At 34.3% G+C, this 282,546-nt stretch overlaps 61 protein-coding genes across 61 annotated transcripts in view; 30 read left to right on the top strand and 31 right to left on the bottom strand.

The window, feature by feature from the left end:
* Window positions 1-844: 844 nt before the first annotated feature.
* MONOS_16236 (cofilin/ADF) lies at window positions 845-1,656 on the top strand. The gene is made up of 2 exons (XM_067869148.1): window positions 845-1,025; window positions 1,092-1,656. The coding sequence occupies exons 1-2, from the start codon at window positions 876-878 to the stop codon at window positions 1,344-1,346; spliced, it is 405 nt and encodes a 134-aa protein (XP_067723421.1). The 5' UTR covers window positions 845-875; the 3' UTR covers window positions 1,347-1,656.
* Window positions 1,657-2,328: 672 nt separating this feature from the next.
* MONOS_16235 (uncharacterized protein) lies at window positions 2,329-4,044 on the bottom strand. The gene has a single exon (XM_067869147.1). It carries the CDS (start codon window positions 3,952-3,954, stop codon window positions 2,365-2,367), a length of 1,590 nt encoding a protein of 529 aa, XP_067723422.1. The 5' UTR covers window positions 3,955-4,044; the 3' UTR covers window positions 2,329-2,364.
* Window positions 4,045-4,237: 193 nt separating this feature from the next.
* MONOS_16475 (uncharacterized protein) lies at window positions 4,238-4,549 on the bottom strand (the record flags this gene model as incomplete). The annotated part of the gene is made up of 1 exon (XM_067869383.1): window positions 4,238-4,549. One exon carries the CDS (start codon window positions 4,547-4,549, stop codon window positions 4,238-4,240), a length of 312 nt encoding a protein of 103 aa, XP_067723423.1.
* A 1,027-nt stretch (window positions 4,550-5,576) lies between these two features.
* Window positions 5,577-8,091, bottom strand: MONOS_16474 (uncharacterized protein; the record flags this gene model as incomplete). The annotated part of the gene is made up of 3 exons (XM_067869382.1): window positions 5,577-7,837; window positions 7,918-7,996; window positions 8,089-8,091. 3 exons carry the CDS (start codon window positions 8,089-8,091, stop codon window positions 5,577-5,579), a joined length of 2,343 nt encoding a protein of 780 aa, XP_067723424.1.
* A 6,842-nt stretch (window positions 8,092-14,933) lies between these two features.
* On the bottom strand, window positions 14,934-20,203 carry MONOS_7027 (uncharacterized protein; the record flags this gene model as incomplete). Its single annotated transcript, XM_067877319.1, has 4 exons — window positions 14,934-14,961; window positions 15,027-17,120; window positions 17,241-20,091; window positions 20,170-20,203. 4 exons carry the CDS (start codon window positions 20,201-20,203, stop codon window positions 14,934-14,936), a joined length of 5,007 nt encoding a protein of 1,668 aa, XP_067723425.1.
* Window positions 20,204-23,121: 2,918 nt separating this feature from the next.
* MONOS_7028 (putative DDE superfamily endonuclease) lies at window positions 23,122-24,714 on the top strand (the record flags this gene model as incomplete). The annotated part of the gene is made up of 2 exons (XM_067877320.1): window positions 23,122-23,457; window positions 23,503-24,714. The coding sequence occupies 2 exons, from the start codon at window positions 23,122-23,124 to the stop codon at window positions 24,712-24,714; spliced, it is 1,548 nt and encodes a 515-aa protein (XP_067723426.1).
* Window positions 24,715-24,774: 60 nt separating this feature from the next.
* On the bottom strand, window positions 24,775-25,342 carry MONOS_7029 (uncharacterized protein; the record flags this gene model as incomplete). Its single annotated transcript, XM_067877321.1, has 2 exons — window positions 24,775-25,203; window positions 25,265-25,342. 2 exons carry the CDS (start codon window positions 25,340-25,342, stop codon window positions 24,775-24,777), a joined length of 507 nt encoding a protein of 168 aa, XP_067723427.1.
* Window positions 25,343-28,867: 3,525 nt separating this feature from the next.
* On the top strand, window positions 28,868-29,326 carry MONOS_14088 (uncharacterized protein; the record flags this gene model as incomplete). The annotated part of the gene is made up of 1 exon (XM_067866859.1): window positions 28,868-29,326. One exon carries the CDS (start codon window positions 28,868-28,870, stop codon window positions 29,324-29,326), a length of 459 nt encoding a protein of 152 aa, XP_067723428.1.
* Window positions 29,327-30,114: 788 nt separating this feature from the next.
* MONOS_14087 (uncharacterized protein) lies at window positions 30,115-35,550 on the top strand (the record flags this gene model as incomplete). The annotated part of the gene is made up of 1 exon (XM_067866858.1): window positions 30,115-35,550. The coding sequence occupies one exon, from the start codon at window positions 30,115-30,117 to the stop codon at window positions 35,548-35,550; it is 5,436 nt and encodes a 1,811-aa protein (XP_067723429.1).
* A 5,203-nt stretch (window positions 35,551-40,753) lies between these two features.
* Window positions 40,754-45,806, bottom strand: MONOS_14086 (uncharacterized protein; the record flags this gene model as incomplete). Its single annotated transcript, XM_067866857.1, has 2 exons — window positions 40,754-45,453; window positions 45,623-45,806. The coding sequence occupies 2 exons, from the start codon at window positions 45,804-45,806 to the stop codon at window positions 40,754-40,756; spliced, it is 4,884 nt and encodes a 1,627-aa protein (XP_067723430.1).
* Window positions 45,807-45,830: 24 nt separating this feature from the next.
* Window positions 45,831-46,982, bottom strand: MONOS_14085 (putative Evolutionarily-conserved 5'-3' exonuclease component of cytoplasmic processing; the record flags this gene model as incomplete). Its single annotated transcript, XM_067866856.1, has 1 exon — window positions 45,831-46,982. One exon carries the CDS (start codon window positions 46,980-46,982, stop codon window positions 45,831-45,833), a length of 1,152 nt encoding a protein of 383 aa, XP_067723431.1.
* Window positions 46,983-47,655: 673 nt separating this feature from the next.
* Window positions 47,656-49,575, top strand: MONOS_14084 (putative protein of unknown function (DUF383)). Its single transcript, XM_067866855.1, has one exon. It carries the CDS (start codon window positions 47,662-47,664, stop codon window positions 49,450-49,452), a length of 1,791 nt encoding a protein of 596 aa, XP_067723432.1. The 5' UTR covers window positions 47,656-47,661; the 3' UTR covers window positions 49,453-49,575.
* Window positions 49,576-56,094: 6,519 nt separating this feature from the next.
* MONOS_13610 (uncharacterized protein) lies at window positions 56,095-56,941 on the top strand (the record flags this gene model as incomplete). Its single annotated transcript, XM_067866327.1, has 2 exons — window positions 56,095-56,739; window positions 56,822-56,941. 2 exons carry the CDS (start codon window positions 56,095-56,097, stop codon window positions 56,939-56,941), a joined length of 765 nt encoding a protein of 254 aa, XP_067723433.1.
* A 397-nt stretch (window positions 56,942-57,338) lies between these two features.
* MONOS_13609 (uncharacterized protein) lies at window positions 57,339-59,828 on the top strand (the record flags this gene model as incomplete). The annotated part of the gene is made up of 1 exon (XM_067866325.1): window positions 57,339-59,828. One exon carries the CDS (start codon window positions 57,339-57,341, stop codon window positions 59,826-59,828), a length of 2,490 nt encoding a protein of 829 aa, XP_067723434.1.
* Window positions 59,829-62,780: 2,952 nt separating this feature from the next.
* MONOS_13608 (uncharacterized protein) lies at window positions 62,781-63,115 on the bottom strand (the record flags this gene model as incomplete). Its single annotated transcript, XM_067866324.1, has 2 exons — window positions 62,781-62,900; window positions 62,969-63,115. 2 exons carry the CDS (start codon window positions 63,113-63,115, stop codon window positions 62,781-62,783), a joined length of 267 nt encoding a protein of 88 aa, XP_067723435.1.
* Window positions 63,116-64,766: 1,651 nt separating this feature from the next.
* On the top strand, window positions 64,767-66,002 carry MONOS_13607 (putative Reverse transcriptase (RNA-dependent DNA polymerase); the record flags this gene model as incomplete). The annotated part of the gene is made up of 2 exons (XM_067866323.1): window positions 64,767-64,907; window positions 64,989-66,002. 2 exons carry the CDS (start codon window positions 64,767-64,769, stop codon window positions 66,000-66,002), a joined length of 1,155 nt encoding a protein of 384 aa, XP_067723436.1.
* An 89-nt stretch (window positions 66,003-66,091) lies between these two features.
* On the top strand, window positions 66,092-66,358 carry MONOS_13606 (uncharacterized protein; the record flags this gene model as incomplete). The annotated part of the gene is made up of 1 exon (XM_067866322.1): window positions 66,092-66,358. One exon carries the CDS (start codon window positions 66,092-66,094, stop codon window positions 66,356-66,358), a length of 267 nt encoding a protein of 88 aa, XP_067723437.1.
* A 588-nt stretch (window positions 66,359-66,946) lies between these two features.
* Window positions 66,947-68,368, top strand: MONOS_13605 (uncharacterized protein; the record flags this gene model as incomplete). Its single annotated transcript, XM_067866321.1, has 3 exons — window positions 66,947-67,317; window positions 67,408-67,688; window positions 67,803-68,368. 3 exons carry the CDS (start codon window positions 66,947-66,949, stop codon window positions 68,366-68,368), a joined length of 1,218 nt encoding a protein of 405 aa, XP_067723438.1.
* Window positions 68,369-96,897: 28,529 nt separating this feature from the next.
* Window positions 96,898-97,149, bottom strand: MONOS_6625 (uncharacterized protein; the record flags this gene model as incomplete). The annotated part of the gene is made up of 1 exon (XM_067876869.1): window positions 96,898-97,149. One exon carries the CDS (start codon window positions 97,147-97,149, stop codon window positions 96,898-96,900), a length of 252 nt encoding a protein of 83 aa, XP_067723439.1.
* Window positions 97,150-100,695: 3,546 nt separating this feature from the next.
* MONOS_6626 (uncharacterized protein) lies at window positions 100,696-101,120 on the bottom strand (the record flags this gene model as incomplete). The annotated part of the gene is made up of 2 exons (XM_067876870.1): window positions 100,696-100,943; window positions 100,997-101,120. The coding sequence occupies 2 exons, from the start codon at window positions 101,118-101,120 to the stop codon at window positions 100,696-100,698; spliced, it is 372 nt and encodes a 123-aa protein (XP_067723440.1).
* A 1,053-nt stretch (window positions 101,121-102,173) lies between these two features.
* On the top strand, window positions 102,174-103,244 carry MONOS_6627 (uncharacterized protein; the record flags this gene model as incomplete). The annotated part of the gene is made up of 1 exon (XM_067876871.1): window positions 102,174-103,244. The coding sequence occupies one exon, from the start codon at window positions 102,174-102,176 to the stop codon at window positions 103,242-103,244; it is 1,071 nt and encodes a 356-aa protein (XP_067723441.1).
* A 2,658-nt stretch (window positions 103,245-105,902) lies between these two features.
* MONOS_6628 (uncharacterized protein) lies at window positions 105,903-106,184 on the bottom strand (the record flags this gene model as incomplete). Its single annotated transcript, XM_067876872.1, has 1 exon — window positions 105,903-106,184. One exon carries the CDS (start codon window positions 106,182-106,184, stop codon window positions 105,903-105,905), a length of 282 nt encoding a protein of 93 aa, XP_067723442.1.
* A 1,357-nt stretch (window positions 106,185-107,541) lies between these two features.
* Window positions 107,542-109,574, top strand: MONOS_6629 (uncharacterized protein; the record flags this gene model as incomplete). Its single annotated transcript, XM_067876873.1, has 2 exons — window positions 107,542-107,790; window positions 107,922-109,574. The coding sequence occupies 2 exons, from the start codon at window positions 107,542-107,544 to the stop codon at window positions 109,572-109,574; spliced, it is 1,902 nt and encodes a 633-aa protein (XP_067723443.1).
* A 522-nt stretch (window positions 109,575-110,096) lies between these two features.
* MONOS_6630 (uncharacterized protein) lies at window positions 110,097-111,608 on the top strand (the record flags this gene model as incomplete). Its single annotated transcript, XM_067876875.1, has 5 exons — window positions 110,097-110,204; window positions 110,301-110,457; window positions 110,578-110,639; window positions 110,829-111,262; window positions 111,512-111,608. 5 exons carry the CDS (start codon window positions 110,097-110,099, stop codon window positions 111,606-111,608), a joined length of 858 nt encoding a protein of 285 aa, XP_067723444.1.
* Window positions 111,609-112,701: 1,093 nt separating this feature from the next.
* Window positions 112,702-112,911, top strand: MONOS_6631 (uncharacterized protein; the record flags this gene model as incomplete). The annotated part of the gene is made up of 1 exon (XM_067876876.1): window positions 112,702-112,911. The coding sequence occupies one exon, from the start codon at window positions 112,702-112,704 to the stop codon at window positions 112,909-112,911; it is 210 nt and encodes a 69-aa protein (XP_067723445.1).
* A 2,840-nt stretch (window positions 112,912-115,751) lies between these two features.
* On the bottom strand, window positions 115,752-116,171 carry MONOS_6632 (uncharacterized protein; the record flags this gene model as incomplete). The annotated part of the gene is made up of 1 exon (XM_067876877.1): window positions 115,752-116,171. The coding sequence occupies one exon, from the start codon at window positions 116,169-116,171 to the stop codon at window positions 115,752-115,754; it is 420 nt and encodes a 139-aa protein (XP_067723446.1).
* A 4,074-nt stretch (window positions 116,172-120,245) lies between these two features.
* Window positions 120,246-120,613, bottom strand: MONOS_6633 (uncharacterized protein; the record flags this gene model as incomplete). The annotated part of the gene is made up of 2 exons (XM_067876878.1): window positions 120,246-120,467; window positions 120,536-120,613. 2 exons carry the CDS (start codon window positions 120,611-120,613, stop codon window positions 120,246-120,248), a joined length of 300 nt encoding a protein of 99 aa, XP_067723447.1.
* Window positions 120,614-122,083: 1,470 nt separating this feature from the next.
* On the top strand, window positions 122,084-126,119 carry MONOS_6634 (putative Ubiquitin carboxyl-terminal hydrolase; the record flags this gene model as incomplete). Its single annotated transcript, XM_067876879.1, has 4 exons — window positions 122,084-122,249; window positions 122,351-122,581; window positions 122,635-125,273; window positions 125,523-126,119. The coding sequence occupies 4 exons, from the start codon at window positions 122,084-122,086 to the stop codon at window positions 126,117-126,119; spliced, it is 3,633 nt and encodes a 1,210-aa protein (XP_067723448.1).
* A 9,532-nt stretch (window positions 126,120-135,651) lies between these two features.
* MONOS_6635 (uncharacterized protein) lies at window positions 135,652-136,583 on the bottom strand (the record flags this gene model as incomplete). Its single annotated transcript, XM_067876880.1, has 2 exons — window positions 135,652-136,491; window positions 136,563-136,583. 2 exons carry the CDS (start codon window positions 136,581-136,583, stop codon window positions 135,652-135,654), a joined length of 861 nt encoding a protein of 286 aa, XP_067723449.1.
* A 7,229-nt stretch (window positions 136,584-143,812) lies between these two features.
* Window positions 143,813-144,088, top strand: MONOS_6636 (uncharacterized protein; the record flags this gene model as incomplete). The annotated part of the gene is made up of 1 exon (XM_067876881.1): window positions 143,813-144,088. One exon carries the CDS (start codon window positions 143,813-143,815, stop codon window positions 144,086-144,088), a length of 276 nt encoding a protein of 91 aa, XP_067723450.1.
* A 674-nt stretch (window positions 144,089-144,762) lies between these two features.
* MONOS_6637 (uncharacterized protein) lies at window positions 144,763-144,993 on the top strand (the record flags this gene model as incomplete). The annotated part of the gene is made up of 1 exon (XM_067876882.1): window positions 144,763-144,993. The coding sequence occupies one exon, from the start codon at window positions 144,763-144,765 to the stop codon at window positions 144,991-144,993; it is 231 nt and encodes a 76-aa protein (XP_067723451.1).
* Window positions 144,994-145,796: 803 nt separating this feature from the next.
* MONOS_6638 (uncharacterized protein) lies at window positions 145,797-146,158 on the top strand (the record flags this gene model as incomplete). Its single annotated transcript, XM_067876883.1, has 2 exons — window positions 145,797-145,909; window positions 145,969-146,158. 2 exons carry the CDS (start codon window positions 145,797-145,799, stop codon window positions 146,156-146,158), a joined length of 303 nt encoding a protein of 100 aa, XP_067723452.1.
* Window positions 146,159-162,194: 16,036 nt separating this feature from the next.
* MONOS_6639 (uncharacterized protein) lies at window positions 162,195-162,644 on the bottom strand (the record flags this gene model as incomplete). The annotated part of the gene is made up of 1 exon (XM_067876884.1): window positions 162,195-162,644. The coding sequence occupies one exon, from the start codon at window positions 162,642-162,644 to the stop codon at window positions 162,195-162,197; it is 450 nt and encodes a 149-aa protein (XP_067723453.1).
* A 9,541-nt stretch (window positions 162,645-172,185) lies between these two features.
* On the top strand, window positions 172,186-172,479 carry MONOS_6640 (uncharacterized protein; the record flags this gene model as incomplete). The annotated part of the gene is made up of 1 exon (XM_067876886.1): window positions 172,186-172,479. One exon carries the CDS (start codon window positions 172,186-172,188, stop codon window positions 172,477-172,479), a length of 294 nt encoding a protein of 97 aa, XP_067723454.1.
* Window positions 172,480-172,571: 92 nt separating this feature from the next.
* MONOS_6641 (uncharacterized protein) lies at window positions 172,572-173,424 on the top strand (the record flags this gene model as incomplete). The annotated part of the gene is made up of 2 exons (XM_067876887.1): window positions 172,572-172,730; window positions 173,251-173,424. The coding sequence occupies 2 exons, from the start codon at window positions 172,572-172,574 to the stop codon at window positions 173,422-173,424; spliced, it is 333 nt and encodes a 110-aa protein (XP_067723455.1).
* A 9,078-nt stretch (window positions 173,425-182,502) lies between these two features.
* MONOS_15974 (uncharacterized protein) lies at window positions 182,503-183,316 on the bottom strand (the record flags this gene model as incomplete). Its single annotated transcript, XM_067868878.1, has 3 exons — window positions 182,503-183,004; window positions 183,062-183,205; window positions 183,279-183,316. 3 exons carry the CDS (start codon window positions 183,314-183,316, stop codon window positions 182,503-182,505), a joined length of 684 nt encoding a protein of 227 aa, XP_067723456.1.
* Window positions 183,317-189,603: 6,287 nt separating this feature from the next.
* MONOS_14431 (uncharacterized protein) lies at window positions 189,604-190,218 on the bottom strand (the record flags this gene model as incomplete). The annotated part of the gene is made up of 2 exons (XM_067867232.1): window positions 189,604-189,754; window positions 190,112-190,218. 2 exons carry the CDS (start codon window positions 190,216-190,218, stop codon window positions 189,604-189,606), a joined length of 258 nt encoding a protein of 85 aa, XP_067723457.1.
* Window positions 190,219-190,876: 658 nt separating this feature from the next.
* On the bottom strand, window positions 190,877-191,338 carry MONOS_14430 (uncharacterized protein; the record flags this gene model as incomplete). Its single annotated transcript, XM_067867231.1, has 1 exon — window positions 190,877-191,338. The coding sequence occupies one exon, from the start codon at window positions 191,336-191,338 to the stop codon at window positions 190,877-190,879; it is 462 nt and encodes a 153-aa protein (XP_067723458.1).
* A 2,472-nt stretch (window positions 191,339-193,810) lies between these two features.
* Window positions 193,811-194,317, top strand: MONOS_14429 (uncharacterized protein; the record flags this gene model as incomplete). The annotated part of the gene is made up of 1 exon (XM_067867229.1): window positions 193,811-194,317. The coding sequence occupies one exon, from the start codon at window positions 193,811-193,813 to the stop codon at window positions 194,315-194,317; it is 507 nt and encodes a 168-aa protein (XP_067723459.1).
* A 914-nt stretch (window positions 194,318-195,231) lies between these two features.
* Window positions 195,232-195,621, bottom strand: MONOS_14428 (uncharacterized protein; the record flags this gene model as incomplete). Its single annotated transcript, XM_067867228.1, has 1 exon — window positions 195,232-195,621. One exon carries the CDS (start codon window positions 195,619-195,621, stop codon window positions 195,232-195,234), a length of 390 nt encoding a protein of 129 aa, XP_067723460.1.
* Window positions 195,622-197,646: 2,025 nt separating this feature from the next.
* Window positions 197,647-199,006, bottom strand: MONOS_17921 (uncharacterized protein; the record flags this gene model as incomplete). Its single annotated transcript, XM_067870890.1, has 3 exons — window positions 198,234-199,006; window positions 197,893-197,987; window positions 197,647-197,739 (listed from the first exon to the last, which is right to left on the bottom strand). The coding sequence occupies exons 1-3, from the start codon at window positions 198,349-198,351 to the stop codon at window positions 197,647-197,649; spliced, it is 306 nt and encodes a 101-aa protein (XP_067723461.1). The 5' UTR covers window positions 198,352-199,006.
* A 94-nt stretch (window positions 199,007-199,100) lies between these two features.
* Window positions 199,101-199,524, bottom strand: MONOS_14427 (uncharacterized protein; the record flags this gene model as incomplete). Its single annotated transcript, XM_067867227.1, has 2 exons — window positions 199,101-199,313; window positions 199,381-199,524. The coding sequence occupies 2 exons, from the start codon at window positions 199,522-199,524 to the stop codon at window positions 199,101-199,103; spliced, it is 357 nt and encodes a 118-aa protein (XP_067723462.1).
* Window positions 199,525-199,564: 40 nt separating this feature from the next.
* Window positions 199,565-200,080, bottom strand: MONOS_14426 (uncharacterized protein; the record flags this gene model as incomplete). Its single annotated transcript, XM_067867226.1, has 1 exon — window positions 199,565-200,080. The coding sequence occupies one exon, from the start codon at window positions 200,078-200,080 to the stop codon at window positions 199,565-199,567; it is 516 nt and encodes a 171-aa protein (XP_067723463.1).
* A 2,387-nt stretch (window positions 200,081-202,467) lies between these two features.
* On the top strand, window positions 202,468-205,129 carry MONOS_14425 (uncharacterized protein; the record flags this gene model as incomplete). Its single annotated transcript, XM_067867225.1, has 4 exons — window positions 202,468-202,549; window positions 202,652-202,882; window positions 202,932-203,228; window positions 203,853-205,129. The coding sequence occupies 4 exons, from the start codon at window positions 202,468-202,470 to the stop codon at window positions 205,127-205,129; spliced, it is 1,887 nt and encodes a 628-aa protein (XP_067723464.1).
* Window positions 205,130-208,504: 3,375 nt separating this feature from the next.
* MONOS_17922 (uncharacterized protein) lies at window positions 208,505-208,915 on the top strand (the record flags this gene model as incomplete). The annotated part of the gene is made up of 1 exon (XM_067870891.1): window positions 208,505-208,915. One exon carries the CDS (start codon window positions 208,505-208,507, stop codon window positions 208,913-208,915), a length of 411 nt encoding a protein of 136 aa, XP_067723465.1.
* A 5,307-nt stretch (window positions 208,916-214,222) lies between these two features.
* MONOS_17923 (uncharacterized protein) lies at window positions 214,223-214,760 on the top strand (the record flags this gene model as incomplete). Its single annotated transcript, XM_067870892.1, has 2 exons — window positions 214,223-214,294; window positions 214,362-214,760. 2 exons carry the CDS (start codon window positions 214,223-214,225, stop codon window positions 214,758-214,760), a joined length of 471 nt encoding a protein of 156 aa, XP_067723466.1.
* Window positions 214,761-215,216: 456 nt separating this feature from the next.
* Window positions 215,217-216,014, top strand: MONOS_16031 (uncharacterized protein; the record flags this gene model as incomplete). The annotated part of the gene is made up of 1 exon (XM_067868938.1): window positions 215,217-216,014. The coding sequence occupies one exon, from the start codon at window positions 215,217-215,219 to the stop codon at window positions 216,012-216,014; it is 798 nt and encodes a 265-aa protein (XP_067723467.1).
* Window positions 216,015-216,324: 310 nt separating this feature from the next.
* On the top strand, window positions 216,325-217,390 carry MONOS_16032 (uncharacterized protein; the record flags this gene model as incomplete). The annotated part of the gene is made up of 2 exons (XM_067868939.1): window positions 216,325-216,830; window positions 216,994-217,390. The coding sequence occupies 2 exons, from the start codon at window positions 216,325-216,327 to the stop codon at window positions 217,388-217,390; spliced, it is 903 nt and encodes a 300-aa protein (XP_067723468.1).
* A 1,087-nt stretch (window positions 217,391-218,477) lies between these two features.
* On the top strand, window positions 218,478-218,747 carry MONOS_16033 (uncharacterized protein; the record flags this gene model as incomplete). Its single annotated transcript, XM_067868940.1, has 1 exon — window positions 218,478-218,747. One exon carries the CDS (start codon window positions 218,478-218,480, stop codon window positions 218,745-218,747), a length of 270 nt encoding a protein of 89 aa, XP_067723469.1.
* Window positions 218,748-221,782: 3,035 nt separating this feature from the next.
* Window positions 221,783-224,425, bottom strand: MONOS_17924 (uncharacterized protein). The gene is made up of 4 exons (XM_067870893.1): window positions 224,359-224,425; window positions 224,195-224,228; window positions 223,631-224,127; window positions 221,783-223,570 (listed from the first exon to the last, which is right to left on the bottom strand). Exons 1-4 carry the CDS (start codon window positions 224,359-224,361, stop codon window positions 222,812-222,814), a joined length of 1,293 nt encoding a protein of 430 aa, XP_067723470.1. The 5' UTR covers window positions 224,362-224,425; the 3' UTR covers window positions 221,783-222,811.
* Window positions 224,426-231,377: 6,952 nt separating this feature from the next.
* Window positions 231,378-231,953, bottom strand: MONOS_11801 (uncharacterized protein; the record flags this gene model as incomplete). The annotated part of the gene is made up of 1 exon (XM_067864368.1): window positions 231,378-231,953. One exon carries the CDS (start codon window positions 231,951-231,953, stop codon window positions 231,378-231,380), a length of 576 nt encoding a protein of 191 aa, XP_067723471.1.
* A 66-nt stretch (window positions 231,954-232,019) lies between these two features.
* Window positions 232,020-232,556, bottom strand: MONOS_11802 (uncharacterized protein; the record flags this gene model as incomplete). Its single annotated transcript, XM_067864369.1, has 1 exon — window positions 232,020-232,556. The coding sequence occupies one exon, from the start codon at window positions 232,554-232,556 to the stop codon at window positions 232,020-232,022; it is 537 nt and encodes a 178-aa protein (XP_067723472.1).
* A 1,323-nt stretch (window positions 232,557-233,879) lies between these two features.
* On the bottom strand, window positions 233,880-234,661 carry MONOS_11803 (uncharacterized protein; the record flags this gene model as incomplete). The annotated part of the gene is made up of 2 exons (XM_067864370.1): window positions 233,880-234,353; window positions 234,443-234,661. 2 exons carry the CDS (start codon window positions 234,659-234,661, stop codon window positions 233,880-233,882), a joined length of 693 nt encoding a protein of 230 aa, XP_067723473.1.
* A 3,317-nt stretch (window positions 234,662-237,978) lies between these two features.
* MONOS_17925 (uncharacterized protein) lies at window positions 237,979-238,951 on the bottom strand (the record flags this gene model as incomplete). The annotated part of the gene is made up of 6 exons (XM_067870894.1): window positions 237,979-238,065; window positions 238,125-238,192; window positions 238,377-238,426; window positions 238,502-238,513; window positions 238,674-238,721; window positions 238,914-238,951. The coding sequence occupies 6 exons, from the start codon at window positions 238,949-238,951 to the stop codon at window positions 237,979-237,981; spliced, it is 303 nt and encodes a 100-aa protein (XP_067723474.1).
* Window positions 238,952-242,695: 3,744 nt separating this feature from the next.
* Window positions 242,696-243,709, top strand: MONOS_11804 (uncharacterized protein; the record flags this gene model as incomplete). The annotated part of the gene is made up of 3 exons (XM_067864371.1): window positions 242,696-242,989; window positions 243,035-243,302; window positions 243,426-243,709. The coding sequence occupies 3 exons, from the start codon at window positions 242,696-242,698 to the stop codon at window positions 243,707-243,709; spliced, it is 846 nt and encodes a 281-aa protein (XP_067723475.1).
* Window positions 243,710-251,756: 8,047 nt separating this feature from the next.
* Window positions 251,757-253,415, top strand: MONOS_11805 (uncharacterized protein; the record flags this gene model as incomplete). Its single annotated transcript, XM_067864372.1, has 3 exons — window positions 251,757-251,846; window positions 252,201-252,669; window positions 252,754-253,415. 3 exons carry the CDS (start codon window positions 251,757-251,759, stop codon window positions 253,413-253,415), a joined length of 1,221 nt encoding a protein of 406 aa, XP_067723476.1.
* Window positions 253,416-255,877: 2,462 nt separating this feature from the next.
* On the bottom strand, window positions 255,878-257,613 carry MONOS_11806 (uncharacterized protein; the record flags this gene model as incomplete). The annotated part of the gene is made up of 4 exons (XM_067864373.1): window positions 255,878-256,691; window positions 256,739-257,009; window positions 257,065-257,139; window positions 257,395-257,613. 4 exons carry the CDS (start codon window positions 257,611-257,613, stop codon window positions 256,207-256,209), a joined length of 1,050 nt encoding a protein of 349 aa, XP_067723477.1. The 3' UTR covers window positions 255,878-256,206.
* A 34-nt stretch (window positions 257,614-257,647) lies between these two features.
* On the bottom strand, window positions 257,648-260,909 carry MONOS_11807 (putative flagellar associated protein). Its single transcript, XM_067864374.1, has 5 exons — window positions 260,804-260,909; window positions 260,459-260,740; window positions 258,945-260,387; window positions 258,131-258,772; window positions 257,648-257,952 (listed from the first exon to the last, which is right to left on the bottom strand). The coding sequence occupies exons 1-5, from the start codon at window positions 260,861-260,863 to the stop codon at window positions 257,710-257,712; spliced, it is 2,670 nt and encodes an 889-aa protein (XP_067723478.1). The 5' UTR covers window positions 260,864-260,909; the 3' UTR covers window positions 257,648-257,709.
* Window positions 260,910-264,375: 3,466 nt separating this feature from the next.
* On the bottom strand, window positions 264,376-277,338 carry MONOS_7049 (uncharacterized protein; the record flags this gene model as incomplete). Its single annotated transcript, XM_067877343.1, has 3 exons — window positions 264,376-274,172; window positions 274,439-277,216; window positions 277,332-277,338. 3 exons carry the CDS (start codon window positions 277,336-277,338, stop codon window positions 264,376-264,378), a joined length of 12,582 nt encoding a protein of 4,193 aa, XP_067723479.1.
* A 1,043-nt stretch (window positions 277,339-278,381) lies between these two features.
* MONOS_18659 (uncharacterized protein) lies at window positions 278,382-280,346 on the top strand. Its single transcript, XM_067871698.1, has one exon. The coding sequence runs from the start codon at window positions 278,391-278,393 to the stop codon at window positions 279,666-279,668; it is 1,278 nt and encodes a 425-aa protein (XP_067723480.1). The 5' UTR covers window positions 278,382-278,390; the 3' UTR covers window positions 279,669-280,346.
* Window positions 280,347-282,271: 1,925 nt separating this feature from the next.
* MONOS_7048 (uncharacterized protein) overlaps window positions 282,272-282,546 on the bottom strand; it is a gene marked incomplete at both ends in the record, with an annotated part of 1,639 nt that continues 1,364 nt past the window's right edge. The window contains one exon of the mRNA XM_067877342.1: window positions 282,272-282,546. This exon is cut by the window's right edge and continues 496 nt beyond it. Coding sequence (XP_067723481.1) covers window positions 282,272-282,546 — 275 coding nt within the window.

Raw genomic sequence — 282,546 nt, forward strand, 5'->3', positions numbered from 1 at the left:
TGCCCATACCACATCCAACAGCACTTCCTCCTCACAAATTTCCATTAGTTTTTTTCTTATTGAAATAAACGTCTCAATGCCATCCATCACCAAATTCTGAATGGACTGAGGATTCGTGGAGCAGAAACGTAGTACAAAATCTTCAATGGCTCCAGTTCTTTCCCACGTTATGTTCTCCGCAGAATCAATCATGCACAGTTGTTTCACAGCAAGAGAAACATGTCCTCCCGCAAACAAAAGCTCCACATCTTTCAATGTTCCATATGAAAAGAGCAAGCGCTGAATGTTAGCGATGCGAAATAGTGACGGGATTGTTTCATTCCGTATTTCGAGAGTGACCTTATCAATTTGCATGAGGAGGAAACGATCTTGGCAAACTCGACTGATAAATATTTCCTTTTCATTCATCAATAAAATCGCTTAAAAGAAAAATAAATTGTTTTCAGTCCAATTTATTCAGTCTCCAGTTGCACTCAACACTTTCTGTGCCTTTTTCATTTTCCCTTTTCTTTTGGAAGCATTCATCTCCTTTCTTCGAATTTTTTAACAAGTACTTATCAACATTTGGTTAGCTGCCCAAAGAGCCTTCAACAAGAAGATAAATCATTTCTTTTTACACTTTTTTAACTGAAGTGCATATTATTTTTTTAAATATCAGAGAAAATAATTTAATCCGATTTTTATTTAACAGTGCAATAAAAATATCAAATATTATGATGCGAGGGAAAAATCAATTATAATAATCTGATATTAAGTATTTGGATATTTTTGATGAACCATCATTTTTGAATGAAGAAAAAACTCAATTCTGAAAATTGAATAAAATATAGGGAAAAGATCAATTATCATTTTTTAAATTGAAGTGAGTCATTAACATGCCAATCGGAGTCGTAATTCCATCTGAGACAGTTGCTAAATTTCAACATTTTCAATTTGGAAGAACACTTATTTACCTTGTACTGAAAATAGAAGATGAGAAAAATGTGGTTGAAGATTTTGAAGGAGAAAAAGGAAAATCAATTTCAGTGTGACATATTTTATAAGAAGAAAATATTCCTTTAAACGATCATTTTTTTATTTCTTTAAATTAGGATTTAAAATCGCAATTACCGGACAGTGAGCCGAGGTACATTCTGATTCATCATGGATTTATTGTTGATGGTACTCCAAGAGGAAAAACCTTTCTATTATTATATACACCAACAGGAACAAGCATTAGAAAAAAGATGATATATGCTTCTGCAAAAGGCGAAGTTAAATCTGCACTTAATGGAATACAAATTGAGATGGATGTTGATGAATCATTTTCTTCTGATGATCTCACTGAAAAGGCAACAAGAATTTAATTTATTTTTGTTGAATGTTTATGTTTTATAATCTTGAGGATTTTCAAGCTTTTTAAGTGTTTTAGTCGAATTTTCTGTTGTATTCTAAGTTTTTAAAAATGGTGATAGTTGATTTAGGCTATCAAAGTTTGTTTTATTTTCAACTGAAATGTGAATGTGTGTTTATGTTTTTTTGTTCATTAGTTTGTAAACTGAAATTTTTGTTGAAAGTATTTTTCGATTTTGCGTTTTTATTTTTTCGTTGTTTCTTGATAAGGTAGATCTGAATTCTCAGAGCTGAACAGGAAATTTAAATAGATTTTATGCATCAAAATGTCTTCTTTTCTTTCTTTTTATTTAGGATACATGCATATAAAATTTTAATAATTCAAAAAAAAAAATATTGTAAAGACTTTGAAATGAAGTGAATTGTAATAGGCTAAGGTTCACAGCCAAATCTTAGTGCTGATAGAAATGGATCTTGTAATACACACACACACACACACACACACACACTCTCTCTCTCTCTCTCTCTCTCTCTCTCTCTCTCTCTCTCTCTCTCTCTCTCTCTCTCTCTCTCTCTCTCTCTCTCTCTCTCTCTCTCTCTAACTCACTCACTCACTCACTCACTCACTCACTCACTCACTCACTCACTCACTCACTCACTCACTCACTCACTCACTCACTCACTCACTCACTCACTCACTCACTCTCACACACACACTCTCTCTCTTCTCAATTAATTAAGACGATAGCTAATTTTTTATTTAATATCCTGTTCACTTCCTCTTTTTGTTGAGTGCAATTCTTTCTTTGAAAATCTGCTCTTTGAAGGAAGGTTTCAGATATTCGAATTTTCTAACACTCAAAAAAAACTTAAGTTTTTTGTTAAATAGGGAAAAATGCTCCAACTTTATAAAATATCCTTTATCTTCATTATATTTAAAATCTTCATTATAATCATCATCATTATTTTCTTTTTTTCTTTTTCTTTTTTCTTTTCTTTTCTTTCATTTTCTTTCTTTATTGTCAAATTCAGCTAACTGTGCTGCTTTCCTGCTCCATTTTCGCTTTTCTCTCCATCTCTCTTTTTTGCTTCAAAAGAGCAATCTTTTTTCTCAAAATTTCTTCCTTTTCTGCATTTTTTTCTCCTCTTCTCCTCCTCTTCTGCATCATCTTTCTTCATTTTCGTTCCAATTTCGTTTTTTTCTCTGTTATTTCCTTGTTCATTTTCTTTATTTTTTTCATTTCTCTCATTTTTCGCATCTTTTTCTTTTTCTTCTTCTTCTTCTTGATATGATGGAATATCCAACTTATTCTCTTTCTCTCTCTGTTCTTTTGCAATTCTTTCCGCATTCTCCCTCTTTTTCTGCTCCAACATCGCCATTATCTTCCTTCTCTTCTCTTCCTTCTCCAATTTCTTCTGTTTAGACTCATTTGCATCGCTTTTGTCTTCTTTCACATCTTTTTGATGGTTTTCTTTCTCTTTCTCTTTTTCTTCTTTCTCTTCTTTCTTTTTCTCTTCTTTCTCTTTCCCCTCTTTTTTATCTTCTTTCTTCTCTTCTTTCTCTTTCTCCTTTTCCTTCTCTCTTTCTTTCTCTTTTTCTTTCTCTCTTTCTCTTCTCTTTTTCTCCAACAATTCCAAAAGTTGCTTCTTCTTCTCAATTTTTTCTGCTTCAATTTTTTTCTTTTCTGCTTCTTTTTCTGCTTCTTGTTTTACTCTTTCTCTTTCTCTTTCTCTTTCTCTTTCTCTTTCTCTTTCTCGTTCCTTTTCTTTTTCTTCCTCCTTTCTAATTCGTTCTTCTTCTTCTTCTTCTTTCTTCTTCTTTTCTTCCTTTTCTTTTCTTAATCTCTCTTCCTCTTCCTTGCGTTTTCTTTCTTTTTCTTCTTCTTCTTCTTTCTTCTTTCTCTCTTCTTCTTCCTTTCTCTTCTTTTCCTCCTCTTCCTCTTTTCTTTTTCGCTTTTCTTCTTCTTCTTCTTTTTTTAACCTTTCCTTCTCTTTTTCTTTTTCTTTTTTCTTTCTTTCTTCTTCCTCTTTTCTTTTCTTTTCTTCCTCTTCTCCCTTCTTCTTCTCTTCTTCTTCTCTTTTTATTCTTTCTTCTTCTTCTTTCTCTTTTCTCTTTCTCTCCTCTTCTTCCTTCCTCTTTCTTTCTTCCTCTTCTTTCTTAGCTTTCTCTTCTTCTTTTTGTTGCTCTTCTTTATCTTCTTTATCTTCCTTCTCTTTCTCCTCCTCTTTTTCCTCCTCTTTCTCTTCCATTTTCTCTTCTTCTTTTTTCTCCTCCTCCTCTCCTTCTCCTTCTTCTCTCTTCCCTTTGGAATAATCAACATCTTCTTCTTCTTCTTCTTCCTCTTCTTCTTTGTTTGCTTCATCGTTTCCATATTTGAATTCTCTTTCTTCAATTTTTTCTTTTCTCTCTTCTTCTTCGACTTCTTTCTCTTTCTCTTTCTCTTTTTCCACCTCTTCTTTCTTTTCTTTTCTTTCTTCTCTTTTATCTTTCTTTCTTTCTTCTTCTTCCTCTTCTTTTTCTCTTTCATTAGCTTCTTCTTTTTCTCTAAAATCAGTTATCCATTTTCCAACTTCTTCTTCTTCTTCCTCTTTTCCTTTTCCTTCCATTTTCTTTTCCTTCATTTGCTTCTTCTTCTTCTTCTTCTTTCCTCTTCTTGTTTGCTTCAATGTTCTTGTTTTTTCATTTAAATCACTTTGATTCAATTCTTCTCCCTCTTCTCCCTCTCCCTCTTCTCCCTCATCTTCTTCTTCTTCCCTTTTCCTAAACTTCTCTTCCTTCTTCTTCCTCTCTTCTTCTTCTTCTTCTCTTCTTCTTTTTTTGTATTTTTCTAATTCTTTTCTTTCTTTTTCTCTTCTTCTTTCCATTTCTTCTCTTTCTTTCTCCTCTTTCTTTCTCATTCTTTCTTCATATGCCTTTCTTTCTCTCTCTTCTTTCTCTTCTTTCTCTTTCCTTTCCTTTTCTAATTGTTGTTTTTGCTTCATCATCTTCTCCTTCTCCTTCATCGCCTTCCTCTTCGCTTCTTCTTCTTCTCTCTTTTTTTCCTCTTCTTTCCTTCTTTCTCTTTCTCTTTGCTTCTCCTCCACTTCTTCCTTCCTCTTCTTCATTTCCGCTTTCCTCTTCTTCTCTTCTTTCTCCTCTTTCTCCTTCTCCTTCCTCCTCTTCTCTTCCTTCTCCTTCTCCCATTGCATCAACTTTTCTCTCTCTTTCTCTCTCCATTCTCTTTCTGCTTTCTCCGCTTTCTCTCTCTTCTTCCTTTCCATCTCAATTTTCTTCTTCCTCTCTTCTTTTCTCCTCTCTTCTTCTTTCTCTTTCTCTTCTTCTTCCCTTTTCTTCTCCTCTTCTTCTTTCATTTGCCTCTCCCTCACACACAAAACTCGATTTCTGCTAGCTTCTCTTCTTATTTCTGTTGCTGTTTTTCTTCTTTCCTTCTTTTTTTGTTCTTCTTCTTCTGATAATTTTGCATCCAAAATCAATTTTTTCTCAATTTTTTCCCTTTTTGCTTCTTCAATTCCTTTCTTTTTCCTCTCTTCCATCGCAACAGTTTCCTTCTCTTCTCTTTCTAGACGAGTCAAAATGCGTTCGAGGGCTCTGCTCCACACATCCACACGCACAGCATCACGCCAGGCTGAGAGAAAGAAAGAAAGAAAGAAAGAAAGAAAGAAAGAAAGAGAGAGAGAGAGAGAGAGAGAGAGAGAAAGAGAAAGAGAAAGAGAAAGAGAAAGAGAAAGAAAAAGAAAAAGAAAAAGAGAAAAAGAGAATGAGAAAGAGAAAGAGTAGAAAGGAAGTGGAAAATGAGAAAATAAATTTATAAAAAAAATTGATTCAATATTGAAAAAGAAAAGAAAAGAAAATATTTATTTCTAACAAAAAAAAAAAAAAAATCGATAAATAAAGAAAATTTTCTTTCTTTTCTTATTTTCCATATTTAATATCACACATCTATCTTCTTCTTCCTCTTCTTCTTTCCTTCGACTCCTCATTGTGGCATTTGATCTCATGCTTCTTGCTGAATAACTCATCGCCGACTGCGATCTTCTCGAACTAGATGCCAATTCTGGCCTTGTAAAGCACGAAACTTCATGTTTATTTTCTTTCTCTTTTCTTTCTCCTTTTTCTTTTTCTTCTCTTCTTTTCGAATCATTTAAATAATAATTGTAACCATCATCATCATTTTTATTATTTCTATTGCTATTATCATTTTTACCATAATTAAAATAATAACTCCTTTCAGTTTGATTGCGATTTACTCCATTTTTCTGTTTAATTCTTCCTTTTCTCTCATTTGCTTGCCTTTGGAACGCGAAATTGCTGTTAATATGAGAATAAGGGGAAGAAAGAGCAAGAGAAGTTGATGGGCGAGAAGAAGAAGAAGAAGAATAACGAGAAGAAGAAGAGGAGGAGGAAGAGGAAGAAGAAGAAGAAGGGGAATAACGAGAAGAAGAGGAGGAAGAAGAAGAACGAGAAGAAAAAGGATGAGAAGAAGAAGAGGAAGAAGAGAAGAAGAAGAAGAAGAAGAAGAAGAAGAAGAAGAAGAAGAAGAAGAAGAAGAAGAAGAAGAAGCACGTGATGTTTTTGGGGTTTGCAGTGAAGAAGAAGCAGAAGAGGCAGAAAAAGGAGGATGACGATTGGTGGGGAGATATGAACGAGAAGTGAAAGAAGAAGAAGAAGATGGTGATGATGAAATAGAAGAAGAAGGATAACTAGAAGAAGAAGGATGAGAAGAAGAAGAAGCACAATTCGAATAATTCCCTTCTCTCTGATATCTTCCTGTTCTGCCAGCAGCAACAGTAGCAGGACGAGAAGATGTCGAAATTAATTCTTTTTTCGGAGAAAATTTTGAAGAAGAAGAAGATTTCGGAGAAATTCGCAAAAACGGAGAAAAAAGTGCGGGAACGATGGATTTTGGAGGGACGATGGATTTATGTGGAGAAGATTGTGAAAGAAATGGTTTGTGAGAAGAGGAAGAAGAGGAAAAGGAAGAAGAAGAAGAGGAAGAAGAAGAAGAAGAGGAAGAGGAAGAAGAAGAATGATTGGAAGATTTTATTGGGCTGTTACGAATGTGGGTTGAAGAAGAAGAAGAAGAAGAGAAAGAAGAAGAAGAGTTTAATGTTGATTTTTTGTGTCCATTTTCTGAAGAAGAAGAATTTGATGCATTTTCTTTCTCTTTATCTCTCTTTTTCACTACAAGCTTTTTATTTTGTATTCTTTTAGTTTCTATATCATAATCGTAATCTTCTCCTTCACCTTTTCTTTGTTCTTTCTCTTCTTCTCCTTCTCCTTCTCCTTCTCCTTCTTCTTTTTCTTCTCCTTCTCCTTCTTTTTCTTTTTCTTTTTCTTTTTCTTTTTCTTTTTCTTTTTCTTTTTCTTTTTCTTTTTCTTTTTCTTTTTCTTTTTCTTTTTCTTTTTCTTTTTCTTTTTCTTTTTCTTTTTCTTTTTCTTTTTCTTTTTCTTTTTCTTTTTCTTTTTCTTTTTCTTTTTCTTTTTCTTTTTCTTTTTCTTTTTCTTTTTCTTCCTCTTCTTCTTCCCAAGCGCATTTTTCAGAATGTTTCATTTTTTCCTCAGATTTTATTGACTTATCATTTTCATCGCTTCTTTCTGAACTTCCTTTCATTCTTTCTTTTTCCTGTCGATTTGCATCTTCTATTTCTTCATTGCTTTCTGAAATTTCTTCTCTTTGTTCTTCTTTTTTATTTTCTCCTTTATCTTCTTCGAATCCTTCTTCTCCTTCTTCTTTTTCTTCTTTTTTTTCCTTTTCTTTTTCTTGCCTCTTCATTTCTCTTTCTTTCTCTTTTTCTTTCTCTTTTTCTTTCTCTTTTTCTTTCTCTTTTTCTTTCTCTTTTTCTTTCTCTTCTTTCTCTCCCTTCACTCCCTTCTCTCTTCTCTCTTTTTTCTTCTCCTTTTTTTCTCTCACTGAAGTTTCCAATGAATACGGCGAAAGTGCAAGTGCCGGGTCGATGGAGGCAATAACTGCCATCACTCCGTCTGCGTCCTCCGGAAGCGGCGCCGTGTGCGACGTCCTCATGTCCTTCCTCTCGTCTCGCGGTGTTTTGCTGTTTTCCCTCTCTTTTGCTCCTTTATCCCTCTTCTTGCTGAATGATTCATTTGGAGAATGAGATTGCATTGAACGGCTTGTTTGCGAACGTGTGCGGACTTTTGACGATGAAGAACAAGAAGAGCCTTCTGCTCGCGCATAATAGACAGGCTCACGAGGAGTTGACAAATCATCAACATCTGGTGGAAATGCTCTTTCCCTTTTTTCAAAACAACGCTTTTTGGACATCTTTAATGTGCCACCATTCGATTTTGGCGAGTCAAAAAAAACAGTACCCCTCTTTTCCTGCAATTTTTGCGGAAGAAAACTCGGATCTGTAACTTTTTGTTGATGGAGCACAGCTTCATGCACAATTGAAGAATCACAATCATCTCCCATTATTTGCATGTTTTTGATATGTGCGTATGTTGAAAGCAACTGAAATGCATCAAGTGGTGGTGGTTGTATTTCTCCTACATGAAAATATAAATACAAAAATTTAACGTTCAAATAATATCAACTGAAGATTGAATTTTTAATAATAAATGTAAACTCTCTGGTTCTAATATAGGAACAGCGTATGCGGATTCCAAAGACTTTTCATTAACATAACTTTTTTTTGGCAAAAAAGACTATATCGCACAAAGAAAATTTCAACAAAAAAAAATCGCATTTTTTATGAAAACGCTTTAATATTGCTAAATTTTGAAAAGAAGAATTATACCATCAATTGGCTTATCAAAAAAATGTTGTGTGAAGAAAATCTTCTCGAATCTTTTTAAATAACTTCAATTTTTTAAAGTTTTCACACTTTTTTTGAATCATACGCCCATAATTAAATTTTGATATTAAAGAAAGAACAATATCGAAAATGAAATATTTATTTATGCGTTCATATTTTAACAAACATGTGAGTGAAAATATTGTTTCAAGTTCTATCTATTTAGAATATATGAAAATTGTATGTTTCTTTCATTTATCCTTCAAATATCTTGTCCAAAATCTTATTCAATAGCAATCAGTGGTGCATTATTATTTTTGAAAATTTCACCGTTTGCCTTAACAGTTTGGAGTATGTTTTTTTCATTTCGATTGATTTTATTATTATATCGATTAAAAATATTTTTGAAGTTTTTGTATATTTTTTTAACAAAGGATTTATTGATACTAGTATTAATTATTCGGTTGACTAATCGAATACGCAATCAACAATAAATTATCATGAATCCAAAACAATTTATCATAAAAAATTGTATCAATGTTGGTGGTCATTTTTGAAATTACGAAATTTCTGTCACAATTATCTTCAAAAAAAAAAAACTATAAATCTTTTCTTTTTAACAATGAAAAGTTCCAACAAAAATTACCAATTGTTTTGTTTTGAGTTCATCTCATTCATTGTATTTAGAAAAATATTTTGATGCATTTAACAAGCTATTGTTAAATAACTATTTTAAGACAAATAATCTTCAAAACAATCAACACCACGAAAAAAGTTATGATATCATTAATAATCACCCACATCATGTGAAAAACTTGTTTTGATTAAAAGTGAATAACATTTGTTTTGTTTTTTTTTCCCCAAAAAAATTAAACATCTTTTTTATTGATCAAGTTTCTGTTTTCAGTCACAAAATTTCACAACAAAAAAAACAACTCAATCACATTGCTCTAATTATCATTCCAGTGAATTTTTATGTGTGGGAACTGAAACATGATCAAAAAGAAAAATTCTAAAATAAGATATTTTTCGGAAAGAAGCACACTTTTTGAGAAGCCAATGAAATTTAGTGAGTGAATTATTCTTTATTCGCATTATTTTTAGCACGTCAAAAAAAAAAAAAAAAAAAAAAAAAAAAAAACAACCTTTCTCGGTATAAAACTGTATTTTCGTAATAACTGAGTTTTTACAAAAAATTCAAATATTATATCGTAACAAAATTTTTCATTCACGAAAGAAAATGCTTTCTCACTGAATGGAACAAAAAATAAAACGATGGGATCAATTTATTAATTTGTATAAAAGATAATTTATGAATTGTTGTATCATTTGTTGTTGAAATCAGAAAGAAGTTAAAAAAATTATTATAATTCTTTATTGATATTAAAAAATTCTCACTTCTGTGGAAATAAACCAGGAAAGCATCAATTATTATGATTAACTGATAAAACAAAAAAGAAAAAAAAATTGTGCTTTTCATTTCCGATGTCATCAGAAGTGATTGTATTTGAATATAATTTTTGATGTTTTGAATGATCGCCTAAACATCTGTAATACGAATAGTGTGGATTTCATTCGTTCTTCACACGTCAACATTTTCAGAATAATAACAATAACAATTAATTAATTAAACAATTTAAGAAATAAAAATAAAAGTTGAAAAAAAATTTATTTTCCAACATTGTTTTTTAATAAGAAAACAAACTAATTATAAGATGAAACACATATATTGGTAAATACATGAAAACAAACTCAAACCTTATTTCTTTATTCCACATATAAATAAACTAACAATAGAAAGGCACTTTCAGATTAAGTTAATGCCTTCCATTGACATATAAGGCTTTGCACAAAAGAATTTGTCTTTTTCGAAAATCGTTAGACTTATTGGTTACAATTCGAACTTTTTAAAAAAAAACTTTTGTTATACTTAAAGGGTGAGACTTTCTGTAAAATATCTATTGTTAAAAATACTCCAAATGTTTATTTTTTCAAAAATGTTCCTTATTTGATTTCTCTTTTTGGACATGATCTCATATATAATATTCAATATTCAAGAAAATCAGACAATTATAATCATGGACAAAACCCGGAAGCATCCCCCGTAGTTTTCGATTTCTTCAGATTTGATATATTTCTAAGTTAAATTGAATTAGTAGTTCACGTACATCTGGAAAAAACAAAAAATAAAAAAACAATGTCTATTTAAGTTGTATTTTGATTGAATTCTTTTCTATTTTGATAACTTTGGTGTGAAAAAAAACATTAACCGAAGCACTTGGCTTTAGTTATTTATGGAACAAAAACGAAAATTTATAAATCGGGCATTCAAAGTTTTTGTTCCTCGAAAATAGTTATGTTATTAAGTTAAAGTCAAACTGTCTTCCCCAAGCTGTTTCTGAAACCTTCTTTCTTTTTCGTTTTTCAGCCGCAAACAACACATTCTCCTCCATTTCTTCTTCTAAGTTTTGCCCAGAATTTGTTTTATCACAACTTTTGTTCTGTTGCTCATCATGTTGACTCACTGATTCCGGCTTGGATAGGACGACGCTGCATTTGTTCAGTTCACATTTTCCTGTGAAAAAAAAACAATTTTCTAATAAACAAACCCAAAAATATGATTAAAATTATATAGACCTTCCTCATGTGGGGAGTTCTCCTCAACAAATTCATCACTTGTGATAACCTTTTTGTTCATGATTCCGGAAAAAGTGCATGAAGAAGTTAGCGAAGAAATTTTTGCGATTGACAACAGATTGGGAAATCGATCCAAAACAACAGAAGGATCGAAGGGCTCAATTCCGCATGCGTAGAATGATTTTCTAATAGTTCTGGGATCCATTGCAGCACTCACTGCATCTTCCAAAGCTGGAATAAGAGCTTTTCTGTAGGCAGATACTCCACTTTCGGTCAGAGGTTCGAAAGAAGAATGCAACCTTTTTTTTGAACCTGGCAAACACGTATCTATCAAGGGGTTGTGTTAGATGAGTGGTATGAGATGGAAGAACTGCAGTTTCAATTGAATGTGTACGACACAAGGATATTTCTGGCCAACAAAGCCTTGACGAATGTCCATCCATGATAATAAGCGCTGTTGCTTCTTTTCCATGAAGTTCTATTCTTTTCTTGTCTGTTGCAGGGAATATGTGTTGCATCTAATTTCTTCGAAGTCGCTTTTTGTTATCCACACACTTCCATTGGCAATAATTTCAACATTTCAAAACTTCAAAAGAAGAAAATCTTTCGGAACTGTTCTCGAAGGCCACAACATCAATGGATTCAAAGGAGATCCATCGGAGAAAACTGCGAAATTTAATGTCGCGTTGGGCTGATGCTGTTGCAAATGTGATACTGGCTGTTTTTGATCTGAATCTGTGAAGATGTAGTTATTATCTGATTTGCATTAACTAATTCCAATTTCATCAATATTTAAAATCAGATCCTGACTGATTTTATTTGTTTTTAATGTTTCCTCCAATAATGAAAACCATGAAGAAATGTTAGCAGGAGAGGATGCTAGAAGCCGTTTTTCATCCATATATTTTGGCTTTTCCATATTCAAAGCGTTGCTTTTTCTTATTAATCTTCGAGCCCATTTTTCATTAATATCTTTCATTTCACATTCGTTATCTTCATTTCGTTTTCTTCTCTTCAAAACATTCTCGGCCCCAAAATTTCAATTGAAAAGAGTCAAAAAACATATCCTAAAATAAACCATACAATTCTGATGACATCTTTTATTGTAGTTTTGTTCGTCGAAATTAATAGTGTTTTCGCACAATCTTCAATTTGTTCTTGTTCTTCTTTGTTGAACATGTTCGGTCTACCATTGTGTTGAGGATCTCTTCCATGCTTTAAAGAAGAGATATGTCGATATAGAGCCGAAGAAGAAATTAACCCTGAAGAAACAATGCTTTTGTGTGATATTTCTTTTTTTGATAGAAGAAAGTTAATTTTTTCTACTTTTGAATCCAGTCTTCGATACTCAGCTGTTGCAAAAATATTGGAAAGAGCTGTTGAAGAATGAAAAGAAGACGTATTGAAGGAAAATGGATACGTTATGGTTTATCGATCCATACATAAAAGAGAAATTTTTAATTCAAGTTCAGTTTTTTATTCATATTATTATAGTATTATTGCCAAATAATTGAAATATGCATGTGATTGCTTTTATCAAATTTTATAATTTGCTTTTTCTTTTTTTCGTTTTTTGTTAGAAATTTCTGGGTTTTGTCCCTTTCCCGGGTTTTGTCCATGATTATAATTTGCAAATAAGTGTGATAATGTAAAAATTGATAAAAATTAAAACATTTGTTTTTCATGTGAAAAAATGGATTTTATTTTTTGTTCTTGTTTGAAAAATCAAACAAATTTGTGTCAAACTTTTTCAGCCATAACAATATTGGTAGTCCTGCTTCACATCTGTTTCATGACAAGTTGAAAATCATTTGTCTGTTAGGAAATTAAAAAAAAAGGATACTGAAAAATAATTGAATTGAGAAAAAGGTTATTTTTATATTAGAGTCAAAAAATATTCTTATTGCAATATTATTTCTTCCCAAGGAACAACTTGCTGATAATCAAATCAAAATATATTTTTAAAAGCTCTTTCAAAGAAATTCAATCGACAAAATCAATAATTGTAATTACTGTTTTAACAATTCATCAATACTCAAATAATGAATATTTTGAAAGCGAATATCGTAAAATAAGCACAAAAAATAACCTCTTTTCTTTTCTTGTGCAATCGATAAGTTGGAAATTTATTAAATTTTTTTTTTCAGTTGCTTCTTTGAATTTCTACTAATCTAATTGTTATTTTGTTGCATACCAAAAGTTTTCAGAAATGATTCGTAATCCTCATTTCCAAAATACATCTCCATCTGTCTCAAAACATCAAACAACACAGTAAATTATTCACCTTTAAAATCCAAAACTATTTAAAACTCAGAAACTTGCATTCACTAATAACAAGAAATCGTTTTGAGATGTTTTTTGAAATGGCAAAATAATTATTAATTTTGAAAATAGACTCAAAAATCAATATGAAACAATACATACAAAAAATAAATACTGATTTGTTCAAAAACAAAAAAAAGAAGCAAATTAAAATTCAGAAATTTCCTGAAGGAAAGTTTGCACAATAAATATTTTTAATACATCGCAAACATATAAAGCAAGTAATTGTAATTCAAAAAATAATGAAAGAAACTTGTAATTTTGTAAGCGACTCAAACATATCCTCAAACAAAACATTGTAATTGTAAATTTTTTTCATCATTTAATAATTAGATACATAGACATATTGAAAACGAAAACTTTTCAACTTAAAAGAATAAACTCAATGAATAGATCACAAATTAAATATTGTTGAAAGAATAACAATTGCAATAAATACAAATCTGCAAACTCATCCCAAATTTCAGATTTGTTTATGATTTCAATTTTCATCAGACAAGTGGTAATGTTCAACTTTGATTTAATAATTATTCTGATATAAAAATTTTTACAAAGTTAAAAATCAATTCTTCCAACAACTTTATTGAAATTTATTTCTCAATAAAAATCACTCGGTTCGATGTTGAGTCATTGAATAAATCTCTTTTTGCTTGTGTTGCTTTCCAATACAGGCATTCAAATCCACATCATCATCACCATCATCTTCTTCATCATCTTCTTCATCTTCTTCATCTTCCATATCAATTGCATCAGATATGGTCAAAACACTTGCTCCAAATGGAAAACGCTGAACAAACTCACGTTTAAGCAGTGATAACTTTGGACGAGCAGACGGATCTTGCGATAAACATAAATAAATAACATCAAATAACTGCGAATTTCTCACTCTTTCTATGTCTGGCCTTTCTTTGCATTTGATTTTCTGTCGAGCCACCTCTGCCTCATACTCTCCAAACGGGATCTGAAGAGTCAGGCACTCCCACAGCATCATCCCAATCGAAAACACAACTGATTCCTTCGTTGCTCCCATCTTCTTGTTGATCAGCAGCTCTGGTGCCTTCCACCTCAGGCACTCTTTTTTGAAGCAGTCCTCATCCTCAAAGGCAGATGAAGGAAGGGAGTCACTTTCATCATCACCACTGGCAGATGTGACAACAGTTGATGAAGAGATGGAGGATGAATCTGAATCATCTGATGAAAGCAAATCTGAATGCATCACAATGCAAATGACCATGTGCTCAGAAAACAGCACAATGTGAGGACTCAAATTTGAAAGCGATTGAAGTGGAATTTCCATTTCATCAAATGAGTGGAGAGCAAGGTTGGCCACCCAGAATAGAACCTGAGCAGCTGTCTGCTCCCTCTCATTCAATGAACCAATTGGCATTTCCTTTGTCTTATTCCTCCCATGCAATAACATAAACAGCGAATCCCTCAAATCAACAATCAGCTTCTCATGAGGGGATGAGCAGGCCATTGCATCCACCAGATTCGACATCGATGAAGTGGTTGGACACAGATCCTCACCTCGAACAAATGTTGAATCTGAGTCTGTGGTTGAAGTGGATGAAACGGATGGTGATGGTGTTCTCTTTCTTGTCTCTTCCTCATCATCAACCTTCTCCAATGCCCATTCAGGGATCTTGTCTGAATCCCTCCCCAGAATATATTCAGTTGAACCACTCTCAGAAAGAAGATGCTCCGATGACTCTGAATGTTCCATATTCGTCTCATATATTCTCTTCTTCATCCTCTTATCGTTCTTCTTCTCTGCCTCTCTCTCAGCTCTCCTCCATTGCTCCTCTGGTGACATCTCCATTGTCACCATCTCAAATGCTTTTGGATCTTTTCTGATGTTGTCATTCACAATCTCTTCTAATTCCTCTGTTCTACTCTTTTGCTTCCTCCATCTGACTGCTAATATTATTGATACGACAAGAACAATCACAAGAATAACTGCCATGATAATCACAATCAACAACCAATAGGATTTTCCTTCTTTTCCTTCTTTTCCTCCTTCAACAATCTTTTCATCATCTTTTTGTTTTGTTTCACTGGCATTCTTTAGAATAAATGACTGAGTTGATGATGGAGATTCTGCATTCCCAAATTGAATGCACACGCTCACCTCAACATCATTTCCACAACCGCTGATAAGATCTTTTGCCACGCTTCCTTCAACTTCCCTTTCTGACAAGAATCCATTTGAATCAAAATCATGCTTTTCAATTTCTTTCTCCTCTCCTTTCCTTTTCACAACTGAGAATGACAGATTGCATGGAACAAGAAGCATTCCTTTGAATATCAACTTCATTCTGTCTGCCTCTTCTTTTGCTTCCGCACTCTCCAGCACAGGAATGAAGAATGATGAATCCCTTTCTGAAGTAATCCCTTCAAAACTGCACCCTTCATTCAACATCCAAAGTGAAGTATTTCTTTCCCATCCATCTCCTCCTTTCAAACTCATCACATTCAATGTTCCTGAATCAGAACAGATGATGTTTCTTCTCATTGATGGATATCCTTCAATTGATAGATTGTTATCAATGAACTCTCCTTTCTCAATTGTCACATTTCCTTCACTCATTGTAATTCCACCTTCTGGTGAATTCAATAATGTTGTATCTTTCATCAAAACAGAACTGTTTGAGATATCCACAAGAGATCCATCCCATCTGCACATCTCCTCTTCGTCATTCAAATATTGCTCATTTCTTTCCTTTTTTCCTCCATCAAACAAGCATGATCCAATCAGCACATCCACACACTCACAAATCTCCACCATTCTCCCTCTCTCATTCGTGCCCTGACATTGAGCAAAAGAGCAGTTCAGCACACTCATTCTCTTTTCGGCTCCTTCCATTTTCATCACACTCTCATTCCCCAAAACCGAAATATTCACTCCCTCAACCATCGTCATCTCAACTTGCACACTCCCTCCGACACAAATCAAACCACATTCACTCGTCACATCCCAAATGCTGATCTCACTCATCGAAACCTTTCCCTCTTTGGTGAACGAGAGAAGTGGTGCTGTGGTGTGGATCCCATCAAATGTTGTTTCTGTCATCTTCAGCTCTCCACTCTCCGCACACACAATCCTGCTCTTCATCACCAGATCCATCGTTGCTGAGCTGAACAAACACTCCGAAATCTCCAATCTCCCATCCTTCTCTTTCACAATGCTTTCCCCATCCCACCCAAACATCTCCCCAAACACAAATCCACATCTCTCCACAACACACTCATCAACAAACACAATCACACTTCCTCCATTCATTTCATCTTCTTCAATCCTTGTGTTCAAATGAATGGCTGCCTGCGCTCTCTTCAATGATTTCACATTCAAATCTCTAATCTCACACACTCCCCCAATCAGACATTCTCCATCAATCAGAATCATATTCGCAACACTTCTCTCAATATGTCGAGCTCCACAGCAAATGCTTTGGCATGGCTTCTCCTGTGCTCCACACTGCCTGCTCTCACTCCCATTCACGCTCAAAAACACCTGTTCCGAATAATAGAATGTGATCAGTGGAATCAGATCAACATCAACCTTGTCAACATCATCCCTCCCACAAATCGAGTTGTTCGACTTCAAAGCATCCTGGCTGAAGTCCAGAACAAACAGCGTCTCATTCACCTGCCCTGCAATCGAATAGCACTTGATGAACACATCCTTCCCCACAAACGCTTCATTCATCACAAATCGAATGTTCTCCAGTCTCACCCCAAGAGCTGGCATTTCCTTTTCAACCGATTCAGCTTTCGGATCAACTGCATCAATCATCATCCCTCCTCCTCTCCCATCTGCTGTCGAGCACATGCACATCACAAGCGAGCATCCTCTCACTTTCAATTCTGATTCCCCACTCTTCAGACACATCTTCACCCCTCCACCTTCCTCGCTCCTCTCGCTCACACACTTCGTCAGCACACACCCTTCCACCACACACTCCACACCGACCCCAAACGAATCCACACTCACAACACATGCTCCATTCTCTCCACATGAAATGTTTGTGAATGTCGACTCATTCACTCTCACAACTGTGTTCGCGTTTCTTTCTTCTCTTTTCGTGAATTGGAAATTGTGTGATCCCTCAGTCAGCGAGATCAGACTTCCCCCTGATATTGTTGTGTTTTATATCGACACATTCACCACTGAAATCACTTCCACTTCTGCTCCAAACTCCACAAACCCTTTCGCTACACTCAACTCAGAAAGCGTGAAATCCTCAATTGCAAGACTTCCTCCATCCACTTTCACAACACAATACTTCATCTCTCTCATTTCCTCAGAACAATCAATCGAACAACTCACAACCGAAAGAATTGCAGAGGAAGACGATGATTGAATGAATGACGAATGCCTCCCCAATTCGTTCGGCATTGTGAATGATATGTTCTTGAATGAAAGATGAACATTCGAAACAACCATCGATTCACTTTCTTCATTTCCATCCATTTCTCTCACTTTCAAAACTGTCCCTTTCTTTTCTCCTTCAATTGTCACAATGGGAGTTTCTGTCAATGAAGGAGGTGATGGAAATGATATTCCTCTGTTGAGTGCTCCTGTTCCAACAATGTTGATGTGTGATTCCCCTTCTCCAAGTGGTTCATATCTCAGTGATATCAAGTGCTCAATCGATGAACATGGCACTTCTGAAAATCCACACCCACTGAAGTCTCTTCCTCTCTCCTTCGAAACAAACCCATTCCCACTCCAGTTTGACCACAAATACACAACCAATGGAATCACATATCCTTCCTCTCCTGTTGTCTTCCTCTCCCATCCACACAACTCATCCAATGATTCCAACTCCTCTGAACTCATCTCCCATTTGAAGTTCTCTTTGTTCACAACCTCACTCAGATTCCATCCTGAAACAAACGCATTCTTCCCTTTCCAGGCATTGCATCCCTCAAATGTCATTCCTTCCAAAACAAATGTTCCCATTTGATTGGGAAGTTCAACAAACATCCCTCCTCCCATTCCTCTTCCTCCCTCTTCGCTATCCTCTGATGGCACTTCACATTCAGATAAATTCACCTTTTTCATTTCCAAGCTCCCTCCATTCCCCACCGATATCATCATTCCTCCTCCTTTCATCCCACTTCCACCTGAACATCTCGAGGATATATTGCTTTCTTCAATACAAACACTTCCCCCTTCTTCCTTCATCACAAAATTCAAACATCCTCCTCCAATTCCACCTTCCACTTCCACTTCCACTCCACTCACTCTGCTGTTCAAAATCTCCAATCTCATTCCCTCACTCATTGATATTGGTGATTTCCCATTCATTGTCACTGACCCTTCCATCACAAATCCATTCATAATAAATCCTCCTCCCTCAATGTTTATCACATTATATCCTATTTTTCCATCAGTCAATGCCCCACTTTCAAATGAAACAGAACAGTTCGTCACACTGAGTGTTGAATTTGAGAGAATGAATGCTTTTCTCCTTGAATTCAACTGACCTTTCACAACAAATGAAAGTCTGCTCATTGTCAGTGAACTCGAACATCCAACAAGCCAGTCTTGTGTGGCTGACCCTCCATCACTCACATTCACCTGCATCCTCTCCTCCTCCAATGATTCTATTCTGCCTGTAATTATAACATCAAATGATGGTCCTGTTATTTCCTTCGTTATTGACGAAGATGAAACAACCTCAATTTCTTTTGAACTTTCACTCAATCTTGAGTTTGCACAATAATCAACTGTCAAACACCTGAATTCATCAAATCCGCAATGGTTGTGATCCTTCCCATTTCCTCCACTCCCATCAACAATCACCTTCGTTCCCATTGTGCACAAATACACAAACAGTGGGATAACTGGAAATGATGCTCCATCCTCACATCCACACAACTTCTCTTCATTATTCATGTAGTTTCCATCTTTGAAGAATCCAAAGGATGTTTGATTAATTATCTCTTCCAATAAAAGCCCGCTTTCACATTGAACAAACACATCACTTCCATGAAAAGCTCTGTTTTTGTTTTCTTCAGAAAATATCACATTTTCACAAACGGTGAATTCTGAATCAGTCGAATCAACACTTATGAATAACCCTCCTCCTCTCCCTTTTTCCTCAAGAGTTCCTGCACAACAACCCTCAAACATCGATGTTCCATTCACAATCAACTCTCCTTTCCATTCTCCTCTCATTGCCAGTCCACCTCCATCTTTTTCTGCTGGCACATTCTCAAAATGGCAGTTTTCAACAATAACAATTCCTGTGGATGTATCACATCTCTCAATAATTCCACCACTTCCTGACAGCCTTTGAATCAATGTGAAATTTGTGTTCACCACATGCAAAACTGATCCAGACTGATTCACATTGAATGAAATCAAACTGTCAGACAAGAAATTCTTGCCAGTAATTCCAACTCCCGACAATTCCACATTTCCTCCAAATATGCACATGAAAGACACTTCAAGCTGTAATTTACTTTCAACTGATGATATTTCGCATTCCTCCATTGTCAACGATCCATCACCGTCCATCACCACAAATGGCTTGCTTTCCCCGCTCTCTGCATTCCCTTGGAGCGTTGTCACTTTCTTTACACAAAAGGCTCCAGATGAAATATCAAAGACTGGCTGTAATGATGATGCCGATTGCACAACACATTCATTCTTTGACAATCCACAAACGCTGAATTCACTGGAAGAAATAGATATTTGTTCTTCTTTGAACACACTTGGTCTCAGGATCAGTGTTTTGTTCGAATTGCTTGTTGTTCTCTTAAGCGAATATTTGATTGATCGACAGAAAGGTGCAAAACCACATTGCTCATGATCAATGCCAACTGAATAGTCAACTGTAACTTGGTGATTGTTTTCATTATCTTTCAGCCAAGAACTCATATCAGATATATCAGAACATGCATAGAATCCATCATTGCATTTTGTGATTCTCGGTGAAGCGCTCGAAGAGTAACATTCAGAAATGTTGTTTTCACCAATTGTCATCCACTGTTGAAAATGCCCAATGTGAATATCATGTCCGTATTTATCAATTTTAGCTGTATTGTTATGGAAAAGACACCATTTTATATTTAGCGAAGGTTGGTTAAATTCTTCTTCTTCAGCAAAAAATATACAAGGAGCATAGTCTTCGCTTTTGCAATTCTGCATAAGGCAATTTGATATCAATATTGATGTGCTGACATGCCAGATATGAGTTACAGATGAGTAAAGAACACAGCTTGCATTGTCGAAAATACATGAAACAACTGAGCAAGGATTCTTTTTGCATGAATGCCAATAAAAACATGTTTTGCTATTTGAAGAGCAATTAATCATTGAAGTCGAATTAATCACGCCAGAACCAATATTTAATAATCTGAATCCTCCTGTTTCTTTTGAAGACGAACATTTATAAGCATGACAATCTTCTGAAAAAAACATTCCATCTGAATCAAACATTGCAACAGCACCACCGTCTCCTTTTGAAACGCATTCTAAGAATGTGCATCGATGTAAAATTATTGAAGCATTACCATTACCATACAATGCCCCGCCATTTTTTTCGCTCTGAAAATTAAATGTGTCATCATCAAACACATTTTCTCCTTCTGTGAAATTTTGTCTTTCATGATAAGTTGTGTAACACTTCAAAAATGATGAATTTCCGCAGCGAAAAGAGATTATTGCAGGCGAAAGAATGCCTCCAGAATATGGACTTTCGCAACCAATCATCACTGTTCTTTCCACCAGGACTCTCTCAGAGCATCCATTTTCATTGTCGCACTTTTTCATTGATTTTGGTAAAGTGATGTTTTCGAACAAACAATCAGTCACAGATATTGATGAAAGACAACTCGAAGAAAGAAATGGTTCATTTCCAAGAACTTCAAATGATGAAATCCTTGAAGAAGACAAGAACAATTCACCACAATGAGGAAGAACTTCTTTTGAATGATGCGCAATCAAAGACGATAATTGACGATCATGAACCACAAAATTAAATGAAATATTGCTGAGACGTATTCGGCCTCCTGAACAGTCAAGCAGATTTTTTGATTGTGGAAGAATTGAAAACGAACAACTGCAAATACTCAATTGTGAATGATAATCAAAAGATGCAAAATGTTTCTCCGTGTTCATGTTGCAGAAAATTGCAGACAAGTTAATTGTTGAGTTCTGGACAACAACAAATGATTGTCGTTCAACCAATTCATCTTGTTCACTCTTTTCATTATTTGTGTCCTCATTGAATAAGCCTGGCTTTTCTGAAATACAAATTGTTGCGAAAGGCTTGTACAAATAATTGTTATTGCAACAATTCCCCTTGGATAACAAAAATATTTCTATAAACCACAGGATTAACATTATAAACTGTTTTGATCAAAAATATTTTATAATATATATGATCATGAATTTGTAAAAAAATATTTCAAAAATTTTTGTTAAATGTTGGAATGAATAAGCATTTTCAAAATGAAAACTCAAAACAACTAATAATTTCTTAACTGAGTTTAAATTGAGAATGATCTTTATGAAAAAACTGTTGTGAAAATAGTATTATGAATCGAAAGAAAAAAAGTTAGGTATTTTCGTAAAGACTGCATTTTTTGAAAAAAAATATAAAGAAAAATAAGATGACAATCAATCAAAAATTAACCAAAAAATTTCCTTTCAGTTCTAAAATTCATTCATCAAATGATGTTCAATTTTATTTTCAATGCAAAATATGATTCAGCTGTCAAGGATCCCGGTTTTTATGTAAAAAAGAAAACACATTTATTCAGAAATGTACAAATCGCAAATTGCTTGATAAAAAATTTCCTCATTACACTTCTTCCTTCTTCATTTGAAAAGTTCTTCATTCAATTCTCTCAACATTTTCATTGGATAAATCTTCTCAAAACAATTGCAGCAGAGTTTTCTTTTTTTTCTTTTTTCTTTTTTCTCTTTTGTTCAAAAATCTTTTTGTGAATCTCCACTAATTTTAGTTTCATTGCTCTTCATTTCATTTTCATTCATTGTTGGAAAGTGGCTGAATACAAATTTGATTGAGTTGAATGTTTTTCATTTTCGAAATTGAATGAAAAAGAAGAAAAAGAATAAGAAGAAGAAGAAGAAGAAGAAGATGAGGAGGAGGAGAAGAAGAATGAGAAGAATAGGAAAATCACAATTTTTGTTGAATGTTCTTCAGATTCAACTGAAAATGTTGATTCTATGCAAATTTTTTTTCTCTCTTCTCTTCTCTTCTTATCTTTTCTTATTTGTTTTTTCGCATGCTCATTTTCTTTCTTCTTTCTTCTTCATCTCATTTTCTTCTTCTTCTTCTTCTTTTCTTTTCTGAGATGAGATGAGATGAGATGAATGGAAATGCGTTGAACATTCGCTTCACAGACTCCAAAAATAATCTAGTGAGCATTTTGGCACATTCAGATATCTTATCTTGTCTGCCAAATCAGGCAGTATTTCATGAAAGCTCGTCATGATATCTTCATATCCCTCTTCTTCTTTCCATTCAAGCACTTTTCTTTTCATCTCTTTTCGTTTTGCTTCATCTTCCTCATTTTCCATCTTTCCCTTCAATCTTTCACAAAGCTCTATGAATGGAAGTTTCCAATAAAAAATCCGAGGAATTCTCAGATTTGATTCAACTGCTTCCCCAAGCATAGCATCAATAGCTCCTTCTTTCAGCAAGTCATCAATTTCAATAGCGCTGTTTCCCGTAGCACTTCTTTAACATTCAACAATTTCATTAGGGTTATAATTTTATCTCGACCTTTTTTTTTTATCTTGACCTTTTTTTTTAATTAATCATTAACTTTTCCCACAATTTCATATTTTTAAAGATTTTTAAGTATATATATGAATTCAACAGATAAAAATAAATACATTTTGAAACAAACCCAATTTCGCATGGGGGGGAGATGGGGGGGTTTAGCCCCTTCATTGAACTTCTGTGTGGAATTGGAGGGTTTCATGGGGCATAAAACCTTAAGTTTGTTTAAAATGTTATTTTTCGTTTTTTTTTTCATTTCATTTCAATTAAAAAAATAAAAAATTATTATGATCTTAAAAATATTATTAAAAAAATGAAAATATCAACAGAAATAAAATTAAAAGAAGGAAAGAAAAAACTGCAGCGCGCAATGTCTTCGCGTAAGTACAGGAAGTATCACAGTCGGCTGGAGCGAATGGCTCACAACGTTGTTGATGGAGTTGTTCGTATAACTGATGCTATCAATTCTAAGGAATTCAGTCGCACTGGAATAAAAAATGCAGTTAGAGCGCTGAGAAAAGGAAGGCTGGTTGGAAAAATTGGCAGACCTGCAGCAGTTGTTGGCGAAAAGGAACAAAGAGTTTTGGATATTATTCACATTGAAGCAAAGTCTGGAACATGTTTAACTTTGAAAAAAACAAGAGAATTGGTTTGTTTAATTTTTATTTATATGTTTTAATCATTTGTTTTTCAGATAGAAAATGTTATAAACGACAACGATGATGAAGACGCACCATTTACTGAAGTTTCAATGTCTGCAACTTACGGCTTTGTCAAGCGTCATCCGGAGCTGAAGACTGGAACGCCGAAGAATCTGGACATCAACAGACTGGCTGTTTCGTGCAGAAGTGTTTTAAAACCCTGGTATAAAACACTCGACGAGCTGCATGAAAAGTTCCATTACTATCCAGCTTTGATTGTAAATGTCGATGAATCTTCAACGCGCGTTCCTACAGATTCTAAACAGCTTGTAGTGCATACAGCAGATACAAAAGCAGGTTTTACGAAAGAACCACCGAGGATGATCAATTCTTCATTCGTAGCAGCTGTTGCAGCTGACGGATATGCCTTTCCTTCAGTCATTTTGTGGCCAAGTGCAAAGCTGCCAGAAGAGCTGAAATGCCTATTATCTCCAACGCTTGAGATATGGGCAAATGGAAGCGGCTGGATGGACAACGAGTGCTTCAAAAGGTATACTCTCATCGTTCTTCTGCCTTCAATCATCGAAAGAAGAAAGCGCATGTCACTTGAAAACAAACACATTCTTCTCCTTCTTGATTCGCATGCATCTTGCGCAGATCCTTCGATCTGGCAAGAATTCCAAAAACAACAAGTCGACGTTTTAACCTTCGTGCCACACAGCACACACCTCTGTCAACCACTGAACAGAGGGGTGTTTGCTGTATTCAAATCTGAACTGACAAACAGATTTGAGGTTCCCTCTTCTTCTTCATCTTCTTCAAAACGAGCAGCAATTTCCGACGTTCTGCCTCAAGCCATCCACACTGCATTATCACCTTCTGTAATTCAGAAAGCTTTCGTCTACAGTGGTGTTCTGTACAATTCTTCTGGGCCAGTTCTTTTGAAACTGCCCGAATCTTCGATTTTCACTCTTCCATCCCGAAGAAATAGATTCAACTTTTATGGAAAAGTGATAACCGAAGAAAATCTTTTAGAGAAATGGGAAAATAATTTGAAAATGAATATTGAAAGGAAAAATGAAATGGATGAAAAGGAGAAAGATGAAGTGAAGACTGTTGTGGATGAAAAGAAAAAAATAAAAAGAAGATTTCTTCATGTGAAAAACGATGATTCTGATGAAGAAAAGAAAGATAATGCATTAAATCGAGCTGAAGGAAAAAGGAAGATTATCAGAAGAATTAATTCTGATTTTGTTTTCTTTTAATCATTTTGTTTTTTGAATTTTTTTCACTTCATTTTTTTGGGTCAGAATAAAGAAAAAGGGTCAAGATAAAATAATAACCCTAATCATATCTTCAGAAAAAAATTTTGCTGCTCGAAATAACTGAACAATAATTCCAATAATCACAGCAAGTTCTTCGTTTCTCAATTTGCATAAACGCGAGAAAGTTTCCAATGTTCGGACCCATCTCACCAAAACAATCTCTTCTTTCGTTTTTTTTTCTTTTTTTTCTTCTCCTTCTTTTCTCTTCTTCCAATCCACACATTTGGACAACTCTTCAATCTCTCTTGCTGCCTCTCTCACAAAATGCAGATCATTCACAATAGTATCTTCCAAAAATATATTGGTGTGAAATCTGTTTATCAAAAAGTCCCATGCAGACTGATAGGAAAGATGAGTGAGGTTGTGCCGCTTTTGATGATGTTGAATTATCTCTTTGATTTCATCCAGGTAAAGTTCTTCTGGCACTTTCTAATAAAAATTAGAAAAAGGAAATATAATAACTTCAAAAATAAAATAGATATGTTCACACATATTTATTTCTAATGCAATTCAAAGCCAGCAAAGCCATTTCCGCTTCTTTCTTTGCGTCCTCATTTTCCTCTTTCATTTATGCAGCTTTCAAAAGACAAGGCACGCAAATTGATAATGATTCTGATGAAAGCCACTCCTTAAGCAAAAGATAGCATACGCAAAGATCGGTCAATAACTTTTCATTCATTTCTTCTTTCTTTTTTTCTTCATCGATAATCATCTTTTGAAATCTTCCGCTCAGCGAATAACTATCAAAGAATAGGTTCCTGACATTTTTCAGCGCTTTGCAATATCCCACGGACTTCAACAACAAAATTGCGCTTTCCAATGACAATGTCTTTTCCTCAATCATTTTGCCTAATTTATAAAACATTCCAGTTGTGAAAACAGACCCAAATTCTTTTTTTTTCATTTCATTAACTATTTCATTCATTTCCTCAATTTTCTGCATTTGTACATCTTCTGTGCAACGTTCAAGCTCATCGAACAATTCTGCAAAAGGTATTCAAAAAAACAAAACTTTTGTTCAGAATGGTTCAATCCAAATAAAATGGCAAACTTGAAAACTTCTTGGTTTTGATCGTTGCCTGAATTTCACCTTCAGATATATTACCAAAAGGAATCCTCATTCCGCTTGTTGCAAAATGTTTTCAAAACAAACGTAAATCTTAACAAGCAACAAAATAAAAAATAAAAACAAACAACATTGATTATCAAGCAAAGTTTAAATAATCTCAATATATTCTGTTTTGTTTTTGCTTTATACAAATATGTGCAATAGAAAATGTTTGGAGGTCAATTGGATTGGCTGTATGAAGACAAAAATTGGAAATATTTTGTCACTTTTTGATCATAACCAACAGTTTATTAGAAAATAAATGTATTTGCATAATAAAAAAAAAGAATTCTTTTTTGTCATGAATAGCATATTTCTGATTTTGGAATGGAATCAATTGCAAATACTTTGGCAAAGAGAAAAGGGATAACAGAAAAACAAAAAGTGAATGTAGAATATTAATTGATTTTTTGTGATGAAGAATGAGTCAAAAACCAAAAACTGATGAAACTTAAAGGTTTTGCATGTTTTGTGAATTGTTGCATTTTTGAGCTCATTTATCAAAGGATCATTGGGTCGTGAAAGAAGAAAAGAAATAAAATTTTGAAAAACAACATGGATCGACAAAAGAACATGAAAATGAACATGATTTTGAACATTGAGAACATGCATCCTGAGTGGCAGAATATCAAGTTTCAATACTTCAATTGCTAAGCAATCACGTATCATGAAGAAAAGCAATGAAATCCAGCACCAACAGAAAAGATGGAGATTCCCAAGCTTTGTGAGAGTGAAACATCAATTGGATGATATTGAAAGATTTGAACATTCAAGCCCATTTTCATTTCAGCCGAAATGAGATATGGAGAAGGAGGAGGAGAAGAAAAAGAAAAAGAAAAAGGAGAAGAAGAAGAAGAAGAAGAAGAAGAAGAAGAAGAAGAAGAAGAAGAAGAAGAAGAAGAAGAAGAAGAAGAAGAAGAAGAAGAAGAAGAAGAAGAAGAAGAAGAAGAAGAAGAAGAAGAAGAAGAAGTTGCAGTAGGAGAAGAAGAAAAGGAAAAAGAGGAGAATCGCCAGCCTTGAACGAAGATGAATCGCTCACGATGTTGTTGTCTGCTGTGAACTTTCAATAAATAGATAGTAACATTACTCGGAGCTGGAAATATTGTCTGCTTTGGAAGATAATGAAAAATGAATTGTTGTAATTTTGAGGGTTTGAGGGGAACAACTGGTGTAATCAAAAAATGCAACGATATTTTTAAAAATAGTTTGGTCTTCGCTTTTCTTATTTGTTGAGGAGCAGAAAACAATTCAGATGTGAGGAGTGAATTTTTTATGTGGCTATGATGGAAGCATCTTCGCTAATAAGTTGAAACAGTATCTTCCGCGGCATTGCATCGATTTTGCCTCAGAAAACTGCTTCCTTCGATGCAACAACAACACTCTCGTTTTGTATGTGTACATTTTCTGTCTTTTGATTCTGAGAATTCGATTTCTGTACAGCTTCTGGCTTCTCCAAGAAATTAATTCTTCAAATGCATTCATAGATAAATAATAAAAACATTTTTCCTTTGCGTAAAAGTGGTGTAAATGCTCCGCGTGAAAGAGTGGTTCTTCCAATATTTCACTGATATCAAATTGAATAACCTTTCTATTTTGAAGCATCCAGATATAAAAACATTTGTTTCCCTCAAGAAAAACGTAATATCAAGGAAAACAATATCCCTTCGCTTTGCGCATGAAAAATTATCGGTGAAAATATGATGCCTCCAAGGTTTGAGGATGATACTGGAATAAAACTCAATTTGCGAAGCAGATTGATTCACTTGGAAAACGAATTCGAGACGCTGAAATTTGTTTTGAAACTTAGAACATATGCTCAAAACAAAGTCTTTATTATGAGTGTTAGCATCAAAGTTGAATGTTCAACTGCCAAATATACAAGGGCAACTGAAAAATAGAATTATCCAAGGATAAATAACCTTAATAGAGGTGTCTGTCTGCTTTTCTACGAATCAAAAAATAGTGTTGAACATATTAGACGATTATTCCCTGCATTTGAATTTTGTTGCTCAAATAGTGGTCTGCCTCTATTTAAACAAAACAGAAAATAGAATAAACATTGTAACAGTGCTTGAATCTCCATTTGTTGAAAAAGAGCCCCAAAAGATAAATTTCACCTCAAATATCAAGAAATAGATTCATTATCAAAAAGAGAAATCAACACGAATCAGTTTTCAAAACGAATTTTTCCTTTGATCAAAAATCATTTTCTTCAAAACTGAAACATTTGAAACACGAAATATAGACATTCATTAAATCAATAAGATGAAAATGAATTTTCTTTGAAGTAATTTTTTTTGATAAAAAAAAAAGAAATATATTCATTTCAATAAAATAATTGAGAAATATTCAAAATCAAACAGTTATTTTTTTTTGAAAATGAATGTTGAAATAATTGCGATTTCAATAGAAAAATAATTATTAATTTTTTGATTTCTGAAAAAAAAATGAGAGATATGAAAAGAGTATAGTTGAAAAAATTAAAAAAAAAATATTCATTTTTTCCACAATTGTCAACTTAATTGTAAAAACAAGTTGAGACTTTTTTTTGTAAAAGAAAGGATTTGTTAAATTTTTATAAAATTAAATTAACATCTATTTTTGTGCTTTTTTGAAGTGAGAAATGGAAATATAATATTGGGCGCTGGAATTCTTATTTTGAAATTTCCTCCGCATCCACATCCATGGCGAGGTGTTGTACCAGGGCAAAAGCTGCATTAAATATTGTAGTTATCTTGTTGCTTGCTGTTAACTGCAGAGATGGAGGACGTTTTGTTTTTCAACAAAACCAACAAGAAAGGATTGTGGAGAACCAAAAAGGACAGATCAACTATTCAAACGAAAATGGAAAGTGTAACAATCAATTACGTATCTCTCCAGCAAAAAATGAAAATGCAGCTGGCAATTGCGTTTGCTATCTCGAAACAAGTCTCAATATCATCAACAGCTCGTTGTGTGTGAATCATCTCACCATGACACCTCTTAATGGAAGTTCACTCGTCACTGCCCAACACCACTCCGCTGCCTCCATCCGCTCCTCCACTTGCCAAGTTCAACCAGCCACCAAATCTCCACTTTTCCTCTCTGCCCATGCATCCCTCGCCCTCACAAACTTCTCCCTCACCACCCACCAACCAGCCATCCTCTCCTTCCCCCTCTTCTCCACCCCAAACAATCTCCTCTCAGATGCCTACTCCCCAATTCCTGCCTCCTTCTCCATCTCCCGCTCCTCTTTCTCCTCGTTCGTCTCCCTCGTCCAGCCCTTCCTTTTTTCCCCTTCCTCATCCTCTTCTTCTTCCTTTCTTCATCGCCAAGTATCCCTCAGTCTCCAACTCTCTAGTACCATCTTTACAAACATCACCACTGCACCACAACATAACGTCATTCCTGCCAATCACGCACTCCCGCACAACTTATTCACAACCACCTCCACCACAAGCATAAACACCTCCTTCTCTCCTCACTCATCTCTCTCCATCCACTCATCCCTCTTCCTCCACACTCACAACCCCATCGATGGTGCCATCCTCCCAAACCTCAACAGCCCATTCACTTCTCTCTCTGCCTTCAATGCTTCTTTTCTTCGCCAAACTCGATCTTCTCCAAATGCTGCAAAGGAATATATCGGAAATGAAACAGAAAAAAAGAAACCAGGAAGATTGGATTCATTCGATGTGAACAGTCATCGCTTCGAATGGTGTGAATGGAATGATTCTAATGGTGGAAATAATTATGGAGGTGCGATTTATATTTTTTGCTTTAATGCAAATCTTTCAATCGTTTCTTGCTTGTTCAACAGATGTTCAACTAATGGTGCTGGTGGGGCGTTATACTGTTACGGTTTGTTAAAAATAAAAGTCACAAAATCCAATTTCATAAACTGTTCTGCGGCTAATGGAGGAGCAGTTGAAGCATATGGAATACAACCGTCATCTGATTGGACATTTTCAGAAAACAGAGTGGAAAGTTGTAAAATAACAAGCACTTATGGAACTGGTTGGTATTTTGCTTTAGGAAATAATCCTTCAGATTTTCAATTCCTTCTTTCCAAATGCGAGTGCATTGCAAATTCTGGTGGAAGCACGAGTGGTTCTTTGACATTTAATACTCCTCCAAGCAACAAACCAATTAAATTTTTGGTAAATGATTGTCAATTTTTGAATAACAAATTGACCTCTTCTTCAACTTCTTGGGGAGGTGCAGCTCTTAGTTGCACCAGTACTTATTCTTGGATGAGCGGAACAAAATTCATCACTTTTTGTTTTTTCGATAACAATACAGCAAATAGTGGCAGGGGAAACGATGTTTTCTTCTATGGAAGCAGCATCACTCAATCCCCATTTGAGCAATGCGGATCAACAACAAAAGCAAAAAGGGTCTGGAACTGCGAAACAGCAACAAATAACGAGTACAACAAATGGCTCCCTCACATTACAACATACAAAATTGTTGCAAATAATGGAACGAATACTGATCTCTGCGGAATAACACAACTTAAACCATGCGCAACAATAGAATTTGCTCTTTTATACATGACAGATACCCAAGACGCCTCCCTCACCCTCCTCAGCTCCACCTTCGCACCAACAGAAACTCTCACATTCTGCGCAGTTGAATCGAAAATCACAGGAAATGGAACAGATGCCACAACCATCGCCTCCAGTGGCATTCCCCAACTAACTTCTTCTTTTTCTCCATCTTCATCAACGTCTTCACCAGATCCATCTGCCTCGTCTGCCCTCTTTGCACAAACTCAGGGTTCCCTCACAGTCTCTGCCCTCGCCATCTCCCACAACTCCACAAACCCCATCACCCCCATCCTATTCCACCTCTCCCAAAACTCCCCTTCCCTCAACCTCAACACAACCACCATCACCGGAACAACCTCCATAACAATAAAAACCCCCCTCTTCTTCCTCACTGCTGGCTCCCTCTCCCTCAACCACACAGCAATCACCCATCTCGCCCTCAACAGCCAAAGCATCTTCCACCTCACCTCCCTCACAAATCCACTCACCCTCAACTCCTCCAACATCACCCACATCACCTCCACAGCTTCCCCCGCCAGCTGTGTCCTCTCCTCTGCCACCTCCCCTGCCCTCTCCCTCTCCCTCGCCAACTGCACCATGATCAACATCAACTCAGCTCCACAACACCAACATACTGCCACCTATGGCGGATGCATCTCATTCGCCTCTTCTGCACCTGCCAACGCATTTTCTGTGAGGAACTCCACCTTCTCCAGCTGCTCTGTGAGTGAGGATACAAGTTCTGGAGGAAAAGGCGGTGCTCTCATGATCGAGTTCAACCAAGGCTCATTGGTGTCAGCCACCTCATTTGTTATGGCTGATGTTATGTTTTCGGAGAATAAGGCCTCTGTTGGAAGAGATATGTATTTTGTGTGTGAGTCCCTTGTCGCTTCTGTGAAAGAGCCCTTGTTCGCCTTCATGAGAAGCATCACTCGGAAAGACAACTCAGTTGCTGGACATGATAGAACAGATTTGTTTAATGATTGGAATGTGAACTTGTTTGTGTTTCTCGATGGATACTTTGCTGACAAGGTGTTTATCGATGGAATATCTGGGATGGAGGTATTGTATTGTGGGATTGAAAAGGTGCCATGCAAGAGTGTGGACTTCGGGGCAGGGCATCTGAAGAGAACACAGAACGCAAAAGAGGAAATTATTTTGTGCTCAAAATCAACTGTAACTGGATGTGTTGATGTGGGGGGAATGAGTGTGAAGGCCAAAGCTGAGACAGTTGTGGAGATGGAATGCGAAAGAGAAGTGAGTGGCTCTGAAGAAGAAAGTATTCTGAAATCAGCATCGCAGACAGAAATGATATTCATTGGGATTGTTGTTCCATCGAGCTTTAACAGAGCAATCACATCAGTGATTGAATCGAGCACTCAAAATGGCGAATTGCATATGAAGAACTGCGAGATGAGCGTGATTGGAGGGATGCAAAACACGATTGGATTTTCCTTGATCAAATCAACAGGGAAGATGGTTGAGCTGGACTCCGTCACGCTTTCAGATGTGAAATCATCAGTCGCGCTGTTTTCACTTTCACCTTCATCCGGAACTTTGGAAGTGAATGATTTGTCAATGGAATCATGCAATGTTGGAAACAGTATTTTTGCAATAAATGATGTTGGAATAACTTGCCATTTTGTGAATGTTCAAGTGGAATCGTTGAATGAAAGTGGAGGATGTCTTCTTCTGATCAAAGGAACTGAATCAACAACAAAGATAAATGAAGTGGGTGAGGAAATAAATCTCAAAATTGAGAAATCATCATTTTCAGGAGTGAAGAGAAGTGACAATGGAGCAAGCATTTTGGAATCAAAGAGTGAGAAAAAGATTTATTTGGTTGTGAATGAGAGCAACATCACAGGAGATAAAGCAGAAACAAGTGGAAAAGGAGGAGCAATATTCTTCACGTTGGGTGCATCTGGTTCAATGAAGATGATTGACTCAACAATCAGCCATTGCGGCTGCAGCATTAGTGCAGGAAAAGGAGGAGGAGTGTATTTGGCGACAAAGGAAAGAGGGGATTTGAATTTCACATTTATGGGGATGAAGTTCAGTGCAAACACAGCAAGAGTGGGTAATGATATTTTCATTGAATGCTTCAACATCACATCGCAGATCAATGAAAGCCAGTTTCGGTTTGATCTTCGAGAGAATCATTATTCGCGAATTAATGCAATCTATGGAAGAGATGAGTGTGACTATCCAAATGATACAGATCTGATGGCATTTATTACGATTCATCAGAGTGACACAATTATTGTGAGCAGTGTGAATGGATCGAATGAGAGGCAATGTGGGACAAACACACTTCCATGTGCTTCAATTGATTATGGACTGATGCATTTGACTTCAGATTTCATAAGTCTGATGTTCATTGTTGAAGAGAGTGTGATTGGTGGAGAATTAGATCTGGAGGAAATGAGTCTGAGTTCGAAGAACAGAGACTTGTGTGAAGTTGAAGTGAAATCAGAGATTGAAAAAAGAAAGGATGCATTGGTTACAACAGCTGGAACAGTCTCGTTGATGAGAGTGAACTTTGTGTTTGATTCAGATTTCATTTCTCAACATGAATCATTGATATCACCAGATGGAGGAATGCTTGAAATTATGAATTGTTCATTCAGTTCAAAACAATCTGATGAAGAAGGAAATTCTGCATTTGCAAACATCCCATTTCGCATAATAAACATGGAAAAAGGAGAATTGCAACTTGATGGATGTGCAATATCAAATCTCATTCTTCAAAAATATGCATTACATCTTTCATCTTCTCTTCCATCGGTTATTGATTTATTAACGTTTTGCAATACCACAGCTTCAAAATCTCTGACAGATGTTTATGAATGCGCGCAATTGACAATTAAGAACTTCAAAACAGAAAATATCACAGTTGAAGAAAATAAAGAATCATTGATATCTTGCTTGTCAATGAAAAAGGCGATACAATTGACAAATTGCACAATGGGTGGAGTCAGTTCAAAGACAACAAAAGGAAAATTGATGAAATTGGAGAATTGTTTAGATGCAAAAATGGATAGTTGCATTTTTGATGGGAGTTCAAAGGGAAGGAATGAACAGAATTTGAATGTGGATGAAGATATTTGCAGATGGGATGGATCTGTTGTGGATGTTGTGAAGAGTTCTGTGATGATGAAAGACACAATTATTTTGTATTCACCAGAAGGTGGAATTGCAATGAGCGGAGGGGAGTTGACTGTTTATGATGGAAGATTTGAGAACAATAATCCATCGATTGAAGGATATCCATCATTGAGAAGAAATATTATTTGCTCTGATTCAGGAACATTGAATGTGGTGAGTTTGAAAGGAGGAGATGGAGTTTTGCCAAATACATCACTTTGGATGTTGAATGAAGGGTGCAATTTTGAAGGGATTGTTTCAGAAAGACTATCATCATTCTTCATTCCTGTATTGGAGAGTGTAGAAGCAAAAGAAGAGGCTAATCGAATGAAGCTGACCTTCAAAGGGATGCTTCTTGTTCCATGCAATATGTCATTCTCAGTTGTGAAGAGAAAGGGAGATGAGAAGGAGATTGAAAAACACGATTTTGATTCAAATGGATTCTTGTCAGAGAGAGAAGTTGAAGGGAGTGTGACAAAGGATCTTATCAGAAGTTGTGAAGATGAAATCGAGGTGAGCGTGCATATTTTGTTTGGGAATTCGGAATCATCTTCAGCAACAAATTCATTCATTCTAAAAAATGCAAGTGAAACAAATACAAAAGGAGATGAAAAGATTGTTGAAGGAGGAAAAGAAGAAAAATCATCATGGGCGTTGATTGTGATTGTGATATTTGCTGTATTGTTTTTGATTGTTCTTGTTGTATCTATTATTGTTACAGTTCGATGGAGAAAGGCAAAGAATGAAGCGAAAGATCTGAGAGAGATTGTGAATGACAACATCAGAAAAGATCCAAAGCTGATTGAGATGGTGACAATGGAGATGTCGCCTGAGGAGCAGTGGAGGAGAGCTGAGAGGGAGGCAGAGAAGAAGAATGAAGAAAGGATCAAAAAGAGGGTGTATGAGAAAAGCTTGGTACATTCGGAGTCATCGGAGCATCTTCTTTCTGAGAGTGGTTCAACTGAATATATTCTGGGGAGGGATTCAGACAAGATCCCTGAATGGGCATTGGAGAAGGTTGATGATGAGGAAGAGACAAGAAAGAGAACACCATCACCATCCGTTTCATCCACTTCAACCACAGACTCAGATTCAACATTTGTTCGAGGTGAGGATCTGTGTCCAACCACTTCATCGATGTCGAATCTGGTGGATGCAATGGCCTGCTCATCCCCTCATGAGAAGCTGATTGTTGATTTGAGGGATTCGCTGTTTATGTTATTGCATGGGAGGAATAAGACAAAGGAAATGCCAATTGGTTCATTGAATGAGAGGGAGCAGACAGCTGCTCAGGTTCTATTCTGGGTGGCCAACCTTGCTCTCCACTCATTTGATGAAATGGAAATTCCACTTCAATCGCTTTCAAATTTGAGTCCTCACATTGTGCTGTTTTCTGAGCACATGGTCATTTGCATTGTGATGCATTCAGATTTGCTTTCATCAGATGATTCAGATTCATCCTCCATCTCTTCATCAACTGTTGTCACATCTGCCAGTGGTGATGATGAAAGTGACTCCCTTCCTTCATCTGCCTTTGAGGATGAGGACTGCTTCAAAAAAGAGTGCCTGAGGTGGAAGGCACCAGAGCTGCTGATCAACAAGAAGATGGGAGCAACAAAGGAATCAGTTGTGTTTTCGATTGGGATGATGCTGTGGGAGTGCCTGACTCTTCAGATCCCGTTTGGAGAGTATGATGGAGAGGGAGCAGGGCAGAAGATTGAGAATGGAGAAAGACCTGCATTGGAGGAGTTTCAAGCAAACTCGTATTTTGAAACCATCAAGAATTGCATTTCTTCATCAACAGAAGACCGTCCGTCGCTCACGCAGCTGAAGCGGGAGTTCATAAAGCGCTTTCCAGCGGAGATGGTGATTGTGACGATGTCAGATGCGATTGAATTGGAAGAGTCCTCTGAAGAAAAGGAAATGAAAAAAAGTGGATGTGAGAAAAGTGATGAAAGTGAGACAAATACGAATGAGAATGCTGCACAATGAAAAAGTTAATTCCAAACAAAGGGAAACATTCTGATGAGTGAATGAAGAATATAAAAAGCTTTAATGTGTTTTTTCCAATCTTTTTTGTTTTTTTGAAAGCAACTTCAATTTTTTGTTCTCTTTTTTGTTATTAATGTTGAATCTTTTTGAAATTTCACTTAAAATTCAATTTTTGTTGAATGAGATTTTGTTTTAAAATTGTTTGGGTTTTGTGATTATATCATGTGAATATTAGCTGTATTATATATTCTTGATTTCATCTTTTGCAATCTGTTTCGTTTCACATCTTTTGAAAGTGACACTCATAAAAGAGATGTCTTTTTGTTTTTGTTGATATTGTTACTCCAACACCATTTATCTTGAACAACATGTATATATGTAATTCCACACCCTTGCATTCACAATTTATAATTATTCCTTTTTTTTTCATTTCATCTGAAGGATATTTATTGATGAGTTTGTTTTCATTTGGATTCGAGGATTATCGTGTTGAATTGATTTTTATTTCTTCTCAATATTCATTCATTTTCAAATTCTTTCAGTGAAAACTTTTTGTTTATTTGATTCACAATTTCGAATTTTATTTGAAATTTATCGCAAACTTGTTTTCACATATCTCTTATTTTAATAAGCATTTTAAATCTTTCCGAAATTAGTATGGTTTGTTAACAAATCAAAATAATTCAATAGAGGAACTGTTTTTGAAAGCTGTTAAACGGCAAATGGGGTTCGTTTTTGAAACAATAAAATTTGGATATCATTGTTTTGATGTTCATGAACAGAAAAACAAATGATGATCTTTCTTTTTGCAATAAAAAAAAAAAAACCATGACTGCACGAATAAATTGATATTGAAAGCAAGGAAAATCTGCTTTTTTATAAAACAAATGATAGCTTTCACTAAACTTTAAAAAAAGGCTTTTCAGACTTTTCCTTTTAATTCATATCTACTTGAAAATCTGTTCAAGTATTAAAATTGCATATCCTAAACATGAATTGGATTGTATGATATTATTTGGCATTACGGTTCGTTACAAAACCCGGGCAATTGGAATTGGTTATTTGCAAAAAGATATCAACAAGATTAAATATGATAACTTCTTTGTTCTTTTTGTTGTGAATGAATTATCCAAAAATTCGAAATAATATCAAACGGAGAAACTCAAAAATCCGAAACGATGCGATTGCATTATTGATAGATTATAAAAAGAATTGCGAATGGAATAAGAAGAAGTTTTAATGAGAAGTGACAAGTTTGCTTCATTGCAAGCAAATGCATTGTTCTCCTTTTAAATGTTGTAAACCGAAATAAAATATTGATCCCCAAGTGCTTTCGCAAGTGTATTTTCTTTTCCTTTTTTCACAGGTGAACAGAACATTTTCAATAGAATTTTCTGATTGTTCTTCACGTTCTTCTTTTGTTTCCGATAATTTTCATATTGCTTCTTCACATGTAATTGTATTTTTTTCATGTTTATGAGCTTCAACTCTTTCTGTATTCTCAGAAATGCAAAAGCTTTTGTCCGCTTCATTTGATGATTCGTTTTCACAACATTTCGAAGTGTTGTGTTTTAATGGAAATTTGTTGAAAGACTTTTTTTCTAATTGAATGGTAAAGTTTTCGAAGAAATCATCCCCTGCTATTAATTTCATGCTGATGCTGTTAGCATGTGAAAAATCGTTTGAAGATTTTTCAACCATCGAAGAGGCTTCTGTGTTCTGCGGAAGATACTGATTAACGGTAGAAGGGTCAAATGAATGAATTTTTCATGCTGCAAATGATTTTCAAACAATTTTCGGGCAAAGAGAATAGATGACTACATCAGAAACAGCTGGAATTTATGCTTTTCGGTGGGAAGATATAGAGGAATCTGAAGTGACTTGAAATGCGCAAATACATATCTGTCCAAGGGCTGAGTCAGGTGCGTAGTATGTGAAGGAAGAATTAGAAGATGTATCAAATGTTTTCTGCACCAAGACATTACCGGAAAACAAAGGCGAGAAGTGTGGTCATCGAGAATAAATAAAGCATGAGCTGATGATACATGCATCTCGATTCTTTTCTCACAAATTTTGTGTTGTAATATTTCTATCATTATCTTTTCAAAATCGGTGTCACTCATCTACCCTTGGTGGAAAATCCGGGAGGTCGTGGAAAACCCGGTAGTTAAAAACATTCTGAAACGTCAATTTCTTTCTTCATTCTGGAACAATAATCTTTTATAATTCCATTTGGATTACGTTCTTCAAGTTTTTGAGTCTATAAAAAGAGAAAACGAATAGATATTGAATATTAATTATTGCAAGCTATTGATAGAAAATGCTTGAAATGTTTTGATTGATTAAAGAACAAATGTTCGAAAAAACGAAACCTTATAGTCGGATTTTTTTAAATGAAAAAAAAGTTTTTATTTATCAGTTTTTTTCATGTCCTCTGAATTTGAATCATCGTCTATAATTCTCCTTTTGAGCGAACTCCGCTTGGCTCTGGAATCTTTGGTTTCAGTTTCTTCGCTATTGAACACAGAACTTATTTCATTTCCGTACATAAAATCATCATCTATCTTTTTTCTTCTTTGCCTTTTTATCTTTTTCTTCACACAAAGTGGTTCATTAATCGCTTTCTGTTCTTCATTTTCATCTTCTTTGAAAACAGAACAGTTTTCTTTAATTCCTTCTTTTATCCTCGTTTCAGTCTCATGCTTTTCATTGAATTTCTCCTTCATTTGGCGATTTTCTTTTGGAGAAAAATCTCTGAATAAGCTTTTCTTCATGTTTTGAGAGGAAAAATTTGATGACGTCGATTTTTCTGAAGATAATGGAGCACCGCGCACTCGATGCAACACAGGTACAGCAGCCACAAGATACACACCTGTATTTAGGAAGGCTGTTTTCACAACGGAAGGAGATGTAGCTGCTGACAAAGCTTCCGGCAAAACGTCTGCCAAGGCTTTTCTGAACGAAGAAGTTGAGAAATTGACTGGTCTCACGAAAGAGTTTTGCAGCACTTGTTTAAATCTAGCAAAAACACAATTGTCACAGGGCTGGAGGAGGTGTGTCTTATTTGGGGGAAAATATTCGATGATCACGTTGTTCTGTTCTGCAAACTTTTTGACTTTTGAATTATTGTGCGTTCGATGGTTGTCCATAACAATGAGTGCTTTCTTTGATGTTGATGATTTTCGTTTTTCTGCTATCATAGGAATCCACTCCTTTATCATTATTTGTAAAAATATTTCCGTTGAAATCCATCCGGATGTGGATCCTAAATAATTCACGTTGAACGAAGAAAGAAATGAAAATTCAGAAGGTTTCTTTTTTCGTGGATATATTAAAAAGAATCATCGATGTGACCCATCTGCACAAATGCAAACACAAATTGTTGCATTTTCAGTTTTCGGTAAAGATGATGGAGCAGGAGGTGATTGATTCTTTAAACAAATGACAAGTTTTGTTGTTCCATCACCGACTCGGATGGAAGATTCGTCGAAATTGCAGATATCTGTTGAATGAATTTCATTTGCTGTGATTATGGCAGACAACTTTTCGAACCACATACGTATTGTTTCTGGGGATTGTGCACAAATCTTTGCTATTTCCATTGGCCTAGATATTGAAGCTTTCAAAATGGAGCTTCTTTTAATAAGATCATATGAATATTTTGAATTGACTTTCTTTTTTTCTTCTTCGTTCTCTGCTTCAGAATCGATTACTTCTTGAATCTTAATAATCAAAATAATTAAAAAAAAAATAAAAAAGCCTGTAAACCATCGATTGAATATCCTTGAGTCGAATAATTTTTTGTTCAGACAATAAAGCGATCGTTTGATTCTCCACCTTTTCAAGTTGATTTTTGGTTATTTTCGTTGGCCGTCCAGCTTTTCCGACTTGACGCTATGCTTTGATAGCAGCTATCCCTCTTGCCCATGCTCCGTTGGATATTGCATGCTACCCCACGGCAACCTTCCACGATAAAGGATATTTCTTCTTTATTTCGAAAACTTTAAGCGAAGGTGATGAAAACTGACGATATTCGGAAGTTGCTAATAGTCGATGAAGAGAATTTGAAGACAATTTTTTCTGATGATTCCATCATTATGTTTTTGATCAAAAATTGAATTGATCTAATTGCAAAGTCTGAAAAAAATAGATAGCTAAAAATTTTACTATTTTTTTGAATAAATCCATCTTTCAAATTAATATCAGGTTTTTTTTTAAATATTATTGTTATTCTTTTTCATGGTTTTTGATTTTTCTTCAGACGAACTCTCAACTCAAAGCTGACAACTGTGACATATAATATTGAAACAGAATCTCAAATAATCCAGGAACAATGTATGAACGAATATAAAATTCCATTTTTAAGTCGAACAAACAGGTATTTTCTTTTTTGAAACAGTTTTGAAAAACACAAACTCCCGCTTTTTCCACCAAGGGTATATTTTGGTTTTATCAATTTCAATAAATTGGATTTCTCTAAAATTTGCGAGTCCATTTTGTTCTAATTTTATTACACTCCAAATAAGGTGTGCGGTCCTTGTTTTTTTAATCATAACATTTTCTTCCTGTCAAAAATAAAATCGATTGATTTATCATAATAAAGAACGACACACAAATCTGATGATATCTGAAACAGTTATTTTATTTGAAGAAGATATTTGAGCGATTGCACAATCCTCAATCTCTTCTTCTTCCTCTTTGTTGAACAATCGTGGATGTTTTATATGATGCGGATCTCTTCATGCTTTTATTGAAGCAATGTGTCGGTAAACTGATGAATGTGAAATGATTTAGTCTTTTACTAGATCAGAAGGTTTAACTCCATCTTGTTTTAATAGATAATCAACTTTTTTAGCCTTTGTTGATAATCTGCAGAATTCTGCTGATGCCTTTATTGGTGACAACTTTTTTGATTGAAGAGTGGATGAAAATTGTGCTTTTTTCATACGATTAATAAAAATATGATCAATAAAATTAATAATGTCTATCAACATGAAATAAGCAAGATTTTAAAAACCTTGCAAATCTTATAACCTGCATTTGTTTGATTATAAGTTTTCCCATTAGTTTAAAAATTGAATTCACATTTATAACGTTTATTTGTCACAGAAATGTCCCGGGTTTTGTCACGGACTGTAAAATGAAATGAAAAAAATTGAAAAATGATACAAAATACAATTTTTTGATCTCTTAAGCAATCACTTCACATAAACGCAACATTTTTCATAATAAGAAGAATTTCAGCCATTGAATCTATCAAAATATCTTTTTCTTCATTTTTTGATGGTATCAAAGAGCTGAATTGAGAGGATTTGCATCCTCTTTCTTCGATATTATTAACAGCTCTCAATGCTTTTTCCACAAAACTTTTAACTTCTCTTTCAATTGACGAAGCGCAAAGCTTTTCATTGGCGAAGAGAATATCTTGAATTTTGTGCATTGGATGAGTAAATGAAGCATATCTGTACACATCATCTGTCGCAATGCCGCAAACACAAAACAAATTTTCCTTCTTTTCCTGTTCAACGCTTTCTTTTTCTTTTATCGAAGTTTCTTCATCAAATACACTTTCTTCCACAATATCTTCTTTTTTTTCAAAATGACAAGATAAAATCGGCCGCTCCCAACACACTTTCACGGATCGCTCATTATTCGACAGGCGATCCACAAGTGTCTCAGTTGTTCGATCTGAAACACCCCAAGAGACACATGAATTCTTCAAATATAGCTCAATCAGGAATGTGTGGTCGCACGGAATCGAAGAGCGTTTATAACCAATTGTTGAATGCCTGGAAGAATAAACTACTTCGCTTCCAACAGAAGATGATTGGAGTACCTTTGCATGCATAGGGCATATGTCGCAGTGTGACGGAGTGGGGTATGTTGAGGCAACAACTCGACCTAACGTGCCAAAAGGAACAAGGCCAGTTGCAGCAACTAACACGACACGATCACCGATGCGCAGCTGCCCTCCGGTGATGTCACTACCATCAACAGTTATGCTGAAAACTGAAGAAACAAGGCATTCTGGATGAATTGAGCATGTCACTTGAATGTGAGTTGTTTTTTGTTCTTTGACTTTTGAGTGAACATTAGTTGAGGAAGATGCTGAGCTTTCCCTGTCTTCATTTAAAGTGAATGCATCCTTTGACCATCCACTTTCCCTCTCGTATCTTTCCATCAAAGTCATACCCATTTTCTCAAGTCTCATTGTGGTGCATTTCCCGACTTCTGCTTCCGGTTGTTTGCTCATCAACTTCTTCCTCTCATCCATCCAATCAGTGAACCTTTGAACTTCCTCTTCAGCATTACCATGACCAAACACAGAGAATACGTCAAACCTCTTCAGTCGAAGCGGAATCGAAATCAATGACTCACAGAAATCAAACACAGCAGGAAAGTCTTTTCTGTATTCCAACAACATCTGCAGAGCATAAAACGAGTATTCTGTGCAGTCTTTCATCGGATTGAAGCGAGCGTATAGAGGAGAATGGCTGTTATTGACTGGATCGATGAATGGGAATGATAAGGTCACATTCACAGGAAAGTGAACTTTTGAAACATTTGCTTCTTTTGCTTCTGATAGATCTTTTTGCTTCAGTTCATTCAAATTCTTTCGAATATCTTGTGATTCATCATCTGATCCAAATACAGATCCTGAATCAAGTTTATAGCCTCCAAGGTCGTTATTTTTCCTTTTAATATCTTCTTGATTCACCCAGTCTCCATCAAGAGATCCTTTGTAAACCCGAGAATCAACAGCAGAAAACTGAGAACTCTGCTCGTGCGAGCTACGATTTCTGTTGCTGTAATAATTGTTCATTGTGAGCGTTAACGTGAAGTTTGGCATTGTTAGCATTTGAAGAGTTAAATGAGATACTTGCAATATCTGTAAAACATCACTCATATCAATCCACTTCTGTGAAGTTATTAAACAACAAGAAAGAAGATCTGGATAAAGTGAGTATTTTGGAGGAAGCAACGACATTTTTGTGCAATCTTCTACTGACATTTGGCTCAGTATTTCTGAACGCAAAAGATCAAATGGAATGTTGCTGAACAAACTTGTTTCTTTCCCTGGAATTTGTTCCTCAAACGCATCAAACTCAACTTTTATTAGCACATCTTTAATTTTTTCATCTTCACTGACTTTCAAATAATCTCTGCTTTCAATCATTAATTCTTTATCTTTTGTATTGCAAACACTCAAAACAGATCCAGACGTAGCTACCAGAGCGAGTGGATGAGGAATAGAAGAGATAGAAATAGGCACCATCTCTCCTGATTCATCTCGTCTTGACACAGAAAGAACATTCAGATTGCTTCCGCAAACACATATTGTATCGCTTTGAGACAAAGTTGGGATTTCATTAGGAACTGTTTGAATGGCTGCAAGTCGTTGTTCCAATTCTGTAAACAGCTCTGGTGTCGTATTAACTGTTTCTGTGAATGAAGGGATTGCTGATATCAACTGTATTGGTACACACATTGCGCCGCCCACATTATATTCAGCAGAAATCACTTCTTCATCAAAATCATTAGTGCCATTGAACATGTTTTCATTCTCGAATTTTTCCTTTCCATTTCCCTTTTGTGGATTCCAAACATCGCAAATCCCAACCTTTCCATCTGTTGCAGATCTTGTAGAGTTAAACCCAAATAATCCCTTTTCCAGTCTTCTTTGAGCTCTCTCGAAATCTGCGTCGCTCACCTCTTCTCCATCAGCTCGACTTCTCTGCACTAATTTTTCAGCTTCTGCGTAATTCACCATAAATTTCTCTCTTTCATATTTCAAACTTTCATCATTATCATCATCATCAAAGTTTTCATCTTCTTCATCGGTATCTTTTGGATTTGCATATTTTCCCCTTCTTTGGTATTTATTTTGTTTCTGTAGCTCAGCGTTCATTTCTTTTTCTTCCTCTTCCACTCTCTTCATCTCCTCCTTTTTCATTGCACTTCTTCTCTTTCTCCATCCTTTTTTCATTGAGCACAAAGGATGCACATAGCACAATAAACTGGAAGTCTTTCCCACGTCAATACCTCGCCTTGAAATCAGCTGGTTTCGAATGAATGAAAAACGGCTGTTGAAACAGTCATCCGAAAGTGGCTGAAGAGGTATAGAACGAGCAATAAAGCGAGCAAAAAGAGTAGGGCAGTTCAAAGTTAGAACGTGACGAATTTGCAGAAGAGATTTTATGAATGAAGCAGACAAGCAAGCACTTTTTGATCGGTTGAAACGAGGAGCCCTTTGATTGAAGCTATTGACATCATTTCTTTGGGAATCGAAATGCGCTTGTGATTGCGAAGTGAATGAAGAAGCAGAATGTGGAAAAGAAGATGACGACGACGAAGAAGAAGGAGAAACAGAAAAATGAGAATAAGGTGAAGAAGATTCCTGATGAGCAGAAAAGCGATTTGAATATTGCGAGTAGCTCGACGGAGAATGAGAGAATGAATTTTGATTTCTCATTCCAGAAAAATCATCAAATCCCTGAGAGCCTTGACGAAACGAAGGAGATCCGTACAGATGCTGTTGTCTTTCTTCGAAGGCTCCATTTCTCTGCCCTTCATCCATCATCCCATAGTTATCGGCGCTGTCTTTCGGATCTTCATACAACTTCACTTCATTTTCGTTAATCTCTTCTTCTTCTTCTTCTTCTTCTTTATCTTCTTGACTTTTGTTGTGCTTATTTTTGAGCGTTTCATTCATCCACATTGCTTTCATTATCTCGCAAAATAGAGTTTCTTCCTCCCTCGCTTTTTTCCACTGTTTGTATTCTTCCATTGTTTGTTCATCAATGTCTTCACAAGAACCAAGGCCAGATAGCTCTAAAAGTCTTTCTTCTTCCATTTTACTCTTTAATTCATCCATCTTTCTCTCTAATCTCCTCATTTTCAGTTCTTCTTCTTCTTCCCTCTCGCTCGCCATCGGGTCCAGAACAAAACTAATTCCCGGTGCATCAATTCTGTACACTCTCGCTGGGATTAAATGGGGATAGGAAACATAGCACGCACACCCAACAAGCAACCGAAGCACATCACTGACCATTTGAAGTCGTGTGGAGCAGGTAAGAGAAGCAAAAGAAGGAGGAAGAAAAGTTGTTGGATCAATTTTTGTTAACGAAGAAGAGTAAGATAACATCTTTGTCATTTCTTCTTTCAGCTTTTCCTTCTCCTCTTTTTCATCTTCTTCATCATTTTTCTCTGAGGAATCTGTATCCATGTCTTTATTTCCCTCAACATTGCTTGACGTTTTAAACATTTCTTCATACATCTTCATTGCGCTGTCGTAATCATCCTTCACCTCTCTTTCTGCTCCCTCCTCTTTCTCCTCTTGTCGTTGTTGCTGATGCAGCTGTTGCTGTTCTCCATGGCTATAAAGACGGTATTCTTTTAGTCTTTCTCTTCTTTCAATACTTTCATATTTCCTCCGCATCCTCTCTTTGTTCTCCCTCAGCATCTTTTCATTGTCCTTCTTTGTGAAAAGCGGATTTCCAACATAAATTATTTGAGAAGGGTTGTTCGAACTGTATGAAAACATCTTCATCTTCACAGGGCGAACAAAGCTCGTCAGATTCAGAGCAGATTTGCTTAAGCAGTCAATATCTCTCAATATTTCCTCTTTTTCCTTTTCTCCACTCCCATTTGTTTCACCTTTCTTTAAATTTCCTTCTTTTTGCCCTGTCAAACAATGTGAACCAGCAAAGCAGTTCACACTTGGAACAGTCATTGGCATCTGATTGACTGCTGAAGAAGGCAAAGGAAGCGAATGCGACAGGAAGAACGAAATGGAAGGCTTGCGCAGAACATAAAGTGATGAAAAGCCAGCACGCAGATAAGAACCAGGAAGGAGCTTTGGCTCAAAGGGAATGAAGCTTTCTCTCCAATACTCGATTGAACCTGAGAATGAGAAGAAACACAGAAAGAGAAGAATTATTAAATAGTTTTTTTTAAAATATATATGAATAAATATTAATATCAGAAAAATTTCAATGTGCAAATCAAAAAAAACAAAATAATAAAATAATTCAAAAAATAAAAAATAAAAAATAAAAAATAAAAACCAAACTCGAATTTGAATAAATCTTCAATTCATTTTCATCTGCCTCCTCAAGCAGTCTATCTGAATGAGGAGCTGCTTTGAGCACAGCAACACGACACTGCTCGAGCGAAGGGAAAGGCAGAGCGAGAGAGAGAGGCAAGTCAGAACGCAAAGGCGGTTCCAACACGTGTGAGGGATAAACTGACTCCATTTTGGCCTCTTCTTCATTCTCAATCTACACAAGCAATTCATTCAATTTGTTTCGGTTGGCTAATTTCCTTTCTTCATCATCATTTTCTTTTTCATCTTCCTTTCCCACTTTCTCTTTCTTTCTTTCATCTTCCTCCTTTTTCCACTTCTCAATCGCCTCTTTCCTCTTCTCCATTGCTTCTCCTCTAATCCTCTCCATCTCCTTTTTCCTTTCCAAGTGCTCAGGAGACAACAAAACCAGGTTCCATCCCATTTCATTGCGCTCTTTCTCTTCTCTGCTCAGCTTCGGATACAACTCTTCTGCTGCTCTGATGACCGTGTCTGAGTCAACAAAAGGCAGAAGGATGACTGACTCGTGGTGAGGAAACTCAGAAAGCGTGTGGCTGTGGATGATCTCGTCGGTCGGGAGCGGCTGGAAGAGATCGAAAGAGGAAGAAGAGAAAGAAGAGGAGGAAGAGGAGGAAGAGGAAGAAGATGTTGATGAAGACGATTCAGATGAATGTGTTGCTTCTTTCTGAGAAGATGGAATATTTTGAATTGCTTCTAATGATTTGCCATTCTCATTTCTGTCTTTATCTGTACTTCCACTTTCTATGCTTTTTCTCTTATCCTCTTTGGAATTGCTATTTCTATTGCTATTACTATTACTGCCAGCTTTGCCATCTCCCATGAACTCCATAAACTCCAACGCCAAGTATTCTCTCAGCATATTCACATGCAGAAACTGCAGCTTCATGCGGTGGTTCTTGTCGACAGGTGAATCGTCATACATCGACTCCTCCAGCTCTTCCCGCATAATCACAATGTTCCGCTCGTGCGTCAGCAGCGTCAACATAATCAGATCCGCATCGCGCCCGTAGATGCAGTGCGATGTGGACGGGTCGTAGCCCTTCTCCCTCCTCTTGTTGCGGATGAACGACAGGATTTTGTGCTCTCCTTCACCTGGAACATCACTCCCAGAGATGATCACCTTCAGCCTTTCCCATGCTTTGTCTGTGCTCATTTTCATTTGCGCATAGTACTTCACCCACTCGTTCAATCTGCTCATAAATTCTGTTCCGGATGTTATGCAGGTTCCCTCAAAGACATGTTTTCCATTAACGCATTGACCGTGTCCTTTTCCAGATATTTCTGCTTCAAATGCAGATCTATATCTTCTTTGCCTCTGCTGATGCATTTTCGCCCTTGGAGCAACTCCCAAATAACAATTTATAAAAGAAAATTTCAAAAAATACAGTTCAGCCAAATAATTTGTATTCAAGCCATCCATTGCGAAATATACAAGCTTCTTCGGCTTAACAGCTTGGAAAAATTTGTCGAACGTTCGAAAAACTTCGGACATAACTCCTTCTTCTGACAGTCTTTTCCAAATAATGATTCATAACGAGATGCATTATGAACAATTCCATTTGCATCCAAGTATAAATTATCTAAAAAAATTATTGTGAAAATGTTAAAAATTGAAAATATAAAAATCAAAAATCCAAATTGAATATTAATTTGAATGAAACCGATGTCAGGAGAAGAGAAAGGATAATTGGAGAAAGAATCATTGGATAACGCTCGCTCATGCATCTATCATGTTAAAAGATTTTCTTCAACAAAACTTAACGAATATTCACGCCTAAAAAGCTTTGGTATCCCCATTTTTGATTCACGGCTATCCAAACGAAATTCGAATTTTTATTATAATTTAGCAAACGATCAAAAAATCAGTAATGTTTTTCTGAGAAACTCAACGAAAATTTTTTAAAAATCCTTTATCATTTGTATATTTCAAAAAATTTGCAAAATTGAATTTTTTAATGAAATAGATCGAACTGTGCATATCAAAAGTTTTATTGAAAAAGAACTCCATGTCTTCACTGAAGAAGGAAGATACCGAGCAATTAAAAGAACTTATTGAATTTTTGTCATCTGATAGATCTGATGTCCGTAAAATAGCCATGAATCATTTGGCAGGATTTTCTACAAATCCAAAAACAAGACAAATACTTGCATCGTTGGGCCTAAATGAGATATGGAAGCTTCGAAATGATGCCCAAGAAACTGCGCATGCAGCTTTAATATCTATTGTTAACATAACTTCTGATCGTCCCTCTTGTCTAAAATTTACTCGACTTTACCAAAAAGATCCAGTCGAAGCGGAATTGAAAGCGAGCGATCAGTCAAATGATGAGCGTCAAAGGGGAAGTTCTAAAGAATTGTTTACTTTGCTTGTGGATAGAATAAGTGACGATGATAATCCTTTTCGCTCGATGTATGCCGCGATATTGTCGAATATCACAAGATATCCCGAGGTATTGAACTTGTTGTTTCACACAATAGGTGTTAGAAATGTCCCTACTAAAATGGAAGAGCATGACCCACGTTTTGATGCAGATATATCAATTTTGAGACTTGTAAACTGTTTTTTGAAATCATCTCAATATGCCAAAGAGGTGAAAAACTCTAAAGAAAAAGGACAGTTGGGTGATCCATTGCGCTGGGTTGCATCGGTACTGATGAACATATCTCAGCTTCCAGAATGCAGAGCGGTTCTCCTCCAAAGGCAAAAACAACCGAGCATTTCATCATCCGCTTCTTCAACAGCTTCTGCATGCCTTCCTCGTCCGATACTTATTGGAAATTTGATTCCTTTTATAAGGCATATTGATTTAATGCGTCGCGGAGGAATTATGGGCACCATACGCAACTGTCTGGTGGAAGGAAGCGAACTGTTAAGATTACTTGGCCCCTCAACAAATTCATCGGCAAGTTCATCAACTTCTCCAACAGAAACATCGACAGAAAAAGTCGAGCACCCTGGTTTTGATCTGATAGCTTCACTTCTCCAGACGATAGCTGATGACGATGGAGAATATCGGCCAGGTGAGCTTGCTGGATTACCTGACATTTTGTCTCAGAGACTGCCTCGCAACGCCGCTAAAGAGAAGATGAGAAAAATGACACAACAGCTTACTTCCTCGTCAGATGGCACTGAAGATAAAGGAAGTGCAGAATACAAAGAGCATGAGTGGGAGGTGGTCAGCGATGGAACAGGGTCGATTGGGACAGCAGGAAAAATGGTTATTATGGACAGAATAACAAAGGAGAAGCTGATAATCTCATCCACTCCGCATGGGCTGCACACAAGCAGTGTGGATGAGATCAAGACGAAGGAGACGGACCCGTTCATCAGGAAAATGTGTGGGCAGGCTCTGCTGCTGGTTGTGTCATCGAAGGTGGGAAGAGAGCGTGTGAAAGGATGTGGGTATGCGTATCCGATTATTCGCGAGTATCACAAAAACGAGACAAATGACGAAGCTTTCGAGGTATTTGCTCAGGTTGTTGATATGATCATAAGAGAAGATGTGAAAGAAGAGAAGGAGGATGAGGCAAAAGGAGAAAGCAGTGGAGATGGAAAAGAATCAAAAGCAATCGAGTCTGATTCAAGCAGACTCGAAAGCAATTCTGAAAAATCGAATGAAGCTGGAGATGCGAAAAGTTCTTCTTCTTCATCATCATCATCTTCTTCTTCTTCTTCTTCGAGTGGAGAAGTGGTTACTCATGTTGAAGAAGGAGGAGTTGTGCACAATTATGCAGTAGTTGCATCGAAAGAAAAAGAGGCTATTCCTTCACTGTTTATCCCTCCACCAAAAAAGTGAGATTCCTGCGATTTGTTTTGTAATCAATAAATGAATTTCAGTTTTTAATTCTCGTAAATAATTTTTAGCATTTCAAAGTTTCTGTTTATATTCAATCAAAAATTTTCGACTTTTGATATAAAATGACCAAAGTTTTTCGCAAATATTTTGCTCAAATGAAATAAGTTTTTGTAAATTTTTCGCTTATAGAGATCAAAGAATAATAACTAAAATTTTGAATTATTAGTAACATTTTTCTAAAGTTCGTGTGAAGGAAAATAAAATGCGTTCAATTATTCAAATTGGAAAAAAATAAATGTTAGTTAATGAATAAAATTGGTTCTTTGGATAAAATGAAATAGTGTTTATTTCAATATTTTGTAATTTTGATAAGTTTGTTTTTCTTTCAAGACATATTGGTAAGAGTGGACTCAACCGACACCCTAAAATTAACATACATAATCATTTTCCCAACATATTAAATGATAACTATTTAATATATTCTAATTTTATTTAGAAAAAAAACAATATTCAAATATTTAAAATCATCTTCTTTCTTATCATTAATTATCAAAAATAATTGGATTTTCTCGGAAAACCCAACTTTTTTACCTTTTCTTAACCCCAACATATAAAATGCGAAAACAATTACTCGTATAACACTTAAAAATCTTCAATTCAGAGCTTGTTAAAGAAGAGAAATAACAGAAATATAAATACAATGGGTGCGATCAAAATTGGTGTCGATTGATTCCACTTTTACCTACATATTTTTTCAATGTGCTTATCTCATTAAGTGAAAACCAAAAATAGATAAATCATTCAGCGAAGATCGGTGTAATCACAATCCATTGTTAGCCATTTTTAATGATTATAATCGAACATGATAATAACCGGAACTGCTTTTTCATTGAATAATTTTTTCATAATATATTTTTGAAAGTCATTATATAAAGTTTTTTTCAAATACAGATATCGCATAAAATACCGGACATCGCACAAAATACCTGAAAAGATCGGTTTCACAATAACTGCCAGATGAATAATTCAGATAATTTTCCTTTGAATACATCTCATCAAAACAAACTCATTTGATATGCAAAACTAGACCTGTGCGACACGACATGCAATTTTTTTGCTCTGTCGGTCACAAAAAAAAAAAAAAAAAAAGAAAGAAAGAAAGAAAGAAAAGAAAAAAAGAAAAAGAAAAAAAAAAGAAAAAGAAAAAGAAAAAAGAAAAGAAAAGAAAAGAAAAGAAAAAATAAAAAAGAAAAAATATTAAAATTTATATAAAAATTTAAAATAGTTATAAGTTAAAAATCAATATATTGCACACATATTATAATTTCTATTATATTTTCTTATAATTATATTCACAATCATTTGAAGATCATATGTCCCATTATAACATAATGAATTGATGAAATTCGTTTTTGAATAATTTCTTGTTGATTGAAGCATGTGCAGAGAAGAGTTTTATGAGCAAAGATTTTGTTATTGAGGATTTAGACATTAAGTTTCTTTAATTTCTTTTGTTTCTTTTTTCCATTCATTTGTTTATTTGATACGAAAGAAATATTTTTGTTTGAACTCAGAAGTTGAAAACAATCGATTTATTTTAAAAGGTGTGAACTTACTGTTGCATTTGCATTCACATTGATCATTTTAATTAATTGATTCCAATTATTTTGTTCAGAATTGTTTTCCCAGTAAAGCTGTGGATTTTCTGATAAGCGAAAACAGAAATTCGAAGAAATGAAAAAAATGATAAATGAAATGGATGAAAGAGAATTCATATCTGTTTTTTTAAAACGAATTGTTCAACAAAATTCAAAAAATGATTGAAGAAAAGAAAACACAATATGAAATAGCGATTTTGCTGCTGAAGCATGCTTGATACTGCAATGTGATGAAAATTTTGTGGAATCCATTCTTTGAAGAATCTCAGTTCAACAGAATATTTGAGAAGATGATTATTGAAGAGGAAAAAGAAAAAAGAAGGAATGAATAAAAAACTTCTGATTGATCTTTGCAATTGTTTTCTTTTATTGAACAAGTGGGTTTCTCAGGAATTGCTTTCAATTTGTTTGCGACATATTTTGAAAATCGCGTTGAAGAAAAAGGAAAGCAAAGGAACACGAAAAGAAGTAAAAATGGCATTATTTTCTTTGAGCAAATGTTGTTTTTGGGTTTGAATTCTTCTTTTTCAATTCAAACAAAATTTATTTTTTCCACTTATTTTTTTATAGGGAAAAAATGAAGAGATGTTATCTAATGAAATGACTGAGGTTGTCAAATATCATCAGGAACATCATAATTTGACATGACTTGCATATCAATCGGCTTGGCAGTTTTTGATAGACAGATTTCACAATGAGAAAGGCTTAGAAGGAGTAATTACAAATATTGTTCATTTTGGAAGAGAGGCAAAAAGAGAATTGGAAGAACTGATGAAATGTGTGGATTGGAAGAGAGAGAAAGAAGAGGAAAGAGAAAAAGAAACGAAAGAAGAACTTATTTTGATCAGATGGCTTCGAGTGTTGGAGCTTTATTTTAACCATTGTTGATTGAGGATTGAAGAAATTAATGAGGTTATTGAAAGTATCATTCAGATATATCGAGCATCAAGGGATAATCACAAAGAAATAAATGAGTTGTGCATTTTCATATTTATTCAAATGTCAGGAAACGGATTCATGGGAATTGATGAGTTGTTGAATTGCGGTGTTGTTTATATTGTTCTGGATGCGATTCATCAACAAACATTGAACGATCTTACGGTAAATGAATGCGTGGCTTTTTTTCGTTTGATTTCAAGGCGACTGAAGAAAAATGAGGATGAAGGCGAAATGATAGAAGAGAAAAGAAAGATAATGAAAAGGAAAGTATTTGAAAAAATGGAAGAAGAAGGTTACGAAGATTAAATCTCATGTACTCATGAAAATTTTCTATTTTATCACATCAATTGTTTCAATATTCATAAATTATTGAAGTATATCTCTTGATATTTTATGAATATTGATGGTTAATAAAACACTCTAATTTTGTTGCTCAAACATTTTATCATTCTATTTTTTTTTTCAATTTCACAGAAATAATAACCATTGAAGGTCTTCATGAAATTAATTTTTTTATTATATCGAAAAAAGAAACGAAATTTGAACACACATTCAAAGTGAATCAAATGTTAGTCTTATATGACTGCTCTGTTTAGTCTTATAGCCTTTGGAAAGCTTCTTCTGAGGATTATATACTTCTTTCTTCATCAAAAATATCCATCACGAATGCTTCGTTTTTTTTTCATTTTTTCCAGCTGTTCTTCCTCCTCTCAATTAATAATTTCATTGTGTCATGTTGAATCTCTTTGGTTTTATTCACTTGTATTGTTTTTTTCTGTGTTTTTCTTGAAATACATATTATCAATATGTTTTCAAAAATGATCAGGCTGGAGTGAAAGCGAGATCAAAGATTTGCTTTTATGATGACTGGAAAAAAGTGAAAAAGTAAAGGCGATAGCGTTTCAAACTTAAGGAGTTGAGAAATCAGAACGGTTAAACGATGATTTCGAAAAATTCTCAATATTCCTTTAATTGTGACTATTAACATAATATATCATGGTTGACGTAAAAAAAAGAAATATTCCAGAGATATCATGGAGTCATTAAGCATTCAAACATAAATAATCATATCAACCATTGAGGATCGTTTTATATCAAAATTATGAATTTATTCATTCGTGAGAATAATTTAAATCACTTCTTGAAGAATATACACCTGATTTGTTCACAATAAAATATTCATGTAACTCTCTATTTTGGTAAAGGAGATTCTTGTGGTTTTTCTTCATAATAATCCATTTTTCATCTGCAATTGTATTGCTATTCATGACAAAACCTCGAAACTTAAAAGGATAGGAATCAAAATATTTTTAATTAGTTCTTTCTCTATTAAAATATTTTCAATTTATGAAACAAAAGACATAACAAGAAAATCAAATTGTGAATAATCAAATAGTGAAAAAGGAAACATGACTTTAACCAACTTCTTTTCAGAAACAAAAAATACACTGCTATTTATGTTCAACGTCACCTTTTTAAAAGCTTGCATTTGCTTCTTTTAATGAAAAAGAAGGGTTCAATAAATATAATTGAAAAATTATGGCAATAACTGACAAGAAAGCAAAATCAAATACTTTTCCAAAGCAAAATAGGCTAATATGCTTTTGTGTTCCTTTTTCAAACCCATTTATTTAACTGACGGGAGGTGACGTCAGTGACAGAAGTGACTTCCAGTGGCTTTCAAAAATCCAAGTTTCACTGATCTTGTCACTAAACCATTAATAACTTAAAAAAGGAGACAAAAATTCAGTTTATGATTTTTTTCTCTTTTTCATTCCTAAATTCTTTCTCTTTTTTTTGAAAGTTATTATTTGCTTTTAAATGAGTATTTATTATCAACTATTTGAAAATTTTTTTTCTGAAACATGAAATTTTAAAATATTTATGGTTGTGATCGGAAAAAATGAACATGTCGGTCACATATGTCAGTTGGTGACAAAAATTGCCACTTGTCGCACAGGTCTATGCAAAACTTTCAAAATAGCTTCATTTGTGCTCAGAGAATATTATTATTTTATTCTCGGAGAAACTCAAAATCCTATTTCTCCGAAATTTTCAAAATTATTTTTTCTGAGCACTAAAAAGCTATTTTGAAAGTTTTGTATCTCAAATGAGTTTGTATTGATGAAATATATTTAGAGGAAATTTAACAGAATTATTCCTATTGCGGTTATTGAGAAATCGATCTTGTCCAGTATTTTTTGCTCAAACTGAACAAATAAAAATTGGAAAGTGAATCAAATGATGCAAAATAATCTCACAGCTCATCAAATTTTTTTATCTTTTCGAAATAAAAAGGCAAATGGGTATGATACGACCAGTGAAAAATTCATATCATAACGATTTCTTTTTCATATTCCTACCAGATGAATCATAGTTCAATGAAGGTATAGTCAATTTTTATCATCAATTCCTACAAAGAAAGAAATTTATTATTTTTTCAATTTATGAATTGTGATAAAAAATTATTTTCGTATTGAAGCCCTAATATCTTTATAAATGATGTTGAAATGAAATTTCTTTTAGGGTTAACCCTAATTCATAAAGTTCTCTTGTTAAAATTAGTTAATAGGTACAAAAAACCTAAAAGAAAACATGATAAAATTAAATGATGGGCTTGATCAAATTATTTAAAACTCTAAAAGATTAATTCTGTTGGAAGATAATTTAATTTAAAAAAAGATTTTAATGACTGACCTTAATAAATGAGTACGTTAAGCTGGGTTTCAGTACAGTTTTAGGTGTTTTCAAGTAAAAAACCATTACTGGCCGTATAATCCCCTTTTGCCAATAAAAATATTCTTTTTTGAAGTCTGATCATTCTTTTTCGAATTTGAATCATTTTCATGTGTGAGAATGGAAAAAAACAAAAAAAGAAAAGCTATTATGGTATTGATCATGTTCATTTGAATAAAAGCACATTATGAGTGCTTTAGGATTGTCTGGAAGTTTCAAATTGTCTAGGGAGGAAACTTTGAGCGAATTGGGCCTGGAAATTTCTGATTCAAGCGAGGAGAAGAAAGAAGGATTTTTTGCATTGATGAAAGAAACAGCTTTGCTTCTTCGAGGGATTGTACGTGGGGAAGTGGAAGAAGACATAAGGAACATTCTCAAGGAAGAATATGGAATGAGTGGGAGTGATGCGTGTAGGATTGCTGAGGAAGTTGTTGCTGAGAACTGTTTGTTTTCAAAATTTTGTTTTCAATTTTCAAATTGAAATACCAAAACATTTTTTTGTATAGCTTCGAGCACTTCGTCAAAGAATGCAGACGGAGAATTTTTTGGTTTTGGAGAAAAAACTATGCAAAGTTTGACGAATGAGGAATTGTCTTTTCAATCTCATTTATCTTCGAAAACAGCAAGAGTATCAGAAATAGGCAAGATTAATTCTTTTCTCGCTCGCCAAGTCATTCCTTCAAAAAGCAGTTTGCATTCATTTCCTCCAATGTGCAGTTCAGAGATTTCTGTTGGGTTGCCAAATTGTGTGCCGTGCTTTGAAAGTTCAGCAGCAGAGCCATAGCCAATTTTTACTTCCGGGCTTAAAGCAGCTGAGCATTTGCCGGTTGATATTTCATCAGCTGAACCATTTTCTGCCTCATCTTCTTCATTCGGTGGGCCTCCATCATCAAATATTTGGTGCAGTTTTGATGAAAAAGATGGCTTCACTGAATTTCCAAAAAATGCTTTTGGTGAAGAAGATCAAGCGCTGAAAGGCAGAATTCAAAAGCAGGGAAAGAAGAGCAAGGGAGAGTGCGAATCTGAAAAAGGAGACGAATCAGAAGACTCAAAAGATGAGAGCATCTCCTATGAGAGTTGCTCTGATGAAAGCGACTCTGATTCCTCTTGCTCTTCTTCCGCATCTTCTTCATCATCTGAAGGAGGGAAAGGAAAAGAAGGATATAAGGAAAACAAAAAGCCTGTGAAAGGAAGTTTGCATTCTTTGTTTTTGTTTTGATTTTTTGTTATTATTGCATCCAATATATATTGCAAATATTATTATCAAATTTTGAAACATTTCATTTTCCGTAGTTTATTTTTTTCAGAAATGAGAGGACCTCTTCATTTTCTTTCTGAAGAGACATCTGGGTATGATCCGACTCTTGACGAAAGGGCACAACTGTTGCAGAAGGAGCGGCTTATTCGAGTGGATGGAGCGTTTGCCAATCTCATTTGTTTGGGAAATCCGTTCAACAAGGGCATCTGGCGGGTGGATCTGCTTTTGAAAGAGACGTTCGAGTTGAGAGGATTTGGCCTTCTGAGAATATACAAAAGCGACATGAAGAACGCAATCAAGAAGCGCAATTCGTCACTGAAGCCGAAGAAGATGAAGGGGCATTCTTCTGTTCATGCAACATCGAACCCATTTGCTTCAACAAATCCATTTGCTCCCTCTAATCCATTTGGATTCGCTTCGAGTGCGAATCCGTTTGCCTCGACAAATCCATTTGCAGCCCCAGTGGGAAGTGAGAGTCATTCCCCAATTCAATATGTTGCATTTGATTCAGATGGAATTATCTCGAATCTAAATGGAGACATGAAAGATGGACAGAAGTTGACCAGTGAATGGAAGTCAAAGGGATCACAAGTTGCATGCGAGGTTAACACAAAGAAAAAAACAGCATCATTCTTAATAAATCGAAAAAAGCAACCCGTTCTTATTTCAAAGGTTCCGAAATGCGTTCAATTTCAGGTTTCTCTTTTTTTTTACTATAAATTCGAAAAAGGCTGAAGTTATTTTTTGTATATATACATGTGTTCGGTTTAAAACCTAGATTATGATACATGCTAATGGAGCATCCGTAAAGGTGCTTCGGTTGGACAAGATAAAGAAGCCAACAGGTCCCAAAAAAATTTCAGGAGTAGAATATATTGAGTTTAATGAGCGTAGATAAAAATCAATTGGATCGAGAAAAAAGTTACTTGTTAAGGAGTTTGTCAATATAGAAATAGCAAACGAGAAACTCTCTTCTTTCAGGAGACAATATGTTAATATTTATTTATTTATTTATTTTGTTTCATTTTTTCTGTTCAGCAATTACAAATAATATTTCTTTTTTCTTGATTGTTATTATCAGTATTTTGTATTTGCTAATACATTTTTAATTCTTTGAGAAAAGTGAATTAAATTTCCTGCTTTCATATTATTACATGTCCAACATTATTATGCAATAAAAATTTTGAATAAAAAATAAAAAGATTAAAACATTTTTTCGATTTTTATTATGATCTTTCTCAACAAATATAATACATAGTTTGATCATTTTCTTTGATTGAGGAGTAACTTTGAGCATGATTTTGGTATTAATTCTTTTCCAAATTTTGGTGTCGACTTACGCACAAGAAGAGTCATCTGAATCAATAACAACAGTTTATGTGAAGCAAAGTGGGAAAGATGAAAACAGCGGCTTGGAGATCGAACAGGAAAAGCCGTCATTGAACGATGCATATAATCTGCTGAGAAATGACAGCCCATGCAACATGAAAATAGTCTACGATACAAAACCATTAATTGCAGAAGCCGTTGAATTTAGCAAAGAACATGGAATTACGATTGAAGGAGTAAATAACGAAGGAAATGGGAACACAGAAGTAGCAATAGACTGTGACGTACATCCAGGAAATCACCTTTTCATATGCGTGGGAATTGTGGAGTTTAAATATTTTTCTTTCCATTTCGCAACAACATTAGATTCTGAAATACCAACAGGAGAAGAATTTGATTTGATATATGCTCGATATGCAAGCTCGAAAATAATCCACTGCACATTTATTCGACCAGTTGCAGGGGGTAACGAAATTAAATATTTTCTTTTGAAAGCATTAGGGGGATCATTGACAATGGACTCAGTCAAATGCGTAGACGAAGAAAATACATTAATATCGAGGTCTGAACTGTTTATGACAAGAGAATGTGAAACAGTGATATTGTCAAATTTGACTTTGAAGAAAATAGCCTCAGATGAAAGTCAGGTTATCAGTGTTAGAAGTAGCAAAAATATAAAAAGTGATGTTATGTTGAATGGGAGCACATTTTCGGAGTTAAGAAGCCCTGATTCAGTTTTGTATATCGTGGCTGCAAATGGCGAAAGCTCGTTTACTGTTGGAGATGGAGGTGTCACAACTTTTTCATCATGTCATAGTGATTTAAGTTATGGAACTGGAGGAATAATGCTTGAAATGTTAGCAATCGAATCAGCAAGTCAGATTAAATGGCCCAAAAATGGAAGGAATCTGATATTTGACAAATGCACAGTCGGAGAAGTCGAATTGAAAAGAAGCACTGGACTATTACTGTTAATGGCAAATAACTCGTTATTCGAAGACCTGGCAGCAGAAATGAAGAAGAGTTTTGCATCAAATTATACTCGGAATGACAACTTGTGGAATATTATGGGATTAGGCATGGACGATGATAGAAAATTTTACGATTTTGTGCTGCTTTATTTGGATCAAACCGGAAAGATATATTTGAAGGACAAAGGAACAGGAGATGGATTGACAAGTTCTTCACCATTGAGTTCATTGAAAGGAGCATATGATAAACTTGATGAAATTCCTTGTTCTGACGGTTACTTCATAGAGATTGTGAAAGACGAAAGCCCATTTACAGCAGAAGAAATTCTATTTAGCAGTGATAAGGGAATATCCATTGAAGGAGTGAACAGAGATGGAAATGGAAATGCAGAAGTGTCTATTGATTGTGCTGTCGGTGCATCATCTGCTTTATTTACATGCGAACAAAAGGTGGAATTCAAGTATTTGGCATTTAACTTTCCCACTTCTGAAAAAAAATGGAATTCTTTGATTTATGGAAATGAAAAGTCAGCATCACTCACGATCAGCAATTGCAAATTTGTCAGAATTGGAGCCCAATCGCCAGAGAAAATGACGATAAATGCAGATGGGGATGAATCCATGGAAGGTTGTCTTGTGAGTGTTGTTGGAGGGAAAGCTGAAATGCACACAGTTTCATGCACAGATGAAAGAAATACAGTTTCGTTTTCTTCATCGCTATTTTCTTTCAGCAGTGTAAGTTCAGCTTCGTTGAATGGAGTGGAGATCAGCAACGTGAATGTACAAAATGGAGCAGCGATTTCGATTAAAAATGAAGGCAGCGCGCCTTCAGAAGTTAGCATTGAAGGGCTGAGCATGAATGGAGTGAATTCGGAGAATGGAAAAGTGGCTGGGTTGGAGATTTCTTTGAGTTCGGAAGAGTCGAAAGTGGAAATTGGAAGTACAAGCAAATGCACATTCAAGTCATGCACAGCACCAAAAGGGAAAGCAGGGGCAATGACCATTGGCATGCCAAAGGCAACATCGAATCTTCAGCTTCCTTCTGCCAACAATCTTGAGATTGATAGCTCAAACACTGCTGGCTCAAAACCTTCTTCTCTGTTCATCGTTGCCCTAGATTTTGATGAGTTCTGCAAACTGGAAGGTTCATTTGAGTTTGCGAAAGATTTTGATGAATCAGCAGCTGGCTGGATTATGGGAGCAAAAGATGAAAAATCTGAGCCAGAGGATGTATATGAAAAGTATTTGAAGGAGAAGGAAGATCCAACTCCAGGCCCAACTCCAGAAGATCCTGCTCCAGAAGATAAGAAGAAATCAAATACAGGAACTGTAGTTGCAATTGTCGTTCCGATAGTTGTGGTTGTTGTTGTTGCAGTTGTTGTGGTTGTGGTTGTCATTGTGGTTGTCAAGAAAAGGAAGGCCAAAAGCAACAAAGAAGAAGACAAAGATGAAGGCAAAGAGCAAGAAATGAGCACCCAGGAGTAGGATTGAGATTTACAATTCTATTAGAAATTATTCATTTGATTTTGATTTTCTTCTTTCTTTCTTTCTTTCTTTTCAATTTTATAGAAGGTGTATTTGTGTAAATCATAGTAATTTTTTCAATCTTTCCTTTCCCATTTATCACTTACATAATGTATTTTTTTTTTTCCAATTGAAATGTAACTCCATTCTTGATTTTATTTCATACACCAATTGTTGTTCATCATCTACAATTTTTTGTGCAATTCAGTTGTTTGTTTTAGAATAAACAAATTATTTTTTTGAATTTTCATTTTTTCTCAACAAATATTTTTTATACAACGAAAATATATATTTACATTGGAAATATGGGACAAAATTCTTTTTTTAATGAAAAATACACGATTTGTTCCAAACTTTTTCTGCAATCATTTCATTATAAGTCTTCAATTTTTCTGAAAAAAATACAGAAACATTTTCAAATTGAGAAAAATATTCGTCAATATTGAATAAAAAAATTTTTTTAAATGCAATTATTTTTTCCCGTATGTAATGGACGTGATCAAACAATGTCAAATTCTCAGAAATTTTCTACGGAGTGAGATTCAGAAGTGAAAACAAAGATAGATTGATTAAGTGAATTAATTGCAATGAAAAGGTTAAGTATTACAAAAGAATATCTGTTTGATGAAAGAAGAAATTGTTCATTTTGATTGATGGATGGCTGTGAAGCAACAATATTTTCAATGGAAATGCGAAATTTTCAATGCAAGCAATTTTTGTTGTTCTATTTGTTGTGAAGATATTTCCGTCTTTATCCTTTCTAAAGCTGTGATTCAGACAAATTATATAAAATGGACAATTTATTCTTTGCAGAACAGAACAGCAATGAAGCGAGTCAAATGTTATCTTACAAATATATTATTAGAGCCTGAATGTATTTTGTTACAAATATTTATGTGACTTATTTTGGACTTAACATGTGCAATGGATAGAAATACGATGAAAAATGAATTTTGATGGAGCAGAAATCAACGGGGTTGGAAGATGCCAAAGCTAAAAAGGAAGAATGTTCAATCTCTATGAAAAGGGAGCACCTTTTGAGATGAAGAGGAAATTTTCAAAAAATCTTGTTGGAAAGATTGAGGCAGATGACTGAAACAGGACATTGGAGGCAGTTGGAGCAGAACAAGGCACATTTCTTGGGATGAGAAGGGCAAGACATTGATTTTATGGATTGAGGGGAGCGATGGAACTGGAATTCATTGCTTGGCTTAAGAACCAAAAATACGAGAAAAAAGGACAGTTTGGCGTAATACAGGCAGCTGGAGGCAAATGATAGGCAAAATGCATTTGAGTCACTTTTCCTTATCTTCAGCCTTATATCATCGAGATTGCTATGCTGTGGACATCTTTTTACATATAATATCCGTTCGTATAGATCTCCATAACATTTTTGTCTTGTTTTTCATCATCTTCTTCTTCGCCGTCATTGTTTTCATATGCACCTCCTCGACAAATGAAATTAAATACCCCCCTCCCCCGCACACTTCTCTGTCATTATCATTTTCCTCTTTATCTTCTGCGCCTTCTTAGACTTCTTCGTTTTCCCCTTCCTCCAAATCAAATGAAATGGTTTTTTGAAATTGAAGTTACTGGAATGGAAGCAGAACGAAAAAGATTATATAAGCTATAAGATAGACAGCTGAGACAGGGCAGACGGGCTTGCCGAAGGGAAATGTCGATACTTGAAGAGGCCCAAGAGAAAGAAATTGAAGAAAGTTTGTGAGGAGAAGAAATAATAAGAGGCTTGAATTTATTATTATCATTTTTATTATAATTATATTAGAAAAATACATTGCAAACACACGAATGAATTTCAAACATAATTAAAGATCAGAAGTCGATATTCCTAGTTGATAATGCGGAAGGTCAAAATGTATTATTCTTCAAAGAAGTTTTGGCGAATTACAACACTAATGCTATTTACAAATCTTTTTGTTGTATTTGTGATCTGAAGAGTTTTCAACAAAAAATGTTTAAAAAATGAAAAGAACGAGAAAGAAAGTTTTCACAACAACTTCAATTTTGCACAACTCAAAAGCCTGAAAAATCTGATTGAAATAGTCTGCTGATAATTTTTTGATCCGAAAATGATTATCTCTTTTAATGTGATTTTGTTATTATTCTTCTTTTTTATCTTTTTTATTGCTTTGTTTCATTTCAATGTTGTGAAAAAAAGTCTTTTTCACAAAATAACTCAATTGTTTGTTGAACTGTGAAATGATGGGAAAAGAAAAAGAAAAATTCAAAAAACAAAATTATCTCTGAATTTCATTTTCTCAAATATTCATAAAATAATCAGAAATATTCAATGACAATCCGAAATGATATTTATCGTTTAGAAAGTCAAATATTTCTTGAAAGGTTGTGATGGCATCTTCGTATCCTTCTTCTTCCAACTTTTCAAGCACTTTTCTTTTCAACTCTTTTCTTTTCTCTTCATCATTTTCACTTTTCTCCTTTCCTTTTAATTGATATGAAAAATTCATAAGGAATTGAAAGCATTCATACGCCATGTTGTCATTCAATGTTTGTCTCTGAATCTCCTCCAAAACAGCTTCCACAGCTCCTCCTTTCAATAAACCTTCAACTTCAACTTTTCTTTCTGCTGCATATCAAAATGAACCGAGGCATCCATTGCGAATATCTTTGTGATTGTCCCTTCATGTTCCATATATCTGAACAATGCTGCTGAAAAGCTTAACATATTCTTCATTCCACAAATGACAATCGAGAAAATAAATCTCTAGCGTTTCAATCCATCTCCTGATTACAAGCTCTTCATTCGCTTTTTCCTTGCTCGTTTCCTCTTTTTTCTTCTTCCAATCAACGCATTTTATAAGATCTTCCAATTCTCTTGCTGCCTCTCTTCCGAAATGCAGCTCATTCACAATAACATCTTCTAAGCTTCTGTCATTTCTCAATCTGAACATCAAAAATAGCCAAGCAGACTGATAAGCAAGTCGTGACAGATTGCGATGCTCCTGGTGATATTCGATGATTTCTTTCATCCTTTCCAAGAAAGGTTCTTGTCTTATTTCCAATAAAAAAGGAAGAGAAATTAAAAAAAACTTCAAAAAATGAAAAATAAATGTTCATACACTAATTCCAATGTTATTCAAAGCCAACAAAGCCATTTCCACCTCTTTTTGAGCTTCCTGGTTTCCATCTTTCTTCAATGCAAATTTCAGAAGGCAAGGCATACACACAGAAACAGTTTTTTGCGAAAATGGCTTTTCATGAAGCATGCAATAACATTCGCAAAGATCAACAAGAAGCTTTTCGTTTTTTAATTCATTTTTCTCATTTTCATCAATTATCATCTTTTCAAATCTTCCGCCCAGCGGAGATCTATCAAAGGAAATGTTCCACACGTTTTTCAGCACATTCCAAAACCCAACATGCTTTAGTAATAGAATTGCATTTTCCATTGATATTATCTTTTTTTCAATCATTTGATCAACTTCATTGAACAGTTTTTCTGAAAATACGTATGTTAATTCTTTTCCGTTCGTTTTATCAATGATCTCATTCATCTCTTCGATTTTCTGTTTCTGTTCGTTTTCATTGCAATGTTCAAGCTCTGAAAATAATTCTTCAATAAAAAAGGAAAAAATCGCAATAAACATGAATTTAAATGCAACAATAACGACAAGCCATTAAATTTACTGATCGGGCTTATCTCCTGCATTTATGAAAATGCATTGCAGACAGAAAACAACGAAAATTCGTCATTCATATTGAATTCGCAAATGTTTGATAAAATGAAATTTGCGAAATTTTCTAATTCAAAACCATTTTAAAAAAATGTTCGTTCATGCCATCTCGATAAACATTTGTACTTTTTTTAAGTTGTTTCAAAAAAGAAACAATGATTTATCCTTTAAAGTTTATTGATATGGATGCAATGATCCAGTAGTTTTCTTTGAACTAAATAAACCATTGACAAGATGAGAGATCAGCGAACGAATATTTTCTACAATATAGGCGATATTATTTTGCTTGGAAGAACGAGACAGCAAAGGAGGTCCATTTTTGAAATTCTGTCTGATGATTTTTGGAAAAAGGAAAGCCAGTGAAATTCAACAAATTTGTTTATAATACAAAAAGACATAATGTTTGTAATTTTTATAGTTCTATATGTTGTGAAAATATTTCCATCCATATTCTCCCCAAAATGGTGATTTAGGCAATTTTTATTAAAAGTCAATTTATTTTTTTTATTAATAAAAGTGCATAAGCACCTTTGTTGTCAAGAAAATCTTCTATCAATTCCTTCTCTTAAAATTGAGAACCACGATCTATTGGTAGTAACCACGATCGGATCAATGATGCCATAACCATTTTTTCCGCAAACCACTGGACTTACACCGGCAACAGAAGCAGCCTGACAGCCAGGTGGGGTGCAAAGCCAGTCTGGAGTCCTAACGCTGCTTACGCTAATTTCCGCTTCTGCGTCCGTAATTTCTGAATCAAGTCTTCCAGAAACAGAAGGAAAAGCAACACAAGAAAAAAGAACAGAAGAAGAAACAGACTCAGACCTTCATGAAAGGGCTGCTGAAGTTTTTCATTGCATTTTCGGTCAAGAACAAAATAAATCCATATTTTTTCTGCAGCTTCCTTCTATTTCTGTGGAAAATTTCGAACAAGAATATGCGCTTCAGGATCTGAGCCCAGCATAGCCGCCAGCACCTCACCTTTTCCAAAAATCTGCTTATTGGTTTAATGATGCGTTGGATTCTGCGGGATATAAAATTGAGCTGTGTTGGTGTCAGGCTTTCAAGGCTCAGCTTTTGAACTTTGTGGGCTCAGACGCTCATCAGGAAAGAGCACGATGGGGAGCTGATGCGTTTCTGCTTATTGCAAAAGCTTAACAGTAGGTGAGAACAACCAGTCTACATGGAAGATTTGGTTTCGGATGGAAGAGCAGATGAAATCACAGAACGTAACGGGATAATTAACCGAACTGCAGGAACAGAATACAAAGGAGATACGATTAACTACAACCTCATCAACCTCTGGAAAAGTGACGAGGAGAATGTCAACAATTTCCATATAATCAAAAGGAGAAAGGAGCACAACAACATAGGTTTTCCCAAACAGATATAACACTGGTCCAAGAAAGATCTGGTGCTCACAGTTTTTTCGGAGAGGACCCCGCTCACAGGCAACACGAGGAGGAAAGCGGCAAAGAAATGGATGGACCACAACGAACTGGAGATACTACAGCCGAAGTCGGGGTCAACAATAGAGAGGGAAGATGGAGCGAGGAAAGGAACCATGGGTAGGACAAGGATTGGAGGAAGAATGGAGTTTTTCATAGAAGCTTGGGAAAAAATTGGTGGTGCCAAGTTGATCAAACAGGGCGTACATGCGATGTGGAAAAGCAAACACATGAGAAAAAAACTAAGGGATATGCCATTCAGAGATGGAGCCGTTCACTCAAACGAAGAACAAAGAAAGGCGTTCGCAGATCTTCTAAAGGAACAGATAGAGACAGGAATTGTGGAGGAGATAAGGCCAGAAGAGGTAAGGCACAGAAACAACGTGTTCTTGATCAAAAAGAAATCGGGAGCATGGAGGCAGATACTGGACTGCAGGAGATTGAACGCAGCCTTGATAAAGACACACTTCAAGTGCGACAACGAAAAGACAGTGGAGCGTGTTCTGAGAGGACAAGATTACGCAGTTACAGTGTATTTACAACAGGCCTACTATCTGCTTCCGGTTTCCAAAGACCTAAGACCATTTTTTGCTTTCAGATTTTCCGGAAAAGACCACACATTAAAAGGAATGCTGTTTGGTTTTGTGGATGCTCCGAGTATTTTCACTCACGCGATGAGGAAGGTGACTTCAGAAATCAGGAAACGATGGGACGTTCGTGTAATCGCATATATAGACGATTTCCTTATGTTTCACGAGAACAAGGAACACTTTGCACAAGTCTCGAAGGAGATCATCGAACTTCTGAAGGAGCTCGGTCAGCTGGAAAACCAGGAGAAAAGCCAGTTGATACCAAGTAGAAGGTTTTCTTTCCTTGGCTTCGAGTGTGACTCGTCGAAGATGAAGGTTCGGCTTGCAAGAGACAGAAGAGAAGCACTGATTCGCTTGAGTTGCTTAAAGGAAAATGATTGAGTGAAAGCAAGAATCGTGAAAGTGAAAAATCTTGCTCTTTTTGTTGGAAAATTCAACGCTGTTCGGTTTGTTCAGCTAAACGCTTCTCTATGGCTTCACTCCATGCATCGTTTGCTCCAGAAAGGAATAAAGTGAAGAGGATGGAAATGCAAATTAAAGTTGAATGCTTCAATCCTGCAGCAGATTCTGCAATGGATATCGAAGTTGAGAGCACACCCAAGACGCAGGCTTATCCCAGTATTTTCCCCGGGTGCAACGCTTTCAACGGATGCATCGGGGACGGCTTGGGGAGCATCTCTTCACTTGAACAACCAGCTCCTCGATGCACACAATCCGTTCCCCCACCGAGTGAGTAAGCAATCGTCCAATTTCAGAGAACTAATGGCAGTATTTCTTGCTCTGGTCCACTTCTCACCAACTCTTTGGAAACATCATGTGTATTTGATTCACCTTCGATCGGACAACACATCCGTGGTGTTCAACATAAACAGATGGAATGCAAGGAAGAGGCTTCAACTAGTGCTGAGGAAATTATGGAGACTCAAACAAGATCTAGGCATAGAGTTGAGAGCGTCACATGTTCCAGGTGTGCTGAACACAAGAGCAAATGCGTAATCACGACTGGAGAGAGCAGGAGACTACGAGGTGCAGGACGAAGAATGGGAAAAGATAATGACGAAACTCAACATTGTTCCAACGCTTGATGCGTTTGCAGCGCAACACAACCGCAAAGTGGGAAGATGGTGCGGAGTTTGAAGTTAACTTGTTGAAGACGGACTGATGTTTCCCTGGAAGAACGAAGTCGTGTTAGCTCATCCATCGATCCCTCTTGTGATTCCAACGATCCAGCAAGTACGTCAGGAGAAAACACAAGTGATATTACTCCTGCCGAATTGGAAGGGACAGAATTGGGAGAGCTTGTTAAGGTCCATTCCCCGTTTTGAATGGACTTGGAAGAATCAAAAGGAGGTTCTGTGGAAGTGTCCATCGATGCAATGGAAAGGTGCGAGTCTTCCACCAGGTCGATTGAGTATAATCTGGCTGAATGCACCTTTCGCGATGGAGAACAATGGCGGAAGAATGCATTGGAACAAAAATCAGTCCCTTTCTCGTTAGCAGAAGAGTGCAGAGCAAGCATTTCGAGGAGCACATGGAGAGGATATCTGTATGGATTTGCTCATTTTGGAAAACAATGGAAAGAGTGTGGACATGGAAGAATTCCAGATTCTATTCAGGAGTGGGCCGCATGTTGTGCAAATGTGTTTCCATCGCTTAGGAACGGTGGCACGAAGTTAACTTGCCTTCAGTTGACAAGGTCAGCATTATCGCTTTAATCCAACAATGTATTCTTTTCCTTCCTTTAAGATATCCCTATCATTCGTACCCTTTTCAGATCATTCTGAAGGACAGACGAGTCAAGGAAAAAGAAGACAGGAGACATTTGGAATCCTCGAATAGTGCTTGAGTATTTTTCTGGACTGGGACCAAATGAAGGACTAAGTTTCAAACAGCTCACGATGAAAGTTATTGTCCCAACGATGTTGTTTTCCGCTTGTAGATTCATGGAGCTTGAGAGGATCAATATGTTGGAAAGCAGGCTCGAGGAGGAAGGTGTGTATCTGCACACAAAGTTGAAGACCTCAAACACACGCACAGAGATTGCTGTTCCATTCTTGACAGAACTGAGTTTGATTTGTCTTGCATCAGCTATCCAGGAATTGTGGAAGAGAGTGCAGGAGAAAAACAGACACACAGACAAGTGACTTTTGAACACAGAGAACTTCCACTCGCTATCTGTAGAAGAAATTCGGAAGATTGCCAAAGAAGCAGTATATGCTGCAGGAGTGCCCAAGAGATTCACACCGCACTCGATCAAAGCAGCAAGCCTTTCAGCACTGACGATGGCAGGAATTCCCCCAGAACAAGTGGCAAGGTTTGCACGATTGTCCCCACGAACAAACACTTTGGTCAAAAATTATTTTCGATCAAACCTAGCAATAACAATGGCACGCGTCATTGCCTCTGCAACAAACGATCAAGAAGAAAGAGCGGATGAAGAGGACGCAAATAGCACAGACATATGCAGAAGATCCGAAGCAAAGAAGAGAAACGGAAAGGAGAAAACTCCAAAGCCAAAAGTTAATTACTCCATTCGTCAACAAGAAAGTTCAGAACAAAGAAGAAAAGAAAAGCAGCCAATGAAGCCCACAAGAGTTGATGAGCCCACTGAAGGGAAAGGAGATACGCCAACACACGGAGAAGAGTTCATAATCAGAACAAGGGCCCAAATAAGGAAGGAAACAGAGGAAAAGCAAAGGACGATCGCAAAAGCTGTGCTGATGATGGTCTTATCATCTCCCAATTAACTTAGGTTCTCAATAATAAGGGAAGGAATTGATAGAAGCTTTTCTTGACAATAAAGGTGCTTATGCACTTTTATTAGGAAAGAAAATCAATTATCAATTCCTTATCTTTGGCCCACAACCGTTTCACTCCCACCCCTGAAAATAAGTGTCTCGAGCAATGTTGTTATTGTTTATTCCTTTTCTTAGCGTAAACAAAATATGTGATAACGCTTGTGTTGTCGGTTAACTCGTTTTTACCGATTGTTGGAAAAGAGGAAAGTTGTTGTGAATGTGTAGATTGCATTTCAAATTTTCCCCCATTTCACAACCTTGATCCTCACGGAAGACAACCCATAGATCGTGGTTCTCAATTATTAGATAAGGAATTGATATTCGATTTTCTTTCCTAAAAAAACTTAGAATTTGACGAATGCAAATGACAACATCATGGAATCATTTTTCTCATCTTTTCATGCTTTTTCATTTTCAATGCTTGTCGAATCTTTTTTTCCATTTCATCATCATCTTCTTCTTTGAATTACTCAAGAATACAAGAAAAAAATCCAAGCTATTCAATTCCACCATTGAATCCTATATTTGTCTCTTCATCATCTCCAGAACAACAAAAAAAGGACATCTGTTCAACAAAGCATCAATTATCACAGCTCTGTCAAATGCTGTTTCTGATCAAAAGATTTATACATCATTTGTATATTTCTCCGTTATTTTCCTTTGATGATTGCAATAACTTTACATCGACTCCAATAAGCTCAGCAGATTCTTCAATCCAAGATTAGCAATTGTGAAAATAAATTTCCAACATTAAGAGCCGTCTATTAAAAATTAAATTATCTTCAAATTTTTTTTCTTCTTTTTCTTCTTTCATCTTCCACTCCGCTCAATTTTGCAGCTTTTCCAGTTCTTATATTGCTTCTCTCACAAAAGGCAGCTAATTCATGATCAAATCTTCTCAGTTTCTATCATCGTGTAGTCAAATTATCAGAAACTCCTTAGCAAACTGATAAGCAAGCTTTGTTGGGTTCCGTTGCTTTTGATGATATTCAATGATCTCCTTGATTTTGTTGAAGTTAAGCTTTTAATTAATTTTTTTTTTTTTCGAAAAAAGAGTGCGAATAATTTCAATAACATTAAAAAAGAAATAACAAAGTTCATACGCAAAGACTCCATGTTGCTCAAAGGCAAGAAATCAATTACCTCTTCTATTTGAAATTGATATCTTTCCTTCTTGTTCTAAGTGAATTTTGAAAGATGAAAAAGACAAACATGATGTTGATCCTCCTCCTTTTCATCATATAACTGAATATGCATTAAAAAGACATGATATAAGCATTTTTTTTGTCTTTTCGTCGTTTTCAAAAATGCAGCTGATATTCATTCACAAATGAAACTCTTCTTTTTTTGGAGAATTACAAATAAATCTGTAAAGATTGGATTCATTGAAACAAATTTGAGTATTTATCTTAATATTTTGTATTTTTCACAATAGAATGAATAATAAAAGAGTTAATAATTTGATATTGATAGCGAATAAATAAACCTTCAAGAAAAAATCAAAGTTTACAGAAGCAACAAAGAGTTTAACGTTTCAATCGAAAGAGAATGCCTTCGGTCTCCGACTATTCGTTTCAAACGAGAAAAAAGTCTTTCGCACGACACCTCACTGCAAGATGCTGTTACAAGGCAATAACAAATGTTATCGTAGATTGCGTGAATTTTTCCCAAGGCTGCAATATGGCTGTGAAAACATCTGTTCCTTCAGCTATGGAGAAATCTGAAAGGGCTGCGTTATATTGTTTGAATAACGAAAGACATCCAATTTTTATATCCTTATTGCATATTGTTAATGCTTTCTCAACGAAATAAGAGAATGATCCAAAAATTCTTCCATACCAATTTGAAGAAATTCTTTCTTCAATTTTGGTCATAATATTGCAAATCTCTTCTTTGGTATTATCCATTGAATAATTCAATTTATCATTTCCACCCAAAAGAATATCCGCATCCAATTCATCGTCTTGTTAATGATAGGATTGTTCCTCTTGTTCGAAAGAAGCTTCTTTTGAAGAAGTTCCTTCTGTATTTTTGAAAGTAATTGAACAATTTGTGGATCTTGTTTGATAATGAAAAAATTCAATGCTTTCGTCATTTCCACAAAAATCTTCCTCCAAAAATAAATCATCCTGTTCATCGAAGTTATAAAAGTTAGAACAATCTTCTTCGTTCTCTTCGCTTTCTTCATCGTTTTCTTCATCTCTGTATCTATAACTTCGATCGCTGAATAATGTTTCTTCTAAGTCTTAAAGAATTTGTTGTCATTCATTTATCTGTGAATCAAATGAATCGGATGAGATGCATTCTGATCTCATAGAATTAATTTTAGAAGGCGAAGAAGAAGAAGAAGAAGAGGGGGAGGAGAAGGAAAAGGAGGAGGAGGAGGAGGAGGAAGAGGATGAAGAAGAATCTTCACTCGTTAATGATTGAAGTTGATTATCTTTCGATGAATTAACTTCAGAGAATGCGTGACTAAAATAGATCAAAGAAAGCTGAGATGATACCGAATGAAATTCTTTGGAATTTTCATTGTCTTGTTGATGATCGATAGAAGATAAACACAAGCCAGTTGATGAAGCTGAAAGATTAAGAAATATGATTATATAATAATTGTTAAGTGTGATAAGAAGATTTTTGATATATATGAAAATTGACAGACAATTTTTTGATTGACACAGTTTTTCAAAATGTGCATCACCAAATTTGCCTAATCTGAGCTTTGTTCCTCCTTCTTGCGTAAGAGCATAAGATAAGGCAATCAAATCTCCTTTTTCTCCAACCAATAAATTATTAAATAAAGTTATCCAAATATGAATTATTGCTCCAACCCATTCACTCGTTTGAAAGTGTTTATTTTTTAATAATAACTGAAAATAGGACATAGCATCCAATAGTTTAGGAAAAACTGAACAAAGTTTGAAATTGTTGCTTTCAAAAGCTAAATGAAGCTTTTGAAGAGGATAAAGCAAAATTTCAGTTTTATTGTATTTAAAACCGAAATATTATCCAAGAAATCGTTTTTGACAACTACGTAACGTCTTTTCCTAATGAAAGTGCAAATATCACTTATGCAAAACCATCTTGTGTAAGTAAATGCAGGACAATTCGATTTAAGTAGTTTTTTCATAGCTATCGAATGTGAATTCATTGGAAACTCTGTTAAACTTCTTTTTCCATTTTAAGAAATGAATTTTCTTTAAAAGAATGGGAAATAGCCAAATTAATGAGATGATTGCGGCAATAAACGTGGAAAGGCCAAATCGAAATTGATGATAACGAACATTCGTCTTCCTTTTAATTTGATAATTGTTGCGACTCCATTTTTTGTTGTAGAAATCCATCACTGCACAATGATCAAACTTCAGCTCCGTAACTCATCACTTCCTTGATGCATGTTTTCGTTAAATTTTCGTAATCTTCACAACTGAGGCAGGGATTTGTTAATTTCCAAAACAATGGGATAGAATTTTCAGAGTGAATCTCCAATGTGACAGCTGTGCATTTTTTACCCGCTATTAATCCTTCATCTATCATTAGACCTACGCATTAATCTTCAATTGCATTTCCTCTCTCCTGAATTGTTTTCGATTTTCTTTCTTCAATCAAATTAGTAATTTTCGTGGGCATCAGATGAGGAAATATTGAAGAACTTGGAGTGTCTGTCTGATGTTGTGAGTATTGTATTAGAGTTTTCACAAAAGAATTAAATTCCTTTGATCCTGCAGAAAGAAAAGACAGGTTGCATCGAGAAATAAGATTTTAAAACAGATCACATAAAATGTTTGGTTTTTGATTATATTTGTTCTCCGAAGGAAGCACTTCCTTTGCAGTTTTATCTTTTGTTGTTTTTTTTGTCCAAAACCATTTGTCCAGCATTGTATTTAGTGACGGGAACTTGTGTGATTTGATTGATATCGAATATTCCCTTCCTGAGCAGCCACAAGCCACTTCGTTCTTTTCACACATACACATAAACATTCGATGACCATCTATTTTTGTTATTCCATCAGGTTTCGCACGATAGAAACAAATCCAAATGTCATTGCACAAAATCAGAAAATGCAACTTGTTTTTGAATTCATTTTTCTTTGTTGGATGTTTATAACCTTGAAAAGAAACAATAAACATAAATTATGAATCTTTCGATGAATAAGAAAAAAAAAATTCTATTCATAGCAAACAAACATATAACTTTTTCATTGATAATGATCGATTCAACGTGAACAATCCTGCAATTTGCGTTTTCCAGTTCTTTCAATTTTCTGTCAATCGAAACACGCTGAACGAAAAGCGGTAAATTTGTATTAATAGATCAAACAAAAACCGAAATATTTCAAGCAAACAATTACGAAATCTTCCAAAGACTTGATGAGGTAAATTGGAAGAGATTTGACGATTGCATCAAAATTTTCAGCCATTTGAACTTTTGTCAGTGACGGTCAATGACTGTCAATGACAAATTTGGACTTTGTAATTCCTCAACTGACTTTTTTTGTCATTCAACAATTTGAATATTGGGAGATTGATCTTCAAAAACGTCAAAAAAAATTTCCAAAAATTCAAAAATTGTTAATTTCTAATTTATTTTTGTTGATTGTGTTATGAAAAATAGAAATATGTAGAAATAATTTTTTTTGACAAATCGATAAAGTCCTGTCAGTCATTTTGTCATTATTTCAAAATTCTCTTGTCACGTCACAGAGGTGTAATTATAATTTTTTGATTCTTTAAAAATAAAGTGTTAAAAACACAGATCGCGAAAGGAGCGCTTTTGAACCTATGCCAGATTGCCCTAAATGAAAAAGCAAAAAGAAAATCAGGGAGGAAATAGAAGGATACATTTATCTTTTGTGTCAAACTTGCAGGAAAAAAAACCTCAATATTTATGAATTCCATTTTATCCAAAATGAAACTTCCGATAAATATAGTTTTGTAGATTTTTTTGTTCTTTTGGATTGGAATTGGACTGAAATAAACTCATTTGCTGAATGGTTTTTCATATCCAACAAATGGAAATTAGACAAGTGTTGTTCGAGTTGTGTGTACACAAATTTGGAACGAAACGATGCCGAAATTAGGAGGACCGGGAAAATACGTCGAAATAGATGAGGCTGTTTGGAGGAGAAGGAAATATGGAAGAGGAAGAAAGAAGGATTTGCTGTGGATTTTCGGAGGAGTTGAGAGGAAGGAAGGAGGAGGAGCTGGAACAAATATTGTTATCATCGTGCCAGACAGGAAAAAAGAAACATTGATCCCTATTATTCAAGAAAGGATATTAGCAGGGACAACAATTATTAGTGATGAATGGAAAAACTAAAATTGTCTTAAAGATATTGGTGATGAACATATCAAAGTCTGTCATATAACGAACTTCAAAAATCCAGAAACAGGTGCATGTATTAATACCTTTGAAGAATTAAGGAGATATTTAATAGGGGTTTTTCTAAATCACGAAATTTAATAAAACATTCATTGCAGATTTCTTATCCATGTGGCTTGTTCAATGGAATCTAAAACCAAGTTTTGAAGATATTTAGCAAAAAATGATACATTTTATTTTCGAAGAAAAAACAATTATTGCTGATGAAGAAATTGATTTATCTGAAAATGAAGAAATTTCTAATTCTGATGACATTCTGTTTGAGTTGCACAATACAGAAATTAAAGAAAATACAAATGGCTTTGACGATGTGGAGAATGCTTCAAAAAATTCTGATGAATATTCAGTAATCTTCAGTTGAATAGTCAAAAAAAATAACTTTTATTAGTTTTTATTGTACGTTTTCCAACAACTTTTTTTTTAACATTTCAACACTTTATTGATATTTATGAAATCAATTGAAAAAAAAAATAATCTCAATTTGAAAGTTCCGAAATTATTTTTGTTTGTTAACAATGTTTTCACTAAATTTTCAGACGAGACAGCGTTCATAATATTGCTTTTCGTTCCCGTTAGAAATAAGGAAAGTCAATTATGGTGTGTTAGCGACGATAAAAAGACTTGCACTGCTTACAAGGATAACTGGGACACATCATGGAGAGTAATTTTTGGAAAAAGTTATTATGCTGCATTTTCATTTTTCTCAAAGTCAGAAAGATATGGCAAAGATTCAAATAAGTGAAAAGGTGGAGGATTGACACATTCACAAAAGTGTTCGAATAATTGCTCAATCAATTTTCAACAAATGGGAAATTCTTTTTGAAAAGTCACAAATGTTTAATTTTCAAATAAATCAAAAATTTAATATTTTGCACAAATTTATGTTTCAGCTCACAAATCTCCTCAAGAATGTCTGAAATAGCATTATCCAGAAATTTATACCATATTAGAGAAGTTTGGTGTATGCAAACAAAAATTTGAGCAAAAAAGGAAATATTCAGTAAATTTTAAAAATAAACATTTGCGACTTTTCAAAAAGAATTTCCCAAATACAGGGCGATACTTCAAGAGCTGTTTCAAAGCCTATATCATCACATATTGATTAAGATTATTGATGTGACAATCCGGAATGAGACAACAATTCGACTATTTCTGAAACATGTAATGGCAGTGGCAATCAACAAGCTATTACAAGTAATGTGTTTGGATTGCCCTTTCATATTAACAAGAGAGAGTCAACAAGATTCAAAACTTCCATGAAGCCATTCACATCATCAATAGATAGGCTGAAACATTAAATTGAAGGGATGCTAATCATAAGCAATTGGAGGTAAAACAATCACAGAAATTTATTTTTTATAAATCATATTTCACAAAAAAATCAGGAACACATCATGAATATTCATCTTCTTCAAACTCATTATCACACACATTTTCAACATTTGCATTTCCTAATTTTTCAAATAGCTTTATTTCGAATTAATCAACAAATAACAGACATTTGAATGTTGATTTTTAAATTGAAAAAACACTTTTGTTCCTGACAATCGTATTCGAACGAACATTTTGAAACAACAAAAAATACAAAACTTTCATTTTCCAATCAAAATTTCACAAAAGCAGCTTCAAAGAATAATTATTAAATTACAAGTTTTAAAGACTTTCACTACTGCATTCCAAAAAACAGTTTTTCTTCTCCATCTTTTGCCCACTGCAACAAATCCCACTCATATTCCATTTCACAATCATCAATAACATTTTCCAGAAAACAAAACGATTCAGCACAAAAACTTTTCACGTTCAATTCAACAAAAGCCAATGATCCGAAAATGAATTGCAACAATAACAAAATGATTTATGAGAAGATTATGAGGAATTCAATTTTCGGAAAAGAAGGATCTTTGGAAGAGAATCAAAAAAATTTCAACGATTATCTCAATGATCAACCTTCAAATGACAATCGATACAAACTGAGAATCTTTTCACCAAATGAAAAGAGAATAATTTCTAAACCAAAAGTCCAACTCTGGAAAGAGTTTACAAGTGAAACTAACATTCACATTTCCCTTTCACACTTTTACAAGTTAACTGTTCATTTCATTAAAGCCAAAAAAAGAAAATTCATGGGTGGACTTTGCAATCAATTTAATTCCTTGAAAAAGAAGTGTCAATCATCACAACATTCACTTAAACACACAGAAAATGAAATAAGCACGTTTCGCTTCTTGCAACAACACAGAATAATTGCTGCACTGCAGAGGAAGAATTTCAATGAATCAATAAATCTCATTAAAGAGGGAGAAGTTGTTGTTTTTGAATATTTAGAAAAATTGAAACTTCCTCTTCGTAGTATGCAACTCCATCAAGAATTATTCTCATGCAATCAAATTTTATAATTTACAGTGATAACGTACCAACTTTTGAACAACCAACTCTTTAAAAAAACCTTCAACATCTTTTCTCATTCGCTGAACAACAATCACCAATTTGAAACAGACTGTTTAGAATCAGTCCTCAATCGTCCTTTTTACACAAGTTCTCGAATAATAAAATATTTTTGTGATTCTGGCCCGCACAATCACAATAAATACGTTTTGAATTTTATTCTCTTTCCTCAAACAAAAGTATTCAGAAACAAAACATGTGAACTTAATTATTTTGCATATCACCACGGAAAAAGTGTTGTCGACGGTGAATTTGGAACAATGACAAATGCAGTGAACAGTTATCAATGGAATAACGAAATTGAAACACTCGAGGATTTGATTATGTTTTTTTTTTTTTGAACATGCAATTTTAGATATTTTGGGGATAAAAAGAAATTTCAAGCTTTTTAATTGAAAAACGATTTCCTTTTTATAAACTTTTTTAAAATCTTAAAAACTCAATAAAAATGAGTCCATTTTTTGACAATGATGTAATGTCAAAATGCTTTATGTATAAATTTGAATGATGTCTGTAACACCAAAAATAATTCGATTTCGGAATTAATAATTCAAAATCGAAAATTTATAATTCAATTTCGTAATTTATTAATTCGATTTCGAAAAAGAAAAATTCAATTTCGAAAATGAATATTTTTTTGATTTGTGGAATGAATAACTTGTGATTTGGGTTCGAAATTCTCTTTATTTTTATTTCATCAGCAAATTTTGATTATCAATATTTGAAAAATGATGCATTTTCATTTCAAAAAAATTCATTCATTTTGAATTCATATTTCTATTATAGATGTTTTTCAAAAAAAAAAAAAAATAAAAGAAAAGGAATTCATTTTTGTATTAAAAAATTGATGTTTTTCTATTTTAAACTCCAAAGAAACAAAAAAAAAAATATAATTGAGAAAAAATTCTAGTTTATTGTTATTCAATAAATGGTGACTGATTATTTGCAATTTTTAATTGGGTATTATATAGAATGAATTTTTTTATAATTTTTATTCTTTGAGTGATGATTTTTGAAAATGGATAAAAAATTTTTAAAAATCGATTAATTGATTGTTTCATTTTGAAAAAACTGTTTTCTCTGAGTTTTAATATTTGATTGGTGAAAAAATAACTTGAACTTTTCTGAAATCCATTCTCGAGAAGAATTAAAAATTTCAGTTTTTAATGAATTTCGAAATTGAAACATTCATTTTCGATATCGAATTATTCTTTTACGAAAATGAATTATTTTTTTCTAATTTGAATTATTTTTGGTGTAACAAATATGAAAATAAAATTTATTTTGAAAACTGAAAAAGCATTATAAAGTTATGAGAGAAGCAATTTTTTCATTCTTTGTGCATTAAAAGCTTGAAAGTCCGTATTTTCCCCCATATGATAAATATCTTCAAGTTGATATTTTCTTCTCTTTTTCAATGAGTTGAAATCAGGGAATTTATTTCTTTAAGAACCAACCTTTCATTTTTTTATTCTTTGGTTATGTTTCATTGTAAGATGCATCCAACTTATCAGACTTGCTCATATTTTCAAAATTTGTTATCTTTGACAATTGCATGATCGAATTTACTGTATTGGATAAAGAAAAAATAAGATCTCTTTTTTCTGATTCATTTCAGTTAATTGAACGGTACTGATTTTCAGTTGTGTTGAAGAAAAGTTGGACCATCAGTTTTAATCTCATCACCTTTGATTTCTTGTTAAGTTTTGAAAGACTAAAACTTGTGTGTTCCAGATGAAAAGAATTCTCGAAATCAGATTGTTGTGCATTTGTCAATTGTTTAAATACAAATAGAATCAATTTATTTACCCATGAATGGACTGGAAACAAACCTGTTATTTCTCGTTCTTCAACTTTGTTCAAACAACCAAAAATATTATGTTCCAAATTATAATGATGGAAATGTTAACATGCCTATTTAATCAGAAAAAAATTGTAATCATAGAATTGCATTTTTATTCTTTTTTTCCATCCATGATATTCTGAAACAAACCTCTGTGGCATAACAAAAGAAAATTGATACAATGACAAAATAACTGATAAGATTAATACTATTTGCCTAAAATGGTTTTTTTTTAACGATTTCACAATTTATAATTGCTATAATAATGAATTTAAAAATGGATTAATTACAATTCTTATTGTTTTGAAAAAATCGAATTTTAAATAAATATGATCAAGCTCCCAACATGTATTCTTTTTGACGGGAAATGCCAGTTGAGGAATATTTTTATCACAATTTGTCATTGACCGTCACTGACTGTCACTGACATAAAAAAAAATGGTTGATATTTCTGATGACATTCACAAATCATTTCCAAAGTGCATATTGAAGTATTTTGACGTTTATATTTTCACTTGTTTTTCTTTATTTTTATTTCATTTATTGATTTTCAATATATTATTTTTTGTTTTTTTTTAATATTTTATTTTATTTCTATTTATTGATTTATTAATTCTTCAGATGAAATTCAAGAAATTTAACAATTTGTTATGTGAAGGTGTACTTCTGACACATAAGGTTGCTGATAATAAATGTTTTTCAATGTCTATTTCTTTTATATTCTCTTCATCTGTGTGCTAGCATTCATTTATTTCCATTTCTGACTCATTATTATGTATCTATTCTTCTTCATCTATTATTCTTCTTCAAGAATTTTCTGTTTCATTTGTTTCCATCAATTTTTTTGATAATCTTTTTTTCAATTCTTCATTTTTTTAATAAACAAGACAATATAAATTTCCTCTTTTTCAAATAAATGTTTTTTTACCTTGCAAAGCTATTACCGTAAGCTCTCAAGCAAAAGTCCAAATTATTCTTTCTGATTTTTGAAAGTTCCTTAATATATGATATCGGTGTGAGCTTGTTATTGAATCGATATTGAAACTCATACACATATTCATTCGTCTTGATGAATGTTCTTCCTCTTTTATGGACGTTGTTTTCCAGGTGGAACCACACACTTTCTATTGTCTGAGTGTAAACTATAGGATTTTCAGGCTTGAAAAAATTGAGAGAATAATTGACACTGTCAATTGAAAATCCATTTTCACTGATGAAGTTGTACGCTGACCATTTGTCAGACATAATTGTTGATGATCTCTTTGTGTTCTTTTTCACAAAATACAATACAGAATCAGCTTTTTGATCAGGAAGAAATTCGTCAATCAATTTTTGTGAATTTTGAATTTCTTTTCTTTCGATAACACACCATAACCATTTCTATTCTCTGCATCTCCCAACACCATTTTTTCTTTTGTGAATTAAAGTTTCATCAATTGATACAATTCCATCTTCACAAATATACTCCATTTCATATGTCTCAAAGCAACAATTAATTCTTTTCAACTTTTCAAATAATTTCACAACTGTTTTGTTTGAAATTTTTGTTTCGAATGAGACTTCCTTTATTGTGTGTTTGTACAAAATATGAAACAACAGGGATTCAATTTTTGAGAGGTGATAAGAACAATTTCATGAATATAAAATCATAACTCCAACTGAAGAAATTTTCCAATTTTGAGCATTTATAAATATAGCAATCACAATCTTTTATAATGTGTTCTTTATTCCATCAGTTTTTCGCACTTCCAGCATGTTCGATATTTTTATATTATCCCAAATTTGGACAGCAGTCCAATAGCAAAGTGACATTTGATGTTCAATCGAATCAAAAACTCACGAAAGTGAATTCTTTAACAAATAATTCGTTCTCAACCATGTGTCTTGTGTAATTATGAATATGAAAAAAAATTTTGAAAAAGTGTATATTCATTATAACTTATTTGAGGATCTGAATCAATTGTTTATTTGTTAATTTCGAATTTGGAATAATTAGAAAAAAAATAAATTGTGAAGTGAAATAAAATAACTTTTTTCTCCATTTCAATGCAAAATCAAAATAAAAAAAAAAAAAAAAAAAAAAAAAAAAAAAAAAAAAAAAAAAAAAAAAAAAAAAAAAAGAAAGAAGAAAAAAGAAAAAGAAAAAAGAAAAAAGCAAAAAAACACTCAATCACAACATTGTTTCAACTCAATTCAAAATTTTTTGTTTTATAAAAAAAATATTTTGAATGGTAATTTTTTGAATTCTCTAAAAAGAATAGTTATTTTCTTTTTTTGGATGATACCAATCGTTCATTCAAACACACGAAGAGACACATTTCCACATTTAATTATATTGATATATTTATGTGAACATGCAAACATAGATCCATCTATTCATTCATTTTTAGTGAAATTCATTGTTTTTTTTTCCTTCATATGAAATGGAAATTTTTTTCGAAAACAACAAATTGTTTGATTATCAAATGGAATAAAAATATCATATTTTCATCAATTTTCTGTTCCCACCAATAAAACTTCGCTTTAATGTATTCAAAACCTAAAGAATGTTATTATTTCCATTTAAGTGAAGTTTTATTTTAGGGAACAGAAAATTGATGAAAATATGAAATTTTTATTTCGTTTGAATAATAACCATTTTGGTGTATTTGAACGAATAAAATGAAAGTTGAAAAGAAAAATTTTATCAGATTCATTGAGCAAAAATGTGATTTCTTCTTTCTTTGATCAAAAGGAGAATTATTGTGAGTACATACTTCCTAAACGTTGAAGATTCCATCCATCCGCATTTGTTCGGTCAAATCTCAAGATTTGAAGACTGAAGAGGCTTCAAGTCATCAGGAAGTTTGAGGCTCTGTAACAGAATCACTGAAGGAAGTGATTGTCCATTAGCTGCGACAGCTGCAATCAGTGTGGAATTCGCCATTCGCACCGGAGAGTTTGTGACAACTGGTTTTGCATTTGCCAAATAAACAATATTCGAATTGTAGCAGTGTGGGACCCTGATTGATGACTCGTTCATGTAAAATATCAGTGTTTTGTTGCAACTATTGTTCTGATGAAGTCCGTTGAGCATATCATACCAGGACTTCAGAACTTGTTGGCATGTATTGCAAGCCTGTTTGCATCAACAATTTTCGGCTTTGAAGTCTTCAGCTCCGGATGTAGTTTGATGAAATCGGAGGCAACTGACTCAGAAACTTTAACATCTGGCGTGTTTTCTGGTTTCAAATCATTAACAACGTTTTCAATCACATTAATATTTATTAATTCATTTCAAAGAATATTTATTCAAACCAGTTCACTCATTTTCTTTGTGGTTAAGCTTGCTCCAGACGGAGATTCTATTTTTATTTCATTCAGCACTGTTTGTTCTTTTTCGCCAATAACCACAGCTGTTCTTCCAAATTTTGAAACTAGTCTGCCTTTCCGAACAGCCTTCATATCACGCTTGATTCGAATTTTGTTATAATTTTTGATGTTGTTTTCATCCGCCAAACGCACAGCTCCATCATTAACAATATGCTCCATTCGCTCCAGCGGATTCCGAAATTGCAGATATTTGAATGATAGCTACGCTTCAAGCAGCTTCAGCTGACACGCAGTAGATTACCTTGCAACTTCCTTTTTCATTTCATTTCATTTTAATTTTTATTTATTTTTTTTTTAATTATCACAAATACAATTTTATATATAAATTAAATAAATTCATAAATTATTCAAAAATAATGTTAATTTGAAGATAATAAAATACAAATTTTAGATATTTAATGATATTAATAATTCTTCTCAATCACAAATAAAAAATAAAAAAATATTTAAAATCAATAAAACATAACAATAAAATATCGTAATTATTCAATCAAATTTTACAATGAAAACTAATAAAATATAAATTAACGATTCAACATTTAATGTTAATGTGATTTAAATAAAACAACTCATTTATGTCTAGACTTTTGACTATCAGAATTATTTTCAAACGATTTACTGAAAATTATGCAATATATTAATTACTAATTATAAATTATTTTGTTTGTTTCGAAAATAATTAGTGTTTTTTCATTTTCTTGAAACAATATAATTGAAATGATAATTTTTATTAATAATTATTTAAAATCATTAATAAATGATTGTTATTCATGATATTGTGTATATTATTTTTCTTTTAATCATTTTATAAATTCATTTGTTACATTTTAGTATTATCATATGGGAAGGAATTCTTTCATTTATAAAAAAACTGAGATTTGTTCCTAACATTTTCGAAAGTTATTTCATAATTAATTAATTATGTAAATACAAATAATAATAGAAACATATTTTAATTGAGAAAAATATTTTTTTGAACATACAAAAATAAAATTCATAAAGCAATATGTATTATCCCACATTCATTAAAAATTTCATTGTTCTTATTTTTTTTATAATATGGTTGTTTTAATTTTTTGAAAAATGCATTATTTTTTAATTATTTAAAGAAGTTTGTTAAATAATGTGATAAGATAATAGGGGAATACAGTTGAAATTTATCGTTAAAGTTTTAAATATTGGTTTTTTGAATTTAAAAATTTATATATTTATTTTCTTTTATTATTTTCGTTAATTGTTTTTAAAATAAAGAGTTTTTGAAATTTTGATATTAATTTTGATAATTATGAAAAGGTATTAATTATTTTTATAAGATAAATATGTATTTAAAAACTGAGTATTTCTTTTGAAAACTGTTCAAGTTGTGAATTGGTATTGTTTCAAAAAATTATAAACATAAAGATATTGGTATTTATCTCAATATTTTTTTTTTAATGAGGTTTGAATTAACTGAATCAAAAGATATGATTATAACAATTATTGTAGTTTAATTATTTGAGAGATTATTTGGAAAATAATTTTTATGAACAGCGAAGATAACATTTGTTTGAAGTGTTTTGCAAAGATTATTAATGATATGATAATTTAACATTTTTTGAACATTTGAAAAATAATTTCAGAAAAGAAAAAAATGATAAATTAAAAAGAATTTGACCCCTGAGGGAATTGAACCCCCAACCTTGAGATCTGGAGTCTCACGCGCTACCAATTGCGCCAAGGAGTCTTGATTAGAAGTAGAACTCGGACGAATTTTCATTGTCGCATCGAACTGACAGAGTAGAATCAATTTTTGTTCATCTTATTTGGAGTGACTCAATCACATCGAATGTTTCTCAATCTCAGTTTGGTCGAAATTGTTATTTTCATGATCAAAGTTTTTGATCAAACATTTTATTGTTTTGTTCGTTATTAACCTTTAAATAGTTAATACTTGATGATTTTTTGATATGTTGTTGTCCGTTAGACAGTTTTTTCATTAACAGTTGAATTATTTCTTCCACCTTTGTTAGGTTCGGATTTTTATTAACCTTGTATTTTTTGCAGTTGTGATGTGGTTTTCAACTTACTATTTTCAAATCGTTCGATATTAGATTTCATTTTGTGTGAATAACGTTTTTATATTCGATTTATTTATCATTTTTTTATTTAATTGAGAATTTTAAACTTTTTTGGTTTTCTTATGTGTTGTATTTTCTTAACCTGATCATTTTTTGATATTTTGAATGTTTTGGTAATAAATAGCAAACAAAAGGCTTTATGTGATATTGTTTTTTGTTATTTTGTTATTTTCAGAAAAATCGAAAAATGTGTTAAAAAACAAATAATTCTAGTTTGTATTGTTTAATTATTAAGTGAAAATAGGAAAAGGAGTTCAAATATGATTTATAAATTAACCAATTTCAATTTCAAACTAAGAAATTTTCATTAAACTTGAAAATTTTATAATTTTTTTTTATTCTGAAAAAAAAGTCTTTGAAATGTCAAATAAACGATATTTTTTTTATAATAATTGATATTGACAAAAAGAAAATAAAAGAATTTGTTTAAAAAAATTATTGTTAATATCTGATCATGGGAACCAGAATTGGTGGGATCGGATGTGACTCAGTCACATTGAATTTGATAAATCAAAATTGTTTTATATCTATCTTTATAAGCCTTGACACATCTTATTCTATATGAGTGAATAAATTCGTACAAGTTCTAGTAGACCTTAAACGAATTGAGCGGGTCAATTCGAATTGATTAAGTTAAAACGTTTTTTGTTTGTTTTATTGGTTTTGACTCAATCAATTCGGTTTTCCCTCAATCTTATTTGTGATCAAAAATACAAAAATTATATATCAATTTTGATCATTATTCTTTGAAGTTTTTTGTGTTTTCTGTTACAGAGCAGTTTGCTTTTATTAATTTTTTTATATGTGTATCTTTAGTATGTTATTAATATATTTGCGTTAAGTATTTTTATGATCATGATAAATTCATCGAAATTTTTGACACAAGTATTTTAAGTTATTTTTGATTTAATAATAAGTTTTTAATGTTCAAACTGTTATTAATTGTTTTGATTATAAAGTTAGTATTCATTATTTCGTTGGTTTTGTTTCAGTTTTATTTTGAAAAGATGTTATTTATTGAACTATTGTTTTTTCATAAAACTTTGTCTGAATTATGAACTTTATATTCTATCTTTTTTATTTTTTATAAAGAAAAGAATTGGTTAAATGATAAGTGGTTGAAAAATTTTTCAATTCGAATTTCTATCATTGTTTTTTCTGTTTTTTTAAATTTCGTTATATGTTTCCAATTCTTTTTTGATCATTGAATTTTTTTCTTCAAATCAATCAAATTTTAACAAAATATAAAAAACAAAATGTTTTTAATGAAAAATTTGTTAAAATAAAAAATTTATATTGAATAAAGAATTTTGAAAAAATCAAAACTTAGAATCTTTCGTTTTTTTAATAAAAATCATTTGCATTATAATTTTTATGAAATATAATTCATTTATTCTTTAAATATTGAAAGATATAAACAACTTAATTTTTGAAATTTTCTATTGATCATGCACCCAGAATTGAATCAATTGGTCTTGAATCAATCAAAACGGTTTTGAGTCTAACTTTTTGGTTTTTAATGTCACTTATTGGTATTAGACTGAGCTAACGGGTATTGATTAGATAATTTCGTTTAAGGTTTAGTGGAACTTGATTGATTTGACTGAGTCGCGAAAATGTGACTCAGTCAAATCGATTTTAATCTGGTTTATCGAATTTATCTATTTTTAATCGAATTTCCCTCAATTTCACAAACAGCGAAATTGTGATTTTTATAATCACAAGTTGTGATCGAACATTTTTTTTTTTGTTCGTATTTGTCCTTATTATTGTTATTATTGTGTGAATTTTTGATATGTTTTTATTTTTTATTTGTATATTTTGTAATAAACTATGTTTTTGTTGTTTTCTTATTTTGATTCTGGTTTTTTGAAACTTTAAAATTTCGCAATTGTGACTCAGTTGTTAATTTTTCCTGTTGAAATCGAGCCAACTTTGTTTATGTTTTGATCAATTAACTATTTCATATACATTTTTTTTGTTAATTTTCAATATTTATAAACAATTAAACTTTTTTGTGTTTTCTTAACTGTTATGTGTTTATTAATCAATCATTATTTGATATTTTTTCATTTCGAATAAAAAATAAAAAGAAAATATGATTCTAAAGCTTCTTTTTTTGTATTTTTTTCTTTTTTCTGAAAATATTAATGAAATGGAAAAAACAAATGAAACTTGTTCTTAATAATGAAAAATGAAATGAAAATAACTTTATCTCAATTGAAAATAAATAAAAATCATTTCAAAACAATGACAATTGAAAAAACCAGGAAAAACAGAAAAATATCTGTAAATTTCAAAAACTGACAAATTAGAAAACTATTTAAAATGAAAAATCATTATATTCAATTAAAATGATATAAAATGAGATGTTAATTATTAATTTTTATTACAAAATTTTTCATAAATATTTTGATCATGACACCCAGAATGGAAATGATCGGATGTGACTGAGTCACATCCAATTTGACTGCATCTTAATGGCATTAGATCGATCTTATTGGATGTTGACCGATCTAATGCCACTTGACGCAGTCAAATCAATCAAGTTCTAGTAGACGTTTTTCGAATCTTGAGCAAATAATAAATTTGATTTTGTAACATAGATGTCAACCTCTTTTTTTGGAATTGATTCAATCAAATTGGAACTTTCTCAATCTCAATTGGTCCAAAATAGGAATTACGAAATGTTTGAAAAACTGATCTTATTATTATTTTGTTTCTTCTTTTATTTGATTCCTTCGTTTCGATTATTCACAAAACTTTGATATTTTATGCATCTTTATAAAATACATGGTGTTTTGATCTGTTTTCAGCAAATTTTGAGTTTCTTTTTAGTTCAAAATGTTTGCATTTGTTTTTAATTCTTTCACATGATATCCTTGCGATTGAGCATTTATATTAATTCTTATGATTATTTTCATATGTTTCAAGCTATTAACAGCTGTGACGTTTTATTTTAAATCAGGATCATTATTAATTCTATTTCAACGTTAATGTCAAATAAAACTCAAGTGAAAACAACTGTTTTTGTTTCATTTCATAATTTTTCATAAATATTATATGACATACAGAAAATAAGTTATATTTTTTATTCTCTTTTATTTTTTTTTTTTTAAAAAAAGGTGAATGATTGAAAAATAGAAATAATAAAAGAAAAAACTAATTTCTTTGTTCCAAAAGAAGCCTTAAAGGACTTGGCGTAATTCTTTTCGCCTTTTCTGCTTCTGATGAACGTGGAGTTGTAGGGAAAAGGAGATGAAGAAGATGCAGAAGAATGTTGGATTGATTTCCACTGACCTGGTAAACACCAGGCCATAGAATTATCATCTTCGTCACAATCATTTTCTTCCAAATCAATCCTTTTCGTTTCATTTCTATCTTTTTCTTCTTTTTCTTCGATTTTTCGCTTTTCTTTCTTTTCTTCTTCACATTTCTTTTTCAGTGCGCCTTCCTTTTCATTCTGTGAAATATCTGAATAAAAAAAAGAGAAAATATAATGGTTGAAAGAGTTATCAAAAAAAATCAAATAAAAGATAATGAATATAAATATGGGTAAAGTAATGAATAATAAACTGTCTATTTGTGCGTGTAAAGTAGTTATTGTGGGTGTTATTGACAAGCTCGGATTCAATCTATTTTTCAATTTTATTCGATATCTCTCATTCGCTATTTGTCTTGCTTTTTGTTTTTGGAAATGCTCCGTCCACAAGTTGTCCAAAATACGCTGATTTGCTTCCCCATCTGCTCTTGTCAATGGATTTCGTAATATATGAAAATTGGTCAAACAACAAGCCACACAGAAATAATCAGCAACCCTTTCAACTTCAAATGGGCACTGTCTTCTAAAAACTGAAAAGAGGGTCTTCAGACGACCGAAAAACCGTTCCACGATGACTCGATGAGTTGCTAGCTCTGGTGTTCCCACTGGTTTGGTGATAATTGCAGCCAAATCAGGTCTCGCTCCTATGTAAGCCGAATCAGCCAATATTTTTACCCCTCCCAAACGATCCAAAAATTGAGGATAATGATCTTTAAAGACTGTAAAGTCATGAGTAGAGCCAGAATAAATTGCACTGATAGTACTTACTGTCCCAACTTTGGGATTGACTCCAACCTCAGCTTTCACACAATATGTGTGATGTTTCCCGCTAAAAAAACTTTTTCCCAAAGTCTAATCGACCTCCAGGTCTGTTGATGGGAATGATTGTGCAGTCCAAAACAATTCCAACCTCCTTCATCACTTCAATCCTGTCAGGGCGAAATGTCAAAAACAAATCTGCTAATGGAGCTCTGATATGAGTTACAATACTGTGAAGAAGTCTGACAAGAGCGTTTTGAGTTTCATAGAAACGTGTGGATAATAAAAGTGTGAGTGTTGTTGAACCGTGATGAAGAAAAGTGAGTAACAAGAATAACTGTTCATCAAAATCGTTGATTGCTTTCAGTTTCCCTCGACGATGAGGAACTTCCATTTGAAGAATGTGAATGAGAAAATCAAATTCTTCTTTTGTGAATCCAGTGAGTCGAAGAAAAGAAGAAACAGGATCATCAAAAAAGTCACAAGCTTTTTTGATGATGGAAATTTTTTCTTCCTTTTGTAGTGATTCATTCCGTTGTGGAATAATATTTCTCCTCTCCACACTCTTCAAAACTTCCAAAAAATTTGAATGTGACATCAGAAAAAAATAAGAACAACTTTCGTTTGATCAAAACCAAATATTGAAATTTTGTTATTAATGATCACGAAACCAACATTTGTGAATATGAATGTTATTGAATCAAATCAAATAAGTTTGATTCTATTCGGTTTTCAATCGATATTATTAAGTGTTAATATATCTTTTGCGGATGCATCAAATAAAATACAAAAGGTTCTAGTTTTTGTTTGAATTTTCCCTGCCGCACCAAAGTGATAGAGTCACAACGTATTATATATTTCAAAATGAATGTTATTCAATCAAAACGGAACTTTTTCGCTCTCAAAGTGGTCAACTCGAGGAATTTCAATTTTTTTTGTTTTGTAAGTTATGATCTTAACTATTTTTGTTTCTTTAATAACTTAGTCAATATTATGAGTTTGGTTTTAACATTTTGTTTGTATGTTAGTTATATATTATTAAAACTTTTTATGATCCGTTTTTTGAGTTTTGTTTATTTTTTGGACAGTGCATTTATATCATGTTTTCATGCAATTTTAACGAGTATAAATAACTTTTAACCATTTTTAACTATATATTTTATATATTTAGTATAAATATGAAAGTTCTAAAGGTTTTAATAATATTTTTTTAATAAATTCAGACATTTCTTATATATATATATTTTTTTGTTTTGAGTATTTACATGCCAACAATGATAATTAATGAAAATTTCTTGTATTTTTATTTATGTTTTATATTAATTTATATAAAAAAACAAGTCATTAGGAGAATCATATTATTAATGGAAAAAAATGTTAGTGAAGTGAATAAAAAAATAAAAAACAATAGAAAAACTCACTGTCTTTGGTTTAACAAGCTCTGCAATGGGGTTTCACTTGCTCTTTTTTCTTTTATTGAAGCACTAGAGGAAGAAGCAGAAGGAAAGGAAGACGATGTTGAGGGTTGCTGAAGGTGAAGAGACCTCCACTGATTAGGTAAAAACCAACTTGATAATTCGTCACTGTTTCTTTCTCTTTTTACATCTTCATCTCTTTCGTTGATTATTATTTCATCTCTCCTTTTCTTTTCTTCGACAGTTTTCTTTTCTTTCTTCTCCTTTTCATCATTTCTTTCTTTTTCTCTTCGATCTTCCCCAGTTCGCTGCTCTTGGGCTTCAGAATTGCCTGAAAAACACAGTTATGGTAATGAAAATATAAAAACAAGTAAAATAAACATTATAAACATTAATATGGGCAAAAAAATAAAATCATACTAATATCTTTTGCAAGCAAAGATGAAACACTGGGAGTTAGTGGCAAGTCAGGGTTCAGTCTATTTTTCAGTTTTGCTCGATATTTATTGTTGGTCACCTTTCTTGCTCTCATTCGATTTAAATAGTTAATATGCAAGTCATTGACAAACCTTCGATTTGCTTCAGAATCCTTATCAGTCAGCGGATTGTGCAGAATGTGAAAGTTTGCCAAGCAGCACGCAACAGAAAAGTAACTTCCAACTCTGAAGACTTCAAAAGGCCAAGGATGGCGAAAGACCGCGAAAAGAGTCTTCAATCTTCCAAAGAAGCGCTCAACGATTACGCAGCGAGAAGCAAGGTGTGGAGTTCCGACTGGTTTGGATATTATGGCATCAATTTCTGCTCTTGCACCAATGAAAGCGGAGTCTGCGAGCACTTTTGATCCTCCTGGAAGAGCCTGAAATTGAGGGTAATGATCCTTAAAAATGTTAAAATCGTGTGTGCTGCCTGTATTCACCGAACTGAGCGTGCATGCTGTGCCAATGCGAGGGTTGACTCCAACTTCTATTGTTACTCAGTATATGTGGTGCTTCCCACTTTAATACTTCTCTCCAAATTCCAAACATCCAGCAGGCCGGTTGATAGGTATGACTGTACAATCCACAACCACTCCAACATCTTTCATGTCATCTAACCTATCTGGCCGAAATGTTAACAACAAATCAGCCAAAGGTATTTTTAAATCATTCACAACACTATGAAGAAGTCGAATTAATATATTTTGTGTTTTGAAAAATGAAGAATAAATAATATTTGTAATTTTTTTAACACATTGAAAAAAACCGAAAGATGTTAAACAGTCCAGACACTCAAAATTTTTCAACGCTCTTTCTTTTCCTCTGTGATATGGAATTTCCTTTTGAAGAAGTTTCATCAGAAGATCAAATTCACAACAAGAAAAACCTGTAAGTCTGAAAAATGCCTTTGATTTATCTCCTTCAAATTTTTGACACGCATTTTTGATCAAAGACTCTTTCTCTTCAGATTCCTCGAGATGCGTTGGCTCAGAAATGCGATTTCTTTTCTCGACTTGAGTCAAAAGACTTATAAATGTTGATTGAGACATTTTAAAAAAACTATTTAGAAAAATGATAATAACAGATCGTTCCAAAATAATTATAATTTCTGTGTGATCACAATACCCAGTAACAAAATCATCGGATGGTACTCTGTCACACTGCATTTGTTAATTAGAAATTGTTTGATATTGATCTTAAAAACCTTTTCACATCTATTTCTATATGAGTAAATAAATCCGTTCAAGTTCAAGTCGTGGAGTTAACCCGCTCAGATGAAGTGGAAAAAATGGGAATGAGATAACGAACCTGCAGTTGATGAAAAGAACTCAAGTTGCAAGATTGGCAGCATCCAGCGAAGCCAGGCTGTTGCAAGATCCACACGAAAAGGGATTGCACCTTCACCTGGTTTGCGGTCTTTCAAAATCTGGCATTGAAGAAGGGGGAGTAATTTCTCTAATTCGTTAAAAAGGGCTGAAAAAGCACAAACCTGTGGAAGACAAATAGGAAAACCTGGAAAGCCGTTTATTTTTTCGAAATCATATGAACTGCGAATTGTTACAAAGATAGAGGTGGATGCAGAAAAGGGGATTTATCATTCTATGAAGCAAATTGCAGAAATTGTGTGTTTGGAAAAGCGTTATTTATGATCTTTAATTTTTTTAACTCCCAGGCAAATGAAATAAGAATGGAAAAGAGAAGCGATGGAGATGATGTGAAATGTGTTGATAAACACTGGCCAAAAAGATTTTTATCGAGATATCCTGATCTTAAGCTGAAGCGTTTAACACCTCTTCCAATTCATTGAGCTCTTCAAACTTCAAAAGAAACAATTGCTTTATTCTTTGACATGGTCTCAAAATTTTTTGAAACGACAGAGGTCATTCCTCAGTTGTTTTTCAACTTGGATGAAACTTCCATGATTTTTTATGAAAATCATTCATCAATAATTATCCCATCGTTGTACACAACTCCATCAATAATTCCTGAGCCATCTCTCCCTATGTCAACAAGAATAGTGTTTCAAACTAGCGCTGACAGTGTCAGATATTTAGCGCCCTTAATTATTCCATATTCAAATCTTCCTGAAGAATACAAAGAAGCGACAACTGAAACCGAGGTTTTTTCCCCAGCTCCAATGGTCATCGATCAGTGAGCGGCTTTGCAGAAGTTTTCCAAAAAGCAATTTTGCCAAGCATGTTAAAAAAACGAGCAGCGATCGGAAAAGAAGAGAAACAATTTATTTCTCATCATTGGCCAATTCATCACAGGCATTATTAAACAGATTTGATAATTTGTTACCACCATTGTTTCGAATAGCAATAGTCTTTTGTTGCATTTACACATACGTCCAACATTGAAAGATTGAGGACAAATAGCACGTGTTTCCCAAGTTCTGCCAACCATTCTTTGTGAATTGCATCAATTGAATATTATTGCTTGTGAGATCGTGAACCTTGGATGGTCCTTCAATTTGTTCAGAAATGTTAGCAGAAATCTGAGGAATCAAAGAAGGAGATGGAAAATCACAAATAATATTATGATCGTATTTCTTTAATGAGTTGTTATTATTGTTCTCTTTTTTGTTTGTTTGATTTCTGTGATCCTTCGTTTCCTTATTGAAAATTTGATTCTTGTTTAAAATTCTGTTCACCTCATCATAGGCAGCATTTGGGAACATATGAAATTTTGTAGTGAGATTACTTTGAAGATGAGGATTGTTATTTTGCGATTCCTTTGTTTTATTTCTCTAAACAGAAATGATATCGTTCCAAGGAGATTCATCAACAAACTTTTCATAATCTTTAGGGTCTTTTTTGATTCACTTTGTCCTTGAAGAAGTTAAAATTTCTGTAGAGTGATTTATCATCAAGCTATTTCCTTTATTCCACTCTTCTTCATTTTGACCTTTTGAACCAATAAAAAAATAAATAAATAAATAAAAAATAAAAATAATATAAAAACAGGAGATGTTAATACAATTAATTTTAACATTAATATATTGAATAGTTAAAAAACCTGATTTGCATTTTGGTTCGACGTGTTGCTTGGGTGGAACTATTTTGAAACTGTTTCGTTCAAAGATTTGTTTGCATGATTGACTTTACCCTGAGTTTCGTTATTTCCTCAAAAAATTATTTGGCTGATGGACATCACTTGGATAAAGCTCGAAGCATTGTGGTTTGCGAATGAGTCGGAGGAATGTTATATGCAATTGACAGATTCATTGGCAAAAAATAATAATCAGCTACAAAATAGAAATAAAAAAAAATTGTTTCAAGAACAATTTGAATCAACAAGAAGTATTTGAGCAAAACACACATTTCAATTTCCTTTAAAGTTGTTTCATTGTTGAAGAAGCTTTTTCATATGGGGGAAAATATGAGACTTCAAGCTTTTTCATTGAAAAATTATGCACTTTTGATTAACTTTTTGAGAACAAAAAACATAATGAAAATGAACCCATTTTCTGACATTCGTGAAATGTTGAAAAACCTTATATTTTTAATTCAATGATCTCTGTTTACGGATATGAAAATCAAATTTATTTAAAAATCTGAGAATGCGATATAAAGTTATGAGTGAAACAATTATTTTGTGCTTTGTGCATAAAAAGCTTGAAATTCGGTATTTTCCCCCATTTCGACAGAACAAATAATAAAACAAGTCTAACTTTTAATCTCTTCCAATTCTCAAAACTTCATTCCCCTTCGTCTCAGCTCTGGAATGAAAAGTCGATGTTGGAAGTTTTGAAAATCTAGATTTCGAAGATTCATTTTACATTAACGACGATAACAGCTCGGTTGTCAATTAAAAGATATGATCCAAACAACCTTAAAACCGAAAATATTGCAAACAGATTTATAAAAGTAATTTATCATATTCTTTTAATGAGGAGAGATTGCTTGTTTTTGAATGAACAAAAATGGTAAAGAATCATTATTATTGCGAGAGTGAAGGTCTTTCTTTTTTGAACAATTATCGTCGGAAAATCTTGTCGAAAAAATTCAAGAAAGAAAAATGTTTGTTTTTTTATTTTTTTATTTTTTCAATAGACTAAAACAGTTCTAATAACATATATATTCAACGACTTTTTATAAGAGACATATTTGACCTCATTCTACAGCAACTTTGAGTTTCCGCACAATAAAACATGAACATTGCTGTTTTCCTTATCAGAAAATTCTCTTCTTTGGCTGTTGCGTTTTATTCACATGAAAAAAATGTTGATTTCATTTGACAAATCCAGAATCAGATTTTCATTATCTGATTTTCATTTCGTTATGTATTCATGTCATTGTTGAGGATTTTCTTTTTTTGCTATCATTCCGTGTCACTCACTCACATCAATGTGATTTTTATAATGAATGTTAAAAACAATATTTGTTTCTTATATATTAAAGATATTTATTAAATATTTTCGTAATCTGAAATAGCTTTTTTTCAATATTTCTGATATGCTGTTAAAATAACAATTTATGTTTGCAACTTGAAAAACGTGAGGACAAAAAGAATCTTCATAATTTGAATTATAATGTTATTCATTCAAAAAACCAAAAAGAAATGAAATTGAAGCTTCAACAAAAAATTATTTTAACTCATTCAGTTCATGTATCTTTCTTTTTTGTCAAATCATCAGTTGAAAATTATCAATTCGAGATATTTCTTCTCCATATTAAAAAAGGAAATTTGACATCATTCCCAATGTTGTCTGCAACATGTTTGTTGTAAAAATGGAGCAAAATATTACCCTTCAGGCATTTTCATTGAAAAATTATGCATTTTCGATGAACTTTTTGAAACCAAAAAATTTGAAAAAAATAGGTTTATATTATGACATTCATGGAATGTCACAAAACTTAATGTTTTATATCAATGATGTTTGTTAACAGATATGAAAATCAAATTGTTTTTGAAATCTGCGTAAGTTTTAAAATGTTATAAGTGAAACAGTTTTTTCATGCATTGTGCATAAAATGCTTGAAAGTCCGTATTTTCCCCTAAATATAAATGTTTTGTGTTTTATCGATTTTTTTTATCTTAATGAAAAAGCAGTTAATGTTCTGGTGATGAATCTTTAATAGAATATGATTTCCCTCAGAAAAATAATTTTTATCTCTAGAAACAACTATGCTTTCTTCTGTTTGTTGTAAATTTTATTTTGTGCATTCAAATAACAACTTATTGACAACCTCCTTTTCATTCTTTCTCATTCAAAACAAGGCTAAAAAACGCAGTATTAATCAGAATATGATGGAAATGCAAGATTATATGCTTTTTGAGATTGGAACTTTTGATGTTAATCAGTGGCTGCATCTTGAATTTAAATATATCCTATTGAAAACAAAATATTAGATCTTCGGAGAGTTCTGTGAAAAACAGCTTGGATGGATAAACATCTTACAATGCAACTTCTGCAGTTTCTTCTCTCACATTGGGAACAACAATCGCTGGTGTGAAAAGTTGAGCATAGAGCAGCTGAACTGAACGGAATTGAAACTTCGTGGAACTTTTAATCACTTTGGTGAGCATCTTGTTCAGATAAAACATTTGGAGCTGAAGAAGAGGTACTCAGATGTGTGAGCGGATCAATAAGTGATAAGGCGAATGGTTGCTGCAAGTATTGCAATGCCAATAGTGGAAAAAGGACTGGAGGCAGCTGAGCATTGAATAGAAGATGTGGCTCTGTCGCCCGCAGTGACAGCGCTGTTTGTGCTTGAGGAGGAAGAAAAAAGAGAAGAATTCAAAGAGGAGTCAATGAGGAAATATGCAAACAAGAAGGAATTGGAAGACCATGTTCTGTTTAAATGAGATCGCTTTACTCAGTTGTTGATGAAGAGTGTACTGCAATTTCTTCTTCGCCTTCTTCTTATTCTTTAAAAAAATAAATTTGAATCAAGTGCAGGAAAGAATAACGGAAATCCTCTCTCTTTTGCTTATCCATATATTGTGCACACTCTGTTTAAAATATGATAAGTTGAATTTGAGAGAAGTCCTTTTCCTTTTTTTGTGATTGGCAACATTCAGTGTTTCATCTTAACTGTATGAAATGTTTCTTCTGTTTAAAAAAAACTCCTCGATCTGCTTACTGTTGCTTGCATGTTCTCATTTCACGATTGCTATGTTTCATCATTTAATCTTCATCTCTCTTCTCGATTCATTTGAAACAGTTGTGAATTTTTTTTTGCACTATTGTGTTGATAAAATCAAGAGCAGAGCCTATCCGTTAGCATATTTCTTTGTATTTCGCATTTGTTGGATCCAATTCACAGTCAGCTATAAAACGTTCTAGAACTCACGATTCCATGCAGCAATCTTTCCTTATTAATTTTCAAACAATGCTGCCTGCAAATTTCAACAAAGTTAAGTTCGAATAATTGACATTCTTCAAAAATGCACAATTGATTTTTGACTTCTATAATCTACAGATGATTGTTATTAATGTTTGTGAAAACTTCAAGAAAATGATTTTGAATAAGAATGTTTTCGGTAATTCAATTTCTATCGACATTATCATCAGCGATCTTTAAACAAAAGAATAGTTTCCACACATTAATGCTGGAATTTATGCTCCAAATTTTACGCAATTCAAAGATAATCATCTTCAAAATTGGTTTAATGGTATTGGTTATCGCCTGTTATTCATTGATTGATCCTAAGTCATTCTTTATTCCAAAAAAAAATTGATTCAACAAATGAAATGTTTTTTTTTTTAAATAAAAAAGAAATGAAATCAGAAATTTCAATCAAATTCTTTTATTATTTTTTCAAAGTAAGTCCAATAAAGTAAACAAAGCTATTTTATGAACTGTCTGAGTTTTAAATTTGTTTTAAATATAGTGTTTACAAACCTTTTCAAGGAATTGATAAAAACATATATTTTATTTTTTAATTGACACATTTTCTTTAACAAGAACTCACACATATTAAAGCTCCAACTCACTTCCTATCTCCCCAGTTCCATCCACACAGATGCGCAGATAAACGCTGACTGCAAGATACGTCACACCATATTAGATGGAATAGCACAGATCTTTTGCTGTCCCGCATTTCTTGATATCCTTCACTCATTTCCCTTCAATCGATGAAACAACAATCGTCTCAGATAGGGAAGTCATTATTTAAACATTCAGATCCACTGCTTCTGCGCTTTCCTCATAAATCCCAAATATCGCGTTGTATCGCACAAATTCACTCTCCCTCAAGTCAAGCTTGTGCAGTATCTCATTGATCTGTGTCGAGATGTTCTGGCACTCAATGAAAATGTCTCTCCATTTATTTCCGCTGTTCAAGTCAAACTTTTTCTTCTCAAACAGCATTCACAGCTCACCTGAACACTTCAGCGCCAGTTATAATCCCCCTCCTTGATTCATCGTCACAGAGCATACACACTGAATAACATTCGAATTCACCGCCCGGATCATGCTTTCCTTGCTCAGGTCAGCAAACACTGCTCCCCCTTTCGCTGAAGCACCTGCTGCACACGCTTCAAGCATGCTGTTGCTAATCTCCACATCAGTCGTCAGCGTTGTCGGTTCAGTCAGCACTCTCGCTCCACCAGCCAGTCGTATCACTCGTTGGATTGATGAATCTCTCAACATCAGATAACTCTCTCAATTTCCTTCGCTATGCAGGGGTTCTTCCATCGCAATCACTGACCCATTTCCCACCACGCTGCTGAACACGCTCACATAAGTCATTTTGCACTGGTAGCTTCTCGCCACATCCGTTTCATTGCTTTTCATCTTGTTTTCCTCAATGAAAAGCCCTTTCAAATTCAAACTTCCAGATATCATGAAATAATAAAGAAATCATTGAACAATGAGATGGCGAAGCTTTTATCGAAAGAAAAAAACAAAGTGCAATTAAAATTGATCTCTTGCCACTTTCAAAAAGCAAAACTCCTTGATTCATTTGAAAGACTAATAAATTAAAATGAATAAAAAAACGGAAATAATTGTTGAAAACTTATTATTTTTACCATTTTTTGCTTTCTCGAATCAAATTTCAATTGATGTTGTTCTGAGTTCAGAGTCATTTGTTTGCATAAATACAACCCAATAAGAATAAGGATGCAAATGATATTAATTTGAGAATCAATAACTTCAAATTTTTGTGACTCAAAGCAGAAACAAAAAATGCTCACATTCGACAGAAAATTGAAAGTCGACATCAAAAATTTTCAATGAAACATTATATTGAGAAATTTCAGAACGAAAAAAATTCATACAAACTTTGGAATTGTTTCAAATAATATTATTCTTTGCTTTCTGAACAGATTTTCTTTGTTAAACCAACTTTGAACAATTTTTTTGTGAAGTCAATTTCTTCTCCTTTCTGTTTTAAGAAGATTGACTAAAAAACTTTTTTGTCAAGCAATTTCGCTTCCAAACCCTTCTGAAAAAGCAATTAATCATCTTCAAAAAAAAGTTTTCATGAAAAATGGTTTTTCTCCAAAATTGATTGTGTTGTATCTGATCTGAATGTGACATATTCAAGATGTACATAATATACAGATAAAATACATTGATTAGAGCAACATCGAAAAGAATGATAGAAAATATTATTATCAAGGCTCATGCGGATTTATGATCCCAAAAAGAATCACCCATATTTTTTTTTTAGTTAATTTTGTTTTAAATTCATGTTTATGAAAAATTTGAATATTATAAATCAGATTTTTATTCCAATACACCAAAAGTTTCGAAAATTGAAATAATAACTTCATTAAATATTTTTTTCCATTTTGGAAACTTTTTGTGTATTGGAATGAAAATCTGATTTATGATATTCAAATATTTTATAAACATGAATATCAAACAAAAATAACTTCAAAATACAGGTCTAAATTTTTTTTTGTAAAGTTCCTTTTGTTTTATTTTCAGGTGAAAATGAAAATTTAATATTTTCATTAAAATTTTATTCCAACTCATCAACTTTCACCAGTATGTAATTTATCACATTGTCAAGATTTTGTTTTCATGACAGCGAAATTTGGTGAGTGGGAACAGAAATTTGATCGAAATATGAATCTTTTATTTTATTTGAAAATAAAACAAAAGGAACTTTTCCAAAAAATTAAGACGAATTTATATATTCTCACTTTTTGCAATTATTTTTTATTCTCCTTCACTTTCTCCTTCACCGTCACTTTCTTCTTTTCTTCAACTTCTTCAACTTCTTCGTTTCTCAATTTTTTTGTGTGTTTTTTGAGAAAAAAAAACACATTTATAAGATTGATTAAATATTTGTTTTTTTCTTAATACTCTCAGAAAAATAATTAATATGATATGGCTGAATTTTTTTGAAAAGTGACATCAGATCAATAATCTGACCCAGGGAAGTTATAATTTTATCATTCCGTTTCCATAATTCAAATGAAAAAATCAAACCTTTTCAACAATGTTTGTTGGTTCATTGCAAACTTCTTTGTGAGAAAAAACAATTTGAAACAAAAAATAATATATCCAATTTTATAATCAAAATGAAAATTTCAGTTTTTGAATATGAAAAGGTTTTATTAGCTTGGACTATTTTGCAACTGCTGATTCGCGAAGTGCACAACGTATTCCTTTATAATTTTTGAACGAAAAATTTTTTTCTCATGTAATTAAGTTGTTTGTTATAACAGAAGTTTTTTTATGTACAATTCGTTCCTGAACTTTTCTATAAAACAAAATTTACCTCCACATGTTTGATGCATATGAAAATTGTTTAATTTTAGTGGTTTGCATTTTGTTTCGACACATAAAATATATAACAATATTTTTCATTTGAACATATTTTTGAATTGAAAAGTTTGTTGATGAAAGCCAACTTTTGTTTCATCTATGACGTAACAGACTAAGATATTAATTCGTGCGAATTTTCAGGATGTGGAAGCACAATGAATGCAAATTGTGGATCGATGATGTTTCGTGCAGGGAATGAAAGCGAAGTGAAAGTGCATGGAGGATCTTTTGATAGCTTCTTTTGTTTGTAATCCAACGGATTTGGGGAATGAATCCTTCTTCGATAATTGAATAATAATCTGCTAACTTGATAACTTCTTCCTTTGGCACAAACACAAAAGTCTGCCCATTGATCAGCTGGAGATACTCTTGCACACACACCTTTTCCTTCATTGCGGGCATCTTCACACGCTGGAAACATCACACGATCACTCTCTCAAACACATTCTTCACCTCCATCCGTTACAATTTCATTGAAAATTCCACATCTGCTCGGCATAGATTCTCCTTCTCCAGAATCTTCAAAAATACTTCCTTTTCTTTCTTCTGTGACAAATATGAGCTACCTCTCCGCACTTCTTCATCCATTGTCCCTTCTGTTACTGCTTCACTCGGTTGCCTCCCTCTCGTCTGCAACACACGTCATGCTCCCGCATTGCCGCCCGCACAGGATAGCACCAAATACTTGTCTCATTGGAAAAAAGAACGTATGCAACGACATCTGTGTACCATATACCTTTTGAACAATGCTATGTGTTCTTGTAGCGTTGAACATTTGTTGCGGGATCAACTCTCCATGAGCTTGCACATTCACCTTCACCGAACTCTTTACTCTCATCGTGTTATTCAGTACCACATCACACACACATACTAACCCGGCTCGCATCTTTTCCCACTCTTCATCCTTCCTCGCCTTTTGCCCTCCTCATTCACCTCCCACTCTTCGCTCGCATCATTCACAAACTCCTTCACAACTACCGACTTCATCTGCAAGCATTTGCCTGGCCCATTCAACCGCAATTTGCGTTTCCTTGTTTGCATTTATCCTTCTCTCTCTCCTTCATTTTTTTCTTCTTCTTTCTTTTCATCAAACGAAGTCATCTCCTTCACAAACAGCACAGCTGCTGTTTTCATTCTCCAAATAGAAGAACTTCCCCTTCCTCAACTCTTCTCTTATGCCTTCTCCACACAAACCTGCCGCGCACAAGCATCTGTCAGTGCGGATGCAGACGCTGCTGACGTAAACGTATCGGTGCCTTCAATCATATTCGCAGACGCAAAAGGAAAAGCCATCGCCCACTCACACGTATCGCTTCCCACACCTTGCCCCTCACATCCAAGTAGATTCCACAAATAGCCCAGATAGAAATGGCTCCACTCGATTAGAGCATTTCGAAAAGAAGCTACGTGATGATATTATATTTTCCTCTCCTCCTTCGAATGTTCATCCTTCTGAAACTTTGCAATTGGCGCTATCTCTTCTTCTTCCTCAACACCACCTCCACCACCATCTTCAAAAGAGCCAAAAGAAACAGAACCAAAGTCAAAATGCTTATTCTCTGTTTCCATATTCAACAGCTTCTTAGTACTTAACTGAACATCCACAGAAAAAGAGTGGATCATCTGAAATGCTCTTCGAGGCATCGCTCCTGCTTGCTCATCCTCTGTATTGCATTCGATTGCATCAACGTTATCAGCATCAGCACTGCCAATACACCTGCTCCTGCCGTGTGAACCATCGACATTGCCATTCTTCCACTCAACCTCTCATCTCTTTCCATCTGCTTCGTCTGCCTCAGCTGCCCTTTCGCTTCAGTTGCAACTCCAAGCAGACACAGCATCAGCTTCAGCTCGTCGTTATTCCGGATGAAGCACGCACTTATTGTGCGAATATCACTAAGCTGCACGTAGTTGAAGACAATCTTCTATATGTCAGATGGAATCCCTTCGAACTTATGAATAAATTCCCTTATTTCCGCAACATTCGTGTCCTTCATCATGCAGATTCGAATAATCTTCTCTTTCATCTTCTTCACCGTCACTTCCATCTTCGACAAATCCCCTCTTTCGTTCAATGCTCGAACTAATATTTTTCTAATGCTGCTCTTCCTTCTCATTTTTCTGCTTCTTCAATCAACTCACCAACATTTAATTCCGATTAATGCGTGATCTCAAACAGCTTCTCCTCTTCTTTCTCGTCTCTTTCTTGCGACTTCAGCTGCCCTTCCGCTTTCTCCACCAGAGCCACACGCCTCCTCACACTCTTCTCCAGCTATTCTTCGCCTTCTGCCCCAGTTTCATAAGCCTCGCCAGAACAAATACTTGCTCCGCTGCATTTAGCCAAGCAGACAAAGCCGGCTCTGAATAATTCCTCGTTCAGCCCCACATCATATGTGCCCAGAAAATAGTGGTTAATCATCCACTTCTTTTTGCTTGCCAAACTCAGCTGAATGGCTTTCACAGAGAATTTCTTATCCTTTTTGTATTGCTAAACAGTCTTCTCCTCACACGCAAATTCATTGTATCGATAGCAAAGCTCTCAGAATTTATTCTTCTTTTCTTACCAACTTGCTCAACTCCTCAAACACATTGCAACACTCTTAAAAAGCTCTCACTTTAGCAGCACGCTTCTTCTTTTCCTTCTCCTTCTCCTTTTCCTTCCTCCTCATACTCCTTCTTTCTCCTTTTCTAACCTGTGTTTTCCTTCTCCTTCTGCACAGACTCAGATCCACGCCCACTACCTTCGCAACTGCGTGCTCATCGTCTATCACCACTAAAGGCTGAGTGCTCTGCACCTTCGCTGCAATCACATCAGTCGGGATAACCACAACATCCTCTTCCCTTCCATTGTCGCTTTATTCAACTCAACCGTCGTTGTCTCCCCCAAAAATCAAATGTTCTTCCAGTTCAACGACGCTCCCATTCATTCTCCAATCACTCTGTTCATCATCATCTTCATTTTTTTCCTTCCCATCGAGACTGCCATCATCTCTATGCTTGCTGCAACTTCGCAGATCGTATCCCCTGCAACTGTGCTCGCCTCCTTCCTCCAAATCTTCTGCATCACAATCCTATGCATCAGTGCAGACTGCGAATCCTTAGTATTCCTTCGCCGCGCTGCTGACGTCTGGCTTCGCTGGATGTATTCTTGCTATATGTCCAGCCTCTTTTTTGATGTATTGTACGAAAACTACCCTCTCGCCTTCTGCAACTATGCCTCCATTCCCTCACCTTGTAATATCTGCTGCGTCTCCGGATCTGGTTCCCCGTCTAACACACTCCCAAACGCATGTTCTCACTTCATCTCTGCACAATTGGTCAGAATCATCTTCACATCACATACTTCTGCTCCTTCTCTGCTCTGCCGTGAAGCTTCAATTCCCTTCTCCGTTGTGAACTTCACCTTCACTGAATCATCCATGCGCAATGTCTTACGACGCTTACACTCCACAGCACAGCAGCCGAAGCTTCATCTCAATGTGCACATTCGCAAGGCGGATCAGCTCATCTTGGCTAGCAAAGATACCACAAGCAGGCTCGCACTCCTCTGCTTTGTACCTGAAACGTTCGACACTAACACAAAACTGGTCTTCCTAGTCTTCTTCAATAGTCTTCTTCATCCATGCCACCCCCCTGTTGCATATGGAACCAAAATCTCGCAAGGCTCCAGAAACGACTACTTCTTCGGTGTTGTGCTTATGCTGCATTTCCGTTCGTTGATTCACGACGCTGCACGACTTCTTGGAAGCAGCATGTTCAGTTCGTCCGGTACAGTCACAGGCCTCTTATCCGCTAAACACACGTCTCATTCGCTGACTTCCTTGTTGGATCAGAACACTTCTCTTCGGCTTACCACCAGATTAAACAACAACGAGTATTCTGCTCTTCCGCTTGAATTCTTCTTCCACTCCAACTTCCTCCGCCTTTTCTCGCTCTTCCAGTTATGCAAATACAATTGTCACTGACGATAATGATATATCCTTTTTCCTTATCTCAACTCTCACCAGGGCCTTCTTCGGCATCTCTTTTTCTCTTTCTCTCTCTCCCACTTTGCATTCTGCAGCATCCAGCCCTATCACTTAGTTGTCCAGCTTCTCCACCACACGCCTCGACTGCCGCGATCGCGAAACCAACAGCTCTTTCGCCTTCGGCAGCTGCGACGTGTCAAATAGATCGTAGATCAACTGGATCACAATCGCATCCACCGCAAAGATCCGCTTGCTCCCCGACTTAATGCACTCCAATTCTCAAGATACAGAAGCGGCTCCACTTGCTGAACTGAAAGCACCATCAGTCGCGCTACAACATTCCCGCAAAGAGTCTACAGCGCTTATTAACAATAACATTTGCTGTGCATGCGCACAAGCAACATCAGGCATCTCAATCTTTAAGCACCTCTCAATATCATTGTTAGTCTCTGATTCCGATAAATTTGACTCAGATGCAGCAGAAGCATCTGAAAGATCAATCAGTTATTTAATAAACCAATGAAATAATAACAGCGAAAATAAATGTGAGTCAAGAATTGAATCTTAAAAACAAAAAACGAGAACCTTTTTTTCCCTTCATTATAAATATGCTGCTTTTGTTAAATTAAAAATTCTGTCTAAAATTTTTGTTATTGAGTTTGTAATAGTTTTTTTGAACACAACCGTTGAAATCTGGTGCAATTATTTCTTTTGTGTATTGATGAATTTTTTTGTTGAAAAATACAAGAAAAAAAGACAAAACAAGCAACTTTTCATCTATTCTTATTCCAACAAGTAATAATGACAAAATTTTCGTTTCTATTCAGAATATCAAACGAATATTCAAACGAATGTAATGAAAAAGATGAAAACAAATGCAAATAATAAATAAAAAACAAATAAACAGAAAAATGATATTTCCCAACGCTAATTCGAAAAAAATAAAAAAGTTAATATAATATTTGCGTATTTGGAACTCAATTATTGTTGATAAGAGCGAAAAAAGTTAACACAATAACAAATATTATTTTTTATGGGAATGGAATGATCAAAATTTTGTGATCTTTTTTGATCTTTTGTGGGACAAAATTAAAGTCATGGAACTTTTCAAAAAAATTTAGACATATATAACAGGAGAATTTACAGAAATGGAGCTATTTGATGGATCAATAATTTTTTGAAAGAAAATGGACGATGCTAATGCAGATGAAACAGAATGAAAATTATTTCATCATTATACATTTCTTTTTTTCATCACTGCCTTATGAAATATAATCTCTAACAGTCTCTCCCTCAGCGATTGCCCAAAACGGATCACAACTTCCACCTCGTTCCCTCTTCAGCTGCAGCACCACCAGCTCCACCAGCATCATTGTCATCAGGTGCGACATTCACCTCCCTTCTTTCTTTATCACAACTGATTGCATTGACTCCGCCTGTTCACTCATCACCACTTCCACCCTTCCTTTTAACAGACACAACATGAAGCATGCTCAATCTTTTTTTTCTTTCCTGATTGCACTCTTCGCTATCATTTTGTTTTCTTACAACGATAGAGGAACATTCATATAAGCTGCAGAACACATATCCGGCAGCTGGAATTTCAGCAAAAAGAAATTGTTGAACAGGAAGGTCTGTATCTCAGAAGCCAACCACAGAATATAGCATATAGAAGATCCACAGGTTCCACGCCTTCATTGCTCTCTAATGCTTCTCCTCTTTTTTTCCAAAGAAATCCAGCAGAAGCCCAAAAAACAAAGTGTGTTAACTTTCTCTTTCTCCGGATTCAGCACTTTAAAATTCAAAAAATGCAATCACATCCCATTGTCTGATGTGTCTTCAAGCACCGTGCTGATTCACTTTCTGCACATCTGGAACGAAACAATCAGGAAGTTCTCTCTCTTTTCTATCAGCTGCTTCGGCAGCACCTTTTCAAACAACACAGTGAATCAGAGCAGGAACAATGACTTTTCATCTTCCATGAAAAACTCTCGCACAAACTTCCCAAACAGCAGCACACATGCAACGTTTAACCGGAAAAGCTTTTCTCAGCGGATCATCACCTTCCAAACCACCTAGCTTCTCTTCTGCTGCAGAAACTTATGTGCAAGGACCAATTGCTGTTTTTCAATCACCTCCATTAACAGAGCCATCTGCTCGTTTGTCTTATGCACATGCAAGCCCAACAGCTTCATCAGCATCTTCATTTTCCTTCTTCATCTAGTTCATCTTCTGATGCACAGTTGCATCCTCTCCTCCTTCACCACTACCACCTCCACCACCATTGGCCCCAGCGCCGTTCTTCTCTGATCTCTTGCTTGTCTCTGACTTTGTTCCTTCGAATCAGTCTTCTCCTCCACCATTGCTGTTTTCTTCTCCATTAACACTCGCTCCGCTCGTCACTTTCTCAGCAACAACCTTCCAAGTGGAATCCGACTCGATCATCGCAGTGCTGCAATCCCCGATGCTCTCTGCAAACTTCTCATGTAAATTTTTTCGCAGCCCCTATGGCAGGATCCACTTCGTTGAAGACGAAACCACCTCAACTCCCGCAGACGACAACGAAGAAAGCGTGCCAAACGGTTCACGTGCACCAACTCCTGCCCCTGACCCTGCTCCCTCACTGTCCTCACTCTCCAATCCGCCCTGCTTCGTCTAGCGCTCCTTCTCCATCTCAATCCCCATATCGATCAGCTTTTCCTTCCACTTCATCTCCACCAGCTGCTCCTGCAGCTCCTTCATCTTTACGTTGAGCTTCTCGCTCAGCTCCAGGATCTTCCTCTCCCGCATCTGGATGATCTTGTCCTTCTCCTGCAGCTGCTCCGCCAGCTCGCTCGTCCGTTTAGCCTCCTTTTCCTTTCCAACTTCTTCTTCTTCTTTTTCTTCTTGCAAATTCAGTACAATCGCTGCAGGCGACAGAACCACATCTTCCTTCATCAGCCACTCTGCCCCACCGCCTCCAGCGCCTTCTCCGCAATCTCTCCAACTTCATTCACTGCAACCATTCGCTAACTCATTTTGTTGACCAGCTTCATCACTCCGCACGCCTCGACTGCTTCTATCGGTTCTCCAGCCGTTCAGTGGCCAATGAAGCAAGTGATAGATCAAGCGGATTGCAGATTGGCAGGATCGCATTACATCAACCGCTGTTTATATCTGCTTCTTTAACGATTTCTTTCTCTGCAAGTCCTCAAGAAACGGGAGCAGAGCCAGAAATGGAACGGAAAGCATCATTCATTGAGCGGACACAGCACGTTCTGTTCAGCTTGGCGCAGAAAGCCAACATTGATACCTCGGAGTGCTTTCAGTAGTGATTGAAGTGAATAAAGTGAATGAAGTGATTGCAGCTATGGAAGTGACAACAACACAGCTGCATTAGGCACGTCAATCCTCTGCCACCTAACGTTGTAGTACAGTATTTTGTCTCAGGTGTGAGATGAAACCACAGCAGATTCATTCGAAGATTCAACAGTAGGTGCCAATTATGATATGATGATCTTATCCCTTGGTGTATTGTTCTCTTCGCTTCAAAGCCTCCGAAATAGCAAAGGAAAATTGTATGCAACTCCAGTTGAAGATGACGAAAATGAAAAAAATTCAAAGAGAAAAGATAACTGCTGAACTGCGCTGGCCAGAACAGACATCACAACAAAGGGGAAAAGAGACTCATTAGAAGCGAGCAGAGTGATTTAACGCCTCCAGCCTGCCCTCGAATCGGGCTTTGAAGCAGCGAAAGCGATCGCAGCCCTTACAGCAAAGGAGCTGAAGAGAACTCACCAGTTTGAGGAGGATAAAGAGCGGCTTAGAGGACTGTTTTGCGCTTATGCGCTTATTACAGACTGTATTAGCAGAATTAACCTACAAAAGGTTATACCCCAATCAGGTTGGGAAAGCGCGAAAGGCTTTTTTGAAGGAGGAATGTCAAAAGATGTTCCGGAGAACCTGAGGAAGTTGGTAAATAGCACCAGCTTTTTTCAAGCAGAGGGGGATGTTTCAGGATTCGAAGTATCACCAGTTTCCCCAACAGCCTTCGGCCTTGTCGCAGCCAGGAGCTGACGCTCAAGGAGGTACATCACAGGCAGGAACGCTCAGGGCTTCGCTTACAGACAGTTCCAAAAGCAGGGCTTCGATGGGAGTTTCACGATTTTCAAGATAAGAAGGTGATCAACACAGGCCCTTCCACAGCATACCCCAGCATCACCTGGGAGAGTTGCTTCGATCACAGTTCCCCTCCCCCAGCTCCCCAGAGGATTCGGGGGGGACCAGCTACAGGTACAGCTTCTGGATCGAGCCAATGGGACTGGAAGAGGCGAGGGGGAAGGAGTCCGCGCTTTGCCGCGAGATCGAGAGAGGAGAGAGAGAAGCAAATTACAGCGATATGAATACACAACGAGCAACCGTAGCTCCGGGCGAGAAGCGATCGGAGACAGAAATGCAGAAACAACAGGTGAACGTCAAAGAGACTCTGAGCTCGTTAGACCAAAGGAAGGAGAGAGAACGAGAAATCACAGGAGAATCGGAGAGACAGATATCGATTGAAGATGTGCAACAAAAGGCAACGAGAACAGAAGAAGACTCCACATATCCCCGAGTGACGAGACAGATGAGCGAGAGGAGGAACGAGAATTGAGTCTTGAGAGCTTCTGGGACTGTTATCGGGTCCCCAATTGGGAGCACACTGGAGGTGAGCTCGAAGACAGCAATCGCAGAAACTCTCGAAGGGGAAGAGGATACACAGATTCAGCATGGCCACAAGACGCCAGAAGTGAATGGGAGTACAGTGATTGGACCACCGTAAGAGCAACTTCCTGGGAGACTGGTGAACAGGCTAAGCGAGTGGAAGAAGATTGGGGGAGACAAACTAGTGAGCCGTGGAATAAAAGCTCGATGGAAAAGTTCCCAATCCCCAACCTTACTCGAGGAGAGAAAATACAAACAAGAATTTCGGGGAACAACGGAAATGACGAACAATTACTTATCCCTCTTGGAGGAGGAATTGAAGGACGGAGTGGTGAAGCCCATTCAGGAGTCGGAGGTGAAGTGGTTCAATCCGACATTCATGGTGATAAAGAAGAATGGAAAGTGGAGAAAGATACTAGATTGCAGGGCGCTAAACGAGGAAGTGCAGGGAAAGCATTTCAAGATGGATGCCCAGGAGACAATAGTGGAACTCCTGAAGGAGAACGATTAGATGACCACTCTCGACATATCGAGTGCATACCAGCATGTCAAAGTGAACAAACAACTCATTCCATTCCTGTGCTTCAGCTTTCAAAAGCAATGCTACACTTACGTGGGGATGCCATTTGGAGCAAAGGACGCTCCCAGAGTTTTCACGAAGATAATGAGACGGGTAGCGTCATATATCAGAGAACATTGGAAGGTAAAGCTGGTGATATTTCTGGACGACATTCTCCTCATGCACCCAGACAGGGATGCATTGAGATCGATCTCACAGGAGATAGCCCAGTTCCTGAGAAATCTGGGCTGGATTCTGTCGGAGGAAAAACTGAAGTTGGAACACACAAGGAGTGTGGAGTTTCTGGGATTGCTCTGGAACTCGGAAAGGATGGAAGTGACGCTCCAAGAAAGGAAGAGAGTGCTGCTCCTGGAGGATGTGCGAAATTGGATGGCACATGCAAAGAAAAGGAGGAGACAAAGGACGAGGGATTTAGCAGCACTCCTCGGGAGGCTGAATTTTGTGAGACTGAAACACACGCCAGCGAGTTTGTGGTTGACGAGTGTGCAATATGTGCTGAGGCAGGCGATAACCCGCGGGGGCTGGAAGGGAACGGTAATAGCCAACCCAATGATGTTAGGAGAATTAACACATTGGAGGAAAACTCTGCGAGAGAACAGACCAAGGAGTCTGAGGAGAAGGAACAGACCAGCAGAACTAACAACGGATGCATCAGAGCTGGGTTGGGGTGCAGTATTAACAATACCGAGGGAGAACAAAGAGGAGAAGATATATGTCCACGGAAGATGGATCCTCCAGGAAAGCATGCTTGCAATCAACGAGAAGGAGTCCAGAGCAGTGTTGAGGACTTTAGAAAGGAAAGGAGCATGGCTGAAAGAACAGAGGAGAGACCATATTTGTCTGAAGACAGACAACGTGTCCACGAGATGGACGATTCAGAAAAAGAGGGGAGCGCCATCGCTCATCCCAACACTGAGAGCGTTGGAGAAAAAACTGCACAGCCTGGATATTACAATACAAACGGAACATCTCCCGGGGGAACAGAATACAGAAGCAGATGTACTCAGCCGGATGACGAAAAAGCCGGACTATGCACTGAGTTGGGAGAAAGTTGCAGAGATATTTAAAGAAATTGCACCGAGAATACAAGAGACAATTTTAGAACAGATTGCTCTGGTGCCTTGCGGAAGTACTTGGAAACTATCCTCTCTGAAAAAAAAGAGAAAGAAAGAATTGTGAGAAAACAAGATAGCACTAGTCCACCCGTTCCTGAGAAACATTGGACGGACCCTGAAAGAGAAGATGAAGGAAGCCCAGAGGGAACAAACGATTCTGATTCTGCCAGCCTGGCGGGGGCAGACCTGGACCCCGCTACTGCAGCTTGGGAATTAGAATAAGACCCTGGGGACATTTCAGGAGTGCATGATACCGGGAGCGAAGATGAGAAGGGAAGGCTGGAAACTACCCCCAGGAGAAATAATAAGTGTTATACTGGAGAGGAAAATATCCAAGGAAGGGACCTCTTTTTGACATAAGGAGAATACGTTGGAGCAAAAGACATAGCAGCAGCAATACTTTGAAATCAGAAGAGTGAGAGAGATACGTGGAGAGCCCTGCGAAAATTCAAGCAATTTCTAGATAGAGAGAGCATGGATGACACTGACCCCCTCACAACCAGAGATGCCAAATGGATTATGGTAGAGTTCACCGAAACACTCTCGAATACGAACCTCTCAAGCGGAGTGATTCATCAGACAGTACGGAAAGTTCTGGATTCTATTAACCTTTTTTGAGAGACCAAGATTGATGTGAAGGATATTGAAATATTACCAAAAATTTATGTGTGTGAGAAGCCGAGAAAGGGCATGCGACACAAATCAATGTGGGACTTGACAATCATTACGAAATGGGCTGAAATCACCCAGGAGAGGAAGTACCCACAAATCCTCCAGAGGAGAGCTCTCATCCATTATATAATTTTCGGTGCTTTTAGACCAGCAGAGCTGGAAAGTATGAGAAGTGAGACAATGATATTTAAAGATAATTTTGTCCAGACTCAAGGACAAACGAAAACATCAGGGGGAGAGAATGTGAAGGTTAAAAAAAATTAACATCCAAACCCACGAATAGATGCTGTTGCAGCGCTCCAACGTTGGATGGGTTATACAAAGACAACCTTTAGAGAGGAACATGTGTGGTTCGATATCAAGGAGAGGCAACCTGCAAACTTGCAGAGGATTAAAGAAGAATTAATGGCTGTCTTGAGAGAGAACGGAATACACGACACATTTACCGCGTACTCGATAAGACACGCTGTGATAACACATTTGGCAAGACAACAAGATGCAGATTGGAAAGCAATAAATGCGTACGTGAGATAGGCGCCAGGTTCTAGAGGAGCCCAGGAGAATTACACCGTGCTACCAGTTCAAGACACGAGATGGATCCTGGAGACAATCTGCGGCCCAGTATCCCTTGCTGAAAAGGGAGACAAGTCGGAAAAAAATAGCGAAAGAAAGGATATTATCAACAAGAATACAGAAGCTGAAACAAAGGAGTATCCGGGAGAGACAACACAAGTTGAGGGAGAAGGGGACATGAGCAAGAGAAAGAAGTCGAAGAGTCGAGGGCCAATTCGAGAGAGGAGCTCGCATCACGAGAGCGATTTTATAGAACCCCCCAGAGGTGATGAGACATCCCCCATAATTCCCCGCAGCATCATGGAGCTGACGGAGGGCAGACTAACTGCCTCACAGAAAAAGTTTGAAACTTATCGGAGGAAACGCGGAGAGAGAAGCATTGGACAAATTGTCAGGTCCTCTCAAGCGCAGAATACCCGATCAAGGATACCCTGAAAACACACCAAGAAAGGGAGATAGAAGAGACAAAAGCCGCACCTACATCTTCCGTCCCTCTATTCATCCGCTGCATGATATTGTGCAAGGCAGGAGGGTTTAAGATCAGGAGAGAAAAGAGAGCGAGGGGTTTCAGGACTCATTATTGAGGAGTAAACCTGCTCCTTGCGTTTGTTGATTCGCTCCATTGCGAATTCATAAAAACGCAGTGAGACAGGTTTGCTCCGAGATAATAGGAATACGGATGGAAAGACGATAGGCGGAGTGGTGCGAGGGGGAGCCAGAAGGGTGTGGGGAGATGACTAGAAAAAAGGGCGAGACATAGAAAGAGAGAAAGAAAGAATAAACGCCCGAAGTGATTAGTGTACGCCGTGAGTCCGGAAAGATACAAATAGAACGAACATACAAGTTTAATCAAAAGCTCTCTATCCAACACGAGAACGATTGTTTTCACAAAGAAGAATTTCATTCCAAATATATTGTGTGTGATTATTGAAATTGCTCTGCTGGATCAGCAGAAGAGCGGGAAGCAGAGCACATCTCACGCAGTTTTCTTTTCCACGCCTCGTGAAAGCGAGAGTGGTTTTTCTTTCTGCTCCGTTTTGAGCTTTCGCCTCACCGAATCCCTGCACAGCCTGCAGGTGAGAGCTCCGAGGGGCTATGTCCCCTGCCCTCTGGTATTCGTGACCAAGGCGAAAAGGAGAAGAAGGTGGTGAAGTGAAGCGGACAATTCATAACACACTTTTTTATAGTTTTTATGTTTTTGTCTATATTTTCATCTCACCCTTTTATCCACGTCATATTTGGGAGGGCGAAGTTCTCACTTAAACCACCAACAAATCGTAATCAATACTCATTTTCTTAAAGCAAGCCTGAATCTCAGCGTATTATTAAAAAATTCAAATGAAAGGAAGGAGAGGAAGACAATGAAAGAAATATCACAAAGATGGATGAAAAAGTGTTTGCTTTAGAAGATGACTTAGAGGAAGGTGAAGATAAAGAACTGTTTGAAACGTTCAGATAAGAGAAGGAAGAAAGATGAAGATGAAGATTTCGGAGAAACAGAACCCATCGGAGATATACATTCACCTTTTCCGTTTTTGATTTTCTTTTTCCTTTTTCACAGTCCAATCATCAATCATTAATACAATTTACTCCTTTTCCCTCCTTCTCTTTAAATCTACTTCTTCTTCTTCTTTTCCTTCTTCATATACATATTGTTCATCTGCTATTTTTTTGCTCCTTTTTCTTTCTCATCTCCATTTGATCCATTTTCTTTTTCATTTCTCAACTCTCCCAAAAAATCAACACTGCTCATCAAACCGCAAGCATTTGCGTGTGGCTGAGTCAAACGAAGATAATCATCCGAATGGAGACATGAAACAGACTGTGATTGAAGATGACGATGCAAAAGGAAGATGATGTTGATGGAGGAGAAAATGATGATATCCATGATGGTGATGAAAATGCTGAGAAAAATAAAAGCGAAGAAAATGAAGAGGAGGAAGAGGCAGTACATCTGAAGAGTGCAAAGGCGGAGAAGGCATCTGAACACAAGAGCAAGCAAAACCTTCACAAGTGCTCCAAAAGTGGATCTTCGACTGCATAGGCGTGTGGCAAACACTCTAAAACTGAGTGTGTAATCAGATAGAAACATTTGCGATGCAGATGGCTGGCTGGCCGATGGATAATTGCAATCACAGACACAACAATTCGAATTCGAGATCATATATGAAGAGGAATATGAAGAAGAAGAAGAAGAAGATGATGATGATGATGATGATGATGACGACGATAGAGGAATTTGTTTGCATTCTTCTTGTCGCATCGTGACAGAAGCATTGCTGCTTGGAAGCTCAAAATGAGGCCGACCCCCAACATTCAATGCATTTGAAGTAGATGAAGGTGAAGATGGAGAAGAAGGAGAAGATGGTGAGGAATGAGGAGGAGAAGTGGATGAATGGAGGGAATCTGAAGGAAAATGAGATTATGGTTGTGATGAGCGAGCATCATCCTTCTTCTCCTTCTCATTCCCTTTCACAAAATTTCGAATGCCATTATGCCGACCAAGAAGACGATGTTTTGTCGCTCCTCTCTTCCCTTCCCCGCCTTCTTCCCTCTGTTCTCCCAAATGAAGCAAAAGTGACTGAGTTTCTTCATAAAATGATCATGGAAACTTTTCAGGCTCGCAAAATTTGTCACATAATTCATCCCAAGTCATCTTCTTTTGCTTTTGATGAATACGCACCTTTGGCTTTTGAGGATATGGGAATACTTTGTTGCGAGTGTCTTTTTTAAAGCCCTAATTATTTGTTTCTTCTTTTGTTTCCTCTTCCTCTTTCTCTTCTTCTTCTTCTTCCTCGTTATCATCATCATCGTCTTCGCCTTCGTCATCGTCAACTTTCATCTCATCTGACATTTCCTCCAAATTTTGGTTGATGTGCGAGAATTGAATGAGAACGCACTGAATAATTGGAATGTGAAGAGGCTACTCGCTCTTGCACTTCTGTGATTGTGAAGATGTCTCCTGTTGCTCTTCTTTGCTGCGCATCCTGAAGCATTCAAAGAAGTCCATCATGGATATCACATTGAAGGAGTGATCAGCTAAAAGCAGAAGAAGTTGCAGAAGCAGATACAGAAGCAGAAAATGTAGATAAACAAGAGAGAGAGTTCACTCGGTCGGAGACATTCACAAGAAAATCAATGACATGGAAGGAGAATACACATGGTGATGGAGAAATCTCTCTGAGGTTATCTCTGTTGCAATTCACCCCCCAAACAAGAATTGCTTCGATGCAATTGTCTTTTCATATTTGTCTCCTTCATTCTCTGAAAATAAAGAAAAAGGCATTTTCCTTTTCTTGTTGCATGCCTTTTTATCTTCTTTTCTTTATTCATCACAACGTTTCTTCCATTTTTATTTGTTTCAGATGATACTCCATCAAGAATGAATATTTCGTTTTTCTGAATAGCAATTAAAGACAAAGTTTGAAGGCGATTTCGTTGAGAATTAAAAAAAACATTGTTTTTATCGATCACAGAAGATGTTGGAGTGCAAAAAAGACGATTAGAATATAAAGATAGACTTTGTTCAGATGGCATTTCATCATCAAAATCGTGAATGGTAATTGGAACGAAAGATAATTCAATGATTGATTTGCTGTATTGAAGGGAAGGAAACGAAACAATTTTCGATTACATTTAACATCTCTGCAGAATTGAAATAGATAAATGTATCCGAATGATGAAAGTCTTTTCCAAATGCCAAGCAGGAGGAAGCAGCAAAAAAGTCAAAGATAACGAATAAAACGAAGGAGACGAAGAAGGAAAATAAAAATGGAAGCAGAGAAATCCAAAAAGAATTTGATGATTTTTCCGATGAAGAATATGAAAAGGTTTCACATTGCGTTGTTGATTGAATATAATATCTCATTTAACAAGTTGATTTCGCAAGGAGATAATAATTCAAATCACAATTTTTAATGACGATATTTTCAAGCCTATCAATAGAATTACAGGCATAGGTGAATTTAAGGTCCTTTATCAATTCTTGATTATTCTATAAAATAATATGATAAATAAAAAGCATATTTAATAGTAAAACATTTGTATGGACAGGAATTTTGAAATTCTTTACGATCCTTGAGAAAAAACTATTTTGAATAATCACCCATAAATTTGAGTATTATTTCAAATTATTGATAAAAATTGATAATTTTAAAATAATAAGCTGCTGGAAGGTCATTTATTATTATACACTCTTATTATATTTATTAAAATTTGAGAAATGGGTGATTTTTTTTGATATCATAAAAAAAGATCAAAAATTGAAAAAACGAAATCTATTGTGGTATTTTCTGATCATATAACAAGAATTGATTTTTCATGAGTATTGAGCATGTCTTGACAAAACATTTATTTGTTTTATTTATTTAAACAAAAATTCATTCCTTTTTTATATTTTTGGTGAAAATGTATTTTTTGATCAAGTTTTAAAAAATTGAACCAAATACAAATAAATAAAACTTCAGAAAGATATAGAAGTTTCAAGATTTACTGAACAATTCCGATAATTGGAAAATAAAGACAAAAAACATTGGAAAAGTTTGGAATTTTATTAAAATTATTATTTTTTTGATTTTCAAAAAAAGACAATAGTTTGATATCTTTTATTTCTTTGGATTTAACATCTCAAAATCATCATTCCAGCTTTGTAGCTCAGCTTCAACAGCAAAACAAAAGATAGAACTGTGGAAAAGAATATATTTCCAACAATAACAACTGATTCAAATTCGTTATCTCTCTCTATTCTCCTGATTATTTGGCGTTCAAACTTTCTTCTCCATCCCCTTTGTTCTTCATCCAAAATTTTCCATTATTGTTTCTTTCACATTCTCATTCCACATACATCCTCTATCGCTCCTTAATCGCCAAAGAAATTCATTCCACTCATCCTGCACTTCCTCTTCTTTCTTCTTTTATTTCTTCATTAATTGCCACTTCACCTGCCCTCTCCCTCTCCCTCGCCAACTGCACCATCACCAACATCAACTCAGAACAGCTGAACCAACAAACTGCCACCAATGGCGGGTGCATCTCATTCGCCTCATCTGCCTCTGACAATACGTTTTCTGTGAGTGACACCATCTTCTCCAGCTGCTCTGTGATCGAGGATGCAAGTTCTGGAGGAAGAGGCGGTGATCTCATGATCGAGTTCAATGAAGGCTCACAAGTGTCAGAATCCTCCTTTTCCATCACCAATATCGTGTTTTCAGCCAACAAGGCCAGTGTCGGAAGAGATATGTATTTTGTGTGTGAATCCCTTGTCACTTCTGTGAAAGAGCCCTTGTTCGCCTTCATGAGAAGCATCACTCAGAAAGACAACTCGGCTGTTGCACATGATAGAACAGAAGCATTCGGTGATTGGGATGCCGATTAATAAATCTTTAACAACGGGCATACAGCTAACAATGAATACGTGGAAAGCATACTTGGTACCAAGGAAATGAATTGCGAGTTGGAAAAGACTCCCTACAAGAGCGCGCAAAACGCTACAGGTCTTCTGAAGAAGGTGCAGATCATAAGGCAGAAATCATTTCATGAGTTGACTTGTCGGTGAAAATATGTGCAAACGAAGGCAAAGTCGAAGATATTTGAAGAGAAGGCACACAAAATAGAAGAAAACATCTCATATGTGCATTTGATGGAATCAACATTGCTTGTCGGGCATTTATTCTCTTCTTTCATAGAATTTTCCATTAAATATGCCTTTTAAAATTTATAAGTTTCCCTCATCGTTTCATCTTCTGCACATGTTGAAGGAATGCGACGTTGTGTAACCTGGCGAACACTATTTTTGAACTCATCCATTTCATTAAAGAATTGCTCTAATACTCTTTCTTTTTAATCTCCGCCTCTTTCAGCTTCCAAACAAAAAAAGGCAAAATCGTCCTCCTTTTTTGATTTCGCGCCGACTGATCAGTTTCTTTCGACAAGAAATCACATCTGTTGTTATTAAAACTTGGCCACATATCGCAATTGAATGAATATGCCTTTTGTGCTTCCGAAAAGATAATAAAAGATGATGCTTGGTCCTGAATTTGACGGGAGTTGAAGAAATGAGATAATTATATGCTAACTCGGAAGCTCTGCTGAATTGAACAAAACAAACATTTGACTAAGTCGATGCTCTGATCCAATGCCAAATAAGAGGAAACAAAAAAGAAGAAGTTGAAGAGGGCGTTGATGACAATGATGACGAGGATAAAGAGGGATATTCTGCTTTTAATAAAGTTCATTGCTGAAATGAAGTGGATGTGACTGACTATATTGATGATGAAGAGGAGGCGGTGGTGATAAAAGGTTAGTTGAAAGTGAAAAGTTGAATGAGAAGAGTCTCAGACAGAGATGAAATATCATGTAGATCAATTGACCTTTTCTTTTCCCTCACTTTTTTCTATTTTCTCATGTTCTTTCTTCTTCTTCTAGTCTTTCAGCTTGCCTCTACCATCTCCTGGATCTTCTTCTGCTCTCCTTAGACCATGTTCTTCGCAGTCAGTGTTCGTTTTATCTGCTCGTCAATCTCTTCTCAGTCTTTCGTGACTTCTGCTCACTCCAGCTCTGTCAGCTTCTTGATCATCTCTTTGTTCTTGTAATGTTCCTCGATCATCTTGTATTTCACTTCTAGCAGAACAGCTCCTTCCTCTCTTTCCTTCCACAAGCCTCCCAAACACTCTGTTCTCTCTTTCTATTTGCACAAATAAAACAACTTTCTCGTTTTTGTTGATTTGTTTCTTTCTTTTTCCATTTTTTCTTTTCTGTTATCTCTTTCAGTATCATCTGCATTTTCCTTAATGAAGCTCTTTCGTTTTCTTTGATTTCATCATTTTCAGGAATTTTTTGTGTTATAGATAGACTTCCAAAGATATATCCGCATTCTGTTTCTTTTTGGTGACATTTCTCTTCTTCCAATTGAACACTTCTTGTAAGATCTCTTTCTGTCTATCAAAATTATCTTTTCTTTCGCCAATTACTTTCACAGAACAGCTTTCAATCTTTTCTCAAGCTGAAACTCTTCTTTTTCTGTCTCTCTTTCATCATCTCTAATATAACTTCCTTTCCCCCTTCTTCTTCTCATTGTTCACCATCTCTTCCTCACATTCTTCACGGCTTCTTTATTGATATCCGATCATCTTGTTTCACTTGTCCATGTCATCCTCCTCTTCAGCTGCCCCAACGCAATTTGAAACTAAATCTTCAACTTCTTCGATAAGTTTACGAAATGTAATTTATCCAACACATCTTCGTACCTGAGTCACTTCTCTTAAATGAACAAAAAAGGATATTCGAACGTCCAACAAACATCTCAATGAATTATACACAGAAAAGTTGTCCATTTCGCACAAAACGTCAGAAACAGGAGAAGATAACTTGGAAGCTGAAAGAGGAGTCAGCGTAGATAATAGAGGCGCCTGTGGAACAGATGTCAGTGACATTTGTGAAGAAGTATTTAAAGAACAGTGTGCTTTTCCAATGTCAGAAGACTTTTATTACTTGAATAATCCATCGGAGATCCGAAAATATAATTTGAAGGCAATGTGACCTTTCGCTCTTTTCTTTTCTGGCGCATTAGAGAATTTAAAGTTACAAACCTTGCATTTTGTATTTTTTTCTTCGATTGCTCTAACTACATAAGCTGAAGATAGCAAAAGAAGATCTCAATTTTTATAAGATTCTCAGCACAGTTCTCTTTGTTCTGAAGTTGCAGCTGCATTCCCAAAGGAGGCAGACGAGCTGCGCTGCCTTGCTTGTTCGTTGCTCCTGTTAAAATAAGCCCTTGAATTCACTGAATCCCTTGTGATTGCATAAACCACTGTTGCATTATTCCTTGATGAGAATACAATGGAATTTAAACGGAACCACAGCCAGAAGAAGAGCCAGAAGACGGATTCAACAAGGAAGGGAGAGATCCAATTACTCCACTCATTTCGTCCGCATGAGTCGTCCTTTTTCATCCTGTGAAACTTCTTCACAACTGCATCAGAAGCTCCAGGTTGCCTTTGTTCTATCTTGACGTAACTTTTATTGCAGACTTGGTTGGACTGAGGTTGTTCATCCCAAACGCTTTTCTCTCCTCCTCCTTCTGCAAAATCCTGACCTTCTACTCCGCTTTTGCCTGGAATTCCACATCAAGCGCCTGCTTCGTAGTTTCATTAAGTAGAATGCTGCTGACCATTTTTCGCAATTGTAGTGTTAACGCAGCAGCTGCTTTAAGCTGTTCAACAGGCTGCCTCGCCAGCGCCAACATAAACTGATTCTCTTTGTTTCTCGCTTTTTCCAAAACAGGGCGGAACTGCCAAGTCGGGTGGCAATTTGAATGCCCCGAGATTTCGTCATGCGCTTAATGATACTCACTCTCAGTGGCTGCTTGCGGATGCTTGGCTGATGCGGGGCAATTGCCAAAGAGGTGGAAGATGAAGATTGAGAAGGCATTGGAAAAGAAGAAGAAGGAATTCCTTTGATTTTTCCAAGTTGAGAGTGCTGTGTGGAGAGTGAGGCGATGATGGAGTGATCATAAGGATTGCCTGAGTTTATGTGAGAAGAAACAACATAAGATAAAGAGGATGAAGAAGAAGCATTCATAGAAGAAGAACGACATGTTGAAGGGAAACATTGATACGAAAAGATCTGAAAAACTTTTGAATTTGCTTCAACATTATTCACAGCAAAAGAAGGAGAAGTATTCTGATTTTCAATTAAATAATTCCACTTCGAATTCATCGAAAGAGAAAGTTACAGAAGTGAATTCACCAAAATAATAGAATGCATCACATAAAGTTGTCCATCACACACACATTTCTATCCTTTTGCAATTTTTCCTTCGATCGGCAGAATCGTCAAAACCTGCAACTTGATATGCGGATGGCTCTCTTTCCAGTCATACAGGATGCCTCTCTTCTCTCTTCTCTCATTCGCCCTCTTCTGCAGAGTCGGGTGTCTCCTCGCGCGAGAACACACCAGACACACCAGACTCCGCTCCACGTCTCCGCGAGCCACACTTCCAAAGCCAATTCGCTCAAGCTGCAATAAGCACAGCTGTCCGAGCAGCGGAGAAAGAGGGGCTTAAATCGTTGTCTTTTTCTCATCTGCAAGCAGCTCTGCTCCTTCCTTTGCGATAAAGTCGTCGCTTGCCAACAGCGCTTGCAGCACTGGCTCCACATGAGTGATACATTCTGTCCATTACTTCCTTCTCTTAACTGCTCCTCCTTTCACATTCGCATTCATTACACTCACTAAGCTGTATCTGCTTCCCAGCTTGATCGGAATCCTAACCAAATGACCTATTTACATCAGCGAACGGAAGCTCCAGTATATCATCTGCTTCCCATACACAGGAACAATTCCCCTCGTGACATGGCACTCGAACAGAGGGAAAAAAGACGCCTATGCATTCAGCCGCTCCACTTCAGTCAGGTCGAGTCTAAAGTTGATGCTCATCCCTCCTTCATTCTGAAGCACGATTGACTGCAAAGGTGCATCCACCTCGCAGATTGGCACCTGTTCCAGAAAATGCATAGCCGTCGACTCTGCTCCTCGCCCGATCTCAAACACAGCATGCGCATCGGTAAGACTTAGCGTCTGGTACGCGATCTTCAAAACGTCGTGCTTCCCAGCGGAGCAGCACCCAAATAGAACGGCAAATGCAGCAGATTCCGCAGCAAGCGCATGCAAACCTCTTTGAAGATCAGCCCATCGAAGCGATTGAATGTTTCATCAGCAGGTGAAAGCTCGTTTGCAAACGCATGGTTCATCTGGCTCTTAGAAAGATCTTTTCATGTAACCACCTTCTTCGTGTTGTGGATGTTCACATCCACAACAGCTGCAGAAGGGAGGATAACCAGGCCAGCCACCACACACAATGCAGTTTCGTTGTGTTTGAATTGTATTCATAACATTTCGCCGGTTTCTTGCTCTTCTTCCCGACTCTGTAACAATAAAGAAGAAGCAGGAGAAATTCAAGCAGATTAAAATGGATCGTAAATACCTCTGTCAGCGTTGAATTTCTCTGGACAAATATTTAATTTCTTTTTGTCATTTCAATCGCGCGCACAGCACTGTAAGTGTGCATGAACGAAGTAAAGAGATGAAAAACACTTAGATTCTTTTTTATGATCTTGCTGATATGACTCCCATTTGTGGCTGGACCGACTGAACAGGCAGAGCAGTTGAAGGAAAAGCAGAAAGAGAAGAAGCAGACGATGATGGCGATAAATCAGCATTGCGTGTTTTGAGAGAAAGGAATAAAGGAGCAGGCAAAGAATAAGGAGAAAAAGAAGAAAAAGTAGAAGAAATGGAGGTTAAAAATGATGAAAGATTCATCAAATTATTTGACATAAATGAAGAACACTTTGGATTGAAAAAGATGAGGAAGAAGAAGCATTAAAGAAGATATGAATCATATTTGAATTTTGTTTACTAAAAAACAAAGTTCCTTTTCAGAAAAATCAAATTAATTAATATTGTCATAAACCCATTTCGAATTTTCATTTTTTCGTTGATCGGGAATTTGCAGAATTGATTATTTTTTGATTGTTTACGGTAAAAATGATATAAAGAAGAGATGGATATACGCAAAAACGTTTTCTGCAAATTCCCTTGTAATTAAAATCTTTCTGTGATCAATAAGATCAAATTGAACAATTTTTAGAATGAGTATTTTTTGAAATTTTTTTTTTAATTAAAGCTATCTTCATTATAAAATTTCAATCAATGAAATAAATTTTCAATGATTATTATTTGTCATTATTGAAAAAAGAATATTTTGAAAAAACTTGTCATTTTCCAGATAAATAAATATTAAAAAAAACCCTATTTTAATAAAAGTCATTTTTTAATATTCACAAAAAAATCTGTTATATACATTAAAAAATTGATTGAGACAGTAATGCTGATTTCTTGTATTATAAATGATATTCTTAACAATTTTTAAAAAATTTTTTTATTTTATTGTTTGATATTATAATTCTCAAATGATGTGGAAAACGAAATAAGATTCTTGTCAGTTTTGACTTGTTAGCAAATTTTAGAAGGATAATTTTAAATAATAAAAATTCATTTTTGGAAGCTCTTTGATTTTTTTTATTTGTCAATATTTCTTGGAATGAACACAAAGCTTAAAAATAATTTTTAAAAAAATTAATAAAAAAGTATAATAAATTCAAACAACAGCATATGAATCTCTAATATCATCAAACCATAATTAAAAATTTTTTTCAATAAAAATGTCTTATTCAAAACCTCAATCAACTCTAAATTCTCGATGCAAAGTTATTTGGAACGAAATAAAACGAATTGGAGGAGATGACGTTGATTCATTGCTCGTCTATCTCTTTTACAACTACAGGCAATCATCTTCTGTTATTAACGATTTGCTGAAGTCGTTGAATGGTATGGTTCTTAATATTTTTGTTTTGTGTTCAAAAAATATTATTTTAACTCTCTGATATTTTTTCTTTTTTATTTGTTAATTATTTATTTTTTTGAAACAGAATATCACATAAAGCTGTTAGAAGATCTGTCTGTGGTGTACAACAACGCACCGTTGCATACTCAGACAACAATGCTACAGGCGCTGTCTCGAAACACATCATTATCAGATTTACAGGAATATGGATATGATATCACAGAAGGAAAATTTATTTACGCCAAACAAACGCTGAAGAAAAACCAAGGCTTTATCATCCAGCCTCAAAAACCTCATCTTCCGTCTTGCAAAAGTGGTTTGTATTTATTTATTTGTTTTTTTTAAGAATAATTTTCTCTGTTTTTTGAGGCTTAAATGAACAGGACTGGGAAAAAGGAAACAACTGGATGTTGGCCCATTCAACTGAAGCTTCAACTTCGCTTCAGTCAGCAAAGAAAAAGCAGCGAGCTGAACCGGACTATACGAGATATATTGACGAAGCAGCTTGGGAAGATGAAATAATCACAGAAAACTCCTCTTCAAAGAAAAAACAATCTTTTTCATCTTCAACATCATCTCAGCAAAACAAAAACTCAAATGTCGTTACAGAAATAAATTCTCCTTCTTCAAATTCTTCTTCTTCTCAAGCTGTTGAAGCCCCAATCAGCACTCCAATAAGAAGAGAAAGGGATTCAACAAAAAGAAAAACAAATAAATCACATCATAAACGTCATTCATCTCCATCTCCAATACCAATTCATAAACTTTTCAAACAAAAAACAACCACATCATACACTTCATCTCTTTCATCTTCCTCATCTTCCTCATCTTCCTCATCTTCCTCATCTTCCTCATCTTCCTCATCTTCCTCATCTTCCTCATCTTCCTCATCTTCCTCATCTTCCTCATCTTCCTCATCTTCCTCATCTTCCTCATCTTCCTCATCTTCCTCATCTTCCTCATCTTCCTCATCTTCCTCATCTTCCTCATCTTTCAAAAAGAAACAAAAAGAAAATTTGCATTCTTCTCCTATAGAAGAATCTTCAGCTTCCTTTTTCAACGATGATGTGTGGGTTAGTGATCAATTAGTAGAATATGCCACTTCACCCAATCTTATTCCACCTCAAGCATTTCAAAATCTTCTTTCATCATTTTCAAAAGACAAAGACATTTCAGTGATTCAACAACAAAGCATTCAATCTTCAAGAAATGAAACATCTTTTCTGAAAAATATTTCTGAAAATATTATAAAAAAGAATGCAAAAGAAACTTCAATTAAAAAACATTCTCATTCTCAATCTTCTTCAAATTCATTAAATACTTCGAAAACATCATTTCAAAAAGCAAAAGGATTGCCAAACTTAGGCAACACATGCTATCTGGCCTCTCTTCTTCAATGCTTATCTTCAATCATTTCACAAAAGCCATCTTTACTCAAAAAACAAACAGCTCTGAAGAACACATCTTCGCGTGTTATTAGTGTTTGTCAACAATTGGCTAAAGATGGAACAGCAGTGCGTTCGTGGGTCCCATCACTGATCAATAAATGGGAAGACTTTTGTGGATATAGCAGCAGACAGCAACAAAATGTGACTGAGGCGTTTGACAATCTTCACCAACTTCTTCAAAACGATAAGATAATTGAAAAGGATACTTTTAATCCTGTTTTGATAACTCATTTCAAATGCCAACAATGTCAAAAAATATCAAATCGTTTCAATGATATTTGTAACAATGTGGTAATTAATTCATCATCTCCTCACAAAGGTTTATCTTCTCTCTTTGCAACAGAAATTTTGGCTGGAAAGAACAATGTTTATTGCGATGAATGCAAAGAGAAATGCTGTGCTGCTCGATGGGAGGAAATGGCTGCATTTCCAGAGGTTCTAGCCCTCTGTCATGAATGCACTGATGCTGCTAGTTCTGCTCCTTCAAGAACACTTCTGATTGAAACTGATCGTGTTCACCAGCGATCGTTAATCAAAGGGTTTTCAACAGAAAACGTTCAACAAATGCAAAAGAACAATAAGGAAATCATCATATATCATCTCATTGGGCAAATTCTTTTCAAGCGTTTTGATCTACAGAATGGACATTACATCGCTGTGATCAAAAGAAAGAGCGGAAACAACTGCATATGGAATATCTGTAACGACGTTGATGTGACAGAACTGAACATCGAAAATTGGACAAATGCATGGAAGGATCTTTATGCTCAAGGTTTCACTCCGTCACTCTCATTCTATATCAAAGAAAAAACAAAACCAACTTTATCATTCATTCAATTTGGTGGCTCCTTCTCTTCTTCTTTAGAACAATCAAATAAAAACACTTCAAATGACATATCATCATCATCATCATCATCATCATCATCATCATCATCATCATCATCATCATCATCATCATCATCATCATCATCATCATCATCATCATCATTGTCAGCAACAACATTAGCTTCAACAACAACTACTACTACGACGTCATCTGCATTCATCACTCCACCTCATCGAACAACTTCCATTCCTCCACTCTCTTCATCAATGACATCAAGCTACGGATTGGAAGCATTAAAGGAAAGAAGAAAGAAAACGGACATCTTTTCTCCCAATGAAAAGAGATTAATCTTCAAGCCCAAGACTAAATTATGGAAAGAGTTTTCAGAAGAAACGAATATCAAAGTATCTCTTTCCCATTTCTACAAGCTGGCAACAAACTTCTCCAAAGCGAAAAGACGAACGGATCTCTGCGGAATGTGCGAGAAGTTGGACTATCTGGAGAATAAACTCAAATCTTCACAAAACAAAAATGGACTTTCTTCTGCCGAGTTTCACGCTTTAAAACTTCTTCGACAACATCGTCTTGTTGCAGAAATGCAACGAAAACATTATCAATCTTCTGTCAACAATCTGAAAGAGGAAGAAGCAGTCTTCGTCTTCGACTTTAAAGAAAAATTGAAACTCATTATTAGAAAGAACCAACTTCAACAAGAATTTTTCAATTATCAACAGGTTTCTCAATTCACTGTCATTTCACTTCAAAAAATTAATAATCAACAAATAAAACGAACTTTCAACTTCTTCTCCGACTGCCTCTCAAATGATCACAGATTTGTTATTGAGTGTCTGGAATCTGTGATCAAAAGACACTTCTTCACAGACACTCACACTTTTAAGTTCTTCTGCGATTCGGGCCCACACAACCGAAATCGCTTCCTTCTTCACTTCATTCTCTCCAAAAAATCCAAACTTCTCAAAAAGAAACATACACAACTCAACTTCTTCGCTGAGCACCATGGAAAAAATATCTGCGATAGTGAATTTGGTTCGTTAGTTAATGCAATCGACAACAATCTTTCGACTGAACACATCACCACACTTCATGATTTGATCAACTTCTTCGAAAACAACATGAAAACTTCAACATCTGCTTCTTCAACTTCACAATCAAACATTTTTTCAACATCATCATCAAACTCTTCACCATCTTCGACATCTGTCAATGACTCTGTGCATGAGAGGTACTTTGAAGAATATGTACCATCACAACAAATCTCATGGCCATCATTGTCAGTTCCCCACATGAAAGATTACTTGTATTTTGAGCGCAAAGGCTCATTTGTCTGTGCTTCAGCTGTTGGATATCTTCCTCAACGCCCTCTGGTTGCCCTCGAATCTTCGACAATGAAAGTAAAAGTCCAAAGATCAAGAAAGTCATTTCACTCTGATATCACATCATCTAACTCTTCTCTTCTTTCTCAATCTTCTCAAGATCTTCTTTCAAGGAGATTTGAGCTTCTTCTTGACTCTTCTTCTATTTTTGAATCTCAAAATTGTATTAATGGTGTCCCTTTTTAAGAAACTAGTTGTTGTGTATGCTTAGCTGGCACTCTATCGGAAGGGTGCTGGACATGACTGTTCGCATTAGATATTGCAGCCTTCGGGCTGCTTTATCCGGACCTGGATACGACGAACAGCCTCCCAGGTACACAACAGTTAGAATCCGATTATTTTCTTGTGGTTTTTGTCCCTATGATGTCCCTATTATTGAATTGGTTATTGTCCCTATTAAATCTGAATATATCGAGATTCATTAATAGAGAGAGTTGTGAAGGAATTCATTGATCTTTGTGTGAGGTTTTTGGAAGGGAGAGTAGTTGAGAGTGTGAAATGTTGTTTTATCATTGTGTCTGTCTTTTTTCTTTGTTGAATTTGATCTTTTTGAGTCAAAGTTAGAGAAATATCAGATAGGGGAGAGTGGATGGAAAACAGAGGGAAAATAAACAAGTTAGTTTTTGAACTTTTTATACAAGTATTCTTTTTTGTTTGGAATTGTCTTTGATACCACGAATTTGCTGAAATAGTATAGATTTTTCTTATATCTTTTATTGTTCAAAATTGTTGACATTTAGTTGTTATTTGGTGAATGTTTTAAGATTATGTGATAGAACTATGTTTTTTTGAAAGTTATTGAATCTGATTAGAAATTTTCTGACTGTTATCGATTTTTTTAATAATTAATATCATGAAGTCCTTTTTGTTTTTATATGTCATTTTGAATGAAAACGATTGATTTTTTTTTAACGAATTTTTTTTCATTTCATTGATATTTCTTCCATTTCGATTTTGACTCAGATTCGAAAATATTGCGATTTTTTTCCTTGAAATCAATTTTCGTTTTTTTCATATTCTTTAAATAAACGTTAAAACCAATTAATATTTATTAAAGAGAAATTATTTTATCCAAAAAAGATCAACAAATAATTAACTGTTTCACAAAAGATCTCAATGATCATAAAAAATTTTTCATTACTTGGGAATTTGCAGAAATCGTTATTAACCTTATGAAACACTTCGACAATATATAAATATTATCTTGATGTATCAAATAAGCATTTCTGCAAATTCCTGATCAACAGAAAAAATGAAATTTTAAATGGGATTTCAGTGAACTGAAATATATCAAATTTTTCTAAAAGAAACTTCGTTTTGAGATATTACATAGTTCTTCAGTGATTCATATTTTCTTCTTCACATATTTTTCCTGTCGTTTCGCGATCTTCTATTATTTTCCTTCGCTGCACACACATTATGTTACAAATATTTCCTTCTTCCTCTCTTCTTCATTATTGAATCAAAAACATTCATAAAGAAGCATCATCTATCTCTTAAATTTTATCAGATTGCACTGATAGTCATTTTGAATGAGTTTTTTCCAACTCCGCTGTGTATTTAATCAGACCACCGAAGCCAACCTAAGAATACATGATAATTTTATCCAAACAGTTATTTACTTATAACTGACCGACAGTTTCTTTGAGGCGATCATTATTAATTATCTGTGGATTGACAAACTGATGCGAGATTCGATTCAGCTGCAATTAATGCTTTCATTTTTAGGAATGACTGGAGAAAAGATACCATGAAGCTTTTCTGCATCGTCTGCTTTATATTTGATCTCTATTGTCACCTGTGGCGGTTTACAATGAAAGTTTGCTTTGTAATATTCTCTCAGCAACTTTAAAGAAGAAATCATTCAGAGCCATTTTGCGGGAGATGAAGAGATCAGAAAAGTCATCTTTAAATGAATGAAAAGAACACATCTCCGTTTTTCCACGTCAAGTTATACAATTAGCTTGCGAAATTACACAAGAAGAAAAAAGTCAAAAAGAATGAAGAGTCAAAATGCAAGATATTGTTTAAACAAGAGCTCTGAATTACATAAACTATGTGTTTGTTGAGCTGTCAACATATACACAGATGCACTTCAGACATCTTTTATTGAGAAAGCGAGAAGAATCCTGAAAGCGCACTGGAGAAGTTAGCTGATAGGTCTAATTCATATGTGGAGGCTAAGCGGTAGAATAGCAAAGGAATAAACTCAATCTTGGAGAACGAATAGGAAACGAAGAAAGATAAGATGAGTTTGAGCAGCTAGACTAACGAGGAGAAAGTGCAGAACAGCGCTGTGTTAATAGTCGTTCTTTATCTATTCAGGAAGCTGACTGAACCTAAACAAAAAGGAAGTCATCGATGCTGAGTAGTTTCTGGATGTGCATCTCTCCCAAAGAGGATGCATATGGTGAACATCGTGAGCTACCTTATCAACGGGTTCTCGATATGCCTTGTTGACAAGCCGGAGATACTTTTGGAAGCTGCAGCAGCTCCAAACTTTGTCCGAAGCTTTATAAAGTGTCTAACGATGAACATGCATGTCTGCAGAAATGAGTAAAAATTGTTGCATCCAGATTCTTTAAGTGAATTGGACGAAAAAGCCAAAAGAGAGAGGAGAAGGAAGGGTTGGACAGAAAGAAAGGACTGATAGACGGATGGATGTTAAGGAAGTATTTTTTTGGAAGATCCGATTACATACGCATGGAACAGAGAAATGCAGTCACAGAACAGGCTTTCAATTCTGGCAGGTGCTTCGATTTAACGGAAGGCTTGGGCTAAAAAACAAAAGCCTTTTCACTTGCAGAATTTATCAATCAATGCTCATAAGTTCTGATGGCAAAAGTATTCTTTCAAAAAAAAGATCTATCGATGAATATTTAGCGGAAGGAAAAGAATGAGAAAATTGAATTGGAACATCGAATAGGACATTGCCTTATTTAAGGTGTATTTTTTTGTTTGATTATTTCTTATCACTATTATTTTTTTATCGATGGTTTTTTTTCAATTAAACTAAATGCATACAGACAAACAAGGAATGTGAAAAGATGGCTTTTTGAGCGCTTCTGGAAGGCAGCAGGGTTTGCAGTTGAAAATATTTTTGAAAAGATGCAGGATGTTAATTTGTATATTTCCATTAACGTGAAGAATAAGAAAAGTGATTTCATTTGATGATTTTAATTTTAAGCTTTTGGAACAAGAAGCCAATGGAGCAGAAACAGTCGCAGCAGAAGCACAAGGAGGAGAAAGAGGAAGAGAAAGGAAATATGAACGAGGATAGAGTTCATTTGAGAGAAGAAGATATTTTGAAGTGGATTTGTTGTGAGAAACATCCTTGATAAGGTTGTTGAGCAAATCGTTATCAGAGACAGAAACAGAAAAGGAAGATGGGTCTGAAAGTTTATCTGGTGAGTCGTGGCTGCAAGTGCGATTTCTATCTATGTGCGATAATGAGATTACAAATACGAGGTGTTTGCTTGTCGAGGAGCAAGAGCGTTTGATAGGACAGATGGAAGGCTGAATCGGGCTGAGCATTTTGAAAAAGGATAAATCAGAGAAAGAAAGGAGAACAAAGAAGGAACATATTGAAATACAAATTTTATTTCACTAAGCTTGTTGGCAACAATGCAAGGTATGTGAATGAGTGAAATGGGTTTTTGAAAAGTAAAAAATATATCTCATTTATTAATTTATATGAACGTTTATTTTATTTCTTATTTTGTTTTTTATTTCTTTTTATTTGTTTGTATTTTTATATGAGTATTCATTCATTTATTTTTTTCCTTGTTTGGTGCATGTTGGGATTGCTAGACTTTGAGATATTCATTCAGTGGATTTTTAGACACGGCCATATTGGAGGGAAAAGAAGAGATGGTGCAGAAGCATCTGGGGCAGCGAGATAGAAACGGTTTGAGAAGCAGTGAGAGGAGTATCAGAAGCATATTTCACCGGCAAAGTGATTAAAAAACGGGGAATGAGAAAGAGGGAAAGGAGCGGTTGGTGAGAAGGAAATGCGAAATGGAGATTGGTTGAGAGAAGGGTGTGGGAGATAACAGGAACATTGCAAAAAGTGAGCAGCAGTGACCAGCTACTGGAACAAAAAACTTATTCTTCTTAAAAAAACGAGCTTGTGAAAGAAAATTGAGGAATGAGGAAGAAAAACGCAGTGTGAAAGGGAAGATATTCGTATCATACAGAACAAAATCATAAAAAAATGAAGGATCTATGAAAGGAGAATGAGAAGAAGAAGAAGAAGAAGAAAGTTATGTGGGAGCAACTGAAGAGAGGACAGAGGAAACATAAGGCTGGCTGGCAGGGAGAGTGGATATGAATGGATAACAAAAAAGAATGTGAAGTTAAAAGCAAAGCGCGCTTGTGTGTTGAGCAGGTTGGACTGCTGAAGAGAAGATGTGTCGTCATCTTCATCAAGCTCTTCTTCTTCTTCCTCTTCTTCTTCTTCTTCTTCTTCTTCTTCTTCTTCTTCTTCTTCTTCTTCATATTATAACTTCGTTGTTTTTGTCACTTTTAAAATTGCAACTTTTACGATACAACGAATAAATAATATTTTAATTCATTCATGAAAATATTATAAAACAAAACAACTCTATCTTCTGCTCCTTCAACTTCTTCTTCCTATCCTTCTTCAACTCCTTCAACAATTTCCACCACAGTCTCCTTCATCTTCATAGTTCGGTCATTTGTTATGTGTGTCAATAGAAAGAATCTGCAGTTGATGTCTCTCAACACACGAGGTACAAAGCGAAAACTCCTTCATTGTTGACTCATGTGCTTTTCTTCTTATTTCTCTTCGTATGAATCAGGCTTCGAAGCTTTGCTATCCCTTCCATTTGTTGTTCGATGGAAAAGCAGTTGTGTTTTTATCATGTTCAGTCATTCAAACTATTAAAACAATAAATGAAGAAGGTGGAAGTGAATTTCAAAAGTCATTTTTTAAATAATACCCTGTTTTTCCATCATTCTTTTCCTCATTCTCCACTTCAAATTTACACTGTTTCTTCTCCTCCTTCGAATATATCTCTCTTTCCTATCCACCAGACTTCCACTGCAATTCTAACATTTTTCCTCCTCTATCCTTTGGCTGCATCTCATCAAGCACAAGAAAAAAATCTACCGTCCAAATGATCGAAGCTCACTTTCATCTCATTTTCATCAGAGATTGCTTTCAAATAGAATTACAAGGAACATTCGCGTCTGCTTATTCTGTGACTTCGTGTGTCTCGATTACAATGGACAACTTCTTTGCGAATGTTACTCTGCAAAACATAGTGTTAAGATTCTGCCATCATGAATGCGGCGGTGCACAAGTTCAAATTAACATCACACGAAGTCAAAACCAGATATATTTGAATGTTCAATCTATTTCTTCATCTGCGATGTATTCTGATGAGATTAAAAGCAATAATTTTTATAGATTTGCTGCTCAGATGAACACCAAGACTCGACCTTGATTGCTATCAGAGCACAGACATTCTATCCAATCGTAAATGACTGGCCTTCTTCAACTGCAAAAAATTCTGACTTGTTACCTGAAAACGAAAAGGATATTTGTTCTGATGATGATGCAACAGCATTGAATGCAACTCATCTTTAGAAATCTTCTCCATCTTCTTCTTCTTCACCTTTAATCTCTTTTAGCTTCATTTCTCCCTCCATTCCATCCTCTTCTGCTTATTGACAATCTCACTTCTTTCTTTTTCTCGAACTTCCTTCTCATTTCAATTTCTTCTCCGACAACTTAACTTGCGCTCAACTCTGAAGTCGCTTTTCCTTTCTCGAAGGGATTTGTGCCTTGTGGCTGGATGGAAATGATATTCTCAGTGTTAAAAATTGCTCCTACTCTGAACGCCAGTGCTCGATGGAAGCTGGGCCGTATAAAAACATGTGGGGATACTGTAATGAGGTTTTTGTGACGTACCAAATAAAAGGTTGAGGAGGAAGTGAGATCGGGAGACATTCGAACTCAGAGAATAGGACAATTTGGAAAATAAAAGATTAAAAGATAACGAATTGTCTAAAGGAAAGGAGCGTTCAAATGTGACATTATAAGACAAAAAGCTGTCTTTTTTTGCTTGAAACTTTGAAATCTGATATTGATACCAAATATGGAAGAGAGTTTTATCCACTCGGCCATCATTACAACTTTTGGAAGCAACGTCTTTGTATTTTACAAATAAGTTTTACAAAAGCTCAATTTCAATCAATTTGAACTTCTGCTTTTGACTTCGAATCTTTAATGGCTGCTTTTGAGAGGAACGGGGTGTTTGGCTGTGATGATGCACCTGATGGAAGTGGAGGAGACGAGAGAGTGACAGTTTATTTGGTTCAGCTGATTCTGCAGTTCGAATGGCTGTTGTTTATGTAGACAGCAGTGGCTGTATCGACAGAGCTATTTGTGATCTTTAAGAGTGATTAAATAGAAATATAAATGAAGCACTGATGCATCTGGCGTGTGAGGAGGAGTATTGCAGAGAGATGGAGAAGAGAGAAATAGATAGTGGAAATGAAAAAAGCTGCAAAGGAAGAGGAAGAGAAAAAGAAAGGGGAAAAGAAAGGGAAAGGGAATGAGAAGGTTGGAAGGGGAAAGAAGGCGGATAATAATAAATGTGCAAGAGGAGGAAGCAACGGAGCAAGAAGCATAGAAATGAGAATTGATCAAACGGAATCTTTGATCTGAACGATGAATATGAATATTTCTAATTATTGTTTTCCATTGCTTCCATTTGAAAAAAGGACGATAACAATAACATCAAATCTAACTCTTCGTCTGTCTTTATCAGCAATATCATCTGCTTGTGCTTTTTCAAAGAATGAAAATATCCAAAAATGTTAACAAAATAAAAATGCAAAAACAGTCGAATTTGGTTTATTCTTCAAAAATACTCTTTCAGCCGTTCGCGATCGAGCCACAAGCACAGGGGAGATGATAATATCAATCTCAGGACAAAGCTTGATTTTTATTTATTGAAATTAAAATAAACTTTTCTTCTGTTTATTCGTTTGAGAACTTATGTTTCATGATATAAATGGACTGTTTCAGAATGAAGAAAAGTAGGTCAAAAGCTATTCACAAATGAAGCAACGGAATAAATACAAGGAAAAGCAAATGAAACGAAAACCTTTCGTTTTCTTTATTTATTTCATCATTATCTTCTTTTTCTCCTTCTTCACCTTCGTTTTCTTCCATTTCTTCATCTTCTTCCTCAACTACTCTGTCTTGAATGCTGTTCATCGCTTCAGAAGAGAATTGAGAGAGTGGAGATTAACGAGAGATAAATCGAAAGAGAAAGAGAAAGAGGTTCAACGGGGGAAAAGCAAAAGGAAAAAGATACACAAAAGAAGAAGAAGAAGAAAATGGAAATTACTCAGAGGATTGAGAAGAACAACGTTGCAAGAAGCAGTGGTGAGATTTGTGGAAATGAGATACACGACAGAGCTGTTGGAGTCAACATCGAACACAAAGATGAGAGAGGCAGCACCAGGGGCGTAGAGGTTGATATGGGAGAGCATGAAAGATAAAGCAGGAAGAGCACAGAAGAAAGAATCTGAGATTATAATGATAGTCGATCAAAAAAAATAGGGAATATTTCACATCAAAAAAACGTTAAAAAAAGAGAAAGAAGGAAGAGCAGGTTGATTTAAACAATGAATGAAAGGAGATTGCAGTAAATGCGGATGCAGTTGTAAAGAGGTACATACACTTCTACCACCTCAGCCATTGCATATACAAGGTGTGTTTGGGAAGGTCAGCATTGAAAAGGAGCAGCTTGACAAAAGCAGATTAGCTGAAAGAGAAGCGATAAAAGAGGGACTTAGTTCACAAAGAAGGTTTAATAAAAAAGGCAGAAGAGATGAGAATTGTTATGTGACAGAAGTTTTTTAAGTTAAAAAAAGTGAAAATTCCCCAATTTCCTTTTATTTATTTATTATTTCATTGCAATTTTTTTTTAAATTGTTTGATCAATTTTTTTAATAACTTCTTCAAAGTATTATTTACTTTTATAGAAAAACAAACAGCAAACATTTGTATATCTGATAAATATCTTGTTTAACTATTATCTTTTTCGATGTTAATTTTTGAAAATTGTATATTTTTTACAAATGTTTTAAGATTTTCAAAATTAATAAAATAATTTCTTTGCATTAACATCATAAAACTAATTTTCATATCAAAAAATTATTGATTTCATATTGCTATTATTGTTTTCATGTTTAAAATACCAGTGAACATTTGTTTCGTTCTGTTTGCTCAGTTTTGTAATTTTTTGAATAAAAATTAATACTTTTTTCAAAATTTGTGATAAAAACAATTGGAAACAAATTAAAATCAATAAATAAATAAATATAATAATAATTTTAGCAATATATTCGTGAGTTCATCACTTTCATTTTTCTAATCAACCCCACCCTTAATGGAAATTTTTTATGATCAAACTTCGTAATTTTTTATGATATCAAAAAAAAACACCCAAATAAAACATTTATAAAAACAAATTAAAAAATAAAAATTCTTTGATCAATCCCACAATTATATTTTGAATAATTTAAAAAGAAAATTTAGTCTTTTTTGTTCGATGGATGGAGTTTACTTTTGTGAATGAATGATAAATTAAATATATAATTATTTGTTAATTGGATGCACTGGTTATTGAAAAAGATAATCTTATGTTTTTGTTTAAGTGTTGTTGTTGGATTATGAAGCCTTTATGAATTCAATGTGAAACTGTATGAATCCGGCATTATTGGATAGAATTACAAATTCATTTTGAATACAGATGGACGTTTGCTAATCTTTTTTAATTATTATTATACAAATATGATAACTTGAAACTAAATAAATCATATCTTTATCTCTTTATCAAAATGGAACATTGAAGATAAGATAGAAATAAGAAAATAAGGAAGGGAAATATCCTTCACATTGGGCACATGAGGATCAACGAAGATGATAAAGTCCAAAGTCAGTCAATGCAGCTGCATCACTCGTTCAGGAAAAGGAGGAGGAGTGTATCTGGCGACAAAGGAAAGAGGGGATATGAATTTCATATTTACGGGAATGAAATTCAGTTCAAGTACAGCAAGAGTGGGAAATGGTATTTATTTTGAATGCTTCAACATCGCATAACTGATCAATAAAAAACAATTTCAGTTTGATTTTCGAGAAGACAATTACAATCGCAGTGATGCAATATATGGAAGAGATTTGTGCAACAACACAAATGATACTAATCTGATTGGATTTATTACGATTCATCAGAGCGACACAATTATTGTGACCATTAGATGGGGAAAAGCAAAGAAAGAAAACTAAGATCTGAGAGAGATTGTGAATGATTACATCAGAAAAGACCCGAAAGCATTTGAGATGGTTACGATGGAAATGTCACCAGAAGAGCAGTGGAGGAGAGCAGAAAGAAAGAAAGAAAGAAAAATAGAAAGAAAGAAAGAAAGAAAGAAAGAGAGAGAGAGAGAGATGGATAGAATGTAAGTACATGAAAAAATAAAGTCGATACAATTGAAAAGCATTTGATTCACAAAAACATCAAAATTTTATCTAATTCTCTTTTAACTCATTCGAATAGCAAGAGCACATTAAAAAACAAAAAAATACTACATTTTCTCTTCACCTTCACCCCTTTTCTTCAAACCCACCTTCCCCTCCTCTCTCTCTTTCTCTCTTTTCTTTCTCTTTTTTTTTCTTTCATTCCTCCCATACCTTCTCCCCAAACAGCCTCGCTGTCTCGTCTGAGCACTTGCACGATGAACAAAATATCAGAATGTGTTTTCTTGGCGAAATATCATTTGCGATTCTGTTCAGCTGTACCGCCGTTACTGCATCGAAGATGCGACTCGGAATGAGTGTGGAGTAAACCTGCTTCCGTGCAGCCATTGAGACGCGCGAGAGAGAATGAGCCAGACAGTGGAGGAAGAGGCGGGTGCTGTCTCGGATGGTGGCGAGCTGGGAGAGGGAGAGGGTGAGGGAAGAAGAGGAGGAGGGAGAAGAAGAAGAGGGAGAGAGGGAGGAGGAAGAAGAGGAAGAAGAGGAAGAGGAAGATGATGACTGTGATGTGTTTTGTTGAGAAGAAAAAAATGACGAAGAAGACGAAGAGGAAGAAGAAGAAGAAGAAGATGATGTTGTTGATGAATGAAGAGGAAGAGGATGAGAAGAAGAAGAAAATAAAGAAGAAATTGAAATAGAAGCTGTCTCAGTTGAGTCAATCACCACAAATGACTGAGGAGGATAGCCAAGTTGGCCGAAATGCCGCCGAAATGAGGCAGCTGCTCCGTCTCTGATGGAAGTTGTCTGAACAAAGAAGAGCACCAGAAAGGAAGGGAGATTTAAGGATGAATAAGAAGATGAAGAAGAAGAAAAAGAGGAGGAGGAGGAGGAAGAAGAAGAAGAAGAATAAGAAGAAAGAGAAGAAGAAGAAGAAGAACTTCCGATTTCGTATCCACATTTAACTGCAGATAGCTCTTTCACCTCAACCTTTGTGTTTTCATCTAATTCGACATTGATTGCTCCTCCGCTCAATGAATTTGACTGGTAATTTTAGAAATAGCAATTTTTGAGTGAATAAAAAGCAGAAGAAGAAGCCAAAAGAACAGCTGGACTTTTGATATTGTAAATTTCATTGAAATTTTCATTGCTATTTTCAATTCGTTTGATGTTTGAAATGTTTGTGGAAGACAAAATGAAAGTTGTTTGGTCATTATTAAAATGGGTGATTGTGCTATGTCTGGATTTTATAATAGAAGAAGAAAAAGAAGAAGAAGAAGAAGAAGAAGAAGAAGAAGAAGAAGAAGAAGAAGAAGAAGAAGAAGATGATGATGATAATGATAATGATGAAAAGGAATGCTGAAAGGCAGATTGAGAGGCAGGAGGAGCGATTGAAGAGAACAAAGAGCCTTCATTCAAATAGGTTCTGTGCAGATCACTTCTTCTTCTTCTTCTTATTCTGTTGCTGCTGCAATCCTTTTGGGCTTTTGATAAGCCGAGCACTGCAAATTTCCTTTTGGGAGTTTTAAATTCACTCATTTTTTGTGTATATCTCCTGCCAAGAACAGAGCGGCTCAGAAGCAGTTGAGAAGAAGGAGGAGAAGGAAATAAATGAGGAAAAGCAGAAAGAGAATGAGTAGTAGAAGAAGAAGAATGTGAAGAAAAATGAGGAGAAGTCAACAAAGAGGCATAAAATGTGATTGATTTGCGTGTGGTAGAATGCATCGACAGATTCAATTTGCGGAGGATTATTTCATCTATCTTTCGTTTGTCAAGCAATGGAAGATGAGAAGAATGCAGAGAAGATGATAGGTCTTCTTCTTTAATTACTTCTTCTCTTCTTTCTTCTCTTTCTTCTCTTTCTTCTCTTTCTTCTCTTTCTTCGTTTTCTTCGTTTTCTTTTTCTTTTTCATTAAATTTTTCTTTGTTTGGAGAATGAAATCTCTTTTTCTATTTCTTGTTCTTTTTCAGATGACTCTAAATGATCAGAAGAATGTTGTTGATGTTTTGTTTCATTCTTTTCTGTTTCAATCTCCTTTTTGCATTCATCTTGTTTGATCAACTCATTTTGTGTTGAAAAGTCTCTTTTTGAAGATAATTGCTCAATTTCATGTTGATCTTCATGTAAAAAAGAAGAAAAAGAGTGATGCTATTTTTAAAGAAGGAAATAAAGTTGACTGTGTATAAAGGAATCATCGAATTGACATAAATTTTGTTGTTATTTTTGAGAGCTCTTATAATTGAAACAGTTATTTGAAAGAATATGCCTTGAAAGAGAGCGCTTGATATTTATTATATGAAATAACTATATGGAATTCGGAGTAAAAGAAATTTCTTATACATTTTTTATTGATAATATTAAATTAAGTAATAAAAAAATTGATATTTCAAATCTATTCATTTTCTAAAAATAAAAGCTATATCAATTTGAAAAGTGACTGGCAATGAACAAAAAGAAAACAATTATCTTTCGCATTTGAAAAAAAAGCAAAAAATGGAAAAAAATATATATAGAAATATATCAAATTAACTTTTAAAAGCTAAAACCTTACAAAAAATTTACACAATCAATGGTGATCATCCATCGCGTCTTATGCAGATCGAAAACCAATTTATACAAACAAAAACAATCTTTGAAATTTAATGCAGCAAAGTGAAAGCAGTCTGAGTTAATTTTGTATTTAATTATCTCTCTATGAAAGGTTGGAAATAATTAGTATCGACAACGTTATAATATGAAACATTAATACTTTATATCATGCAGAAAAGCAAAATTTTCTTTTTAATAATTCAAAATATAATTGTGGGTTTGATCAAAGAATTTTGATTTTTTTAATTTGTTTTTGTAAATGCTTTATTTCTCAAATTTTAATTAATGCAATATGAGTATATAATAATAAATGACCTTCCAGCAGCTTATTATTTTAAAATTATCAATTTTTATCAATAATTTGAAATAATACTCAAATTTATGGGTGATTATTCAAAATAGTTTTTTCTCAAGGATCGTAAAGAATTTCAAAATTCCTGTCCATACAAATGTTTTACTATTAAATATGCTTTTTATTTATCATATTATTTTATAGAATAATCAAGAATTGATAAAGGACCTTAAATACACCTATGCCGAATTACATTCCCTCAAAGTTAATTGACTCCGTTTTTGTGGGATCCCTGCCTTTCCCTTCGCTAACAGAAAATGATGCTGTTCTGTCAGCGCTAAAAGTTCAAATGAATCAAATGCCAAATGACGATCCCAGCAAAGAAGACGAAGAAGATGATTATGATGAAGAACATGATGAAGAAAATGATTATGAGAATTATGATGAGGAGGAGGAAGAAGAAAAAGAAGAAAAAAAAAGAAGAAGGCGAAGGAAAAGAAGGAGAAGAAGAAGGAGAAGAAATATTAAGGAAATGGAGGACAATAAGGAGAAAACATGCCACACACTTTGAAAATGAGTATTTTTGGATGAATGAAAGAAACAAAAAAAATTATCAGGAAGAAATGGTGCCATGGAATGCAAAGAGAGGCTTATCAAGAGGAACAATAATGTTTCTTAGTCAAAGAGAGACACATGAAAACTTCTGAGTGAATTGAAATCATTAGGAAAAGAACCCCAGAACGCTTTGCTAATAAATGGCTTATTGAAGTTGCATCATTGATCTAACGAAAGCACAGCTTGAACATCTGCTGATGGAAATGATTTCTTTCAGGACATGAAAGGAAAGCAATTACAATGATTGTTGCGATTTTGTTGCAAATTTTGAGAAAATTTTGACCCAAAAATCTTTAACAAGACATTGTCAAGAGTGAATTATGTGCAGAGTGAAATAAGTTAGATAATAATAGATAGTAAACACGCTGAGACAAGAAATGAAGAATAGTTAGTTGTTTCAAAATATGTATTAAACACAACGTTTAAATCATTTTCGCAGCCAAATGATTGAATTGCTGTAATTCAACAATTGTTTAAATTGAGAGAAAATCTTTCTTTTTTTCTGTTTGTAACTTGGTTCTACCAAATTTGAGTCTGTGAAGAATTCTATCCGCTTGAAATCCCTCCTTCAAATGCATTCACTCATGAATGAATGAGGCAATTTTTCATTGAACTTTGTAAAGATGAATGTTTTCCTCGATAATCACTGTTCTCAAATGTTTCGCATGAACCGTTTCTGAAGGTGCTATTTTTTATCTGTTCACTTTTGTTCTTTCAAAACAATCGAAAATTGTTTGTTGTTGAAACAGCAAGAACTACCTTGATTAAATTCCTCAAAATCATAGGAATAAAATCATCAGATTAAAAAGAGAGATTGGAAGAGGAAACATTGTCTTTGGAAATAAAACTCAAATTCACCATATCGGTTGACTCATATCGGAAATAAAACGGATTTACAGAATTAATGTGAGAAATGAAGCAATCCATCTTTTGTATTGTTTTATATGTAAAAAGCATCAAATGCGAAGACAAATGAAATATTGCGACATTTATTAGTCCAGCCAAAGAGTTGAATTTCACAAATCATGTTTATGTTATTGTTGATGCAATATTTTTGAAATCCTTTGGTTTCGCAAAAAGTATTGTACATTTCAAAAATTTTGAAGTTATTTGTTTGATGAAAATGTGCTTATTTTGAATCTCCCCGAACTGAATAAATATTGTTTCAATGCAAAGATGAAATCGAAAATACTTCTTTGTGAAACAATGTGGAAGTTTCAGAGACTTCTTGTGCTTCGAGTATCTTTGCAATTGGATAGACAGATGCAAAACAACGAACTCAGATTCATCAGAAAAGCCATTTTCAAATATGAAAAATATCGGATGAAATAATTTTGTGAGCACCCGTTGTTTGCTTCACTTCATTTCCTGAAAACTTTTCACGGCAATAGCATCAAAAGACTGCAGGATTCGGTTTTCTGACCTATCATCATCCAGAAAAAGTGAAAAGTGTAAGGATATATGGAATTACATGAAGAAAAAATCTGCAAATGACACTGTGCAAATGTTCGAGTATATGTTCTTGCATACAAACACTGGCAAAATGTATTTATCGGAAATTCATCAAATTTTCGAAGGATTGAATAACAGTAATTTGTTTTTCCGTTTTGAAGTATTTTCTTGTTTTTTTTTATCAAGAAAAAAATAAATACGCAGTTTTGAAAATAGCAAGTGTTAATTACAATGAAACAAATGTTCACAGCAAAGTCGCTTTGTTAAAAACTGTGTGCCATGAATACAGCTTCCAGCAACTGAAGGAATTCGGATTCGATTTATCACTTGGAAAATACCATCATGCAAAGCAGCACAGCTCAGATTGCAATTTTATCATTGAAAAAGTATCCAAGCCTCCTATACTGCCTTCTAGATCCAGTATTTAATTCATTTAATGTATTATTTCTATCTTTTGAATTATTTCTTAATTTTTTTTTACATTTTTTAGAATTTAGCGAAAATGATGAATTGACAATCCAAAAGTTTTTATTAGAGAACTCAACAGAATCACCAGAATGTGTGAGAGGAGTTAATAAGTTAAAAAAAGTTTGTCTTTCTTTATCACATATGCATTTGATATTGAACCTTCAAAAAAAGAATAAACTTTTAATTATGATGATGATTTTTCTATCATCAGAAGTGATGATTGCATGGAACCTGATATAGATCCTTTGAATAATTTCTTCACCACCAACGAGGAAAGTTGTGAAATAACTTCTTTTCATCAACCATCATAAAAAACAAAAAGTGTTGAAATATGAATGGAGGAAGATGTGGATCTGCTTATAAACGACGAACAAATAAATTGCAATTTGCCTGGATGCAGTTCTTCGAGATTCATATCTTCAACTATTTCCATGCTTCTGATTGCCGCCTATAAGCCAACATTCTCAAGTGAACAAATATTCCAAAACATCATGGAGGATACGGATCATTCATCCAATTCGAATTAATATCAAAATGAAATTATTTCATCTCCAATAATTATCGATGATGAGATTGAAATCATTTCCGAAATGGGAGAAGAAGACGAATTGAGTGAAAAATGCATGTTTTCTTTATTAGAAAACAACGGATACACTTGTTGTTTGTCGTCTCTTATTCAAATTTTTCGAACAATTTACAATGCTTGTTTAAAAATGAATATTCGGAGAGGAAAAATTGGATCTTTGGTTCGCCAGTTACATTCAATCGTTTAAAATGATTCCACAATCTTCAAAAGAGACTGCAAACGGCAGTTTAGTGAATGGAATAAAAGCTTTGTTTCCAACTTGTTCAAAAAACATAACCTGATGCTTGGAGAGCAGCAAGAATTTTGCAAAGTATTTCTGTCTGTTTTTCAAGAATTATCTTCAGTCACTCCAGAGTTAACGAACAAAATGAATGCAAAGATCTAATTTTCAAGAAAATGCTCGATATGTCAATCTGAAATCGGTGGAGCATTTGAGATGACTCCATTAATTCGACTTCATAATTGTGATATAATTAACAATCTGAATAATCACATGTTTAATCAATCAGACGAAATGAATGTCTGCGAGGCGTTTTGCGAAAAATGCAATAGGAACACATTTCAGTCAACATATTTTGACATCAAATCATTTCCAGATATTATTTCTTTTTCGATCGAACCTTTCGAACATTCACAAAATATGAATTATCCAATACACAAGCTCATTTCTTTCTTTTCGATTTCTGGAAAACTTAAAGTCAAAAGCAAATATGACACCGAATCGAAAAACTACACGTTATTAGCGATATTGTTTCACACCGGAAACACAGATGTGGGACATTTCTATAGCATTTGCAGAAATAATCACAATTTCGAACAGGATGAAAATCAACCAAAAGGAAAGTGGTTCATATGCAATGATAACATTATATCTTTGATAGAAAGCGATTTTTCAACAACAGCCAAAAACAATTTGTATAATAATGGTATTCCTATAATGTTGATTTACAAGAATGTCAATTAATTTTCGGAAAGTACTTTAATTTCTCCTCTCTCTCCTAATTTGTTGATATCTCCTGAATACATCCCTGGACAGAACAACAACAATCCACATTCAGTGAATCTCTATACAGAATCTCAATCCGGAAATAATTCCTCTTCACATCAACAACAAACTTGTTTTGAATCATGCGATACTCCAACCATGAATCAAATACATTCATTGTCTCCTTGTCCACTTCATTCTGCGAATGCTGCAACCAAATCTCCTCAAGTCACTTGTCAAAGCAAATCCTATCCAACAGCATTCAATTCTCATGCAGATGTCTCTTCAAAGCCGATTACAACCCCGACAAATTCACTTCATTTGGGTCAATCAAATTGCAAGAAATCAACCTTGGTGGGACGTGTAAATAAAACTGTTGAAAGTCAAGCACTTTTCATTCAACGAAAAAAACCTTCAAATCTACTTCATAATCCTTCTGAAGCTTCATTTCCATCAACTCAAGCAATCAACTCATCTGCAGCCAATTCCATTTCAAGTTCAACTTCTTCTTCCGAATCGAATTCGATCTCTTCTTCACTAAATAATCAAACAAATAACGAAATTATTTTCAACTCCGATCAGAATAATGCGATGAGGCAATCCACATTGGATGAATCAATAAATGACTTTCATTTGACAACAAATGGGTCATTCTTTTTGAAAAGTCGCAAACGTTTAACTGATCTGAAAATCAGATCAAAAATGATCAAAAAATGTTGATCATTCCGTTACCATTATATATTGCAAAAAATTATTCTATTGAGTTTTATCACCTATCCCCAAATATTGCGTTTCATTGAAACAAATTTCATATATTATTTTTACTGTTTAATCATATTTATGTTATTAAATATTATTGTCTTGTTTTTTTGAAGCAACTGAATAATTTGTTTATATTTCTATGTTTTCATTTCAACTGTTCGTATTACACGTTTTGATTTTTTGAACAGAAACTCCTTTTCAATTATTTTCCTATGTTAAATAACAGATAGATTTTCACTTGTTTTAATTTGAATATTTTGAAAAGAAATTATTAAATAGGAAATTTTCATCTATTCTTTCCTCATTGAAATTAATAAAAATTCAAAAAGTTGTTAATATTGAGCAGTTATTAAGGTTATAAGAAATAAATGAAGAATAACTTGTAATTTCTCAAAATTAAATGTTCTTTTATATAAAATTCGAAAGAGAAATGGTCTCTCATGTTTTGAATTAAATCATGAGTCAGATCTTTAAAAGCTTTCAAATACTCATTTGCTTTTTTGCTCATCTTTTTCTTCTCATTTCAATTCCCTTCCAAAAGAAATCTTGTTCCTTCTTTTCCATCAAATCAAGAAAGATGAGATTTCGGTGATGATTGACGTTTCTAATTTGAACATGGATCTTGTGTTTGTGCCACGAAAGACACTGAAATTTTGTGTGATGAGTTGCATCAAAAAGCTTCTTGTGGGAGTGGAAGCGATTCAGTTGTCTCTTCGCTCAGCGCCTTTGTCTTCTTCGTCTTCTTCGAGTGGAGCAGCACGCAGATCTTCTTTTCCATTCCGTAATCCAATAAGCGAAGAGAAGAAGGTGACAGAAAATGCTCAGTTATTTGCATCTTCGTCTGCAGGTGCAATTTACCCTTCAGATGCCTCGAAGGTGGAGGCTTCATAAACGCTTGAAGCAGCATCGATGAATGGAATCGAGAGGAGGCTGAGGATTGTTGTGAAGAAAACAGCTGAGCTGCAAATGCTGCATGGTTATGAGGATGTAGCTGCTCCTGTCGCTGAGGATGTTGTATATGCTGCGAGGTTTCAGTGTTGGCTTTCAGTGCTCTGCTGAAGAGAACGTGCTGTGTCCGTTCAATGTGAAATATTTTTCATTAAACTTCTGGCTCTGCTCCCGTTTCTTGAGGACTTACCGAGAAAGATGTCGTCGAAGAAGCCGATATAAACAGCTGTGGATGTGGATGCGTTCCTGCAAAACTGCAATCCGCCTGATCCATCGCTGGCTCCATTGGCCATTGAATGGCTGTCGAACCGATAGAAGCAGTCGAGGCATGCGGAGTGATGAAGCTGTGCAACAAAATGAGGATGTGAATGGTTGCAGTGAATGAAGCGGGAGAGATTGTGGAAAAGGCGCTGGAGGCGGTGGGACAGAGGGGCCGATGATGGAAGATGTGGTTCTGTCGCCTGCAGCGATTGTGCTGAATTTGCAGGAAGAAAGAAAAGAAGAAGAAGAAGTTGGAAAAGGAAAAGGAGGCGAAGCGACTGGGCGGGCTGGCAGAGCAGCTGCAGGAGAAGAACAATATCTTCTTTTTCTTCAGGATTATTTCGAAGCTAAGCTAGATGTTCAATGCAGAGGTGAAGCAGGTGAAGGAGATGCATGAACAGCTGGTAGCAATGAAGGAGAAGAATGAACTTTTGGATGCGGTGATAATGAAGGAAAAGTTTAGATTGCAGCATGACGAAGTTGTGGGTGTGGACAGCGCTGTTACTCTCGTGAGATCGGGATTGAAGCTTGCCACGTCTTCTTCGTCGGTTTCTGTGTGTGGAAGGATGGCTCCGTCTTCAGCTTAGTTGATCTTGCCTTCGGGGCTGCGTGAAAAGCACCACGAGAAGTTTTCCTCGAGTATCGGAGATGGTAGTGCTGTGATGCTTGGCCCGAATCCAAGCTTGAAGGAGCTTTCTGTGAAAGTGCAGAGTCTGGCAAGTGTAGCGAGAGAGGCAAATTGTGGTGATGGAGGAGGAGACTGAAGTGAAGGAACAAAGTCAGAGACAAGCAAGAGGTTGGAGAAGAACAGTGCTGAGGCCAGTGATGGTGGTGAATGTGGAGGAGGAGTGGATGAAACTGTGAGACAGAAGAGTAGCAAAATGGAGAATGAATAGAAGATGCTAATTGCGTTGTCGAAATTGCAGAAGCAGATGATAAGCATGCAGAAGGCGCTGTTCAATGAGGTGATTGTAAAGCAGCAGATGTCGTTTGCGCAAAAGAAGCAGGAATAGATGAATATTTAAGCTTCGTTTGAAGAGGTTACTTAATGAACTCCCGGAAAGGTGAAGAAGCTGGAAGAACATGTGGTGCAAGTGGACTTTGGCGGGATCAGGGAAGGCGTGGCAGAGGAGAAAGGGGAGAGAGAGATGGATGAAGGAAGAAGGAGGAAGAGGAACAGAAGTTAAGGTGTTGAATACGAGGAAGAAGAGGAGTGTGAAAAGGCAGCAGAAAGAAATGCAAGCGCGCAGTAGGGGATTCCGCTGCATCAGCATAATGATCCGAAGAGAGAGAGGGGGATGATTGGATGTAAACTGTGGTTCAAACAGTGGCAAAGAAAAATGAAGGGAAGGCGAATGTTGTGCAGTGACTGTTCATGCTTCTTGAGCATATGACAGACAGCAGAGAACGTGAAGAGTCGGAGTGGCTTGTGACTTCGCCTGGTGGATCGGTAGCAGGGCTGTCTGGGGCAGATGAAGCGTTTGTTGAAGTTGCTGAAGATAGGTCTGCAGTCGTAGCTAGTGTGGAAGCTGATGTAGATTCTGTAGATATTCGGATACAAGATCGCAACAGACTAGGGCGGGAGCGGAGAGGCAGGGGTTTGGGGAGTTTGCGTTCATGTGGCTGGGGGAGAAGCAAGCCGTGCAGAAGAAGAGCGAAGCTGTGCTGTGGGCGAGGATGAATGGGGAAGAACTGTTCCGGATGGACTTTGCAGAGATGAAGCTGTTTGAGAAATTTGTGCGGAAAGAGTAAATTTGAGGTGAATTGTGGTTTTCCTGATAATTGAATGGTGTTAGAAGAGGTGTAGGAGAAGAAATTAAAATGTCTTTTGGTTGTTTGATGGGATACAATCTGAGAAGACGTATGCAGATGCGTCTATGTTTATGGTGTTTCTACTGAATAACTTCAGGGAAGAAGCAGCTTCCTGATATTTGCGTTGAAGTTGACCGGTGAGAGCCTCTATCGCGGTCTTTGAATTATGTGATTGTGAAGTCGGCAAGAGGTGTTGGTCAACTTGGAGTAGGATTTTCATGCAGTATCGAATGTGATGTGGGAATGTTTTGGGTTGAAGCTGCATGTGCAGGTTGTACAGTCGGTGGAAGAGAAGAAAGAAGAGCGGTAGGCGCTGTTTCATATTGCGCGGCTGCTTGAAGGGATGGTGATGCTGCAGCTGTGGAGGATGTGCAGTCGATGGTGAAGAAAAAAGAAGGACAGTGTGTGCTTGTGCACTTCGTGAGAGATGAAGTTACACAAGAAAATGGCATTGTAGATGGAGTGAAAAAAATTTTTCAATTATTCATCAACATCTGTTTCTTCATTGCTGTTGAAAACAAATACTGAATGGAAAGTGATGAAATTAAGCAATGCGCTCCGATCATTTGGTTGATATTGGATATGATCAACCATCAAATTTCCAAAACAATATTTTCATCAGCGTTTTTATCTCGTCGTAACCTTCTTCTTTTCCCTCTTTTCCTTCTTTCTTCAATGATATTCGATCATTTTTGGAGAATTTGAGAGAAGAAGGAGTTAGAAGAAGAACAGGAGGAGGAAGAGGAAGAGGATGAGGAAGAGGAAGAAGAAGAAGAGGAAGAAGAAGTTAAAAGAATTGAAGCTACTTACGAATTCCTTGAGCAATTCTTGAATGATGAGCTTCCAATGGAAACTGTTCCTGAAGTTGAGCTGTTAATCACAAGGACACAGCATAAGGACATCTTCACTCTATCTGAAACAACTCAAATAAATACAATCCTTCCACAATTGCTAAGTTTGAATTAATAAGTGGTTGATGCAATTTATTTCAGTTTCATGCTTGTAATTTCTATCTCATTTCCATTTAGCAGAAAAGATGGCTTCTTGAATGAATGGAACGTTATTGTGTAGTTGTCAACATGAAGAATTCCATTTTCTATCTTCAGCAACATTGAATTGAGAGCAATAGGCTGAATCATATCTGCTTCACAAACAGAAGAAACGTTTTCAAATGAAAGAAAGAGCTGGCCATTTGCTTTTTGAATGATTAAACTTCCAGAATAAGAAAAAAACCGAACAAAGTTGAATTTTACACTTTCGATCCGAACATTCTCTGAGGTTGCAATGAGATTTCCCATATTGCCATCGATTGTTGAGTTCAGATGCACTGAAGCAGCTGACTGAGATTGCAACGAGTGGAAAATCACATCCTTCGCTTAGCATTCCCCGTTCACGATTGTTTCCTCCGAAACAAACAGCTGAGAATACGATGAAGGAATAATGTGTTGCACTCCCTGATTCAATGATCGACAAGGCATGTTGAACTCTCCTCATGGCTCGCTGTTTGTGTCATTACCTGCAACTGAAGAAACAAATATTGCATCGCTCTGGTATTTTTAACAACCCTCAACAAAAGATCTTCCTTCCTCACAAATGGGTCTAAAGTTCAGCCCCACATCGCCATTTATGTCATGTTAGGCTCTCCGTTATAAGCTACGAATTTGTCAAGTATAAAAAATGAATAATTTTACAACAATTATTAAATATAACATTTATATAAAAGCTAAATGAAAACCTTTTGATATGTATAATTTTCATCTTTATCAAACTTGTGGGAGTAATTTACGCAAATTTTAAAATTCCAGGTACATTCTGTGCAAAAAAATTTTTTAATCAAATAAGAATTTGATTTATCTACGAATCTCAGAATTTTGAAGATAGAAAATCGAAACACACCTTGATCATTTCATTGACAAACAATTGTAAAGTGTGTCAATCAAGTGAAACTCTTTTTCATCGAAAAAATGATATTTAAATTTTGATCAAAAAAATTGATACATAATTTTTTGAAATAGAATATATCTTCTTATGAAGAAGTTTGTTATAAGCCAACAAACATCATTGTGAAAGTTCGATATTTTCATTTGTGTAATGGGAACGGAGTGTTTTATATTAACTTTCATGGGATGAATTTTTGATCTGTGGCGACTTTTCAAAAAGAATTACCCAAATAATTATTTTGAGCAATCAAATATTCCATATTCAATAATGGGCATACGAACGGAAACAAATATTGACCATTCACAGACTTTCACATCACAGTTCGAACAAATAAACACAATACCAACTGAAAATTGTCATTCTTCTGGCTCCTGCGATAAATCTCCTCCATTGAATAATTAATTGCATAAAAAACAATTGACTAGAATTATCAATGTGACAAAAAAGAAGCTATACGAGTCATTTCTGAAGCAAAACATCAAAATGTCTCTCAGCACATTTTACAAAAGGACAAGGCATTTGAAGCGTGCGAAGAGACGCTCGGACCTGTGTGACTTGTGCGAAAAATATCAGGCACTGTAAAAAAAAAGAAAAAGCTCTGAAGACAAAAAATGAATGTCTTACTCCAAACGAATTATCAACAATGCAGTTAACAGAAAAGCATAAACTCTATGCGCGTAATCAGCAGAAGCATTTTCACAGTCTGAAAGATTCATTGAAGAATGATAAAGCGCTGATCTTATTTGATTACAAAGAAAACTGGAGTGATTTAATCAGAAGAAATGCGAAAAGCAAAGATTTTTACGAAAAAAAGTAATTTCACAGTTTTGTGTTGTTGCTGATTTGATTGATGCTGATGGCAACAGAAACAAGAATGTGTTCAACTATTTTTCAAATAATCTCTCGCACGATGATAGATTTGCAATTGAGTGTTTGTGTGAAACACTCATCGACTCTATATTCGATAAAATCACCTCATTCCATTTCATGTGCTGCACAGGTCCCCACTTCAGAAATTCGTATGTCATGTTTTATCTGCTTTCTAATTCATCACCGTTGGTTCGTGGAAAGAGTTCAACTCTCTTTTTCTTTTGTGAAAAGCATGGAAAGTGTGAGAGTGATGGAGAATTTGGTTACCTTTCAAAGTGCTTGGAGAAGAATTTGGATCACGATACAGAAATTAAGAACGTTCAAGAATTGGTTGACTTTTTCAAGGAATATTCAAATCACAAAAGTTATTCTGTATTCAACAATGATGGAACAAAAGAAACATTATTTCGCCACTTTCAAATGTTTGTATTTTTTCATTTTTCATATTGATATTTTTGCTTTTGTATTCTAATGATTTTCGATACAACGCCTCAGTCAAAGTTTTATGGAAGAGATTGAACATTTCGGAAATGAAAGCATATTTGTTTTATGAAAAAAGATGTTAGGATATTTTCCGTTCAATTGTGTCACCGTGGAATTCGAAAGAAACAAATAAAGTGAAGTTCGAAGTGAAATCATGCAGAGATGAAAGAAAAAAATAAATTCCAGAAACTCAACAAGAGTTATTTAACAATTCCACTCGGAAGCTACACTTTTAACATGTTTAAAGAAAGAAGGAAATACAGTCAAAACCGGATATAATCACATCGAATATAATCACATTCGTTTAAAATCACATTTTTCTATGTACACACATTTTTGGTCTATTGTTCATTCATTATCCTTCACGTATAATCACGGGACTAAAAATGTGTAATCACATTTTTTATGATTATGGGTGATTATTTCAATGAAAAATCGATTTTTTGATCAAATTTTACATTTTTTGATTTTTTTTAATAACGTAAAAACCAGATCAAATTATGTGTTTAAACAATGAAAACTATTTACGTAAGTGAAAAAAGTTATTTGTGACGAATTAAATAAAACCAAAAATCGACCCAATATAAATAATTTCCTAAATTTCTTTTTATTTTTTTCTGTGAAAAGCATCATTGTGTATAATCACAATCGGATATAGTCACAAAAAGTTGTGCAAAAACCGATATGATAAAATCCGGATTTGACTGAAATTGGAATGATTACATGAATTTGCTTAGAAAGAATTTATAAAACATTCTTTTAAAGGGTTTGCTGGAAAAATGTTTGAAAAACAATATCAAAAGCAATGCATTGAGAGTGTAAAATGAAAAAAAGTGTCTGTTGTCTCCAGTTATTCTTTTCATTCTCGAGAAAATACGTTCACAACTTGCTTCGCTGCACTGTGATGAAACAAAAGAAAAACAAATATTCGAATATATGGGGGAAAATACGGACTTTCAAGCTTTTTGTGCACAAAGAATGAAAAAATGCTTTACTCATAACATTCTTAAACTTTATTAGTTTTCAAGATTTATTTGATTTTCAAATCTGTAAACAGGCATCATTGAAATCAAAACAAAAAGTTTTCCAACATTTCACGAATGCTAAAAAATGGACCCAATTCTTATTGTGTTTTTTGATCTCAAAAAGTGCATCGAATATGCAAAATTTTTAAACAAAAATGTTTGAAGTGAAATATATTGCACCATATGTTCCATAAAAAATAAACATTCCAGATAAAAAAGCATATTTTGAAAATATGGATGGAAAAAACAGATATCAACGAAATATATTGTTGATCTGAAATATTTTTTTCTTTTTTTTTTTAAAAGAGAATTATATATTAAAGGTTCATTTTTTTTTTCATTTGTGATATTTTGAAAAGCACATTATATAATAAAGACTTTTCAAAAAATAAAAGACGATTGGAAAATCTGTGAGATAAAAAGCTTGAACATTAAAATCTGTTACGATTTATTGTATATTTGTATATGAAAAATGATTTTCAATTTGAAATTTTACGAAAGGATTTTTTTTAATACCAAAATTGTCAATATGACTGTTCAATAAAAATTATTGTTTTCAAGAATTAAAAAAACGTTTTTTATTGTTGGAACAAACATTATATGTTTTTACATGTCACTTTTCAATTTTTAATTTTTTACGATAAATTTTAAAGGAAAAGAATGTTGAAAGTGTTGGAAAAATTTTTATTCAAAATTTCTGAATAATAAAGAAGACAATAATAGAAGCATTCACTTTTCCAACTCAGACTTGTTCCTTCACTGAGGAGATTAGGAAATAGCAAGGGGATTAATCATGTTCGAATTTGATCTAAAAGAAATTTCTTGATTATTATTTCATTTCAAAAAAAATTTTTTTTAAAAAAAATAAAAATTTTATCATAATCAAAAAATTTTTTGAAATGAGTGATGAAGAAAATAAAAAACAACAAGGATTAAAGAAAATCAGAAGTTTGATCAGATCTTTTCAATATCGCTATATTGAACGAAGATAAGAACGAGTTGCAACAATTATCGCTAATAAAGAAGCTCGGGTTTCTGATGCTGCAAACATGAAGGAATTTACTCGCTCGGCAATTGATAGGGCAGTAACAGCTGTGGAAAAAAGAAGAAAGGCAGGAAAAATAGGAAGACTAGTTCTATTCGAGTTGGAAGAAAAGAAAACGATATTTGGAGTGCTGAAAATAGAATGTGAAAGTGGGATAAGTCACAATGCAGCGTAAATGAGGAAATAAGTTTGTCACAATTTATTATTAGTTGTAATTAACTATTTTTTATAAATTCAGAAAAACACTTTATAAATGATAGGAAAAAAGACGACTGCGACGAAGAAGATGAAGCAGTCAACATTTCAAAAGCCCATCCATATCAATATACCAAAAGGAATACTGAACGAAAAGCTTCTCACCCTCGAAATGTCAACATCCAAAGGCTCTTTGCATCGAATCAGCAAACTCTCCTTCCGTTTTGCACTCTTCTGCAAAACATTCATGATTAACATCATTATTCAAACTCTCTCATCTTCAATGTTGATGAATCTTCTCTCTGACTCTCTGATTCTTTCTCTTCTCTTGTTTTCCATCCTTCCGATATGCCTGTTGGTTTCTCCAAAATACCAATGAATATGCCAAATGCAACTCTCGTCGTTGCAGCTACAGCTGATGGCTGCTCCCAAAAAAGCGTCGTTCTGTGGCTTTGCAGAAAACTGCCGGATGAATTTCGACTTGTTTTGAGTTTGTAGTTGGATGTTTGGGGTGAAAATGAAGGCTGGATGACTGAAGTGCTTTAACTCAAGCACAATGAAGAAGTATTGCTTCCAGGGATCACGCAAAGAAGAGAAACTTTGAAGAAGAGTGACGAACATTGCCTTCTCCTTCTTGATTCGCATTCTTCGAGAGCGCAGGCTGACTTATGGAACAATTTTGCTGATTCTTCAATTGATGTCGTCACCTTTGTGTCCCACACCACTCATATCGCACAGATGTTGGATCGTGGAGTGTTTGCTGCTTTTTAAAAGACAATATAAGCTAATTATGAAGCGCCTTCTTCTTCTTCTGTTGTTTTGCGACGAGAAGCGCAAGCTGATGTGCTTCCACAAGCTTAACAAACTTCTTTGTTGCCTTCAACAATAAAATCATCATTTGCGAAGAGCTTTGTTCTGTCACATCAGTGGCACGAAGTGTTAGCCAAGCTACCAAAAGAACCTTCAGTCACTCTGAAGAAAAGAACGAAAAGAATTGATTATTATGGAGAATTTATCACCAATGAAGAATTTTTCTTTGAATGAAAAAAAAAAAAAAGTCAGAAAAGATTCAATAATTGAAGAAATAGAGAATGAAGAAATTGAAAAAGCTATATGTGAAGATGAAAAACCGAATTTTAAAAAGAACAATTCATTGAAATTGAAATGATTTTTCAAAAAACAAAAAAAAAAAAATTAAATAAAATAAAATTTGAAAAAATAAAAAGCTAAAAACATTTGAAGATAAGTTGATATTTGCTTGTTGAGCGTATTTATTTCCAATCATATAACGAAAACGAAATAAATACGAATTCCACGTTAATAAATAACGTATTTTCCAATTATCATTATCAAAACAATATTCATGTTGATACAAAAAACCTGTTTTCATTAAAAATGGTTCTGAGAAAGTCACAAAACAAAAAATTATTTTGTTGTCAAAAATAAATTTTTTAATAATTGAAGTGAACACATACGAAATTCTACGTTGTTCATTGCCAGAAGCGTTATTTAAACTATATTTTGTGTTTCATGATTTCCCTCTTTTTCAAATGAAGTTTTTATATGAAAGTTGTTTTTAATATTTCTCTATTTCATGTCAAGAAAGAAAATCTTTTTCTTTGTTAATCCTTATTATGGAACGAAAAACTTTTATTTTCAAATGTCTATATTCACAAGAAATTACTCTTATTTTTCTAGACCACGATCAACAAAAAGTCGCCACGGAGCTATACAACACAAAATTTTACATTCTTTGGATGCAAAGGAACCGGAGGGATGCTTGCAACATTTTTTACTTCATCACCAAAAAGGAAAATCTTTTCGAGATGCAGTTGAATCTTCTTTTAGAGGTTTAAATTTTTTAATTATTTTCTCAATTATAATATACCATGAAATCTTCCGAATATTTTTGTTTCATAATGTGTTTTTTTCTGGAAAAGACAAAATCGATTCAATTTTGAGAAATCTTATAAACCTGTTGTCTGTATCCAATCCGCAATTCAAATTTGATTTATTTGAATATATTTCAACAGTTTGCACACTTAATGAACTGATCAGCTTGGGCTGGCCAATTTCTCGAGGGGAGTATTACTACTCGAGAAAAGTTCTGAAAATAAAGGAAAGCACAAATTTATGCATTATTTTCAAAACTGTGAGAATAATTCACACGGTATTATTTTAATTAATAATAAATAACTAACTTATTGTGATCATTTTTTAACAAAAAAATTGCAATAATTTTTTTCAGATTCAGTGAAATTTTCATTGATGGAAGCATGGCTTTTGGATCACAGTTATTGCAGTTGTGAAAATGCAAAACGAAAAAACAGACGTTTGTTATTTATCAGTTTTATGAGATAATCAATTATTTCTGATACATGATCCTCACTCTCTTCAAGGAAAATATTCATATGAAATCCACATTTATTTGTTTTCCACAAATGATGTATCCAACAGAGCAAACCGAGTATCCAAAGATTACAACAGATCTTCCTTTTCAAGCAGCTGAAAGCTCAGTGTGTGAAATTGAAGATATTAAATAAGAATATCAAACAAACTCATCATCATTGCCTTGTTTTCAAATACGTCTGAACATTTAATCACAACACTTCAATCATGTGGGCAATTTTTTATTTCACGATCAAAATTCGATGATGCTTCAAATGGTTGAACGAGAAGATAAATGAATTAAAGAAAATATATTTCAGAAAAAGAAAAAAGATGAAAAGAAAAAAGATTAAAATAGAAAGATGAAAAAAATGAAAAAGAAAATCAAGAAAAAAATGACAAAACAAAAAAAAAGAACATTTCTTTTTCTAGCGAAAGAAAAACGATTGATTGACAGAACAAAGAAGCAACTACACGAAGAAATGATAAAAGATCTTGATGTGAAAATATCATATTCATCCTTTTGCAAGAAAACGAAAAATTTCAGGAGAGTAAGAAAAAGAACAGATCTTTGTGAAATTTGCATGAGAGAGAGTTATTTGATGAGTAAAGAAAAGCAACTGAGGAGTTTGGGGAAGACTTTGAGCGAAAAGGAAATAGAAGAAATAAAATTGATTCAAGAACATAAAAAAATGACACAGTGTCAGAGGAACTATTACAACAATATGAAGAATAACTTAAGACGAAACGAAGCAATTGTTGAGATGGATTTCAAGGAGAATTGGCGCTTATCAATATCTCTAAATGAAACTGGAAGAAATTTCTATGAAAAGGAACAAATCTTTCATTTGTGCTTTATTGTTTATATGAAAACCAACAATAATGAAATGAAAAATATTGGAATAATTTATTTTCAAAAATTTAAACACATGATAATAAAAATATTTTCGAGTAGTTTAACTCTATTATTACGTGTTGATTTATTTTGAAAAGTATAGTTTTTTTTATTTTTTTTTATTCTTTTTTGCGACTATGTATCACATTTTTGAAATCCAAGTGTTTTCAATTTATTATTATCTAATAATTCGGTTTTATTTGAAAAAAAAATTGAGCTCTTTTGTTAATTGCTGAGCATCATGGCAAAAACGAATGGAACAGCGAAAAAGGGTTTTTGACAAATTTGATTAATTATAATTTGCGTAATGAGACGTTAATATTCAATTTATTATTTTGTTGGTTCTTTTTGCCTAAATAATAATTCATATTTTTGTGATTATTTTTGAAATCATAACTTTTTTTATGGTTGTTGATTTTTCAAAGGTTGTTTGATTCCGAGAAAAGATTTTGAATTCAAATGAGAAAAGCAAAATTAATGTTTCAAAAACAAAGTTTTTGAGTTAAATTAAAGATGACGATATCATTTATAAGTTTTTTCACTTTTCTTTGTTCTTTTTTTATAATTTAAGTGAAATTTTCGAATCGAAATTTTTGAATGAAAAACAATGATTTCATAAATAATAACTTATTTGTTTTATTTTGATTCATATTCACCTTTTAAATCCACTTTTTATTTTTCATTCATCAACTTCATGTTCGTCACCTTCGATTTCTTCTATTATAATTGGTTACAAATCAAAAAATAACTTTTTCATGTTTGTTTTTTTTTGCAGTGAACTTGAATTTATTTCAACAATATCAAAAATACATTTCTAGTAAATCTTCAATTCTTTATAAAACAAAAAATATTATAATTGATGTTGAAAAAAGTGAACATGAAAAGAATTTTCGAAAATAAAAATATCGGCACAATATATATATATATATTTTTTAAAAAAAATAAATTTTAATGAGTGTAGTCATAAAGCGGATAATTTCAATCGGATTTGGTAGCAATAGGTTGGACAAAACCAGATGTGGCATAATGAAACTTGAAGCACATCAGTCATTTTTTAATAAAAAAATTATTTTGAAGTAAATATTATAGTTTTTGATATTTATAAGTTGAATTGTGTCATGAAAGCGAAAAATGAAATGGATTTATTGAAGAGCTTTCGTTCTTTTTTCAGTCATTTCTGTATCTGACCAGTCACTTGCTCCACTGCCATCATCAATTATATCATCTTTTTCATACTCGAAATTATTTGATGAATCTGATGATATCTCATCTTCTGAAGGATCTTGATCGATGTCATCATCTGGAAAGAATTTTCTGAGTTCTTCGTGATATTCATTTTCATTGTAAAAAACCAAAATTTTCATGAATTCCAAAAAATTTTTATCTTCATGATGCTGATACAAATACGCATACAGATACTCTTCCAGATCAGTATATTTCACTCCGAATGGAGGCATGTCACGGCGTAAGTGGGCCCAAGATCCTTCGATAGTGTTCGTTGATTCTCCCTTCACATTCACAAATTCTTTTGAATGATTTACAGTATGATGGATATATCCTAATTCAGAGAGTTTGGAATATGCTTTCCATTGATCCGAAATTACGATGGAGCCTGGCTTAATTATTTTTTGAATAAGAGGAAGAAGCATGTTTGGATCGCCTTCCTACAAAAAAAGCTACCATTGAATGTTTTGATCCAATTGATTTTTGACGTTCAATTGCCCCGAAAAGCCAAATAAGTTTCTTATTTTTCCCTCGAACAATTTTTTGAAATTATAAAAAAAATATGTGAATGAATCACACCTCTTTTATATTTCCTTCTCCGCCAAGCCGATTCATCAATTTCCACCTCAACGCCAGGACCTCCTATCGTTCTTGGATTTTTGAATAAAAACATCGAACAAACTCTTCTGAATATACTGTAAAATGCGCCAACAGAAAGGACTTCAACACTTGATATAAATGAAGCTTGAGTGTTTCTGATATGAAAGCAAAAACAATAAGCCAATATGAAAGGAGGAAAAAATTTTCAATGGCGATCGAAAAAAAATCGTTCCAGTGCGGATTGACATTCTTTTTTTGCATGTTGAACATGAATAATAAGATTTGCATCCATATTCAGAAACAATTGAAATGTTTAAATGACCATTTTTGTATTTAAGGGGTTTGAAAAGAATTTCATTCTCGAAAAGAAAGTCTATTGCACTGCTTTCTAATAAAAACCTTTGGAAAATGGAGTGTAATTGTTTGTAAGATTCTGAAATGCATGACATTCGAGCATAGTGAAGAATGTCGAACAAATTTTTTTTGATCGTTCCATTATTTGTGAGAAAAACTGAATTTTCTTTATTTTTCATTGGTTGAAATCCTTTCGTTTCTGATGAAAAAACCTTCAATTGTTCATTAATATAATACAAGGAAAAGGAATAAGTGATAATCGCGAATTTTCATTGATGTCCTTTTTGTTTCAGTATGCCCCAGATGTGAACATGTTTGGTCTAGACTATTTTGAAATTACATTTCGATAAGAACAAATTGATAAACAAACAAAAGATATTTTAAGAGGCATATTTTGATAAAATTCAAGTTCCCACTTGTTGAAAATCAGTGACAAGTGTTCAAAATTTTGCAAATGTTTTTTCGTCATTATCTATTCAGCGCTGGAATAACAAGGTTTGATTGAATCGAAGTCAGATCAAAAAATCTAATTTGAAATCACACTTGTTGATAAAAACAAAAGAAATTCAACAAAATAATAATAACATTTTTTGAAAGAATTCTCAAAAAAAAGTGCAATTTTGGATTTTGCAACATTCCTTTTGGTGGAAAGGCAAATGTCTGTACTGTTTATTCACCTTATATTTTAGTCAGAAAATAATTATGAAACTGTGTGAAAAAGTTTGTAATTATATTGTGCCAAATACAGTGATTAAAAATAGCACGTTTTGATAAAAAAAATTAAAAGCCTATTGTATGTTAAATGAAAGGAAATGTTTGACACAGCTTCAAGTGATTGCTCTCAAACTGAAGAAGCAAGCGAAAAAATTGATAAAGAATTACCAAGAAAATGATTCTCAACAAATCCTTTTCACTTAAAACTTTTCTATTGAAATCGCTTTGAGGTTTTTCCAAATGAATGAACAAATGAAATATAAACTGAACCATCTTGTTAGCACAAATGCAAAAATGGTTTTTCTACAGTTGTTTTATTCTTCAGGTGTGTATCAATTTTCAAAATTCAAGAATTTTGATTAGAAGATTTAAAAGAAATTGAACTTTTTCAAATGTGGAGGAGATGACGAAATTTGTCAAATAATTGCCACAGTAAATGTGAACAGGGACAACCAATGAACACAATTTTTGAGAAATACTGTTTTCAAAATGCTGGATGGATATATTTTCGATGGCTTTTTTTTTTGCAGAAAAACCTTCACAGCATAAACTACCGATAATTGATTTGTTGGTTGAAATGTCTTTAATCAGGTTGTGAATGAATTGTTCTTATTCATGCACTGTTGAAAATTAAGGATTAAAACCTCAAAAAAAGGATATGATTGCGGTGTTGGCGTGGTTACAGTCACCACAGTGTACTGTTTGTTTGCTGCAGTTGCTCCATTTCATGAATTGCTAAGTCCGTTATAAGAAATTCCTATTTGCTTTTCCATTTGCATTTGACATTTTTGTTTTTGAACCATTAAACAAACTCTGCTCCTTGAACGTTTTGGGAACATCAACGACACCGTAACAGATGGATTTTTTGACTTATTTGAATTAATGCCGTTTTAATCATTTGTTTCTCTTGCAGACGCTGAAAGATTATAAAAGATTTATTTTATAATCATTTTGACATGCAATTGTTCCTATTCAGATAATTGATCTGATGAACCTGTGAAGCACTCAGTACACAATTTTCTTTGTTAGGTTCTCTGCAGTTTTTCCATCATAATTGATATTTGATTTGTGTTAAGTATTAAGCAATAATAATAAGCAATTGATGAATAATTTTGCGACGTGAAAAACAGCATGGAAATCAACACATGTTATTTGGACATAAATAAAACTTATACAAAACTTTCCTATGTTCTTTATTTTTGTCCACTTTGTGAAAACATATCCATAAGTTATCTTCCACTATTTCTAACGAGATTTTAATCATTATCTCGTCTAATTTGTTAGGATGTTTGTTAACTTATAAAATGAAAAAGATTCCAATAAAAAATAAAAAAATTTTTTTTATATGGGCGATTATTTTTGATATCATATTATTTCATTTTTAAATTTCGATTGTTAAATTTCTCTTGAATATTCACAAAAGAATACTGAAAAGTAATTATGCTAATAAAAGATGTCTTCATTTTTATTTTGGCTTTTGCATTTGTTTTTGAAATGGTTTTAAAGAAATTAGTAATTAAAATACAAAATCTCTATTCAATGACAAACAATCTTTGAAAAATAAACACTTTGAAAAAAATTATTATTTCAAAAATATTCACCCATATTAATATATTGGAAAAATATTAAAAATGTCCAAATTTTTTTGTATAGTTCCTTTTGTTTTATTTGCAAATAAAATGAAAATTTCATATTTCGATCAAATTTCTGTTCCCACTTACCAATATTCGTTGTTATGAAAACAAAATCTTTACAATGTGAAAATTAACATTCTGGTGAAAGTTGGTGAGTTGGAATAAAATTTTTATGAAAAATTTTAATTTTCATTTTGACCTGAAAATTTAACAAATGGAACTTTTAAAAAAAAATTTATACAAATGTTTGAAATTTGAATAAAAAAACATCATGAAATAAATAATCATTGATAAAAAGATTATTGGAAAAAAATTTTGAATAAAAACAAAACAACTAATTTCACAAAAAGGTACAGTCCAAATCTAAAATTATTGCATCGGTTTTGTGCACGACTTTTTGTGACACTATCCGATTGTGATAATACTCAATGCTGCTTCACACAGAAAAAAATAAAAATCAATCAATCAATTAATTAATTTTGTGTCAAATTTTTAATTTTTGAAAATTAAATTAAAACGCATTTTTCAATAGAAAAAAATTTTTAGGATTTTATTAAGTTATTAGATCTTATTTTAACATAATTTTAAAAAAATCAAAAAATTTAGATTTCTGATCAAAAAGTTGATTTTTCAATGAAAAATCCATACATCATGAAGCAAAAAGAATATATATATATTCTGCCCTGTGATTATATGTGATGGTAAATGAATGAAAAATTGGACAAAAATGTTGGTGCAAAGAATAATGTGATAATAAATGATGTAAATTATATTCGATGTGATTATATCCGGTTAGGACTGCATATCATTAATTAATATTTAACATTAAACCTATGTGACCAGACAAGTCACTTGAAGCCTCGTCTGTCACAAAAAAAAAAGAAAAGAAAAGAAAAAAGAAAAAGAAAAAAGAAAAAATTTGAATAAAATGAACTTTTGCGAAAACTTCCAAAGACTTTTCAAAGCACTTCGGAATATATCTCTGTGACATGACAAGAGAAAATTGAAAAAATGACAAAATGATTGAAAAGATTAACACTATTTGCCTCATTTGGTTTTTACAGACGATTTCACAATTCATAATTGTTATAATAATGAATTTAAAAACCTATATTAATAAAATTTTTTGTGTCGAAAAAATAAAAAATAAAAATAAAATGATCAAGCTCCCAACATGTATTCTTTATGACAGGAAATGTCAGTTGAGGAATATTTATGTCACAATTTGTCATTGACCGTCACTGACAAATGAGAAAAAAAAACAGATATTTCGAATTAAATCAACAAATTTTTTTCAAAGCTTTTGATATAGTTTTTTAAAAATGGAATCTATCATTTGTATTATTTTGTTTGAATATAATTAAATTTAATTAATAAATAAATTAATAAATATTTATTTTTTGACAGACAAATGATTTTGTTACTTGTCATATCACAGAGGTGAAGTGATGGTTATTGAAAACAAAATTTTTCAGATTCTGTTAAATCGTATTTTCTTTTTTATTTTCTCAAAAAAGTGAGAAAAAATAAAATATTGGTGATTATATTGGAAATCATATTTAAACAGTTAAAACTTACTTCAAAAATATCGCTTTGAATGTTGAAAAATGAACACAGAAAAGTTTTATCTTGAACAAAAACATTTTTTTGATGATCATAATTTCAAGCATCTTCAATTCAAACCATTATCGTTTTTTTATATTTTGAATCAATTATTTCTTTCCAAAGAAATAAAACATGTGCAAAATCAACAATCCGAAATAAATTTTTATTAAAAAAATAATCACACAAATTATGCATTTTTCATTTTGTGTTCAAATCCGATTATCTGAGTCTAAACATTTTCAGTAAAATAAATAACCATTTCACTCGTATTCTAAACTTTGTGAAACTTTTGAAAATTATAGAATGTATTTCAAATGCTTTCTTTAGATTGATTTAATCAGCAATAAGAAGAAATTTAAATATCATTTGCATTGCAAGAGTGAAGAGGAGTGTGTGATATGCAGATATGCATTGAATCATTGTTTGAGAATGAAATTAGCAATGAATCATTTGTAAAATTTCGTTAACATGGATTTGGTTCTGGTGAATAAGCAAAAGAAAAAGATAATGTGTGAATAAAAGAGGCGGATTGAGGATTTATGCTTATGTCAAAAGCGAGAGGAACTGAAGATGAAGGAGAAAAATGTGTAGAAAAAAAATGAGATTGAGTTTGATTTTTGAGACTCGAAAAAAAATTGAATGGAAAGAATCCACATTGTTAATCTAATGCGAAAGAAGATTTTTAAGACAGTTACGTCTCTAGTTCTTTAAACAAAACAACAAAAGATGATATTATCATATTGTGATTCAAAGAATTAAATGAAGAACCTGATGGATGTCTTATCACAGTAGGTTAAAATGTTGTTGAAGATGTAATATCATAAGAGATAGTTGAAGAAGGAGAAGGAGAGCAAGAGGAAGAAGAAGTTTCTAATGAAAATGACGAAGCCAAAGAAGGAGAGGAAGAAGAAGATGTGGATGCAGAAGATGATCTCAACGATGAGTTGCACGGAAATGAATAAGGCGATGAACATGAAATGAATGTTGAAGGTGTCAAACAGAATTACCTTTGACATGAAGATAATTTGCTGTTCGTTGAGTGTTTTTTAATTGGTGTTATGACTTCGATATCCGTGAAATGACCCTGAGAGCCTTTGTCTGCAACAATTGCCCATCTGTCTGTGTGAAGAGTGCAGAAATATTTCTCTTTTTCTTTGTCAGTCATCTTCAAATACTGAACATATCTTTCTTTTCCTTCACGAAACAAAGCCACTTCATGTACACCTCCCATTACTGCATTTGACACAAATAAAGCTTTATGAGGATACCACGCTGAAACAGCAACTTCAAATTTCATACTGTAAACTTGATGGTGTCCATCGTATAGTAGGTTTGAATCTTCAAATGGAATTGGAGGAGTGGAAACTTTGATGATTATCTCGTCAACCATAACAGAAACTCGTGGATAGACATCATTCAAAGGCAATTGATACATCAATGAATTAACAAGCATCTTTTCAAGAACAGGCAATTAAAAAGTTCGATTGATCATGAGCATATGGATGAAAATTTTTGAAAAATCACCACAGATCAAAATAGGATTCCATTATAATATTATTTTTCAATATTATCTTCTGAAAAAAAGAAATAAGTTCTTTATTTGTTGAAAAAAAGTTCATTCGAATACACAATGATAATGGAAAAAGACATAAATAAATATTGAATTTTTATTGCATATTTTGATCAAAATAAATTATGATTTTATTAATATTAACGAATGCAAGAAGATATGAATTTTGGAAGAAAACCTGTTCACAGTATTTTTTAAGAACTGAGTGCTTTAACAAAGAATGGTAATGGAACGATGTTTCAATTGATATAAAATACTTATTATTAGGATTTTGTGTGTTTCAGATGAATTGTTTTACACCTATAAAAAATATTTGTCTTCACTTTTGATGACAACTTCAAACAAATCAATGTATATGAAAAATTCTCTAATTTCACACAACAGAATCTCATCCTCCATCCTAAGTCTCACAGCCTCTGGACCCTTCTCCACAATCTCCCCTGCTTCACGCATTGCAATTGCTCACGCCATCACTTCATCTTCCAATTTCACTACCTCACTGCTTGACTGCAGCGAGCACTGCACCAGTCGCACTATCTCCGATTTCAGCAGTGACAGTTCAAGCAGATTTTAGATCGAAGCGGGAGCATCAACATCTTTCGCAGAAAAGATCCGCTTGCTTTTTGACTTCGTGCCCTTCAACTCTGCAAGCGACGGAAGCGGCGCCACCATCGAAACCGAAAGCAGCACAGAAAGCGCAGCATTGTTGATACATTCAACACCACGATGCAGCATCGCACGCAGCGCCACAGCATAACCCATGAAGCATTCAAGGAGACAGAGGAGACAGAATCAGCATGTGGAATAGCTGCAGAAGTAGCTGGAACAGCATATTCCGCTTAAACACAGCAGCCTTCTCTCCAAATAATCCATTGCTGTCTTCGACAAGTTTTGTGCAGCCACAACAGACATGTTAAAGGAATCAATAACAGATTCATATAATGATGAAAATTCACCTCTCCTTCTTCCTTTCTTCAGATTTCGAGAAAGGAAGAATTCATAAATTATATACATGCGATTCCATTGTAAGAAAATAATGAAAGTTAAAACAAATCAAGGGAATAGCTGTTCGATGTGTGGTAACAGTTTGCGATGCACTTTGTAGACATTATCACTTTAATGTTGTCTCGTTTTCAAAAGCAAATAAGAACTCAATATTTTGATCATCATTTGTGTTGTTTTTTGCATGAATATTCAACAAACAATTTGCCTTTAAGTTATTATTTTTTCAAAATAATTAACTAATTGTTTAGTGCACTTTTTGTTTCATCGAAAGCGTCAAAGTTGAAAACATAAAAAACAACTATATCAAAAACAACGATATGAAGCTAACTAATAATCAATTCATTTGCTCAATGAAGTTTTATTTATAATCATTGTTGTTATTCAAATAAAAAATAGAAAAAACTCATAGCACTGAAAAAGACTAATGGAATTACTTTAAATTTTCGTGTTTCAGTTAAACAATAAAAATAAACAATAAATTACTTTTATTATTGTGTTTATTTGTTTGTGTTAACAACGAATATCGAAAATAATAAAACGACAAACTCTTCCATAAAGAAAAAATAGAGTGCGTTTATAATTAAAGAAAAAATTACGCTTCACAAATATAAAGAGCTGATTTATAATTGGACAGATCAGGCTAAAAAAAAGTCAAATTTGAAAAAAACTTTCTCCCACATAACATGATATAGTTTTTTTTATCTCGAACATAAGGCTCTTTTTTCAGATAATTGTTTTCATTGAAAGCCATTCCCAACATATAGAAATATCGTCGTGTGTTGTCAATTTTTTTGTTCCTTTCTTTGGAATTGCGCTTATTTCCATTTGAGCCAAGTTGCCTAATTCAACAAAAAAAGTCGATTTTAAGTCGAAAATGTTCTCCATCAGGGAAATTGAATATTAAGCGAAAAAGAACTTTGTAAGTTTCATCATAACTTTCTTTTTTTGTGGAATTCATTTCCATATGTCTGAATTTTTTTGTAAAATTCTTTTTGTTTAATTTTCAAACAAAGAAAATATTTCTTATTTCCATCAATTTATTGTTTCCACTCACGAAATCTTTTAAGAATGGAAATAATAGCATTGTCAAAATTTTGTTTTCGTGACATCGAATATTTGGTTAGTGGGAACATGAAATTGATAAAAAATATCATTTTTATTTTATATGAAAATTTAACAAAAGGAAATTTTCAAAAACTAAAAAGAAAAGAAAAGAAAAGAAAAGAAAAAAAAGAAAAAATGAAAAGAAACAGCTATTTTGGAAAAATTTAGAAATTATTTTTTTAAAAAGAAATCCAAGTGTGATATTTGAAAAAAATAATAATGTTTTTTGATAAAGAAAATACTCATAGAATCCAGTTTAATTCGAATAATGAAACTAAATGAAAAAAATGTTCACTTGTAACTTAACTTTGTAGATAAAATTTCCCATTTCAGTTTTAAAAGTATACAGACACCACAAGATATGAAACGAATTCATATCAAAGTTGTCATTAGAAATTGTTGGAGGCGAGTTGTGAATATTTTATGTCATTGTGAACATTGATGGTTTTTCAAAAAGAATATTGTCAGAAATGTCACATCTGCCAAAACAGCAAAAAAGATAATGCATGTCGAGTGATAAGAAAAAAGACTTATTCTTCAATTGTTAATCATAATTGCAGTTTACTAAATATTTCTTGTATTTTATCTTTCAAAAAGCAACTTGATTCTCAACCAAAGCCAAAAATTGCATCAGAGAAAAAGCTGGATGGATCCGTATCAAAAAGTCAATTACAAGAGCATTTTGCATCATTTATGATTCGTTGCAATATATCTTTTTCATCATGTTCATCGAAGGAAGCAAACACTTTTTTTTCATCATTTATTCAATCAAGAAAAGAAAATCCATAAAAATCTAAGCAATCCATTTATCCATTAATGACTTGAAGTTCAGTGTCAGAAATCTTGATGAAAGAACAAATAAGAAAAAAGGAAGAAAATATCTATTAGATCAACAATACAGGAATTTGTCTCATGATGGATGGAGAAAATGCTGCTGTCAATCAATGCGCTGTTGTTACAGTTTCACAGTTGAATATCAATTCAATGCCATTCTTCTGGGGATTATATGAATCCTGCGGATCAACATCAGAATACGAGAAATTGATTCATTCATTAATATTGGAATTTCATAAACATAACGCAGTGGTGAGGAGCATTTGCACAGATGGGTGTGCGTCTCAAAAGAAAGCAATTGAACAATTATCAACAAAAAATTCCTTTCAATCAGTTGCAGTTGATTCAGTTTTATCAATAAATCCGGTATTTATATACTGTTGCAATCATCTGACGAATTTGGTAATTTATCATTCTTACAGCAAAGTTCATTTTTTTACGTGATTCAAAAAGGGAAATTCTGGAATTCGCTCAGCAATCAAATATAAAGAAAACCCAACATCTTTTCAAAAAAAGAATACCAACATTTTTTTCCACAAGATGGCAAAGTCTGTATGAATTGTGATCATTTATTAGAAAAAATCGAGAAATAATCCAAAAAGGAAATCTAATGAATGATGGAACATTATGTGATGTCATGAAAGCAGAAGTGTTTCTTTTCCCTTTTCACCTTTTTCAATTAAAATTCGAAAGTGATAAAACAAAACTATCTTTTGTTTTTCCTTTATTGCTTGAAGCATTTGGATATTTGTTTTTTTTTTTTGACTGAACATCCCTTATTTTTTGTTTATGAATGGCACAATGCGATTGTCAACGTGATCGTGTATTTGTATAACTATTTATTCACTGGTAATAGAGGCATCACAATACCGTTATCATTTGCATTTACTCCAATTGGTTTTCAACTTTACAGAAGAGGAGAATTTTCTTCGCTTTATTTCAATTCACCAAAATGCTTTGCTGAAAAATGCAATTACACTTCAAAGTCAAATGATTCATATACAAAACATCATACTTTTTCACTTCTCTTTTCATCAACATCAGCTTGTCACTCGGAAGCTCAATCTTTTCATGCTTTTTCTGAAAAAGATGACCAATTTTCTCCATTCACTTCTTCAATGATCAAAACAAAGGTTTCATTGTTGGCAAATGACATCCAAGAAGTGGCAATGAAAAGATTGAATGAAAAACAATTTGATGGAGATGTCAACACTTTTACACATTTTGGATCATAAATGGAAAATGATAATGATGAAGAAGAAAGCCACAAAACCTCAGATCACGATGAATTTTCTTCTATTCTTGAGCTGATAACGGAAATCGAAAAAGAAAATTTGATTATTCAAAAAGACATAGCAGGCAATGAAGAAGGATCGGATTCGCTCAGTGAAGAAGATGAATATGGATTATTTCTAGCGGAAGAAAATGATGAAGGCGATGAGTACGTTCCAAGGACATGTGAAATCTTATCATCTGAAACTCCATTATCTTCTTCATCTTCATCTTGTTCAGCTTCAATATCTCTTTCCACACACCCATCAGCAACATCATCATTCAGTTCATTTGAAAAAAGTCATGCAGTATCTTCAGAAAGACAAGTTGAGCAAACTCTTGTTCAACGAAACAAAAAAAATGAAACTAGTGAACGTTTTGATAATGAATTTGATAATTTTGTGTTTCATTATGAAAACGAATGAGATACAAAAAAAGAATAATTGTTTTCGACTGGAAAATTTCAGACTTGTGTATAAATGAACGTATTCATTGAAAATGAATTTTTGAAAAAGGTTGAAAATTCAATCACAAAGGACTTAGGTCTACGCCTAACTGATTCCTTCATGAAATATTCTGAGACATAGTGATAATTAGAAGGCGAGAACGCTTTTTTTTTCGAATATTTTTTCAGAAACAAACATATTCAAACCCTGAGCAAGTCTTTTAAAAAAAATTTTGAAGTTCATTACAAAGCGTTGACTTCAAATGGTGAACTTCCAATCTTGTTTTCCGGATGATGCTATTCTCTAATAGATTCTCCTTGTAACGAGGCATGTTGTGAGATAATTATCTCTCTGTTTCGTTTTATTTTCGGAGATAAAAGAAAATCGATATATCCACAAACTTTGGATGTTCAATTGAAAATGCAAGTTTAAATTTTTCGTTATCACACTATATTTCTTCAAATCTAATTTTTATATTTGACAATTCATTTCCAAACACAAACATATAAGTTTTCATAAGAGAAAAAACTGTAGTTTTCACACTCTTATTGAACTATCCATCAAAAATATGTTTCTTCTTTAACTTTTTATCACTTTTTGAATTTTGAAATAAAAAAATTGATAGTCTTCTATGCATTAATCATTATAAGTATTTTGAGAGATACTATAAAACATTGTTTTTTTTTTTTTTTTTTTTTTTTTTTTTTTTTTTTTTTTTTTTTTTTTTTTTTTGCTTAAGAAATTAGTTTTTATGGGGGAATATATATATATATAAACATTTAAACTTTGAAATTTTATCACATATGATCCTTTTCATTTCGGCTTTATGAAACAAGAAGTACATCAGTCATTTTTGAAATAAAAAATTATCTGAAGTTAACACTGAAGTTTATGACGTCAATAAGATGAATTTTGTAATGAAAATGTGAAAAAAAATGGATTAATAAAAGATATTTCATTTTTAATTTTCGTTATTTCTAAATCTGACCTGTCGCTTGCTCCACTTCCATTATCAACAATATCATCTTTCTCACACCAGAAATCGTTTGATAAATCAGCAAAGATCTCATCTTCTGTGAGATTTTGTTCAGTATAAATCTCTGAAAGGAATTCTTTTTTGAAGTTCTTGTTGATATTCATTTTCATTGTGATTAATCAATGATTTCAAATATTCAAAGAAGGTTTTTTAACATGATTCCGATTCAAATAAATCAAAAAATACTCTTTCAGATATATGTATTTCACTTCGTTTAAAAACTTCCAATGGCTCAATTGTGCCCAAGATCCTTCGATAGTGTTTGTGGATTCTCACTTTTTGTTAACAAATTCTTTTGAATGATCAACAGTGTGATGGATATAACCTAATTAAGAGAGTTTGGAATATGCTTTCCATTGATCCGAAATAACAATGGAACCTGACTTAATTATTTTTTGAATAATAGAATGAAGAACGTTTCCGGATAGCGTACCAATAAAAAACGATATGGGGCAAAATATTTTGCTTCAGGCATTTTCATTGAAATAATATGCACTTTCCAATGACTTTTTGAGATCAAAAAACAAAATAAAAATGGGTCCATTTTTTGACATTCATGAAATGTTGGAAAGCTTAACGTTTTGATTTCAAAGATACCAGTTTACGGATATGAAAATCTTATATTTTTTGAAATCGGAGAAAACGAAACAAAGTTATAAGAAAAACAATTTTTCTTGCATTGTGCATAAAAAGCTTGAAAGTCCATATTTTCCACCATATGATAAAATATTTTTGATCCAATTAATTTCTTATGTTCAATTGCCGAGATAAGCTATATAAGTTTCTTATTTTTTCCTCTTCCAATTTTTTGAAATATTAAGAAAATATGTGAATAAATCAAATCATTTTTATATTCTCTTCTCCGCTTAGCCGATTCATCAATTTCCACATCATTGAAAGGACCTCCTATCGTTCTTGTATTTTTGAACAAAAACATCGAGCAAGCTTTTCTGAATATACTGTAAAATGCACCAACAGAATGGACTTCAACACTTGATATAAATGAAGCTTGAGTGTTTCTGATATGAAAGCAAAAACAATAAGCCAATATGAAAGGAGGAAAAAATTTTCAATGGCGATCGAAAAAAAATCGTTCCAGTGCGGATTGACATTCTTTTTTTGCATGTTGAACATGAATAATAAGATTTGCATCCATGTTCAGAAACAATTGAAATGTTTATATGATTATTGTTTCAATTTTTGGTGTTTTTCAAAGATTTCGTTTTCGAAAAAAAGCTTATCGCACTGCTATTACAATTTTTTTTCTGGAGAATTAATTGCAATTGCTTGTGAATTCCAGAAATGCAACACATTCCAGTTGTTGTGAATAATGTTTTACAAATTCTTTTTGATTATACAATAATTTATGAGAAAAACTGGATTTTCTTTATTTTTGGTAGGTGGAAATCCTTTCGTTTCATATAAAAAAACCTTCAATTAAACCTTAATATATCAAAGGTCAAAAGAAAAACTGAAAATTATCCTTTTTTATTGATTTCCTTTGAGTTACAAAATGCTTTAATTTCTCCAAATGCTTGCTTATAAAAAATTTTCAAACCGATTTTTGAACTGATATTTTTTGATTAATATGTGATTTGGAGATAATTTCGCTTTTAAACAATTTTTAGAATAAAGTTTTTTTAATCATGAAAGCATCATTTTTTCATGTTTATAAAATTTTTGATCACATAAAAATCAAAAAAGAAATGGAAAAAGCATTAAATAAAAACGATTTTTTGATCTATTTTGCAAATCAACAATGGAGTTCTTTTTGATGTTTCTTTATTTTGAGAAAACAGAAAATGGACATTTTAGAAAATCATCAAAAACAAGCCAAAATGCAAAATGCACAGAATTGAAATAAATTTCCGGCGTTTCTATGGAAAAATGATGTGGGTTTGTGGAAAATGCTGCAATTGGCAATCGGCACACAAGAACACATCCTTTAATCGAAGAATGACACATATAAATGTGATTATGTTAATTATTCTATTTATCTGGATTGGTGCTATTGCAAAATTTTTCTCGGAAATGTTGGGGATTCAAAGGAACTCTGTGGAATGTTTGTCATCAGTGATTATGTGTTGCGCAATGGACATTATATATCAGAATGAAACTATTCTTGGAGGTGAAAGTATTATTGTTGATAGAGACGAATGTGTTTTAAGGAGAAGAAAATATCATAGATGAAAAAGACAGAAACAAATGTGGGTCTTTGGTGCAGCGGAGCGAAAGAAAGATAAAATGGATGAAACAAGGAATTTTTTTGTCATGATTGTGCAAGACTGTTCAGCTTCGACGTTGACTCCCATCATTTAAAAGCACATTCTACCTCATTCAACAATAATGTCATATGAATGGAAAACTTATTCATCTCTTTCTCATCTAGGAAACAATCATCTTTCAGTGTTCTATAAGAGAAAATTTGATGATGAAGAAACTCACGCATGCACAAATACAATCGAAGGATTATGGAGTCATATGAGAAGATTTTTTCCTCCTCATTTCATTCGAGAAATATTTGTTGCAAATCAACTGATTTTTGTAATTATTAACAAGGGATAGATTGCATTATTTGATTAATTTCAATATTAAAATAGTTATTATTTTAATAAAAGAAAATTGAATAAGCCCAAGAAACAAAAGAAACAAAAGAAAACAAGAAAAAGTTCAAGATAATGCTTTTTTTGAAAAGATGCATATGTTTGAAACCTTGCTGAAATAATTTATACACTATTTAACAATTTTTGAACAATAAATCCGTCAAATATCATGACTTTGATTGTTTGAACATTTGAATCTGTTTGATGTTAAAGTATGTGCATTGTGGAGAAAATTGATACGTTCATTGTTAAAAGGTCAAATAAGGAACAATTTTGGAAAACCATGATTGTTTGCAATTGCGACTTTTCGAAAAGAACAACACTTTTTTTCATAACGTAATGATTTGTGACTTTGCACTCATTTCGAAAAATGAACATATTCTGTTTTTATTTATTTATTACAAAAATTTAATCCAAAGATCATATCTCATTAATGAAAATGTCTGAAGTTAAATATTTTTTCACACCTGAAAATCAAACAATTAGGACTTATCGAAAATTATGTGACAGAAAAAACATACACATATTTATATATTTTGTTTTGTTATTTGAGTGATAATATTGATTATCACATCTAATTTTTGTTGTGTGGATAATAGACATCAACGTTGCATGCCTTTTGACGTGAACAGTTTTGGAGTGACATGACGTGGTAGAAAAAAATATCATTGACTCATTTTAAATGTGAATTTTGAAATACAAAATCGAAATGAAAGGAAAAATTGATTCCAATTTAATTTTTTTATTGAATGTTTTTAAGCATGAAAAAATAATTATTTTTAATCAGCTGTTGTTGTTCATTTGAATTCAATAAAATGAACAATGGGTTGTTTCGTGATCATTTTAAAAAAAGCATAAATACCACGGCAGAAGCTGCAATGCCTGTCACTGACTCAGTTCGAGTCAATAAGGCATTTTTTTTGAAAGAAAGGGCTTTTTTTATCAAAAGTTACACATTTCAAAGAGTTAATTTATAACCAAGTGATAAATTTTTAGTTTGAAATCTTAATTAACTTTTTCTTTTTTTCGAAATGAGAATTTTCTATTTTTTTCGATCAAAAAATCGTATCTTCTCCATGAAAATTAAATTTTCTTAAAAAAACGTCTATGAATACGCACATGCAATGGAGGAAGCTCAGATGCTGCCAGTTTGTGCTTATCGAGGCTCTGAAGAGATCAGGCATGAGTTGGGCGAGTCATGCTATAAAGAGCTGCGTGTGGAAGGCGTTGTTGATGCTGCAGAACACGACTGTAGCAGAGCGCGAAGTGATGCAAGATGGGCTATTGCTGAAGGAGCGCAAGGTACAAAAAGGAAAATGTTTGGAGTGGGAAGTCAAGCAGCTATTGAACCTGGAGCACTGGGAAATTGCGGAGCTTGCGTTAGTGCGAATCATGTTCACACCCCTTTAGAACAATAAAAGCGAGTGATATAGACTGGCGAGCTACAAGCAGACAGCAGATGGTGTGAAATGCGGGGGTTTGAGAGGATTATCTTCCTGTTCACAATGTGATGGAGCAGCAAACACATCAGGGCGGAATCAAGGGATGGCTGGCTATTGACGATGCCACTGCATTGTGTGTTGAAGAGCCAAATGCACAAGGTGGTGGTGCCTTGGAAGATGGGATCAGACACAACATTGAGCGTGAAAAGATTGCAGGACTGTCAAAGGTTTGATAAAGTGTAGCTCCGTGCGATGGCGCAGGATGCTTTGGAGGAGTGACCGAGACTGCAACAAGACGGGATTGAGAGAGTGGGATAGGAGAAATGTCAGTCGTGTCAGGTGATTTGGAGTGCAGAGGAAGAGGTTCAGGAGAGCAGGGAAGTCGGTGGTTGGTATTGTGGCGAACCTGCTGGTGTATCTAATAAAGCTGCAGATTGCAGTGGTGAATGTGTCGCAGACAGAGTAGTAGGGGAATTCTGGGTTCGGAAGCGCAGTTGTAAAAAGGAAGACGTTTGAGTTGGGGGTGCAAATTCGGAAGTTGATGGTGGGATGCGGATGATGCGTGTGGCGCAGAAGTGGGAAGTGGCGAGGGGGGACGATGCGTCAGGGTTTGCGATTGGATCGAGCTGAGACACGACGGAGAATGCAATAATGGAGAAGAACATTAAAGGGAGCACAAAGTTGGTGGCTCCGACCAACGAGAAGGAGTTGTTGTTTTTTCATGTGCGATTTGTGGTATCGATGAAGTTTGGTGGAGAGTTTGAAATGCGGGAATTTGAACCTCACGAATGTGGACATGACTCTGAGCGAGATCGTTGTGAGCGGGAAGGCGCAGGGTGCTGGAAACAGGATAGCAAACGGGACAGTGCAGACCTGACAGTCAGCAAAAAACGGGAGATGATGCTTCGTATCGATTCGTGAGGGGAGCAGGATGGTGGTGGAGGATGTGTTGATGATGTGATGCGAGAAGCTTAAGGTGGAAGCGTGTGTGGTAGTGCAGCCATGGGGCGGGGGAAGCAGAACTGAGATTGGGATTGAGATTGGAGAGGCTGTGGAGGAGGAAGAGATGAGGGCAAACAATGTGAATGAGAAGGTGAGGTACAGGGCAGATGAGGCAGAGAAGTCTGTTTTGTTCTCTGTTGGGATACAGCTGGAGATGATGAGTGGGCAGCAGTCGTTCAGGGAGGCAGAGTCGGAGTGTGGACCAGTGATGGAGGTGTGCAGGTGGAATGAGCAGGAGGATGGGCAATGAGTTATGAAATAGATTCTGATATGTGGAAGAGGATAAAGAGGAGGAAGAGGAGGAGAGGAAAAAGAAGAGAAAGAAAAAACAAAAAAAAGATAAAGAGAAAAAAAAATAATTATAATAAAAGTGATAAAGAAAATCGAAAAGTTCAATGAGAATCGTTGTTATGCTCACTAATTTTTCTATTGTCCTTCAAAAAACAATCAGAAAGGAGAAGAGCAACATTAAAATGAAAATATAAATAAAATAATAATGAGGTTTTAATTGTTATGAATTTTTAATTAAAATTAAATAGTTTTTTTAACATTTTCATAAAAAAGATCTTTTAATTATTTTCGGGGATAATTATTCTCTCAAGTCAATTATTTCCTGAACAACATATCAAATGAATATCTTTTGTTAAAATAAACAATTGTTAAATAAAAAGGAATAAATTGTCTTTTGCGAATTGTTTAAAAGCAATACAAAAATAATGATAATTATGTCAATGAAAGAAAAAACTTATTTAACATTAACAATCACATTGGTTTTAAGCATTTTGAAAATGAATAATTATTGAAATCAAATACTGAAAATAATGCTTCAAAAACTTAAAAAATGAATTGAAAAATCTCAATGAAAATTTGCATAGAATGATATGAATTCTGTCAAAGTGAAAAATAGTGTTTAAACAAAAAAAGATTTAATAAAGGTTTATTGATTGAAAATTGAATAGAAATTTTTGTGATGAATATTCTGTATTATTGAAAAGTATTTTATTTTTTTCAAAGCTTTATTTAAAAAAATAGTATGTTTTTATCAAAAATAAAAAGAAAGAAAGAAAGATATTAAGAAAGAAAATAAAAAAACCAGTTCCGGGCACTGACTGTCGAGAGCCCACCTTTTTCAAGGTGAAGCAGATGTTCAGTGAATAAAACAAAAACTATATTGTTACTGGATTGATCATTCTTATTCATAAGTGCAATTAAGGAAAAAAAACACTTTACCAAAATATCGGCTCATGTTGTTTTTTCAAAGTCTCTGAAGATCATAAATTCATCCTATCGCAGAAATTTTAAAACATTCCTTGTCAATTATCCAACATATATTTCAGAAATTTAAAATAAATGTTTAATTGATTGTGAAAAACAAAAAAACAATAAAAAAAACCGTATATGGTCAACTTCATAACGGGACTTTTTCCTTAATTGGCACTTTTTTTGTTTTTGCTTGCAAAATGTCGACAAATGAGAAGTAGTTTTCAGCATTTGGATAACCGATTTTAACAAAGTTGATTCAATTTATTACCTGTTTGTTTTTTGATTTTTGTTTATTATTTAATTAGAAATTTCGTTTTTTTGTTAAGTTTAATAGTACTTTTTCTAGCCAACTGGGAATCGCTCAAGAAATTGGGGACATGTTTTATATTGCATTTGCTTCGAACTACTAATCTTTAAAATCTTTTTTTTCACAAACACTTTTTTCTTTATTTTATCGCATTTCAGATTTTCATCAACATGAAAACATAAAACTGTTTATTTCTTTATTAATATAATGAAATGATAAAAATAAAAATGTGAAATGAAAAACAAATCCTTATATAATGAAGTGTTGAAAAAATAAAATAAAGACTTTTTCTGTTTGTCAAGAATTTAACTTCGTTACAAAAACTTGATTGAAGATCATTTTAAGTTTGCGCCATTTGTCTGTTTGAGACAAACAGAAAAAGTCTTTATTTTATTTTTTCAACACTTCATTATATAAGGATTTGTTTTTCATTTCACATTTTTATTTTTATCATTTCATTATATTAATAAAGAAATAAACAGTTTTATGTTTTCATGTTGATGAAAATCTGAAATGCGATAAAATAAAGAAAAAAGTGTTTGTGAAAAAAAAGATTTTAAAGATTAGTAGTTCGAAGCAAATGCAATATAAAACATGTCCCCAATTTCTTGAGCGATTCCCAGTTGGCTAGAAAAAGTACTATTAAACTTAACAAAAAAACGAAATTTCTAATTAAATAATAAACAAAAATCAAAAAACAAACAGGTAATAAATTGAATCAACTTTGTTAAAATCGGTTATCCAAATGCTGAAAACTACTTCTCATTTGTCGACATTTTGCAAGCAAAAACAAAAAAAGTGCCAATTAAGGAAAAAGTCCCGTTATGAAGTTGAAACTTGTTTCCTTATAACTTTCGATGTGTCTTTAAAGAAGAATGAACCAGCTATTTGTTACGTTATTGAAAATCATGAATTATCTCCCTCTGCAAATGTGAATGTATTATTTTCTTCTTTTCTTCTCCATAACTACGGAAAAGCTCTGATCCGTTCAAGTTTATCCAAAAAAATTTAAATACAAATTCCACATGAAAAAGACTTTGGAAGTGTTGGTAAATGACTCGCTCTTCTGAATGAGATAAGCTTATTTGAGAAAAGTTATCACACAAAATAGTAAATAATTTATAAAATAATGATTATTCTCTCATTCAAATTTTAAAATTCGATGAAAAAAAAATAATTGACATCTTTGAGTTTGAAGAAAAGATGGAATGAAGTTTCTTCAGGAAACGCATTGGGACAAATCGAAATAAAAAGTTTTGAAAATTCGATTCATGGAAACGAAAATCACAATAGAAACCATTCATTATCAAAGCCTTCAAATCACGCACAAATGATATTTCGCATTTTCAACAAAGGGTGGTTTTTTATATCCGACTGTTTTTAGTCCTTTCTAAAAATTTAAATTAAAATATCTCAACAAATATTCGACATTAATTTACAGCAATTTGCACAGTTGAATATTAGCATATATGACACCCATTCATATACAAATTTGAAATAGTGGTGCTTTATATTTCATGAAATAAATAATTTTTGTTTTTGATAATCTGACTTTTGATGAATTATTCTATTAATATAAAAACGATTTTGTTCATCTTTTTCACATAAAACAAATTTTTTCTATGTGATAAACAAATTTGACATTTATTATTTTCTCATGATTCTTCATCGTTTTTATTAAAACATTGATCTCTTTCATTCTGTGCAAAATATCATGGTGAGAATGATTGTGACAGTGAATTTTGTAATTAAACACCGTTGTTAAACAATAATCTTGGAGATTGTGCATTGAATAATGTGTTTAATCTCATAGATATTTCTTGTTCACAGTGTAATTCTTATCTTTTTCGTGCACATGATTCTTATTCTCCAATTTTTGTTTCTTCTTTAATGTTTAACATAACAAATAATTCAATAGAGCTAATGAATGAAGTTTCAGAGCCAAGCGAGCAGAAAAAAAAACTGAATAAAACAAAGCATTTCTTTTTGATGTTTAATTTTTTTTTTTATTTTGTATTTTAATAATTTTTATTGAACACTTTTGAAATTTGTTTTCTTATTCTATTTCAGAAGGCATGAAGAATAACTGAATAATTGTAAAAATGAATTAATAATTACTGGTGTGAAACAATATTTCTATTTCGAATCGAATGGTTATCAAGTGCTTGCACCTCCGCTTTGTTGCAATGAAAAAGAATGAATAAAAGAGTCAACGTTCAAAATTGAATTGTATTTGAATACGAGAAAAAGAAAAGTTTTCAAAAGAGTAATCGAAACCTTCAATGAAATCAAAGAAAATGAAAGTTTTCATTTAAAGAAAAAGGCAAGAAATGTTCTGGTTAAATAGAGTGGAATTTATTTATAATTTTTCTTCATTAAAATATATTGTCATACCCATTAACGTTCCGATATTTTTAAAAAAAAACTATTTATTTATGACAAAAAGTTTCTTTTCAATCATTTTTACCTTTTTCTTTCTTTTTATTATTGTTGTAGAATTTTTTATTATGAATAAATCGTTCATTCTTGTTGTCTGATGAAATTTTATTCAATCAAAATTGAAGACAAGACTGAATCGATGTTGTTGTTGCTTTTATTGAACGATTATTGTAATGAATTGCAGGTTTGTGTCCAAATTCAGTTTCCCAGGAGAATAAACATTTTTTTTTATTTTTGTCAAATATTTAATTATAAATATTTTCATATTATTTTTTAAATACAACTTTTGGAAATTATTATAAAACTTCAACTTGAGAAAGAATTCAAACCAAAATCATTCAGAAAAATTATTGAATGGGGAAAATGTTCGAAAATGTTGGGTTCAACAAAATTCCTAAAACAAAAAATTTTGTCCCAAATATTCGCTAAATTCACTTGATAGAAAAATCTGTTGATCGTAGAAAAGCTCGTGGTTTGTGCTTTTAAAACCTTTTCTTAAAAGAAAATGCACGTTTGTTAAAGTTGAAAAAGAAATTTTTCTTAATCAATGCTTTGTTCCTGATTTATTTAAGAAAATTTTTCATTCACAAATGAGACAGATGTTTGCTGTTAGTTGTGAGTTCATCTGAAAAAATATAATAAACCGCGAAAAATAATGACAATAAAATATATATATAACCTGAAAATTATTTGGATGATGGTTTTTTTCAAAAAAAAAAAAATAAAAAATAAAAATAAAAAAAAAAAGCATTTGATTTTTAGCTTTCTTAAATTTTATGACTTTGCAATACGATGGATTCAATTAATGATCAAAAACATAATGATGTTATCATTTAAAAAATTATTTTCGAATTTTCTTCATCGACTATCAGCTTCTTCCGAATATCGTCAGTTTTCATCACCTTCGCAAAAAGAATTCGAAAAAAAGAAGAAAACACCTTTATCGAGGAGAATATCTGCGGGATCGCATGCATTTTCCAACGGAGCATGGACAAGAGGGATAGCTGTAATCAAAGCAAAGTGTTATACAAGAAAAAGAGAACGGAAAATGATAATAACCAAAAGTCAACTTGAAAAGGTGGAGAATCAAACAATCGCTAATTAATCTGATCAAAAAATTGTTCGACTTAAGGATATGCAATCGATGGTTTAAAGGCTTTTTAATTTGATTTTTTTGTTATTTTGATTATTTAAATTCAAGAAGTGATTGATTCTGAAGCAGAGAACAATGAAGAAAAACAAATCTTAAAAAAATAATAGAATGATTTTACAAAAAGAAGCTCCATTTTGAAAGCTTCGATATCAAGGCCAATGGAAATTGCAAAGATTAGCGCACAATCACCGGAAACAATGCGTGGGTGGTTCAAAAAGATGTCTGCCATAATCACAGCTTATCAAATTAATTCAACAGGCTTTTTCAATTTCGACGAATCTTCCATCAGAGTTGGTGATGGAACCACAAAACCATTAATTTGTTTCAAGAATCAACCTCCTCCTGCTCCATCATCAACACCGACAACTGAAAATGCAGCAGAAAGTGTTTTTGTTTGCGCAGATTGTTCACATCGATGATTCTTATTTATGTATCCACTAAAAAAGAAACTTTCTGAATTTCCATTTCTTTCTTCGTTCAACAAAAATTATAAAGGATCCACATCTGGATGGATTTCAACAGAAATATTTAAACATATAATGGCAAAAAAGTGGATTCCTTTGATAGATGAAAAACAGAAATTATTAATATCAAAGAATGCTGTTATTGCATTGGACAATCATCGTACGCAGCATAGTTCGAAAATCAAAAAGTTTGCAGAACAGAACAATGTGATCATCGAATATTATACACCAAATATGACACACATCCTCCAGCCCTGTGACAAGTGTGTTTTTGCGAGATTGAAACAAGTGCAACAAAACTCTTTTGTGAGGCCAGTTAATTTCTCAACTTCTTCGTTCAGAAAAGCCTTGGCAGACGTTTTGCCGGAAGCTTTGTGAGCAATAACATCTCCTTCAGTTGTGAAAACAGCTTTTTAAAACACCGGTGAAAATATTGTGGCTGCTGCACCTGTGTTGCATAGAGTACACGGTGGTCCAATATCTTCGGAAAAATCAACATCATCAAATTTGTCCTCTCAAAACATGAAGTAAAGCTTATTCAGAGATTTTTCTTCAAAAGAAAATCTCCAAATGAAGGAGAAATGCCACGAAAAGAATAAGACTGAAATGAGGATTCCAGAAGAAATAAAAGAAAACTGTAATGTTACCAAAGAAGTTGAAGAAGAAGAACAGAAAGCGATTAATGAACCACTTTGTGTGAAGAAAAAGATAAAAAGGCAAAGAAGAAAAAAGATAGATGATGATTATATGTACGGAAATGAAATAAGTTCTGTGTTCAATAGCGAAGAAACTGAAACAAAAAATCTCAGAACCAAACGAAGTTAGAAGAAAAGGAGAATTATGGACGATGATTCAAATTCAGAGGATATGAAAAAACAGATAAATAAATACTGTTTTTTATTTTTATAAATCCGAACTCAAAGTTCAATTATTTCTAAAATATGTTTTATTATCAATTAAAACATTTCAAGCATTTTTAATCAATAGCTTGCAAAAAGCCTGGGTGACAAATTGAAAAATTGTTGGTAACGTCAGTCAGCAGAATTTTTTCTAGTCAGTGGAAAGTTACAATTTTTCTCTTGATTTTGAAGATAATAAGATATAATGTTCATTACAGTAAATATTTTCGGCTGTTTTCAATAACGATTTATGAACTTTATCATTTTTCTTTCATTGAAAAGATTATAAACCATTAAAATAACACTTAATATGAAAAAATATTCAATTTTTGTTTCACATTCACATTCACATTGAATGACGGTTGTTCGGTTTGTATTTTGTTGTTTAACCTTATTAATGCATGTGTTTTTCTTTCAAAGCGCCAGGCTGCAATTGAAGAAAATAAGAACAAAGTTAAATATTTTTTATTCTGGATGAATATCGAATTCGGAAAGCGAATTCAAATATAAACTGTTGAGAAACAAAAGAGATTTGGATGTGAAATTGAAGAATCAATTGCAAAAACATATGAAAAAGGAAGTGATCATGAATTTATGTAGAGAAAACTGTTCCTTTTGAAACAAAACGTTGATGGTATTCTCAAAATCGGTTTGATTTTGGTTCAAAGTTTTTTTGAAGAAATTACAATTTATTTGATTCATTCTGTCACTGAAGGAACCGGAATTTTTTTTAAGTTTCGGAAGAAAAGTGCGAAAAGAAAATGACATATCAATGAAAGTCAAGATATTAGAATATGCCCTCATTGGGCTTTAACGACTGATTATTTTTGAAGAAAAACGCATTTTTGTGAGAGAAGCAAATTGAAAGTGGAAGAGATGGAATAATAAAAGGATTGACCTGTGCTTCCAATTTGGAGATGGAATGAAGAATTAGTTCGAGTGAATTGCTAGATGGATTTTGAGGTTTCTACACAAGAAGTGCGTTGAAGCTAAAAACATTAGCCAAAAAATGAGAATATCAATGAATTTTTCTGTTGATATTTATTAAAACAAATCTTCTCAATTTCCTGCAATTAATAGTCATATTCGATGTTTCATTATCATCGTCAACTTCTTTTTCAAACACATCATTTGATTAAATTATTTCATGATTTGTTTCATTATCAGAGATCATGAAAGAAATGAAGAAGAAACGAAGTTATTATACAGGAACAGAAATGAGAAGAAGATAGAAAAGAGAATGAAGAGAGTGAAAGAAGAGCCAGAGCTCGAAGAGTTTGATGAATGAAAAAAGGATTGAGAGAAGTGAAGAGATTTTTTTTAAATGAAAAGGAGATAATATTTAAACATGATATTCGAGATGAAGGTGGAATTTGAGAAACGATTTAAAAAAACAACAGAGAAAAGAAGAAAGAAAGATTATTGAATCATTTTAAAGATAGATCGAAAAAACAACAAATGAAAAAATATTTTTTCATATATATTCTTTGAAGTTTGTTATTTTCATTTCCTCCAAATCAATAATTGTCAATGCAACATTTTCAATTTGGAAATGAAAATCTTTCATGTCTTGAAGGATTTCTTATGGAATAATACAGAAACATTCTCATATTTGTTATTATAAAAAAAAGAGAGAAATAATTCGAAAATGAGATAAAAACTGGTTATTGAAGATATATATCAAAATGCATGTGTCAAAATTTTATTATAAAGTTAATTTTGTGTAATTTTCAAATAAAATGAAAATTAAATTTGTCGATCAAATTTATGTTCTCAAACACGAAATTTCAAAAAAAAAATGAAACAAAATCTTGATAATGTTTATATTTCCATTTCAGTGAAATTTGATGAGTGGGAACAGAAATGTGATCGAAATATGAAATTTTTGTTTTATTTGAAAATAAAACAAAAGGAACTTTTCAAAAAAATTTAGACATGTCTGTATTTTGAAAAGCACAACTTGAGTCATTGTTATTCTTATTCAAAAAAGCATTTTTTAAAATAATAATGAAATCCATATTTATTTTCAACTTTGTCAAATCTGTTAATGTTAACAATTTTGCAAAAACATTTGATTCCTTTTTGTTGAACTTTTCTTGGTTGCAAGTTCATTCATCTCATTCTCACTTTGGTTTCCGTTATCTCTATTTTTATTTCATCACTTTTTTCTGGATCTGTTTTCCAAATTCAGCGATGCCCCATTTGATGCAATACACACTCCCCACGCCCTTCTCTCCTCTTCTCTCTCCTCCCAAACAGCCTCTCCCTTATAAATGTGATGCTCATTGTCCCGTCCGGCTGTGTCATCCCTTCCACAACCGGCTTCGCCACAATCCGCTCCCGCTCCGCACACAGCTCCACAAGCTCCCGCTTCACCGTCATCATTACCAGATAGTCCTGCTATCTCCCATGTGCACTCTCGTCAATCAGCTTCAAAAACTTCAAATGTGGTGATTCCTCATCTCGAATCTGTCACTCTTCTTCTTCTTCTTCCTCTTCCTCTTTTTTTTCTTTCTCCAAATCTATCGAACTTCCCTCTCTCTTTGACTTTTTATTTGTTGCCAAAACATTGGTTGGAATTTCCACATGTTTCTCATCTTTCCTCACTCCCTCTGAACTTCCATCTGAAGTTATGCCCAGAGATCCATCTGCTGCTTCTTCTTCTGCTGCTCTTCTGTTCTCCTGTTGAATGCCATTGGATGGAGAAGAACTGCACACTTCAGGTTTCATTGGATGCTGCTTGCTTTCACACACCTCAGTCTCTGCCTTCACAAATCTCAGCCCGCTCAGCCCAAGCGCCTCCACAACCAGCGGCGCCATCGCTTCTTCCAGCTTCCCCTGGTTCTCTTTGATTCTCTCCACAAACTCTCTGTGAGCTGTCGGATACCCGCCTTTCTCCTCATTCCCTTCACCTTCTTCTCTCCCTCCATCTTCTTCTCCCTCTTTGTCTCCCCTTTCTCCACAATCTCCCACACTTCACACAATGTTGCACCTCACCCCATCACTTCGTTGTCAATCTTCGCCACCACACACCTCGACTACTGCAATCGTGACACAAGCAGCACTATCACCGATGGCAGCTGCGAAGTTTAAAATAGATAATTGTTTGACTGGAATACGTTCATATCTGCAGCAGAAAAGATCCTCTTGTTTCCCGACTTCGTGCACAACGATGCTGTAAGCGATGGAAGCAGTGCCACCAGCAGAACAGAAAGCATCTCCGGTATCAGTCCATTTAATGCACACACAACACCTCCATAAAGCACACCCCTCCGAGCCACAACATATCCCCGCAGCGTCTGTTGCTCCCTCAGTTTCGACTTCTTGTGATTTTCATTCACTTCAGCCGCCTCTTGATGGAACAATCTTTGATCTCCTCAAATTTTCATTCATCTCAACGACAGATGTGTCGAAAGAGGCAACCGCTGATGCTTCTGTCGAACAGATTTCTGGAACAATGGAAAATTTTTTAACAGATGGAAAGGCTCATCTTTCAAATCAACCGAATCGAAGTTAATATTCTGCAATTGCAAGGAAAACGCAAAGCCAAAGCTGATCAAAAAAACAGATCATGATAAGTTGGATGAAGATAAAGGAAAAGAGAAGATAGAAAAAAATGCAGAAAATGACTGGAAAAGATTGATTCAATTGAATCAATGCTTTGACTGTTTTGCAGATTCAAAGAATTCAGTTCAAAGCTGAAAATAATCAACGTCCCTCGAGAATCCTTATATAAAAATTATTTTTTTGGTAAAATAAAAACTTATCATATAAGCTTTTTCAAAATAATTTCAATCGAATAAAGTTGTTGCAATCAATGACCTGTTTGTTTGATGAAGGAAGAAAAAATGAATAATGATTTCAAAGAACGAAGGTCTCAAAAGATCGAAGTTAAAATGCTCGATAAAAAATTTTCCATTCTTTATTATTTTCAAATAATAAATGATATTTTGATAATTTGCCTCTTCACAATTTTATTATTCAATAGCCCAGATAGTATAATTGTTCTATGCTCATATTTCTTAAAAAATATATCGAAAGAGAAATAATCTTTTTTTCATCATTCCTTTCGGACAAACAAATTTTGTAAATATGAATGCATGAAAAACTTGATTGCAAAAAAGAAACAAACTTGTAGAAGTGCTTCCAACGAACGCATGCTTAAAGAATATCTCTTTTCTCCAATTATGTTTTTAATTTTAGAAATGGCTCTTTCGCAGCAAGCTTCACTGCAAGGGAAAGTTATTAGCGCAAGACAAAGCACAGAATAGACCGTTTGTAGATCTCCATGTGAAGAAAAAGCGTTATGAAATTATTCTACACCTTCCTCTTCAACTTCAGATGAGCAACTTTTCATGAATCGTTGAAATGACATACCGCAGCCTTCTATTATTTTTTTGTCCAAATTTCCGATGGTCTTTTTGTTGTATTTAATAAATGCTGATGACAATCGAGGAAACCAATCCGTCAATATCATACTTTCAATCATCTGATTTCACTCTCTCTCTTTTATATTTCAAATTTTTTTTGAAAAGTTCCTTTTGTTCAATTTTCAAATAAAGTTATAATTTCATATTTCTATCAAATTTCTATTCCCACTTACGAAACTTCACTTTAAATAAAATAATAACATTCTCAAAATTTAATTTTCTTGATTGCGAAATTTTGTCAATGGGAACAGAAATTTGATCGAAATATGAAATTTTAACTTTATTTGATAATTAAACAAAAGGAACTTTTCAAAAAAATTTTGACAGATCACACATTTTTGATAATAATTTTTCCGATTTTCAATAATTTTGTTTTTTTTTTTTTTTTTTTTTTTTTTTGTTTTTGTTTTTGAAAAGAAAAAAAAAATAATCTTTATTGCAAAGCATAAACGTGCTTGATAATAATAATTATTGAATGTGATTTTTCTCTTTCATAACTGTTGGTTCATATTTTCAATTTTTGAAAGTGGATCAGTTATTTTTGATTGTCAGTATTAATGGAAAATTGTTCCCATTCAAATGTGTAATTATTCAGTTGAAATAATCATGTTTTGAAATAACGTGATTTTTTTCTTTCGCATCAGTCAAATATCATATATATGTGTTTGAAAGTCAGTCAGTTACCCAGGCTTAGCTTTCAACAAATAATATGGGACAGAATTCTTTTTTTCATGAAAAATACAAAATTTATTCCAAACTTTTCCCACCTTCATATCATAACAAGTCAAACACTCTCAGGACTAAATGTTTGGAAAATTTAAAAAAAAAAATAAGAAATTTATTCGAAAACTCTGAATGGAACAAAATGCATGAGCGAAAAATATCGTTCCATATGTTATATCTGTTTATTTTCTTATTTAGGGTCAACTTTATTATGGGACATTTTCCTTAATTGGCACTTTTTTTGTTTTTGCTTGCAAAATGTCGACAAATGAGAAGTAGTTTTCAGCATTTGGTTAACCGATTTTAACAAAGTTGATTCAATTTATTACCTGTTTGTTTTTTGATTTTTGTTTATTATTTAATTAGAAATTTCGTTTTTTTGATAAATTTGAATTGGTTTTTCCTTCTCAACCAAGCATTTCCAGAAAATGAAAAATACTGTTTTTAAAGCACTAACTTTTATCTATCTGTTTTTTAATTCTTGTTTTTGACAAACATTTTTTTCTTTATTTTTTCGCATTTCAGATTTTCATCAACATGAAAACATAAAACTGTTTATTTCTTTATTAATATAATGAAATGATAAAAATAAAAATGTGAAATGAAAAACAAATCCTTATATAATGAAGTGTTGAAAAAATAAAATAAAGACTTTTTCTGTTTGTCAAGAATTTAACTTCGTTACAAAAACTTGATTGAAGATCATTTTAAGTTTGCGCCATTTGTCTGTTTGAGACAAACAGAAAAAGTCTTTATTTTATTTTTTCAACACTTCATTATATAAGGATTTGTTTTTCATTTCACATTTTTATTTTTATCATTTCATTATATTAATAAAGAAATAAACAGTTTTATGTTTTCATGTTGATGAAAATCTGAAATGCGATAAAATAAAGAAAAAAGTGTTTGTGAAAAAAAAGATTTTAAAGATTAGTAGTTCGAAGCAAATGCAATATAAAACATGTCCCCAATTTCTTGAGCGATTCCCAGTTGGCTAGAAAAAGTACTATTAAACTTAACAAAAAAAACGAAATTTCTAATTAAATAATAAACAAAAATCAAAAAACAAACAGGTAATAAATTGAATCAACTTTGTTAAAATCGGTTAACCAAATGCTGAAAACTACTTCTCATTTGTCGACATTTTGCAAGCAAAAACAAAAAAAGTGCCAATTAAGGAAAATGTCCCATTAAAAAGTTGACCCTATATAAACCCAAATATTTGAAGAACGTAATCCAAATAGAATTATTAAAAACTACTGTTGAGGAATGAAGAAAGAAATTGAAGTTACAGAATGTTCTTAACTTCAGGGTTTTCCAAGACCTCCCAGGTTTTCCACCAAGGGTTAAAACATAAGAGAACCTAATCTTTCACACAAAAAGATTTTCTTTATTTTGTCTTTGAAGCTCATTTTGTTCTAATTTTGTCACATTTCGGATTGATATCAAAAAAATCAAAATTGATGTGACAGTTGAATTCCATATCCTTTAAGAAACAACACTTAATGAACCGATTAGTATTTATAAAGATATTATATAAATTTTTTTAAGACCTTTTCAGGATTGGTTTTAGAGTTAATTTGAATAAACATGCTTTATTAAAATTAAATCGACTTTATTAAAAAAACCCACTTCATTTGAATAAAGCGGTTTTATTTATATTGAAGAAAGATAATTCAAATTTCGTCTTATGAATATTTTTTAAAATGGATTAGATGAATTGTGAAATAAATAAAATTTCAAAATTATTGGGTTATTTTGAAATAACCCAATAATTTTGAAATTGTTCATGGAAATTTTGAAATTTTTGGGGAATTTTGCAATAACTCGGGTTGACAAAATTTTTCTGTGAAAAAATATATTATGCATATATATGAAGTTTTTCAAAGCATTTTATCGATAAATATTCTGTTGTTTTTTATAATTACGAATTAAAGAAAATATTTTTTAATACAATTATTTTGTAATAATGAATGATTTTTCGAAACAAGCTTTGGAATACAATTTTGTCCTTTTCAAAGTAATTGTTATTATCGTTTGAATGAATTCGTTGCTTTTTTTTAACAGATGAATAATAAGTGTCAAATTTTTGAAAAAGTCGCCAAGAAACAAAATATTTACCGATTGGAGAAAGTAATGAAGCACTCAGTGGACATTATTTATCTCAAATATTAAAATTTTCACTAATGAGTTGCATTATCTATGAAAAACTTCAACATCCAAAAAAAACGGTTCTAGATACAAATTTTTGATGTTATTTTTTGATCAATTTGAAATTTCTTTATTAGGTGAAATAAGATTTGTTGCAATTTATCATGAAAGTTTCTGAACAAGGCGTTAGAGGTTCGATGTGTTTCATAAGTTTTACCGTTGAAAAATTATTATGATTTGAAAAAACTTATTCATTCATTTTCACTGTTTATATTGGTTAGATCAATTCAAATGAAAAATACTTCTCTCAAGGTGAAAAAGAATTGAAAAATATTCAAATTCAAGGAAAAATGAAATGGATGCAACAAAAAGTTAGTCATTTTCATAATGGAAATGGAATGGTTGCACATCGCAACAAGGAAGTGCTCTTTATGTGCATGATAATGGAAAAGCCATCCTTCGAGTTGAAAATTCGTCTTTTACTATGTGTAATGCTTCTTCCGCAAGATGTGGAAGAATATTTGATTTGAATTTCGCTGAATGTGTTTTACTCCAGATTACATTTGTTCAACGTTCCGCAAAAGGAACCACCGAGTTGGGAGGCGGGGAAGGGATAAAGATCGAAAACGTTAATGCACAGCCAGTGGTTTATGATTGCTCCTTTCAAAATTACTCTTCAGGCAACAACGGAGGGGCAATTGATTTGCGACCAAAGAGAACTGAAAGGCAGAAGAAATGCGTTATTAATTAGTTTATTTTTCAACTGCAGTGCGCTTAACTCTTTTGGTTCTGGATGTAGTGCAATTGAACATTGGCTTTCAATGGACAATGTCTTAATAAGTAACTGCCTATTCTGCAACTGCTTTTCGATGACAGCATATGTGCTACTGGCTCACTAATCAATGCAGTGAATAAAGGAATTTTATTTTTCTTCTGTTTTTTTTTCAATAACTCATGTGTGAAAGGTGGATATGACATTCTTCTTCAAGACTTTTCGCTAAACAACATTCATCCAAACTGTTATTCAAACGGACAAACAGAAAACAGAGTTAGCTCAAAAAACAACTCTGTTGTTGATAAAAGTGAATAGCTTGATAATGTTGGCGGACGAATCAGATTTGTTTTTTCAACTGAAGCAAAACAAAATTCCAAAGGCGCTTTTTCATATCAGATCAATGAAAGCTATCCGTGTTATTCTATCAGCCATTGTTTTACTCAACTTTTTCCATGTTATGCAAATGAAGTCCAGATATTAGCAAAAACAATGACAGAAATAAGAAATGAAGACTTTGATGACAATGCTTATGTGAAATATGGACAAAGAAAAGTGAGCGCAACTGTCCAAACAAAAATTGAAGCAGATAATGTTTCTCATATTTAAGTCTTAACAGGAACTTGCTCTTGTGCATTGCTTAGAAGAAGAGAATTTTAATGACTCACGAATATTTGAGGAGAATGGAACTTATTATGTTGGAACAGCAGGCAGCACAACTCTTTTCTCACTAAGTCGACTGTTTTCGCGAAGCCTCCATGAAAGTTCCATTAGCTATAGCTCCTTTATCATCTGATAATGTACTACTGTTAAATGTCAACAATGTGCAATTTGTTGCAGATTGAATTTCTTCGGATAACGGCCATTATTGTTATTTCACAACATCTGGGCCTGCTTTCTGTCGCATTTGTCTTATCTTCCCTTTCTATTCCATAGCTGATGATACAATCTCTTCTCCAGATCTTCTTTGGAGAAAATTGAATGTATAATCAAATTTCAGTCAATCCAACAGAAAAACAATTTTCAAACAATCATCATCATCATCTTTTCTTCTTCTTCGTTTTCCTCATTTTTTTATTCCTTATCTTCAACATTTCCTGCCTTTTTGAAAAAAATCTTATGAAAGAAAACAATTCTTTCTCAAGATTCGAGATATATTTATTTCATTCGAACTATTCTTTGAATGAAAATGACTGCGATAAGAAACAAGAGATAAAAGAGAATAATTAGAAAAAAAAGAAGACAACACTGATGAAAATGCTAGGTGAGAGTCAAATGATAAATCACATTTTATGATGACTCGAAGAACAGCAACATGTTGTTGATTACCAATTCTTGAAACTTCAGACAAAAACAATGACGATAATAATCTTATAGCGATGTAGCTATGCAAGATAAAATTCCTTCTCCATCTTAAATATCATCGTCTTGTAAAACTTCATCACTCACTGTTTGTCCAACAGCAGCATCCCAAAGCATATTGACACTTCTTTTTCATTACTCTTCAGCTGCAGCCTCAGCAGTACCACCAGCAGCCGCACCATTTGCAACAACGCCATCTGCCCTTCTTTCTTTGAGATATCCTTTAGTGCAGTCACCTTTCACCACCTCAACCCAACCAATGCTCTCATCCATTTTCACGCAGTCGCTATAGAAAACACACTCACCGTGCATTGCAGTTCCTTCTCACACTCTTTGTAATCTCTCTGTATTCATTCAACGTTTGAGGAACTCTCCAGTGAGTTGCATTACACATATAAGGTGGACCAAGACACAACAAGAAGTCGTTTTATTTGAACGCTTCCAGTACCTTGCAAATGAAGGTGGACATCACACAGACAGCCTGTATGCATCTCGGAAGGTCCAAAGCAACAGCGCCTATGAAATCTGTGGATTGCACATACGCACAAGAGATTCCATTTGAACAGACGTGATCTTTCCTCAAGCTTCTCCTGATGACAAACAAAAAGAAAAAGACATATCAAAACAAAATATGAAATCATACAGAGCTTTTATCGCATCCTTCAGCAACTCTGCTTCTGTCTGGTTGTTGTTCAGTAAAAATTCGAGAATGCAGATGACTCTGTCCTCACCTTCTCCAACTTCAACCATTTTAACACCTCAGAAAACATCTTGATCTTCTTCTCCAACGCATCTTCAACAGCACAGTGTTGAAAAACAATAAAAATGATTGCTTATCTCATGTGAACTTCCAACACGTGAACCTCCCGGACAGCCACACATCCTCAAAAAACTTCCGGAATTTTTTTTCCCTGTGGATCTTCTCCCATCATTCAGCCTCACCCTTCTTCTGCTCTGCATGCTTCTTTCCCAGCCACTGAACAACAGTCGCCTTTCCTGCCTCTTTCTATTCCACTGTTGGAGTTACAGCAAGCATCCAGTTCTTCGCTCTCTCTTCGCATCGTGGTGCGGAAATAGCTGAATCACATTCAGCTCACTTGCATCACTTTTTTCTGCATTTACACACTCCTCCTCCTCCTCTTCTTCTTCTTCTTCTTCCTCCTCTTCCTCTTCTTCCTCTTTTCCTTCATCTCATCCATCACGTTCAACTCCTCTGACTGGCGTAGCTGCCATCAAAGCTCGTTTTGAGGCAATGCATATTTTATCTACTTCTCAATCTTCTTCTCCTTCTACCTCTTTTTCTCCTTCTTCCACTTTTTATTCTTCTTCTTCTTCTTCTTATTTTTCTTCGCTTTCTTCGCCTCCTCTTCGTACTGTAACTCTCTCTTACCCCTTTCTGCTCTGACCCTCAATCTTTTTCCATGTCAAAGTTTCCCCGCAACACAAGCTCCTCCTGCTCCTTCACCTGCTTAACCTGCTTCCCCATAATTTCTTCATATATCACCTTCATTTTATTCTTCACATTCTTCTTTTGGGCAAGTGCTGCCTGTTGCTTCTCAATCAAATACTTGAATTGCGCCTTCTGTTCAATTATCGTCTGCTCCTGCACTTTCGACAGCTCCATCAGCATCTTCATTTCCTTCTCCATCTTGTTTATCTTCCACCGCAAAGTTGCATTCACTCCTCCTTCACAACCACCACCAGAATCACCAATGCCACCACCATCGGCAACAGCTTTTTTCTTCTCGGATCTTTCATTGATCCCAGATTCTGATCCCCTCATTTTATCTTCTCCTCCACAGCAGTTTGCTTCTCCCGCAAAACTCTCCCAGCACCCAACTTCACAACAGCTCCTTTCCAGTTTGTGCATCACCCAAGCACCACAGCACTTCCGTTTTTAATAATTGCTGAAATCTTCTCCCGTCACTTTTCACACAGCCCCAACTGCAAAACCAACAAAGCCAAAGATAGAACCATCCCGCACTCTGCAGATGCTAATGAAAAAAGCATGGCAGAAAGTATCTCCAACACAACCACTTTCTGTTTGCTATCCACGCTCACCACTCCTCCTTGCTGAGCTCTATCTTCTTCATTATCTCCACCAGCTGCTTCATCAGCTCTTTTACCTCTGCATTTGGTTTCTGACTCAGCTCCAGAATCTTCCTTTCCAGTTTCACCACCATCTCCTCAATCTTCCACACTTCATTCTCAACAACTCCTCATCTTATCACTTCTTCGTCTGTCTTCACAGTCACACTCCTCGACTGCGCAGATCGGAACACCAGCTGCACTGTGGAAAGTTGTAACTTAAAGGGATTAAATAGATCGTGAATTTAACGGTTCACGTTTATCAAGTTCAGTACAATGATTGACTCTCTCCCCAACAACGAACCCACCAACACTACAAGTGAAAGATGCAGTTTCACCAGTGAAACTGAAAGTGTCGCTGAAAGCGCTGCAACATACCCCCCACAGTTTCCTCAGCGCACATGGAAACAACGGAATGCGCTGATCAAACACCCCAGTTACTTCTTATCTTCGCTTCTTTACCCTCGGAATGGCAAGGCTGATCTGTATTAAGCATCTGCAAAAAAATGTGATAGTCGTTTCAGAACCTTTTCATATTGCTAAATATGAAATTTCAAATAATGTCAAGTTGTATTTTGGAGGATTCGAGACGTGATGGACAAAGTTGATGTCAATAAAATCTTAAGGCTAAAGGTTTGTTTGCTCGTTCTCCATGGAAAATATTGTTTAACAAAACTACGTATTGTTTAATATTATTTCCAGACTGTGAAAAGCTCCACATCCTGAATCTTGTGTCTTATTACTGATAGAACGATTCAAAAATTAGTTGTCTTTCCTTTTTAATTAACATTTTGTTCAATAAGACTTTGAACATATTTTCACATTCGGCTCAGATTATTCAAATGTCCATACGATCCACACGCAGTGATTTGATGGCTGTTTGAAGGGATTAAGCAGTAGAAGAAAGCCATTTATTCAAAAAGTGACAAAAAAATCAGTAAATTGCTTGTGAATTTTTGCTTCTTTACTTCTTTATCCAGTGGAAAATCATTTCCATGGATATGATCAGTTCATTTTTGGATCAAATCTGTTTCGGTTATACGGAAACCAACTTTATAAATCGGACGACAACGCCGCTTTATTCCTTTCAATCATCGGTTTTTGTCAATTTTTTATTCATTAAAATGTATAGAATGTCATTTGTTTCATTGAAGGTACTGCTTCGATTTGTTTATAATTGTTTTCAATGATTGCATTCATTGTTTCATTGCAATGAAAGTAATAAAATACTTTCATATTTTTGTTCACTATTGAAATCTATATTTCAAAATAAGAAAGACAGAAAGAAAAGATAGAAAAGTGAATAAAACCAACTGTTTCTTCAAACATTAATTTCTATATTCATCATTTGCATACTATCTTAAATGTCTCAAAAGTCATGGATGAAAGAGCAAGTTTCATGATATATTCCCATTTATTTCATTATATCAAACAGTAACAACATGACAGCTCTTCCCTCATCTTTGTTTGGAACAATATTCTTTGGGTTGCCGGAACAAAGCAACGAAATAAGAGATTTGAGGTTTGTTGTTAGTCATTCCATTGGAAATTTTTTGAAGAATTATTTGCAGACAAACCATTCCCCAAAATATAAATGAAAGTCATGAAGACAACTCAACAAGTGGTATCGAAGCAACGGTGATCCAAAACACTTCAATAGACAAGGATCAATCAGATTCAAACTCACTTTCGGACTTCACTCCATCAAAACGGAAAATCTGTTCGGTTTGTTTCAACAGTGGAGAATCAGAAGAGCGAGATCATTATTCCTCTTCTGACAATTAAGATAATTCTCCAACTGAATTATCGAAGGCGGCAAAATGTGAGAAGAGGGGCAAGCCTGAACAGTTGAATGCTTCAAGCAACGAAACAAAACCTAAGAAGAAAAAAGGAAAGGATGCTTCAAAAAGAAATAAATTCCCAGATTTCGACTCATTGAAAGAGAGAAGAGATTTTTAACTTGAAGAAATTAATCAAATGGAAATTCATTCCGAAAAAAATGAGGATGATAATGAAACCTACGGAGTTCTTTTTGACTCTCTATTGAATAACCCAGATGATGAACATCTTCGGCTATCAATTGACTTTCTTATTGAATTAGGCAACTTGGTTCAATTACAAAATAAGCGCAATTCCAAAACAGGGTCCAAAGAAAAGATTGACAACACACGTCGAAATTGTTGTTTATTTGGATTGGCTTTCTAGCAAAACAACGTTAAAAAGGATTGCCTTTTCTCTTGAAATTTTAGAATCAATGGCTTGCAATTCGATCAAGAACATTAGACCTTTTTTATTAAATGCACTGGAAAAGATGTTCATCAATCTTCCAAGACCTCAATCGCCTTTGAATGAAGATTATCCACAAGTTGCTCTTTTGGTTGATGCGACAACCATCAAAGTTTCCACTCCTCCAATTCCATTTGAAGATTCAAACCTACTATACGATGGACACCATCAAGTTTACAGTATGAAATTTGAAGTTGCTGTTTCAGCGTGGTATCCTCATAAAGCTTTATTTGTGTCAAATGCAGTAATGGGAGGTGTACATGAAGTGGCTTTGTTTCGTGAAGGAAAAGAAAGATATGTTCAGTATTTGAAGATGACTGACAAAGAAAAAGAAAAATATTTCTGCACTCTTCACACAGACAGATGGGCAATTGTTGCAGACAAAGGCTCTCAGGGTCATTTCACGGATATCGAAGTCATAACACCAATTAAAAAACACTCAACGAACAGCAAATTATCTTCATGTCAAAGGTAATTCTGTTTGACACCTTCAACATTCATTTCATGTTCATCGCCTTATTCATTTCCGTGCAACTCATCGTTGAGATCATCTTCTGCATCCACATCTTCTTCTTCCTCTCCTTCTTTGGCTTCGTCATTTTCATTAGAAACTTCTTCTTCCTCTTGCTCTCCTTCTCCTTCTTCAACTATCTCTTATGATATTTCATCTTCAACTTCATTTGAATCTGCTGAGAATATGGGTGATTTTTTTTGATATCATAAAAAAAGATCAAAAATTGAAAAAATAAATTCTATTGTGGTATTTATTGATCAAAAAGTTTAATTGATTTTTTGCAAGTATTTAGCTTTTATTTCGTAATATTTATTTGTTTTATTTTCTTTAGCAAAAAAACATTCCTTTTTGATGTTTTTGTGGAATAGAATTTTTTTTGATCAAGTTTTATAAAAATTAACAAAAACAAATAACTAAAACTTCAGAAAAAAATAGAAGTTTCAAGACTAACTTTGCAATACCGAAAATTGGGAAAAGAAAGCAAAATACATTGAAAAAGTTTTAAATTTGAATAAAAAAATATTTTTTTTGACATTCTAAAAATGACAATAGTTTGTATCTTTTGTTTCTTTGGCTTCAATATCACATAATCATCATTCCAGTTTGGTGCTTCAGCTTCAACAGTAAAACAAAAGATAGAACTGTGGAAAAGGAAATATTTCCAAGAATAACAACTGATTCAAATTCTTTATCTATTTCTCTCTCTTCTCCTGATCTTATAACTTTTTGACTTCTCTCTCCATCCTCTTTGCTCTTCATCCAAAATTTTTCATTATTGTTTCTTTAACATTCTTGTTCCACATACTCACTCTATCGCTCCTTAATCGCAAAAGATATTCATTCCACTCATCCTGCACTTTCTCTTCTTTCTTCTTTTATTTCTTCATAATTGCCACTTCACCTGCCCTCTCCCTCTCCCTCACCAACTGCACCATCACCAACATCAACTCAGCTCCGCAAAACCAACAGACTGCCACCAATGGCGGGTGCATCTCATTCGCCTCATCTTCCACTGCCAACACATTTTCTGTGAGTGACACCACCTTCTCCGCCTGCTCTGTGAGCGAGGATACAAGTTCTGGAGGAAGAGGCGGTGCTCTCATGATCGAGTTCCAGGATGATTCAGAAGTGTCATCCACAACCTTTTCCATCACCAATATCGTGTTTTCAGCCAACAAGGCCAGCGTCGGAAGAGATATGTATTTTGTGTGTGAATCATTTGTCGCTTCTGTGAAGGAACCCTTGTTCATCTTCATGGGAAACATCACTCAGAAAGACAACTAGGTTGTTGGACATGACAGAACAGAGGAATTCGGAGATTGGGATGTCGATTTATTTATATTCTTTGATGGATTCTTTGATGATATAATATATGTGGATGGAACGTTGGGAGTGGAAGATGTATATTGTGGAATAGAAAAGGCACCATGTTTGAATGTGAATAATGGAATGGGTCATTTGAAGAAGGTGCAATGGAATGTTGCGAAGATAAAGACAAAGAAGACAAGGAAGCTGAAGGTGAAGAGGAAGATGCAGTTGAAGCAACAGAATAGCTTTTGTGCGTGCAATACGAAAAGATATTATGAAAGTTGATACATGCTATTTCTTATCTTTGAAACTCTTTCTTTCTCTCTCAATTTTTTCCTCTTCTTCCTCTTCTCTTTTGGAGAGCTCCTTATCTAGCTAAAGAAGAAATTTGCAGAAAGCGTTGAAGGCGGAAGGAGGCCGGGAAGGAGGAGATAAGAAGAAGGAGAAGAAGAAGAGAATGAGGAGGAAGAAAAGAAAATGATGCAACTTCCAATACCCACCTGATGCTAACAGCAGCATCATCAGAGGACGAGACCATGGAGGGGGTCTGGGAAATGAACGACGCAAAAGAAAAGGAAGAAGACGAGGAAGAAGAGGGGAGAAAAAGAAAACAAAACACTTTCTTTAACTCAGGCTCAAACCCTCCCTGCTGCTTCCACTTCTATCTCTCTTCTCTGAAATTGAGTAAACCGCTTCTTGGTAACCCTTCCACTCAGATGAATTCGTTGACAATAGGCAGTCATGTGGATTTTCACTAAATATTTTACATCAGACATTTCATCCATACGTGTAAATAAGTCTTTTGTCTCTTCTGCAAAAGATTCAGATGTCTTGACCTTCTAGGAAGAAGACGAGGAAGATGAATAACACGATAAGATTACTTCGTATATCTTCAAAGGCGAGTATCTTCTTCTGTCATTCTCTTTTCCTATTCTGTAGCAACCTCTTCTTTCTCAACTTCTCCTTCTTTATCAAACAGCAGAATCATTAATTAATTTCTCAAAAGAAAACAATATTTTCTTCACAGCATCATCTGATGCTGTTGAAAGCGATAGAAGAAAAATGAGCAAAATACTCATTTTTTCGGTTGTTGTATTTTTGTTGATATATTCCCGTGCTTGAAAAAAGGATGTTCATCGGTGACGCTGCAGAAAACAACTGCAAGACAAGAACCTCAGGAAAACTGCTTGTCATCCAACTTATACAACCATTTTTGCTTCAATCTCCACAAGAAGAAAATGAATATCCTTTTGAATAAATATTTGTTTCTGTCGATAACACGCACGAACGGGCAAATCACAAATGTGAAGAATATAAGCTTAGCGGCGGTGATTCAAATTGAGTGAAAAGGAAGGAAGAGACAACTTCGTTGATTGGGGAGCGGGCTTCAGATGTGATAGTGGTTGAATGTGATGGGAAGAACAGAACATACTGCATTATTATGTCGCTTCAACAGCAGGAGGACATCAATGAAGAAGAAGAACATTGCAATGAGTTGGTTGATGTTGGAGATCTGGCAAAGCCCGTAAGGCGTGGGCATGTGGCAGCTATTGTAGAACTTGATATGGTAAAAAATGAAGGTGTCCAACTTATTGAGGATATTTGATGAAAGAATGCTTTTAGTGAAAGCAGAATTCAAGTGAAGAGAATAAGTGGCGCTGTTCAGAGGCCGAAGAGAAGGAAAGCTGGAGCGTCTGGAATGAGAGGCATTTTCAGAAAAGAAGGGGTAACTAAGACGAAGGAGAGATCTCTTTTGCAAGAAAGAAGAAAGGATGTTTGCTTTGGATGAAGGGCGCTTGACGGGCTCGAACAGGGTTGAGATGATGCTATCAGTGGATAATAGATTTGAGAAATAAGAAGAAGGCGATGATGACGAAGAGAAGATGTTTCGAGAAGAAGCAAGGGTGAGCGGTGTGGAGGCAGACAGCTGCATCACAGGAACAATAACGTCAACATCAAGTGCGCAGGAGATGGTTCCCAGTTCAGTATTTTTCATCAGCTTTGATTCCAATGCTGACACAAACACTGGGAAGTCTTCCTGGAAGAGATCCGCAGCCCATGCTTCGCGATCGAAACTGATTGAAAATAAGTGATTTAATGAGGGATGATTCATATGGATGAATATTATTTGATTGAATTAATTGAAATAAAAATTTGAATAAGATTAATTTGAAAAACATGAAATGGAATAAAAGCAAAATATTCAATAATAGAAAAAGATAACAAACCTTATTAAATGAGGAATCGCACTTTGATCTCTTCTTGATCAGAACACATTGGCTATTGATTGTTTGAATCACAACAGAGTGGATAGATTGAGCGTCTTAATGATTTCTAAGGAAATGTTGTTCGAACAGGCATTTCGATGCATATTGTCAATTAGCACTTTCACAAAATGACAGTTGAAATCAGCACACAAATTCCTGTCAAGAATGTCTGTGAAAAACAAGAGTGAATTTAAAGCAAATAGTTCAAAATTTAAAAAGAATATGAAATAAAAATTGAAATAAATTATTTGTTTTTAATTGATAATATTTCTTAATTAAATATAAAGAAAATCAACTCAAACATTTCTTCCAATCTTCTCCATCACCAACATTAATCCGCCTGAAATTCTGTTCTTTTCTCTCGCCGAGCTCAGAATATCCTCCACCTTTGACTCCCTTCGCTTTCCTTAAACACCCCATCTTTAAAAATCTAGTCAATTTTGTTTGTAATTAGCCAAGTTTCACCAAAGATAAAAGTATTCTTTAGCCAGTCTTCTTAAGATTTCAACACTTGGGGAGTGAAACTTCGCCTCTTCTCCAAACTTCTTCTCATGTGTTATAAACTGTGTCTTCTTTTCATTCGCAATCCTATTAACTATTTGATAGACTTCTTCGCCTGCGTTTCTGCCCCGCTCAAATCAGACAGCAACAAATACAACTCAGACTGGTAGATTCCATTGAAGCTTCCATTTCCCCTCTTCTCTGCTGCTTCCACCGCATTCTTCAGTAACTGGTCTGCGTATTGTGACTCAAATACAACCCCATAAAGCTTTCCAAACTCTCTTCTATTGTATCCTTCCAGGATGTGCGGAAAACAGTGCTGGTGAGTGAACTTCTCAAAGGGACCTCCACTCAAAATGAGCTAGTCATTCGTATCACATTTCTCATCGACAGTAAGTCTGTCGCTTTTAACAATCAAGTTCTCGTTCAGCGCATAAAACAGGTTCATGTGCACATCCAACTACGCACACGAAATATACAGCGTGCGCTCAATATTCACTAACGGAATCTTCTATGTCTGCTCCTTCTCTTGCTGCTGCTGCCTCTGGAACAAATTCATAACATGCTGATGGCTTAACGAAGGCTGAGTGGTAAGCAAAAGAGAAGATATATCGAAGTTAACATGCCGAGTGTTCATCGCATATTGTGTTTACAGAAGATGTTGACCTTCACCTCTCCCGCATTGGCGTCAGTGCCCTTCTGCATTCTGGCGTTCCTCTCTTTTCCCGATGCGATTTCTCAGCCCGCTTCACCTGGCTCAGGCGCAGAAGTGGGACATCCCCCGAACCCATCACTTCTTTCCGTCTGCTCTCCGCTCGTTCTCTCTGTCCAACGCTCTTGGCCTTCTCCTCCGCTCTTTCATCCATCTGATGCCCCAAGTCCTATCTTCGGCTCCACACCAAATCAACTTGTCCACGATGTCAGCGAGCCAAACAGAAAATGAGATACTGTGGCTGCCGATGGCTCCAATGTCGTGATAAATGAAAGACGCTGCCCCTTCTCTTCGCTTGCTTTGTGCAGTACTGAATACGGACGGAAGCGATATGGCTCAATCTCATCCAGTTCTGGTGAGCTCGGAGACGTTGCATGCATTGGCTCCCCTAATCCATCTTTTGCTGATCCATTTTGTCCTTCAGCTTCCCCCTCTAATTCCTCTCGCTCCTTCTTCCCCTTCATCCTCGTGCCCCTCGTCCTGGACATTGTCCTGGTCTTTTTGCTGTGTTTCCTTTTCCGCTTCTTTCGTCATTCTGCTCTGCCTCGACACACACTGCTTTTCATGCTCCATGCTCTCTCCCGTTCCACTTTCTTTTTCATCTCCACTTCTGTCTTCTCCATTTTTGTTTCCACTCTCATATGCATCTTCACTATCGCCAGTCCGCTCGTATCTCAAAATATGATGGCAGTGGCTGTTGTGTTGGTGGCGGAGGCAGTGGCAATGTTCATCGTCATCCACTTGCAACGCCTCCTCCTCTTCTCCTGGCTGCACAGAATCCCTTTGTACAATCCGCTCCACCATCCACTGCGGATAAGCTAGGACAACGCTGTCTGGCTGCGAATACAGAAATGCTATCTCCTTTCGGCTTCTCGTTGTAGCAGGTGCAGACGCCCTTCCCTCCGCCCCTTCTCCAAACCTTATCCCTCTCGGCATCTCTCCCTCAAAATCCTCCTCAAACTCCTCATCTCACCTTCTTCTTCCAATCTTTGTTCTTCCCTCAGCCTCCTATCATCCTCTTCTCTCATCCTCCAACATGTCCAATTCTCGCAACCTTCTCCCCTTTCTCTTTCTTCTCCTTCTTCTCCCTCTTCCTCTTTCCCTCTTCCGTCGTCTGCTTCTGCTTCTAATCGGTTTCTCTTATGCTCTTCAAAGCCCCACCCAATTCCTCTTCACACTCTTCCTTTCTGTCTCTGCTCCATATAGAACTCTCTCCTCGCTTCCTCTCTCCTCTGTTTCGCAAGCATCGTCTCGCTCATCTCCATTGCCCTCCTCATCGCGTTCTTCTCTCCCAGCTTTCGGTTCAGCCCCCGCCATATCTCCCGCATCTTCACTGCCCCTTCCCTCCTCTCCCGCTCCTTCTCGTCCTCCCGCAGCATCACTGACACCTTGTTCTCTTCCCCCACATTCATCTTCTTCTGCACCGTCGTCACGCGCGAAAGCTCCGATTCCTTAAAGAACTCCCCCCGCGGCTTCAGCAGCAACAGCGTCGGCGACACCCCTTCTGCTGCCCCAGCTGTCCGTATCAGCAGCAGTTCCTGCTCCCCCGACGCTGTCCGCTCTGCCTCCCACCGCTCAAACTGCCCAACCGACTCCTGCATTTTGTTCTTCGACTGTCAACTCTCGGCACGCCATGTTACAGCCCATCACCAACCAAATGGACGCACACCAACGCCGCACCATCTGTTTTCTGCTCGCAATTCTGAGACTAGCATATTCTACAGACGCGTCTGCTTCGTCAAAAAAAGCCATGTGAGAATGTTTTCTGTATCTGAATCAGAGAAAAAATAAAATAAAATCATGAAATGGCCTTAAAATTATAATTATTAAGTTTAAAATTGATTTTAAAAAAATGAAGATTTAATTAGATAGATTGAACAAAATAACCTTTCTAATTTTCCATTCTACCTCTCTTGCTTCTCATTCCTTTATCTCTCCTCCTCCTTTAGTTCTCGTTCGTTTCCTTTCTTTGCAGTTCTGTTTCTGCAACAAATATCTCCCTTTCACTGCATAAGACATGAGCATTCTTTTGCCTTTCTTGCTCTTCCGCTGCTGTCTCCAGCCGACAAACAATTGAATTCCCCGTCTCATTGCGTTTGTAACTTAGCGCTGTGAAAGCACTTTCACATTAAAAATATGCTGCTGCTTCAATAATAGCTGCAACTCGCCAAGAAGATGAATGAATGAATGATATTTCATTCTTCTTGTTGGCGCACGAGCAGCAGAGTGAACTTAATCAGTGCCAGAAAATATGTTCGCTTGAAAGCAGCATCTGAAGAATTCTCCATTTTTTAAAAACCATTTCTCATTAAAGCCGCAAAGCAAGATAAATACAGGCCAATAGTTTAAGAATCAGATATTACTGACAAACAAACATAAAATATAAAGATTTTGAATATATTTTGACATATTTTTTAAAAAAAGTGGTAAATAAAAAATATATTTGAGAAATAATAACATTACTTCAAACATTATGAAAAAGACATTATTGGCAAACTTGTAAAAAGTTGGAAAAGCAAGTGATTTTAAAGAAATGAAAGAAACAAAACTCCAGCTTTAATCAGAACCATATCTTTTTGAAATTTTGAATATTTATTGAAAAAAAAAAAACAAATATCAGAAAAATTTTTATTGTTTGTCTAATTGTTATATACGTGATAAGAGTTAGTAAAATGTTTTTTTTGAATTTTAAAACGTTGTATTTGAAGAGCATCAGCTCTTTTTCTTTGTCCAAACAATAGCGATCACAAAATGACAGAATCCTCAGGGGTCTTTTTTTTGCATAAAATGATTGTTTTCACCATTTTAACTTCATCTATAGCCAAAAAACTGCATTCTTCTACCTGCAATTTTCGCCCTTTAACGCTTATTTTTTTGATCTTTTTGACCCCTTGGAAATTCGGATCATGGGTCAGATCCTTTTGTTCATTGAAGAATGATATTCAATGTTATTTTTTATTATTTTTATATGAAAATATAATTTGTTAAAAGACATATTCATTTATGCGACGATTGTTAAATAGACCTTCAATTTTAGAATTCTTGAATTTTTCAAATTTTTTTCTGATATGAAATTTTTAAAAAATTTTTCTCTAATTAAAATCACGTTGAAAAAATTTTTTTAACAATTTTGGAAATAGTCAAATAACGAAAAAATAACAATACATATTTTTTTAAATTAAATAAAATTTTTTTAGAATAATTGTGATTAACCATAAGAAAACATTTATTAAAGAAAAATGTCGTTTTCAAAACGCAAATCGACATGAAATTCTCGATGCAATGTTCTATGGAAAGAAATCAAGCGCATCGGCGGAGATGATATGGATTCGTTGCTTGCCTATTTGTTTAACACTTACAAGCAATCATCTTTAGTAATTAACGATTTATTGAAGTCTTTGAATGGTTTGGTTTTATATTTTTTTGTATTGTGAAGAAAATATTATTTTTTCCTCTCTGTGATTTTTTTCTTTTTGATTTGTTAATTAATTATTTTTTTTTAAACAGAATATCACATAAAGCTGCTGGAAGACCTGTCTGTGGTGTACAACAACGCTCCGTTGCACACTCAGACAATAATGCTGCAAGCGCTTTCCCGCAACACATCATTATCCGATTTACAAGACTATGGATATGATGTCATAGAAGGCAAATTTATTTACGCGAAACAAACATTAAAGAAAAACCAAGGTTTCATCATTCCGCCACAAAAACCTCACCTTCCGTCTTGCAAAAGTGGTATGAATTAATTTTAATATTTTTGAATAATTTTCTCTGTTTATTTTAGGCTTAAATGAACAGGATTGGGAAAAGGGCAACAACTGGATGTTAGCCCATTCCACTGAAGCCTCAACTTCGCTTCAGTCAGCAAAGAAAAAGCAGCGAGCTGAGCCAGATTACGCCAGATTTATTGATGAAAATGCCTGGGAAAATGAAATTGTTACAGAAAACTCTTCTTCAAATAAAAAACCATCTTCTTCTTCTTCAACATCATCTCAACTCAATAAAAATTCTAAAACCATTTCAGAAAAAAATTCTCCTTCTTCAAATTCTTCTTTTTCTCAAGCTGTTGATGCCCCAATCAGTACTCCTATTAGGAGAGAAAGGGGTCCAACAAAAAACCAAAATAAAAATTCATATCACAAGCGTCATTCTTCTCCATCTCCAATACCAATTCACAAAATATTCAAATCAAAAACTTCTTCTTCGCAAATTTCAATTTCAAAAAAATTGAAAGAAAAAATAAATTCTTCATCATTTCAGAATGATAATGTGTTTGTGAGCGACCAATTGGTCGATTATGCCACTTCACCCACATTAATTCCACCTCAAGCATTTCAAACCCTCTTTTCTTCATTTTCAAAAAACAATGACACTTCAACAGTTCAACAACGAAGCATTCAATCTTCAAATAATGAAATATCGATTCAAAACAATTCTTCAAAAAATATTTCGAAAATGAATGCTTAAGAAAATTCAATTAAAAATCATTCTCATTCACAATCTTCTTCCAATTCTTCAAATTCTTCAAATAGTGAATCACAAATTAGAAAAGGATTGCCAAACTTAGGCAACACTTGCTATTTGGCTTCTCTTCTTCAATGTTTCTTTTCATTAATGTAACAAAAACCATCTTTAATCAAAAAACAAACAACTTTGAAGAACACATCTTCGCGTGTTGTAAGTGTTTGTCATCAATTGGCTAAAGATGGAACGGCAGTGCGTTCATGGGTCCCATCTCTTATTGACAAATGGGAAGACTTTTGTGGATATAGCAGCAGACAGCAACAAAATGTGACTGAGGCGTTTGACAATCTTCACCAACTTCTTCAAAACGATAAGATAATTGAAAAGGATACTTTTAATCCTGTTTTGATAACTCATTTCAAATGCCAAAAATGCCAAAAAATTTCATCACGTTTCAACGAAGTTTGTAACAATGTTGTTATTAATTCTTCCTCGACTCATAATGGATTATCTTCTCTCTTCGCTTCAGAGATATTGGATAAAAAGAATAGTGAATATTGTGATGCATGCAAGGAAAAATGCTGTGCTGCGAGATGGGAGGAAATGGCTGCATTTCCAGAGGTGCTAGCCCTCTGTCATGAATGCACTGATTCTGCTAGTTCAGCACCTTCGAGAACATTTCTAATGGAAACAGACAGAGTCAATCAACGCACGTTTTGTAAAGGGTTTTCATCTAAAGATATTCAACATCTTCAAAAAGATAATCAAGAAACCATCATATATCATTTTTCTGGACAAATACTATTCAAACGTCTGGATCAACAAAACGGGCATTACATAGCTGAAGTGAAAAGGAAGGCAGGAAGAGATGCATTGTGGAATATTTGCAATGATTCTGATATCTTTGATATGGACAAAGAGAACTGGAATTCATCATGGAAAGATTTTTACTCCCAGAATTACACACCTTCACTTTCATTCTATATCAAAGAAAAAACAAAACCAACACTGTCAACTTTTCAATTTGGTGGTTCATCTTCTTCTTTTGAACGATCAAATAATAACACATCAAATAACATATCATCATCATCATCATCATCATCATCATCATCATCATCGTCTCCATTCATCACACCACCTCATCGAATAACTTCCATTCCTCAACTCTCTTCGTCTATTTCAACAAGTTATGGATTGGAAGCACTGAAAGAAAAAAGAAAGAAAACGGGCATCTTTTCTCCGAATGAAAAGAGATTAATCTTCAAACCCAAAACAAAATTATGGAAAGAGTTTTGCGAAGAAACAAACATCAAAGTTTCTCTGTCACATTTCAACAAACTCACCACCAACTTCTCTAAAGCGAAAAGGCGTACTGATCTTTGTGGAATGAGTGAGAAGTTGAACTATTTGGAGAACAAACTGAAATCTTCACAAAACAAAAATGGACTTTCTTCTGCTGAGTTTCATACACTCAAACTTCTTCGACAACATCGTCTTGTTGCAGAAATGCAACGTTAACACTATCAATCAACTGTCGACAATCTGAAAGAGGGAGAAGCAGTCTTCGTCTTCGACTTTAAAGAAAAATGGAAACTCCCTATCAGAAAAAACCAACTTCAACAAGAATTCTTTTATTATCAACAAGTATCTCAGTTCACTGTTATTTCACTTCAAAAAATAAATGATCAACAAATAAAACGAACTTTCAACTTCTTCTCCGACTGCCTCTCAAATGATCACAGATTTGTTATTGAGTGTCTGGAATCTGTGATCAAAAGACACTTCTTCACAGACACTCACACTTTTAAGTTCTTCTGCGATTCGGGTCCACACAACCGTAATCGCTTCCTTCTTCACTTCATTCTCTCCAAACAATCAAAACTTCTCAAAAAGAAAAATACTCAACTCAACTTCTTCGCTGAGCACCATGGAAAAAATATATGTGACAGTGAATTTGGTGCGTTAGTGAATGCAATCGACAACAATCTTTCGACAGAACACATCACCACACTTCATGATTTGATCAACTTCTTCGAAAACAACATGAACACTTCGACATCAGCTTCTTTAACTTCACAATCAAACATTTTTTCAACATCATCATCAAACTCTTCACCATCTTCGACATCTGTCAATGACTTTGTGCATGAGATGTACTTTGAAGAATATGAACCATCTCAACAAATTTCATGGCCATCGCTGTCAGTTCCCCACATGTGGGACTACTTATATTTTGAGCGCAAGGGCTCATTTGTCTGTGCTTCAGCTGTTGGATATCTTCCTCAACGCCCTCTGGTTGCCCTCGAATCTTCGACAATGAAAGTAAAAGTCCAAAGATCAAGAAAGTCATTTCACTCTGATATCACATCATCTAACTCTTCTCTTCTTTCTCAATCTTCTCAAGATCTTCTTTCAAGGAGATTTGAGCTTCTTCTTGACTCTTCTTCTATTTTTGAATCTCAAAATTGTATTAATGGTGTCCCTTTTTAAGAAACTAGTTGTTGTGTATGCTTAGCTGGCACTCTATCGGAAGGGTGCTGGACATGACTGTTCGTATTTGATATTGCAGCCTTCGGGCTGCAATATCCGGACCTGGATACGACGAACAGCCTCCCAGGTGCATAATAGTTAGAATCCGATTGTTTTCTTGTGGTTTTTGTCCCTGATGTGTCTCTATAATTAAATTGGTTATTTTCCCGCTTATATTTGTATTTATCGAGATTCAAAAATAGAGAGAGTTGTGAGGGAATTCATTGATCTTTGGGTGAGGTTTTTGGAAGGGAGAGTTGTTTTGAGTGTGAAGTGATGTTTTCATCATTGTGTTTGTCTTTTTTTTTTTGTTGGTTTTGATCTTTTTGAGTCAAAGATAGAGAAATGTCAGAAAGTGGAGAGTGGATGGAAAACAGAGGGAAAACAGTCAAGTTTGTTTTTGAACTTTTTATACAAGTATTCTTTTTTGTTTGGAATTGTCTTTGATACTACGAATTTGTTGAAATAGTTCTGTTTCTTCTTGTATTTTTTATTGTTCAAAATTGTTGACATTTAGTTAACATTTGGTGATTGTTTTGATGATTATGTGATGGAATTATGTTAAATTGAAAATTATTGAATCTGATTTGAAAATTTCTGACTGTTTTCAATTTTAATAATGATTAATTTCATGAAGTACTTTTTGTTTTTTAATGTCATTTTGAATGAAAACGATTGATTTTTTTTTAACGTATTTTTTTTCATTTCACTGATTTTCTATGAAATCTCAAAACAATGGAAAATTGATGTTTGAAAAAATTAAATGAAATAGTTACAACAAGATCATCAATAGTTGTGAAATAAGAACCATTTAATAAAGCCTTTGCGACAAGGAAAAATTGAACGATGATTGTCGGTCGATTGGAAAAACCAATGTCGAATTTTTTTTTTTTTTTTTTTTTTTTTTTTTTTTTTTTTTTTTTTTGAGACATGAAAGTTTTTATCTTTGTTGAATAATTCGATTGAACAAAAACAAATAAATAAATAACAAAAAATTTAAGAAATATGTTTCAATTTTTCAAAGATCGAAAATACCATAATTATGAATAATTTTATCCTAATAATGTGTTTGATCAAAATAATTAATTGTTTAACTGATGAATCGTCAAATATATAGTGTTGTAAGCTTCGCATTTCATAAATATTGATGGCATATATTTAATGTCTGTAGTATGTTTTTTGCTTCTCGCCAATTTCATTTTGTTCTCAAAAATGATCTTTGTTAATGAACTATTATTTCACTCTCGCATTTTTCAATGCACAATCATTTCAACCTGTTTGAGAATTTTAAGAATTTGCTAATTTCATAGGTAGTGGATGATTGAGCATAAGCTTTTAGAAATTTCACACACTTTTACGATCCTTTAAAATTTTGATTTGAATTGTGTTTTGATTATTTTCATTTTATTGTTTTTGTATAGATTTCAATTGATTTTTTAAAATAAACGCAATTTCAAATCGATAATTGAATAAAAGTTTATTTTTTCAAAGAAAAATTTAGATTTTTAGTGTTTGAAAGTTGAGAAAATTATTAAATGTTTTAACTGTAGATTTTTCACAATAATTTTAACTCTTTCATTTGAAAAAATATCAAATAATGAACTTTGAAATATTAACAATTTGAGAATGACACATTTAAGCAAGTTCAGAAGGTTTTTGAGAAACTGAGATGCAGACATAGACCAGGAGCAGTGAAGGAAAGTCGCACGGGAGGCGTGGAAAATGAAAAAGGATATGAAAATGAAGTTTGTTTATGAGAAGCTGTTTTTGTATTCGGAATCAGAAGAGCTTCTTCTTTCTGAGAGTGGGAAAACCGAATATATCTTGTGGAGAGACTCAGACAAGATCCCTCAATGGATATAGGAAAAGGAGGAAGACGAAGAAACAGAAGAGGAAACGAGAGAGAGATTTCCAGAGTCATCCGTTTCATCCACTTCAACGAGTGATTCAGATTCAACTTTTGTTCGATCGAAGAGTCTGTGCCCAACAACCTCATCAATGTCGAACTTGGTGGATGCAATGGCATGCTCATCTACTCATGAGAAACTGATTGTGGATTTGAGGGATTCTCTGTTCATGTTGCTTCATGGAAGGAGCGAGAAAAAGGAGATGGCGATTGGCACTTTGAAGGAGAGAGAAGTGACAGCTGCTCGGGTTTTATTGGAGGTGGCGAATGAGACAATTTCACTCGTTTTGTGAGACGGAAGATCTGCTTTTATCGTTAGCTAGTCTGAGTCTTCATGTTGCGTTGTTCTCTGAGCATGCCATCACCTGCATTTATCTTTATTCAGATTGTTTTGATGATTCCGATTCGTAATCAATCTCTTCAAGCTCCGCAATTGAAATATCTCATTTGATGTTCCGATGATGAGCGAGAGATTCGTAGATTCACTACTGCTACCATCTGTTCTTGAGGATGAGGATGACACCTTGAAGGAGTGTTTGAGGTGGAAAGTGGCAGAGCTACTGACAAATAAGAAGATGGAAGCAACGAATGAATCAGCTGTACTCTCGATTGGAATGATGCTGTGGGAGCGTTTGACACTCCAGATCCCATTTGGGGAGTACGACGCAGTGATTGCAGGAAACAAGATTACCAAAGGAGAAAGAATAAACGCTTCTGTAGTCAGCATGTCAACATATTTTGAGTCTGTAAAAGCGTTCGTAGCATCAAAAGCATCATGTAGACCAACATTTGTCGAATTGAAAAAACCGTTTGTTCAGTATTTTTCAAAAGGAACTGTGTTTGGAACAGAATCCGATGCAATTTCTTGAAGAAAATAGCAAATAAAAGCAAAAAAATAGCGGAAGCGTGCAAAATGGATTCATGGAATACTCATGAGATGTTCATCCTGAGACATTTTGAAAGAATTTTTTATATAAGTTTAGAAAATAAGAAGTTTTTCAATCGGTCGAAGGATTATAACCTTTTTTGCTGGAATGATCAAAAGTTTTGCTCAAGAAAAGATGGAAGATAGATATTAAAAAAAATTGATGAGGAAGTCAGTATTCATGTGACTTCATAAATTGTTAACATATGTTTTTGCATGGAGATGCTGTTCGTGAAAGAGAAAATTAGAGAATGTTAACAATTTTTGTTTGAAAATGCATCATATCGAAAAATAAAGTCAACTTATGCATTAAAAAAATGTTTGTTTATGAACTTATGGAGATGTGATTTAAAAATAATAATTGTCAAAATTTCAAAAATAGAAATTGCTTTATATTGAAAAGCGTTATATGATAAAAAACAAAGGAGCATATTAAATGAACAAAAATGAAAAAAAAACGAAAGAAAAAGTAAATTATTGAGAGTTTCCAAAGAAAGAGAGTGCCTTCTATCCCCAACAATACGTCGAAGTCGAGAAAAGAGGCGCTCACAAGAAGCTTCGCTACACGGAAACGTAACCAAGGCGAAACAAACGTTCGAAAATATCGAATGAAACATGCCAGACTTACTAATTTCTGCAAAAAAAACAAATAAATTATTCTGTAGAAATGATTGATGGCAATCAAGAAGAAATGAAGAATACAAAGCTTCAAGCTTTTCCTTGAAGTTTTCCGTTTGGTTCAGAAAAACTTTTGATATATAACCATGAAATCCACTTTTCATTCTTATGAACCAGTCCATATTAATTTTCTCTTGGATGTTTCTTGTTTCTTCAACCTTTTGCTCTAAATTTTTAAAAGTTCCAATTTCAATTTGTTCATTTGAACCTATGAAAACAATATCTTCTTCATTTTCTTCATTTTTCTTTTCTTCATCATCGTCCATATCATCCGTTTCATTTTTTCCTTTTTCTTCAGAACAATCTTCATTTTCTTTTCTCCTTTTGTTACGAGTGTTGTGAGTAACATTTTCTTTCATTGATGATGCAGAAGATTCAGATTTTTCCGTGTATTCATCTTCTTCAGAGTCGCTTTCAGCTTGTAAAAGTCCAAACTCATCGTCATCTGTTTCATCTGTTTTCTCCTCATGTTTTGAAGAAGATTCTTCACATTTTGTTGAAGAGTTTTCTTCGATAATTTGAAGAAGTTGAACAATTCGAGAATATTCAGCAAATGAGTTTTCTTTTTTTTCAGAGACTTTGGCTGAAGAAGACTGATTTGACGGAGGAATGAAGGATGGGTCTGAATTTGAATTTTCATGGAGTGATGGATTAAGTGACTGAAGTGCTGAATAAAACGAATCAATTGAAAAAGGGTTATATGTGTATTTTGACGAAGAAGAAGGAAAATCGAATGACAATTTATTTGCAAAAATATCGCTATCTATTGGACTTCTGGACTCAAAGATTTGTTTTGAGGTTTTCGAAAATAATTCTTTCTTTCGGTCACTTCGTTTTTCGAAGATAAAAGTTCTCAGATCATAATCGACAACTTGATTTGATGAGATTTGTCTAATGTTCATTGATGAATTTGATGAAGAATTTGAAGGAGAACTTGATGAAGAATCAGAAAAAGATGAAGACGATAGGGAGGAAACTAAAAAGGATTCGAAGGACGAAGACGAAATAGAAGATGATGGCATATGTTTTGATTGCTCTAATGAATATAATGGATTCATTTTTTTAGAAGTGTTTTGAATCAAGTTTTGTTGATTTGTTTTTGATTCAGAGTTTTTCGTTGTTTGATCCAATGTTACACTACGAAAAACAAGTTCGTAATTCGCTTTCAGCCTATTCAATTCTTGGTTGTATGACTCAGAAAAAGAACCCAATTGATAGTTTTTTCTCCCTCCAGGAGTCAATGAAAAGGCCAAAGAGATCAGGTTTCCCCTGTCACCTGCAAAAAAATAATTAAACAAAAGGATTATAATATCACATAAACCAGATTGCCAGTTTTCTTCAGAGAATTCTTCAAGGTCCTGCATCCATGAGTAGTGTGCAAATGCTTTCACCAGCAGAGGGAATACATCTCCCAACTTCGTTTCATCTTTTTCGAACTGTAACTGAAGTTCTCTTAAGGGAAATAATAGTAGTTCACATTTGATAACATTTTCTATGAAAATCAATTCCTGTAATTTTGAAAAATTATCATCATGAAAATGTTTTCTAATAAAAAAACAAATATCATAAATGCAAAGCCATCTTGTTTCTATGAAAGAAGGGCATTTTGGTGTTGAGGGTTGCCTGCGGGAAATCACCTTCGCTTGTTTCGTAAATGTAATAATTGCATCTTTCTGTTTTCCGAAAAATTCGTTGTTGTTGAAAAAATGAGATACAACTAAGTTTAATAAATGATTGCAACAATAAATAAAAATTGGTGGTGTTCCTTTGTAAAATGACAAAGATTTTTCTGTAGTGGTTTCTTCTGAAAGGCTCTGAATTGCAAGCTTCTGAGGAAGCAAGCCATCTGTGCAAAAGCACCGAACTTCTCCGTGTAAATCTTTTATTTCAGTCATGATTTGGACTGCTAATTGCGAATAATCAAAGGACGAATAGCACGCTTTAACTAATTTATAAAACATTGGCTTAGCACCCGGATTCAACGGAACCACAGTTACTGCAGTGTACTTTTTGCCAACAATTACTCCACCGTCAATCATAATTCCGACTGAAGAATTGAAAATTGCAGCATCCCTTTCTTTAATTGCACCTTCCACTTCCTCATGAATTATTGAAGATAGTTTTCTGTAATTCAATGTGGGAAATATGGTTTCGGGAGAAAATGATGGATTTTGTTGAGAAATCTGTATGAGAGAAGAAATGAAATTATTAAACTCAGATGAATAAGCGGATAAAAATGCAATGTTACAATGTCCAATTAACCTCAAAAATTGTTTTTTCAATAAATCATATTGAAAATGAAATGGAACTTCTTTTTTATTTGAGTAATAAGTTGTTTGATTGAGAGGTTGATGCTGCTTCATAAATTTAACGATTGATGAATTAGTCAAAAGTAAACATTGATGATTAATTATTCGATCACATCCTTTTCTTCCGGAAACTCCACAATTAACTCCTTCTTTGCTGTTTGGACACAAATAATAAATATGTCCATCTTTTTTCAACGTTCCATCATTTTTCACAGGTGTGTCAGCTATCCAAACTGAATTTTTTTGAATTTCAAAGTGAACTTTTCCTATGTCTTCTCCAGTGTTATTAGGGTGCCTGTAAACTTGATAATAATCAAAACAAATGAAATGATATAATTTTTAATCAAAACTTGAAAATATCAAACATTTTCCAAAAATAGTTGATTTTGAACATTCCAACTCAACAAATGAACAATCACTTTTTTTTAGCTCTTCTATTTTTTTGCTTAATGCAGCACTCTTTTGTAAAAAAAAAAATGAAATAAAAAAGTTTCTGTCAAATTTTGTCTAATGTTAAATTCAAACGATTTCTTTAGATTTTGCACTGTTTTGTAATTCCAAAGGCAAGCTCCTTAAAAAATCCTCATATGTTGTCAATTGATACATGATATCTATGAAATAATCAATATTTCCGTTCGACCGACTGATCTATTCGACCGACTGATCTATTCGACAGACTGATCTATTCGACAGACTGATCTTTGTCGAAAAAATGAATTTTTGAAACAAGGGAAAAATATAAAATCTTATGTTAAAAAAAGGACAATAAGTTATTTTTCATGGACTAATGATAATTTTTTTATTTCGAAACCATGAAAAATCAATTTCTTAATAGCAAAATGTTAAAAATTATTCATTTCCATCAAAAACAGATAATTGTTGATTTGTTTGTTTTTCTATTAATAAATCAAAATATTGAGATACCATGATAAGAAAAAACGAATAAATGAAATGAAAATGAAATTAATATAAATAGAAATATTTTGCATTGTCGGTCGACTTGTCGAACACTTTGGAAAATGTCGGTCTGTCGCAAAGGCTAACATTTAATAGTAAAATCTTTTCAAAAAGATTTTTTAAAAGTTTGAATGAAAAAAAGGATCTGACCCATGATCCGAATTTCCAAGGGGTCAAAAAGATCAAAAAAATAAGCGTTAAAGGGCGAAAATTGCAGGTAGAAGAATGCAGTTTTTTGGCTATAGATGAAGTTAAAATGGTGAAAACAATCATTTTATGCAAAAAAAAGACCCCTGAGGATTCTGTCATTTTGTGATCGCTATTGTTTGGACAAAGAAAAAGAGCTGATGCTCTTCAAATACAACGTTTTAAAATTCAAAAAAAACATTTTACTAACTCTTATCACGTATATAACAATTAGACAAACAATAAAAATTTTTCTGATATTTGTTTTTTTTTTTTCAATAAATATTCAAAATTTCAAAAAGATATGGTTCTGATTAAAGCTGGAGTTTTGTTTCTTTCATTTCTTTAAAATCACTTGCTTTTCCAACTTTTTACAAGTTTGCCAATAATGTCTTTTTCATAATGTTTGAAGTAATGTTAATATTTCTCAAATATATTTTTTATTTACCACTTTTTTTAAAAAATATGTCAAAATATATTCAAAATCTTTATATTTTATGTTTGTTTGTCAGTAATATCTGATTCTTAAACTATTGGCCTGTATTTATCTTGCTTTGCGGCTTTAATGAGAAATGGTTTTTAAAAAATGGAGAATTCTTCAGATGCTGCTTTCAAGCGAACATATTTTCTGGCACTGATTAAGTTCACTCTGCTGCTCGTGCGCCAACAAGAAGAATGAAATATCATTCATTCATTCATCTTCTTGGCGAGTTGCAGCTATTATTGAAGCAGCAGCATATTTTTAATGTGAAAGTGCTTTCACAGCGCTAAGTTACAAACGCAATGAGACGGGGAATTCAATTGTTTGTCGGCTGGAGACAGCAGCGGAAGAGCAAGAAAGGCAAAAGAATGCTCATGTCTTATGCAGTGAAAGGGAGATATTTGTTGCAGAAACAGAACTGCAAAGAAAGGAAACGAACGAGAACTAAAGGAGGAGGAGAGATAAAGGAATGAGAAGCAAGAGAGGTAGAATGGAAAATTAGAAAGGTTATTTTGTTCAATCTATCTAATTAAATCTTCATTTTTTAAAATCAATTTTAAACTTAATAATTATAATTTTAAGGCCATTTCATGATTTTATTTTATTTTTTCTCTGATTCAGATACAGAAAACATTCTCACATGGCTTTTTTTGACGAAGCAGACGCGTCTGTAGAATATGCTAGTCTCAGAATTGCGAGCAGAAAACAGATGGTGCGGCGTTGGTGTGCGTCCATTTGGTTGGTGATGGGCTGTAACATGGCGTGCCGAGAGTTGACAGTCGAAGAACAAAATGCAGGAGTCGGTTGGGCAGTTTGAGCGGTGGGAGGCAGAGCGGACAGCGTCGGGGGAGCAGGAACTGCTGCTGATACGGACAGCTGGGGCAGCAGAAGGGGTGTCGCCGACGCTGTTGCTGCTGAAGCCGCGGGGGGAGTTCTTTAAGGAATCGGAGCTTTCGCGCGTGACGACGGTGCAGAAGAAGATGAATGTGGGGGAAGAGAACAAGGTGTCAGTGATGCTGCGGGAGGACGAGAAGGAGCGGGAGAGGAGGGAAGGGGCAGTGAAGATGCGGGAGATATGGCGGGGGCTGAACCGAAAGCTGGGAGAGAAGAACGCGATGAGGAGGGCAATGGAGATGAGCGAAACGATGCTTGCGAGTCAGTTGATGGAAGAAAGATAGTGGAAGAGGGAGAAGGAATAGAAGGAGATGAAGACAATGAGAACTGCAAAAAGATGGAGAATGAGAGAGAAGAATGAAATATTGTTCAGCGGAGATAATATGGAAGGGAAATTGACATCGCTAATTGAGAGAGAAAGAGAAAGAGGAAATAGAGTTGAACACGAGGATTCTAAATAGAAAGAGAAAGATGGTATTTCTGAAAGCAAAGTCGATAGAATGATACATTTGGAGTCATTTGATTAAGGCAGAACATCTCTTGTTATTCCTTCCTGCAGAAATGGCTGTCATATGGAAAATTAGTGGAATACAAAGACTATTTGGGTTTTATTTCGCAATGAAGATAAGCAGAGGTGGGCAATGCGAACTCAATGAGAAGGTGCTAAAGAGGAGATGGACTATTTTCTGTGGAGGACGAAGAGAACGAAGAGAGAAGGAAAAGCGAGCTGAGAGTGCTATATGGCAGCTCGTCAGAAGCATCGAAATCAGCTTGAAGAAAGCAGGTGCGCTTGTGATACGTCTTCAGTGATTTTATCATTATCATCATCATCTTCTTCTTCTTTTTCTTCAACGTCTTCTTCCTCGTCTCGGAGAAGCAAGACGTTTTTCCGCGATCCAAAAGATGAATCCAAAATGACAACGAAAGGGAAGAAATGGAGCAAAGATGACATGGTTCTGTTCCAAGAAGACGAAGATTATTTCTTCTGGTTTAAGAAAACTACTTCAAACAAAGCATTAACCTCATCTATTTCTCAATCACAGGCATCTGCTTCATCTTCCCCTCAGATTTCTTCATTGATTTCTCCACAAAGTGCCAGCAAACACACAAAGGCTCCACGAAGCAGCCTTCTTGCCACGCTGGAAGGGATGAAGAGGAGGAAAGAGGAGAAGAAGAATACAGATTTTCTCTCGCTGTATTCGTCGCTGACAAGCGAAAGGATGCTGACTCTGAAATCGGAGGGTGACATTGCGTCTACTGATAACAAGTTGTTTGAGGAGGAAATGAAAGATGTTGATGTGGTGAGAGGAGTAGAAGTGGAGGAGAACGAAAGGAAGAAGGAGAGAAAGGAGTATTTGATGAAGGCAAAGAAGGAAATAGACGAAAGATTGAGGCGAATTAAAGAAAGGAAGCTGAGAGAAGAAAGAGAAAGAGAAGCAGAAAGAATGAAAAACTTGCCTTTTAACCAGCAAAATGCAATTAACACAATGTTAAATGGACCAAATCAGACTCTTCAGTCAACGCTCCAATCAACTTGATCAGCATCCTTCTCTTCTTCTCCTTCCTCCTCCTCCTTATCATCATCTTATCTTCTTCTCTATCCTCGCAAATTCCATCTGATGACAATCACATTGATAATGCTTTTCCTTCTTCATCATTATCACTTTCACTTCCTTTTTCAAAGTTATCTATATCTCCATCTTCCACCAATACCCCAACTTTCACCAATCAAATATTGCATCCCGTTTCTTCTTCGTCATTGTGCATTCCTGAGCCAAAATTGTTGGTTATTCCAAGCCGCATCGAACGAACTGAGTTGGAGAAAGCGATACAGACGAAGATGAGAAGATGGAGAAGGAAAAAGCAGAAAAGGAGACAAAGGAGCCGCTGGAGGAAGAGAATAAGAACTTTGAGAAAAAACGTGAAAAGCTCGAAGACGAGCAGAAAAAGGCGCTGGAGCAGGCTGAGAAGAAGCGGGAGGCGTTTGTTTCGTATCTGAAAAAGATGAAGATTGAAAGAAGCGAATCGAATTTCAAAAGCGGAGCGAACAAGAGGAAGGTGTGGATGAAGGAGAATGCTGAATCGTCTCTTGTTGTTTGGATGAAGAAGGAGCTGTCGATTCGAGATGATCTGTATTTTGACAGGCAGGCTGTTCAATTTGGAAGCTTTGCAGAAGTGTTTCCAAATAAAAGAGCATTTTCAGCCTCAGAAGAAGGAGAAGATAATATTTCAGAAAACTTATCTTCTTCAAAAGAACAACAAAAGAAAAAGAAGAACAAGAAGAATAATATGCTCCAAAAGAACATACACATTCGGAGAAAAAGCGAAGTAAAAATGCAAATGTGTTTTAAGATGTTTGATTTCAAAACTTGTTATTTTTCTTCTTTTGATCCTTATAAGAAAAACTCACTATTTGTAAGTTTTCTTTGTATTTCACAAGATAATCGTCAAACACAGCAAAAAAAGCGTGAAAGAAGCTTCTTCTTCTTTTCTTTCTTTAATTTCTTCTGCTAATAGTGGTGAAGCTGAAGTTTCGCAGCCTTATTTGCCATTTCCAAGCACATCTGCTTCTTCTTCTTCTTCAAAGCCTCACTCTCATTCTCATTCCTCAAAGTCATCTCATTCAAAACCCAGCTCATCAACAACTACCTTATCTCCTTCCTCAACAGCTGTACCAACTGCTTCATCATTGTCGTCTTCATCATCTTCTTCTTCTATTTCATCTTCTTCGTCAGCCTCTCAAAATGCATCTGTTTTCAAACAATTTTTTCATCCCCGCCAGCCACTTGTACAGACACACAAGAAGCACAGCGGCCACACACACAAACCGATTTCTACTGCACATACATGCTCAACTCTCTCGCAAAATGCATCTGAAATCAAAAGGCAGAATAAGAAGCCGGAAGCAAGTTAGAAGCGGAACTGGTCTCTTTCGTCTTCTTCAGCAAAGACTCTACTGACAATTTCGACATCTTCTCCACATTCATATGCAGTTGCATATTCTTCTTCTTCGTTTTCTTCCTCTTCCTCTTCTTCTGTTCTTCAAGAAATACAGTGCTCGCTCCATTTCATCCTTCCTTCTTTTTTCCACCACTGGATTGGATGTGCTGAGATGTGATGGCTGAGAAGCACAATGGAAGACAACGGATTGCTTCTGCCTGTTGATTGATAGAGCATTGAGAAGCTTGTGTTCAATGAAGAAGTGGGGATTTTGGATTGCAAACAGAAATATCCTCAGGAGCTGAGGTTAGCTGAGAAAGGAATAAAAGGACTGCAAGTCAGAGAGGATGAGATCTGGGCAAGGAGGATGAGAGAAAAGGAGAGAAAGAAAAAGGAAAGGATGGAAAGAAAGAGAAAAGATGGAGAAGGAAAAGAGAGGAAGGAAAGAGAAAGAAAAGAAGAAGAGGATAAAAAATCCAAAAATAAGCTAAATACAAACACAAAAGCAAGTAATGTTGAAATAAACTCACAAACGTTGCTTTCATCTTCTCCTTCGTCGTCATCATCTTCTTCTTTATATTCTTCAACTGAAAGTGTTGAAAAACAGAATGTGAATGCACACACAACAAATGCAGCTGATGATGCTTTTCTTCAACCTCCTCTGAATATTCCTCCTCCTCCTCCTCTTTCCACTCAAGCTCAATTCAATGCCTCTACTCTCTTCTCAACTACTTCTTCCATACTCCCCTAGGCACCTTCTTCCTCTTCCTCTTCTTCTTCTTCTTCTTCTTCTTCTTTTTCTTCTTCTTCTTTTTCTTCTTCCTCTTCTTCTTATTCTCTTTTTCAAATTTCTCTTCCACATCCTCTTATTTTTTCTTCACAACTCGATTCATCTTCTTCTTTTCCTTCTCCTTCTTCCCCTTCTTCAATTCTCCCAAATCCCCTTCTTATCTTTCTTTCTCTCAGAGTTAAGAATGAAAGATTTCAAGGTGTGTCGTTTCATCTGTTTCTTCCTTAACACGAAAGTCTGAAAACATCTATACGAAAGGCAGAGGAGAGAGATGACACTCAATGCAGCGCCGAGTGAATCAACAGTTGAGGAGTCACTAAGAGGTGCCTGGAAGGATGACTCCGCCTTCTCATTTGAACGAGGGGATATTGAGTGCACTGGAGTTGGAGGAGACGAGGTTGCAGCTGGCGGTGAAAGAAAATATACAAATGGAAAGGATATTGCTGGTGAGTTGGAAGCTGTCGGCATGCACACTCCAACAGAGCTTGTCGAGCGAGATGGCAGGGAAGACGAAATGTGTCATGCTGAAGAAGCATATTGACTGATTTCACAGTAAGATGAAAATAACAACACTGCCCATTGCAACGGCAAGATCTGTAGCGATGAGATGCTCAACAAAGTTGCTGATGTCATCACCGAGCAGGAGCAGGGGCTGGCAGCACTGAGGGCGGAGAGGTTGGCGTGGGAGAGGAAGAGGGAGGAAGCGGGGAGAGCACGAAGAGCAGGGCAGGCGAGGTGGAGGGAATGGACAGATATGTTGGAGAGGTGAAGGATGCCTCGGCAAGAACAAAGATGGGTGGAGTTGAGGCGGACGAGCTGGTCAGCCGCGGAAAAGAGGAAGGAGGACACAGCTAGTTATCCGTCGAGGAGGTTGAAGAGGGAAGAGTGGGCTGATCCAGAGGGAGTTTTCTGTTGAGCGGCAGATGTATAACACAGTTGTGGAGATGAAGTCGCAGGGGTCAAGCAGGGAGCTGACCTGGCGGGCAGAGGAGCCGGTGTCTTGGTCGATGAATATATGGTGTGCGCGGTGGAAGGTGATTAAGGGGAGGAGGTTGACAACATGGTCGGGGTCGGTGGGAGGAGTGGGAGGCGATGGAGGGGGTGAAGGAAGGGAGGTGAAGTGGAGGTAGAAAATAAGAGGGGGAGGTGGGCGCCGGCTGTGTCCAGCACGAATTCGCTGAGCTCATCGATGGCAAACACCACGCGCTCGAGGGTCAACTGTCTAATAGCGTCTGCCTCCCCCAAGAACACCCAGCTGCTCAATCCATGGGTCAGTGCCTGGCCTCGCCGCCTCCTCTGGCCTCACAGCGATCTTTACACATCCCCCGCCTTCGCTCCCCTTCTCCCCACCCCTGCCATCTTTACACACCCGTTGCACTCCACCACGCTGCTGCCCCCAGTGCACTTGATCTGTGAAAACATTGTGCTCACCATTTCGCCCAGTGTTTCTTCTTCGCACAGCACCAGCCTCAAAGAGCTGATAATTATCAGCCCGAAAACCATCCTCTCCACTTTCTGAAGTTACCCTTGTATCTTCAATCAGAATTGAAACTGAACCAAGAATGGCTGTTGAAGAATTCTATGAATCTTAGTGATATATCTGTGCAGCTTTCAAAGTGATTTTCGAAGAGGAAGAAATAGCGCAGAGAAGCTTATTCAAAAAATAGTTGAATGGAATGTTCACAAAGCAAATTAGGCTATGCTAAAAAAAAACAGATGATAAAAAAGATGTGTTCATAATAGTTGTGAGCTTTTTTAGTGAAAAAAGTGAAATTTTTCGTATTTCTTTTTTATTTTTTTTATTCTTTCTTTGTAATTTTCAAAAAATAACTTTGATCAATCTATTTAAATAACTTCTTTAAAGTATTATTAATTTCCAAGCTAATATCAACTTCTAAATGTTGTATATCTGATAAATATCTAGTTTAACTATTATATTATTTTATGTGTGCTTTTGAAAATTGATCGTTTTCAACTAAAGTTCTAAGATCTTCAAAATTAATTTATAAATTTCTTTGTAATAACTCACAAAACTAATTTTCATATTAAAAAATTATTGATTTCATATAGTTATTATTGTAATCATGTTGTATTAACGATTAAGCAAGCATCTTGTTCTCTTTATTGAATTCTTTATATTTTTGAATAATTTTTTATATTTTTTTCAAAATATGAAATAAAATCAATTGGAAACAAATTAAAATCAGTAAATAAAAAATAATAATAACATATTAAACCTTATTTTCATGTAATTTCAACTGAAAATTCATTTATCACCCCCACCCTTAATTAAAATTTTTGATCAAACGTCGGAATTTTTTATGATGTCAAAAAAAATCACCCATTTGACAAATTTCAAAGCACATTCAACATATCACTTTCCATATTGATCGGTGCAGGGTGATAGTGAAAGTGCTTTAATAATGATAGAAATTAACCCACTAAAAATGAAACATTTATTATTTGGCCCAACAAAAACAAATAATCAACAAAAATTAACATACAGACAGCAGAGTTCATTAATTTTTGTAAGCTATACAAAGAGATACGGAAATATAAATATAAAATTGATGATCACATCCATTATTTTTTTATTTTTCGCATTTTAAAAACTAAACATGACAGACGAAGTTTCGTCAAATAATTACAATTTTAAAATAATTAGAAAGAGAGTGCTTTTCAAATGCTATTTGCATTTTTACTTAACTCGTCTGTCAATAAGATTATATCTCGCCGAAAGAAATATTTGTTGAAGAATCCTGTTGAAAATATTGAAATTGCAGAATAAAGCTGCAACGTATTTGATGGAGGAGAAGAAGCATGATAAAATCATTCACATAAATTTTCTCTGAAGGAGTCAATCAAAATCGAAATCTTTCTCTCTTTTTTTCTCCTGTTTGTCCATTCTTCCAATCAGCATCAAAAGCTCTCCCGATTTTTCACTTGATTTATGTCAGGAACAAATATCAACTGATGATTCTCTTCAGTCCCTCAATCGTTATTTGAAATTCTTCCTTCTTCATTTGAACATTTCTTCGTTCCATTCTCAAAACACTTTCGTTGAAATGATCTTCTCAAAAAAAGAGCAGCTGACTTCTTTTTTTGTTGCTGCTCCATTTTATTTTGAATGAGTGGGCAAACAAAACAAGTATTTTTTCACAAAAATTTCAAATGTCTGAGTTTGTGGCTATTCTGTGAAACGATAAAAAAGAAATAGGGTCATATTTTTATTAGTACCCCGTTTTTTATTAGATCCTAAATTTTTTTTTCTCAAATTGCTTCATATAGAAGCTTATACGCAATGAGTATAATTTTAAAACAAATAATATATTATTATAAGGTTGTATACCAAATATTTTTGAAAATCATTTCTTTAGATAAAAGATCTGAATTATTTAAGTTTTATTTTTTGATCAATGTTTTGCTCGTTTCTCCATGATTTTTTGAAACCGAGTGTTTTCCTTGTTGGCATTGTTTTTGAACTTTTCTTTTTAACATTTTTGATTATTTTATAACATGAAAAACTCTTTTTTTTCACTAGTTTTCACACCTCTCCTTTTTTTTGTAAAACTGAAATTTTGAAGAAATATGTTGTTATTTTTTGAATTAATCAAGCGTGCATGATTTGCAAATTAGTATATCAAATAATAAATGTGATGAAAAATTGAATTAAAAAGTATTTTTATCAGAAAATGAAAAAGATGATATTTTGTATTTCTCGTTTTATTTTTCATACACACATAAATTTCAAAGAAAGCTTAAATATATAACATTACATAAGATAATGCATCGTTGAAAAACAATCAATCTTATTAAAAACAATTTCCTTTGTTGATATTATCGATTTACGAAACAAAGGAGAGGTGTGAAAACTAGTGAAAAAAAAGAGTTTTTCATGTTATAAAATAATCAAAAATGTTAAAAAGAAAAGTTCAAAAACAATGCCAACAAGGAAAACACTCGGTTTCAAAAAATCATGGAGAAACGAGCAAAACATTGATCAAAAAATAAAACTTAAATAATTCAGATCTTTTATCTAAAGAAATGATTTTCAAAAATATTTGGTATACAACCTTATAATAATATATTATTTGTTTTAAAATTATACTCATTGCGTATAAGCTTCTATATGAAGCAATTTGAGAAAAAAAAATTTAGGATCTAATAAAAAACGGGGTACTAATAAAAATATGACCCTAGATATAATTTTGGAGTTACAAAAACAAAAACAAAAGCATCAATTTTTGAGTTGAAATTTGAATTGACTCTCTTTTTCTCAAACATTTACATCATTTGCAAATTATTTATCACGCAATCCAACAAAAATTATCAACTGAAAAGGGTAGCAAACAACTTTTGCGGATGAAAAAAATAATTAAAAAAGAAAAAGCAAGCACAGTGGAAATCAACATATGAAACAGTTCATTTCTTCAAATATTTACTGAACAGTCAGAAACAGATAATACAGAAAAAATATATTTGTTTATCAAACAAAAAACTCTCAAAGTTTTGTTAAAATGATTTATTAATGCAAAAAAGAAAAGAAAAGAAAAAGAAAAAGAAAAAACGATTTTTGAGTAATAAAATCAAACAAAAAGAATTTGGTTAAACATTAACAAAATAATCAGAAATATTTCCTGACAATTCTCGATAAATATTTTTTCGAAAAGAAATTACTCCATGAAAGCATGTGATGAAATCATCGTATCCTTCTTCCTCAAACCTTTCAAATATCTTTCTTTTCAATTCTTTTCTTTCCTCCTTTTCCTTTTCATCATCCTTCTTTTCTTTCAATCGCCATGAAATATTAAAAAAGAAATACAAACATTTCCACATAATTTCATCATCCAAAGTTGATTGTTTCATTTGCTCCAAAAATAGATCTATTACACCTTTCTTCACAAAAGCATCAATTTCCATATTCCTCTTTTCTGATGCATTTCGAAGCAACCCGAGGCATCCATTGAGAATATCTTTGTGGTTGTCCCTTGATGCTAGAAATAATTTCACGATGCAGTCGATGAGTCCTTCACATTCTTCGTTCCACAATGTGTTTGAGTACAAGAACTCCCAAATCACACTGATCCATCTCTTGATAAAAAGCACTTCTTTCACTTCTGTTTCTTTTCCCACCTTTTTTCTCTTCCAATCCACATTTCTTTTCAGTTCTTCGATTTCTCTTCTTGCTTCTCTAGCAAAATGTAGTTCATTCGTAATCAGTTCTTCCAAGCTTTCGTCGCTGAAAAAGCCTATTGTTAAAAACATCCAAGCAGACCGATAGGCAAGTCGCGTCAGATTCTGATGTTCCTGGTGATATTTTATAATTTCAGTTATCTCATTCAAATACAGTTTTTGTTCAATTTTCTTGTTAAAAAAAGAGGGAAAAAATCAATAATGTCAAAAAGGAAATAGAAATGCTCATACAGTTCCATCATCAATGCAACTTAAACACAATAAAGCCATTTCCACTTCTTTTTGTGTTTCCTCGTTTTCCTCTTTCTTCAACGCAACTTTCAGAAGGCAAGGCACACAAATTGGTGTCAATTCATCTGAAAGGATGTGGAAATTCAGCAAAGTGAAACATTCGCAAAGATCAACCAAAAGTCTTTCGTTCTTTTCTTCTTTTTTCTCTTCTTCTTCAATGATCATTTCCTGAAATCGATCATTCAAAGAAGAATAATCATTTACAAATTCATAAAAGTATTTCAACATTTTGCAATATCCAACATGCTTCAACAACAAGATTACATTCTCCACTGAAAGTTTCTTTTCTTCAATCATATCATCAATTTTTTCATACAGTTCTCTCTTGAAAATTGATCCAAATTCTTCTTTATTCATTTCATTAACCATTTCATTCATTTCCTCTATTTTCTGCATTTGTTCTTCCTCATAGCACTCTTCAATTCCATCAAACAATGCTTCAAAATTATAAAGTTAGAAAGAAATGCAATAACCAAAAATACAAATGCAGCAATGGATGCAAACCAGTGAACTTTTCGGTGATGCTCATTTCCTTCGACTTTTTGCAAAGCACATCATTCGGAAGACATCAACATTTTTATCAATCCAAATGAAAAGAATAATCGAGGCAGAGAAATAATAACAAATATGAATTCTCAAAACTATCTGGAAAATGCCTTTCCTCATACCATCCTTTTTATAAAAGTACTTTTGGAAAGGTATTGCAGAGTAAAAGAACGCTTATCCTCAGTTTGTTTGCTGTTATGGATTCTTTGATCGATAAATGATCTTTGAAAACGAATGGAAATTTTTTTCCCCAAGATGAGAGTTTGGCTATAAATATATCTTTTGGAATGTGGGATATTATTTTGCATGGTCGAACGAGACAGCAATGGCTGAGAATTGATTTTGGAATTTAGAGAGACGATTTCATAAAAAACATCTTGGAAGGAAATTCAACTGTATTTTAAAAGTCAATTTTTTGCACGAATACATTTTTTTGTTGTTCTTGTTCATCTTTAAGATGATTCCATACTTGGTTTTCTCCGAGCGCAAGAATCTGATAAATAATATAATTGGTTATGCATTTGCTTTTCTGAGGAGAATATCAGAAGAGCGCTGGATGCAGAGATGCAATCGGCAGACAGGAATTGCATACTTTTTGCGTTCATTTGGGAGAGTGGATGAATAACAAATTTGATTTCCAAGTTTTTGGATGAGAGCGAAAAGGAATGACAACAATTGGACAGTTATTGGAAAGAATAAAATTCGGAGATATTTTTTTCAGGAAAAAAAATGGATGAAAACATAGAAAGAAGGATATTTAAGGAGAAAAAAGGATGATGGAGAAAGGAGCACAGGGAAACAATGGAAAAGGAGAATGGCAGCATCTGTGATTGAACAATCTTCTGCATTTGCGATAGGGAGGGTGGATGTGTTCTTTTGAGGAATTTTTAAAATAAATGCAAAACTAATTATTTTTATGTATTTTTTAAGTCATTTTTCCATTCCAACCAACAGTATTTTTTTGTTGAGCTCCCTCCTCAGTGACAATCTATTTTAAGCAGTACTTTTGCGGGGAAAGAGTTTTCTTCCTAGCCTTTGCCATTCACCTTCCTCTGAAGAGTTCATCTGACTCATTTCATTTCATTCACGACAAACATCTTCTTCTTCCACATTTCTGTTCAACTTGTTTGATTGATGCGCTCCATCAAGCAAAACAGTTTTCATTTGATCAGACAACACACAACCATCTTTAATGATGTTTTTTGTTTCTTCGAAGAAACAGGTTCATTCCTTTCATCTGAGCACCCTCAATGAATGAAAGTGCAAAATCAACAGAACCAAGCCATGGACGAGTAATGATCGGTCGGCAGACGATAACCATATTTCAGACATGATGGAACAAAACTCTGTCACAGAAGCACACAAAATGGATGAGTTGTTGGATGTTGAATGTGCGATTGCTCATTTGGAAGAGGAAAGATGAATTTGATGATGAGAAGAACAACGTGGAATGTTTGCATTGAAGAAAAGAGGAGAATGGGATGTTGAAAGAATGGAGATAGTTGTTTTGGATGGAACAAAGAGAAAGGGAGAATCTGAGATGAAGGCAGAAACGAGCTGAGAAAGAAGGAAGAAAAATAAGAGAATGTTATGAATGAAGAAATTTATTCGAAAAAAATGTCATATTTGCACTTCATTCAGACAGATTGACACAGGCTTCAACATTAACATTAACGTCTTCCTCTTCTTTTGCATCACTGTCTTCATTAAACAAAGTTTAAGTATTGTGATAAAATCTTCTTCTTCTTCCTCTGAAATTTGGGGGAACATTGTTATTCATTCCAAAATGTTCAAATGGGATTTTATCCTTCTGTTTGAAAGCAAACTTTGAAGAAGAAAGAAAAAAGACAAAGGAAATCCTTTTCTGTTTCTTCTCCTTCATTCAAATAGGACACTGAAAACAGATGAAATTCATATTTCTTTTCTCCTTCTTCATCAACAACAATTGCTTCGAAAGGTTCTTCTCCTTCTCCTTCTCCTTCTTCTCCAACTTATTTGGATGATCAAACGAGGAAGGAAACAGAATCCCAAAAACAATTTGGTTAACAGGTTTCAAGAAATGCAAGCGAAGAAAGAGAAAGTGATGAGGATGATTGTCTGGAAAGCAGAGGAAGAAAAAGAAAGAAGTTGATGATGAGGAGAAATCCTTCAGACAATCATCAAAAAATGAAAGCAGAATTCAAGAAACACATCAAAAAAGACTTCTTTCTTTTGCTTCACCCAAAGCCTGCTCAACTTTCTTTCCATCACCATTGAAGAATCAGTTGTTGTTTATCGTGTCTTTTCAGTATGTTCAGCAACTGCAAAAGAGGATGATTTGACAAGAGATGATCTTTGAAGAGAAAACAAAGCTGAAGATGAAACATCCCGAGAGTGTCAGATGAGAAATGAGTGAAAAGACAGGCGTTTCTTCTTTCATTGAGTGTGCTATTTGTTGACAAAATTAAAGGATTGAAGAGACATTCAAAAAGTGATATCCATTTATTCTCATCAGCCATTGGGATAAGATGTGGAAGCCATTGAAGTCTAACGAAGAGTTTCTTGTTTGCTCCAAAAAGAGAAAAGTGTGCGCAAAAGGAAGTATTCGGACAATAAATTTGAATTCACTTCTGCTCTCTTCATTCTTTTGGTTGAGGAGCAGAATTCTCTGATCCATTTCTTCTGGGTTTTTGATGAACAATTGTTTATGTTGTTGAATTGTTGCTCTTCCTGGATCCTTCTCATTGCACAGCTGCATTTGTGGTATTTCTCATCTGATCGTTATTCAATCAATGAAAAATGACTTTTTTGTGTTTAAAGCATTTGATCAAAACAAAAGAAAAATGTCTTCTTCATCCGTTGTTACTTTCCCACCTGTAGTTTGTCCTGCCATCCTTGATGTTGGAGATGTTATTCAAGAATAATCATAAATTGTTCATTTTGTGATGAAACCATTTTGCCATTGCTTTCTGCTGTTTGACTGATTTTTGATTCGAGTTGTCAATTCCTTTTCAATATTTGGTTTTTTTTTTTCATTCATAAATCCGATGAGTCATCTTGAATGAAAACTGAAAATTAAAAAATAAGAAAATGATCAAATAAAATTCATCAAGCATGCAATTATTTGTTTTCATTATTATCAATCTGAACATTGTTTGAAAACAGTCTAATAAGACTTTCCTTTCAAGAAATTTGATAGTTTTATTTCTTTTTCTTTTTGATGACAATAACCATATCTGCGTGATTGAAATATCCAATTTCACACCAATAAAAAACAAACTCACTTTGCAAAATGTGAAAGATAAACGAAATCTCTATCTTTTCACAAATATCTTTTGTTGGTTAGATCAAAAAGAAACAAAAGATTCTCATTTCTGGACTTATACATCCAATCCTTGAGGCTTCATTGCGCTCCGTTTTGCACTTCTTTTTATATAACAAAAACAATACAGTTTGTATTGCGAATTATTATATTTTGCAAGATAACCAACGATGTTTGGATTTATCTTTTATTTTTTTTTATTTACCAGGCTTTGCCCTTCTTTTTGAATATTTTTTTGGAATAAACAGAATGAGTTTGCCAAATGATGATAAATGTGAAAAAGGAGTTCAGGCTATGACCAGAACTGAGAAATTTTCAAGTTTGCCATTTTATTTTGATTTAACAATTTTGAACAAAATTTTTGCTTATTTGAATTCGATTTGCAGAAATGCTCCATGAGATTAAGCGTTGCTGAGAAGATGAGAAAATGCAGAAAACAAAGGTGTTGAATGGATTAATTGATGAAATGGATTATAAAGAATTCAAATCAGTTTTCACAAAGGAACTTTTCAATAAAATTCACCAAATGATTGAAGAAAAGACGTTACCATTGGAAAAAGCAATCTTGTTGTTGAAGCATGTTGGATATTGCAAAATGTTGAAATACTTTTATGAATTTGTAAATGATTATTCTTCTTTGAATGATCGATTTCAGGAAATGATCATTGAAGAAGAAGAGAAAAAAGAAGAAAAGAACGAAAGACTTTTGGTTGATCTTTGCGAATGTTTCACTTTGCTGAATTTCCACATCCTTTCAGATGAATTGACACCAATTTGTGTGCCTTGCCTTCTGAAAGTTGCGTTGAAGAAAGAGGAAAACGAGGAAACACAAAAAGAAGTGGAAATGGCTTTATTGTGTTTAAGTTGCATTGATGATGGAACTGTATGAGCATTTCTATTTCCTTTTTGACATTATTGATTTTTTCCCTCTTTTTTTAACAAGAAAATTGAACAAAAACTGTATTTGAATGAGATAACTGAAATTATAAAATATCACCAGGAACATCAGAATCTGACGCGACTTGCCTATCGGTCTGCTTGGATGTTTTTAACAATAGGCTTTTTCAGCGACGAAAGCTTGGAAGAACTGATTACGAATGAACTACATTTTGCTAGAGAAGCAAGAAGAGAAATCGAAGAACTGAAAAGAAATGTGGATTGGAAGAGAAAAAAGGTGGGAAAAGAAACAGAAGTGAAAGAAGTGCTTTTTATCAAGAGATGGATCAGTGTGATTTGGGAGTTCTTGTACTCAAACACATTGTGGAACGAAGAATGTGAAGGACTCATCGACTGCATCGTGAAATTATTTCTAGCATCAAGGGACAACCACAAAGATATTCTCAATGGATGCCTCGGGTTGCTTCGAAATGCATCAGAAAAGAGGAATATGGAAATTGATGCTTTTGTGAAGAAAGGTGTAATAGATCTATTTTTGGAGCAAATGAAACAATCAACTTTGGATGATGAAATTATGTGGAAATGTTTGTATTTCTTTTTTAATATTTCATGGCGATTGAAAGAAAAGAAGGATGATGAAAAGGAAAAGGAGGAAAGAAAAGAATTGAAAAGAAAGATATTTGAAAGGTTTGAGGAAGAAGGATACGATGATTTCATCACAAGTTTTCGTAAAATGTTTGAGACATTCAGCATAAATAATGTATTGGGTGATTTATAAACCCGAACTTTTTTATTATTTTGGTTAGAAATAAAAAAAAATTTTTTTTCAAGCTCTCATATTTTGATAATAAAAATTGAAATGATTAATAATATATATAATCAACAAGTTCTCTTTTCACAATTTTTCAAGAATTTTTCTGCTTTGATTCATCATTCAAAATGTGAGATTTGCTAAATCTTTTTTTTTTGGTCTTTATGGTGCGAAAAAAATTTTTTCTTCTATTTTCATCATTGTTATTATTTCTTCTTTTTTTCTTCTTTCATTTCCTTTTTATTTTTCCATTCTTCAAGAAATTTTTGTTCAGCAATAATTATTCCAAAAAAAATCAAACCAATGTGTTCTCTTTTTCATTGTAACTGAAGGTTCCTTTGGAAGTGTTGATAGTACTGAATGCCACTCGTTTGAAAGCACGACGCTTTTCTTGAACGATGAAACAACAGTTGCAGGAAGTAATGCTGTCTGAAGAGCTTGTGGAAGAACGTTGGAGATGGCTTCACGTCGAAAAGAAATGGAAGAATCTGGAGGCACAGAATTCAGAGAGTTGAGGCATTTCTTGAAGACTGCAAACACACCACGATCAAGAGGTTGTGTGATGTGTAAATTGTGAGAAAAAAAAGTGTCTTCATCAATGTTGTCATCGGTGAATTTCTGCCAGACATCTGACTGAGCCTGAGAAGAATAAGAACCCAAAAGAAGAAGACATCTTTCATGGTTCTTCATTAAAACATCCCTTCTTTCGATGATTCCAGCTAATAAAACCTCTTCTGCATATCTTTTTAAATTGCATTCTGTCATCCATCCATCGTTGTTATCCAAAACATGGGAGATTTTTTTTGAAATCATTAAAAAAGATCAAAAATCGAAAAAATTAAATCTATTGCGGTTTTCATTGATCAAAGAGTTTTTTTTTATTTATTACAAGTATTTAGCTTTAATTTCTGTAATATATATTTGCTTTATTTATTTATGCAAAAAAACACACCTTTTTTTTCACTTTTCGGGTAAAAAATTTTTTATGATCAAGTTTCAAAAAAAAAATGAAAAATCAATCTTTTAAAGGAAAATAGAAATTTCATAATTGGTAAAACAAAATATTGCAAAGAAAAAGTTTTCAAAGAAGACTATAAAAGAAAAAAAGAAAACAAAATTGTTGATTTTTATTGATCAAAAACAGTTAATTTTCTTTTTTTTTCCCCTCACCTTTGTATAACCAACAAATCTCCATTCCTTTTATTCGATTCCACAGCTATCAAACGTTAAACGAAATTGTGGAACATTGGATAAAGCCAAGTTCAACAGCTAACTTTCCCTCGTTGCCCAGAATAAAATCGATCCCAGCAATGGAACTGAAACTGATGCATGTGGTAGACCCCAACAGACCCCATGTGCCACCATCGAGTATGCCCTCACTGACTTCATTTCCCTCCTCCAAGACGCCTCTCTCACCCACCTCAGCTCAACATTTGTTCCAACTCAAACACTCACTTTCAGCGAAGTTGATACAAAAATCATTGATAACGATGAACTTTATCTGATCCTCAAATTAATTCTTTCGTTTTTCATATCATTGAAAAATTCATGATCTTTCATCGCTTCTTCAACAGGAGTGTATATCACTTAATTTTACCAAAATACTTAACGTCAGCTCAAATATAAATATTTCTTCGATATTTCCTCTTCTAATTTCTCCTTTTCATCAAATACAAATTCCGCTTGTTGCTTTAAGGAATCATCTGCTTCCCTTTCTTCAATCATATCAGAAAGTTCTTCAAAAACATTAATTTCCTCAACATTCCGATTTCAATATGCTTGTATCCAATTAGCGCTAGAGGCTCATATTATTTCTCTTCAAATATGCCTTTTCCTCTTAATCAGTTTCCCTCATCCTTTCATTTCCAACAATCCACGTGGTTTTGATGTTGTGAAATCTACAAATGTATATTTTTGGAACCTAGCCTCATTGACATTTCCTTTTCACTTCGAATGCTTCAGCCTCCAAATGAAAAAGTCAGAATTGATTCAGATGTTGATAACTTGCAGACTTTTCTTTGCTTTATGGAGAATCGTTTCAGTTGACATATAACTTAAGCTGATGAATCATCGAGAATAAATAATTATCTGTGCTTCTGAATGGGAATGAAAGACAAGGCCTGGAGCTGAATTTAACGGGAGTTAAATGAAAGAGAAAGAGACGAAGATAGAGCGGGCAGTGTAAGTGGTGAAAGTGAGCCAGGAGCAGCAAGATTAGAAGAAGATGGATGAACAGCTTGAGATAAAAGGAAGAGAGATAAAGATGTTCTGAGAGAAGGAGAAGATTGTTGGTGAATGTTCATAAACAAGGACGAATTGACAAACGAAGAAGTACAATGAGAAAGAGGATGAAGAGCAATGTTTGAATTTGCGTCAAATTCTGCAGTTGAATCAAAGGGCGCTTCCAAATTGAGTGAAGGACATTTCTGCATCAGATCCATCGCCAATGAATTCTGCGAAGTGAGAAAAGATACCAATATTGAGAAGGACAGCTCATCTCTTAGTCCAGGCACGCTGCTCTGGATGAATGTTCTTTTCCCTTTCTCCTTCTGAAACAGCAGAGCTGATCCTTTCCCTACTCCTTTCCTTCCCTTTCTGTGTGTCGTCTCTGCTTTCTCTTTGTACGGCCACCAGCCCCGCAACATCATCCCTCTTCCTCTTCGCAGCTCCGCTAGGCTCTTGCTCAGCCCGCCCTTCAGCGCGCTCATCAGATCCAGACTTGCTCTCGTCTGCCTCGCAATGACTTTTGCATAAACAGGCACTTTTCGCATCTTTCACACAAATTGCCCGTTTTCCTCGCTTTTAATACGCACATAACGGCAAGGCACATCCGGTTCATCGCTCAAATCTTCCAGGTCAGAATTCGCTAAATCATTCAGCATGCAGTCCAATTTCCGCTCTCTTGTCAATATTGGCATTTGGCTTTCTTTCGCCTCTTGTTGAGCCTCGCTGGTCATTTTGTTCTCTTTCTGGTTGGTCGGTGTTCCTGTCTCAAGGTGTGGTTGTAGTATTCTTTGGATGCTGCTAAACAGATTCTTGTCTTTTTCCTCTATCTTCTTCGCCATTTTCTCCATTTTCCTGCGCTCTCGCTCTTCTTTCTTCTTTCGCCTCCTCTCTTTCTCTTCTTTCTCCTTCTTCTTCTTCTGTATTTCCTGCAGTTTCATCAGCCGAAGCAGTTTTTCTCTCTGATCATCAGATTCCAATGAATTAAATGTGATCTTCGCATCTTCATCGTCCACTTTCCCTTTCTCGTTCTGAAACTCATCTTGCATCGCCCTTGTCACTTCTTTATTCAAATCCGTCATCCCCATTCTCACCCAACGTAACTCCTCCTTCTCCAACAACAGGAGACAGCGATATCGATAGTGCACCTTTCACGCCAATCCCCATATACATCTCTTTGCTGTTCACAATCAACTCCCTCCTTCCAACACCCCTCTATCATCAGTCCATTCGCTTTCCTCGTATAAAGAACATCGTTCCAAAGGCGCCTCTTCCTGAACTATATTGCTTAACTGGTGGAGAAGGAGAAGGAGAAGGTGGGGGAGAGAGAGTTGTTGTTGTGTTCTGTTGTTGTGGTTGTTGCTGCTGTTTTTGCTGCTTTTCCGATGAAAAAGGCTCGGACTTTGGCTCATTGGAACGTATTTCGTCTTTTCTGCCGTTTCTTATTGATTCTTTGGTATTTGTATTCTTTTCTGCTTCCGTTTGATTATCTTTGCTTTTCAAACAACTTCTTTGAGGTTGTTCATTGAATCCTCCAAAATCACTTTTTGATTTTCGTCTTTTCCTTCATCTGCATTGCCTTCAACTTCTTCCTTGTTTCCATTTTCATTCAAAGAATTATTCCCTTATTTCTCTTCTTTTCTGTCTTCTTTGCCATCTTCCTCACTTTTTGCAGCATTTTCATTTATTCCTGGTCTTTTAATCGACTCGTCAATCGGTGTCGGAGAAAGCAGCAAGTTTGGTCTGACCATCAAAAGCACTTCATTCACAACAGAATCACGTTGATGCTCAAGCGCCTGATAATACCTTCGCATCAACCTCTGTTTCTCTCTCTGTTTGTGTCTCTTCTCTCTTCGCTCTTCTTCATCACTGATGATGAAGCTGTCGGAAAGGCATTCTTTTTCTCCTTTTTTCTTCGATTCCTTCAAAGAATTTCTTCTCATCAATGATAAACTCTCGTTTTCTTCTGTTTTAACTTAATTTTCATTTTCTTCATCATTGTTATTTTCATCATTTGCAGATTTCAATGCCTTTCTCATCTTGATCAGTTCTCTAATCCCACTTTCCTCTCTTCTCTCGTTTTTTGTTTCTCTCTTTCTTCCTTTTCTCCAAATTTTCCGAATATCGCTTCACCATCCGAAACTCTGCAAACAGTGGCAGCGCCTCAAAAATGTCCCGATGTGGAACAAAATATTGTCTTTTCTTTCTTCTTCCGAACTGCAATCTCATCCTCCTCATCTGCTACTCTTCTCCTGTCAGAAATCTGTTTCTAGAAGAGCGAAGCAACGAGGAAGAAGAAGAGGAAGAAGAAGAAGAAGAAGAAGAGGAAGAAGAACGTGAGGCACCAGAAGCAGCAGCCAATTGTGCACAGCGGTTGAGATAGCGTCTGCGGAGGAGAGGATGCATTGCTCTTATGCGGCGAGCCATTGCAATTTCAGAACAATGAGGTGGTTTGGGTGCAGAGAGAGGTCAGTTACTGCAGTAACAGAAGAAGAAGAAGAGGAGGAGGAGGAAGAGGAAGAAGATGAAGGAGAGGGAGAAGGAGATGACTGAGGAAGAGAAAGAAAAGATTCATTCGGCAATGAAGAAGGAGATGTGCCTGTTGATGTGCCAACGCCAGCAATTGAATGAGTCAAAAAGGTTTGCGTTGAATTTTGATTGCTTTTTCTCTGTCTTTGTCTTCGAGGCACATAAGACGGATTCTGAAGAGTTGCTTCTTGTAGCGGAAGGATCACAGGAAGAGGCAGACGTGGTGCATGTTTTCTTTTGAAGTCTTCGATGATTTCGTCGATTTCTGCTTTTTCTGCTCTTTCTTGTGATGAATTCACTTCTGACTGTTCGGATGAAGAGGAAGATGAAGAAAAATGTGATGATGATGATGATTTCTGTATTGATGTCAATGATAATGCTTATTTCTTTGACTATGCCTGTTCCGTTTCATTTGTCTGTTTCTATCTCATAAGCATTCACACACCGGAAACACATATTCTTCTGTCAAATCGTCAGTCATTGGAATAATCTGCAACCAAATGCCGAAGGCTCTCGTTTTCGCTGATTGGAGCTGAGGAGTGGCAGAAGCGATGATTTGATGCAAGAGCAGCTTCAGAACAGAATTTGGTAAAGAAGAAAAAGCAGAAGAAGAAAGTGATGATGTTTCATCTGCATTGCTTCGTAAACATCTCTTTTTCTTCATCTTCAGTCTTTTCAATTTCTCTTCCTTCTTTTTCACTTTTTCTCTCTCCTTCTCTCTTCCTCCTTCTTTCTCTAAATAACCTCCATATCATTAATGAATTTCTCATTTGGGAACAATAATTTCTTCAACTCATCATCCGACGCTGCTGTTAGCTATATAAAATAAATGATGCAAAAGACTCCAATTTTCTGTCTATTGTCTTTTTGTTAATAAATACCTGTACTTGAAACGCCCAGCAGCGGTGGTGCAAAGTTTGGAGAGAGGAAGGAAGAGACGACGTCATTGATTAAGGAATGCGCTTCAGGCGTGAAAACATATAAATACGATGGGAAGAATTGAGCGATCTGTTCAGTGATGTACTTTTGGTGGAAGGAGGTTCTTGTAAAAGAAGAAGAACGTTGGGATGAGTTGGAAGATGTTGAAGATCTGCAAGAATCCACATATTGATGGCTCGTGGCAGCTCTGGTTGTGCTTGTGATGTTACACAAAAAAGATGTTCTATCTGTCGAGGATATTTGAGGAAAGAGAGCATTTGATGGAAGCTGAAATCATTTATTGAGGCAAAGTGAGAAAGAAGAGAGGAGGAGAAGGAGATCTGTGGTGTTTGAATGGAGTGTCATTCACAGAAGATAAGGAGTGACATTGAAAGAGGAGAACTTTTATTGGAAAGAGGAGATAATTCCTGCTTTTTGAGAAGCGCACATGACTTACTCGATCATGGAAACCACAATGCTGTTTGTGTATGACTGATTTGAGAAGGAAGAAGAAGAAGGCATTGATGACGAAGAGAAGAAATGTTTAGTGGTCTGTGAGAAGAGGAAGTCTCGTTTCATGTGGAATGAACAGTCAGCTGCAACACAGTGACAATAGTAGAAGCCAAATGCGCAGAAGAGGGTTCCCGGTTCATTCTTTTTCATCAGCTCTGACTCCAATGATGGTAGAAATGATGTGAAGCGGTTGTGGTTTAGACACAGTGCTCAAACTTAGAAAAAGAATCTGTATTAAAAAACATGAAAAGGGATAGTTCATATGTTTATGTATCAATTAATTGAAAAAAATTAAAATAAGAGTTTGAAAAAGTTAAAAATAGAAAAAAAGTGATATGATAAAAACAATAATAACAATAATCGAAAAAAATTACAAACCTTATTAAATGATGAATTGCTCTTTCATCTCTTCTAGATCAAAATATATTGGTAAATGATTGTGCGAGCACAATCTGACTGGAAAGATTGGGTGAATAGATGATTTCTATGCAGATGTGGCCCAAACAAAAAATTCGATGAAGATTGTAAATAAGCACATTCATAAAATGACCGATTCGATCAACTCACAAGAAAATGAGGAAGTTCATAACAAATGATGGAAAAAAGTTCTGAAAATTTCAAAAATTGAAAAAAATATATGTAAAAATAAATACATAATAATTCTTTGTTATAATAAAAGGAAAATTTTAACATACCACATTGCTTCAAATCTTCACCATTGCATAAGTCGATCTGTTTGAAATTTTTTTCTTTTCTTTAATCAAGCTCAAAATATTTTGCCTTCTTCTTTTCTGCTTTCCTGACCTCCCTCTCCTTCGAGAATCCAGGTAATATTGAATGAAAAAAACTAAAATTTGCCGAAAATAGCTGTATTCACTTGCTGGTCCACAAAGTTTGCTGCTCTGGGCGCATCAAGCTTCGCCTCTTCAAATACCTCCTCTTCAAGTTATATGCACTGCGTCTGCTCCACAATCACAATCTCATTCGGCCGGTGATCTTCTCCTTCTCCAGTGCATCTTCCACACACTATGACAATTTGAACATATCCAAAGTTGACATGTTGAGCCCTTGGATATAACCATTGCCGCCCCTTTCTCCACTGCTTCCACTACATTAATCTGAATTAACAATGTGTAATGTCCAAAATTTGACCCCATAAAACTGCCGCACTCTCTTCCATTGTATTTGTACAGGATGTGCGGAAAGTAGAACTTGCGAAAGAATTATACAGTGGGATGCGTCCGAAAAAGCGTGTCGTTCGTCTCTCGCTTTTCATCCACTAATATTCGTTAATATTCGCTTCAGAGTTTGTGTCCAATGCATAGAACAGATTGCCATACGTGCCCTGTGCTGCATACGAAATTAACAGCAAGCATTTGACGTTAACGAGTTGAATCACAAAAAAATACTCATTAAAAAAAAGAATCGCTTTCAGATAAATTTCTGAATGTGGATTTTATATTTTACCATTTTAATTGATATTCCATTCGCGGGCTGACACATTTTTGATGAAAATTATCGCACTGGTTGCAATTATTTTCATGTTTTTAATTGAAAAAAATGTGAATATGGTTTTTCATTTCAAAAATTGCATTGATCAATTGTTAAAAAAACTCATTCCTAAATTGCACATATAATTATTATGACTCGGAAAAATACAATAAACAAGAGAATTATTGCATTTTCCTGAAAATGTGCGAAATATAAAGTCTCGATCACAAAAGTGGTCACTAATTTTTCTTCAGATTTCCACACAGTTCGCTTCCCCACATCTTTTAATGACTGTTTGTTGCAAAATCTGAAGAAAAATTAGTGACCACTTTTGTGATCGAGACTTTATATTTCGCACATTTTCAGGAAAATGCAATAATTCTCTTGTTTATTGTATTTTTCCGAGTCATAATAATTATATGTGCAATTTAGGAATGAGTTTTTTTAACAATTGATCAATGCAATTTTTGAAATGAAAAACCATATTCACATTATTTATTTCAACAGAAAAATGTTTTGAAAAATATGAACGAGCTTGAGAAATTTCTGAAGAAGACTCATGAAAATGCTAAAAGCCCACCAGCGCGACAAGAAATAGAAACAATTCACCTTAAAGAAATGTATCTGAAACTGCATCTTCTTCATCGAATTTTTATTTCATTTATTCGTTATTATTCTAACATCGTTCATTATTTGTTTTTTTGTTTTTGATATTTTTTTTTGAAGTTCACATATTTTCCTATTTTTATTTCTTTTTCATATTTAGATCATATGAACATTTCATCACTTTTTGTTATTTGTTAAATAATCAATTCATCTGACAATTGGACATTGTCTATCATGGTTTTTAAACAATACAAGCAATTTATTATAATACAATGGACACTGTTGAAGGAGAAAAAGAATAAACAGCAGTTCCGTTGAAAGATGAAAAAAAGTCATTTTATCAAAAAATTAAGATACTTGGAGAAAGCGCTGTTTAATTGAAGAAAACTTTCATTTTTGTTGAATGAAGAAGAAGAAGAAGAAGAAGAAATGCGGTAAAAGAGAAATGTGCAATCAATCGAATGATATTTCTGAAGAAAATGATGAAAAAACTTCATGTGATGCTGTCATTGAGAAAAAATATTGTATATGATAAGTGAACTTCATATTGATAAGAAAAACATAATCACAAAAAATTCAACAAACAGATTGATGCATACCAATTGAATTGGATATCTATCGTTCATCGAATGCTCTTGAGTGGTTGCCTCCTCTTTCCCCTCAGAAACTGAAAATGTTGATTTCTTCAAATTCATCTTCTTCATCTTCTTGCAATCACACCCATCAGAGTTCAATCATTCTCTCCCTTCTCTCATCCTCTCATCATATTTTCTCTTCCAATCCACATCCTTTCCCATCTCTCCCACTTCTTTTGAATCTTCTCTTCCAAAACCCAGTTCATTCACTCTAACTTCCTCCATCTCTCTGCACTTCAACAATCTCTTCATCATTTTCTCCAAAACTTATCCATTAACAATTCCCCTTTAATTGCGTTGCTTTTGATTGCACTTGATGTTTCCTGCTTCTTCCTTCAAACATCACTCGTCGTCTGTCTCCAATTCAAAATAAATACATTTCAAACAAAAAAAAAAAAAAATTTAAAAAAAAAATATTACACACACTTAAACGTTGTGTGAAAATGACTCTCGCAGCAAACTCATTTCAACTTCTTTTTGAGTCTCCTCCCTTTCCTTCTTTCTCCAACACACCTTTCAGCAGGCAAGCCACACAAATCAAAAGCAATTCCACTGAAAGGCCTTCATTCAGAATTACATTCCATTGCAAACATTCCCCCAGAAGTCTTTCATCCATTTATTTTTCGTTCGTCTTATTTTCATCAAAATTCTTTTTCTTGTATCTTTTCCTCTTCAAAGAAAAGCAATCCATCGTCCCTTTGAACCTTTGGCCCTTCAAAACATCTCCCGATACTCCAACGCCAAAATTCCAACCCCAACCCCAATCCCTTTCCATCCACCTTTTTCTCCATTTTCTTTCCAACCACTCACTTCACAAATCGCGCCAGTCTCTTCAAATCTCACATCTTCCCGTATTCCATCCTTTTCTTCGCTTTCCCATTTTTGCACTGCATCCCTCAAATTACTCAATTGCCCAAGCCCCTTTCAAAAGTCAATAAATAATTTCTTTTTCCTAAAATAATAAAAAAAGAACGATAAAATCTCCTGAATAGTGATTCAATAATGCCCTGTGCACACCATAAAACATTTGTTGCTGGCCCTGTGCATTCGGCAAAATCAAGGCGAAGCAATATATTGATTCCTTTTCTGAATGTTGGAGGAACATCTGCTTCAAAAGAGTCACAAATATCGATTAAAATACCTGAAGATGCACAATCATTAACTTATTCCCCTGCATCATTTTCATTCTTTTGCCTCAAGACAGGCAAGACGAAGGGCAGCAAAACATTCGTTTATTGTTTGGTTAGTTAATAAGGGTGTCCAACATATAATTTTATAAGTGAAGATCTTCGATTGATGAGTTGTAGCAGCCTGAGCATGTTTGAGCTGCTTAGTCCAACGGCTACAGATGCGCCCATGCAAATTATAGCACTGCAGAAGAACAGGTACTTTTCTTGAAGATGGAGGAGCGAGTGGCGGTTTGCATCGATTGTTTGCGAAAAGTGAATTAGTGGGAAAAATTGCATGAAATTTGAACTTAGTAATATATTGCAAAACATATGGTGCAACATCGGCTGTGATATTTTGAATGATAAATAACTCAAGCAAGATGCAGAAAAAGCGAGTTGAATTTCAAAAAGATTGAATTGAACAGCTTGTTCATTTCGAGGGAAATGCGTTGCACTTGGCATAATTATTGCACAGGATTTGTTTTGTGTGATTTTTTTTTAAATGTTTGTTTCATGGAAAAGGAAAGGGAATTGAAGGGTTGGACAATGGAGGAAGCGAACAGAACGAAGCACTCAGCAGGCCTTTTACAACAAGCGCATTGCCATTTACGCGAAACCCTTTGGAAATCTATCAACAAAGACATGGCGTTAAATAAGTCTTTAAAAAGGAGTTCATTGCTTTATCATTTGGATAATATAATCTTTAACTTTCATCATTGCATGCTTCATAAAGGATTCTAAGAACAAGATAGCCAGCTGGGCTGATTATCACCAATCCATTGGAAATGGGAAAATATTTAAAGGCCAAAAAGATGGTTTGACTTTTTTTGTTTCATTCATTTTTCTAAAATGGTGTTCTTTGAATGAAAACAGAATGATCATGAACAGGAATGCCTAGAAAGAGAAGCCTTCTTTTCATTTCGCGAAAGATTCAGAAGTTTTGAGATTATCCTTGTTTTGATTGCATTCATCGATAACATTCGTGACTTTTGCCATCTGTCTTGAATGCTGTATAACATGACAATGCTTAACATGAGTTTGCAAGAAAGAGAAAAGCAGTATATTTGGCATTTTTGTTCGGAATGTTTTGCAGTTGCGACTCTTTTGTCGGGGATGATGAGCTGACTGGGCATTCGCATATAGAACACATTCAGTTTTTTCTATTGAACAACCTGACTTGGAAAAGCTGATATTTTTTATTTTTCTTCATCTTCTTCATTTTCTTCATTTTCTTCACCTTCGCTATCATTCTCAACAGTCTCGCTTCAATAAATGATGTTCATTGCCAGAATCGACACATCAATCACATAATCAAAAAATTCGTCATTTTCTTCTTTTTGAATTTGAAATTATTACCAATGAAGTCAACTTCATCAATTGTCAACGCCTCCTTCTCTTCCAATATCCTCATCATACATGAAGTTCATTTGAATTGATGACAGCGTTGGACAAAAACAATTATCCTTTTTCTGAGGGAAAAGTTGTGTTAACCACACAAAGGCAGTCAATTATTTTGTGGACTTCCTTCTTCATCTGTTTGTATCTCTCTCTTTCACATATTTTGTGATGAAGATTGTTTATATCATCTGAAATCAACTCAGCGAATGAATTATTTTAATCAATCGATATTCTTTAAGTCATTATCAACATCTTTAAAAAAGGATTAAATTCGTTTCACAATTCTCAATTGCTCCACCTTCATAGCTTTCATAATCTTCTGCTTCCTCTTTTATCTCTTCTTCCTATTCTTCACTCTCTTCTTCTTCACTCTCTTCGTCGTCTTCACCTTCTTCTTCTTCTTCTTTCTCTTTCCATTGCTATTTAATTCCTTCAGCTTATCGTCATCTTTTTATGAATTCCAAAATAAGCCAATGAGAACATTCTCATTCGAAGAAATGCAACCCAAAAGCTTCTGTTTCTCCGACAGACACATTCTGCACACAACACTCCTTCTCCTTCTTTTTCATTTTCTTCATCTTTGTCGTCTTTATCATCTGATTTATCACCATCAACCTCAAAACAAGCAATACAATCTTTTTCTGCATCATATTTTAACCCTTCCTCCAATTTTTTTCTTCTCCACCTTCTTCTTCGACTTCACCTTTATCTTCGTCGTCATCATCTTCTTCTTCTTCTTCATTGTATCAATCTTCTATTTGGATTCCTTCTTCTATTGATCAATCTTCTTCTTCTTCTTCGTCTTCTTCTCCTTCTTCTCCTCCTCCTCTTCTTCTTCTAACAAACATAATTCCATTGACACTTCAGATATATTCAATAATTTCTTCTTCCTCCTCCTCATTTTTTTCATCATCTTCTTCTATAAATTCTTCATCTTCACATTTTTTCTAACACTTTCTACTGGATCAGAGAACAGAACTTCAAATGCATTTATTCCATTCAATTCGGTATAACCACAAAATTGAACGGAAAATTGTTTCATTTCCTTTCATTTGCCTTTTCAGTCAATCAATAAAAAAGCTTTCTTTTCATTTTTCAATCACAACTCCAACGAATAAAAAAAACTATCTGCACCAATTAATTTTATTTCATTCAAATCAACTTTTTCTTCTTCGACACCTTCTTCGATGAACGAATTAAAAAATATTCCTATTTCCATTTCATTCAACTCCCGTTAAATCCATAGCCAAGTATCATCTTTCATTCCTTTTCAGATAGACGAAAGAAATATTTATTCTATCAAGGAATATCTTAAAAAAATTTTTTTCAAATGAAATGGACAATGTCAAATCAATAATAGCCGATAATCGGGCACACAATCCATGAAGGTTGCCTCTGCATTATTTATTTTGAGATTGAAAGAATTACAGGAAGAAGAAAGAGCAAGGTGGGAAAAGATTTCTTTGAACAAACAGTAGCAAGGATGGTCTTCGAGAGATTTCACAACGTCACGCGCCTTCAACATGTCGGAGAAGATGAAACGATGAGGGAAACTTATAAATTTGAAAAAACATATTTCTGGAGTATTCAATGAAACAAGAGAATAAATGTCCTACAAGCAATGTTAATTCCATCAAATGCACATGTGAGATGTTTTCTTCTATTATGTGTGCCATCTCCCCAACTTTCTTCGACTTTGCCTTCGTTTGCACATATTTTCACCGACAAGTCAACTCATGAAATGATTTCTGCCTTATGATCTGCACCTTCTTCAGAAGACCTGTCGCGTTTTGCGCGCTCTTGTAGGGAGTCTTTTCCAACTCGCAATTCACTTCCTTGGTACCAAGTATGCTTTCCACGTATTCATTGTTAGCTGTATGCCCGTTGTTAAAGATTTATTAATCGACATCCCAATCACCGAATGCTTCTGTTCTATCATGTGCAACAGCCGAGTTGACTTTCTGAGTGATGCTTCTCATGAAGGCGAACAAGGGCTCTTTCACAGAAGTGACAAATGATTCACACACAAAATACACATCTCTTCCGACACTCGCCTTGTTCTCTGAAAACACAACATTTGCCATGGAAAAGGAGGTGGATGACACTTCTGAATCATCCTTGTACTCGATCATGAGAGCACCGCCTTTTCCTCCAGAACTTGTATCCTCGCTCACACAACAGCTGGAGAAGGCGGTGTCACTCACCGAAAACGTATTGTCAGAGGCAGATGAGGCGAATGAGATGCACCCGCCATTGGTGGCAGTCTGTTGATTTTGTGGAGCTGAGTCGATGTTGGTGATGGTGCAGTTGGCGAGGGAGAGGGAGAGGGCAGGGGAGGTGGCAGAGGAGAGTGCACAGCTGGCGGGGGTGGCTGTGGAGGTAATGTCGGTGATGTTGGAGGAGTTGAGGGTGAGGGGAGCGGTGAGGGAGGTGAGGTGGAAGATGCTTTGGCTGTTGAGGGTGAGACTGGTGATTGCTGTGTGGTTGAGGGCGAGGGAGCCAGCAGTGAGGAAGAAGAGGGGAGTTGTGATTGATGATGAAGATGGGGTTGTTCCAGTGATGGTGGTTGTGTTGAGTTTGAGGGAAGGGGAGTTATTGGAGAGGTGGAAGAGGATGGGGGTGATTTGGTTTGAGGAGTTGTGGGAGATGGCGAGGGCAGAGACTGTGAGGGAGCCCTGGGTCTGTTGAAAGAGTGCAGAAGTGGCAGTTGGATCTGGTGAAGAAGATGTTGATAACGATGGCAAGGATGAAAATGATGATGTTGATTGTGATGACTGGGAATGTGAGTTTTGTGGTTGGAGAATGCCACTGGAGGCGATGGTTGTGGCAGTTGTACCATTTCCAGTGATTTTTGTATTTGGAGCACGAAATGTGAGAGTGTTTGTGGGAGCGAAAATGGAGACGAGAAGAGAGAGGGAGGCATCGCTGAAGGGAGCAACGCATCCGAGGGCATACTCCACGGTGGCGCATGGGGTCTGTTGAGGTCTGCCACAGGCGTCGACATCAGTTCCACCATTTGCAACGATTTTGTTCTGATTGATGATTGGAAGCCAACTGTTATACTGAACATTATCTGCAGTTCCTGCATTCCACACTCTTTTCGATAGGGTTGTTGAGCCACATTGCAGGAATGGAGATTGGGTTATGCTGCCATTGAAGAACACATCATTCCCTCTGCCATTAGTTGCTGTGTTGCCATCAAAGAAGCAGAATGTGATGAATCTTCTTCCATTCATCCAAGAATAAGTTGCTGCGCAACACAGTCCAGCTCCTCCATAAGTAGATGAATTTGTCAATTTATTGTTTAAGAACTGACAATCATTTATCAAAAACTGACTTGGCTTATTGGTTGGAGGATCATTGAATGTTACAGCACCAGCAGAATCACCACCAGAATTTGATATGCACTTGCATTTGGAAAACAGGAATTGAAAATTTAACTGATTATTATTTAGTCCAAAATACCAACCAGTTCCACACCAATTTGTTATTGAACAACTTTCCGCTCTGTTTTCTGAGAATGTCCAAACAGAATTTGATTGTGGATTCCTTGCGTGAACTGCTCCTCCATGAGCAGCCGAGCAACTTGTGAAATTGGATTTTGTGATATCAATTTTTAACAAACTTTTGCAATGAAACGCTCCACCATGTCCATTGTCAGTACAGTAACAATTACTATATGAACAAGAAGTGATTGTGAGATTTGCATTTGCACAATGAACATTATGTGCACCTCCTGGCGATGACCCACAATTTGAATCATCCCATTCACACCATTCGAAGCAATGACTGTTCTCATCAAACGAAGTCAATCTTCCAGGTGTTTTTCTTTTATTTTCAGTTCCAACATGAACAACAGGGACATTTGACAAAGAACGTGTTTGATGGTGGAAAGAGATATTGAAAGAGGAGAGATAGATATTATCGTTTTAATGGGATTGATAATTATCATAATGATCAAAACACCAATTGAATAAAGAAAAAACATTAAGTTTAAAATGAAATATTCATTTGTTCCGTATTGAAATAAATATTCATAGGCAAGCATATCAGAAAAGACAACATACAGAATAATTCCCCAGTAAATACAAATCAATACATCATTTAACATTCCAAATTTCTCACTTTCCATTTCTCACTCACTTTATTTTATAATCACCGCATCACACTTTGTATTTATATAACTTGGTTGTTAACTTATTAATGATATACAAATGCTTTCGTGTAATTGTGTTCACGTTATTCTATATGACAACTAAATGTCAATTCATTTGAATTAATGCAGTGTTATTTTCAAATTTTTATTTCATATTTTTTTAATTAAAAAATGGTTTTTTATCGCAGTTGATATTTATTATTTAGTGGAATGATTAATGATGTGCACTAATGAATATTAAAAAAAAAAAAAAATAAGAAACATTCATTTATCCAAGAAGGGTTTTGATGAACTATTTCTGTATTTTGTTTCAAACAGTTTGAAAAAACTCATAGAATAATCCCATTTTTCTTCTGAAAGATAATTCCAGTATTGTTCCCATTTATTAAAGTCAATAATTGAAATTTTGTCATCATCGCACTGCAAAAAGCTGTCATTGGAAAAGTCAGAAATGCTTCCATTTTTAACTATTGAAATAAAATGCCCTTCTTTATGCTTCAATGAAGAATGAATAATTGTTCCAACGAAGTTGTATTTTGCAACTATCTCACTATCAGATGAATGATTGTCGATTGAAGATAACACATGAGAACTGAACACATGAAAATCATTTGGGCCAAGTCCTTGACTTCTGAAGAATAATTTAATTGGAGGAGAACTCACATAATCTCCATCAATGAACTTGTGATAAATACATAAAATGAAAGGGAAATCGTAAAGCCAAATCCATTTTTCAAATGCAGATTTCGTCCAGCAGTTTTCACATTTTGAAAGTAGATTATCAGCAAAATCATCTGAGGCTTGAAACACACAATTCAACCTTCAGACAATATCTGATCCAGAGATAGAAATATAATAACCTGCTCCTCTTAATGATGAAGATAAATGATGGCAGCTGGTGCACATATTTATTCGATGACTGCGAATCAAAAACATCTCCTTCAAATTCCAATTATTTTTTGATAGAAAATCCATAACTGCAGTTAACACTTCAGTCAAAATTTTTGGTTCATCCAGACATCCAAACAGCAGTTCATAAAAATTCTTCATTCTACTCTTTCCCCAAGCTTTCACTGTTTTTGATGGATTCCGTATTTCTTCCAAAAGACTCAAAAAATATCTTTGATTTTTGGAAATGTGACTTTCTTCTGTGCATTTGTCAATACATAAGGAAGCAAGACATTGACATAAAGAATTGAAAGCACATGTTTTCCCGAAATTTATCAACGATCTTCCTTTGAAAATATTCATTAATTTATTTTCATCATCATCAAAATCACTAAATTCCAACTCTTTTTCTCTATCATTTTCATGAGACATAAATTCCTTGAATAAATCAGTGTTTTCCATTATTAGGATTTTCTGTGATATGTTACGATCAAAAATTCTTGAATTGAATTAATATCTGTTAATTATAATTCAATATCATTCGAAGTTGCAGGCACAGAAGCAATTGGACTTAAATCTGATGATAATAATTCAGTGCTTTCTGAATCTGAGTGAGGATCTATTTCATTGTAATGTTCTTTAAGAAAGGCTGTAGAAAATAAAATAATTCATGTTTATTTGAAAAAACGATGTTTGAATATTAGTAATTTTGTCTTTTATATAAAAACATATACAAACATGTTTTTGATTTGGACAATGTTTCCAAAAGTTTTTTTCCTTGCTCCGTAGATTGAAAAAATGATAAGAGAACAAGTTCTGCATGGTTCTCTGACATTTTTCCGAAAATATTTTCTTGATTTTTCACATCCCGTTTGATGCTCTTGTTTCCAATTCCGTTATGTTTTCTTTTGAAAGGATTCATTCTTGATAAACAAAAGCCTGATTTTATCGTTATATTTTTTTAATTTTTCAAATAAAGAACTTTTTTTTCCATATTTTTTGTTTGTGTAGAGAACGATTACTTTCAAAAATGATTATATACATAAAGGCGTGTTCATGCGAAAAATTTTCTGAATTCATCATTCCTTTTCAGCCTCAGATTATTCAACAAAATTATTGATATGGATTAGTTGAACAACAAGAGAGCCTTACACAAATGAAGCATTTCAATTGCCAATGACTGTTTCATTCAAAACAAAAAATGTTTTTTCTGATAGCGCTATTAATAATGGTGATTCTTGTTTTGCTGAGCATTCTGCTGGAAATACTTCAGACTTCTTCTCATTTGGCTCAATTTTACCACAAGCCACTCCGACAGAGAGAGGAATTTTATTCACAATATCTGCTTCTCTTTTTCATCATATTTTATAACTTACATCCTCATTTGACTATCTTCTTCTGCATCATCATCTTCTTCTTCCTTCTGTGGGATGTGGAATGAGCGAAAATTGAGAGAATCTGCACAAATTCCATTCCTTTTGAGCATTGCTCGAAATGATATTGATTTTGGAGATTCTTTTTTGGAAAACATTTCTGACATTCACATCAACGCAGATGAATGAAACAAGGAGAAGATGGCAAAAGATTGAAAATAGTTACACAGAGAAGACAAGAAGGTCAACACAACCGAAAAGAGAGACAAGCCACTTTCACAGAGATGGATTTGGCACTTTCTATACATTGAGTGTTATTTTTGGAGAATTATTGCCATGTTCTGATGGAATAACAATTTGATTTGCAAATCAATTTGTGGGATGTTTGAAGCAGGAGGCAGACATTGAATATCAGATGGTATTTGAACTATCAAAACCTTCTTCTTCTTCTTCTTCTTCCACTTCCACCACCACCACCACCACCTCTTCTTCTTCTTCATCTTCATCATCATCATCTTCTTCTTCTTAATCTTCGTCTTCTTAATCTTCGTCTTCTTCTTCCACATCCCATTCCATTATATCAACGTCTCTGATGCTTTATCCAATTTGTATTGTAAATTTCGACTGAATTTGAAGCAATGTGTTGTTTTATGTTCAGATCTTCCCATTTGCCGTTCAATCGATCAAATAAAGAACAGCTGAATTTGCAGATGAAGATGAAGGATAAAGAATTTACTCCGAGAAAAGGGAGAGAAATAGAAAGAGTAGGAGAAATGAATGAAGAAGATAAGGAAATGAAATATGATTTAATGGAAGAAGAAAGAAACGCCATGAATGATGATTCTGATGTTTTCGAGAACACAAAAAGGACAAGCAAGAAAAATCACACCCAACACAATAGAAACAGCAGAAGCAGAAGTTGAAGCATCTACTACATCAACAACAGCTTTTTTTTTAAATGGCAGTACAATTTTTTAAAAAAATTCGAGAAGTTATAATCAACAGCGAGCTTTATTGGTATCTGCTAGTGCTGTTTATTATTCGTTCGCTCTTCTGCCTACACAGTTATTGCAAGCTGAAAATAGGTGCAACTGCAGAAAATATAAAGGAAAATATTTCATTTCTTTTTGAGAACAGAAAGAAAAACAGCTTAAAAGAAGATAAAGCGAGACGAATGAAAGACGGAAACAAATGACTGTAACGGACATTTTCTTTCGATTAATACATAAAGTGACAAAAAAGGCAACTTTGTGCAGATTTCCAACTTCGATTTTACTCAGCTTCGAGAAACTCATTTTCCCTCTTCTGCTTTTCTCAACTGCAACTCCTTATTCATTCACAGGCACAGAATAAACAGCAACATACTCATTCTTCTTCTCCTCCTCCTTCCTCTGCTTTTCCACTTGGTTTGCTTTCTTCCCATTCTGTATGTCTTCATCCACACAGAAGAAGGGCTGGCTATCAGATGAAGAGTTCTGTTGAACCAGAAGCAAAAGGGAAAGATGAACCTTCTTTTTTAATAATCACAAGAATTCTGATTCATTTCGTTGAGTGCTCAGGTTGAAAGGGACAGAAAGAGGAGAAAATGAAGACGTGAAATGATGATTTGGAAGATGAAGGAGATCGAGGAAATGAGGGAGATTGAGGTGAATTGCCATCAAAGCAGATGAAAGGAGGTTATAAAAGGAATTTTAGAAAAGAAAATAACAAAGAACTTGAAAAAGTCAGAAAAGAAAACGAAGAAGAAGAAAGTGAGAGTGAAAGAGAAGGAAGAAGATGCTGAGAACAATACGCGAACACGAAAACCTCAGAATCTTTAGAAGGACCATTTGATGACCAAATTTATTCGTCCAAATCTGAACAATTTGAAGGAGCGGCTGCTGAAAGAACGGAGTATCAAGAATTAGCATCATCTTTTATCTCATCTTCCTTTTAATCGTCATCATTGCCAGTTGATTATGAAACAACTGAATGTTGCTATGTCCAAGTATCTTGCTCTTTTGCTTCATCATCCTCGGATGAGGAGAAAAAAGCAGCAGATGAAACAGGTTCAAATGCACTTCGATCACTTTCATTGCAAAACCTCCTTTCACTTCCACCAATCTTCTTCTTCTTCTTCTTCTTCTTCTTCTTCTTCTTCTTCTTCTTCTTCTTCTTCTTCTTCTTCTTCTTCTTCTTCTTCTTCTTCTTCTTCTTCTTCTTCTTCTTCTTCTTCTTCTTCTTCTTCTTCTTCTTCTTCTTCTTCTTCTTCTTCTTCTTCTTCTTCTTCTTCTTCTTCTTCTTCTTCTTCCTCTTCATCTGATCGTCTCGAATCCAATATCTTTTCCTTTCCACATCGCTCTTTTCAAAGAGAAGAAACACATCTTCTTCCTTTTCCAAACAAGCAGAATTTCAATTTATCTTCAAACAGAATGAATGATGATGCAAACAAACAGAAGAAACATGGAGAATATCAAGGAATTTCAGGAATTTCATCTTAGTTTTAATCTTCTTCCTCTTCCATTTATTCTCATACTTCTTACTTAAACAAATTCATCAACAACACAATTACTGACTTCTTCCTTCCTATTTCCAATTCTTCTCATTTTTTTCATCTTTCTCATCGAAAATGAAGTCATCATCTCCATCTTCATCACTCCAACTCTATTGCTCCTCATGATATGCCTCATGTTTATTTCTTTTCCTCTGCATTTTCATCTTCTTGTTCTCCTTCTTTTGTTTCATCTTCAATTTCTTCTTATCCTTCCAATTCTTCTTCCTTTTTTTCTTCCTTTTTTTCTTCTTAAACAGAACAATCTCAAATTTCTTCATAGAATATCTAATTCACTCCAGCATCGATATTTTATTCAATCATGTTTGTGGAGTGAGGTGGGGCAGAGAAATGGACATCAACTTTGATTCGCTGGAGGATCTGATCTCAGAAAGAGAGAAGCTGAAGAGCTGACAGAGAACAAAGATAAAACAGCAAAGACCAACATGCAATGGAAGAACAAGAATTGAATGAAAATTCATCACCTTGTTCTAAACTGGTGTGCCATTCTTCTGTTTCTGCTTTGCGTATAAAGGGAGAAGGAAGACAAAACGAACTGAGCTATGATGTTTCAGGCACTCAATACGATTTTTTGGACTTGAATAACAATGAAGAAAGAAAGAGGAAAAAAAAAAAAAGAGAGAGAGAGAGAGAAGAGAGAGGAGGGATGATTATCCACACAATCACGAATCATCCGAGTTCCCACAAAAACAAACATATTTATCAAGCAGCAAATGCTAAAACAACATTTGAAAAAACTATTAGTGCATCTTCTTTCTTTTTATCATCGTCAAGTTCCGCTTTTGTTTTAACAAACCCAACAGTAGCATCTCTATCAACTTCTTCTTCAGCTGCCTCTGTGAAAACTTCCTTTGACGGCAGTGAGCCATGCCTCAGTTCAATCACACAAACAATTCCTTATCCTCTCTCTTCTTCCTCTCTGATTTCCATCTCCCGGCTCAACCCTCGTCTCTGCTGCCTCTTTATCCACTCCTGCACTCACCACAACACGCGCCTTCTTTTTATTACACACCCACACACTCACCCATTCACTCTTATGTGTTCTTCTCCATCGTTAACACCGCTTTTCCATGTATCGTTCTTCTGTTATGCGGATGCCCTTTTGTTTGAGGTGGAGTTCTTCAGGCAGATGCTGGGAAGAAAGGAAAGAGAAGTCAACAGGAAGAAAATGAAGAATTTGTATGGGAAAGAACAAACGATTGAATGATAAAAAGAAAAAGAGAAAAGAATTGAACATAAGGTTTATAAAAAAACAGAGAAAGATGGTATTTCTGAAAGCAAAGTTGATCGTGTGATATATTTGGAGTCATTTGATGGAAGCAGAACATCATTTAGAGTTTAATACTTCGAAGAATAACAATTGTCTGGAAAAGTTATTTCAGAGGAAGAGTTTTTATGTTCAATAACACAAACGAGGGAAGCAAAAGTGGCAGATTCGAATTCAATGAGGAAAAACATAAGAGGAAAGGGGCAATTTATTATCGAAGACAAAGAGGAAGAAGAGAGAAGGAAAAGCGAGCAGAGTGTTTTGAACGGAAGTGAGTCTGAAGTGTCGAAATCAGCTTCGTTGAAAGGCAGGCATGCTTGTGACATATATTCAGTGATTCCATCATCATTTTCTTCTTATTCACAGTGCGTCAAAACGTTTTTCAGTGATCCAAAGGAAAAGACAAAAAAAGGCAGCTTAAAGAAAGAAATGCATCAAAGATAATGCGGTTCTGTTCATAGAAGACGAAAATTATTTCTTTGGATCAAAGAATACAACAAAAAGCAAAGCATAAACCTATCTGTTTCTCAGTCATCAGCCTTTGCTTCATATTCACCTCAGATTTCTTCCAGATATAGCACCTTCAGATGACAAGTGATTTGAAGAGGAAGAAAGCGATACAGCTGAAGATGGAGAAGATGCAGAAGAAAGAGGCAGTGAAGAAGAGAGAGGAGCTGCTGGAGGAAGAGAAAGAAAACTCAAAATAAAAACGGTCAAAGCTCGAAGATGAGCAGAAGAAGACACTGGAGCAGGCTGAGAAGAAGAAAGAGGTATTTGTTTCGTATCTGAAAAAGATGAAGATTGAAAGAAGTGAATCGAACTTCAAAAGCGAAGCGAACAAGAGGAAGATGTTGATGAAGGAGCATACCGAATCGCCTCCAGTTGTTTGGATAATGAAGATGCTTTTAATTTGAGATGATCTATCTTTTGATCGGCAGGCAGTTTATTTTGGAAGCTGTGCAGATGTCATTCAGAAGAAAATCGCATTTCTATCTATTGAAAAAGGGGAAGATAATATTTCAGAAAACTTGGCTCCTTCAAAAGAACATCAAAAGAAGAATAAAAAGAAAAGCAAGATGAAAATTATGTTCCAAAAAAAAACAAAAACATTCTGAGCCAAAGCGAAGGAAAAATGCGAATGTGTTTTAAGATGTTTGATTTCAAAACTTGTTATTTTTCTTCTTTTGATCCTTATAAGAAAAACTCACTATTTGTAAGTTTTCTTTGTATTTCACAAGATAATCGTCAAACACAGCAAAAAAAGCGTGAAAGAAGCTTCTTCTTCTTTTCTTTCTTTAATTTCTTCTGCTAATAGTGGTGAAGCTGAAGTTTCGCAGCCTTATTTGCCATTTCCAAGCACATCTGCTTCTTCTTCTTCTTCAAAGCCTCACCCGCATTCTCACTCCTCAAAGTCATCTCATTCAAAACCCAGATCATCAACAACTACCTTATCTCCTTCCTCAACAGCTGGACCAACTGCTTCATCATTGTCGTCGTCATCATCATCTTCTTCTATTTCATCTTCTTCGTCAGCCTCTCAAAATACATCTGTTTTCAAACAATTTCTTCATTGCCGCCAACCACTTACACAGACACACAAGAAGCACAGCGGCCACACACTCAAACCGATTTCTACTGCACATACATGCTCAACTCTCTCGCAAAATGCATCTGAAATCAAAAGGCAGAAGAAGAAGCCGGAAGCAAGTTAGAAGCGGAACTGGTCTCTTTCGTCTTCTTCAGAAAAGACTTGACTGACTATTTCGACATCTTCTCCACATTCATATGCAGTTGCATATTCTTCTTCTTCGTTTTCTTCGTCTTCCTCTTCTTCTTCTGTTCTTCAAGAAATACAGTGCTCGCTCCATTTCATCCTTCCTTCTTTTTTCCACCACTGGATTAGCTGTGCTGAGATGTGTGGGCAGAGAAGCACGATGGAAGACAGTGTGCTGCTGCTGCCTGTTGATGGATGTGACATAGAGAAGCTTGTGTGCGACGGAGAAGTGGGGGTTTTGGCTCGCATATTGAAATATCCGCAGGAGCTGATGTTTACTGAGAAAGGAATGAAGGCACTGGAAGACAGAGAGGATGAGATCTGGGCAAGGAGGATGAGAGAAAAGGAGAGAAAGAAAAAGGAAAGGATGGAAAGAAAGAGAAAAGAGGAGGGATGCGAAGGGAGAAATGGAGGGAGGAATAACTTTAAGGATGATACAGCCATTGAGAAATGCATCTGTAGCCAACTGATAATGTTTAAAAGAACAAGAATAAGACTCTTTTGTACGAATTCTGATCGGATGTTTGCTAGGGAGGTCAGGGCGTCGAAGAAGCAGGAGCAGCAGATCCAGAGGATGTTGACGATAGAAGGGGAGATGTGGTGGACGACTGAGGAGAGAGAAGCGCAGAGGAAGGAGGGGAGCCGCACTGATAGAAAGAGAAGCCAGTGTGCTGGTTAACGAATATCTGGTGAGCGCGGTGAAAGGTGACGCAGGCAGAGTCCAAAGCGAAGACTTTTCTGGATCCTGGAGCAGGCAGCCCAAAATCATCGGAGTCAGCCAGAACAGACGGGCAGATGGACACAACGTCAACTCCAGCGAGCAAAGAGAAAGTGAACGGAGGGATGCGAGTTCCGCGGAAGGGGATGCAGAAGCGATATGGAGAAAGGGGCGCTACAAGGATTCTGGAACTGTGGTTCAGCGCTTTATATTCATGCACCATTTTGTTGTTCATATCCTTTCATGTGAAACTGGTTTTTAACCAATCTGTTCTCAAAACGAATAGGCAGACAAAAGCAGAGCATCTAAGGATGCAGATAACTGGATGACATATAATTTATGAGAAGAAGATAGAGAGAATCAGAGGAGAAACAAAGAGAGGAAGATAAAATGAAGATGTTCGTGCGATAGAAGCTTTTTTAGTGGAAAAAGCAAAAATTGACGAATTTCTTTTCATTTTTTAATATTTTCTTTATTTATCTTAAACTTTGTTTGATATTTAGATAATAATTAAATAATTCCTAGATTATTTGTTTTCAAACAAACTTATCAACAAACAGTTGATAGCTTGATGAGTGTCTTATGTTACTATTAAATTTTTGCGTGAGTGTTAATGTGAATTGATAAATTCAACAAATGTTTTAAGATCTTCAAAATTAATTTAAAAATTTCTTTACAATAACATCACAAAATTAATTTTAATCTTAAAAATTGATAAATTACGTATTGTTATTATTGTTTTTATGTTTTATAAACCAGTTAACTTATGTTTTATTAGGTTTATCGAATTTTCGATTTGTTTTTTTGAAATTATTTTTTTTTCTCGATATTTGAAATAAAAACAATTGGAAACAAATTAAAATCAACAAATAATTAATAATGATGATGCATTCAACTCTTATTTCATATAACTTCAAATTAAAACTTTCTTTTCAACATCACCCATTATGAAAATTTTTTATGATCAAACCGTTATTTTTTATGATATCAAAAAAAATCACCCATATATATTCATCAGATTCTTCGTTCAACTCTTTGAATTCTGAAATTTCCACGACGTCTTCTGCTGTCTCATGTTCAACATCTGAAATGCCTCAATCTTTTTCTTTATCTTCCAAATCAAATTCATCGTCTGCATTCTTGCCTCTCTCGAAATCAAGTTTCACAAATCAAAATCAATCTCCTTCTTCTTCTTCACTTTTTTCTCCTTCATCTTCCGTTCATCTCGCTTCGTTAACAAGTTCAAATCCTCGATCCCCTTCATCAATTCTCAATTCTTCTTTTTCTTTGGCTTTTTCACCTGTTCCAAATACATGTTCACAGAATTCCACAAACACGTCTTGTATAACTTCGTGCTCAGACAACGATTCAATACATCCCTGCGCATCACACACTCCTCTTCCTTCTGCAAATGCAAGAAACTCTATGACCTATTCCACTTGTAACAAAAGTCAATCTCAAGACAGAATGGAAAAGTCAATCGAAAATTTCAATAAAAATCTAGCAAAATTCAGAATCCCAGTGAAATGGTTTTTTTTGCCCACTTAAAAAGTTATGGCTCAGACTGTCGGATAAGTATACAGGTGGAAAACAGAATATTGATGCAGATGCAAAAATAGCATGTTGGCTAACCAACATCGTTATTGACAGTAATTCTTTGGAACCAGCTGATGGAGTATTCTATCGAAAAGTGACAGAATACTCCATCAGAAAAGAGATGGTAAAAAAATTGATAAAGGAGATCAACTCAAAAGCTAGTTCAGAAAGAAAATTGATAAGAAAAATGTCAAATTCTTTAAGCACCAACAGTTTTCCAATTCCTCGAAATACTAATTAATTATCTCAATTGTTACTTTTTCCGAAAATTTTTTTTGAATGCTTTTTTAACATGTCATCTGAATTCATGAGAAGTAATGTCAGGTTTTCTTAGCTATCATTAAATACACTCAAATAAAACATTTTCACCACTTGTTTGTGACTTATTATTTCCTGTTTCTCCAAACTCTTCCAATAATATTTTTCGAACATTTTTTGGCAACTAATCAAAAATTTTCTATCTCCAAATTGTTGAACATTATTAATTGTGAATGTCTTTTTTCATAGAATTAATAAAACTATTTTTATTTTTTGACATCCTTTTAGCTATATAAAAAAGGGGGAAAAAATTGTGAAAAATATGAGATCTTCCACAAATAAATTTAACTTGAAATTTGTTGGTGGAACTTAAAATAACTGCCTTATTTTCAATTTTTCTGAGAAATTTCAAAATTACTCGATTATTTCAAAATAACATATACGAATTTCAAAATTTTTCGAAAATTTCACAATTACACAAATATTGTGCAATTCATCTATTGAAGTTAGAAATCAAGTTTTTTTTTTTTTTTTTTTTTTTTTTTTTTTTTTTTTTTTTTTTTTTTTTTTTTTTTTTCATAGTGATAATTCAAAAGGAACTTTCTTCATAAATTCAACTGAACAAATAACATTTCATTCATTCAAAAAATCAAAAAAGTTGAAAAGAAAAAAATAACAATTAACGTAATGCTGTTAAATAGAATAGATAACTATTCATCAAACGTTTGTCTTTTATGTTTTTTAGTTATCTCAATTCAGTTGTTGAAACATCTTCAAAAATTTTGCTTTGAACTTTATATATTTTTTGATAAAAATATAAATAATAAAATAAAAATATTGTAAATGAATAAGAAGATTAAGAATTTAATCCAACGATGCGCTTTGAAATGAAAAGAGTTCACAAATATTCATCTTTTATTTTTTCATTTTCCTTTTCAGTTGTACTTCTCTTCATCTTTTTTTCTGTTTCTTTTTTTCTTTTTTCTTCCTTCTTTTTCTTATCCTTGTGTTTGTTATGTTCTTTATGTTTCTTCTCCACCTTTTCTTCGTTGTCATTGCTTTTTGTTATTCCAACGTTTTCAGAGCTTTTTGCTTCGCCTTCTTCTTTTATTCTCAATTCTTTGAGATCTTTTTTTATTTTCTTTTCTTTTGAATGCTTCAAAACTGATGGTGTTAAAAATTCGTCCTTTAGTTTGCCTTCTTTATCTTTAGTGACAGATGAATACGAAATGAGTGGAATTTCGTGTCCATATCCGACGGGAGGTGTCCGAAGTTTCAGTCCTTCTTTTTCAGATGGAATTGGTCTGTGAATTCCAGATTCCACTGTAAGTGTGGGTTTTGCAGCATTTGTACCAATTGTAATGCTTCTAGTAAACCTGGGACCTTGAAAAATTGTTAGAAAAAAAAAACAAATATTATTTCTCTCAAACCAAGAAACCAATGCAATTCATCCTCAGAGTAAACAAGAGGATATGTATTATACAACTCTTCATCTAAATTTTCAATAAGTCTGATGTCTTCATGTGTTGTATCTTTCTTTTTTTTCCCATCTTTCTCTTTCTTTTTCGAAGAAAGAGATTCATTTTCAGTATTCATCTTTTCGCATTTTGGAAGAATGCAGGAGCAAAGATCATCATCATCAAACGGACTCAGTAATTTATTTTTAGGTAGCTTTATATTAGAAAGCTTGTGAACATCAAACTAATTAATATCAAATAGTGAAAAAACATAAGATCAAATAATTATGAAAACAAACGTCAGAAGGGAATTTTATAAGCCAAAATTCAGTATCATCATCACCTTCGCGTATAAAAAATTGATTGTCAGGATGCTTTATGAGATTTAAATCTTTAGGAATCATGAAATGAAAAAAATAAATAGAAATTGACCCATTGTTTCAAATTTTCAGAAAAGAACAAACAAAAACAAGTGAAGTGATTTTAAATGAAATGAGCATATTGTCTTATCACAAATTTTGGAGATATGATTCGTTTAAGTTTTCCATAATAATATTGAAATTCTTTTTTTCAGTTAATTTCTACAATTTTGAAGGTTTAACCATCTGTTCTGCTGTTTGCCTCGAAACCTTTTGATCAGTGTTCTGTGGGATGGCTTGTGTTGAATATGATGAATTTTTCCCAAGAGGAGGATAGCAAGTGAAAACAATATCTCTTATTGATGGGCCTAAATCTGGCTTTCCAAAAAGCATTTGTGAATGGCTCGTCATTTGATAGTTTTCAACTTTTGTTACAAGCTCGGCAAATGATGAATCTGCTTTTGTAGCATCAAATTTCTCCAAATCCATACTCAATGTTATCAATCAAAAATGATGGCTTTGATCAAATTTTTCTGATTAATATTATTTTTTTTTCGAAAATAATAAATAAATAATAAAAATAAGTTATGCATGATCCAGTGAAAATCCTCCTCCAACGAAGCGCGGACCAGATGCAACGGGAGGAGAGGCATTTGCAGCTTTTTCCCTTTCCCTAATTTCTCTATCTTTTTCAATTAATTTTTGCTCTCTCTTTTTCGTTGCAAAATATTTTTCTTTCATTTCTTGATTTTCTTGTGTTTTAGATTGAAGTTCATATTGATATTCCTCCATCTGTGCATGTGCAAAGTTCAATTCAGCAGCAAGAGCCTACAAAAAAATATATCAAATAATTTAAAAATATCAAAAAATAATTTTTTCATAAAGTAAATAAATAAATGAAAAAATTAATTAATTAAGAAATTAATAAACATTTAAATAAATGAAAAAATAAATGAATAAAAGAATAAATAAAAAGTTAAGTTTTCCATGAATAGTTTATTCATGCCTTTAGCTGTTTCGTCCTCTCTCTCATAGCTGCCTGCAGTGCATTGAGCTGCTTCGAAGCTTCCACCCCTGGCTGTCTCTTCAGCACCTCCTTGAGATGGTCATACATCTTTTCCTTCTCCTCCAGCTCCAGGTTCTTCTTCATCACCTCCTCCGTCTTCGCAATCAGCCTCTTCTGCAGCGTCTTGATCTTCATCACCATGTCAAACATAGAAGGATCTGAGCCTTCCAGCAGCTTCCACCTGTGCACATTCATCGGGTTCTCCAGCTCTTCTGCCATCGCCTGAGACTTCGACTTCTCCGCCTGCAGCTCCTGCTGCAGCCTTATCACCTCTCTTTTCAGCTCATCCACATTGCCCACCCGCCCTGACAGGATCATCACCTGGTTCTTCAGCTCAGATATTTTGAACTTCAACAGCCGAATGTCTTCGATTCTCTCGTTGTACTGCACCTCTCCTTTCGACAGATAGCTCTGTTGGATCTTGATCTTCTCATACAGCAACGCCAGCTCATCATTCCGGCGGATGAGTTGAGAACCCAAAATGTCCCTCTCCTGCATCACTGCCTTGTACTGCTCACGCAGCTGGCGCACTTGCACTTCTGACGTCGCAATGATGTGGTCCAGCTTTTTGATCTCTTTTTCCTGAAATAAACAAAATAAATAAATAAAATAAAATAAAATAAAATAAAATAAAAATAAAAATAAAAAAGGATTAGAAAATTATCTTTCAAATAAATAACTTCTTTTCTTAATCTCTTTTTTTCTTTCTTTTCCTCTTTCTCTTTCCTCCCCTCCTCTTTTTCAAAAACCAAACCTCAGCAGCCACCGTCTCCTCCGACGTCTTGAGCTGCCTGCACAGATCTCCAATCTCCTTCTCCTTCGTCTGCACCTCATTCACCACTTTGTCCAGATCATGCTTCAGCACAACACACGTCTCACTCTTAATCTTGTTCTCGTCCTTCAGCTGCACCAGCTGCTGGTCCATCAGAGAAAACTTCCGTCGATACTCCGCCAGCGCCTCCTGCGCGCTCATCAGATTCCGATTCGCCAGATTCCTCTCTGCCCTCACCGTCTCATACAGCGACTGCTGCTGCTTCAGCTTCGCTATCAGCTGCCCCCTCTCTTTCTGCTGGTCTGCTATACGCAAGTCTCGTATCTTCAGATCAGCTATCGCCTGTTTCCATTCTTCCCGGCTCTGGTTGTGCAGCGTCGCATATTTGATCTTCGACTTCTCCAGCTCCATTATCCGGTTCCTCAGATCCTGAAGGTCTTTTCTTGCTTTCTCTATTTGTGCCTGCAACGCCTTCTTCTCTTCGATCTCTTCCACTTTCTCCTCTTCGATCTGATCTTTCTTCTGCACCGCCCCCACCAGCTTCTGATCCATCAGATTCAGCTTCTTTGCCATCCCTTCGTTCAGCTGCTCCTTCTCACTCAGCTCATTCTCCAGCACTGCCATCTCGTGCTCCATCATCTTAATCTTCTCCTCCAGCTCCTTCTTCTCCGTCTCCACTTTGTGCGTCTTGTCCTCTGCTGTCCGTGTCATCTTCACCCACCTCTGCACCTCCCTCTCAATATCCTTCTGCTTCTGCGACGAAACCTGCAAGTCCTTCTCTTTCCCCCTCTTCTCTTGCTCCAACTGCGCAATCGTCTTCTGCTGCTGCGTCAGATCTCCATCCCTCTTCTCTATCTCCTTCTCCAGCCGTGTGTTCCTCTCTTTCTCTCTGAAGTAGTTGTTCCGCATCGTCTCAATCTCCGTCAGCGCTTTCGACTTTGCGTCTCGCAGCTCCTTCGCCTCTTTCTGCGCTGCCCTCAGCTGCTCATTCCTCATTGTGATCTCATAATCCCTCTGCTGCAGCTGCTCTTCTTGCTCGTGAAGTGACTTTTCCTGCCCGTCACAGCGCCTGCGGAGCTTTTCAATGTCTCCTTCTTTCTCTTTCATTTTCTTTGCTCCCGCATCCACCTCGCGTTGAAGCCTCAATATCTCGCTTTCTAACTTATGTGTTTTTTCCATGCTTTCCAGAGCTTCTTTCTTTTGTTGCGTAATTTGCTGTGAAAGCTGATCCCTTTCTGATACAAGCTCGTCTCTCACACGTTGCAACTCTTGAATGACAGCTTCTTGTTCAGCAGAAGCAGATGGTCCTTGATCAACAAGTTTGCTAAGATTTGTGATTTCAGCTTTGAGTTGCTCAATTGTTTCTTTCGCTAATTTTTCCTTTTCTCTTGAAGCATTGACCATTTTGAAGCATGTGTCAACTTCCTAAAAATTTTTAGTTTTAATTATGCAAAGAAATTTATATAAATTAAAAAATATTGATGTTTAAGAAAAACCTTTCTAAGAGCCGCAATTGTTTCGCTATCCTTTTGTGATAAAGTCAGAGCTGCTTTAACTTTTGTTGCGTTGCTAACAATTTCTGCATTTAATTCATGGCATCTTCTAATCAATCTTTTTTCACTTTCATGACTTTTTTGCAAAGCACGATAAAGTTTTTCATATTCTTGTCTAAAACGATCCAATGAGGTATCTCCCACAAGTTGCGCTAGAACTTCATTAAAATCTTTTTCAAATGATTCGAATGCATTTGCCTGAAAGGCTGCCATTCCATCAAAGCTCTTTTATATTTGGTAATTCATATTTACAAATTTTTACAAAGAAATCTACAAATAAATGTCAACCTTATCATCATGGCCTTCTTTAAGCTCATCAGCCACAGTTGTTTGTTCTCCTTCAGACATATTTTCAATTTTAGAAAACGGTTATAATAGAAGTAATTAAGAGTATGGGTATGCATTGATCAAGTTTAACAGATGAGACGAAATTTTTTGATCTGTGAATATTGTTCCATTTAAGGCTTTCAAAGATTTCTCTCAACTATATAATATTTGTACATTTTTCCCCCATGAAAATGGAAAAATAATTAACAAAAATATGCAGAAAAAGTTTGGAACAAATCATTGCTTTTTTCATAAATGAAAGAATTTTGTCCCAGATCTTTTGAAAACATAAATTTTAGAATTTTGTATTTCATAATTTTTATAAATCAAAGTATTTACGAATAACACGAAAATTTTTCAAATTCCTTTTTGATTAATTTATATGAACTTAAACAGATTTAATTGATTTCATCTTTTTCGCTCTTTAATGTTTGTATTTGATTTTTGAAAAATGAAAAAATATTCAAAAAGTTGTTTTTCAGATGCTTCTTTCAAAATGTTAATTGCTGTTTCGAAAATGAGACAAAAATATAATGTCGATGAAAAAATCGAGAAAAAATTGATTTATATTGTGGTGTGTGTAATAACAGAACTTAAACATGATGCAAACGTTGAACGATGAAAAGAAATAAAAAGGCAGCCATAATCGATAAAACTTTATCCTTCATTATGTTTCATCTATAAAAAAGCACAATGCAACTATTACATTATTGTTGATCTTCAACAAATATAACATAATCGAATATCCGTTTGCTAATAAAAGTGGCTTAATTGAAAGCAAGACAAAGCACATATGTCTTCAAAAACCCTTAGATTGAAACGAAACCGCAATTAAAGTCGTTGACAACGGGTACAAAAACGCAGGAATTGAAAAAAAAAAAGATATTTGAATAAAAATTAGAACAAAGTTGTTGCACAACAGGCTCTGCTTTAAGGGATTTAACGAACAAAAGAAATCAAAATACAAACATAACAAATTTGAGACGCATAACAAATGAAAAAAACAACCCATTAAAATAAATCATTTTGTAAAATAAAAAAAATGATTTTGTAGCCCATCATCATTTTTTAGTGATTATCAAAAATAAAGAGAGCAAGTGCTAGTAACAGTATCCGGTGGTGTGGAGTGGTGTGATGCTAATGTTACATATCCTTATGGCATGACTGGTTTGCGATGAAGGGTTTGGAGGGTTCATCGGAGAAATTATAAGAATTCAAATAAAAAAAGGTGGAGTGGCCGGAAATTCTTGGAGATGGTGTGAGAATTGCCGGAATGAAGGGATGAATTGAAATCTGCAAACATTTCAAATTCTTTTTTAATTCTGGGTTTTTGTTATTTCTTTTTCCTCAAATAAAAATAGGGAGAAAATTAAAAACAATATAAATAACTTGATCTGAAAAAAAGATGGAAAGAAAGGAAAGATAAACAGAAAGAGTGAGATAGACAAATAGATTGACAGAAAGAAAAAGAAATGCTTGCAGACGAAATTAACTACAGAAGGTTGAATTAAAAATACGCATCATATTATTTTTTTTTCTTCTTTTGAGTTATAAGAACAGCAAAGAAGCGAACAATAAGAATTATTTTGTTCATTTTTCTTTTTTTCTTTTTTCTTTTTTTTTCTTTTTTTCTATCAACAACAATAAACAAATTGGCTTAAATAATCCAAAAATTAAAGAATAAAATAAAAAAATACAAAAAAAAGAGGAATAAAGAGAGAGAAAGAGAGAGAGATAGAGAGAGAGAGAGAGATAAACAAAAATAGTTTGAGAGAAACAAAAGAAGAGAAGATTAAATTGACGATTGTTAAACTCAAAGAACAACAATGAAAAAGAAGTTTATCAAAATAAAAAAATAAAAATTATATTTCCTGTTAAAAGAAGAGGAACAATATGAAAAAAGAGATAAAAGAAGCATAACTAACTTCAATAAACAGAAATAACATATAAATAAATAAATAAATAAACTAATAAATAATATAAATACAAAAAAAATGAATTATATTTCGGAATTGATTTTAAGAAAAAATGGGGGGAAAAAAAGAAAAGAAAGAAAGAAAGAAAGAAAAAATCGAAAAAGATTGAGATTTGCAACTAAAAAAGGTGAATGTGATAAAAATTGTGAATGTGAAATTTTTATATCTCTTGCACAATTAATAATAATATTATTAATATTAATATTATTTTTATTATAAAGAATAATAATAATAATAATAATAATAATAAAATAATAATAATATTGTTATTGAAAGCAACAAATAAAAGAAATAAGTTTTTTTTTTTTTAAAAAAAAAAGGGGGGAAAATGAAAAGTTAAAGAAAAAGATAAAAAAAAAATTAAATTAAAATTAAAATTAAAAATTAATTCCTTCGATATTCCAATTCAAACAATTGAAAAGAACGAACATAAAAAAACAATATGGAAATAAATTATCAAATACGCAACATCTCAAATATCAATTCATTTTTTTATAAAATCAAAAAGGAAAAAGAAAAAACAAATAGCAAAATAAAATTAAACATGATGAAAATTCAAAGAAACACAAACAATAAATAAAATAAAAACATTTTATTTTTCATATTTAATTGAGAAATAGATGGAAGCACAGTTTTAAACAAAAGAGAATGAGAGAGAAAGAGAGAGAGAGAAAAAGAAAGAGAAAGAGAAAGAGAATGAAATGTATGGCGAATATATTCGCAATACTAACAAAGTTAAGACCGACAAACAATCGTCTAAAAAAAAAAAATAACAATGAAAAGATTAAATAAGAATGAATAAGAGAAATTAAGATTGAATAACACGCAAATAGATTAATAGATGAAGAGATGAAGAGATGAAGAAGAGAGTGAGAAACAATAGATAAGATGAAATTAATTAGTTAAGAGAAGATCAGAGATAAGAAAAATAGAAGAGAAGAATAGAAGATGAAGACAACGATAAGATCAAGAATAAGAACAAGAATAAGAACAAGATTTGCATCTCTTTATTTTTTGGATTAAAAGCCATTCATATATAAGGATTTTAAAAAAGAAAAAAAACATTATCACACAAATTAATAATTCAACAATAGGAAATCGTTCCTCTATTCAAAAGCAGAAATATCACCTCTTCCTCATCATTATCATCAGGAAAGAAAAAATTTCTTTTTCTTCCTCAACTTTTTTTCTGATTTAAGAAGAAAAAATTCAAGTTCCTTCATTTTATTTCATTTCATTTCAATTCAATTCAATTCATTTCATTTCATTTCAATTCATTTCATTTCAAATAATTTCATTTCATTTCTATTTATTTCTATTCAATTCAATCCTTTTTGTTTATAAATAAATTTCTTTTCTTTTCTTTTCTTTCCTTTCCTTATAAATTCTTCTCCTTCTCAAATGCGCAATCCAGAAATAAATTATTTTTTCTCTTCTTCTTCTAAATTGACTTTAATATTTTTATTTATTTATTTATATTTAAACTTTTTCTACCACCAAATAATTTATTTCTTTCTTTCTCTCTTTCTCTCTCTCTCTCTCTCTCAAACAATTCCATCAAAATGATGGCGCAGGCAATGTTATCTGATGCATCGGAGAAGAAGAAGGAGAAAGAGATTTTAAGAGAAAAGAAGAAACAGAAGGAGAAGAAATAGTTAGAGCAGCTGCTGCTGGAGAAGAGAGAGAAGAAAGAGAAGAAATAGAAGAGAAAAGAGGAGAAGAACAACAAGAGAGAGAAGAAGAAGAAGTAGAAGAGGAAGAAGAAGAAGAAGATGATGATGATGGAGAGGGAGAAGGAGAAGAAGGAGAGAAAAGATTAGAAAGAGAAGGAGAAAAGAACGAGAGAGAAGATAAAGAAGATAAAGAAGATAGAGAAGAATGAGAAGAATGAGAAGAAGATGAAGAAGATGATGAAGAAGAAGATGAAGAAGATGAATTAGAAGCAGAAACAATTGAAGAAACAGAAGAAGAAAGAAGATGAGCTATTGGTTGGACATTTAGCAGCTCATCATTAATATTGTTATTATCATTGTTATCATTGATTTTGTTATTATTGTTATTATTAATTGAACTAATGCTCTTGTTCATTTTGGGAGATGGTTGTTCAATCAGATGAGAAGAAGAAGAAGAAGAAGAAGAAGAAGAAGAAGAAGAAGAAGAAGAAGAAGAAGAAGAAGAAGAAGAAGAAATAAGGCATTTATTTATGATATTTGATTCTTCTTTATCTTCTTCTTTATCTTCTTCTTTATTGTTTTTATTGTCTTGTCCATCTTGTTTATCATCATCTTCAATGCTATCGTCATCATCGTCTTCTTCTTCTTCTTCTTCGTCATCTTCTTCATCGATTCTCTTTGAAGATATTTGGAGAGGGGAAAATACGGAATGAGATAACAAAGAGGAAGAAGCAATAGAGGAGGAAGAAGAAGAAGAAGAAGTTGAAACAGAAGAAGAAATAAAAGATGAAGAAATAGATGATTGATTGTTCTTTTCATCTGTCTTTTCAATTTTATCTTCGTCATCAATGATATCTGAAAGTTCAACATCCAACAATGAAGAAGATATTGCTTCTGACAAAGAAATGGAAGAAGAAGATGAGGAGGAGGAAGAAGAAGAAGAAGAGGGAGAAGAAGAAGAGAAGGAAGATGTGGAAGAAAGATCATTCAATGTTGGGGCTAATGGATTAAATGAAGATATAAGTCCGATAGAAATATTAGCTACATCAGAAGAAGGAGGAGGAGGAGGAGAAGGAGAAAGAGAAATAGAAGAAGAAGAAGAAGGAAGAATAGAAACAGATTTAGGTGTTGGAGAAAGAGATAAAGCAAGAGGAAGAGTAAGAGGTGTTACAATAGATGAAGAAGGAGAAGAAGAAGGAGAAGGAGAAGGAGAAGATGTTAATGTTAAATCCATTTTTATTTCTTTTATTTCTTTTATCTCTTCAATTTCTTCAATTTCTTCAATTTCTTCAATTTCTTTTTGTTCCTCTAATTTTATTGTTTCTTTTGTTTCATTTGTATGTTTCAATATCATCTCTTCTTTGTCATCTTTTTCATCATAATTATGATTATTCACTTTATTCTCATCATCTTTATTTTTTGTATCATAAATTCTTTCCTTATTTCCTTCGTTTCTTTCTTTTCTTTCATTTCTTTCATTTCTTTCATCATTTTCTCTTGTTTCATCATCATAATCCAAGAAATTCTTCACACTTCTGCATTTGGAAGGAGATATATATGAAATATATCGATCGGGTGAAGAAGAAGAGGAGGAGGAAGAGGAAGAAGAAGAAGAATGAGAGAGAGAACGAGATAAAGAAAGAGGAAGAGGAAGGGGGAGAGGAAGAGATAAAGAATGAGATTGGGAGAGATGAGGAGGAGGTGGAGGAGGAGGAAGAGGAGGGAGATAAATAGAAGATGAAGAAGATTGTTTTGTTGCTTTAGAAGTTGTTGGTGACGAAAAATTATATGAAGAAGAAGGAGAAGAAGAAGCAGTCGGATTTTGAGAAGAATGAGAAGAAGAAGGAGGAGAAAGAGAGAGAAGACGAAGAGAAGGTAATAATTCTGCTTTTTCCCTCTGGTCAGAGGGTATTGAAGATATTGTACTGGCACAAATAGACTGAGAAGAAGAAGATAATAAAGAAGAAGAAGAAGAAGAAGAAGAAGAAGATTTCGGAGAAATATCATTCTTCGGAGAAATACAATCAGCATTTAAATTGCTGTATTCAATTTGCTCTTTCACAGTGGAATGATGAAAGGAACATTTGAATTTCTCCTGTTGGCTCTTATTCTCCGAAAATGACTGTTTTTGACAATATTTTGGTTCATAATCATTTTCTTTCTCTGTTTCAAATTCTTTTTCTTTTCCGATTTCTATTTCTATTTTATTTCCTTTTTCTTGTTCTAATTTATAATCAAATTTATCTTCTTTTATTTCTTTCTTTCTTTCTTCTTCTTCTTTTACATTTTTTATTATTTTATCAGAACTCTTCCGAAAATTAAGATTATTCGCTAAAAAACGAATACGGTGGTGTGGTTGTGGCAAATAAAGATTATCATCTGAATGAAGACAGGAAATAGAATGAGGTTGAGATTGAGATTGAGAGGGAGAGGGAAGAGAAGATTGAGAGGGAAGAGAATCAGATTGAGAGGAAAGATTAGATTGAGAATCAGATAGAGATTGTGAGGGAAGGTTAGATTGAGAGGGAAAATGAAGATGAATTATGTCCAATTCAACAGTTTTATAATCATCATCATTGTTATCTTTATTATCAATAATTTCATTATTTTCATCTTCATCTTCATCATTATCATTATCATTATCATAACATTTACTAATAACGCTACTTAAATCTGCAGCATGCATTTCTTCTTTCTCTTTCACATTCTCTTTCTCTTCTTCTTTCTCTTCTTTCTCTTCATCGCATTTAATTCTTCTGCTCAGACAATTCCTCTTCTCCTTCTTCTCCTTCTTCTCCTTCTCCTCTCTCTCTATCTGAGCAGAAGAAAACGCTAAAAAAGAATCATTATCGTTATTATCACCATTATCCTCTTTATCATTATCACTATTATTATTAGCATAATAATCATTATTAGCATTATTAGTATAATTATTAGTATTATTATTATTATTATGCTCTGTCATATCAGAAGATGATGAAGATGAAGATGAAGAAAGAAAAGGAGAAGGAGAAGGAGAAGATAATGACAAACATAATGGAGATGAAGAAGCAGAAGACGTAGTTGAAGAAGAAGAAGAGGAAGAAGAGGAAGAATGAGGCAGTTCTTCAGATATTCCTTTAAATGCACTGATTGATAGCAGAGATTGAGAGGAAGGAGAAGAAGACGCAGAAGAAGAAGCAGAAGAAATAGAATGAGAAGAAGAGGATAAAGATGATGATGAAATAGAAGAAGAAGAAGAAGAAGAAGAAGAAGAGGATAAAGATGAAGAAGGAGGTGTTGGCAATGCAGCTATAGCTGCTAAGGATGAAGAAGGAGACATAAGAGAAGAATAAGAGGAGGAGGAAGAAGGGGAAGGGGAAGGGGAAGGGGAAGGAGAAGATAATGAAGAAAGAGAAGAAGAAGAAGAAGAAGAAGAAGAAGAAGAAGAATGAGAAAGAGATAAAGAAGATTGAAGATGGGGAGGAAGAGGAGGTAGTGGAGGAGGAGGAGGGGGAGGAGGGGGAGGGGGAAGAGGAATATTAATAGAAGAAGAAAGAGAAGAAGAAGAAGAAATGGAAGAAGAAGGTGGCAAAGGCAAAGGTAATGATTGAATAAAATTAAAATGTGCAGAAGAAGGAAGAGAAGAAGAAGAAGAGGAAGAGGAGGAGGAAGAATTCTTATTATCATTATCAACATCAGCATTAACATCAGCATCAGAATTTGTTTCAATAAAATCCGATTTATTTGTAATAGAAAGATTATTATCATTATTAGAAGAAGAGGAAGAAGAAGAAGAAGATAAAGACATAGAGGAAGAAGAAGAAGAAATATTATCAGACAGAAGAGATATATTATCAGAGAGATGTTGTTGTAGGAGAGGAGAAAGAGCAGAAAGATAAAGAGGGGAAGAGGAAGAGGAAGAAGAAGATAAAGAAGAAGATGATGAAGATGATGAAATAGAAGAAGAAGAAGAAGAAGAAGAAGTGTTTATTGAAGAAGGAGAAGGAGGAGAAGGTATAGAAAGAGAAGGAGAGGAAGAAGAAGAGGAAGAAGAAGAAAGAGGAGAAGAAGAATAAACATTAGAAGATAAAGGACTTGATGCATTGTTCATTGAACAGAGGAAGAAAGGAGGAGAAGAAAAAGGTGAGATAGAAGAAGAAGATGAGGAAGATGAGGAAGAAGAGGAAGAGAAAGAAGAAGATGAGGAAGAAGAAGAGGAAGAAGAAGAAGAAGATAAAGGCGATGGAGAAGGAGAAGGAGACGCAAATAAACTTAAGCCAGGAAAAGAAGAAGATGACGACGACGATAAAGAAGAAGAGGAAGAAGAAGAAGAAGAAGCAAAAAGAGGAGAAGAAGAAGAAGGAATAAGAGAAAGATTAGAAAACGATGGAGAAGAAGAAGAAGAGGAAGAAGAAGAGGAGGAAGAGGAAGAAGAAGAAGAAGAAATAGAAGAAGAAATAGAAGAAGAAATAGAAGAAGAAGAAGAAGAATTAACATTCGGAGAGAAGAGAGAAAGCTGAGGAGTGAAAGAGATGAGAGAGAGAGAAGGAGAATAAGAAATAGAATTATTATTGATATTATTATTGATATAATTATTATTATTATTATTATTTATGTTATTAATCTTTTTCAATGAGAAAGAAAGAGGAGAAAATAAATGGAAGGAAGAAGAATGAGAAGAAGAAGAAGAAGAAAGAGAAGAAGAGGAAGAGGAAGAGGAAGAAGAAGAAGAAAGAGAAGAAGAAGGAAAAGGAGGAGGAGGAGGAAGATAAAGATGTGGAAAAGAAGAAGGAGGAGAAGTTGACGAAGAAAGAGAAGAAATAGAAGAAAGAGAAGAAAGAGAAGAAGAAGAAGAAGAATTAATTGGAAGAGGAGGAGAAGCAGATAAAGGCAAAGAAGTTTGATTTTGATAAATAGAAGAAGCAGTTGCAGAAGAAATCGTTGGAAGAGAAGGAACAGAAGGAAGAGAAGGAAGAAGAGGAGAAGAAGAAACCATATTGTTATTATTATTATTATTATCAATGTTATTATTAATATTTTCATTGTTTTCTGTGTTATTTTCATCATTTGGATGGAAATCAACAACATTGGAGACATATTTGTGGGAATTTTGAATAAAACCTTCGAGATTAGATTGAGAAGATAAGGAAGAAGAGGAAGAAGAAGAAGAAAGAGAAGAAGAATTTGAAGAAGAAGAAGAAGAAGATAAAATGGAAGATATTGCAGTAGATGGAATAGAAGAAGTTAAAAGAGAAGACAATGAAGAAGCAATCATTGAAAGATCTGAAGGAGAAGGAGAAGAAATATGATAGGAAGAGGAGGAAGAGGAAGAAGAAAAAGAGGAAGAAGAAGAAGAAGAATTAGAAGAAGGAGAAGAAGAAAAAGAAGAAGAAGAAGAAGGATGAGAAGAAGGAAGAGGAGAAGATAATTTTGACGTTGTTTTTTTATTTCTTTTTGATGGAGAAGAAGTTAGAGTTAAAGCAAAAGAGGAAGAAGAGGATGAGGAAGAAGAAGAAGAAGAAGAAGGAAGAAGAGAAGGAGAAGGAGAAGAAAATGAAGATGAAGAAGATAAAGAAGATGAAGATGAAGAAGAAAAAGTTTTGTTCTTTTCAATTTCTTCTTTTCCTTCTTTGCCTTCCTTTGTTGGCTCTATTAATGTTTCTGTTCCTTCTCTTTCTCTTTCTCTATCATTTTCTTTCTCTTTCTCTTTCTCTTTCTCTTTCTCTTTCTCTTTCTCTTTCTTCTCATCAATAATTCCTTCTTCTTCTTCTTCTTCTTCTGTTTTTTCATTCTTTTTGTTTATTTCTTCTTTTTTCTCATTCGTTTCCTCTGTTTCCTTCTTCTCTTTCTCTTCCTTCTCTTTCTCCTTCTCTTCCTTTTTCTTCTCTTCTTTCTCTTTCTCTTCCCTTTCTTCTTCTTTCTCTTCTTCTTTCTCCTTCTCCTTCTCTTTCTCCTTCTTCTTCTCTTCCTCCTCTTTACTCAAGCTCTCCAACACATTCCTCCAGTACATTTCTTTTCTTCTATCATCCAAAACAATTGTGAATATTTTCTGTTCTCCTTCGAGTGGAGACACTGTTGTGATGGTGATTGAATGAGGAGGTTTGGAAGATGAGATGGAAGAAGAAGGGGAAGAAGAAGAGGAAAGAGAAGAAGAGGAAAGAGAAGAAGAAGAAGATGATGATGATGATGATGATGATGATGATGATGATGAAATAGATGAAGAAGAGGAAAGAGAAGAAGAAGTAGTAGTATTCTGGATTTCTTTATCTTCTTTTGTTTCTTTTGTTTCTTTTGTTTTTGGAAGAAGAGAAGAATTTAAAGAAGAAGAAGAAGAAGAAATAATATTATTACTAATATTATTATTATTATTTCCGATAGAAGCAGGAGATATAGCAACAGGAGAAGGTTTATCAGAAGAGAGAGGAAGAGGAAGCAATGAATGAGATGTCTTAGAGGAAGAAGGGAAGAGGGGAAGAGAAGAAGAAGAGGAAGAAGAAGAAAGAGAAGAAGAAGAGGAAGAAGAAGAAAGAGAAGAAGAATTTGAAGAGGAAGAAAGAGAAGAAGAAAAAGAAGAAGAATTTGAAGAAGCTTTAGAGGAATTAGATGAATTTGCGCTTGGAGAATAGAAAAATACATTTTGTGGATGGGAATATTGAGAAGATCTTGAAATTAGAGAAGAAGAAGAGGAGGAAGAGGAGGAAGATGAGGAAAGAGAAGAAGAGGGAAAAGAAGAGGAAGGAGAAGGAGAAGGAGAAATAGAAGAAGAAGAAGAAGAAGAAGAAGAAGAAAGAGAAGAATTCACATTCGGAACAAATAAAGCAGCATTCGAAGATAAAGAAGGAACAGAAGATATAGAAGATATAGAAGATATAGATGGAATTGAAGACATTGAAGGCAAAGAAGAAAGAGAAGGAACGGAAGAAAGAGAAGAAAGAGAAGAAGGATGTTGAAAAGGGAAAGCAGGAGTTCCAGAGGAATCAGGAAGAAGGCCATTTCCTGTGTTATTTATGTTATTATTAGACATATTGTTCATATTGCTTATATTATTACTAATAGTTCTATTGATACTGCTGTTAAATGAAGAAGAAGAAGATAAAGAAGAAGAAGGAAAAGTAGATAAAGAAGAGGAAGAAGGAAAAGAAGGTGGAGGATATGAAGATAAAGAAGAAGGAGGAGGAAAAGAAGAAGGCATAGAAGAAGGAATAGAAGAAGAAGAAGGAGCATAAGAAGAATTCTGAGTGAAGAAAGGAGGCTGAGAAGAAAGATGAGATACAAATGGAACAGCAGAAGGAGATAAATTCATTGTTCTTGTTGGATTGGATGAGGAAGAAGAAGAAGAAGAAAGAGAAGAAGAAGAGGAAGAAAAAGAAGAAGAAGAAGAAGGATTAATAGAAGAAATTGAAGAAGAAGATAAAGGAAGGCTATTAATATTTGTATTCATTCCATTTGAAGGGAATAAGAAAGAAGAAGGGTATTGTTGTTGTTGTTGCTGCTGCTGCTGTTTATTTGATAGAGGAAAAGAGAAAGAAGAAGAAGAAAGAGAAGAAGAAGAAGAAGAAAGAGAAGAAGAAGAATCAATAGAAGAAGAAGGAGAAAGAGAAAGAGAAGAAGCAAATGGAGGAGGAGGAGGAAGGAGATAAGGTTGAGAGAAAGGAGAGAGATGAGGAGGAGGAAGAGAAGAGGAAGAAGAAGAAGAAGAAAAGATATTGGTATTAGTGCTGTTGTTATTATTATTATTATTATTCAATAGAGAATCCGAAGAGGAAGAAGATGAAGAAGAATTAATAGAAGAAGAAGAAGACGACGAAGAAGAAGATAATGATGATGAAGAGGAAGAAGAAGAAGAAGAAGAATTAGAAGAAGAAGAAGAAGAAGTTGATCTTTTAGCAGGAATAAACCGAAATTGAGTGGACAATATAGGAGGAGCATTATTTGTATTGGAATTAGAAGAAGAAGAGGAGGAGGATGAAGATTTAGTATTTGTGCTTTTATTTGTATCAGATGATAGAGAATTCATAGAAGATGTTGAAGAAGATGAAGAAGAAGGTGACGGAGATATTGAAGAAGAAGAGGAAGAAGAAGAGGAAGAAGAATTAGAAGAACTAGAAGAAGAACCAGAAGAAGATAAAGAAGCAGTAGAAGCAACCGAATAAATAGAGTTTGTAGTCTTTGTTGATGCATATGACAGCATACTTGGTGATTTAGAGGTTGATCTTGTACTGCCATTGCTACTATTAATACTATAAATGTTATTATTATTTATTATGGTATTATTAGTATTATTAGTATTATTACTGATATTACTGCTGAATGTATTGAAAGAGGAGCTATTGGGATATTCTGAGGGAGACGCATTCATAATACCAGAGATGTTATTAATAGGATTAATGCTATTGATAATAATACTATTAGTAACATTAGTACTATTATTACTCTTACTGAATACTTCTCTTTGCATAGAAGAAGAAGATGATGAAGAAGAAGAAGAAGAAGATGATGATGATGGATCAGAATAAGAAGGAGAAGAAAGAGTAAAACATGCTTGTTGTCTTTTTCGATCTTGTAACATTTGCTGGGAAGAAGAAGAAGATGTTGATGAGGTTGATGAAGATGACAAAGAAGGCGAGGAAGAGCGAGAATGAGAAGGAGACGGAGAAGGAGAAGGAGATAAAATAGATGAAAGCAATGGGGCTGTATCAACTGAATCATTATATTGATATTGCTGTTGCAATTGTTGACTTTGTTGAATATTCTGTTGAATGTTATGTTGCATAGATTGAGGATAACTTTGAATAACACTTTGATTTTGAACAACATTTTGTGGTTGATTTTGAATGATTCCTGGAGTGGTGCTTGTGTTGATTGGAGGGATCTGCAAGGGAGATGGTGCATTTATTAGACTGTTATTATTACTACTGCTATTTGAATTAGTATTATTACTATTATTACTATTTGTTATATTACTATTTATGCTATTTATGCTATTAATACTATTAATACTTATATTTACACTCATATTAACCCCACTACTACCACTACTATTACTATTATTATTATTATTATTAATACTTTGTCCCATCTTCCTTTTCATTCCTCCTCCTCTTTCTCTTTCTCTTTCTCTTTCTCTTTCTCTTCCTCCTCCTCCTCCTCCTCCTCCTCCTCCTCCTTCCTTTGATGGGAGCACAGCCATCTTCATCTCCTTCTGCCTTGCTTCTTGTAGCTGATGGCAATAGCACCTCCAATTCTGCATTGCGATCTGAACATCTTCTGATAATCGGTTTTTCTCTTCTCTTTCTTCTCTTTCTGTTTTTCCTTCTATTTTTCCTACTCTTTCTCCTTCTCCTTCTTCTTTGTTTTCTTCTTTGTTTTCTTTGTTTTCTTCTCCTTCTTCAATTTCATTGACTTTTTCAATGATGTTTGTATCATCTTCTTTAGTTTCTTCATCTTTAATTTCATCTTTTCCTTTTTCTCCTTTTTCTTCTTCTTTCTTATTGTCATTTTCACTTTTATTAATCTTTTTATCTGTAGAAGAAGAAGATATTTGAGATGATGATGAATTAGATGAAGATGAAGATGAAGATGAAGATGAAGATGAAGATGAAGATGAAGATGTTATGTTATGTTCATTCTCAGTCATTAATTCCAATAGCTTTGGAATGCAACTGTCAACAACTGGATTATGAAAGGCTGACGGCTCTTCTAATTGATATTTAAGAAGAGATGATAATAATAATAATGGGAATAATGGGAATAATGGGTATTATAAATAATTTAAAATAAATTAAATTAATATTATTATAGAAATTAATTAGCAAATGAATAAATAAATAAATAAATTGATAGATAAAAATATATAAGTAATATATAATATCAATGTTGCATTAATAAAAACAACACTCTAAGCTCTTTCAATTAATCATCACAATATTATTTCTCTTTCATTCCATCCATCCCCTTTTCCATACCTTTCTCCTTCTTCAACGACGACGCCAACACCAGCCCTGTAGTTCCTTTCCCCTTCTCCATCAGATTCTCCTCATCAATCTTCCTCATCGTCATCTCAAACTCCAATGGAGTTGTTTGTTCTTTTCTAATCCCACCGCCGTGGCTGAACTCAATCACAGGGCGATGCTGGGATCGGCTGAATTCAGAGGGGAAAAACATCAGAGAAGGGCATTCCAATAGGATGGGGTACATGATGTCTATGTTGGAATTCCGCTTGTCGGAGAGAGAGGCGATGAAGGAGGCTGGGGTGGGATAGAGGGAAGAAGAGGAGGAGGAGGAGGAGGAGGAAGAAGAAGAAGAAGAAGAAGATAACAAAGAAGAAGAAGTTGCAGTAGTAGTTGTTGAAGAAGCAGATATCAATGAAGAAGAAGAAGAAGAAGAAGGATTAGCAATATTCGCACTTCCAGGCAATATTGCAGTATTAACAGTATTATTATTACTATTATTGCTGCTTCCTGATCGATACACCAACGACGACAGCAGCGGCCTTGACCCAAACTGACTCGCCGGAAACGAAATCGCCTCTCCTTTGCCCAGAATCATCTCCCTCAGCCTGTCCTTCTCATTCTCCACCAGATACGCCTTTTCTGCATCTCGCACATCAAAAAACTCGACAAAGCGGTGGAGGCATTTTTGGGGCGTGCTCCTCACTTCCCTGATGGGGCCATAGGCGTTCTCGAGGGAGTGGAAGTAGCAGTATGTGTCTTGTGGGGGGTAGACGATACTGCGGCGGACGAGACTGATGATGCGGGAGGAGAGAGAGGGGGTGTTGGAGGAAGGGGTGGAAGAAGAATTAGAGGAAGAAGAAGAAGAAGCGGAGGAAGAAGAAGATGTTGTTGATGTTGTTGTCGTTATTGTTGTTGATGGAGCTGCACCTGTTTCTTCTTCCTTCGCTTTTTCTTTTCCATTTTTCTTTTCTTCTGTCTCTTTTCCTGTTTCTTCGTCTTTCTCTTTCTCTTTCTCTTTCTCTTTCTCTTGTTGTTGCTGCTGGAGCTGCTGTTGCATCTTACTCATCCTCAATGCCTCCATCCTCTCCCTCTGCCCAATCAACGACTTCTGCTTCAGCAAAGCCAATGATCTAATTGTAGGCAAATCTTGAAGAGGTCTTGTTCTACACAAGAACGTCTGTGGTATATTAAACACCACAACCGTCCCGTCATTCTCCGGAGAAACTATTTCTCCGTTCCGCGCGTCGATTGGAATTCTCTCTTCTGGAGGCAGGGAAGGGTTGTTTTCAGAGGCAAGCCATTGCTCGTGGAGCTGCTGGAGAGAGCGGTGGGGGATGAAGTAGTGGACAATGAGACCCCGATGCATGTGGGAGAAAGGGTGGAGTGAGAAGGAATGATCCATTGGAGAGGAGGAGGAAGAGGGGGAGGATGAAAGAGGAAGAGGAGAAGAATGAGAAGAAACAGAAGAAAGAGAAGAAGAAGTAGGATTTTTAGTGAGAGGAGGAGGAGTTAATAATAAAGCTGATGCTGATGTTGATGCTGATGTTGATGTTGAAATAGAAGTAGATGAAGATGAAGATGATTGTGGCTGTGATTGTGATTGTGACTGTGACTGTGTCAGTGAAGAAGAAGAAGAGGATGACGATGAAGATGATGATGATGATGAAGTGGTGAATGGAGGCATAAATGAAGAGTGAAAAGATGATGGGGTTGAGTTTGCACTTAATGCTGATGCCATTGGCAATGCAACTTCTACAGACTGTGGTGCTGCTGCAAGTGTTGGAGTGTGTGAAGGTGAAGGTGAATGTGAATGTGAAGGTGAATGTGAAGGACTGGATGAAGGAGTTAAGGAAGGCAATGCAGATGGAGATAGAGACGGAGACGGAGATTGCAATGGAGATGGCAATGGAGAAGGCAAAGGCAAAGGCAGAGGAGACGGCTTCGAAAGTGTCGACAAAGCAATTGGTAATTTTGAAGAAGAAGGAGAAAATTCAGAAGTACCATCAGGATCTTCCAATAAGGATGCACTTCCAGATTGTTGATTACTAATACTCTTTGGAGGTTTAAGGAACGATGCAAGTAAATACTCTCCATTGTTCCCTTTTCTCTTTTTCCTATCTTCTTCTTTCTTCATCGCATTTTGCACAATGTTATCCCACTTAGCATCGTCAAAGCTAAGCTTCATCAATTCATCCCTTGCTTTCATCGCACTTTTCAAATTAAAAAACGATACAACAAAAAAGAAATGTGTTCGGATATATTGTGGAATAAAATGCCTAATCTCTCCAAATTCAGAACAAAGCGTATAATAAAACTTGGGTGAAAAAATTGGCGGAACGTTTCTAATTAGAAGAGCTCTTGTTGCATTTTCCTTTGAAAGTGTATGATCATGAAGAATACGTGCAGTCGTTAATTGATTCACTTGAGAACTTGCTGGTCGAGAAATAAGAGAATTAGGTCTATTTTTCGATGAATGCATATAAAAAGGTGCATTTCTTGAAGGATAAATCAAGCCCGAAGAATCAGAAGGATATGTTGATTGCGAAGTTCTTGCGCATTGAGATGGCATTTGCTGATTTTGATCTATGTTCGAAAATATGATTGGTTGATGGGGAAAATATCCCATTGAAAAAGAATAATCTTTTCCGCTAGATGTTTGCGGCTGAGAAATGTTTTCCATCAGTTGATACGGTCTCGAATGGTTTTTTGAAGTCCGTTTGTTTTGAATAAAATTAGACGTATGTGGGTTCAATGGTTGCCATGGACTAATCAATTGATTTCTTGTGGGATCTGAATAAAAGCAAATGTCCAAAAAAATAGATTATTCAGGGTAATTTTGATGAAAACGATAAAGATATGTTCGGTATAGATTTTAATATGTAAATGTAATATAAAAGAATAATACCTGTCATTTAAAACTGCAAATAACAAGGCCTGGGCACAATTGTTGAGTCAATTAAGATCGTAAATACCTTAGATTGAGTTATAACTTTTTCCGTTTTATTTGATGATTGATAAAAAGCAATTATTTCTTATCACAGATACATAATGATAAAAGAAAAAATTTCCATTTGCATTTCATGTAATTATGAGTTTCATAAGGCAAGAAATTACTGAAATTCTTTATAGTTCTGTTCATTTAATTATTTTACAAATCATATTTCAATTTTATTTAAACCAAAAAGTTAAATCGGTTTAAATTATTTTAACAGCCTTTCCAATATTTGATGCAAATGCCACAAAATTATAATTTTAAAAGCGTTGAATTCAATCATTTGGTACATTTTTTATTTTGATTTTCATTGGATTTCTGTATTTTTTGCAAATAATATTTAACGGATTGTTCGCAGTAATAATTTGTTTGGTTATAAATTTCATATTTATTGTATCATCTTCAAGTGATAAACTGGAAAACTGCAATAGGAACAATTTAATATTTTGAATTGAAACAATTTTTACAATTTTGAGAAAACTTTGTTATTTGGAGTTAACCTTTCAATTAATTTCAACCTTCTCTTCCTGTAAACGATATTCCAATTTTTTTTTAATAAAGAGCAGTATTATCAAATTTCAAAGGAAAGGAAAGCTTGAAATAAAGTTTTTATAATATGAACCTCCAATAATTTTTATGGACTTCAGAACAGCTTTCAGTTGAATCCAATTCTTTGATTCAATTGAAATTATATTTCGAAAAACCAGTAATAAAAAGAAACAAACATTGAAAAATACAAAAGCAACAAAAATAGCGATTAAAGAAATTTTTAATAATTGAAAAAAATAAAGAACAGAGTATGTTTTTTATAATTTAAGGTTTTTCAAAGAACATTAGTAAACGTTGACATATAATATGATTTTCAAAATAGAACCCAATTTGTGCTTGTTTAAATGTTGTTGAATAAAAATAAATGTCAGGATTTTTTTTGCTATTATATGATTTGATCAAATTGCATATTTTCAAAAATACATGACTGAACAGGAAATCTTTTTTCCGTTGAATGATCCAAGCGCTGATGAATGCAAACCAATTACTGATATTGAAAGTTTGAGAGTGGAAAAAGCACCAAAAGAGAAAAAGCGAAATTCAAATAGAAATATTTCTCTTGATATTGTTAAAAGTGTTGCAGCGTTTTTTGTTTTGGTCATACACTCTACATTACTTCAACGAACTGAGTTAAAACACTATGAGAAAAATGGTGTTGAATATCAGTGGCATGTTACAGCAATATATGTTTCACTCACTCAATGTTGCTCTTCTTTGTTTATGACTGTTTCTGGAATACTTCTGTTACATCCAAAACATTTGAACGATAGCCCCAGAGTAGCAATGAAAATGTTTTTGAAGAGATCACTTATTTACATCGTCTGGTGCATTCCTTATAATATGAAGTACATTGTTGAAACAAAGTGGAGAGGGAGATTCAAAAAAACTTTATTCGTTTTGCTCAATCTTATCATAAATGGAGATGGAACGTTTTGGTATTTATATGTTTTACTGTTTCTTCATCTTGCAACTCCCTTTTTCCAATCTGCATTGAGATCAATTTCCAGACTTTCATATGAATTATCGTTGCTTTCTTACTGGCTTGTTTTCCAAGGTTTGAACGGATTACGTTTGTTGATTGACGGGTGGGGGAAAGGCACAAATTTCACAAACATGATGTTCTTTGTTTTAGCTGGGCCATTTTTTTATGCATTTGCAGAAGAAGCAGCACACCCAGGGAAAAAATCTGGATATCATTTTGTTGAAGATCAAGAAGGAATTTTAAAATGGTTAACAAGCATTAACTGGAAAAAACCTTGGGTTAGAGTTGCGACATTCTGTACTTATATTGGTTCAGCATTCTTCATGTATTTGATTTGGTCGTATCGAGAAGTTACAGGGCTTCCTAATGGGCTATTTTTAACTTTACCGCACTGTCCATTTAATTCGGTAGTTACAATTTCACTGTTCTTGTTTATTTACGGTTGTGGGACAGATTGGAACCCTGAATCAAAAATTGGAAAGTTCTTTTATTGGTTTTTCTCTTCAACAGGCTCGTGTACGATGGGAATATATATGCTCAATGAATTTTTCATATTTCGTCTATTTGGAACTTATTTGCCGATATGGACAGGGAAGAAATGGCTCGATTTCAACCCAGTCTGGTTTAGCCCCTGTTTGGCAGTGACAGTGTACTTAATATGCTGGATTGTAACACTCATCGCAAAGAAAATTCCTGGAATACGATTCTTTTTCCAGTAAATGAAGTGAAATTTTGTGGGGAAGTTTAACAAACTGTTAAACTTTTGTTGTGTTAACAATTTGTTCGAACTGTATTGATTTTTTCTATTATTATTTTTTTATAAAAATGTCATATTCTATTTTATTTCTACTCGATATATTAAAATTTTTCTGAAATTCAAATGGTTTTGATTTATTTCGTGGTTTTCAATTTTATTTGTCGTTTGAAATTAATTTTTCATATTGTAAATTTTATAAATTTCATCCAAAGTGCTTTTTCTTTGGTTGAATGTTTTATTATTGTTGATGAGATGGTCACTTTTTTTTTTCGAGAAAAGAAACCATTTGCACTGCATTTCACTATCTTTCATATATTAACAATTTTTTTTTTTTTTTCATTTTTATTTTCCATATTGTTAATATTATTATTATTTTTTTGATGCATTTTTATAAATAAGGACCATTGCACACATCACGACCGTGTTGACTGCAAATAATAGAAAGAAAGAAACTCAAATATTAATTTTTTGATTCGCATTTGATTTAATGTGAGTCAAAAACCTATCCAGAAGGCGAACATTTCAATCAGATTATCGGTTTTTTTGTTGATGGTTTTATTGTTTCAATCACCTCCTTCCTTTTGAATTTTAAATAAATTAATAAATAAATTATAAGGATTTGTTTTTATTTTTTATTTTATTCAAATTCAAAAGAGAATAAAGAATTTTTCCATTATCTTTTTTTTTCTCCATCGAAAATCTTTTCCAAATGATTTGTGGTTTCCATCTTTCACGAGAAAAAGCGCACTGCTAATTTAATGATCGCTCGTTTTGTCAATCATTTTCAATAGACTCTATTTCGCTTTTTCATTCAGTTTTGTACATTTCTTTGTTGTATCTTCAGTTTCCTCATAATTCTTGAAATTACAATGAATTCGAAAAGAGAAGTAGGAAGAAAACGAAATGATGATAATCAAAATGATATCACTCATAGTATTATCGAAGTCCATGTTGCAGAATCTGCAAGATTAGCAGCAAAGCAATCGAACATAGCGGAATACGAGGAGAAGAAGATGCAGATTCTATAACGCTATTTTTGTTGAATGTGAACAGCCATAAAGATCCAGCTAATTTTCTCTCCCTTTTCTCCTCTCACAAAAATGCTTTCTCAATCAGAAATGGAGGCTCTCTTCATCCTCATTATCACCCTATGCCAAAAATATAATGAATGTGAAGAATGCTCTGTCTTTCTGATGTTTCAATCAGCCTTATCAAATCGTGCGAAGATATCTGATGCATACATTTCATCGATGAATCAAATTATTTCGCTTTCGCAAAGAGTTTTCTTTCTTTTCCTTTTTTGTTTGAAATTCGAGTTCACCTGCGTTTTTTCATTGCTGTGTGCGGAGAAGATAACTCGTAGATCATCTTTTCAAACTTTGAAATCTTTCATTTCTGCTGCAGTTGTATTTCCTCTGCCTTCATTTCTAACAGCCTCTTCTGCAATTTTGATTTCATGCAGATGCAGACAGCTTCATTCATCAAGCATTTTTCATCATTTTTCTGCTTATCTGGCTGATCTCCCTCAGTTTCTGCTCCGAATGGTTCCTATCCTCTCTTTCTTTTTTTTTGAATTCTAATCTTCTTCGTTAACGCAGGCTTTGCTAATTGCTTATGAAATGCTCCAACTTCCATTTGTCCTAAGCTTCTTTTTAATTAATCCCTGGCACGAATGAAATGAATTCATTCACACAGAAAACTTTCTTTCAGCTCTCTGAGAACGAACTGAGAAGGTGAAGGAAACGAATCTGTATGATTGGCTTGATTGGTAGAAATAATAAATGGAAAATATTTCATTTGCCTTTTTTTTTATTCATTCTTCAATATTTCTATTTCCTCAGATAACTAAAGATCTTTTGAGGTATTTGGAAAATATATGGTTGCTCCATCAAAAGGCAGAAAAAGAAGATGAAGAAAATTTGATTGCAATTCATTTTTCTTTGATGAACACGAAGATGATGGTGGAACTGAGAAGAAAGAAGAAAGAAGAAGAGTGAAGATAAATTGCCTGCGTCTTCTTCCAAAAAAGATGAAATATTTTTTTGTGAAGAATATGAAATATGTGCTATTTCTTCAATGAATACAAAAAGAGAAATAATTCTTTTTCTCTGTGAAGAAGATGATAAAGATGGTGATGATGATGATGAGGAAGATGAAGAAGGCAAAAATGAATGCATAAGATTGTGAACATTGTTGTGATGTTCCATCCAAAGTGAAGTTTAGAAGGGTTCTTCAAAACACACTGAGATTTGCTGGAACACAACGGAAAATGTGACATCATAAACAAGCAAATAGAAGAAAAAAAAAGATGGATTGGTTGATGTGTTAATTGGCATTGTGAAAGTGAAAGTGAATGAAAAAGTGTGTTTGGGCGTGAATAAAACTAAAGCGGATGAAGAAGACGATAATTAGAAGACTGAAAGAAATGAATGAAGAATTCACAATTTGAGTCGAATATTCTTATTGTGCAAAAGAAGATGTTGCTTCATCACGAAACAATTTCCTTTCTTTGTCCGCTTTTCTGAGAGCTTGACAAAAGGAATCGAATCGAAAAGGGCATTCACCTTATACAAACACAAAGCAATCGAATATTTCATTTGGCAGTTTGTAATAATGATAACGACTGAAAAATTTTGGAAATATGACTTGAAAGCTTGTGGTGATATCTTCGTATCCTTCATCCTCTGCAATTTCAAATAATTCTCTTTTAACAGCCTTTCTTTTTGCCTCTTCAATTTCATCATCTGCATTTCCTTTCAATCTTTTTGATAGAGCATGAAAGAATTTCAAACAATAACATGTGCTTTCGTCTATTAAGGTTGGGTGGTGAAGTTCTTCAA

Source organism: Monocercomonoides exilis (genome assembly GCF_001643675.1).
Source record: "Monocercomonoides exilis strain PA203 chromosome Unknown scaffold37-1059404, whole genome shotgun sequence".
Classification (NCBI taxonomy): Eukaryota; Preaxostyla; order Oxymonadida; family Polymastigidae; genus Monocercomonoides; species Monocercomonoides exilis.

What these genes read in the sequence shown, in the direction of transcription:
- MONOS_16236 (XM_067869148.1), top strand. Translation starts at nt 876, where the DNA reads ATGCCAATCGGAGTCGTAATTCCATCTGAGACAGTTGCTAAATTTCAA. An exon ending in AAAAAGGAAAATCAATTTCA is followed by an intron (nt 1,026 to 1,091) that starts GTGTGACATATT and finishes TCTTTAAATTAG; the next exon opens with GATTTAAAATCGCAATTACC.
- MONOS_16235 (XM_067869147.1), bottom strand. Translation starts at nt 3,954, where the DNA reads ATGAAGGAAAAGAAAATGGAAGGAAAAGGAAAAGAGGAAGAAGAAGAA.
- MONOS_14084 (XM_067866855.1), top strand. Translation starts at nt 47,662, where the DNA reads ATGTCTTCACTGAAGAAGGAAGATACCGAGCAATTAAAAGAACTTATT.
- MONOS_17924 (XM_067870893.1), bottom strand. An exon ending in CATCACCGAAAAGTTCACTG is followed by an intron (nt 224,128 to 224,194) that starts GTTTGCATCCAT and finishes ATAATTTTGAAG; the next exon opens with CATTGTTTGATGGAATTGAA. An exon ending in GTTGCATTGATGATGGAACT is followed by an intron (nt 223,571 to 223,630) that starts GTATGAGCATTT and finishes TTTTTTAACAAG; the next exon opens with AAAATTGAACAAAAACTGTA.
- MONOS_11807 (XM_067864374.1), bottom strand. Translation starts at nt 260,863, where the DNA reads ATGTCTGAAGGAGAACAAACAACTGTGGCTGATGAGCTTAAAGAAGGC. An exon ending in AAGAAGGCCATGATGATAAG is followed by an intron (nt 260,741 to 260,803) that starts GTTGACATTTAT and finishes CAAATATAAAAG; the next exon opens with AGCTTTGATGGAATGGCAGC. An exon ending in AGGAGACGGTGGCTGCTGAG is followed by an intron (nt 258,773 to 258,944) that starts GTTTGGTTTTTG and finishes TGTTTATTTCAG; the next exon opens with GAAAAAGAGATCAAAAAGCT.
- MONOS_18659 (XM_067871698.1), top strand. Translation starts at nt 278,391, where the DNA reads ATGACTGAACAGGAAATCTTTTTTCCGTTGAATGATCCAAGCGCTGAT.